General features: G+C 45.5%; 1 protein-coding gene across 2 annotated transcripts; it reads left to right on the top strand.

Annotated features, from left to right (window-relative positions):
• The first annotated feature begins 65705 nt into the window (after window positions 1-65705).
• ALMS1 (ALMS1 centrosome and basal body associated protein) lies at window positions 65706-286386 on the top strand. 2 transcript variants are annotated; one of them, XM_086960096.1, is made up of 19 exons: window positions 65706-65838; window positions 87650-87793; window positions 97743-97926; window positions 104471-104591; window positions 141441-144321; window positions 148587-148746; window positions 151352-152698; window positions 167575-167705; window positions 209213-210956; window positions 226426-226551; window positions 230377-230544; window positions 231405-232558; window positions 234575-234689; window positions 244930-245169; window positions 246607-246851; window positions 262523-262694; window positions 269713-269776; window positions 284036-284135; window positions 286067-286386. In XM_086960096.1, exons 1-19 carry the CDS (start codon window positions 65773-65775, stop codon window positions 286109-286111), a joined length of 9207 nt encoding a protein of 3068 aa, XP_086816222.1. In that variant the 5' UTR covers window positions 65706-65772; the 3' UTR covers window positions 286112-286386. The 2 variants fall into 2 exon arrangements, with proteins under 2 accessions (XP_086816222.1, XP_086816220.1); XM_086960094.1 differs by having other exon boundaries at window positions 262523-262706.
• Window positions 286387-288358: the final 1972 nt, after the last annotated feature.

The following is a 288358-nucleotide window of genomic DNA, read 5'->3' as shown; positions in this document are numbered from 1 at the left end:
GCAATTTCAATTTGCGAATTTTGGTTAAGAAATCGCAAATTACCACCAACTTGTTGTTGATGGTAATTTACGAATTCTATTAAAAAAGCACAAATTGTCATTTTTTAAGGTGGCATGTGACGCACACACATGCCCATAGGGCATGTATGTGCGCCATATGCACACACATGTACATTTCAGAGGTGCAGCAGGGTGTCTTTGAGACACCCCTGCACCCTTGAAATAATTCTCAAATTGCGATTAGCAAATTGCGAATTCGCAATTTGAGAATTATTTCGCAATCATTCCTATGGGCCTCCTGGCCCATAGGAATGCATGGGAAATTATTCCTTATTTGCTAATTCGCAAAATGCGAATTGGCAAATAAAGAATATTAAGGAATCGCTAAAAAAAGTGAATTTTTACATACATTCGCAAAAAATCACTATTTAGGATTCGCAAAATGAAATCTTGATACATCTGCCCCCAAATGTGGAATTCTGTAGCTGCGATTCAAATGATGACAAATAAAGTCTGATGAGTAGATTGAAAATTTCGATCCTCTTGCCAATATTTGAGGTTGTCTGGGAAGATCTACTAAATCCTTTTCTAAACTAGAAATCAGGGAACCCCTATGTAATCACGGAAGCAGAGAAAGGTGTCAGCATAGTAGAACTTTCCTTGAAGCTCTCTAAAGAGAAAGAGTATTGCATAGCATAAAGCCACAAAACAGAGATGCAGCAAAGAGGTATGTACCTCTCTAAGTCTTAAGAGAATCTGACTAATCTGAAGAGTACTGTCCAGTTAAACCCACGGAAAGTACCTTCGAGAACCCCATGTCACATGTCCAATTATTTTTCCATGTTCAAACACTAAAACTTGGCAACTGTACTCAAGAGTTAGTTCCTTTGCTCCACACAATAAAGCATCCTTGGATTCCACTCGTCTCCTTGTTCCCTCGGACTCCTCCCATCTCCTTATTTCCGCAGACTCCTATTGTCTCCTTACTCCATTGGACAGTAGTCCTCCCTTCATTTGTTAAATCTTCGTAAGCTTGCCCAAAGATATCCTGTCTAGTCTCACTATCTCTTTCACAGAATGTGCCCTTCATTAACCATGAGTTAATGCAACTGCACCTGCAGACAAGAGAAAAACATTGTATCCAAAGCAAACATTCACGTTTAAAGTTAAAAGATTAAGAAATCCGAATGCTTGAGGCCTTTGGTCAATTTAGTGTTTGAAGCATCTCAATACACATTTAAATGGGGATTACAGATATACATACAGTTATGATATAGGTGTAAAGCACTATTCAAATGGATACATTTTCTGTTATAGAATATGCGGAGAGTATTATTTAAATATATACATGAATATATCAAAATTACAATATTATTCAAGCCACACAAATGCAGATATATGCGAGTCCTGCAACAGGGGGCGGTTCCTCTTGATGAGTGGAGGAGCTTGGCCGCCTGCTGCAAGCGCAGCACGTAAACACCGACAAATTACTAAAAGGGTCATTTAACATTTTATAAATCTGTCTGTGTGTAATGTGGGGGCGGGGCTTATTCCTGTGGATTGTGCAGGTGCTCCATGTGCATGTTAGATTGGCCGGCAATCTACAGCTGGCCAATCTGCCACGCTCACTTTGGAGCCAGCAAACCCAGTGCTGTGAAACGGCCGGGGGGATTGATGGCACAGGTCGCCAGCCTCAAAATGAGTGCTGGGTGAGCCTGCTCTCACCAATCCAGGAGCTTCTCTCAACACCATGAGGGCAGCTCCAGGATTGGTTGGATTCTGCACTTGGCAGGCAGCCAATCACTTCCCTTTCCTGCTCGTCAGTGCTGCTTCTCTCCCTGTTTCTCCCCGCCTTCTTCTTGCTGGGAGAGAAGCGGCACAGAGGGCCACACAGCAGCCTCTCAGTATGTTTTTTTGCCATCACGGTTCTCCACTTTGTAATGTTACTAGCCGGCCCTCTCTACAACTCATTGGTACTGTAAGGGAAACGTTAGTATGTGCACACACACACATATATATATATATATATATATATATATATATATATATATATATATATATATATATATATATATATATATATATATATATATATATATATATATTGCAAATACACAACAGATATGGGGGCAGATGTATCAAGCCTTTTGCGACTCACTAAGGGCGAAATTCGTAGAATTTCGGCCTTTGCGAATCGCAAAAGGTCTATTTGCATGTTTTGGCATGCATAAAAAATTCGCAAAATAAGGAATAGCAAAAATTTGCGATTCCTTATTTTGCCATAGCATTTAAGGAATCGCAATTTTGCGATTCCTTAAATGCTATGTATGAAGCATTTTTGAATTGCGATTTATGTTTAAGAATTCGCAAATTACCACCAAGTTGTAGTTGATGGTAATTTGTGAAGTCTTTAAAAAATGCACAATTTAGCATTTTTGATGGTGGCATGTGACGCACACACATGCCCATAGGGCATGTATGTGCGCCATATGCACACACATGTACATTTCAGGGGTGCAGCAGGGTGTCTTTGAGACACCCCTGCACCCTTGAAATAATTCTCAAATTGCGATTAGCAAATTGCGAATTCGCAATTTGAGAATTACTTCACAATCATTCCTATGGGTCTCCTGGCCCATAGGAATGCATGGGAAAGTATTCCTTATTTGCGAATTCGCAAAATGCGAATTCGCAAATAAGGAAGAATAAGGAATCGCAAAATAATAGCGATTTTTTTCATACATTCCATTTTGCGAATTCTAAATAGCGATTCCTTAAAAATCGCTATTTAGGAATCGCAAAATGGAATCTTGATACATCTGTCCCTAACTTTCTGTAACTGTTCAAGTGCACCACATTAGATAAATAATCTGACATTTTACAAGTATATAAAGCCATACATACACGTATATGTAGCCTAATTAAACATGAAAGGGTGGAGCCAAAGTTACGCTGCTCCAAGAGATCAGGACATTTCATTTTATAGCTATGTTCAACTGTCCTGCGTTGAAGTATTTTTGTTTTTCTAAAACTGCATTAGGGGGGAGAATGAGTAAAGCCTCGGCCACTGTCCTTGCCTCTGCCGGTTCAAGCCCCCATGGGAGCCAGTTGGTGGTCCTACTAGTTACGGGCATTTTTTGTGTACTTTATTAAACTTTATTAAAAGTGAGTTTTATCACAGGCCTGTTACCGCTACAGAGCCAGCCATGTAAACAAGCCCCCCCCCCCCCACTAGAAACAGTTCTTAAATAGAAAGTGTAGTGTGCTCGGAGCTGTCATTCCATGCTCATTTCATGATATTAAAATAGATTGCCTACATTTCCAGGGCCAGCTGGGAACGTTAGATGAGGCGGCCTCATGAATATGCATATGTTTGCATGCATAAATTGCACTACCGCGGAATGAGCAGGTTCTGCCAGTTGCATCAACAGATGGCCTTGCTGTCAGGGTGACCCAGCCGAGCAATGGGACAGAATGAAAAGTTCAGTTTTCCAAAAACAATGCAACAAGATTTTAAATAAAGCGATAACAACTTAGCAGAGGGAAAAGGAAAATAGCCCCTGTCACCCTTCAGAAAAACCGATATGATGTGACTCTTCCTACTCATCTTTCTTGGCTTATTGTGTAGATATTATTAACAACTTGTGTGTTGTATAGCACCGTACATCACACTTCTAAGCACTGTAAAGTGTTACCCAATTTAGTGTACACAAATTACCGACCTCAGAAGAGTGAAAGGCTCAGTTGACCATACCAGGGTGTGAACTTGTGACTTTGCTTTTTCAGGAGTCCCATGCAATCAGGAGTCCCTTGGCTCATCATGTGACACTGACAGCCTTTCACCACTGGGGCCCTGGGGTTTAGCCAGATAATAGAGCTGAAAACAGAGCGCCCAGTCCACCCCTCTAGCATCTGAAGCTCAGGGCAGCGGAGTCTAGCAGTGCAAGTATCACTCAAGGAGGCGGCGTGGAGCACAAACTCAGAGAGAAAACAAAAATTCTCTCAAGGGCCGATGTATCAAGACTTCACGCAGCGCAGCAGGCCACCTTGCTGCTCTGCGCTGCGTAAAAGGACAGGAATGCGTTGTATTTAACATGATAGCACGCACTCATGTCCATTCCTTGCGCTGGTGCACAATGCGCTGCCTAGAGCCAGGCCGGGCACCCTTGCACAGTGTTCAAAGAGTGGCTTTGTTGCAGGCAGGATTTTCTTTTTTGCAGGAAGGGGCACCTTCCTGCACAAAAAACCTCTGAGGAGTTTTCCTGTGTGTGATTGCAGAATGGGAGGTCCCAGGTCTACCAGAAATGGTAAATCTGGAAATGCGACAAAACCCCTGGGTGGATGCGTAGGCACACACACGCTCAATCCATGGAACGCCTCCCTGGGACAGAGTAACCCAAGGCAACGATTTGCGCTCTGTTGCGTGACTCTAAAATTCCAATCCGCGCAGGTCCATGCGAGGTGGCCTCGCGTGGATTGACAAATCTGACTTAGTAGTTGCATATCCCTTGCACTCCCTTGCGCGGGGTGAGGGCGACACAACTCAGTGATAAATATACCCCACATTTTTAAATAAGGTTACAGTCTGTGCTTTGCTGAAAAGATAACACACAATGCAATAAAGAACAGAAACATCAGAGGGCAACAATATGGTACACAATTATAAATACATGTATCACTATGAGACGCCATAGGCCAGTACTGGTTAGGGTGTTCCTGTCAGTAAGATTCTTGTGTAGACACAACCTATGAAAAGCAGGGTGCATTGCTGCTGTCTGGAAATTGTGGGAATGCTCTTGAGACACCCTCTATGCACCAGCCGACCCCTTCAAAAAGATAATGGGTCATTACAGCAGCAGTTGTCCTTAGATGGAGGTAGAGGCTATTGCTAGTTGGGACCAGGAGTTGAGCCGCTCCATGATGATGTACCATCCTGGAGGGCCTACTGACTCCCTGACTCTGCCCCAGCTCAGCTAAACGCTCATTCCAATCGTGGTCAAGTGGAGCTTTGCTAGTGTTGCCCTAAAAGTAACATGCGTTGTAATGGAATACAGTGTAAATGTAGTTTCTAAAAATACTTTGGGATGGCATGCGAAGTAAAATCATGCGTTGTAATGGATGTTGCGATGTAAAAACTGCATTGTAAAGGCATGCGTTGTATCGTCATACATACCTGGCACAGGTATATAAACTCCATTCCCACTTTACCTCACTTACACAGGGTGATCTTACACTTGTTATCCATGCTTGCATGGATGCAGTAAGAGGGTGCACATGATGTGCCCCTCCGGACCACAAAGATCAGTTCTGGACCACATTCTGGGCCAGATCTTCAAGGGAAGTGGCGGAGCGTGTCAAGAGCCTCCTTGGCTTAACGACATGCTCTGCCACTTCTGAAACGCAGGGCTGCTCCATATTTACAAGAATATGGTGCTGCCCTGCGTTTCCCTCTGCTCTGGCACTAAGTTTAGCAGCTTAGGGTCAATGCAGGCACCCTTGCACCATAGTGTCTGCATGTAGGGGAAGATTGTTCAAGTACGGGACGGTCCCCCTTCCTTCAGATAAACAATCTTGAAATGCCGTTTTGTAGTTTCAATGTGTGCAGAAGTTGCAAAACAGCATTTAAAAAAAAGTATTGTTTATGTGCAGGAAGGGGGACCTTCCTGCACATAAACAATCATTGGGCTTTTGCTGTTTTATGTGTTTTGCTAAACGCAGCACACATAAAAACAGCAAAAACGAGGAGAAATGAAACAGTTCTCCTCGCTTCGCCAGGTTAAGGCAAGGTTTTCCCTCCTGCCTCCTATTTACGCATCCCTTGTAAATAGGAGGCAGCGTCAGAATCAATGGAATGCCCATTGAAACACCCACTGCCCTCACCTTTCACGCTAGGCATAGCGTGAAAGTGTGCCTTATTCACAAGGCACCGTTAAGCCACATAACGCTACCATGTAAATAAGGCGAAGCCCCTATCGCCAAAGGGTACGTTGAAAAAAGTGACGTTCCCGTGGCGATAGGGGCTTGTACATATGCGCCTCTGTGTCACAGTGCGTCGTTAATGTGTATGCACGCACACACACACACACATTCATGAACACACACACACATTCACAGTCATGCACACGCGTTCACGTCCACACACATTCACACACACACACGATTTTCCTTTGTGCAGAAGGCCCACATTGAAAACAAACATAATCAGCAATGTGCTATGGAAGATGCAGGCAGAGATGCATTCTCTCCACTGCCATGCAGGAGACCTTCCCCATAACAACAAGCAGTAAAGGTACAACCCACCAAGCCCCCCTATACAAAGAGAGACCTCACTCTTGCTGACTTCACAAGAGCAAACAATAACAAGGTATAAAAACAGCATACTTTGGCGGAGGAATGATGCTGGAAAGCACCCTAATATAATCAGTGAGCAGGGAACACTTAACCCTGCGAGTGGTATATACTGTCACAACACAATCACAACCTCCTCGCCCATCATTTTGTTTAAGCACCAAAACGTAGAAGCATAAATGTGACAGGCACTGGTGGGACATTTTCAATAGCCTGTAAAGCAAGATGCAAGAAGCTGGGGAGGAGGGAACTCCAGGGACAAAACTGAAAATGAAAACATCCAGAATGAAGCTGAGGCATGGTGGTGGAACACACCCAGTGGGGAAAAGTGGTGACAAAACTCATTCAGGAGAAAGGGAGGTGAGTAGCACTGTTTTTGGTTCCAGGTCATATACTGCCTTTATGGCTGTGCAATCCCTGTCGATCCCCCATGTTGCAGCCTCCCCCTTGAACCTGAAGAGGAGAGGACCATGAGATGCATGGTAAGGAATGAGAAGGAATTGGTAGCACAGGCACAAAAGGCACAGTCTGGGGTTGCTTTAGTGCTGGTAGGCGCCTGGTGTAGCAATTTTTTGGCAACCTCCCCCCATCTTCGTAGCCCCTCTCTCACATACATTTCATTTGCTTTAAAGCGCTGGTAAAAGCTGGCTTTACTAATCCACTCAGCTATCCACATACAATACAGATCTGTTCTTTGCAGCAGGCACATTAACCCTCTGCACTACTTTATGGCGACTCAAACCTGCCTCCAGACAAAACTCCGATCTCTTTCTCTAGCAGGATTAATCACAAGAGTTATCTTGACATTTTTATTGCCACCTAAAAGTGTCAACCACCACTAGCTTCAGGCAATCTACGGAGCATTTTTTTGTTGCCTTCAGTGTGACCCCGTAAGTCCGATGTGTATACAGAGATGTGGGCCTCAGTCTCACATAATGTGTAAAGCATTTGCACATAACTCACAGTAATAGAGTGAAAACACTACTGAAGGACACCACACCAGTATTAGAAAAATAGCCAATATTTATCTGTGTAAACAAGACCAAAACTATAAAAATCCAAAATACAGTTATTCGGGAATATCAATAATCAAAAATAAACTTTAGAAATAGTTCTTTGAAGTGAAGGGCTACCACAATGATGTGACCCAAACAAATTCCCCGGTTCGGGATGACCACAGCAGTGCGGCCCGGCTGCAGTGTCTGAAAACCCTCAAGCAGTACCTTTTGTTCCTGGACGATTGTAGCTGAATTCGAGCCTGTGGCGTGAACGGAGCTGTGTGGCTTGTGGTGCCCTCAGGTTGCGGTGCAGGCAGTGGCTCGGTGGAGATCGCCCAGCGGCGTCGGTGAGACCAATGCTGCAGTGCTAAGTGGGGCGGTGCTCATCGTCGTGTGGCTCAATGGTTAGAGCGGCAGACCCTGATGCAGAGGTTTAGCCCGGGACCAGGGTTCAATTCCCCGCCTCAGTGGGTCTTGGGCTCAAAATTCCATGGACCTGATAATTCTCGCCTCGGTGCCTATTCCAATCATGGAGTCCCACTCTGCAACTCTGGGCAATAGCTTGCTTAATCTCCACAACGGCCCCCACAACGCTAAGGATGCCTGGCCTCCACCTTGGGGGTGCCCAGGAGTGGACGCCTCACAGGGAAAGCCAGGATGGGTTCCACAGCGGTATTCGTACAAGCGCCTTGAGACCCTTGCGGGTGAGTAGTGCGCTATACAAGTATCAATTTACATTTTTTTACATTTAAGTGCACGGTGCAAGCCAGGGCAGCTGTCGAATATCTGGGATTGATGGGGGCTGGCGTCGATGGGCCAAGAATGCAGTGTGGGAGATGGTGGTGCGTCGTGTAATTTACAAGCAGCGCCCACAAACCATGGTCCATACAGCGGCGACGATGTCAGCTTGCAGCAGCATTGTTGGTGAGACTAGGGTGGCAGAGTGAAATGAGGTGGGGCAGAGTGCAATGGTGGATGTCATCGTCTATGAGACCAGGGTTGCGTTGCGAAGTGACGCGGAGCCCTCTGCGGTGACTTCAGGTCACGGAACCGCCAGCAGTCTCGGTGACAGCGGCTGAGTGCGGTTTCCCTCTGTGACAACTAAAACACATGGTCCCAGAGGCAGTACCAAGAGGAAGGTGAAGTTTTTGATGTTCCTGAGACTTCTTGAAAAGGGGAAAGCTGTTCTTCAGGCACTTAGAAATACTCAGAAGAAGAAGTCTGTAGAAGGTCAGCCCAGTCCTTTCAGTGCCCAAGACAGACAAGCTACTGTCGGGCCAATACAACAAAGCACATAGCAAAATGGTAGTCCCTCCTCACAGCTACTACAGCTCTTCTTCTTGGCAGGTTTCATGATCCCAAAGAGTTCCAAAGTTCTGAGGTCATGGGTCCAATATTTATACCACATTTGCCTTTGAAGTTGGTGCAAACAAAGTTCCACTGGCACACATAAACCCATTCAGCCTGGCTCAGGCCAGGTTCACTACAGGAGGTGGAGACAGCTTTGTGGAAGGCAGCCACAGTCCATTCAGGTGTACGTGACAACTCCTCCCACTATTCTAAATGCAGCCAGGTCTGCTTGTAAGAGGTTACAAGGCAACTCCCATGTTAGGCAATGGAACAGATAGCCTTGCAACAGTGAAAAAAGAAATGTCCAGTATTTCACTATCAAGACATGTAAAGCAACCCGGTACATGTCCTACCTTTCACATACACTGCACACTGCCCATGGGGGGACCTTGGGCGTAACTGAGGGGGTGCTTTACATGTAAGAAAAGAGAAGGTTGAGGCCTGGTAAGAGGGGGGGCATTTGCCAGGTCAACAAGGCAGTTAAAACTGTGTGCAGACACTGCAGTGACAGGTCTCAGACACCTTTGAAATGCTACTTGTGTGGGTGACACAACAAGTGCTGCAGGCCCACTAGCAGCATTTGATTTACAGGCCATGGGCACACACAATGCACTGCACTAGGGACTTATTGGTAAGCCAAACAAGGCAATCATGGAAACACCAATCCATAAACACACTTTACAGCAGGAGCACTTGCACTTTAACACTGAACAGCAGTGAGAAAGTGCTCAGAGACAATAAACTAGCAAAAACAAAGTCCAGATCACCATAAAAACCAGGAGGTCAGAGAGCAAAAAGACAGGGAGACACACCCAAAAATGCCAGGTCTAACAGGTTGCTTGTGTCTCAGCTCCGAGAGGGCGGGGATGGGTAGGTTTGGATTAATTGTTCCTGTTGAGCAGGACAAGGCTGATTTACATATGTCTGGGTCTGTCTGACGTGCCATGGTAGGCTAAGAATCGATGGACTGGATGGCGGCCCAGAGTAGCTCATAGATTCACCTATCACTTTTTTTGTTTCCCTCTGTGTGTAGCACACAGTGCCAATGGAATGCCCAGACATGGGCATTGTGCACACTGTGCTTTAGGCCAAAAGCTGTGCCCTACTTGCAAGGTCCAAATAGCCCAAAACTGGTGTGGGCTTGCTTGTGTCACCACTCAAAGGGGACTTGGCTCTGCAGCACAGGTCCCCTATTGGAGCAGGACCAAGGTTCATTCGCATATGGCTGGTTTCTATCTGAGGCAGCACGGTGGGCAAAGAAAAAATCGACTCGATTGCAGCCCAGAGTAATTACCAGTGACACACAAAGATGATGAACCTCTTATATACCAGGTACAAATCAATCAATCAGGGTTTGTAAAGCGCGGCTACTCATCCGCCAGGGGCTCAAGGTGCTGGGACGGGGTGAAGGACTGGGTTCTTTTGGACCCAGCGGTGCCAGGGCACAACACCTGAAACCTTCGTGGGTAACCTGTTCCGGCGTACAAGTCACAGAGACACGGGACACTTCCTTCGGCGTCAAAGAGTCAAGGTTTATTTACTGCAGGGAACACAGAAATCACGGCAAGTACAACGCGTGCTACTTGTGGAGACTGCTTCAAATTGGTTATGTGGATCGCTCCTTTTATACAGTTTTTACCCATAGGCTAACATTGAACACAAAGGTTTACAACTCAGTTCCCACATCTAGCTCCCAGAGGGGTCGCTTTGGTCGCTTTGAAACACATAAGGTCCGGAACATAAGTGCGGAAACATTTGGCGGTTCCCAACTGTAAAAACCCATCTTCCCACCATTAGCAAATTCCAATCAGCAATTAAGTAGATCGAAACAGGAACGAAGACAGGTGCAGAGGAAGACGGAGACAGTGGGGAGATCGGAAAGGGTGTAAAAGGGGAGGTGTCGGGAAGCACGAGATACAGGCATCAAAGGGACGTGCCTAATGAGATGCACGGCTGAGACAATAAGCCCGTGCGGCAAGATGAGCCTCGAGCGGCACCACCTGCCTTACAGTAGCAACCCCCTCGTCATAAAGACACTTTCAAAGGACATGTGTCTTCCGCAAAATATCTTGGGAGTCCCAGGGTCGCGAAGCGGACAGCGTCCGTTCGCTGACTACTTGAGGGCAAGAGACAAAATGGATGCCGTATCTAAGATGGAACCCGTGGGTACAGATGAAAAGCCCACGTAACAAACGAACGATTTAAGTTAGCACAGCGAAACTGCGCACACTTACTAAAGTCGTCATTCGCGGTTCATAGATACTAGACTCGACCATATTCGTACGAGTCGGAAACACCACTTACAATTGTCACGGAACCTCAGACGCTCCTTTTGCCCTCATGTAGGCAAGCACTAGTCGGAATCATATTCGATATTCATCAGACCATCAAGATGTCGTTGTAGCATAGCCTTGTCCAACCGAGTCCCCTTGGTAACAGGTGGTTGTCTCATACACGTTGTAGCACAGAGGCCACATAAGGCAGGACCACACTGCACACAAAGGCAACACGTGAACAGGAACACTACCACAACTCCGATGATCATCAGAATCTTCCAACCCCAAGTCGACATCAGGCCCCAAAACCAACCGAGTAGCGTCCAATCCCCTACATCCACGTGTATGGATTCGGAGATCTTATGCAACTTCGAGATGGCTTGATAGACAGTAGGAGCATTATCAGGTATGAAAATGCAACAGCTCGAATGGATCACTTTACATACCCCACCACGATCTGCCAAGACGACATCTAAAACCATACGGTTTTGTAACGTCATAAGTCTCTCCGCCTGAAGTTCTGTGGTGATATTACCAAGGGCACTGGCAGTAACATTAGCTGTCGATTCCACCACTCGAGTCAAATGTCTCAGGTTCCTACTATTAACCATAGGTCCCCAAAACGGGAGGAAACCCTTGAAAAAGTCTCCTGCCTCTTGACCGGCAGTATCCTCTTCGCTAATTACGCCTCGTACAACTCTAGTCTTATGGTAATCGGCATCTACAGTGAACGTCGGAGGCAACAGATTTGCAACAAAACATGAGCCCATGAAGTCCGAGGGCAACCATGTATATGCACGATCATGACAGATGAAGTACGTACCCTTGGCAGCCAGAAACACAGGGATCGGGGACATTGACAGAACGTAACTTTCAGTGCAAGCACTTACTCCAAGTGAGGCTTGCGAACCACGACCCACAAGACAAAGATTACCAGTGTGGGGTACGACCCATATTGGAGGCGAGCTTTTAAGCTGCTTTTCATTAATGAACGTACTATATTCCCCTCTATCCGGTGCCCTATAGGCTTGTACCTCTGCCTTAGGGATGAGAAAAGCATCATAGATCTCATCTTCCAAATCCTGTATTATCATCGATACCACCCACTGCCACGAGGTAGGACCCGGTTTGGGGGAACGTTCTGGAGTGGGGTGGAAACCTAGTGCGCTTCGAAGCATTGTTTGGTATGCTCGAGCTGACCCTTGGGAACTATACGGTAACACCAGATATGGAATTCCCTTACCCGTAGTATGTGGCATCAACCCACACACCCAACAATTAGTAGTGTTAACCACTAACTGATGCTGATGGAGGAGCTGGATAAAGGAATTGTTGCGGAATTCTACACGTCTAGCCTGTTCGTGTTCCGGTAAAATGTGAAAAGAATGGGGAGAAGCAGTAGTAGCAGTAAGAGTAAGATTAGGGTAAGGAGTAGGAGTAGGGGTAGGAAGTAAAAAGTAAGACATAGCGTAATACACCCCACCCGCCAAGAATGCAGAAGCAGTTAAGAACAATACAAACAATTGGAATACAAAACATTTAGTACGACTAAGTTTCTGCAGTTTGACTCTATACGCCTGAGCTCCTTCCAAATCGTTCAGCTTCGAAAATGCCATTTTCCCTATGACCGTCCGCAACGTTTCTTGACGCACTTCGTTCTGTGCAGCAATGGTCAATCCCTAGGAGTTCCTAGGAACCGACGGCCTTTAACCTAGCGTCAAGACCTACTGTCCAGAAGGAAGTACGCGCGCGGCCCTACGGCCCTCAATACACAATATGTATTTATTTAACACAATAATTCAGCTGTGGAAGGAAAAAGATACAAGGAAGAAGCTTAATATATGTACAAAACAAGTTTCAACGATACTAAATGTTCAAAGTTGATCAGGGGAAACGAGGATATTGCAGTTATCAATTTCAACAAAGCAAGAAATTTTATTAGTCCTTAATGCGAGAACGCAAAGAATATCGATGTTTCCCGGGACGTGTCTGCTCGTCGAACAAAGGATCCGTTGAAGAGACAGCGTCCTGCTGATCAGTTTGTTGATTTGATCTTGAGTCTTTTGCTGACAATGTTCCAACAGTGGCTTTCTGCTGCGCTGAGTGTTCACCAACAAGCTGTGCGTTGCTAAAAGGTACAAACGCCGGCAATGTCTCTGCTTCTGTTGACGCAATGCCTTTCCTCACCCACGGGTCTGCCGGTAAAGGAATAGGGACTCGTTTGCAATGGGTAGCATGTACCCAATTCTTCCGCCCCTCAAGACGAACGGCAGTCCTCGTGGCCAGGAGCACCTGGTGAGGTCCAACAAAACGGGGGTCCAGATTCTTCTTGCGTGAGAAGTTCCGGGTGACAACCCAATCACCGGGCTGGAGCTGGTGGCCCGGACCCTCCGTCTGCGTCGGCAAGGCGTCGTAAACCTGTTGATGAATTAACCTCAGTTTAGCAGTCAAGTCATGTAAGTAATCAATCAACATCGGATACTCAAGATCAACGAATATACCTGGCCTAGGAACCCCCCACACATTCGCAGGACGGCCGAACACTATTTCATAGGGACTAAGCCCTATTCGGGAGTGTACAGTCGCCCTAGTTGACAGTAATGCTAGAGGCAAAGCGTCAGGCCATGAAAGTCCAGTCGTAGCCTGAATCTTCGCTAGCTTTAGTTTAAGGGTGCCATTGTACCCTTCAACCAATCCAGCTGACTGGGGATGATTGGCGCTATGGAATTTCTGATTAATTCCAAGGCCCTTACACACATTCTTCATCACACTTCCGACAAACTCACTTCCGTTATCTGACCACACGACTCTAGGCATTCCATACCGAGGAAAGTATTCCTTCAGTAGGATTTTCGCAGTAGACAAAGCAGTATTGTCTTTGAGGGGATAGGCCTCGATCCATCGGGAGAATGCGCAAACCACAACTAAAACGTATTTCAGGTTATTGCATCTCTCCATATGGATAAAGTCCAATTGAATCACCTCAAAGGGATACGAAGGAGGAGCAAAACTGCCAGGGGGAGTTGGGGTTCCTTTGCCAGGATTGTACATTATACACACCATACAATTCTTCACCAGACGTTCAGCACACTTTGTAATGCCATCATTCTTCCACACAGGCGACAACAACTTGCAAATGCCTTTCGCGCTGATATGTGCTAACCCATGTGCCATTGTCACAACGGCCAGCACATACGCATCAGGCAACATCCATCTTTTCTGATCCGACAAATCAATCCAACAACCATTCACATCCAACTTTCCCGTACTTTCTTTCCACTTCGTCTTTTCCGTATCGGTGGCCTCATTCTGAATTGCTTTCACGCTCTCTATAGTATTCTCACACATACTCGATTCTGTAGGCCACCTAACCGAACTCGTCACATACATTCGAGTGCTAAGGTTCCGGGCAGTCTCCTTAGCAATCTCATCTGCAAACGCGTTACCACGACCAACATCATCCGTTACTTTACGATGCGCGCTACACTTAACAATCGCAACTTGAGCAGGCAAAGTCAATGCATCCAAAAGATCATTCACAAGCTGGCCATGCTGTATTTTCGTGCCGTGTGACGTCAAGAAACCACGCTCTCGCCACAATCGTCCAAAGCTATGCGCTACACCGAAAGCGTACTGGCTATCGGTGTACACATTCACACGTTTCCCTTTCGCTAACACGCATGCTCTAGTAAGAGCAATCAGCTCTGCAGCTTGGGCAGAATTCTCATTCAATCTCGCAGTCTCAACAACAGTATTCAACGTTACAACAGCATAAGCAGTAGTCACATCACCATTCGGCAATTTAAAACATGACCCATCCACATACAAAGTGCCGTCAGGGTCTTCCAATGGGGTGTTTTTAAGGTCCACTCGACCTTTTGTTTCCTCTTCTGTACGCAAGTAGCAGTCATGTTCTGTTACTGCATCTGACTCTGCACAAATTGGTAGCAAAGTTGCCGGATTCAGGACATTACAACGTTTTATTTGAATGTGGCTTGCCAAAAGCGTCAATTCGTACCCAGACAACCTCGCACTCGTCAAGTGCTGAGTTTTCGTTCGATTCAAGAGGGTATCGACTGCATGCGGAACCATCACCGTAAGCATATTATCCATGACCAATCCTGCTGATTGTCGGATGGAGACCGCAGCTGCCGCAGTTGCTCTCAAACAACTCGGCAATGCTCTAGCTACTGGGTCTAAGGTCGAGGAAAAATATGCACATGGACGTTGCTTACCACCAAAAGGTTGCGTTAAGACACTCAACGCACAGCCTTCTCTCTCGTGAACATATAACGTGAACGGTTTGCTGTAATCAGGGGTACCTAACACAGGAGCCGAACACAATGAATCACGTAGTTCAGAAAAACTTTTCTGACATTCTTCCGTCCATGGTAAAGGAGTTGAAACATCCTTGCACGTAAGAGCCACCAATGGTTTCGCTAGCAATGAAAAATTTGGAATCCATTGCCTACAGTACGACGTGATACCTAGAAAGGCACGCACATCTCTTTGGGTTTTTGGCACAGCCATTCGCGCAATCGCTGCAATTCTCTCTGGGGTCAATCTCCTTCCCTCCTTTGACAATAAGTGACCTAGATAGGTTACTTCTTGACAACAATATTGGAGTTTAGAAGGTGACACCTTGTGATTCAACTCACAGAGATGTTGCAGCAACGACACCGTAGCAATTTTGCAAATGTCCTGAGTATCAGCAGCCACCAATAAGTCGTCGACATATTGAATTAAAGCCGCTCCAACCGGCAACCTAAACGCATCCAGTTGACCCTTCAAGGCTTGACTGTAAATAGACGGACTTTCACAGTAGCCCTGAGGAGCGCGTTTGAACCGGAAGCTACGTCCACCAAGAGAGAAACCGAAAAGGTCCCTGCTCTCTTCGGCGATCGGGATGCTGAAAAAGGCATTTTTCAAGTCAATCACCGAAAACCATGATGCAGTAGCTGGAATCAGAGTCAGTAGCGCCGTGATGTCAGGCACAACAGGGAATTGAGGAACCACAATTTTATTCACCTCCCGTAAATCGATAACAAAACGATAAACAGGCGGTTTGGTAGGATCAGTACGTTTAAGAATGGGCAGTACAGGGCTATTGCACACGTTTCCCCGAGTCTCCTCAATAACATCTTTCTCGATCAAATCATAGATGATCGCTAACAAAGCTCGTTCACCATCAAGGGAGATACGGTATTGGGGAATACGTGGCAATCGCACATTCAATTTCAACTGAACAACATAAGGGGAGATATCAAGTAGGCCCACATCGTTTGGACCCGTCGCCCACAAAGACGCAGGAAGAGAATCCAATTCCGGTGGAAGCTTATCGAGAGACAAATACATGGGAGAGACTACTTTCTCCCCAAACGTAAGCTTTACACCCGCAGGAGAACAATACAAAGTTGCATACAAGCGTTTAAGCAAATCCAGACCCAAAAGATTTTCGCCACAACCAGTGGTCAAAATCAACGGAGCTTCGAGCTCACGTGGCCCAATTTTAAGGGGCAAAGGGCGTGAAACTGGATTGCTAACGGGGGCGCCAGAGAATCCAACGGATACATTTGTTAAGCCAGACAAAGGTGCGCCAGGGAGTTTCGAATGCATAATGGAACTTTTCGCTGCACCAGTGTCCAACAGAAAAGGCTCAACGACGCCCGATGTAGCAACTGCGACGTAAGGCCCTCTCTGATCAACCGGAACTGATACCACTCCCTCTCCTTGTCTTCGGCTGTCCTAGTAATTACTGTCGTCAGTTCCCTGATCGACGTAATAATCGTCTACATTGTACTGCGCAGATCGTCCTTGCGATGATCCACGTTGGTCGAAACAGTTATTAGAATTTGATGAGTTGTCAGAGCGGTCATTCTGAACACCACGACCTCTACCACGTGATGCATTCTGTGAACCACCACGGCCTCCTCTAGACGAATTACCACTATTACGATCATTTAAAGCAGGACAATCAAATTTAATGTGTCCCTCCTGTCTACAATAAGCACATTGATTGTATCCCAACGAAGATCTGTTGAAAGAGGAATCATTACGCGACTGCGATCGATTCGATTGCGACTGTGATCTATTCTGCTGAGACGCATTCTGATTAGAACGCGGCGGATATGCTTGTTGTAACAACACTTTAGTTTTCAGCTCTTTTGTCTTTTTATCAGCTCGATCATTTTCTTCTTTCTCTCTATTTTCATAATATTGCGCCGTAGCCAGAATCTGAGCTGAGGTAGAAACGGCCCATGCACTTTCTGAATTCTTCAATTTATTGCACAAATCGGGCAATAAGTTCGACACGAATTTATCCACAAACAGCCTTTGTCCACCCTCAGTACCCATATCCTGTCCACTATGATCAACGAATGTTTCCTCAAACCTCGTAAAGAAGTCTGAAACACTCTCATCTTTCTTTTGCTTACAAGCTGACAACTTGTCCCAATTTACCCTCATAGCTGGCATAAGCGTTTTCATTAAAGTAATGATTCGCTGGGGAAGAAGTTCGATCAACTGATCGGGTTTAGCAGCAGCCACTTGTCCAGCGTCTGCCGCTGTAATGGCAGCCCAATCACCACCTAATTCATTTGTGTGATCTTGATGACGAATCTTGGCCCATACCGGCTGCGGTACGACATTGCCAAACAACATGTCAATATCGGCAAGATTCATTACCGTAGCATCCACAAGCTGCGATAATTCTTTGTAATACCCAGCTGGATTTTTGCGAGGATCAGGCAAAGTTTGTTTCACCTGAAGCACCTCCGATCGTTTCCATGGGAGATGTATCCATACTCTCTGGAAATGTGCCGCTACTGGAGCGTTAACATTAGTATTATCAGCGGGTACCCAAACCGGCGGAACTTCACGCATAGGATATTGGCCAGACTCAGCTTGCTGGCGTTCAAGATCCTCAACAAACAGTGCGTGAGGAATAGGAGCAAGGCGAAAAGACAGCAACTGCTCAATAGCTCGTCGGACATTAGTATCGACTATCAGTCCAGTTGCGAACTGAAGCCGAAGATTAGACAGGGCGGTCAGCACCTCGTCAGGCGCAACAGCCGCTATCTGATCATGTAGGAGTTTACACATTTCGTCAAACACATATCTCTGAGTCGGTATGTTGAATTGACTAAATGTTTCAAGAACGACTCGGGGTGGATTTCTTTGCGGATTGTCCATCCAACCCATCGCCATATTGTATAACGCAGCGCGTTCCCTATTACCAGGAAGCTGACTACGTCTCTGAGGTGGACCATCAGAACCAGCGGACCCAAAGACAGGTCCGAGCGACTGGAAAAAATTTGTCGCAATGGGAGAACTACGATTACGAGTAGAGGGACAAGAGTAAGACACAGAACTAACAAGAGGAGGAGTAGAAGCGTTAGCAACAACAGGAGTTAACAACACAGGAGCAGTAGCGTGAGTAGGAGTATGTGGAAGCGGAGGAGCAGTAGGAATAGAAACAGGCACAGGAGCAGGAACAGTCGGAAGAGCGGGTGCAGGTTGAGGAACGGGTGGAGGAATAACAGGTGGAAGAACAGGTACGGCAGGGACCACAGGAGCTGCGGCACCCTGTACGTACGGAGGTGGCGACTTCATAAGATAGGACATTAAAGGATCCTCAACTGCCTCTTCCTTCTTATCCAACTCCGTAGGCAAAACAGGATAACATTTATCTATGGTCATACGTTGCAACCTCTCAAACACTTCCTTATCCTTATCCTCCTTATCACGCTGAAACTGCTCAGCTTTCTTCACAATGGTAGCAACATTATCTCGCTCACTACGTTTATTCTGTCTGATCTCTTTCTGTCGGGCTTCTTTGCGCCACAACCGAAAGGCATCAAACATGGCCGGCCTAGATTTACGTTCGAACAACTTAATTTCTAAATTATCTAAGATCGACGCTTCGAAGCTACCGTGAGGTGGCCAACGAAGATCGCCGTCTTTCTTTGTATATTTTATCCAATAATCGTTAAAAGCAATCGGGCCTAGCCCATGTTTGCTATATAAGTCATAAGTAGGAGTTCCAACCGGAGGTATCGGACACGAGTCCTCCAGCAGGGAATCCGCACCACAAGGTCTACAACAACTGAACAAAGTACTACGACCAGGCATCTTGCACACTAGCCGAGTTTCACAAACTTCAAGGGTTACGGGATTTACCAAGTCCCAGCAAGAACAAAAACCCTCGGTCTTTGGCGGCTGCAGTCGTCAAACAAATACAACAACAAAGTACGCTAGCAAAAGTGTCACCGACAAAAACACTCACACAGCGTGTACAACAAAGCCACTAGTGTTTACAACAAAGACACTCGCTAAAGTGTTTACAACCAAGGATTCTGGGAGCGACCCACAAATACTTAACTCAAAGATCAATGGCGTCCTCAGGAAGGCCCGTCAATCGTCTCGCTATACCAAGGTCTACGCCAGGCGCCAAAACAGGTCTACAGTCAGGGCAGCAGTCCGTCGCAGCCGTCAGGAGGCGGGAATCTTCGCGGGAAAAGTCTTCGGGCCACTTATTTCGACAACAGGATCGATGAAGCGGGGTGCACCTTCCCTCGGAGATTTCACACGAAGTTCCTCACGATCGTCGGGCTTGGACCGGTACCACTGATGCAGCCCCACGTTGGGCGCCAACTGAAGGACTGGGTTCTTTTGGACCCAGCGGTGCCAGGGCACAACACCTGAAACCTTCGTGGGTAACCTGTTCCGGCGTACAAGTCACAGAGACACGGGACACTTCCTTCGGCGTCAAAGAGTCAAGGTTTATTTACTGCAGGGAACACAGAAATCACGGCAAGTACAACGCGTGCTACTTGTGGAGACTGCTTCAAATTGGTTATGTGGATCGCTCCTTTTATACAGTTTTTACCCATAGGCTAACATTGAACACAAAGGTTTACAACTCAGTTCCCACATCTAGCTCCCAGAGGGGTCGCTTTGGTCGCTTTGAAACACATAAGGTCCGGAACATAAGTGCGGAAACATTTGGCGGTTCCCAACTGTAAAAACCCATCTTCCCACCATTAGCAAATTCCAATCAGCAATTAAGTAGATCGAAACAGGAACGAAGACAGGTGCAGAGGAAGACGGAGACAGTGGGGAGATCGGAAAGGGTGTAAAAGGGGAGGTGTCGGGAAGCACGAGATACAGGCATCAAAGGGACGTGCCTAATGAGATGCACGGCTGAGACAATAAGCCCGTGCGGCAAGATGAGCCTCGAGCGGCACCACCTGCCTTACAGTAGCAACCCCCTCGTCATAAAGACACTTTCAAAGGACATGTGTCTTCCGCAAAATATCTTGGGAGTCCCAGGGTCGCGAAGCGGACAGCGTCCGTTCGCTGACTACTTGAGGGCAAGAGACAAAATGGATGCCGTATCTAAGATGGAACCCGTGGGTACAGATGAAAAGCCCACGTAACAAACGAACGATTTAAGTTAGCACAGCGAAACTGCGCACACTTACTAAAGTCGTCATTCGCGGTTCATAGATACTAGACTCGACCATATTCGTACGAGTCGGAAACACCACTTACAATTGTCACGGAACCTCAGGGGGGGGGGAGGGGGCTACTGATCCGACTGCGCTGACGTGTTCAGTCGAAGACCAGGTCTTAAGGTCCTTCCTGAATTGGGTCTGGGACAGGGATTGTCTGAGGTGGGTTGGCAGGTTGTTCCTGGTCTTGGCGGCGAGCTAGGAGAAGGTTCATCCACCGCTTCTTGTGGATCAGGGGGATGGTGGACAAGGCATCCAAAAGGTGCAGGCACACTTTGGAAAAATAGCCTGTGCAGAATCTAAGCATTCTAGGCCAATGGGGCTGGTACTGGGTCAAGGGGGCTCTTTCAAAGTGCTGGATTTTAATTTTAAACCTGAATTGCAGCAACAAAAGCAAGCCTGCTTTCCTCAATGTTTTTTTTAATGGGGCCAATTACTGTTTTTTATAGCACTACTTTCACGTTTGCAGCGCCTTCCTTCGCTGATCCTGTTCTATAATTCATTTGCACTCATGGTTGGTCCAGCGAGTGTGCACCTAAAATGAATATTGCTGATGCATCCTCCCCGTGTGCACATACAACTTGGAGTGGGCACCTTTGCACACCTCTAGTGATCGAGCCTCAGTGGAATAGGTTAACTGTCTGCATAGTAATAAATACATTTAGACATTGCTTATTTAGAGGCTTGAGTTTACAAGCCATTTAATGGGTGACAATTCTGGCATCACCTGCATAATACAAAATGATGCTCTCCCCTGCAGAATGTGAAGAGAGGCCCCTTAGTCTAACATATCTCACAGATATTCATTAGTCTTAGGGCTAAATCCCCCCCAAAGGGTGGAGGACCTCCAATGGGTGGGGGGCCATCGGTATCACAGTGGCTGCAGGGGCCTGCCTTACGCCCCTGGCTGCCAACTATTTGGTAATGGTGGTGACGTGGCGTAGAGTCCCTTTCCACCCGGTCCATGCTGCCTGAGGATTGGTCAGGTTGGGCACTGCCATGGGATAAGGATGGATGCCGCTGGAACTTTGCCTGCTCAGCCTGTCATGCTTTGCCTTAGTTGCAGAGCCGGCTCTAGGGCGGTGCTACCGGTCCCACCGCACCGGGCGCTGACCTTGAGGGGGTGCTAGGTTTTCAAGTACATTATGGATTTAAATGTATATGCTGCCCCATTCGACTATTTTCAGGAAACAATAAAAATGTCAAAATAACTCTGGTGATTAATGAAAGTTTTGACTCATCATAAAGTAGTGCAGAGGGTAAATATGCCTGCTGCAAAGCACATGTACCATGCAGAACACAGTGTGGGCCTAAAATGTGACCCCATGACAAATCCGTATAATTTAAATAACTCAGTGGGTTACTGCTTTGGTCAGAGAGATCCTTTTGTTACTTTCAGTTTATAAGTTTACATCCTAATATAAAACAGTGACCTATTAACTATTACCAAAGAGCTGCATGCAAACTGGAAGGTATGGGTTCAAGTACTATGATTTTCTTCCACTGCTCTCTCATTTATAGTATGGTTGAAATGTGACTCCTGCACTTTCTAGTGCTCTTTATCTCATGTAACATTTCCTATACATTGATTTACACACATATGACTCATTGTCTTTAGGTAATGTGTGTAAAGTAAATTGATGTGAAGTGTTCTGACACCCTACACTGACTGCAGTGTATAAAACAAAAGAAATGCATGTGAGCGAGTGTGTTATGGAGACTTGAGGGGCACAGTTAAAGGGTAATAGTGAGGGTATCCATGGAGAAGGAGGTCAAGGGGGGGGCACCAACAAACAGTGTTGCACCGGGCGCCACCAGAGCTAAAGCCTTCCCTGATTAGTTGTTTGCTGCCTGGGTGGAGCAGTCATCCTTTTACTCCCCAGAGCAATGGTAAGTTTGCCATTAAGTACAGTCAATGCACCTTCTGTGCCTGAGTAGACTGGTGATGGCTGCAGGGCCCAGCTCATTCGGACAAAGCACGCCGGCACGTGGTCGATAAGTGTTCAGCATGGGCCAGCGAGAAATGCTTGGTGGCTCCTAGGCATGAGCATTCGACTGTGTCGTAAATTGCGTTGTTCATTTGCCCAGCCCCTCTTCTAGACCTACTCTTCGTTCCCCTCACCTCCTAGAATGCGTCTGTCCTCTGTCACCAAGATTATAATCTGGTTAGTTGGAGACCCAGTTGAGAGTCAGGCTGACCAGCTTTGAAGACTGTGAAATAAAGTGTTGCTTCATCACATGTTAGATTTGGACATCTATGACAATCTTTCTGTGGAGGGACAGCTCAGTGTACCCCCCCCTAACTTCAGTTCTCTTCTCCTGGTCATAGTCAAAATAGGTGAGTGCAGCATTTCACCTGGGGGCGGCCCACTGCCTGTCACACATCTTTTGTTCCGGAGCACTTGTGTGACACTTCCTACAACTAATGCCTGGTTTTGTGTGGATTGCTGCTGCTTTTGACAATTGATGTCGCTTTCCTGTGCCCCAATATAGACTACTGAATATTTCAATAGTAGTCAGTAAACGTATATAGGGCAACTGTTCTTGCAACAGTGAACAGTATTCTCAGTGTTTCTACGCCCCCATCGAGTAATCCTTTGTGAAACAATACATCAGACACACGTGATGCTCTGATCAGCATCAGAGCCCCATGTGAATGTCCTCACTGATTTGTGGCCCCCATGTAGTTACTGTGAGAAAGTGCCCTCTTTCCTGCATGGTATGCCCCCACTTTTTGCTGAATTGCTGATGTTCTTTGACTGAGTGTGGCCTGGGCTCCTGATAATCATGTACCCAGGACCTCTGTTCCTACCCCAAAATTGCATTGAAGCCTAAACCCCATTGGCACATCTCTGGCCACAGGTCAGCCCCTGGTAAATGGTACCACAGGTACCCAGGGCATTGTGACCAGCGAAGGCCTCTAAGGGGTGCAGCTCTAATTGTGCCACCCTTAGAGGTCCTGTACCCTTACACTCACACACTGCCTTTGCAGGCTGCGTGTTTTGCCTCAGAATAAAAGTGAAGAGTCGACATGGCACATATCCCTGTGTGCCATGCCTACAACCCACTACCCTGGCCTAGATCAGCCACCCCTCAAGCTGGGCGCACTATGCCAGTGGTGAGGGTACAGGTGCATGTGCCCTGTACCCCTACAGTGCCAAGTCCATTCTTGGGCATTGTAAGTGCAGTGCCGACAGTAATATTATATGGTGCTGGCAGATTGTTATTACGAGCTCCACAACACCATAATGGCTACACTCAAAACTGGGAAGTTTGGTATTAAACTTCTCAGCACAATAAACCCACATGGGATTTAATGTAAAATGCACAACAGAGGGCATCTTAGAGATGCCTCTGAAACTCAACCAACTTCTAGTGTCCCGACTGAGTGGCTGCCTAGGCTGCCATCAACAGACATGTTTCTGGACCTTTGGATCGAGAGCCTGCTGCTCTCGGGGGCCTGAAACAATGCACATCCTGGGACGAGATGCTAAGCCCCCTCCCCAAAGGATGGGCAGGGTTCAAGAAGGGGAAGCTGCAAAGTCATGCCGCCTTTGTGAGCTTCCCCTGACCACTTGCTGCTTTTAGCAACTGGTCCCCACTGGTTCTACCCCCCACTTTGGGCGGGAGAACCGGCGGGAAAAACAAGTGAGGGAGAGAGGTGTGCCCACCTCTGCCAAACTCCACCCTTCAGTTGGGGGAGGCGAGGTGAAGCACAACTCCGAGTCTTCGCCCTCTTGAGGATGGGGGGACTTAGCCAACCAGGGACAGGGTCCTGCCCCTCTCCCACTGGAGGGTGGCACAATAGGGTGTGTACCCATTCCTGGGAAGGGACCCATTGGTCTCTGCCTTCTACATACCTGTAACATCCGTAAATCTAGAATATAGGGGGCACCCTAAAACTTGCTTCGTCAGAACTAGAAACGACAAGGAGGAAAATAAGAAGGACCGAAGAGCCGTGCAGAGCTAACAAGAGGACGACGCCCACTGACTTGGTCCCAGCCCTACAGGCCTGTCTTCCCTCGAACCTGCTCCTGCAAAATCCCGGTGTGTCCTGCAGCCAGTAACCTCAAAAACCCCGGAGGACCTGCCTGCCCTCCCTTCCAAAGACTGCTTCTCTCGTGAACACCAGATTTGTTCAACAGCAATCTCTGGCAGCAGTTGGAAACCACAAATCCAGCCCACTCTGCACAACAGAACCCGGCCTGGGCTCGAGTGGAAAAATACCACGAGGAGGTCACCCCAGCAATCCTGACACAATATCCGGCAACCTCTGACCTGCCTCAAGCCTCCAGCCTAAGCCTGCAGTCTAAAACCAGTAGGCCCCCCCTTACTGCGACCGGAGCTGGTAAGAAGATCCAACCCCAAAAGGCACTCCTGCACCTGACGCCCCACGGCCTTGGGTGCCCAAACCAACTGTGCCTAACCAACCCCTAACTTCCCAACTTACCCCTCGAAGTGGTGGTTGCACCCAGAAGTCCTTTGTCTCCCTGCCTGTAGTGCTTTTGCAAACCGGAGGTTCTCCGTTGGAAACAAAGAGGGGCCCGACGTTGAAAAAGCACTCTGCACCCGGCCGCCTCAGTGCCGCTGAGGGTGCACCTTTTGTGCTACTTTGTTTCCCCATTTGCCCTGACCTAAACCCTGAACGCTTTGCTTCCACAACCCAGTGGCCTGACGGAGGCCCCCTATCCCCCAATGGATAACATTGGGCCTCAACAATCTGCACCTGGCCGCCCTAGTGCTGCTGAGGGTGTAACATGAGTGCATCACTGACCCTAGGGGACTCCTTAGTATAACCCCAGAACCTTAACTCCCACAGTCGATAACCTACCTGTCAACCGATAACCCGTTTTTCCTCCATAGGATAACATTGACAATTTTCTTCCAAAAAAGTTTCTAAGTGTGGAGGTTTGAAATCTAAAAATATCCTTTAAAAATCGCATGAATAACAAAAACCTATTTACTTACCTGTTTGCAAGAAATGTACCAGTGCTGAATCTAGGTATCCAGCACTGAGTTACAAAAGTAAAGTTAAAAAGTAACTTACCTGTAATTTACAGAAAAAGCCTGTTCATTTCAATGTACTGTATTTGCCTGTAAATTAAACAAAGTACAATTCCTATTGCATTTTTAAACTGTTCTACATTCAGCAACGTATTACTGTAAAGTATTTAATGCTTACCTGTGCCAGGCTTGCTTGGTTCTAAAATAAAACAACACTATATTTTTTACACAGAAACAATTGGCCTAGAGTTCAGTTCTTGAGTGTGTGAATTAATTTGCTGACTGAGTGTGTACATCAAATGCTTAACACTGTCCTCTGATGCTACCTTACTGCTTGGCCACTCTACCACTAATAGAGAGTAGGGTTCTAGCTAACTTTAACCGCTTCCCCGCGGGGCTAATTCCCCCAAGGCGCGGGGGTAAGGAGGCCGCGTGCGGCGCCGTGGTACTCATGACGAGCCCAGCTCGTCATGCTGCACAGCGGAGCTGTGCTCATGACGAGCTGAGCTCATCATGACTCCGCTCATTCAATGGAACAGGACAGGAATTAGCCTCGGGTGGGTGTTCCACGGCTGTTATGACGAGCTCAGCTCGTCATGAGCACAGCTCCACTGTGCCTCATGACGAGCCGCGCTCTCATGAGCGTTGAAGAGGTTAAATTCTGCCTACCTCTGGGGTCACCTCGACTCTATACATACTATACCTCTTTTTGGTGTAGTATATATATTGAATTGAATTTTATTAAGTGTACAATTAATTAAAATCATTATAGTAAAAACTATCGACAAGTAGAAAAATAGAGAGACTAAAATTAATAAAACTTCAGATTATGTTTGGAAGATGTGAAGTACCCCCCCACGCCCCATGCCCGCTGGACCAGCCGGAAGCTGAGTTTATTATCGTAGTTGTGTGCCCTTGCGCAAGACTGAGAGGCCCCAGTGATCAATAAAAACAGTCTACTTATCAAGTCCATAAACTAGTTGCCTTTGCACTTCAATTAGAGTCCATAAGATAGCTGGTTGGGCGAATGAAGAGGAGTAGGTGCCTCGGTCTTGCGGGAACGCACACCAAACCCACCACACCTGATCTCAGTTGGTGTGTTGGGGCATAAGGGGTGAGTAACTCAGACAGATAGGAAGGAGCCGACCCCTGAATAATACGTTGGCATACACACAGCACCTTATGCATGCACTCTCAGCATCTGTGCCTCCAGGTAGGCCCCCCTGCGAAAGGGCGTTACTGAACTTTCCCTGCGAGAAGCCCACCACTTCCCGCACACTATGCCCCTCTTCACTTTCTCCCATGTCTTTGGCCCAGGCAGTCTCATAGCAAAAGGGACCAGGAAATGGTCAGTCCATACAAAAGGAAGAGGTGGATAAACAACTATATCCTCCGAATTCGCAAAAAGAGGGTCCAACAGATGGCCCCTGAGATGGGTAGGGGAGTCATATATTAACCTAAGTTGTAGAGTGGCCATTTCCTGGTATAGATCACCCGCCGCTGTACAACAAGCATCATCAAAATGCAAATTGAGATCACCCAACACTATGAGTTTATCATACCTCAGTGCCGGTTGAGTAAGTTAATCAATCAAACTAGGGGAAACGCGAGTAGGGTGTCCAGGGGGTCTATAGATCAGAAGCCCTTTCACAATATAGTTCAGGTCCACCTTAATCCTAAACATCCCTACCTCGCTATCAGCAATAGTGATAGACTCGAGGGCGCATTTGATGTGATGTTTAAAAATAATTCCACTCCGCCCCCTCTGCCGGAAACTCTATTGATCCTAGTAATCCCTTAGCCTAGTGCCTCATCCAGCCAAGTCTCAGAGAGAAACATTAAGTCTACCTGACCATCTAAAAGCTGGTCGTAGACCTCCAGTCTATGCTTCCTAAGTGACCGGCAGTTCAGCAAACAGCAGTTCAAATGAGGGTTTTCCTCCTTCACCTCCCTCCTTACACTAGGTTTAAAAGGGTAGGGCCAACAATCCCAGATCTTACTGCCTCCAGTCAAGCTGTGTCTACACAAAACTATAGCGGGGCGCAGAGCAAACAACTCCAAGGAGCTATACTGTCGCTTTACTCCGGCACAACCAGAGGTTCTGGCCCCGGGCCCTGCACAGCCGCGGACAGGCGCAGACGGGCTTGCCTTTGGCGCACCAGTGGCGCGCCCACTGCGCGGTTTTGCTGGGGCATGTGGTTAAATAGCTACCTGCTCCTTGCATCTAGACCGCTAACTGGTCCGCCGGAAGTGCCTGGCACTCCCTACCCTGCCCTCCGCACAACGGTACTGGTTACCGCGTCGGACTGGGCGGGTAGGAGTCAGAATTGAGCCCAGGTATCCGTTGGCCTCCGAGGAAGGTAAGAAAGCCCCCAACACTCTCCGTAAGAGAAATGCACAGTTAAAAAGATGCCCCAGTTAAATAATACAAATGCTCAAATTTCGATCGTTTTAAAAGTCAGGCAGCAGGTTGCAACACCCAGCAGTTAAAGGGCCCTGCCACAGCCCCACTCCCCACCGTTTTGTGTTTAGATTTCCCCTGATGAAGGGCTAACTTGAAGCCCAAAATGCATTGGGACCATTGAAAAACAAAAATAATAATTTTTTGCAAAAACAAGGATGGCACTTCAATGTTGAATGAAGTTAAAAAGCTTTTATTGCACAATTTAAAAAACTGTTTAACAAAAACTACAGTGTTCAAGTGGTTTACATATACCGGAATCAGAATTTGAATATCGCAGACGCGATCCTTCACAGCCGCACCCAGAGGGACGTTACCTAATTGTAGAGAACGCATGACATCTAGTTATTATCCAAACACTCCAAAGATCAGAGTGTGATACCTCCGTGGCACACTACAACCTTCCTAGCACTAACCAATCAGCCAGTGCCTGTTCAACCTCCTTATCACAATATCAGTGTTAGAAATGCCTGACAATACACCAGGTGGATATAATACCCGTCAAAGGTATGTTAGTGATGGCACTTTTTTTTAAGTGCGGGGACGCCTCAGTTGAGGTAGCTGCATGCCGTACAAATGCTTTTGTTTTAAGGGAAGATAAACTTTAGGGAAATTTGACATAATAGGAGAAAAAAACAGATTTGCTCGGTGGGCTTATAGAAAGATCTAGGCATTAGACTTGACCCTAAAGAACGTTATAATATTTTAGTAGTGGAAAAGTCCTTGACACAAAATTACATCTCTGCTAAGTTCCCTAAAGTCTTCACTGACAAGTTTGATAATTGTAAAAAGCTTAAAAAGCAAAACCCAATGTGCCTAAGGTGAGACCTGCATCAGTTTTATTAAAAGAACGTCTAAATTCAGCATTGGATAAACTATTGAACCAGGGTTCTATTGAAAGTAGTGGACATTATGAGTGGCATTCCCCAATTGTGGTGATCACCAAAGCAGATGGTACATCTGTGAGAATGAGTGTTGATTTAAGGAATTTAAATGAGAGGTTATGGGTTAGGTGCTCCCCTTTACCTAATATGCTGAAATGTTCAGCACCATTGGGGAAACCACTTGTTTTCTGGTCATTGATTTACACTCTCCTTACTACCAAGCAGGTTTACACCTTGATTCTCGCACTCTTACTTAACTGATTATGCCTTTAGACGCTTTAAAGTTTTATAGGCTGTCATTCAGAGTGATCTTTGTGGAAGCTGCATTCAAAGTATAATGAACACCATATTGAGAGGCATCACCAATGTCCTTTGCTTTCAGGATGACATTGTGATTTGTGGTTGCAATGAGGAGCACCACAATGAAGTGTTGAGCTGTCTCGGTTAGGTTAAATGAGGCTTGCCTTGCTGTAAAAAATAAATGTATTAAATGTGTGTGAGACCCAGGCCCTTGTCAGCAGCAGACTGGACTACGGCAATGCACTCTACGCGGGAATCCCGGCCAAACACCTACGACGGCTACAACTCATCCAAAAAGCCTCCGCTGCCTGATGCCTGATTCTTAACATCCCTCGTCACAGCCACATCACCCCCCACCTAAGAGACCTGCACTGGCTCCCCGTCAACAAGAGGATCACCTTCAAGCTCCTCCCCCATGCACACAAAGCACTCCACAACACCGGACCAACCTACCTGAACAGCAGACTCAGCTTCTACACCCCCGCCCGGCAGTTCCGCTCCACCAGCCTCGCCCTCGCTGCCGTCCCGTGCATCCAACGAACAACCTCCGGTGACAGAGCCATCTACGTCCTTGAAGCTAAGACCTGGAACACCCTCCACACCAATCTGTGGCAGAACCAAGACCTGCTCACCTTTAGAAGGCTCCTCAAGACCTGGCTCTTCGAGCAGTAGCAGCACCCCCTCCCCTCAGCACCTTGAGACCCTCACGGGTGAATAGTGTGCTCTACAAGTTCACTGATTGATTGAGAGCTGTGACCTATTTGGGCATGTGATTAATTTGTAAAAATAGAAGTGCCAGGGCCATTGTCAGGCGGTCACTGCAGCATGCACCACCCATTGCCCCCACTAGATCATAAAAGTGTGACAATTAAGACTTTAAATATGCATTAAAATTACTTATACATACCGCCAATCTATTCTTATAGATTTTGGTGCGAGGTGTTAGTGATTGTAAAGTGTATTTATTTATTAAACACCAGCTGTTGTGCTCCTCTTAAAAATAAGGTAAACATCGCCACCATGTGGTAGATTGTCATAAAAGCCGGTGCTTACACTAAAGTGCTGGTGCTGAGCACCGGAAACCACCTTCTCAAATTAAGCAGTGAATTTGGAGCACACCATATTCAAAGATCGGTTTAAGCCCAAGATCTATATAGTCGAAGTCCAACTGGAAAACAAACAGGTGTATCACAGTATTGTGCCAAATTTGTTCTCGTTATGGCAGTGTATTGGAACCTTTAAGGGTACTTCTCTAAAAATTGTGTACATTTCCAGTGATCTGAGGATTGCAGGGAAGCTTTTAATAGAGTGAAAGAAGAGATTTGTGAAGGTCCGATGCTAGGTAGATTTAATACGTCTAAGCATACTATGCTCACCACAGATGCAACTTAAAAGGGGTTAGGAGCAGCTACATCTCATATTGTCAATGGAAAGTAGAAGATCATTGCCTCTGCTTCTCACTCTCTATAACTTGCAGATCTGCACTACTCTGTAGTAGAGCGAGAGACATTAGTTTGTTACGAGGACATTCAACATTTGATATTTTATTTCAAGGGCATTCAATTTGTAGTGTGCACAAACCACAAACTCTTAATGTATGCATTTACTACAAAGGGGGAAACATGTACCCCTGCATGAGGCTGTTGGGAATTAGAAATGCTTAACTTTAATTCAGAATGTTTGCCAGGACCCAAAAATGTGGCAGCTGACTGTTTCGCAAACATTTCTGTAGGTAGTAAGAAGTGAGTAATGAGGTCATCACGGTAGGTATCCCTTACGGTTATGAATGGAGTACTGCAAAGGAGAAAAAGAGGGAAATGAAACTGATCAAAAGCTGGGTGTGTAAAGTTGTGCCCCACAGAGAGGTATTACCTGATTTTCTTACCATTTTGCAGATAACAGATGAGTTGAGAATAATAAGTGCCAGCATGATACAAGGGAGGAAGATCAGACAAGATTCGGTGAGGGACAAGATGGCTCATTTTGCCCATGAGGGATGCCTGTGCAGTCCTTCTACCAGGAGCAGGGTAAGGAAGAGATGCTCTTGGCTGAAGATGGACTCTGTGGTGGAATAAAAAGTAAAGTCATGCATTAACTATGCCACCAGTGACTAAGTCGATGCCACACGGTAGCTTGGCAGTTCGGTGTGGACTGTTCCCATGAGGCGCAGGGTCAAGACTGATTTGCATATGGATGGGTCCACACTGAGGTGGCAGAGTGAGCAAAAGAACAATGGATTCAACCCAGATCTCTTGACTGTTCTGAATGTATGATTTATTCAGCATTCCGTACATCGTAGCTTTAGACACAGCAGGCCCCATAAGTAGTATTGGAGTAGATGGGCGGTATATGTCCGCATTCGTTGACTGTTTCTGTCGGTGGATTGTCGCTATGGTTGTACCGCAAGCCACCACAAATACATCAGTGAGATCATGAGTGATGGGCTTATTGATGAAGGGATCCCCGAAACATTGACTACAGATAGTGGATCCACCTAACCAGAGACCAAGAAAGATTTCCTGAGGGAGATGTCGATGAGGCATCTTAGAACAGCCGTTGACTACTCCAGAGCGGATGGTTTGATAGAACATGTGAACAGAATAATAGAAGATTGTTTGTAGTAACTACGGTTAATAGGAACCCAGCTAAGAAAGCTCTTCGGGAAACTATTTCACACAGCAGTCTATACTGTAAAAGTGTTGCTTCATAACCTATCAGATGTGGGCTTGTTTTGTCCAGGGGGACCAAAAACGTCTTCTGCACTCACACTGCCAAGCCTGGTTGTAACTGTGGAGTAGAGGTGAGGAAACCACTCAAAGCTGGAGTCAGATGCCTGGCTCTGGCTCAGCTCGAGGTCCTCTGGAACCTTGAGCCCAAAACGAGTCGAGCTTTCATGGGAGGTGGCATGGCACTCGCGGCTACAGCTGCTGCCTGTCGACCAAGTAACACTGTGAACCAGATTTGAATCCAGGATAATCTCCAGGTGCTGGTCAAAAACAAAATTGCACCTTTGCTTGTGTCTGATGCGCTCCTATGTCCTTGGGCATGGTTTGCACCATGTACAACTGCGCTGTGTCGTGCACGCTGCAATCTCATATGTCAGAAAGAGATACCCATCTAGTGGTTGAATTACACAGTGTGAAACCGGAAAATCTGGGATCAAGGGCCATTTGTATCAAGCAAATTAGCATTCGCAAAGGCCGAAATTCTGCGAATGGAATGTATGAAACATTTTCGCAGCAAAATAAGGAATCGCAAAATTTGCCATTCCTTATTTTGCGATTGCACTTAAGGAATCGCAAATTTAGCGATTCCTTAAATGCAATGTATCAAATAAAGATTTATGCAAAAATGCCCATAAGGATTTGCAAATTACCACCAACTTCTAGTTGGTGGTAAGTTGCGAATTCTTTTGAAAAAGTAATTTATTTAAAATCCAAAAGTGGCATATGACGCTCATACATGCCCTTAGGGCATGTATGTGCGCCATATGCCCACACATGTCATTTTCAGGGGTGAAGCAGGGTGTTCTTGTGACACCCCTGCACCCTTGAAAATATTCCTAAATTGCGATTAGCAAATTGCTAATCGCAAATTTCCCCTTCATTCCTATGGTCCTCCTGGCCCATGGAAATGAATGGGAAATTTGCGATTAGCAATTTGCTAATCGCAATTTAGGAATGTTAAGGAATCGCTAAGAAGAAGCGATTTCCAACATACATACTGTTTTGCAATTTCTAAATAGCGATTCCTTAAAATTCGCTATTTAGAAATCGCAAATGGTGAGGATGATACATATGGCCCCAAATCCTGGCTCACCTGCTTGCCCAAATTGTGTGAGCCCCGGCAAATACTTTATTTAACTGAGCCTCCTTTATGTTCATTATTATATATTAGAGCACCTTCAAAAGCTCCAGTTGAGAATGTGCTGTGTACAAAAAACCCTCTTGCATTTGATATGATTGCCTGCAGTGTTGCTCCAACTACGGTAACAATCTGGGCCGGATATAGCGTGCACATGGCGCTGTCTCGCTTCTTGGCTCACCAATAGCATTGTCATCAGGGCAGAGGCATGAATATTTTTCAGTTCATGTTTAAAAACTCTCACTTTCAATGAATGTTTCTGAAATCAACTGATGTACTGAGGTGAAACACTTCCACAGGTTAAAGAAATACCCGTTTTTGAATTTTGAAGGCGCCTTATCATATTCTAAGGTGATTGTTGGTGCAGGCAGATTCTTGTAGCAGGCCCGGCACACTGAGCCTACTCACTGCTTCCCTTGGTGTGCTGTTATTGTGAAATCAACTGTGGGAAAATGTTTACTCTCTTGTGAGGGTAGGGCCTGCAACCCCTCCCGGAATCTAAGTTATGTAATGTAGAATCTTTCACTATGTATGCGTATTTCCAAATGGATAGCATTAAAACAGTATAATCTTTCCAGAGTTCAAACAAAAATTCCTTTCAAAATACAAATAATGCGTATGTCATCAAAAACAATTCACTTTGAGTAACAATTGTTGAAAGAACATGTATTGTCCTTAAATGAGCGAAAAGTGCCTTGGGGCAAGCTCTGGCAGAACGTACCAACAGGGAGGGGGGAGGAAAGGTGGCGGAACGTACCAAAAGGAAAGAAGGACAAAATACAACAGATACTTCAAGCAATTGTCCAGAGTCTCACTGTAAACTGTTCTCCAATGGAAATACTTGGGATTAAATTCCAAGGTATTGTACGCTTTTGATCTAGATGCGGTCAAGAGTGTCTTGGTGATATTTTATGCGACGGTCCAGGATTTCACCTTTGAACTGGTTCGCATAAGAATATTTCAGTTGCGTCACTATTTCGTCACAGAGTTCCAGATGTGCCTATTTATTTATTTATATTCCTATATAGCGCAGGATTCGACCCCCAAGGGGTATCTCCGCGCTAGCGCTTTACTACAGATGTTAGACTGGGTCATGAATTTAAGAGGCTGCCATTAGTTAGGAAGTCGAATATAAGTAGGTTTTAAGAAACTTTCTAAAGGTTTGGAAATTAGAGTTTTGTTTTAGGGTGAGTGGCAGTGAATTCCAGAAAATGGGGCCTTTATAAGAGAGGGCTCGGCCTCCCTGCCTAACCCTCCTAATCCTAGGGACCTGAAGCAGCTGCTGATTACTTGAACGCAGGGAGCGTCCAGGGCGGTAGGGAATGAACTTGTCAATTAAATATTTAGGACTGGACCCAAAAAGACATTTGTGTATGGTACAGCAGATTTTATATTTGACACGCTGCCGGACAGGCAACCAGTGGAGTTTGTCCAGAAGGGGGCATGAGGAAGTCCTGGTGAAGGCATTAGGAACCAGTCTCGCCGCGGTATTCTGGACAACTTGCAAACTGTTAAGTTGTTCCTCGTTGGCCGAGATGAGCAGGCCATTACAGTAGTCCAGCCTACTGACCACCAGGGTCTGGACCAAGATTTTTCTGTGACAGTCAGGCAGGAATGGAAAGACATGTCGCAAAAGTCCGATGGTATGGAAACATGATCCAGCAACTTGACTGGCATGTTCTTTGAGCGATAGTGCCTGATCTAGACGCACACCAAGGTTTTTCACTGTCTGTTTTGGACTTGGTACTGGCCCAAGGTCTAGGGGCCACCATTCTGGGGAACTTAAAAGAGGGGCCTCCCCAAATAACATCACCTCTGTTTTGCCTACGTTGCATTGGAAGCAATTTATAGCCATCCAGTCTGAGACCGCTCTCATACCATCCGCAAAGGATTTTTTTATTGCGGGCGTGAGGGACTGAAAAGGGAACAAGAGCTGGGTGTCGTCAGCGTACGACACCGGGGTGAACCCATATTCTCTCACAATGTCAGCCAGGGGTGCCACATACACATTAAAAAGTGTAGGGCTTAGACATTAGCCTTGTGGTTCTCCCTTGGTGAGCTCCCTTAAGGTGGAATGAAGGGGGCCCAATCTGACTCCTTGTGAGCGGTCTGAAAGAAAACTCTCCAACCAGGACAGGGCCACACCTCCTATACCCACCTCCCTCAGACGGCCGAGAAGAATCTCATGTGACACCGAGTCAAAGGCAGCGGATAAATCTATCAGCACCAGAATCATCGAGCCCCCTCCATCCAGTGCCATCCGGATGGTATCGGTCACTGACAGGAGGGCGGATTCGGTGCTGTGATTGGGCCTAAACCCTGATTGAGAGTAGTCTAGACCCCCGCTGCCTCGATGTATTTTGACAGGTGGGTGTTCACATGTTTCTCGTCATCTTGCTAAAGTATGGCAGGAGGGAGATGGGTCGGAGGTTAGAGAGGTCTGTCCATGGATGTGCCGTGTTCTTACGAATAGGGTTCACCACCGCTTTCTTCCACTCCATAGGTACCCGCCCTTCACTGAGAGAAAGATTTAATACTGATTGGATCTCTACACGTTCGATCTTGATGCAACCTGGTATTTTTGCCAAAAAGTTCCAGGATGTTATATGTATGTATGTATGTATGTATGTACTTTCAGTCGTGATGCAGCCAACACGTGTTTCGCCCCTTAACTGGCATGAAACGCTGGGGATTTCTCAGGGCTGTAACGAGGAGGTGTGATAAATGACCACATTTTCGTTATTTTTATTATGCCCTAATATTGGTGCTACACTTTAAGTGAATACACATCACTCAGGGGCAGTCACTGCACACGTGTTTTTTAGATATATCTTTGTACAGGTGAAAGGTGTGTGCTGTAAGTGAATATGATTGGAAAGTGTAAATGAATTGATCAACTATTTCAGAGGTTTTATTCCTCAATCAATGTGAACATGGCTGGCACATTAAAGTGATATAATAGTTCAGAAGATACCTTAAAATCTTCCATGGTCTATAAGTTGAATTACGAGTTATAAAGTTATATTCTAAAGCCCTGAACATGTATGTAACTATAGGTTACTTCGTTAACTGCTGTCCAGGGGCGGCATACACAGAGGTCCCCTGTTGTTTATTTATGTATGCGTTTTTATATAGCGCAAAATTTACCCAAAAGTGTTGCAGTGCTTTACAATAGAACCAGTTGCGTTTCATAAGGACTTCAGAGTACATGAATAACATAAAAGGTACAAACAGGAAAACTCTAAAATCACATAAGACTGGTAGTAAGAACATGCGTCTACTACAGATACTAGTGGTTAGAGTTAGATGTATACAAGTCGCAAATTAACTCAAGGTTACATTTTAAGAAGAGTTGAAGGGTTAGGTTTGGATAAACATATATTCCATATTTACACAGCATGATCTTCCCGCCATTGCTGGGGTTCTTGCGTTGATGCCTCTGTTCCAAAATGCAATTATATTTGACGGAAAGATTAAAAACAGAGGGGCAGATTTACAAGCCCCTTGCAACAACTTTACGCCGCTGTTGTGTTACTTCTGTGACGCCTCGGCGTCGTAAACAATGTGCCACGTTGCGACATATTTACAACGTGATGCATCTAGGGACATGCGTCACGTGGTAAACCCCTGCGCTACTTTATACCTGCGTCAGGTATAATGTATGCAGGGTGGGTGTTCGACGTAAGAAAGCCTCGTAAAAGTGACGCAGTGAAACCTTATGCCTGCTTGAAGCAGGCGTAAGGAGTGATAGGAATAGGCATTCCTGACCATTGCTGGAATTGCCTTGTGCTTGCGACACGACTCCAGCAATGCGCTGCCCTTACACCAAAAGATGTGTCACGCAGCTGTCTATCCTGGCGCAAGGGTTTTTTTATGTGTCGCAAATTAACTGGCTCATCCCTGCTAATATGCAGAGATGCGACAGTTCTTGTAAATCTGCCTCAGAATATTGATTAATGCCCCTTCTTTGTATGATTTAGCTGCCAAATATTTGCGCGGCTCGGCTTGTGCACGGGCTCTTAGAGCCAGAGCCGAATCTTGGCTCGGCTCGTCCAGCTCTACTGTGCATGCCCCAGGGCGCCGTCCCACCCTATCAGAACTATCCCAGCCTCGGAATTAACCAATGAGAGGCCGGCTGCTGTGCAGTGACGGGCAGGTCCTGCCAATCAAGAGTGATGAATACTTACAATCTGCTGCATGGCAGTGCAGTCGCGTGACTGGTCAGTGCTGAGGGGTGACTAGGGTGACCAACCGTCCGTAAATTTCACGGACAGTCCGTAATTTCGGCCGTCTGTCCGTTGTCCGTGAAGGATTGTTTAACGGACGCCTTTTGTCCGTAATTTTAACTGGTCGCACAACCGGCACAGCCGGCCCCCACCTCCCTTCTTGACTGCGATTCTGCTGAGGTCCGGTGTAACACTCAGAGGCAGTACAAAAGCTGAGATACCCATCTGCATTGGAGAGGCACAGCGGGATGGCAACCCTCAAACCTCCAGCCCTTGATGAGCTGTTAAGAGGTGCTTGAAGGTGACAGAGGGAGGGGCGGCAGCTTCGGAGCAGGGGCATCTATTCAGATGCAAACAGCACTGAATGCGTCTTGTACTTTCAATTGGTGTGAGATATTCCCTTTCAGCCCAGGGTTCCAAGTAGGTTAGTGTCATTGCAGTTTTTTTTCCCAACAATATCAATATCTGTTTTTATAGCTTTTTATTGCTCCAAAAGTTTGTAATTTCAGTCTTTAATCTCTTTCATAGGGTGTCATTGCTTTGTTTTACTCTCAAAAAAGTGTCACTAAAAGTGTCACACATTTGGAAGTTTAATGTCTCTCATAAATACACTGAAACCATGAACATGTCACGCATAAGCTGTCTGAAAAGGTGGCAGCTATGACTACTAAGACCTGGCTCTGTTCCTTTGCTGTTGAGAACACAAATTTGGCATTGTCAGCTAATCGAGTTTTAGGTTTTTCTGTGAGTGGAAGCCTGTAAAAGCTTCTCTAGTGGCATAATAAACATCCAAAGGGGCTCGTGCACATTAGCTCTCTGCACTCTTCCGGTCCATTCGAACTTAACGACAGTTAAATCTAAAGCGATAGGTTATCACCATAATAACCGTCTTTTAATTATTCATTTGGTTTTTAAACGTGATGACAGTACATTAAAGACAAAGGTGCAACAACAGAAAGTATTTATAGAAAATGACTAACATATATTTACCAGGTTATGGAACATAAACTGGAAATTATTTCTGGATCACAGACTACTAGAAATAAAGTGCAGTTTAAGGTGTTAACTGCTGGCAAAAATAGCTATCCTAGAACCGGCCCTGATTACACCGAGGCAGCACATGGTTCACTTCACAGAGCTTAATTACTGTCACTAAATTGTAAACAAACCTCGATTGTTCAAGCATGCAGTCTATATTGTAATAAAATAGAGAAATGGCACAATCACACTCACACTGATTAACAAAGTATGGAGGACAAGCAGTTAAATCAGTTCTCTTGGAGTATCTCCTTTCAGTACTGTACATCAGTGTGGGGGGAGGGGGGCAAAACTAACATTTTGGAAACGAAGCCTGTCTTCTCGTTGTCTTATCCAGGAGGGGGTAAGGAGCCCTTCCCCACCCTGGAAGAGACCAAGATGATGATACTAGAATACTGCATACCCACCCCTGTGTCCACCCTGGTGGATCCTGTTCCCCCTCCAGTGATTGCTCTTGTCCCCCCATGTGGTGGCTCCTGTCCCCCCCCCCCCCCGCCTATGATGGCTCCTGTCCCCTCCTGTAGTGGATCCTATCTCTGTCCTGGGTGGTTTCTGTCCCAGTCATGGAATGTCTCCTGCAGTGAGGGTGAAGTTTTGATGGGCCTCTTCTCAAAAAGGCTCAGCTCAAAATTAATATGAAAAGGTGGGCGAGTGAGTAAGTGAAGGGATGGCTGGATGAATTAGTGAAAGGGGGAATGGATGAATGAAAGATTGAATAGATGGATAATGGGAGGGGATGGATGGATTGATGAGTGAGTGGAAGGATGAAGAGAGAAAACGGAAATAGCTGGATGTATGGGTGGAAGGGTAGCTGGATGGTTAAAAGGGTGGATGGATGAGTGAAAGGATGGATGAGTGAAAAGGTGGATGATGAGTGAGTGGGTGGATGGATGAGTGAAATGATGGATGGATTGATGAATTGATAAGTGCAAGGGCGAATGGATGGACGGATGAGTGAAAGGGTGGATGTAAGGATGGATGAGTGAGTGAAAGAGAAGGTAGATGGACAAAATGATGAATAGACCAGTGAAGGAGTGAAAGGATAAATGGATGAGAGAAAGGATGAATGAGTGATCGGGTCAATGGATGGATTCATGAGCGGATGAGTAGATGGATGGGTGGGTGGGTGGATGGATGGATGGATGGAAGGAAGGGTGGGTGGATGGATGGAAGGATTGCTGAGTGAAAGAGTCGATGGAGAGAAAAAGGGAGGATGATGGATGACTGGATGGGTGGAAGGATCAGTGACTGGGTGGATGGATGAGTAGGTGAAAGGATGGCTGGAAAGGTGAAAGGGTAAATCGCTGGATGATGAGTGAATGGATGGATGGGTAGAAGAGTGAATGGCTGAGTGTACAGATGGATAGGGTGAAAGGGCGGATGAATGGATAATGGATGGATGAGTGAAAGGATGGATGAAGGGATGGATGAGTGAAATGAAAGATAGAAGGAAACATGATGGATAGGTTTGCAAATGGCTGAATATGTCTAGATATGGCTGGGCTTACTTATATACAATTGCGCAACCTCTGATGTGTCTGTAAAACTTATCCAATTGTCCTGAAGTTTTGTCCTGAATTTTGACCTCCTGTCCTGAATTTGTGTCCTGAATTTTGACCCTTTGTCCTGAATTTTTACACTCACCGTCCTGAATTTGCACCAATGCCAGTTGGTCACCCTAGGGGTGACGTTCATGGCGTCTGAATAATCCAGGGAAAGGAGGAAGAAATTGGGAAATTACTGATTCCCCATGAGCAGTATCATTTCTGATGAGTTTTATGAGCTGGCCATGCCACCTTCTGCGGGTCCTAAATCTCCCAGTTATCTGGTCGCAGATCCTGTCTGCAGGCGTTGTTATCCGATTTAATTGTACGTAACTGATTTATGAAGAACGGAAGGCTGAGGAGAACTTGCTGGGATCCCAACTCGCTGTTCCTCAACCACTGCAGACGTCAGAATCGAGCGTTTAACTGAAAGCCGCCTCGCCTGAAGCGATGGGCCGCCACAATAACCCAAGAAGGCTGAGGCCTCGGAGGGATGGAGCCTGCGCTGACTTTCACTTGCACACGCCCCCTCCCGACAAAACCTCCTGGGGTAATCTGGGCGACGCTACTTACTCCGGGAGAGAGTCGAAGAATGAATGGGATCTCCCAAAGCAATCTATGGGGTGATTCACAAAATTGCTTGCCCGCTTTGGTCTATTTCCCTTTGGAGACTTTGCCATCTGGTGGACGATATTGAAAGTACAGTTAGAATAATAAAGCGTGTAAAATGGGGAGAAACCCTTCACGCATTTGAATGACTCGTTTGTGTTGTTTTTATTCATTTATTTATTTCGTGCATTTCTATTTAGCGCGGACATTACCCGAAAGTGTCCGAGCGCTGCACAATAGAGCCAGTTACGTTACAAGAGAAAAGTGTTACACAATAGAACATTACAGAGATAAACAGGAGACTAACAAAGGTAGGGTACAGAAACACAATATCCAACACAGCAAGCAAGGGTGAGGAATGTACAAGAAAAAAATGACATATTTACAATGGTGAGCGAACTTCTTAGAGGGGCCTGATAATGAAGGGATTAGTTCTGGAAGTGTCTTTGGAAGAGAAGAGATTTGAGGTCAGCTTTGAAGATCCAAGTGGAGGTGGTGGCACGGTGGAGGAAGCGAGGGGCATATTATCAAGGGGGTTTATCTCCGCTTTTTGGGCTTTAAAAGCCAAGAAAGCGGAGATAAAATTATCTCCCTATTACCAAGCTGTCGCTAACACCAGTTAGTGACAGCTAAAAGGAGATAGCGACCATCTTGGGCCCGCTTTGCATGTCAGTGATATTTATCACTAATGATATGCAAAGTGGGCGTGCCAAGATGTTAGCGACTGGAAACAGTCGCTAACATCGCTATCTCCTATTTCCAACGTTTGGAGATATTCGCGCTAAGCGTGAATATCTCCAAAAGCTAACACCTGCCCTGAGCAGTTCTTAGCCATGTTATCCAATGGGAGGTGGATAACATGGCTAAGAGCATTTGCTCGATAATGCATGAATATCGCTGACTTTTCAGCGATATTCATGCATTGCGGCCGTTTTTTATCGCATTTGCGATAAACCTTGCTAATAGCAAGGTTTATCTGCGATAAAAATCGCCGATGTGCGGCGATAATTTTTGTCTCTAAACAAGTTAGAGACAAAAATTATCGCTAGTTGTTGGTAATATGCCCCCGAGTTCCAGGTTCTCAACGGCGCATTTCCTGAGAAATTCCCCTTTGAGGGAGGAAGCAGAAACTTTTCCGCACTGCGAAAAGGTCTAGAGCCTCCTTGCTTGTCTTAGAACCCTACGTTAATTAGGCCCCGCCCACACACTCAACATTATAACATTTACAAAAGTTACAACTGGACGATGCAACAATACTAATGTAGCAGACTTGAAATGTTAATACAAAAAGCATTGGCTTTATTATAGTGAAGGAGAGTAGCCCTGCCGCATCCCTGGCGGACCCGTCCGCCATACAAGTGCCTGTATCCTATGGAACGTGTAATGCGGCGGACGGGATATCCGTCACATTTGTGACGAGTACCCTAATTCAGGCCCTTGTATTTGTATAACATGTACATCTTCCAGGTGGATATAAGCGGCCAAAACACAGGAAAATGGATGAGACCGTTCCTTCTTTCCCTAACTACAAGGTGTTTAGATAACCAATGTAATTATATAGTGAATATCACATCTTCGTATTCCATGTGCCAGTCAGCAGGTCAATATAGTTTCAAAATGTGGAGAACTGAATCCCACATTTTTGTTATGCAAAACTGTTAACAGGTCAACATAGTTCCTAAAACAGAGAAAGTTTAATGTTTAAAGTTTAAGTTTGGGGATAGCACGCAGTCCTCCGTCCAGCACCATACCCGCAGTCTCCGCCCTGGGGCCAAGGCTTTAGGATATAGTTGGGAATCGAGTGACACCTTCATGCATTCCTGGCTTTCCTCTCACCACACTCCTTCATTCCGGGACATGACGTTTTTTTTACATTGTAAGTTGGGTCTCAAAAACCAAAAAATGGAAAGTGTTACTGGATAAAATCCATGGTTTCTGGAGAAGTCAAGCCTTTCATAGGATCAGTTGGATTCTGTGATACTACATGTTGGAACGTGGATTAGTTCTTTTCCAAAACTGTAACTGCTTGATACACACGTGAAACTAAATATAAGCCATGAATGGCTATTTTAAGGAAGTGCACTTTTCATTCACATCATATTTGTAACAAACATTGACAAGCTAATGTATTAATATTTTTGAATGGTGTATAGAGAATATATTTTTATTAAACTTCACTAAAAGACACGGCAGGTATAACAGAAGCAGCAGGGCAAACGTTTCTAACACAGTAAAAGCAGATTGACTAATGGAAGTGTGAGCGGTAATGTGTCTGTGTGCGAGTGTGACAGAGTACAAATGTATGAAAGAGACCAAGAGATAAAGTGAGAAAGTGTGTGTGAGATAATGTGTGTGTGTCAGTGTATGTGTGTTAAATGTGCAAGTTTGCTGCTGATTTAGCATTCGGGAGGTGATTCTTGCCTTATGGACAAGGGCACTAATAGCATAGGGATGGGAGGTGTTACAATATCCTATTGATGGCATCAGTCTAGTGCTGTGAAAAGGGGCAGGCCTGTACTGGTCCAAAATAAAGGTGATCCTTTTGCCATGCGTCTGGTAAAACTGCCTGGGGTGGGGGCAGGACGGCCTCTGGTTCTACATTTAAAAAACTAGGCTGCTTTTTTAACTAATGCCTTTGAGAATGCTCTGGGCCACTCCTTACTAATCACCTCTGGTGAATAGACCTTTGTTGAAGGCTGAAAAGAAAAGAGGTCAACAACAATTTTAAGGTACAGTGTGATCATTAAAACCACACAAAAGTAGTCTCAGTCATATATATATATATATATATATATATATATATATATATATATATATATATATATATATATATATATATATATATATATATATACATATATATATATATACATATATATATATATATATATATATCATCTCAAGAAAATACTATTAAAATATAAAATTACCAAAGGAAGACCAAATGCATCGTACATTATTGGTCTTCAATAGCAAAGAACATGTAAGAATTTCTTTTGCCACAATACTGAAAATAATTTGGTGATTTGAAGAATGATTTTGTTCCTTACGTTGCCGCTGCTGGGTCCTGCTTCTTCTCTCCTGCTGCCTGTATCCGCCTCCAGGTTGGAACAGGAAGCAGGTAGACAGGCTCCCACCCTTAAGCCAATCACAATGCTTCAATGGAGCGCTGTGATTGGTCTCATCGCTGTGACACGGCGCTCAGCCAGGGGCTGTAGGGGTGGGCACAGTTGCGGCCGGCATGACTCATTGGTGGGTGGACGGGGAGTCGCGCGGGAAGGGTGGGGGGCTTTACTTTAAATAAAATTAAAAAATATAAAACTTACCTTCGCCTCAGGTCCTGCGTCACGTCTCCTTCTCTCTAGACTGCTCCTCGCAGGAAGCAGGCAACCTCCCTCTCCTTCCCTAAGCTAATCACAACACTGCAATGGGACGCCGACCCCACATGACTGTTTGGGGTGGCCCGAGAGGGCCGACCAAACAGTCATTGCGCACAGGAGTGTCTACCACTCCTCCCCTGCAGCTCCGCCCCGCCCCTCATGCACTGCCGGAGCAGGAGGAAAGAATAAAATGATAATAACATTCTGTTATCATCATTTTATGTTTTCCTTTCTTTGCTGCTCCTGGCAGTGGGGCGACGCTCCTCCGCCTTAACGGAGGAGCCGCCACTGGATTGGAGAACCTCTATGAAATCAAAGCAGCAAGAAAGGTGTTAGCATCAGAACCTCAGTAAAAATTCCATAGGTACAGAACCATGTGTAGCATGAAGCCACACATTCAGAGATGTCAAGTGAGGTCTGTACCTCTCCAAGTCTAAAGGGAGTCCGACTGACCCCAAGGTGGGATCACAAATAGAAATGCACTGAGAACATTCCAGACATATGACCTCATATGCATCACAGTACTGTTCCAGTTCTCTGATATAAACTTGGCGCCTTGAACGCTACTTCCATTTTCCAGTCTCTGCTTCCAAAGCGTCCTTGGGTTTCTCCCTTCATCTGATAGCACCAACTGGTAACACTCCCTTTGTTGCTCATTAAAATTATTTGACCTTGTCAGTTCTTCCTCACCTGACTGTCTCAGGAATACAATGTGCTTTTTACGAACTAATGAATGCCTTTTTTCTGCACCTGCAGAATAGAAAACATGCAGAAAAACAACTTTCACATTAATGTTAAACTTCTCAACTGTAAGCTTATTGCCCACAGTCATGCTAACTTAACATTTCTCTTTAAATGCATATTAATTCTGCAACATACACAAAATCCAATACATCGAATCTTTAATGGGCTGAATATAATATATTCTGTACTCTTATATACGACACAAAAAACTGTTACCTGTACTATTAACGAAAATAACAACTGGCCATAATTTATAAGGGAAATATTGAACACAAAACTTATGTTCACTAGTCCCTGGGGAATGTACTGCAATAAATGTATTTTAGTGCACCACCTTACAATCTAAACCTATAGAAGATTAGGATTCCAAATATTTCTGAAAAGGAAATGGTTAATATGCACATATATATCAAGAACACACAGTGAATGCACCTTGTTTACATGTGGTGTACCGTCTCTTATTTGTATTATTGTATCATAAAAAATACATAAGGCCAAACGTAAATATATGTGGCCTAACCAAACATCAAAGGATGAAGCCAAAATGATGCTTCCCCCCCTTTTGCTTAGCAAGGAAACCAGGAAATGCAGCTTTCAGTCACAGATGGAAAAAAATATGCTGAGTTTTCGAAATACAAGATCATCGTGGGATCCACGATCTGACTCCATCTTGGGGTGCCAGAAGGCTGCTGGGGAGACTGCGGGTTGTGCAGGAGGCGGCTGCACGTTTAATCACTGCAAACTGCAAAGTGACTCCACGACCCCACTATTTAAGCAATTTCATTTGTTACCAGCATCTTCAGGGTGCTTCAAGGTCCTCTCTGTTGCACATCGCTACATCTCTCATCGCTTGCACACATACCTGTGATGCAAGATCCCTTAGGCCAGGTCGTTGTTGACAGCCTCAGGACTAATGTCTGTTGAATGGTCCATGATATCAAATACAGTATGAGGGTGGAAGATCCTGTACCCTTCTGGAACCTTCTTCCCCCACACTGAACAAGCTCCAGTCTTCCAATCTTCTCATGCTTAAGAAACAGCTTAAACCTGATGTTATTTTTAACCTGTTTCTTGTGGTTCGGGTTCCATTAAGCGCCAAGAAACCCCTCAGAGTACAAGAGCACTTTATGTGCCTGCTTCTAGTACCTGCTTCTAGTGCACCTGTTAGATTTATGGGGCCTGGAAGCATGGCATAAAAGGTGTGTGTCTAGCAGACATTCTGAGAGACTTGGGGCCACTGAAGCGCTTCATGTCTCCAAGGGATACAGTTAGCAGGGCCGGCTCCTCCAGTATGGCGGAGGAGCAACGCCCCATTGAAAATGATAATAAAACCAGTTTATTATGATTTTATTTTTCATTACTTCCAGCCAAGGTTAGGGCGGTGCCATCCTGCAGAGCGTCACACTACACGAAGGAGTGTTGGGCACTTGTAAGGGTACAGGTCTGTTTGGCCATCCATCTAAGGCTGGCCAAACAGACATGCGCACTTATGTTTCTCCAACCCAGCTGTGTTACAACGGCCAAGTTCGAGAACAGCCCCAGGCTTTCTTGGCCTGAGCGAGTGTCAAGCCAGCTTGCTCAGCCAATCACGGCGCTGCTCTCATGCTGGTAGAAGCATGACCTGCGTCGGGAGAGGAGCGCCAGAGGGAGGGCGGGTGCAAGGGGAAACAAAGACAACGGAGGGAAGGTGTGTGGTGGGGCAACATGGACAAGAGGAACAGCGGGTGAGAAGGCAACAGGAGGGACAGAGTGCGGGTGTGAGAGGCACACAGAGTGGGGAGAAGTACACAAGGGAGTCGGATGAAAAAGAGGCTCTCAGGAAGAGTACTTAAACACAAAGACAAAAGTATCATCTAAAACAAGAGAAGTGGAAGGACACAAGCAATGAGCACACAAGAGGGACAATCACACGAAGAGGAAGGAAGCCTACAGCAGCTGACCAATAGAAAGCAAGCAAATGAGAGTGAGAATGAAGCCAGCCAGTGAAAAGCAGTGGGCGGCCTCTCGGCGCACTGTTGGGCAGCAATATGTTTCGCAAGAGACAGTGCAGACACTCTGAGGTTCCGTGAATCCTGAACCTGTTCAATAAAGGCCGTCGTATCTAGACGATTTTGGTATCAGCGAACTGCAAATGACGAGTACGGTATGCATGAGTGTTTTCGTCATGTTACACCGATGGATTCACTGTGCATTTGACGATTTCGTCCTGAACCCTTGGGTTCCATTTTGTGTGCGGCAGCCATTTTGTGGATTGCCCTCACATAGGCTAATGACTACAGGATGAGTGTGGCCAAACAAGTCTCTAGGGACACATACACCTTAGCTGACTTCTGTGTGACCTGGCCGAACTGACTCTGTTGCCTGAGGCTAAACTTGCTAAACCAGTTCCTTGTTGGGCAGCTGGTCAGATAGAGATCAAAGAACAGGAGATTGTAAAGTTTGGTATGCACATACACACCCCTTATCCTACCTCTCATCTGTTTCTGTTCATTTCGTATGACCTGTTTACGATCTGGGTTTGTCCAGATTGTGTGGGAAGGTATGTTGGGTTTTTTGCATGCTTGCATAAGCTAGGACTACCCCTTACTTTTGTGCTGAGTCATGTAACCCTAAAACATATAAAAGGTCTCTGTCCTCTGTATTCCTCAGACTGCCTCATTCAATTGCTAAGGCAGTTGGGCGACGTAGCCTCACTTAATTAAGTTTAATAAAGATGTCTTTTTCATATTTCAGCTTCTGTGCCAAGTTCTTTATTGATATTAGTAAGACCCCTGAGAATGAAGATTTTCTATTTCCTCAAATGGCGCAACCAACGCGGGGCTCATCAGAGAAGTGACTTTCTGTGGGAGTGATCTTGTCAGGAGACTGAAATCTACTGAGGAGGGCAGAACAGGATTCTACCAAGAAGGTACTCTGTGCACAGGGATTCTGGAGATTCTTTTTCTGCAGCCCAGTATATTTCTGATCTTCCTGATTTTGATCCTCCACATGATGTCACTCCTGACTGAGAACCTTTTTGGTGTGAGTATTATAAAAGACCGTTAGGTCATGTAGAACTTGACAGTTAGAATTTGGATAACGTTTTGATTAGTAAAAGTAAGAGTTAAGTATAAGTGGGTCGCTCCCAGTCCTTTGTTCTTTGGTTCTGTGGTTCTTTGCTTAGTTTGCTTGGTCCTTAGTTTTATTTGAAGATTGCAATTTTCAAAAACCGAGGGTCTTGTATATTTACGAGTGTATCGATAGAGATAGCCCCTTGAAGTTTGAAGCTAGATTAGTGAGCTATAAGATGCCTGATCTTAGCAAATTTGAAAGTTTGTGTTGGCCAACTTTGTATACGTTTGGATTAGCCGGCTTCCCCTAAAGGGAATATCTAAATAGGTTAGATTTAAAAACATATTTCTTCCTTGGTGATTTTGTATCCCCAGGGAATTAAAATATGACATATTACAAAACAAGGATCCTTTGTTCTGCACAGTTTTATGAATGAAGATATGCAGAACGATTTTGTTTGGTGTTCTGCTAGCCAAAGCTAGTGAATTGAGTATATTTTCGCTTCTTGGACATACATCAGTCTTTTTGGAACACTATTGAGAAGCGTTTCTTGTAAATATGACTTACAGCTAGTATTTACAAATGGTTTGGTTTAAGTACAGTCTGTGGGCTGTCCTGTGTTTTCGTCCTGAGTGTTGATTTGTGGGTTCAATGTGTGTTTAAATGTCTATGTGGTTTTTCTCATTAGTGTAACTGCGGTATGTGAATAGCGTTCGCGCAATTTATGAAACAAATGCCTGAAGCGCTGTATTGTGTGTCCTGAATGTTTGAACACTTTCTGTTTCTGTCTGAAATGAGCTCAATGTGTGGTTGTGGGTTTCTTGATGTTTTCAGTCTGTTAAGTAAAATGTTAGATTAATTAATATTAGGTGGAAATTAAATGAGAATGCAGCAATTTGCCATGCGACATGCTAAAATCGCTATATGTTGCTATTTAATTTATAGACTAAGCAAAAACGCATATGTGCAAAATGTTAAATGCTTAAAATAGATAAAGTTAAAATTCGCATTCACTAGGAATATGAAAGGCCTCAAAAATAAATTGTGTGTTTTGTAGAAAAACGAATTTATAGCATTTTTGTACCTACATGCATTGTACTACATGTAAAAAGGCAACACTTCAGCTAAAGTGAATCTTTGCTACATTTAAATGCATCTTATTGCACACGCATTTTAAAAATCGAAATATCTGTTTTCAGTAAGACTGAAAGCGTGCTCAGATGTGTAGGGCTCTGACTGCCGCTAAGGAAGCAGATGTTGTTTTTCAAAGGCCATGAATAACATCGGAATGTTTATTTAGCCAGGGCTTAACCTTTAGTTAATCACGGTTTGAATTTTGCATTTCAGGATAGTGTTTTACAGGGTTACAAAAATAAGGTTCATTATTTTGTATCACAGGAAGACATTTCAATTGTGGTTTTCCTCTCTTTAAGCATTTTTTTTCAAAGTATATTCTTGGTTCTCGTGCTAAATAAGAAAATCCTTTCACAAAAAGTGGCGCGAAAATCTGTATTGTTTTAAGTTAGGCTTTTGTGCTTAGGCTCATACATGACTGCATCTAAAAATGATAGGCAAGGGATGCAGCTTACATTTATATGTGGAATTATCACAAAAACAGATAATTGGTTTCATTGAAAGAAAATATGAAAAAATAATTGTTAAAAATTAAGCGTTTCTGAATTCGTTTTTTGATATTTATGAAGCTTAATACTCATACTATGACCTCCTAGCATTAAAATTGAATTTAAGTTGTGTGTTTCTGCATAATCAGGACATTTACATGTTGATTTTCACTTGGCGCAGGCGTACAAATAATCATTTTTCTAAGGCATTATATGAGACATGTCTAATGTACAATGTTTGCAATCTGTTAAAAACATTCTGAGGATGATTAATAAGTAATGCAATTGTAGGATTTTTATTTTTAAGTGCCCCAAAGATCAAAGTCGAAATTGAGTTAAATAGCCTTTTAAACAGCATTCTTGCCATTTACAATAGCTTTAAAGTGTTTCAGGCTTTAGTAAATGTATACATTTGTGTATAATACAAACTTGTGGGTTGTTATTATTCGAGGTTGTTTTTCATAGCTCAGTGAGCCAATGTGCCCGGTGCAAAGGTTTGTGTTTAATATCAGGGTTGAAGGTTCTAACTTTAGCGGGGCCCATTTAGACGTTCATCCATGTAAGGCTGATAAAATGAGTACCATTGCATAGGGTGGCAGCAAACATCTATTCTAAAGCTGGTATGCTATGTTATTATGTTCTGCGAATTATTCACAGTAAATGTTTTAATAATCTAAGAATAAATGAATTTTTGCCCCTAAAAGAAGTCATTTATATAACATGTGTTTTTCAATAGGGTTGATTATTGTAGGTTAGAAAGAGTTGGGAAGGCTTTTTGCCTTTGTCAGCTCGAGTTAGGGAATAGAAAGGGGGGGCTAAGGAGCGCGCGGAGTGCGCCAGGTATATTTTGACCTTAAGGTCAGTAAGATGGGGGTTTAGCAGTAATGAAAAAAAAAGATGGAGAAATGACTGCTTGGTAAAGCTTCTCTGACTAACAGAAATTCAAGCTTGCACATTAGAATGATTGTGGAGGCTTTTACGTTGACATTTGCAGCTTATTACATTAGGGCTTTGTGCATTCCTGACCAGCCTTGAACAAAATAGCAGGGCCTCAAAGGGGGTTGGCGCACGGGACGCAGAGTGTCTGTGAAAGAGTTTTATTTTTGGACAGTAAAATTCAGGTGGTTTAGCATATTTTTTTTTTAAAAAGATGGTTGGTTAACAGTTGAGATTTTGTATGTTATGTGCTGTGTCAGCTGTATGTTGACAAGAGATGTTTTTTTATTATGACTTTTTTGGAAAGAAATGTTTGTGTATTTTTTCATGATTTTGCTTTTTCTCCTTTTATGAATTGTTCCTGCTGGTCCTGTGTGTCATAAGCGACACAGTGCTGTATTTGACAGCTGATCCCCATTAACTGGTGATCTGCTGTCAAACGGCCGGTGATGAACGTAAAGGAGGGTATTTTGGTGCAAGTCAGATTTTAAGCCTGACAAATTAAGCAGGCAGTGTATAAAGTGTATGCAATGGTGTTGTGTGTCATCGCTTATTTACATATGCTATTGTACTTTGTCTATGCTTTTTGTGCTTGATATACAGCGCGTATATCTGATGGCTTGGCATGTGTGTGTTTTTTTATGTTATTGCATGTTTTTGTTTTATGTTGCTGCTTTTGATATAATTACACGTTTAGCTGTGTTGTGGAGGGATATACATGACGATGTGTATCGCTACACTACAGTTGGGATGATTTGTGAAATTTCACAAATATGATATTTTCATTTTTGTGAACACGACACAGACAACACTTCACCAGTGTATGTCAAATTTGGCTATAAATAGTATTCGAAAAAATAAAAGAGATATACAGGATCAAAATGTGTCACTTGCTGTCAGGATTCGAGTAATTGCGCCTACAGGACTACAAATCCCATAATGAGAAAAAGTAACAGAGGCTATATATTGTGATGACCACTAGATGGCGCTGTAAATGATTACTCCTTGGAATCGTGTTTGAGAGAGTGTGGTCGCGTTCCCTGTGTTGGGAGCTTGTTCCAGGATTTGGATATATATTTTGGATTGACTTCTAGGCTGTTTGGCGAAGTCCTATCGCATCTGCCGCGTCGACGGGAGGGAAGGCTTTTCCTCCATTTCTCGACCTGGTCGCGAGCGGCTGCCGCGCAGGGAGAGACGTGTGTCCTCGTTCCAAGTTAAACGCCGGGTTGGTGTTACGGCGGCGGAAAAAGGATTGGGTGCTGAAAGCAGGTTTTCCCGTTCGCGAGCGGCTGCCGCGAGGGAAGATCTCCAGCGCCTGTGGGTTCGCTGCAAGGACGCTGATTTGTGTTGCCGATTATCCGGGAAGACTGGAGAGTGCTTCCTATCCCTGACAGTGCTGTGATCTACATCGCGAGGGGATTCCGCGAGGCGAAAGCATCTGGCACTGTAGTGTTTAGGGTTGCTGGAAAAAACGATAAGCATCGTACAACCTTTTTTCTGGGAAATAACCGATTAAAGAGTGGATTGGTAAGCCTCGGATGCAGCTTTGAACAATCCCCCACAACAGGGAACTGGTAAGCCTCGGACGAGGAAGAATTGCTTGGTTTTTAATTTTTGTTAGTATTCCATTTATAGTTGGGCCCAGCTAGGAATACTAAATTGAACTCTTTTGTCCCGAACTGAACTGGATGAGCTTTAGAAGTATAAACTCACGACTTTTCGAACTTTCTTGATTTGGTTCTATGGCCGCATCACTACCTATATCAACTGGGTTACTGGAGAAAACTATTTGCTAATCAAGGGAAGCATATATGGTATGTGTGCGGGGAATGTTAGGCCTTTTGTGCTGTGATGATAATTGTTGAATCTTTATTGACAAGTGGTTTCTTCACAGGGAGTCCTCTGGTATAGAGAAGTATCTATGGTTTTAGAGGAAAGAGGTCCCCCTCCTGATATATTGGTATGTACCATTCTACTAGCGAGATTTGAATGAGAGTAGTTAGGATATATGTGATAATCTTTTCTTTCTTGTCGTTTCAGCTATCCCATCCGTTCCAGACCCTTTCCTTACCTTCCCTGATTTATCCCTCGCTTGATTACCTTTACGCTCTGTGTTATATGTGCAGTCAGAGTGTGGGGAAATCAGGAGGTGGACCCCTTTTGGCATCACCCTGATCCTGAGGTTTCCAGAATCGTGACACTTGCTCCCTCTTCCCTTAAAGGAACAGGCAGTCCTAAAATTATGTATCCTGATTGGACGTAAGGATAAAATTATAGATCTGTGACTCTTGTACATGGTGACCTTATTTCTATATTACATTACTCAATTTTGTTCTGCTTCCTAAGTAGTGTATGGCTTTGTACCATAAAGGAAACCAGGATTCATTTTTTTCCCTGAAGAAGGAACTGGAACATTAGCTAAGGTTACCGTATATGGTGTAGCGGCCAGCGGTAGAGTTACATTTTTAAACTATTGTGATTTTTTTTGTGTGTATCACTCACACTCTTGGTATTGTGTCACATGCTTGACTATCACCCAAGTAATTTCTTGTTCTTCCTATACATTTTTCTTTTGTCACTACTCACCTCACCAATGTCGCATCATGCCTAGTTATTGGGGATTTTACCTGTGACCTAGTCCCATTTCTCTTTTCCATATTTCTTTCACTAGTATTATTGTTGATGTATTGTTCAGGTTCACACTTGTATGATATGTATTTTAAATAATGGAAATACCAGGACTCTCTAGTTCTTGTCTTTTTGTTTCCACATCATTGAGAAAAAAATGTGTTTGCACCATTAGACAATGCCACCATATGTGAAGACATCCATTTAGATAGAATTCTCGTGTAGTTATCTACCCTTAGATGATGGAGGAGGCTCTCACACGGACACCCAATTGAAAAATCTAAAGGCACTGTTTTGCCTACTGCCTTTATATTTGTATTGCTTTTTGAGAATGACAGTGTATTCTAGACCAAATTTGTCCCATGGCGTGTGGCCACTCCTTTGAAGATCGCAGGCCACCTGTTTGCAGTCCCCTTGTTATACAATGAACTGTTTAAAGCATCGCACTTGCTTCATCAGAAGGCGTTCAACATCAGAAAAGAAGAAGGAGCTGGTTTTGCCACAGAACCAGAATTTCAGTGCAAAAGAGCGCCTGTTATGTGCTGGTTAACCTCTGACAGTGTGCAGTCCCTTGAGCCCCTTGGCCTGAGTTTTTGGCCACACACCCCTTTTCCTTTGCTCCAATGGAAGTGCAGTGCACCGGCGGATCCAAGATTGATAAAAGGCACTACATTCTGGTGCCCATGAAAGAACAGCCTGAGCGTCCTCTGACACTAAATGATGAGTGTTGGAGCCTGAGAATGGTCCCGGGTCTGCACGAGATGATCTGTGCCCTTGATCAATGGAGAGCACACTACCTGTAGTGCCTGCCGCAAAGGAGAGATACTGGTGCATTGCCTTGAGACATTGAGACTTTTGAATGAGCTATGAGTGTTTGCCAGGAGGGCACTCCAACGGATCATGAAAGGCTTGAATGAAGAGGCCCATGCGGAAGAAAACAACAAAAGAAGATTTGATGGACAATAGAAGCCTGCCAGAGAGGTTTATTTTTTTTGAACGGACTCTGGGCATAGTTGGTTTCACAAGAGGTTTCTGTGTGATTGTATAGACTAGGTGTTAGGAGACTAATTGTTTTGCTGGCATTGTTTTAAAGTACTATTCTGTTTAGTAAAAGCAGAATAAAGTCGATTTTCTGTGGAAGAGTACCCCCTTTTCACCTCAGAGCATTGATGAGGATCACCACTGTTTCACCTGAACATACAAAAATTACTGAAATGTATAGGAGCCCTAAAAATGTTACTAGATAATTTTAGGATTTGCTTTTTGCTTAGGGTTGTGAAAAATTATTTCATTTGTAATAGTGGTCACTACTTTCTCCCGTTGTCTATATGTTCTTAATAACGTGTTTTCTAGTGTCATTTTAAACATGACGTTGTCATTTATGGGTGGGATTGTTTTTCTCTACTCAATTGACTTCTGCACCCACTTCCCAACCTATGTCTTTTCCTACTACTGCTTCTTTGCACTCTTTTCACCCTTTTTCCTGAACATGAGCAGGTTAGAAGATCAGAATTTGTAAGCAATTCTTTTGTACAGCTTCTGCATCAACACCATTAGTAGTGAACATCACTAATTGTTGGGTGTGTGATCTTATGCCACCTACTACAGATAGAGGTATTTCCTATTTTGTCCTGCCATATGTGGCCTTTGTGCTACTACATGTGTAAGGAGACGTGTCCCGAGAGAGTTGCTAAGTAATAGGATTATGCTCCAGCAACATCTTGATGATCTGATGAAAATAGACCTGGATTCAGACTGACGTGAGTTTAGGTTATTGCCTATGTAAGGGCAAAAGGAGGGTCTGAGGTTCCGTGAATCCTGAACCTGTTCAATAAAGGCCGTCGTATCTAGACGATTTTGGTATCAGCGAACCGCAAATGACGAGTACGGTATGCATGAGTGTTTTCGTCATGTTACACCGATGGATTCACTGTGCATTTGACGATTTCATCGTGAACCCTTGGGTTCCAATTTGTTGTGCGGCAACCATTTTGTGGATTGCCCTCACTTAGGCTAATGACTACAGGATGACTGTGGCCAAACAAGTCTCTAGGGACACATACACCTTAGCTAACTTCTGTGTGACCTGGCCGAACTGACTCTGTTGCCTGAGGCTAAACTTGCTAAACCAGTTCCTTGTTAGGCAGCTGGTCAGATAGAGATCAAAGAACAGGAGATTGTAAAGTTTGGTATGCACATACACACCCCTTATCCTACCTCTCATCTGTTTCTGTTCCTTTCTTATGACCTGTTTAATCTGGGTTTGTCCAGATTGTGTGGGAAGGTATGTTGGGTTTTTTGCATGCTTGCATAAGCTAGGACGGCCCCTTACTTTTGTGCTGAGTCATTTAACCCTAAAACATATAAAAGGTCTCTGTCCTCTGTATTCCTCAGACTGCCTCATTCAATTGCTAAGGCAGTTGGGCGACGTAGCCTCACTTAATTAAGTTTAATAAAGATGTCTTTTTCATATTTCAGCTTCTGTGCCAAGTTCTTTATTGATATTAGTAAGACCCCTGAGAATGAAGATTTTCCATTTCCTCAACTCTCTTAGCTGAGACCTAGCAACGCAGCCTTGCTGTAATTCACCTTATTTCACGCTTTCTCTTGACCGCTGGGCCTTCTTGCGGAATCTTATAGGCGTCTTCCTAATCCTCCCACATCTAAGTGATGGTAAAGGAGAAACAAAAGAGAGAAAAAAACTCCACTTCTAAATCTCTGCAAATCTTGCCTCCTGTTTGGGAAACCTCATGAAGAGAGCTCCCGGAGGTAGTTGTGAGTTAGATGAGTGTTACTCCCAAGACTTCTGTGATTCAAAAAGTATTTTGGGTCTCGTGGGCACCATGTAAGTAGTTGTATAATCTCCCAGATGTGGTACCACAATATACTCATCAGAATATTGTTTGACATAAATATCATGACCTAAATATTATCTACAAAAACATTGCCCCATTAGAGATACTAATAGAACATTTGCACTTAATGGCACCATACATTTGTAGACAATATATTAGGACACGTTATTTATGAAAATATTTTTGCATATGGGATTCTGACATACAATCAGGCATGCAACATTAGCTGCTGACTCAAATGCCAGATGTTTCGCGCGGGACACCACCATCCTCCTCTAGTGCGCATGTTGTAGCTGCACTTTGGTGGGGAGCATTCTTATGATAAACTCTTTTTTCTAGACTTGACTGATTTATTGCTTGTGCCCCAGCACCTACCTATTATTTCTTGTCCATAGGAAACATCTCTATTCTTCTGGTGACAGTCAGATCACTGTGTAACAGGATCTACGTTTTACCTTACTGATACGAATAGCTTTTTGGGGGGCGGGGGGTGGGGCTCTATCCTTCCAGCATTTATCCCATGTATGTGACCTGACTGATATATGTACAGTGCTCTGATACCCCGATGGGTCATGTTTGCACTTTATAAAACTCTGCAAACAAATAAATAAACTAGATGGAAACCATTCTGTGTTTACTTGCAGTGGTGGAGCTATGGGTGGGGGGAACCACCCCGGGCGGCACAAGTTTTGGGGCCAGTGGCAGCACTTTTACCCTCGTCGTCGTCTGCCTCCCTGCCACCTCCACCCTCCCCCGCTCTGAACTGCTGCCATTACAAGGCGGAAAACACAGGGACAGCCATGGGTGGCGAAGGGTCTAGCTACACCACTGGTTGCTTGTGTGCCCATGCAGAGGGGACCTGGTTTGTCAGGTTGAACGTTCCTGTTGGAGCAGAAGCAAGACAAATTTGGCTTGATTGCTCCTCGTTTGCAACGGTGTAGGGGGCAAGGGAGTGATGCACTGGAAGGAGCCCACAATTGCAAGTGACTGAAACTTTGGAAAGCTTCCACTCATCATCTTTATATGATCTAATATGAGGCCCCAGATGCAGAGATATGGGTCTTACACATCTGTCCCTTAGAATCTGAACTGCAGCTCCCTGATCTGATTCTGTCTAGACTGGTCCGGGGTTGCTTCATTGCCAATCAGAGGGGACATGGCTGGCAGATGGGCTGAACTGTTCCTACTGGATCAGGAGCACAACTGATTTGCATATGGCTGCTTCCTGTCTGCAGTAGTACACTTGGCAGGATACAATGGCGTCATGGCAGCCTCAGCGTGTGATGCATGGCTTCCTCCTCCTCTGTCATTATGTGTTCAGGAGGATGGAGGTCAGCAGCGAGGGCTTGGCGGAAGGACCTTTCCTTCACCAGTCTTACGGGGGTTAAGGGTAGTGGGAGGAGCCATGGGCCTAAGTTACAAGAGACCAGCAAAATCTTGACGGCCATTTTGGGAACCTGCCTTATAAATGCTGGTCCTGGTTCCACTGCTGCCAGGTCTTTAAGTGTGCCGGGTCCTGCCGTTGCTCAGCACCAGCAGTTCAAAAGAGCAGGTGCTGAGACGGGTCCCAATCGGGCTCTCCATTTTTTCCTTCACCCTCAGGGTATAAATGTTTTTAAAATCTACAGCAGTACCAGCCTTCACTGCCTTTGATGTAAATTGAAAGAGACTCGGTATAGTTCTTTCAGTCTCATCATTTCAAAACTGAAGCATTTTCAATGTTATATACAGCAAAGCCATAGTTGTTGCTTATTTGTCTTAGACAACTAATAACCATTGACAGTGCCAATAGTCCTGGCTTGTTGTAGGTGTAATGTTACTTGTTGTATTATATATCTGGATGCAATGACGCAAGCAGGAAAATACCAGTCGGGCGGCACACTATGTTAAGCACAGATGTTTAGCTTATGTGTTTTTTAAACCACGCCCTGAATTACATAGCCCCGCCCTGTTGAGACCAGGGCGAGACTGGGAACCAAAAGCAGCCCTGGCGAATTTGATAGACCAGCCCCCTGCTGCTTTTATGACTGGGAGCCAATATAGCAGCACCACTGCAAAACCGGCCTCTAGTAACAAAAACGCCCCAACTGCTGCAAAATCAACTCTCACCCTTCCAGCCTCCCGGGGTAATGCCCGATGACCTTTGCAGCCTGTCCGGCCCTGGTTGAGATCCCCCAGTTTTGTTGTCCCTCTTAAAGTCGTGACTGCTGCCTTTCTGGACAATCAGGAACCTGGTGACCTTGTGCTTGGCGTGCTCACCTGGCAGTGTCAGGGTCATCACTGAAAGGAAGACACATAGGGCAGGTTAGTAATATCTCTCTGGGGATCTTAGGTGGGACACATTTCTATGTGTGACACCTGACTCTGGCCACCTTACTCTCCAGAGGCTAAACTGAAACTGTTCCTAGGACCACACTCATGTTGTAAGTATTTAAAACGAATACTCCTCTGCAATCCTGACTGTGTGCAAGTTCTAAAGCTGGCTCAATATCACACTAAAGCCACACTAGCAACTCTGGGTGTTTGTTACACCAATCCCCATGCCTTACTGCAGCCTTTCTACTCACTCGAAGTAGCCTCATTCGCTCAGAGCACTCTGGGTATTCAAGTGCCGTGGAGCGTCAAGGGGGGCAACTCACAGAGAGAAAGCATAGAGCGCTGCAAAGCATACACTTGTGTTAGGATACGTACCGTGGATTATTAAGACTTACCTAGTTCCATCGCTTCTGTGAACACAACCAGGTGATCTTAATAAAACAGACTATTGCAAATAGCCCACTCCAGGTATGAAAAAACATTATGTGATAGAAATACATTTATAGGGGCATATTAGCAACAACTTGCGATAATTTTCGCAAACTGCGCTTAGTGTGATTTTTTTATCAACTCCTATCACTGAATTTTATCGCAGAGATAACGCAGTATTACCAATGTTTATCTCCATTGCGATAAAAAAATCCAGAGATAGCGGCGAATCCCATCTTTAACGCAAGATTTCCAGCAATAGAAATCCTATCGCTAAGGAAAATCTCGCTAATAGGCAGGTGGGACTTAGCCATAGAATGACCCCCCCCCCCCCATTGAACATTATGGCTAAGTCAGGTTTTTACCAGGTGTAAAATCCTGGCGCTAATCGCGGTTAGCACACTTTTGTTATCACTTTGTGGGTATTGCTAATAGGCGATAGCTGTGTTAGCGACTTTTTGCCTAGTGTTTTGCTGGTTTTCAACTTAGTTGGCCCGGGACCCTGCTATTCAGGGCCCCAGTCTATCTGCTTTCACTAGAAAATGGACTCCATGTACTTTAGGTACATACCAGATTGGGTATTGGGTCACCTTTGTGAGCCCCTGTATAGTGTACCCTAGGTACCCAGGGCATAGATGCATCCAAGGCCTACCAGGGCTGCAGCATGTATTATGCCAATCCTGGCTGGCCCTCCAAACTGACACCACAGGTATGTTCACACAGCCTGGGTAAGGTGGTGTAAGCCCCCCTTACTTAGATATAGTATACCTGTATCTACCTTATATATACACACATAGTAACCTATAAGTCAGTCCTATGGCAGGCCTTAACAATCCTGGAGGCAGAGTGCTTGGTTTTATGCGAAAGGGTGCCCTAGCACGAGCTGAGCCCCTCTGCAGCTTTCGGAACGCCAGCAATTAAACGCCAGCAAATCCGAGATCCCACTGTACGGGAAGGACCAGGATCTCTGGTACGAACAATGGTGGCCTGACCATATTAAACCCGCCCGTCACCCAAAAGAGGCTGTAAAGAACCTGGGTGTCTGGCTCGATAATGGACTGACATTTGAGAAACAGACAAGAGCTGTTGACGATGTTTGCTTTGGGCTCTTGAGAGGATTGAGACTCTTGCTTGGCTTTTTGCCTCCCAGAGTGCGCCACACCATTGTGCAGGCCTCCATTCTTGCTAGGCTAGACTACGGAAATTCTCTATATACCAAGATCCCAGTCGGTGTCACATGTGCTCCCCAAGGTGCATTGGCTGCCCATCGAAGAACGTATTCAGTTCAAGCTGCTGTGCATCTCTTATAAAATCCTGATGCGCCAGGCCCCCATTGGGTTATCAGGTCTATTGAAGCCCTACATGCCCAGGCGTGCTTTGAGATCCGCCGACCATGGGCTTGTCTGTGTCCCTCGAGTCTGGAGAGCGAGGGCTGGGGGCCGTTTGTTCGGCCTCTTGGCGGCCAAACTCTGGAACTCTCCCTCCCAGCGCACATTCGAGACATCCCTAATCTCCTGATGTTTTGTAAGACTATAAAAACCTGCCTGTTTCCCACTGTCTGATGTTTAGGCGCTTGTGGGTCTCTCTGTTCCTCCTCTGGTTTCTGGTTGCGCTGGGCAGCCTCGTCACTGAGGCAGCCATGCGCATTACAAATCCCTCATAAATAAATAAATAAGCCATCTCCTTATAGCTGTTCTATGATATGGCCATACCATATTCTCTTAAGCGCATTATAATCCTCGCGCTTAAGCTAAATTTGGTTTGGCTTTATCAAAACATGTCGTGTAAGGTGTCAAACACTTTGGAATACTACCCCCCCCTCCCACCCCTCCCACACCAGTCCTGGTGGCGGGGGTAGCATTCCACCCTTCTAGAGGGAGAAGACTGGTAAACCTGGTTAAAGTTAAACTGAGCCTCAGCATCACAAAATGGGTGCTGCTGCCACAGACACGAGTATGACCTCCTGCTGCTGGATGAAATTCCGGCAGGGGAGGCCTGGACAATAGGTTTCCTGTCCAGGAAGGTGCCAGCACTTCCCCAGACAGGCTTTTGTGTATTGGGGCAGGGAGGGCTGCATCAGCAGATGCTTTTCAAGACACTGCCTGGGGCACACAAGTTGCTTCATGCATAGCCCGGTTCAAACCAGTTGCTGGGGCACTCCAGCCCCGCTCTGGTGCAAAACTGGACAAAGGGAAAGGGGTGTAACCACCCCCTTCTCAGGTCCACTCATAGGAGGGACCTAGCCAGGTAGTCCAGCCCCAAACCTTAGTATAAGTATAGGAGCTGTGTACCCAGGACTTTAGATCACCCTGGACGAACCTTCACAAGACAAATCCCGGACCTTTGACATTCCATTTCGACTGGAAGACGGAAGATATCTCCTTTGTGGTCAAGGAGTGACCACCCTGTGCAAACAGGCACCATAAACAACTTTGCCAGTCTGCATTTTCAAGGCTCCTGCCGGATCCCGATGAATCTGCAACACAGGAACTGGACTGCCAGACTTCTCTGACTCCGACCCGCATTCACAGCAAATCTGAGATCCGTGGCAGGCACGAGAGACGTGGGACCGGACACCCTGGAAATCCTGTATTTTGCTAACTGCTCAACTCCCAAGGTACCCTCGTAGTTGTGCATTGGGGTATGAGAAGCCCCAGCCCCAAGCACCCTTTGCACCAAAGCACAAGTCCCCACACTCTGCGAGTACCCCATGGGCCTCGCTTTTGCAATTGTGCTTGACGCATCTTCCCGGTTACTTGCCCATTGGCTACTGAGCCCCTGAAGACATTTCTTTAAAACGAACTTGCTTTTCTGGTTGCTCCAGGCTTGCTCCAGCTTCTCTCCAAAGGAGAAGCACCACAGATCTTGCTGGTCTGCAACAGAGCCAATCTTGACATCCTATATGGGTTGTGTTTGCCAAGGGATGTTGGGTCCAATCTGGATACCGACACCGCAGTCAACTAGATCCTTTGTGATACAGCTTGAATCCAGCGCCTGGTCATCATCGATGTCTCCTGGACCCCGTGGCTGAAGAGACAAACTCACCTTCTTCACCTGAGATCATCACAACATCGCCTGGTACCTTCCTGGTACCTTCCTGGTCACTGGCTAGTGACCCAGACTCTTTCCCTTCTGCTTTCAGGTTCTTCAGATCTTCGATCCACCCTTGGATACCCCCGGACACTTTTCCTCTGGTCACCTGCAGCACTTCTTTGCAGATCTCCGTAGAAAACATCGACAAAACCCGACACCAAAAGGCACCTATGCACCCGGCTTCCCTGGGTGAGGTAACACGAGTACTCTGGTGCTCCCGTGGGTCTTGACTCTCGAAGTGTCCTAGTCTAAAGGGGTTTTGTCGTAGTCCATCCGGAAGTGCCCTTAAGCAGTAACTTTGTAACTTCTTCGTTTCCCATAGAAAGTCAATGGTAACTCGCAGCTGATTTTAGACACTGCACGTGTCTCCCGTGGGCCTCCTACTTCCTAACCTGTGGTTGTTTAGTGTAGCCCCAGCGATTCCCTAGGCCCTAGGCCTACTTTCTATTCCAGACATGATTCTTATAGCACTATTTTAGTATATGGTTTGTGAGGCCCCTAGGGCATTACTGTATATTGTGCAACTTATCGTATGCTAATTGAGTAACTTGTATTGTGCTTTTACCTCTGACCTCATAAAGAGTGCAGAGGAGTTGTGTTTAGAATAAATACATATATATTTGATACATACCTTGCGTGGTATCCTTTCATTTGGTATTCAAGGGATTATAATTGGTAAAACAGCTTGCTTCACATGCTCTCTAAAGTCTTAGCCTATTGACTGCTGGTACATGCTACCACTAGGATAGCTTTCTATAAGGTTGACTTTACACCCACCACCTGCTTTGCCTGCTCCGAAAGATCTTCAAATGGATCCCTACTGAGACAAGGAAAACAGTCGCCCATGCACTTGTCAGCAGCAGACTCAACTACGGTAGCGCTGGCACCATGAAAAAACTCCAAACGAAGCTGCACAACCTCCAAAACGCCTCCACCAGAGGCATCCTCAACATCCCTCATCGCAGCCACATCACTTATTTATTTATTTATTTATTTCTAAATTTATAAAGCGCGAACAAATACCACAAGTGGTGTCTCGGCGCTGGGCAGAAACGGAGAGGCACATCCTGTGCATTATTGAGTGAATAACCATGTCTTCACTTGCCACATGAGAGACCTACACTGGCTCCCGGTCAACAAATGGATCACCTACAAGCTCTTCATACATGCCTCCAAAGCCCTCTACACGCCGGACCTGCATACATCAATCACTGCCTCTCCTTACACACACCCACCTGATATCTCCGCTTCGCCCATCAGGCCCTAGCCATCATCCCACGTATTTGCAGGACCACTGCTGGAGTAAGATCCTTTTCCTACCTGGCTGCAAGGACCTGGAACTCCCTTCCTCTGCATCTCAGGCAATCACCATCTCTGCCTCAATTCAGGAAAGACCTCAAAATCTGGCTCTTTGACTGAATAGCAGACCCCATAGGGCTTTGAGACCTTTACAAAACCCTGTTTGATTGATTAATCTATACCAACCCTGCCACTTTGGGGTTTTAAGTGAGTTTTTATGTTTTTTTAACTAGTGGCGCAGAGTGGTGTAGAAAGGGGGCGGGTATATGACCAGCTCTCAGGAATCCTGTTGTGTCAGTTACTGGAGATAACAATAGAGCTTGTTGGCCCCCAAGGCCCCTCTGCATCCAAGGGGACTTCATCCCCCAACCAGCAGTGCGCCAGGAGGTGCATTTCAGAGTGGTAGAAAAAAGGGCCAGGCCCTTTCGGCAATTAGCCTGGCAGGCCTTTTTTTAAAAATGTATTTATTCTGAAAGGGGGGCCGCATGGCCTCCTTCCCTTGGCCACTTTCAGCCCAGGGACCCCATCCCCCAGGGCCCGGTCTTTCTTTAATAGGTTGTCATCAGTGATGTTACTGACCATGTCATGAGTGATGAAATATGGGGGATCATATGCAGTGCATTGAGCGTGCAAGAGTTATAGCTATCTCACTATCCATAACAATTGGATTTCACTGGTTTTGTACGAGTGAAACATGAGCCTAACTATAACGTCCTTGTAAACTTTGTTTGTTTAGTTAATTTCTAAGATTCCTTTTAGTCCATCTCCTATTTTTTTAAGTAGTAACCATGTTTGCAGACTGGTGGAGAAAGGGGTGTGGCCTCTGAAGACCTCTTAGCAATCCAGCTGTGTGGGGCTTACTGGAGGTAACAGGAGGGGTTGGTCGCCCCCAAAGTCCCTCAGCATCCAAGGGGACTTCATCCCCCAACCAGCAGTGTGCCAGGAGGTGTGTTTGCAGAGTAGTGGAGAAAGAGGGCGGGCCTCTGAGGAATTGCTGGACTTTTTTATTTATTTATTTTCTCTATTTTTGGGGAAGTGTGGCTGGGTAGTCCTCCTTCCCTTTGCCGATATCAGACTGAGGACCCCATCCCCCTGAGCCCGGCCTTTCTTTTGTTTTTCAAAATAATTTTTTTGAAATTAAAAGGAGGGGCCTGTGCGGTTCCCTCCTGGGTCGATTTTAGGTGGGCTCAACGTAGACTTTCACCGCCCAGCAGCTCACCACACGCTGCGGGCGCTCCTTCCCTTCTCGGCCGGGGCAGTCTCTGCTCATGTGGGGAGTGAGTTCTGCCGGTCTCTGTGTTTGATGACTCCCCTTCTTACTTCACGGTAAGTTCTCCTTCCTCGGGGCTGCGCCGGGGTGTTCCGATGCTGTTGTTACCGGCTGCGGGCCGGGTGCAGGATTTCTCGCTTCCTCTCCTTTCTCTTGTTTCTCTTCCCCTACCGCCGCGGCCACACGCGGCGCGGAGGGCGACAGCCCTGTACAGCGGGTGGGCTCCGCTGACGATTCACTTCATTGCGGGTGGGCTCCGCTGACGATTCACTTCATTGCGGGTGGGCTCCGCTGACAATTCACTTCATTGCGGGTGGGCTCCGCTTCAACCCTTCGGCGCCCGGCAGCTCTCCTAACGCTGCGGGCACTCTATGCTAAGGTTTTTCACCCCGACGCCGCAGTTTATACACGCGGCGGGGGACGCTGCAGGCAGGCCGCGGGTGGGCTCCGCAAGCCTTGCTTTATCATCGGGGGCATTTGCGGCCGACGCCGCGTCGCAGCAGGCAGGCCGCGGGTGGGCTCCGCGAGCCTTGCTTAATTAATCGGGCAGTTGTGGCGTCGCTGCAGGTAGGTCGTGGGTGGGCTCCGCTGGTCCTGTCTTGATTGCGGGGGCCAGTAGTCAGCGCCGCTCGCACTTTCGGGGCACGGTTAGTGTTTATAGTCTATTGTGGGTGCTATGGCTCCGCTTGTCTTTTCAGGGCACCGCCACGGCAGGGCGGACCACGGCAGGCTGGAGAGGTGCGGGGTGAGCTCCGGTCACCTCCTCCTTCTTCCCACGGGCCTCTCGGCGGCCGGCTCAATTCTTCGCAGGGGGTGCTCTCAGGCGAGCAGCATTCTCTTCCCCTTTTCCTTCTGGAAGTTTTTCATTTAGCTGGCACGCATGGGCACAGCTAAACTCTCGTCGCCATTGTAAAGGGCTGTGGTGGGCCCTAGGCCCTCATGCTGGCAAGCACTCATGCACTGACGCAGGACACACTGGAAGTATGGTGCAACTGGCACAGAGCACGTGCGCTCGGCCTCTTTTATTGATGCTGTGTCACATGACCAGTGACATCAGTGGTGGGTGGGTGTTAACTGTAGATACAGGCTTCAGCACTAGACTGCTGACTTATGCTGGGCATTACAAAATGCATAAATAAATAAATAACCCTAAAGTATAAAGAATGGTATTGTTTTTCTGGATAAAATTACTTGCCAATACAATAAAAGAAACCTCTCTGTTTTGAGCAAATCACTCTATAAACTTTAGTTTTCTGATATATTTATTTCGAGCAAAGCAATGTTTACATTTTCATTTTCTGATTTATTGATATAGTTTGTGATGGAAAGGTTCTCTGTTCCCGGACATAGATGGCCGCACCCTTCACATCTAGGCTAAGGCATGCTCAGTCTCTCATTTCTGTGTTTCTCGTCCTTTGTCTGTTTCGTGGTTCCAGTTCTGGTGTCCGTCTTTAGTTTCATACTAGTTGTTATCACATAGCTTTGCCAGCACACAGCCACGCCCTCTTCCCGCTCTCTCCTCCCGCTCCTCGCTTAATCTGCGCTTGGCCCGTGCCGCGCGTCCATAGCAACCACTCCTGGAGCCGTCTCTACGCGTACTGGGCATGCGCACCAGCCCTATCAGCCTGCTTCCTGGGCTTCAACGGTGTCTGACACCGGAGTGCGCATGCGCGTTACTTGTCACTGTGTACATGCAGAGCAGAAGGCAGAGTGAGGACAACAGACTAGGGGCAGGATGGAGCCTGAAGAAGGGGCAACAAGGGGGCCCCAAGAAGAGCGGGCAGAGAGCCTCCTAGCATCGGTGAGCATTAGGGCGTTGGGCATCAGGGGTTGCTCCGGGGAACACCGAGGCAACACTGTGCACAAGTAGGAGTCGTGCAAAGCATAGCCCCTGGGAGGACATTGGCAGGGCTTGGAACTCACATAGTTTATGTTGTGTGGCATATGGCCGATCGGACCAATTCTTTCAGTACATTTTATATTCAATACCCGTGCCTGCAGTTCAGTATTTATTCAGGATAAAACAAAGTTCCTAAAATGCAAAGTTAAAGGGCGTATGAACTGTTCAAGTTGGCTCTGCATATGTTATGCCTTTGGGGTTATAGGTTAGCGAACTGTGTGCTTTTTCCACGCCTTATATTCCCAAGTCACTGCGTTACATATACCACAAGAGATGGCCTGTGAGTGTGGTGTAAGCCCTGGGAGTATTGCCTGATTAGAGCATCTCCTGCCCCTGGTGCTTTCAGCCTTAGCACGGTGTTGGGGAGTGGGAGAGGGGTTGGTGCTTGCTGATCCCATGTGCTGCTTTGTCAAAGTGCTTCGTGCTCTCTATTGCAAACTGCTAGATGATCACATGGACACCGGTGAACAGCAGGTGTCTGTTATGGGCGACTGGTCACAGCCTTTGACTGTGTCTTTCACTCTATCAAAAACACTATATGCTGTATTTAAAGATACACCCTTAAGCAATAGATTTACATTGTCAGGTGTCTGAGGTTGATCTTTACTTCAGTTATCCATGGTACGCACTAGAAGTATTTATCTAACGTCTACTGAATTCACAGGTTTCTAAGTGTTAGAGTTGGAACATACGCCCACACTCCCAAAGAGTTCTCTATCTATCTCTTAGCAGCAAACAGCACAGACATTGATTTCACCATGAAACATACCAGACAGAACACAACTCAGGTCACTGCCCTTCTCCCCCTTCCACAGTATATAGTACACAATTCTGGGCGCAACACAATTTCACAAAAAGAAATTTGTGATCGCCCTTGACCATAATTACATGCGGACCCCAGCACATGCGCATCATTGTATTGCTTTATTGTAAGTAAAGGTGTGCATTCCAGTGTCAAGGACATGCCAACTCATGTCTTTTCCCCTTACAATTAGCAGTGCTTGAATTCCAAATATGTCTAAGTATTGCAGAGGAATACTGGAACACTACTTGCCTTTCACATCTACCAGAAACTCCCATTTCTCAGACTGTCTGTGTAATTTTCTATTTGTATTTCTATAAATAAATGGATGTGAAAGTGTCAATTGCCCACTTCTTGTAGCACTGCGAAGTAGTCTACCTGGTAGCACGAAGCACTATATCAATGTAATACACAAAAGCTGTTGAAAACATATTTTTTTTCCTTATGTATCAAGCAAATCTACCAAAAAGTGACTAACAAGTAAAAACACACACAGTTGTATTTTTTGCAAGGTTTTGATTAGCCATTTTTTTCTGTTAAATTGGTGGAAAATGGATGGTAACCCCAGATGTTTGTTTTGAGTTTACATATGGTAAAAATGATGGATTGAGGTTTGTGAGAGTAGATAGGATAACTTAGAAGACACAGAGACAAGAGAAAAAGTGGAGGGAGCGGAGTTAAAGTAGGATGCTTGAGAGAGAGTGTACTCAGACAAGAGACTAATACACACAGGGAACTGTAATGTCTTGGCGGCCACAAAGACACGGACTCGGCGGGAACTGTCGGGACACCTTTATTGTATGTCTGCTCTCCTCTATACCCATGGGCTAACTGCCTCCTCAGTCCCCGACTCCTCCCTTTCCGCCCGCCTTCATCCTGCCCCCGGGCAGGTCTTAGTGCCCTTGTGCACTCACGTCATTACATCTCCCCCCTCTGTAAAAAGGAAAAAACAAGAACACAACAGTGCATCAACATCTTTTCTTTCGCGTCGCTGAATATCTTCTCTTACAGTTCTTCAATGAGGCGTGACGGTTTTCTAATGGTCCGCCTAGGGCGCAACTGAAGATCAGGAGTACCTGACTCTCGCCCATCAGGAGCTAGCATCGACACCTGACTACTGCTAGCCGGTGTCTCAGATCCATTGTCCTCAGAGACTGGTTCAGTCAGTAGTTCTTTAACACTAGGACTGCACTTCTTAAAGTGCGTTACATTCCTGGTGACTCTTCTTCCATCCGTTTCGGCAGTGATCATGGTTCCTTACTGCTTCATGACCTTCAGTGGAGTCTCATGATACTTGCAGTCAGTCTTTCTCTGCCCGCTCTTGCCGTACCAGCACCCAGTCCCCTTCACGAATTGCAGCGTGGGAGGCTTTTCGGCATTTGTCTGCGTAGCTCTTCATCTTTTCCTTCTTTAGTTTATCCACTGCCGCAATTTCCTCATGATCAGAGTCAGGATAGAGGGCATCTCAGGGGGATTCATCATGGGCAGTCTGGTGCGCACTGGCCTACCCAGCATGAGGGTGGCCGGACACTTGCCTGTGGTGGAGTGAGGCGTGTTTCGATATGCGCGTAATACTTCATTGAGCGCCGTTTGTATGTTCTTTCGAGTGAGCTCCGCCTGTTGAATGGCTTTCTTGACTGTGGCCATGAATCGTTTCACCATTCCATTTGCCTGCGGCCAGAGTGGTGTGATTTTGCGATGTTTGAAGTTTAGGTGGTGAGCAAAATCAGCAAATTCCTGGCTGTTGAATGGGGGCCCATTGTCAGATTTTACCACCTGGGGGATGCCCCACGCGGTGAAGACTTCATCCAGGATTGGTATGGTGCTGGATGCTTTGGTGGACTTGCTGAGTTGTACAATCGAGAATCTGGGGTTTTCATCCATGATGACAAGGACGTATTGCCCCGACTTGAACGGCCCAAAGAAGTCGACCGCAACTTGTTGCGAAACGCCATCCGGCAGTGGAGACATTGCAGTGGTGCTAGAGGATCTGGACGGCTCACGAGTTGGCATTGTGGGCAATCTTTCGGCGTTGTCTCAACCATTAGATCCAGCGTCGGAAACCAGACCCGCTATCGCAGTGCTCTTTTCGTGGCTACTATGCCCCGGTGACCTTCGTGCGGTAGATTGGTGACCCCTTGTCTTAGCTGTTTCGGAATTACAATTCGGTTGTCTCTTAGGACGAGACCAATGGCCGCTATTGATAGTTCATCATGGACGTGCTTGAATGCGGACATCTCTTGGTCATCAATCTGATCGCCTTGTCCCTTGACTTCTGTGTGTTGCCAGCTACTGGTTTGTATGCGGCATTTGACTTCCTTCAGGGTAGCATCTGAGTGAGTGGCCTCGCAAATCGCTTCCAGCGGAACAGCAGGAGGTCTGGCCTAATCCACCACTAAATGTATGTATGCATGCAATCAACCGTTTGGATTTACTGGTCAGGTTTAGGTGTCTAGACATGTAGTCGGCAGGGTTTGCCACCTTCCCCGGCTTATGTACAATGGTGAATGTATTCCTGTAGCCTAAGGCCCCATCTTTCTATCCGGGGTGGTATCTTAGCCCGGGGGTTTCTAAAGATGGTAATCAAAGCTTGATGGTCTGTGACCAAAGTAAAATGCTTCCCAAATATGAAAATGTGGAAATGTTTGCAGGCCCAGACTACAGCCAGACTTTCCTTTTCGGGTTGTGAATACGCCCTCTCCGTGTCCGTTAAACTCTGACTGGCGTACGCTACGATGTGTCGTTGGTCATCGTCTCTGTCATATTGCGCCAGAATGGTTCCTAGTCCTACTGGACTTGCGTCCACAGTTATTTCTGTCTTTTTCTTTGGGTTGAAGTAGGCCATGTTTTCGGCAGACTCCACTGCTTTCTTTATTTTTTAATTTTTTTTAAAGACCTTTATTGTACATTTCTAAAATGACACAGCAAACAGCCTACAACCTCCGTGGGCCGGCTGCGATGAGTACAATGTTTGTTCAACGTTATCGGGAGTACACATCCATTCAGCCGGCAACCCTGGGGTCCAGCGGCATGATAAAGGAAAGTGCGTACATATCATACAGTGTGTATATTAGATAACTGATAGGTCTATGGTTTTTATGGTTTTGTTGATAGTCTTTGGTATTGAATATGTGTCACCGGGCGTTCGTGATTGTAGGCAGTCATGGTCAGCACCCATGTCAACAATAAACAGTGGAAATGTAAATATGAAAATCATATATCAGTTGCGTTTTTCACAGCGTTATAGCGAGTACATAGATCAACTGTCAGTTGCACAAAGATATAGGTTTGGTCGGATACAGTGGTGGAATCAGGAGGAGACCGTTGTATCCACAGTTGGTGTGCCTGATGTCTCGACATGCGATATTGTTGGACTCCACTGCTTTCTTGATGTCTCTGAAAGCGTGTTCACACTGTGATGACCACTGAAATGGCTGCCCCTGTTTGGTGAGAGTTCTCAGGGGGTAGCTTATTGTAGCATATTCCTGTATGAACCTGGCGCAGTGACTGGCCATGCCCAGGAACGAGTGCACGTCTCCAACGTCGCACAGGCTTGGGGTATCATTTAGTGCAGCTACTTTTTCGGGATTAGGTTTCATGCCCTTTCCAAAAAAGGCATTGCCGAAGAATTTCAGCGTTGGTTTATGAAATTCGCATTTGTCCTGGTTGAGAGTGAGGTTAGCTTCAATCAGGGCATGGGAGACCCGATCCAGCGCTGTGTCATGCTCTTGAGTGGTGGCCCCATACACCAAGATGTCATCACTATAGTTCAGTACGTGCGGAACATGATTGGATTGTTCTCCGAATTGCTTCCTGAAAGATTTCAGCGGTCGAGGACACACCAAAACTCTCATTCCTCGTTTTAGTTTAGCAACTGGACTATCTATGGTCTTCAGTAGAACATTTGCACAACATAGGTGGCTTTCAGATAATCCGAAAACCTCAAGTGGCCAAGTGGCAATTCTATATAAGATCACTATGCCTCTGGAGAAGGTATCAGGCAAAAAAGATGATTGGCCTTTAAGAAGAGTGGGCCCTACTAAAAAGAATAAACTGGCGGATGGAGCAATCCCAGATAAACAAAATAAAACAAAGTTTAGCTGCACTACTAAAGCAATTTGGAAGTAAGAAAGAAAATGAAGTAATAGGCTGTGCCTCACGAATTGCATTATTCTAAGACAACTTAGTAGAATGCCCCAAAAGAAGATCAGAGATGGAGTAAAATAGGCCGGGGCATTTTGAGAGCCTTAAAACAAAAAGTCTAACAACGGAGTTACATAAAGCCTTCTGGCGCCTCCGGTATAAAAACACCTATTTAAAGGATATGAAAGAAAGGGTGAAAAAACAGAGGCAAGCTTACAGTAAACAGCTATGGGTGGATAAACAGAACGCCGATGAACCGACCTGGGCCATACTCCACGCTGCACTCAAGATAAAGGGTTCAAGGAAATACTGGGGGCTAGTTTACAAGCTCACTCAAGTCCGAAACCCTAAGGTCTATATTATCTCCACAAAGCTATGGCCTGACCACATAAAGCAACTTTACAGCACAACAGCTGGTTGAAAAGACAGGCATAACAAGTGTGACGGATAGACCATTGAACATGATAGCCAGTTTACAGAGACCACTACGGGGCATCAAAGGGGGACACAAATCTCGGGCATATTGAATACGGTGTATGGCTCAATGTAGGTGAGGGAAGTGAGTATAGTACAGACACCCCTCAATATCAATATTGTGCAGTAAACAACATTATCATAGACCTAAATTAGACAGCAGCGGTCTGGGGCGCATGGCACATCGAAGGGCAAGACTATATAGAGTAACATGCTTCAAATATCTTGGTGTTGCGCTCGATGAAAGAGGGGGCAGAAAAGCCCAGCTAGGCTTCCTGGAACTGATGGTAAAACACCCCAATGCTGGCTAGCCCAATTCAAGAGAAGCCTTAATCCCAAAACGCAAACCTATTATTAACTGAGGTTGCAACTAAGTTGATGCCCACAATACCATATGGCGCAGTGGTATTTAAGGATCAATTATATGAGTTGCTGGATAAACATGAATGTATCTGCCATCACCATCTATTTGCACTCCCAGGCTGCACTAGTCATTCCCAAAAAAGACTGGAATTCAGTTAACCAAAGCAAGATCTGGCTTTGCATGCTAAATTTGTTTCATAATGTCAGAAATTCAAAATGGCCCCAATTGGCTCAATGAATCACCTTCTCTGGGAGAAATTTCATGAGCCTGGCTCTGTATGGAGCCAGTTCCTGTAAACCTTCATCAAGGCGCTGTGTGCGTAAGATCTGATCAATAACACCTTCCCACAGAAAAGAACAGTGAAACCATCAATGAAATCAGCAAAGTTAATCTCACGGGATCAGGACCATAGAACTAAATGTCACGGCAGCTGGGCCATGAACCTTTACACTTTTCCTGAATATTTGGGTCTTCCCCTACCAAACCATGCAAAGTATATACTCGTGAGAATGCGCTTTGGCCTTATCCCACTAAGACGTTATTAGTATGGTCGCAGGTAAAGTGAAGGTGATGTGCAATGTTGATGGTGTTGCCAAACAGAAGAGTCTTTAATGCATGCGATCTGCATATACAAAGTGCTAAAACCCCTGAGGTGCCACTGGTTCTGGACAATCTTTCAAACTCTAAATGTGAGGACATGTTGGGCAGCGGTCCTAACCTGCTCAAAAGGAGAATCTTGCCAGCTATCTGGACGCTTTTTAAAGTTTGAGAAAGCAGCAAACGATAATCTAAAATGACTATGACGGTTTTACACACTTTGACGCACTGAGCACCTGACTCATTGGGCCGCACCTTACTGGCACAGAGCTCTTTGGACTTTTGGGGGTCAAATTGAATGTAAGGACAATTTCCAGGATACGGTTTTGCCATGGTTGGAATCGTCTGCGTGTGGAGCAGTAGCAGAGAGAGGCCATGGCTGGTGGACCCTGTTTTGCCCCCACAGGAATGATGGACTTGGAGGCACTTTTTTTTAACACTAAGCACTTTAGAGTAGTGTGTGGTCCGGTAGCTTTATGACTAATGTTTTGGTATGAGGCAAATATATATTTGTCATGTTGGACCATCAGGATCGAGGTGAAGCATATGTTATACCAGATCACCAGGAATGGGGAGTTTGCTGCCCCAAAAGGGGGCCATACATTGATACCTTCTTCCTTTTAAAAATTGTTTTAATCATGTTATATAATTGTTGTTTGTGCTGAGATGTAATGATTTTCACTAATCGAGCATTAATAAACTAACATTCAAATGAAATTCATGTGGGCCGGAGGATAACGAAGTGGGGTGGTCAGTGTAGATAAAGGGACCAATGGCATCTAAACACTTATTTCTCTTGTATTCTATATGAATAAATAATTTTATTTTATTTATTCATTTTAATCTCTAACAACTAGCCATCTGAAATCTTTGCCTGCCATTATTGAGACATGGCTGGTTACGCTGCTTTTTTTCTCTTCTTTGGGTTTATTAAGTTTGCTATCTGACAGCTTCTACCAAGCCCTGTCACAATCTCACATTTTTGAATATTGTTTGCCTATAACTCGAATGAACAAAGGCAACTGTCAATACCTGCCAATCCAAGGTTTTACTCCACTGCAGACTTTTGAGAATTGCCCGTGGCCGATCAATTTAGTTGATACTAGCAGCCCGCCCCAGCGTTGCCTCGGGCAGAAAGGGGCTGGGGGCAGCATTTGAGGCTTGCGTGCACTTCTGCTCCCGGCCCCCTCCCGCCCCGGCCTGGCCAGTCCCGGCCCCCTCCCGTCCTGGCCCCACTCCCGCCTGATCCTTACCTCAGCTGCCGGTCCCGCTCCAGGCGCCCCACCCGCACAAGCCGCCACTCTCTAGGCACCCCGCACAGGCTGCCACTCTCAAGGGCCCCGCCCGCACAGGCCGCCACTCTCCATGCGCCTCGCCCGCACAGGCCGCCACTTCGCCCAGCAGCAAGCAGGGCAACGGCAGTCCTCCTAGGAGGTCGCGATCTTCGGCGCCATTTCCAAAAGTGTTGCCAGGGAGCGCAAATGCAAATGATGTCATCACGCAGACGTTGCGGCCGCGCTACTTGCAAGGGACTACTTTATTTTTATTTCGAAATTTTTTAAACAACGTATATTTTTTATTTTTAGCCTATGTCCTTCTGCTTGCCCTGAGGTTTTCAAAGATGTCTTGGGTGTTTTGATTGGTGGTGTACTTTTCGAGTTTACCTGGCTCAAAGGTTTGTATTCTTATTCTCTCTTTATAATAGTAGCATAGATTATTAAAAAAAATAACGCATTGAAATACCTCAGTTCACTCGCTTGTCCTGATGAAGAACCCACATACTAATGAGACTGTCTATATTTTTTACGTTTTGATTGTACATAATTAGGATACTGTCCAACCTAATGTTTATTGAAACTGGAGTTCAGAGACATGTGGCTCAGCAACCAACCGCTAAACTATGTATGGTATTCCTGCTGTGATGTGAACGATTTATATTTATTCACTCGTTTACATCCTGCTGTATCATAGATCACTTAGCCCCCAACATTGTGCTGCAGCACTTTTCCTTTGTGAATACAGTCAGGATTTTAGATAAAATGAATGTCTGTGGCTTGAGGTCACACATTATTATCACTTTATATATATGATTAATTTCCTTAGCACCGTTCAGCTTTTGAATGACTAAAATATGTTAACATGTATCTGTCTTAAAGTAGTACATTTGCAGCATTGACTTTAGCATCTCCTACAATTTGGGGTAAGGGCTTACAATTCTGTTTTAGGAGCAATTGGCTACGTAGTTGATTAGTTCCTTTGGAATCTGAAACAAGAGCATTTGGGGTTCACTGGTTCATACCATTTTACCTCACCTGAAAAAATTGTGTTGGACCAGGCTCCTGCTACAAAATAACAATTCTAAACTAGAAATTGTGTGTCCTTAGCAGGGCTTTCGGAGGATGGGAGAATGTACTGTCAGTAGATTAATTAAGAAGCAATGTGCATGTACCAGGGTGTGCCCTAGAAGTCAAATGAATTTACGCCGATGAAGAGCTAGGGTTCCCATTGGCCCAGGTCATCTGATCACCAGGGTTAATTAATCATGGGGTTTAGGGCGTCTTGCCTGGGCATTCAGGTAAAGTCTGTCCGATTAATGGTGTTGTCTGCTTGGGCTAGGGCCAAAAGCCTGCCAGAAACTCACTCACAAAAGGTAAGAAGACATCCCTCCTCCACCTACAAACTAAGAAAAATGTCCTAGTCCTGCCGTAATCCCACTCCCTACTCCACTTTAATATCCTCTACAGACCTTTACAACACGTCACAACATCTCTTCCAATTTTTAAACAGATATGTACTAATACTGATGTTCTGCCAATTCAATCTCTGTCAGTATGTTTCCGACTACTTCTATATGCTCAACATCACATCCATATTGTCTGACCTCTCACCCAGCTGTCCCATCTAACTACTGTTATCCCTGTGGTGTACCTCACTCTCTTCCCACACACCTAAATCATTTTTCAACAACGAACACCTAAATACAACCTATCCCCTGTTATGTTATGTTATCCTGGGTTTTATAAAGCGGACAGCTGCTCTCCTGAGTGTCACGGCACTGGGTGAGTATGACTGAACTGGACAGAAAAACAAGTGTGCAGAACGCAGAGTATTTAGTTATTGCTGAAACAGCCATGTTTTTAGGGCTTTTCTGAAAGGAAGCAGATCCTGGAGAAGTCTCACAGCAAGCGGCAAATCATTCCGTAGCTTTGCCACTTTGAGCCGGGAGGAGCGGCCTCCAATTCGAGAATATTTCACCGCCAGAGTACAGACTAAGGCCAATAAGGCGGATGATAAAATTGCACTCTCTTCCTCAAGTAAGGAGCATAAAGCCTTAAAAGCCAGAACCATGGTCTTAAACTGTATCCGCTTACGGGTCGGAAGGTAATGTAGAGACTTCAAATGAGCAGACATCCGGGTCCTGGGGCCAAGAGAAAGAATAGCTCTGGTCGCCGCATTTTGCACTACTTGGAGGCGGGTAAACAGATACTCCGGAAGCTCTAGATAAATAATGTTTACGTAGTCCAGCCTAGAGCCAATCAAGGCCTGGACCTCAATTTTCCTGCAGGGGATCGAAAGTAATGGAAGAAACTGTTTAAGCATTTTCAGAAAACCGAAGCACTGGCCAGCCACTGTCTGAACCTGTTGCTTCATATAATTAGCGAGTCATCCAATTTTACACCAAGGTTTTTTGCAGACGATACTGGGAAAGCAGGAGAATGCATGTCCTGAGGCTACCAGTTCCGCCATAAGTTGTTAAAAGGACAACCAAAGAAAATGCTCTCCGACTTATCGATATTACATTTAAGTTAATTCAGCTGTAGACAGGAGAACACCGCCGACAAGCAGGTCTTATTAGCTTCCCCCTTAAACTCTGAAACCTTGTAAAAAGGAGTTGGGTGTCGTCAGCGTACAACACTTTTTTGGCTCCAAGCGACTCAACAAGACTGGCCAATGGGGACATGTCCAGATTGAATAAAGTAGGACTATGCACGGAGACCTGAGGTACACCTACCTCCAAAGGGGAGATTAAGGCAGAAAAAGGAAGAGCCCTCACCGTTTGTTGGCGTCCTGACAGAAAAAAGGGCAAACCATTTGAGAACCATCACTTGAAAGCCGGCCTCCTGCAGTCTCATCAGGAGTCGGCTGTGAGGGACGGTGTCAGAGGCTGCTGAACGATCTAACAATATCAGCATAGCCTTGCCACCTTTATCAAAGACGTCCTTAATGGATTCCGAGATTTCCAAAAGTGCTATTCAGTGCTGAAATTCGGGCGGAACCCAGATTGGCTCTGATGTAAAAATGTTGTTTGTCTCCAGAAAGGCAGAGGTGACTGAGTGAACATATTTTTCCAGTACTTTGGAAAAGAAAGGCAAAAGGGAACTTGGCCTATAGTTAACGGGAAGCTCTGAATCCATATTGGGTTTTTTTCAGAAGAGGAAGAATGTGAGCTTCCTTCCACTTGCCAGGAACCAGCCCCTGCTGCGGGAGGTATTCAACATCTGGTTCACATAGGAATTAATGGAGGAAGCTATTGATGCCAAAATAGATGCAGGGCAAGGGTCAGAAGGAGCCCCTGATTTCGGATTCTTCAAGATACCCAATGAGGTTGCCAGTGTAAGAGGAGGAACCTCCGTGATGAAAGGGCAGCTCTCCGGAGGGTCAGGATGGGAGGGAATATTATCCTGAATATTAGCCTCAATGGAGCGAGGGAAAGTGCCCTGTATCTTTCTAATATTGTCAGCAAAAAAATAGAGCCATCTGAGCCACCCATAATGCTGAGTGGGAAAAAGACCTAGTTACAGTATTCAGAGAAGCAAATTCCTTTACTATTTTAAAAATCTGTTTGTTTGTATTCCCGGCAGCTTCTATTCTAGATGAGAAAAAAAAAATTCTCTTTGAAGATAAGTTTGTGGTGCAGTTTATTTGCTTGTTTATACGCAGTTTTCTCCCTGCTCCCAAAAGTTTTTCCGCCACGCTCTCTCGAGTCTTGCAGGTCCTCCTGCTTTCTTTAAGAGCAGGTGTAAACAAAAGAGCCGAGACTAGGGTGGTCAAGGCAGGGCGAGATGAGGGTGGGGCGAGCTCTGCTGCCCGAAGCAGAAGCCAGTTGTCCAGGTCAGTAACATCGCCTTCCACATTACCACTCAAAGCGAGCAGATGGGAGTCAAGGGCCGCCATCACCGCTTCGGGTGTAATACAATGGTAGGGTCTAAAACTACCCATACAAGCTTACTCAGAGTGTTAGAGGGTGCGGTCTCACGATGAACTCTAAACTCTAAAAGAAAATGGTCAGACCACACCAGAGGCCGAGGGGAAGAGACATCTAACCATGTAGAAAAGACCCGGTCAAGAGTATGGCCCTTTTCGTAAGTCGGAGTCAGGAAACAAGGATTCAAGTTGAAGATATTCAATGCCTCCATTAAACTAGTAGCATCAGGATTGTTGATTGTATCCATGTGGACATTAAAGTCCCCTAATACTAGACCTTCCCCAGCTCCCGAGGCTGTGGGGGTGCAGCCGCGTAGCTAGGGGGGGGTGGGGGGGGGGGGGGCGGTCCGCCCCAGGCGGCACCATTTTTGAGGCGGCCGCGGTCGCGCGGCACTGGAGGCCCGTTGCGGCCGCGGCCGCCTTTATAATTTATTTGGGATTCTTAACGACAAGGCGCAGTTTCCCACATAAATTATTAAGGCGGCCGCGGCCGCAACGGGCCTCCAGTGCCGCGGCCGCCGCCCTCGTTTGTTTGCACGCACTCACTCACTGTGCCTGACTGCAGACTGCTGCAGTTACACCCCCAAAAAAACTTACAAGCAGGCCAGGAGTGTGCAAGCTGCAGCGCGGGCAAGGCCTAAGTACCGCCGCCGCGTTAGTGACGTCCTCGTCGTCCGTCCGTTGTGGTTGTTGCTCCCCTCCCCCACGCCCCGCCCAGCCTTGCTCAGAGTCCTCCAGAGGGGGAGGGCGTAAAATCAGTAATCACTGTCGTGCGCAGCTCGTGGGATCCCGGTGCCGTTCTGCCGGACATCCAGTACAACAAGCCAGGTGAGGCTGAATTGATTTGTAGGTCCAGAGCCGGGCCCCCAGTGGGCGCTGCCAGTGGCCGCTTGACGGCGCCCAACCAAATATGTGGCAACCTTTCATCCCACTCCATGACTATGAAAATGCCTTCCCAGTGTGTTCTTGTGGTTGGAGTGTTTGCCATTTATTTATTGCAGTATAGTATTATCCTTGTACCTGTGTTTGATGCTCTTTTGTAACACGCACACGTCACTTTTCTCTTGTAACACGCACCCGTCACTTTTCTCTTGTAGCACACTGTTTGCTACCTCTCACATTTTGTTGGCTTTGATACTTGCACAAGTGCCACCATTGCCTACGTATAATATGTGTATAAAATGAGAAATAAAGTTTAAAATAAAAAGAACAACCATGGCAGAAAAGGGGGGGTATTATGTCTAGACAAGTTGGACAAGTGTCTGGTAGCAACGTTAAGCACATTGTCCTGTGGGTAGAAGAGATGCCGGGGTGGCTCAAAATCAGGCTGTTTCATTAGCGCATTTTATTAGGTAGCACTGAATTATTGCTTTAGTGCATAGAATTGTGTCTAATGTGCAAGAGGCAATTTAAAGTAGAGAATAAGCGAGGTGCCAGTGGATGGAGGGAATGTTCAAATAAACCTTGAATACCTAACACTGAAGATCTATCTGGAGAATTATTAATATTGGTAATAACATAATTTTGAAAGCATTATGTAATACTAAGTAGTGGTATTGTAGGTAGGTTATCGGAGTGTGTAGCAAATGAGCAGGTTGTTAGCTTGGAACAGGCAGTACACTAAAAAATAAATAGCATGGTACATACTGTGGTTTGTCGAGACTTTGAATAGGAGCCCTCATTATAGCATGATTGAAGTATCTGGTAAAGCACTCATAACTTCTGAGGCACTATATCATTTTGGAATACAAAATATTATGTAGAATGACTAGCTCCCTTGTCCAGTCTCAACAGGAGTAAACCGGGAATGTGCCATTTGTCCTTCATCGGGCACCCTGGCAAAGACATCTTGAGGAGGGCAGATATGAATAAGTGATGGGGGAGCAAGGACTGTACATCCTGATACTGGTGGGCAAGAGATGTGGAGCGGGCCTAGCCTTGAGATGGCCTCCTGCTTTGGACAATGTCTGCCTAGCATTAAACAAGCTGTGAGTGGCAGAACAGTGGAATACAATGTGGGCAGTGAGGGAACTGGAGCTTGGTAGATTTTCTCAGTTCTTATTAGTGTCATTATACCTGCTTGAAAAGACTCTTTTGTAACATGCACAGGCCACTTTTCTCTTGTAACACACTGTTTGCTACCTCTCACATTTTGTTGGCTTTTGATACTTGCACAAGTGCCACCATTGCCTACGTAACGTTTGTTCTTGTGCCTGAGTGTCTGCCATATATTGAAGTATTATACCTCTAATTGTACTTTGTTTTCTCTTGTAACCTGCACTCTGGTCACTTTTTCCTCCTGTAATGCACAGTTTTCTACCTCTTGTATTTTGTTTGCTCACAATTGTCACTTTTGCCTCATGTAACTTAACGTCTGCTTTTGTAATTTGTTCACTTGTAATTTTTTCCTCATGTATCATTACTGTTCCTATTGTGAAGCGCTCTTCGGGTAAAGTCTGCACTATATAAAAATGCATAAATAAATAAAAATAGGAGGGGCGGTGTGACGCAGCTGACCACCCCATGCAGAATGTCAGTAGGGGCCCATATTCTCCAGTAGCTCACAGATATTCGTTCAATGGCCTGGGGTTGAATAGGGTCCCCACTCAAGGGTTGTGAGGCCCCTGTATGTTCGCCCCCAGGTGGTGATGTTATGCTATTAATGCAGGGTGCTGGAAGCAGTGTGCGGGGGTTCTCGACGCTGTCCATGTGCAGCCCACAGCTGTGTGGGGTCGCCTTAAAGTGCTTCAAGGTCTTCTCTGCGCTGTTTAGGGAGCTCTTGGTTGCAGTCTCAATTACCAAAGTTGCTTCCTCTAAGAATGCATATTGTCAGTGCACACCTTGGTGCTGGCCTGCACAGCACTGTAACAATCAGAACACCCCATTCACTTTTTCTCTCTGCGAAATTGCCATTGGAGAGCATTGTACACAGAGAATGACACAGTTCTTATTATTTCCTGTATTGCAGGGTCACCAGCTTTATTCCACCTGTTTCAGGTGATACATTCAGAGCTTGAAATGCTGCATTATCTTCAATTCAATTTATTTCCCTGGCATTTTAGGCTTGACGCTCGTGCTTACATGCATTTATTAAGTTTTCCCATTCATCATAATTATCTAATTAATCGATTGTCAGTTAGAAATTATGCCCCTGTCTAAAGGCAACGTTGGGAAAACTGCAAAAATGAATACATTCTGAGGTAGAAATACCACCACAGAGGCTGAAGAAGGGCTATTAAGCAGCTGAGACGGGTGGGGGGTGATTATGAGATTTATTTGCGTACTTGTTGCAGCAGTAAACAAGCTAAAAGCTGATGCAAATCATTTGATTGATTCTACAAAAAAGATGTGAATAAAAGGTTTTGCTTTTGACAGTTAACGGGCTATTGGGCTGTACGGTGGGATTTATTTCAAGTGCTCACCGTCATTTTTCCCCAGCAATCTGAGGGATAGCCCCGGGCGCCACAAGCTCTAGCTACGCCCCTGGGGGGGTGAAATCCCTCTGGTGCCCGCACCAGAAGGATTTCCCGTGCCATGTGCGAGGACGGCCGGGAGCCGTCCTGCGCACACGAGCACTGTGGCGTAGGATGGCTCCCGGCTGTCCTGCGCATGGAAGGGGTTAATGCCCAGCTGAGTACACATGTGGAACAACAGCATTTGCTTGATCCTTCCGAGTATGGATTCGGAAGTTGCCATGGGTCTGAAACTGCATTAATAATTGCAGTCAACAACATTCGCATCATGGTTGATTACGGGCAGACCGCATTGTTGATTTTGTTTGACCTATCGGCGGCATTTGATACCATCTAGTCAGTGAGGCTGATTGACTGCGTTCAGGAATTCGAGGTGACAGATTCTGCCTTGAAGCTTCTGTTTTCTTTTTTAACAGATAGGTCACAGAAAGTAAAGATGGACTAATTCTATTCAGACCCCACTTTCATTCTTTGTGGAGTCCCACAGGGCTCCTCCTTGAGCCCCACCGTATTCAATATATATGTCTTCCCACTGGCAAAGCTGGTTAGATTATTTGGGTTGGAGGCAGTATCCTATGCCGATGATACACAATTAGTTGTGTTCATCACAGAGAATATAGAGGCCTCAGATGTCAATTTTACCAACTACAGAAGGCGTGGCATCTTGGATGATAAAAACTACCTTCAACTGAATGGGGACAAATCTAAGGTTTTGGTCTTTGGTAGCTAACATTCTATATGGACCCATTCATGGTGGCCAGAAACGCTTGGATCATGTCTGTGTCCTGTCGCCTCGGCAAGGAATCTTGTTGTCCTTTAATCTCCTGATTAATAGGACTGTGTCATCTTGCTTCTGGGTTACAAGGACCCTTAGGAATATATTTCAGTTTCTTTCTTTCTTTTCCTGCACTGAAGCATTCAGCGGTGACATTGGTTTAATCCAAGATGGATTATTGTAATGCCCTCTATTTGGATATAAATAGGGCCTCTATCAACAAGCTTCAACTTGTTCAGAATGCGGCAGCAAGACTTTTCTTGTACGTTCGGAAATCTCACTCCGTTTTGGCTGCCATTCAGAAACTTCATTGTCTTCCAGTGGAGAAACAAATCCTGTTTAAGGCCCTATGTATTGTTCATATGCGCTTCATAACTCAGGCTCGGAGGGAATCAGACACCTCTTCCAACGCTATGTCCCCACCAGACAAGTGCGTTCCACCAATAAAAATCTGCTGGTTGTTTCTCAGGTACAGGAGGGTAAGATGGGGCGAAAAAGCCTTTGCTGTAGCAGCTTCTAAGCTTTGGAATACTCTCCCTGTATCTATTTCTTGTCTTGAGTCACATCTTCCTTTTTGCGAGACCTTGAAGACCTGGCTTTTTATCCTCGTAAGTGATTTTTACTGAGGGCTTATGCTCCTGCCTGGTAGTGGAACTGCTTCAGCGCCTTAACTCCTTCTAGCATTTGTTTGCACTTTATAAGTTGGACCTTGATTAATTAATTAATTCATTCATGTACAGCACTCCACTGCCTTTTGCCTAGCTTCATAATATGATATGATAAAATTATTTACTAAGCGCACGTTCACCAGCGGTTTCTTGGCGCTAAACGGGGGTGCGTGGACAGATGCAGAGAAAAGTTATTAATTAAAAGCCTGGGAGAAGAGCCACATCTTGAGAGATTTTCTAAACCGTAGATAGGAGGGGATTTGGCGTAGCTCGGGGGGGAGAGTGTTCCAGAACTGAGGTGCCAAGAACAAGAAGCGTAGTCCACCATGTTTTTGCCGTTTGAGTTAGCAAGGGGTCAAGAGGTTCAAGCTAGCAGAGCGAAGCAAACAAGAGGGGACATAGCAGCGAATTCTGTTGGCGATAAAGGCGGGACTGTGGTATGACAAGGCTCTATGGATCAGGCCGCCTAGTTTGAAGAGACAGCGCTGGGCAACAGGGAGCCAATGGAGACTTTTAAGCAGGGGTTTTGCGTGGTGTGATTTGGGTTGGCCGTAAACAAGTCTGGCTTCTTGATTCTGTACCAGTTGTAGCCAGTGTGAATGATTTGCAGGATTCCGACATAGAGGGAGTTTGCGTAATCAATACGCGATATAACTAAGGCCAGGGTGACTTGGATGAGGGCCTCAAAGGAAAGAAATCTACAGATTTTTCGGATCCTGCGTGAATGCAAAAAACTGCTGGAGACTACCGTATTATCTGGGTCTTCAAGGAAAGGTCGCTGCTGATTGTGACACCAAGACTTTTGACCAAGCTTACTGGAGAGGGTGGAAGTCCCATGGAAGGGGGCCAAAAGTTAGAGTTCCAAGGATTGGCTGAGGACCTAGAGAGTACTAGCTCAGTTTTATCAGGATTAAGTTTGGACTGGTTAAGGTTCATCCACTTTCTAATGAAGGTCATGGTTGATTGGAAGTTCTCTATTGCGGAGGGTGATGAGTCAATAGTAAAGACAAGCTGGAGGTCATCAGCGTAGTTAAATGTGACTACTTCTCTCATCCGTAAATCTAAGATCAGTGGCAAAATATACAGATTAAAGAGAAGGGGGTAGAGGGAAGAGCCCTGGGGGACCCCGCTGCTTAGCCTTCTTTTCTCCGAGGTGAAATTGGAGAGGCGGACCATTTTAGCGGAAGGCCCGGATGCCGGCGCTCTCAACCAACTCAACCAATAGGTTGTGGTCTACGGTGTCGAAAGCCGCCGACAAGTCCAGGAGTACTAGCGTCTGCGCGATGTTCTGATCCTCCCCCTTCCTGAGTTCATCGTGGACCGCAAGGACGATGGACTCGGTTGAGTGTTCGAGCCTAAAACCTGCTTGATGTGGATCTAGGTAATGTGAATGTTCCACAAATGTACTCAGGCAGTTTGCTACATGAACCTCCAGAATTTTGCCCAGGAAGGGTAGCAGCGATATTGGCAGGAAGTTGCTGTGTACAAGAGGGTCCGCGCCTACTTTTTTCAGGATAGGCGTGACTTCCGCGATCTTGAAGAGATTTGGGACAATGCCCGTGGTGAGGGAGTTGTTGAGGAGCGATGGGGAGGGGGACGAAGACTTCCCAGGTAATGTGGGGGGGGGCAACTGTCTGTCGGGGAGCCTGATCGAACTCTTTTGAGGAGGGCGAAAAAGACCTCCTGAGTGTTCGGAGGAAAAAGGTCAAGAATGAGAGGGTTGCGGTGCGCAAAGTCAGGGTCAGGTGGTGGGGTGGTCTTGGGGATGCTGGCTTTGATTCATGCTATAGAAATACACTACATTATATATATGCATATACATGCATACATACGTACCATCAACATCTACTATTACAAAATTGATACAATACTACCTCAACTCTCAACATCTCCTCATACCCCCACACACATTCTCCCACTGACAAACACATTTACATGTATTGTTATTAAGCAACAACACACACCTAACAGCATAACCATCCTTCTAATCAGAAAAGGTCACAGGCCTTCCAACCCTCACCTCTAACAAACCCTGCCTTCACAATTTCCTTCTCCATCTAACACCTTAATCAGCCAGCACAGCTCAACACTGCTCAGCACCACACAAATAAACTCTTCCAAAACTTTCATATGCACCCATCAACAACTCTCTTCAATTGTTGATATTCGATAACTAATACTATCCCACCACGCTCCCCCACCACCCTCTACTCATACCCCTTTTACTTTCTACGAGAAAAGAAAAAGACAAACTCCTGCAGTCTCACACTCTTTGTATCACCCATACAACATCACAATAAAACTCAAATCTGTTTTATAAGGTCACTGAAACCTAATCCTACACCCACAACTGCCTCACAAACATATTCTGACTCACACATGCCCTCCTTCTCTTTGGATCTCCACCTAACAGCGGGTGTTTACTAATGCTTTCTTGCACACAGTCTGTAATCTATCAAGACAACTATCCAATATTGCTATACTTGGTGGCCTAAACATCTGGTTTGATAAAGCAAATATACTACAACAACACAATGCTATTATATCAGGTCCAAGTTCACACAACTTTCAACGGATCATCTCTTGACCCTGGCACATAGCAGGTCATATATTGGATGTAATCTTCTCCACCCCAGAGCTGACCACTTCTCAACAAAGTACACTTGTTACATGAGCTGATTATCACATCATCACCTTTGCCATTCAAGATCCGAAATAAACCCTAAAGAGCACCAACCCACTATAACATAAAGACAGTGGAACAAACTAAACATGCAGGAGTTGAAATCACACCTAAAATAAATATTCAACAGAAAATAATAAACTCAGTAGACAATACTTATGAGTGGATGTCCTCAGCCATGAAACCATCCGGGGACCGAGCGCGGTATAAATTATTTTAACATAACATAACATAACGCTAGAGACCTAGGCAGAAGACATTCCACAAGCTTCGCGACCCAGGGACTTCTGGGAACCACTTGCCCAATACTTACTAAGGACCTCGGAGTTCGATGCACAGTCTGACTTGTAGCTCCACAAGTTTGCATGCTAACTTGCCAGGCGCACCACACACGTAATAGATGCTATGTGTAATGTGATGTAGTAGACGAGATGGGAGTGCACAGGCACATGTGAACTGGGTTATTACCTGCCGAAGCCGGAAATGCTAGTGTGATATATGCTGTGTATATGGTACAGATTGTAATAACAAGTAATGTGTACAGTTAACGCATGGTAATTGTGATGCCACTCCTGCTATGTAACTGCTGGTTGGAAATGAAAAAATTCAATTTGGAATTTATTGTCTCTCGGCTGGCTTATCTTTTGTTTTCTATGTGGGAATTATTGTCTTTCTTTGTTGTGTCTTTTGTTCTCTGTGAGGGTTTTACTGGGTCTCTGCGCATGTCTTTATGTTTTCTGTGTGGGTTTCATCGGGTCTCTGCCTGTCTTTTGTGCTCTGTGTGGGTATTCCTGGGTCTCTGCACTTGTTATTTGTTTTCTGTGTGGGGTTTATCTGGTCTCTGTGCCTGTCCCTTGTTCTGTGTGTGTGTGTGTGTGTGTCCCAGTGCTTGTCTTTTGTGGTAATTTTTGAGTCTCTGTGATTGCCTTCTGTGTGGGTATTACTGAATCTTTATGGTTGTCTTCTTTTTTCTGTCTGATTATTATTGGGTATTATTATATTGTTTTTGTGGTTATTGTTTTCTGTCTGGGTGTTCTCATCATCAAACTTAAACACTGGGTTCTTAAGGTTGCCCTATCATTGACTCTGATCAAGTTTGTCCATTGGGGGCAGAGCCTGCTTGATGTTCACTAGCCCATATGACTGCCTGACTACTGCTTTAAAATATTAACATTCATTTGTCCGCACTGTATGTCACTTTTGCAATTTGAGAAAACCTGAATTTCACTCTGAATGAGTTTGTATGAGAGAGGGTATCAAGAGAAGCGAGTCATCTACGGCTCTCTTTAGACAGAGACAGACAATTATGTCTAGTAGCCTGAATATGGGCAAATATTCAAGGCCTGAGGAGTCTTCTTAAACTAGCCAGATAACTCAGTGAGTTAATCACTCTGACCAGATGTCTGTGTGTGATGTACAGATCATTGGTTTAAATCCTAGCAGGCCCAACTCATTCCTCCTTCCTTTCAAGAAGGATACATTCACTGCCATTAACTGTGATGCTATTAATAACAGATATTAGCAGACAATCAGCCTAATTCATGAAGCCTAAATCGGATCGCAAAGGGCCAGATTCTGAGAATCTGGCCCTTTGCGAGTGCGATTTTTGCATTTGGGATTCAACATCCCAAATGCAAAAATCGCTATTTGCTAATTCGCATATTTGCGACGAATTACATTTAAGGAATCTCTGTTTGAGATTCCTTAAATGTAATCCATCATCCATTTTCCAATTGCGAAATCTCAATTTCGGCCCGCAATTTACCGCGAGGTCAAACCTCGTGGTAAATTGCGAAAACTCAGAATAATGCATTTAAATGCATTTTTCTGAGTTGCATGTTACACACACACATGTCCTTTGGACATGTGTGTGTGCAACACCTGTGTTAATTTCCATTGCAGGGGTGCTACAGGGTGTCCTTTGGACACCCCTGGCACCCTTGTACTCGCAATCTCATTTGCGATTAGCTAATTGCTAATCGCAAATGAGGAATGATTCCCCATGCATTCCTATGGGCCTTTTGGCCCATAGGAATGCATGGAGAGTTATTCCTTATTTGCGATTAGCAATTAGCTAATCGCAAATAAGGAATCACTGGGAATCGCAATTAATATTGCGATTCCTACATGAATACCGTTTTGCGAGTCTCAAATAGCGATTCCTTATGATTCGCTATTTGAGCCTCGCAAAACGGCCCGTTCATGAATCAGGCTGAATGTCATTAGTTATATAAATGGATATTATTAGTAATTATATTACAAGATCTTATCGCAGCTAGCAAAGTAGATGCATTTAGCACTCCAGAGGCAATAAACCATGAATTCACTCTTAAGGAATTTGAGATTTCTTTGCATTTATAGACTTGTCTGTGAGAAGGGTCAGTACAAGAAATATGTTCCCATTTGTCACTTGTACGGAGTGGGTGATTCTTGTGTCACATAAATCAATATTGCATATAAAAATTTACTAAATAGATGCATATTTTGTTGCATGCCTTGTTCTAAAAAATTTTTTTTCTTATTTTTAGTCCATAACAGCAGCGCCAGCAGTCTCCCACTTAGGTGTAGTGGAACATCACGTGATCCTGAGTGACAGCCCAGGTAGTTGCACCCAGGTATCCAGTGCCAGCGTGGTCTCTCCAGGAGAAGCTGTCTCCCACAACGCCAACGAGGTACATTTCTACTCTTCACTTAGCCCTCCACCAAATCATCCACCGGTCTATGGGAGATGTAGAATCATGTATGAGTAGCTGTCCACAATTTCAAGGCTGGACTGGCCGGACCGGGCATCAGGCGTTTCCCCAGGAGGCCGGATTGGGGGGGGGGCACTTTGGTTAGGGGTGGGGGGTAGTTTTGAAGCAGCTTTTTAAAGCACTGCAAAGTTCATTATATATTCAGCAGTTTTCGGGCTACAATAAAAGTTGCCTCCAGTGATTAATGTGCCTGTGGGAGAGAGTTGGGGTTTTGTCTAGTGGTAGTTTTGACTCATCTAAGGCCTAAAGGGTTAATATCTTCACTGCAAAGAATGTGTACCATGCATATCAAAGGACAATATTTTATGTGCATAGCTCAGTGAGTTTCTGCTTTTGTCACATAGATTCTGTTGTTACTGTGCAGTTCATAAATTACATTCATAATCTAGCACAGTGAGCTATGAACTGCCATCTAAGAGCTGCATGCAAGCTGCATGGTACAGTTTAGAATGTTATGTTTTTCCTAGTCATTCTATCCTGATGTTGCTAAAAGAGACTTGTTTGTGTAGAAATACATTCTTATTATTAATGTCAACCCTAACCACTGTGTTATGTTCTGAATCCTGAGTTTGTGCTTCTCCAGACCAAGCACTCTTAAAAAGTGTCTACTAGTATGGATGATAGGTAGTCTACGTTGCCTTATGTAATATTTTCCATACACTGATTTACACATGTATAGTTCAAGTTCAAGTTCAGTAATTTGTATAGCGCACTACTCACCCAGAGGGTCTCAAGGCGCTTGAGGGAGGGTGGGTGCCTTACTTATCGAATAGCCAGGTTTTTAGCTGCTTTCTGAAGGAGAAGTGGTTCTGTGTAAGGCGGAGGTGAGTGGGGAGAGAATTCCAGGTCTTGGCCGCTAAGTAGGAGAAAGATCTTCCTCCCATGGTGGTTCTATTGATGCGCGGAATTGCGGCGAGGGCTTGATTGGATGAACGTAGTTGACGGGTGGGTGTGTAGAAGGACAGTCGTTTATTGAGGCATTCGGGTCCTCGGTCGTAGAGGGCTTTGTGTGCGTGGGTGAGGAGACGGAACGTTATTCTCTTGTTGACGGGAAGCCAGTGGAGATCTTTCAGGTGACCGGAAATGTGAGCTTGACGGGGGATGTCCAGTATGAGTCTGGCTGAGGCGTTTTGGATGCGTTGGAGTTTTTTCTGTAGTTTGGCTGTGGTTCCGGCGTAAAGGGTGTTTCCATAATCTAGTCGGCTAGTGACTAGTGCGTGGGTGACTGTCTTTCTTGTTTCGGTGGGGATCCAGCGGAAGATTTTTTTGAGCATGCGTAGGATGTTGAAGCATGATGATGAAACGGCGTTGACTTGTCTGGTCATCGAGAGGGAGGAGTCTAGGATGACGACCAGGTTCCGTGCGTGATCTGTGGGTATGGGTGCTGTGCCCAGAGCTGGTGGCCACCATGAGTCGTCCCATGCCGAGGGGGACGATCCTAAGATGAGGACTTCCGTTTTGTCCGAGTTTAGTTCTAAACGGCTGTTCTTCATCCATTCGGCTACTTCTTTCATTCCTTCGTATAGATTGGTTTTGGCGGTGTTGGGGTCATTGGTGAGTGAGAGGATCAGCTGGGTGTCGTCAGCGTAGGAGATGATGTTGAGGTTGTGTTGTCTCGCGATGGTTGCGAGGGGACTCATGTACACGTTGAAGAGGGTGGGACTGAGTGATGATCCTTGTGGTACGCCGCAGATGACTTCGGTGGCCTCTGATTTGAATGGGGGAGTCAGACTCTTTGGGTTCTTCCGGCGAGGAACGAGATGATCCAGTCCAACGCTTTTCCTTGTATTCCGACGTTGCTGAGGCGTTGTCCAGTAGCGTTCGGATGTCGTCGGTATCAGCGATGAGGGCGGGTTCGGTGCTGTGTTTGGCTCAAAAGCCAGACTGTGAGGGGTCGAGTGAATTGTTGGATTCAAGGAAGGCGGCGAGCTGACTATTAACGGCTTTCTCGATGACTTTGACCGGGAAGGGGAGGAGCGAGATGGGGCGGTAGTTCTTTAGTTCAGAGGGGTCCGCTGTGGGTTTCTTCAGAAGGGTGCTGAGTTCGGCATGTTTCCAGCTGTCTGGGAAGGTAGCGGAGTTGAAGGAGCAGTTGATGACATCGCGGAGATGGGGTGCGATGATGGAGTCTGCTTTGTTGAAGATGAGGTGGGGGCATGGGTCAGTTGGTGGACCTGAGTGGATCGAGTTCATCAGACGGATGGTGTCTTCAGTAGTGATTGGGTTCCAGGCGCAAAGGTTGTGAGAGTGCTGTTTTGGTTCGGAGGTGGGTGGAGTGGGTTGTTCTTCGGACAGGTTTTCAAAGCTGTTGTGGATGTCGGCGATTTTGTTGTGAAAAAAAGAGGATAGAGAGTCGCAGAGGTCTTGGGAGGGAGTGATGTCGTTGGTGTCGGCGGTGGGGTTGGTAAATTCTTTGACGATGTTGAATAGTTCCTTGCTGTTGTGGGCGTTGTTGTCGAGTCGATCCTTGAATGCTGATTTCTTGGTGGATCGGATCAGTTAGTGGTGTTTGCGGGTGGCGTCTTTGAAGGTGGTCAGGTTGTTAGTGGTTGGGGTTTTTCTCCAGGTTTTCTCGAGGGTACGACATAACTTCTTGGAATTCTTAAGGTCCTCGTTGAACCAGGGGGCCTTTTTGTTACCTTGTTTGATCAGGTGGTTTTTCACGGGTGCTAATTCGTCAGCGCTGAGGGTGATCCATTGTGTGAGTTTGGCGGCAGCTTGGTTTGGGTCCGATGGTATGGCGGGGGTTTTGGTTGAGTGATGTGAAGAGTTGGTCGGTGGTGATTTTGTTCCAGTTTCTTCGAGGAATAGGTTGTGGTGGGATGTGGGGGGGGATGTGGTCTTTTTGTAGCTGAAGTGAACGCAGATGTGGTCCGTCCAATGGAGAGCTGTGGTGTGATCGAAGGAAATGTGTTTGCTGGAGGTGAATATAGGGTCGAGCCTGTGTCCGGCTACATGGGTGGGGGTGTCAACAAGTTGTTTGAGTCCGAGATTGGCCAGGTTGTCCAGAAGGGTGGTGGAGTTGCTGTTGTTATTCTTTTCCAGGTGGAAGTTGAGGTCTCCCAGGAAAATGTAGTTCTCGGAGGTGAGAGCATGTGGGCTGATGAAGTCAGTGATGTCTTCGTTGAATTGTGTGCGGGTTCCTGGTGGTCTGTAGATGATGGTGCCTCTGAGGGTGGTTCTGGGGTCGGTGTGGATCTGGAAGTGAAGGTGTTCGGCGGTCGCGAGGTTATTGTCAGAGCTGGTCGTGATACGGATGATGTTCTTATGGACGATGGCGATGCCTCCTCCTGTTTGGTTGGTGCGGTCTTTTCGGATGATCTTGTAAGCGTCCGGGATGGCTATGGCGATGTCGGGTGCTGATGAGGTGTTCATCCAAGTTTCTGTAAGAAAGGCGACGTCCGGCGATGTAGTGTCGAGTAGGTCCCAGAGTTCAGTGGCGTGTTTGTGGACCGAGCGGGTGTTCAGCAGGATGCACTTCAGGTGGTTGGAGTCGGAGCTGTGTTTGGAGGGGGGGGGGGATTTGGTGAGGTTCCTGATGCAGGCGAACTTGCAGGAGTGGCAGGTGAATGGTCCCTGGGTGTGTCCAGGGGTAGCTGCGCAGCATTGTGGGATGCGTCTGGGGTTGAGGGCGAGGAGAGTAGCAGCGTTATATGTTAAGCGAGAGGAGTGGGTATAGTGAGGGCCAGGGGGTCTGGCGCTGGGCGCGGTCCAGGCGCGAACTGGCGTAGACGGGCTTACCTTTGGCGCACCTTCGGCGTGCATGGGGCGCGACCGCTGCGCGTGAACGCTGCACGCAAATGCATCTGTCATATGTAGATGGTGGAGGGGCGAGGGAGGGGCAGCTGGGAGGCAGGAGCGTGGGGGGGAGTCGGGCTGGGATCAAGGCACAACAACAATCAACAAGATGGCAGAACGCCAAAGGCGAAACAGGGCGAGATTGGGGGCACAGCCTTACAAACGCTAGCAAATGTCCAGAGGTACCGGCCCAATAAATAAATTAAATTAATTCAGGCAGAGCGGGCAGAGCACAATTGTATAATGAATGCACAGCCGTCTAGCGGTAAAAGTGCTACAAAAATGCAAAGCGAGTGTTCAGGCAATACTGAGCAGTAAGCAGTGCGCAATTGATTAATATAGTGGCACAGAGCAGTTTGGCAGAAGCGCTACGATACCACTGGTCTGGCAGGGAGCAGCGTGAAGGAGCGACCGCTTCTGTGGAGGCAGGACGGTCACAGCGCTTCCATTGATCGTTCATCCATTGTCTCTTGTGTGACAATGGATGAAGAACAGCAGCCTGAAACTCGACACAGAGAAAACATAAGTCCTCATTCTCGGCTTTACCCCCTCCGCATGAAACGACTCCTTGAGATCCTAACGGGTATGTAGTTAGCTTTATAAGTATCTTGTTTGATTGATTGATTGGTGGCCCCGTCCTTGGAAATCTCCCCACCGCGACAGATCATGCACGAAACCTCGGCATCATTCGAGACTCTTCGCTCACAATGAACCGCCAGATCAACGCATTCTCCTCGACCTGCTTCAACACCCTCTGCATGCTGCGGAAGACGTTCAGATGGATCCCTTCGTAATCCAGAAAAAATGTCATGCACGCTCTCATCAGCAGCAGACTGGACAATGGCAACGCCTTCTGTGCCGGAATGAACAAGAAACTCCTTCGCAAACTCCAGGCTGTCCAGAACGCAGCAGCTAGAATGATCTTCGACATCTGTCACAGACAGATCACCCAACACCTCCGCGATTTCCACTGGTTCCCAGTCGAAAGAATAATAACCTTCAAGCACCTCAGCCACACATATAAGGCCCTTCTTAACGCCGGACCAATATACCTGAACAAACGCCTCTACTTCCCCGCATCGAAAATACACCTACGATCAGCTGACCTCGCTTTGGCCTCCGTCCATAGGACCAGAACAGGTGGAAGATACTTCTCCTACCTTGCAGCCAAGGCCTGGAACAACCTCCTCCTCCACCTCTAGCAAGCCCCACACTGCCTCAATTCAGGAAGAACCTCAAAACCTGGCTCTTCGGATGACCCCAGCACTCAACAGCGTCGCCCTTTCTCCCCCAGCGCCTTGAGACCCTTGCGGCGAGTAGTTGTGCTTTACCGTCACTGATTGATTGATAGATTGATGTGTGTAATGTAAAGTGCTCTGACCCCCCTACACTGGTATGGGAGGTGCTATGAAACAAAGGAATACATGTGAGAGAGGGCCTATGGTGAGATGAGAGGCACTGTTGAAGGGTGACGGTGAGGTAATCATTGAAGAGCCCCTACAAAGATTGTTGAATCCTGGTGCACTCTAAGGTCATCCTTTACTATACTTTTAAAGCTAATAGGATTGAATGTATAATGAAAAAAGTGTTGTAGAATGCACCATTTTTCCTCACATTTATATGGAGGAGAAGCCACCACTATCACCCGCGGCGTACCCCAAGGATCATTCCTCAGCCCAACCCTCTGTAACATCTACATGGCTCTGCTCACCAACATCGTCCGAGCACACCACCTCAACATCGTCTCGTACGCCGACGACATGCAGCTGATCCTGTCCCTCACCAAAGACCCGGCCACTACCAAATCCAACCTCCACATAGGAATGAAGGCCGTCACAGAATGGATGAAGACCAGCCGCCAGAAACTGAACTCGGACAAGACGGAGGTCCTCATTCTCGGCTCCACCACTCCGCATGGGACGACTCCTGGTGGCCGACCGCGCTGGGAGCTGCCCCGACACCCACCAACTACGCACGCAATCTTGGGTTCATCCTGGACTCAACGCTCGCCATGACCCAGCAAATCAACGCCATCTCCTCCTCCTGCTTCAACAACCTTTGAAAGCTCCGCCATATCTACAGATGGATCCCCACCGAAACCAGGAGAACGATCACCCAGGCACTCGTCAGCAGCAGGCTGGACTACGGCAACGCCCTCTATGCAGGAACCACGGCTACACCCCGAAGAGGCTCCAGCGCATACAGAACGCCTCTGCATGCCTCATCCTTGGACTCCCCCACCACAGCCACATCACCACCCACCTACGAGACCTGCATTGGCTCCCGGTTAACAAGAGGATCTCTTTCAAACTCCTAACTCACGCACTTAAGCACTCCACAACAGTGGACAATCATACCTCAAGGAACGACTGTCCTTCTACACCCCTAACCGCCATTCCGTTGACCTCCCCCTTGCTACCGTCCTACAGATCTGCCGAACGACCATCTGCGGCAGATCCTTCTCCCACCTTGCCGCAAAGACATGGAATACCCTCCATCTATGTAAGACCCAGAACCTGCTGACTTTCAGGAGATGCCTCAAGACATGGCTGCTCGACCAGTAGCTGACCCCCCTCCCCCCTGCCCTCAGCGCCTTGAGACCCTCACGGGTGAGTAGCGCGCTCTACAAATGTTTTGATTGATTGATTGATGTGAGCCACACACACAGTCCATTTTCTGTGTTTGTATTTTTATTACATTTGTGCTTACTGTTTGCCTTACTACGTACATATACCATGTCTCTATATACAGTCCCGTTTCCCCTTCATTTTCGTGATGCAGGTTTAATGGTGAAGGAGGCGAGCTCCCCTCTTACAGCAGTACCACTATTTCCCATTATGAGAATGTGGAATAAGAACTAATGTTGTTCACCCTGACGCATAGCGAGTTAAATTGCACATGTCCGAAATTAGATCTTGCTTGTCAACTGAAGTGGAGGCTTGTGGTCTCTGTGCACATGTATGTGCACATGATGTATCAGAGAGCCTGGAGACAGACACCAGAGCCCCCAAGACTCAGGGTTGCCTTGCCTTGCACAGTGACAGCCGGTGAATCCAGACTCTGGTGCCGGGAGACAGACACCAGAGCCCCCAAGTCTCAGGGTTGCCTTGCACAGTGACAGCCGGTGAATCAGACTCTGGTGCCTGGAGACAGACACCAGAGCCCCCAAGTCTCAGGGTTGCCTTGCCTTGCACTGTGACAGCCGTGAATCCAGACTCTGGTGCCTGGAGACAGACACCTGAGCCTCCAAGTCTCAGGGTTGCCTTTCACAGAGACAGCCGGTGAATCCAGACTCTGGTGCCTGGAGACAGACACCGGAGCCCCCAAGTCTCAGGGTTGCCTTTCACAGAGACAGCCGGTGAATCCAGATTCTGGTGCCTGGAGACAGATACCAGAGCCCCCAAGTCTTGCACAGTGACAGCCGGTGAATCCAGACTCTGGTGCCGGGAGACAGACACCAGAGCCCCCAAGTCTCAGGGCTGCCTTGCCTTGCACAGAGACAGCCGGTGAATCCAGACTCTGGTGTCTGGAGACAGACACCAGAGCCCCCAAGTCTCAGGGTTGCCTTGCCTTGCACGGTGACAGCCGGTGAATCCAGACTCTGGTGCCTGGAGACAGACACCTGAGCCTCCAAGTCTCAGGGTTGCCTTTCACAGAGACAGCCAGTGAATCCAGACTCTGGTGCCTGGAGACAGACACCGGAGCCACCAAGTCTCAGGGTTGCCTTTCACAGAGACAGCCGGTGAATCCAGACTCTGGAGCCTGGAGACAGACACCGGAGCCCCCAAGTCTCAGGGTTGCCTTTCACAGAGACAGCCGGTGAATCCAGATTCTGGTGCCTGGAGACAGATACCAGAGCCCCCAAGTTTTGCACAGTGACAGCCGGTGAATCCAGACTCTGGTGCCGGGAGATAGACACCAGAGCCCCCAAGTCTCAGGGCTGCCTTGCCTTGCACAGAGACAGCCGGTGAATCCAGACTCTGGTGTCTGGAGACAGACACCAGAGCCCCCATGTCTCAGGGTTGCCTTGCCTTGCACAGAGACAGCCGTTGAATCCAGACTCTGGTGCCAGGAGACAGACACCAGAGTCTGGATTCACCGGCTGTCACTGTGCAAGGCAATGCAACCCTGAGACTTGGGGGCTCTGGAGACTAGGCTGGCTGTAGCTGCCCCTGTGCAAGCAGACCATCATCTTGTGCACTGGTGCTGTCTGAGGTGTGCTGCACCGCCTCAGTCACTGCCTCAAGTTAGCGCAGTCAGGTGCATGGCCATGCTCTCTCTGCATTGAAGGAGTGTCCTCCACCTCAGCTCTGCCTTCACTTGTTTAATCCTTGCTTAATTTAAGTTTAGATTGTATGGAAGACTTGCTAAGTTGTGCGCTTTGCATTTAATTATTAAGGAAAATATTTATTAAAATAACGAAGGGCTTGAGTTAGAGTTCTTCAGCGGACGTGTCGGATATCCTGTCTACCCTATTACCAATGCCTTATATCCTAAAACACTTGTAATACGGTGGACTGGTTAACCCTCGCGTTTATGACGTAGTAGTCCATCCGCCGAACTCTTAGTCAGGATCAAAGCATTTATACCAGAAGCTCAATCCCTAGTAACACAGAGGGCTTTAGAGTTTTGGAGGCCGACTAATTGCATCGTGCCAGATGCACAAAGTTTAAATTATGCCTGGTGTTGGTATTCAGGTGGAAATCGCATATTCTGGGTTCACAGAATCAACAGAAATATATATGCCTGCTGCTTAAATTTGCCACTGTTCACATGCCACCCGTTGAGTGGACTGTCCATTGGCGTAAATCTGTGACCAAGGCGAGACAGGGCACGTTCTTCGTCTGATGGCATGGAAAGAGTTGGTGCACACCAGAGCCATCTTACATATTCATACACTTTCTTTCAGGTTGTTTCAAGAGCTGGGAGTATACTTAAAAATCAAAATGTGTACAGTGTCTAGACCTACTTCTGTAGAGTTTTGTGAATCACCAACATATGTAATTTGGAACACATCACAGATGTAAATCGACAAGACATTTATGTATTCACCTGTGTGTGAATTGACCTGTGTGGCAATTGTGACGGATGGGACCATATTTTGACAGTACAGGACATTATAGTAGTTTGCGAACATGACTTCCCCTGAACACGGTGGAACCTTGGTCAAGAAACACTACCTCAAACACTGCAGCTCTACAACCTCTTCTGCGAAATTCCTTACTTGCTGTCCCTGACAAATAGGAAGTTGTAGGCACGGCTTTCAGCATGCCCTGCAAACCTGGAGCTTCTCATTTCAAGACTACTTTTATTTTCGAATACCTGCTATTGGGACACTTGTTTTGGGTCTCACTCCTCTTTGTGAAGCATGTTTATGCTTCATACCCTAGTTCTAAGCAGTCTCCAGTCTTTCTTTGTCTGCCTTGAGCTTTCACCACCACAGCTGGCTCCAGCACTCCAGATAAGGCCTTCCTTGTGATGTTCAGGGTGCTAACATACCCTCTCCATGCTTTCTGGTTTTATCTTACTCTCCCGGTCCATCCACAACCATGTAACTGCAGTGAAAGTAGTGGTAGTTCAAAGTTTTTCTAGTTGCTTTAAGCAGTTTATTTTCGTTCATATTCCATTTTGTACAGCTCTTTGAGCTTTGATATTTCTATCTTTAATATATCAATTGGCTGCACTGAACCTAAATTGAAACCTTAGAACACACCTATCCACCTTATCGACATCATGCCAGTGTGTTCCGCTTATTTGATCACTTCAATTCCAGGCAGAGCCCATTCACTATCAGCTTCAGTTTTCCTACATTTAAGTACAAAAAAAACCAACCAATGTTTGCCTGGCATGACTTCCCCTCCTGAAACCATCCTGTCTCCCCTCTTAACAAGGTACCCTGTTAGGCGTTCCTTATCAGTGGAGTTGGGCTGCAATCGCTTTTCTCCAGGTTTTTGAGCCTTTGTCTTGAGCATTTGATTGTGAAATTACAATATGTGTTGAATATTGTGCTGTTAACAGATATACTCCCTGCTATGAATGAATTCTTAGACATTGTGTTTTTTATCGGCAGGGCCAGGAGTCGTGGTACCAGCTTCCAGCAGAAGATGCCACGGCAGCATCCGCGACCAGGTTTGGAGTGACCGGGCTTGAGACTGACCAGACTGAATTCCCCACGCTGGAGGAAGGCACACTGATGCCATCTGAAGATAGTGGAAGTGCTGCAGTGGAAGGCCTCTCTCAGTCTGGCCTTTTAGGTACAGCTTCTGTCCAGTTTTCAGTCAATGCTGGCCAGAATGAGCTGTGAGGTTGATGCACACTGCCCTAAGGCCTCCCCTTTTGGGGTTTCGATTGTATTCTCTGCAGATCTTACTGTCCAGTTCTGTGATGAACAAGACACAAAGTGTAGCACAGGATTCAGTTTATTACTTGCTACTCTTTCAGGTTTGCTCTCCCTCTTTGATCCCCATTATGTTATGCTACCAATCTCTTGCATTCCCTTGTGCTTCTTCATATTGTGCCTGTGACATCCTTGCATCAGGTCATCAGCTCCTGGCTTGTCACTGGATCATGGCTGAGTCTCCCCATTGGATAATCCTCCATTGTCATAGGTCAGGTAGCTCTTTTCCTAGGGTGTCAGTACCTTGAAAATAAAGAAAAGGGCAGGATTGTCAGCATTTGAAGTTTGCCATATCTGCACCGTCCACCTTATGTCCAATTCTAATCATTCGAGGGTTGTCTGTCAAAATATGGAGTACAAAAATATTGTGGTGTCAAAATGGCGTAAAGTTAAGTGCATATAAGTGAGCACAGCTTTCCTTTGCACGGTTGCATTGACCGGTGTGCCAGGCGTCAGTTCTGATATTTACCATATCGATCACTAAAATACTGAAGTATTCTTGTATTGGATTCCATCAGTCATGATTCAGGTGTCCCTTGAAAATGAAGTGGATCCGGTATTGAGTGTTTCTGATTGAAGTCCACCATATGCAGTGCAGTCTTGAAACTGGCGTGGGCCTTGATCTGGCTGCAGCCCCTGGCTAGCATGTTAATCACTTAACCGAGCACCTGGTTACCATATCTGTTTTCCTTGCGCTTAGTGGCGGAAGCGTCCGTTCACAATGCTCTCGGAAGGGCTCCTTGAGTCCTCCATCAGCAGTATCAAGCGGAAAATTTGTTTGTGTCTCTACAAAAGGCATTTAGCCGTGAAAGTCAAACATAACCGTTTTAAACCGTATTAATGGAGTCGCGCAGCGTGGTCACCATGGCAGCTGTCTTTGCAGTAAACAGAATGGAAATCCAGGCTGGAGCCATTCATGCCCAAGCTGGCAACGTCTCCTAGAGAGCTGTTCAAGCGATTATTGGCAGTCGTAACTGTTTCTTTTCAGTAGAGTTCATGGCTTGTTTTTCTCTTGTGCCCTGAATGTTAGTTTGTATTCTATTTGGGTCAACTGCTGGGGTGTTACTTGTTCCTGAAAATACTGAAACCCTCTAGTTTTTAGGAAAACTGGCAGAAAACAGTGTTTATGACCTTCATGCCCTGCACTTACAAACACAATCAATAACTGTTTCCTCGTGATTTTCGGAACACGTTATCCCAGCATACCCTGATTTAGGAATTCGTTATTTTCTACACTGCTTGAATGCAGCAGTTGAGAGACACCTGTATGACAACATTTTGACTTGGTACCATAGATTTGCAGATGCCTTTAATGGCAATGGACAACGTAAATAAAAGCAAAAGACCTTCCCTTCTCCTCACTTTCTCCTTGAAACCCTGATTTTTTCAGTTGTTTGGATCTTGAAGGAAGATGCCTACATTTGAGAAGTTGAGGCAAGCACCATCTTGAAACCAGTGTTTTGCTGCCTGACTTCCCATCATTAGTACAGGGCAGGCGTGACCTTTCTCACATGGAAGCAGCAGAAGTGCAGTTGTTGCCGGGACAAGACCAATAGACAGTCTGTACCCGGTTTTTAACAGGGGCAAGGTGGTGGCCTGTTGGTAGAGTTTGTTAACAAGCTTAACCCGTTAAGTGCTGCGCACGTTCAGCGGACGTCGCGTGCACTACCTCGATAGTGCTGCGCACGTCCGCTGAACATGGCAGCCGCGCCCGCGCAATAGAACGTTCCGCACCAGCGTGGAACGTTCAGCGCAGCGGAGGGGTTAAAGGAAAAAGTCTTGAGGAAGATACTAATGTGTGTTTACTTTTTTGGTCTGGCTTGACAGTGCAGCTGTTGCCAGACAATTAAGTGAGACTCACCAAGACAGGGGCTTTTGCTCCACCCACATGTTGGAACCTAGGAGTGCAGTTTTTGATTGGACAGAACGTGTGTGCTTTCACCAAAAAATGCCTGATTTCCACAGCTGTGATCATTTTGTTTATTTATCCTGCTGCCCAAGGTTGAACTTTCAAGGGTGCACACATGCTATTAAATAGTTGTAGAAAACTAGGTAATGTATGGCGTGTTTCTCAGGCAGCAGCACAGATGGGAGGAGGACAATCATTAACCCACATGGACTTTTATATCTGACTTACAGTGCAAATGCCACCTGACCTTTTAACCTACACCAGTATTATTCAACAGTTCTTTGCTTCTACACAAATACATATCCATTACTACGAATCTACTTCTAATACTTCATATTACCATACAATATTCTTCTACATCCAGACCTATCTGCATTGCCAATGCTTGTCACTTACTGTGTTCCATTTTAAAGGGTGTTTATGGTATGGCTACAGAAATACGTAATGCTATAATGCAACAGGTAATGATTATCTGTTTGTCTTTCTGCTCCAATTTCCCATCTGTTGCTCTAGCCGGGAGGTTTGATATTTTGTTATGTGAGGGTACAATAACTTCATAACGCTGGATATTCCACTCTTGACCACTTGCAGGCAGGCACTATGGTCCTTCACATGGTGCTTTACAGGTGCATTCCAGAAGTGGCAGCCCATCTGTACAAATGCAAGCTACTGGAAGGCACACAGAGAGGCCTTCTTTTTCTGAAAACACTGAAGTGGTTTTATTATTGTTTTTGTTCCAATTGATGCAGTTTAACAGTCTAACTCACTCCCCATCTGTATTATATTCACATCGCTGCCGGTCGACTACATTTAAGAGCCCTACCAATATCATCCTCATAGGCCATTGTCGTTTGTTCTCCCTTTTTCTTGTCTTCCTTCTATTTTCCCTTCTCCTTCAAGCAGCCCACTGCTGGCTGAACACTTGATGAACTTCATGGCCCACTTTGCATCACCCACATACTGCCTGGACCTTGCACCACCCGCACCCTGCCTAGACCTTGGGCCCCTCACAGACTGATTTGCACCACTCACAGACTGCCTAAACTTTGAAGCACCCACAAACTGCCTAGATTCGCTTGTATCATTTACTAGCAGCCCGCCCTGGCGTTGCCCGGGGCAGAAGGGGCTGGGGGCAGCATCGCAGCAGGAGAGGCGCAGCAGAGCGGCCGTTTTGTTGGTCCTGGCCGCTTCTGTCCACTCTTTATTTTCCCTGACGTCTCGACTTTGTGGAAAAGGCTTTCTGAGCACTCAGTGTTCATGGCCCCCGCCCGTCGTAGGTCCTGGCCGCTTCTGCCCACGCTTTGTTTCCCCTGACGTCCCGACTTTGTGGAAAAGGCTTTCTGAGCAATCAGTGTTCATGGCCCCCGCCTGTCGTAGGTCCTGGCCGCTTCTGCCCACGCTTTGTTTCCCTCGACGTCCCGACTTTAAGGAAAATGCTTTTTGAGCACTCAGTGTTCATGGCCCCCGCCCGTCCCTTATTGCGCACCCGCGGCTGCTTCACTTACCTCATCCGTCGCTCCTCCCCGCGCTGCAGAGTTTACCGCTCCACTGCTCCTCCGCTTCTCGCCGCTCCTCACCGCTTGTCCGCTTGCCGCTCCTCCCTGCCTGTCCGCAGCTCCTCCCCGTGCTCATGCCGGCCGCTCTTCCTCTTGCTCCTGAACGCCGCTCCTCCCCGCGCTCCCGATGTCATCACGCACGTCGCGGTCGGTGCTACTTCCAAGGGACTACTTTTTTTTATTCTTAAATTTTTTTTTTAAAGTACGTATATTTTTTATTTTTATATAGCCTATGTCCTTCTGCTTGCCCTGACGTTTTCAAAGATGTCTTGGGTGTTTGGATTGATGGTGTACTTTTCGAGTTTACCTGGCTCAAAGGACACAGTTCTCTCTTTATAATAGTAGTATAGATATAGATATAGATTGAAAAGCTTGGGAGTGGCAGATGTTGAATACCACCGCTGTGTTGACAAGCACAGCCATTCCAAATCTTGAAAGGCGTGGCTATTAGATATTGAAAAGTGCAGCTGTTCTATGGATTGAAAAGTGTGGCTGTACCATATTTTGAAAAACCAGGCTGTATCAGATAATGAAACGTGTGGATGCTTCGAACACTGAAAAGCAGACTATGCTAAATATTGAAAAGAGTTGCTATACCTGGTGTCGGGAGCATGTCTGTACCTGACATTGGAAGCCTAGCTGTACCAAACATTGCAAAGCATGGCTGTATTGTCAGATATTGAAAAGAGTTATTGTTCCAGTTCTTCCTTAGATGCTGATTTGAATGTCTGTTCACTGTCGCTGTATGTATTGTGTTGTGTACTTATATTCTGAATACAGTTTAACATATTGCACATGTAATATTTCTATACTTGTATGTATGTGTATAGTATTTCTATAGTGAAAACACACCCAAAAGGCGACAGATCACTGTACATGGTCATAGACAAGCGTAAAGTGACTGTCATATAGGAGAGGAAGCTGGATGCTGAATGGTTAATGCATTGTGATGTAGTATTCTTTAGTGGGTGAGTCTTCGGCTCTTTCTTAAACTGAGCAGTGTTGGAGCAGTCCTGATGGAAATGGAGATGTTTTTCCTGGGTGCATAAAATGGAACGTCCTACAGTCTTGTTTCTTCTTTTTTATGCTTCTTAGTCTGATGATGTCTTCGCTTAGCTGTGCAGCGAACTAAAACAGATGAAGAGCGTGTCTGCAACATCAGCTGGTGTGCTTGTGGAGACGGCTTTCTAAATGATGCATCTGATTTTGAAGATGGATCAGACATGCAAGGGGAGCCAATGGAGTTGCATCAGGATAGGGGCGATGTGCTAAAATGTCTTCATGTCCTGGATGAGATGTGCTGTGGTGCATAGCATGCTCCTAAGCAGTGCTAGTGTGGCGTCTGGAGGCCATGGGGTAGGGCGTTACCACTTTACGGATGCAAGAGCACGAAGGTTTGAACAGCAGTTCCGAAGTCGCTTTTTGGAAGAAACAGTTCAACTTTCTTTAGGAGAGATAGCTAGGACGACACCAACTTTGTGTTTTTTGGAAATCTGCTCCTTTAGGGTGAGGTTGGTGTCCAGGGAGAGTCCATGTGACATGGCATTCTGTTCTGTGAGAGTTGGAGTTCGAAGCCATCAAGGTTCATGTCATTGATCCAGGTATGATGCCTCAGTGGACAAATGCATCCATTGCAGGGGCCTGTGTTCGACCTCATGGTCACAGGTTCAAATCCCGATGGGTCCACTCTGCCTTTTATCCATCTGAAGTCGATAAAATGAGTACCATTGAGTTGGGTAACAATGCACATCTGTTATTCAGCGCCAAGAGACCTCTGGGTGAACTTGCGCTTGACAAATACACATGTTATGTTCTGTTATTAGGTTTATTGTTCTGGGCAAATAACAGGAATTCTGCCTTAGTTGAATTGAACTTCAGGTAAGTGCTGGACGTCCAGATCTGGATGATCTGCAGCCAGTGTTTGAGGCGTTGGATTTCTGTAGCACAGGAGGCTTTCATGTGGAGGTGTGCATCATATACATTTTGGTGACTGTTGATGGTAATATCTGAGCACTAAGTGGCTCCGTGCAGAAGTTGAAGATGCCGTGAGACAGTTTGGAACCCTGGGCGATTCGCAGGTGATAGGGATCTTTTGTGATCTGGCGGTTCCCACTTGAACACACGAGTGTCGGTAGGAGAGGTTGGAGGAGAACCACTGACGGACAATACCGGAGACTGCCATTCAGGCTCCAGGGTGCATATGAGGATGGGATGGTCGACTGTGCTCGAGGCAGCTGAGGTCCAACAATATCAGATTGGGCTGGGCCCAAGCAGGAGTCCTCTTCATCTGTGGTCAAAAGGACAATGTCCACAATGTGTCGAGCATTGGCCTCCATGCTGCAGTGTGATCTGAAGCCAGACTGATAGTTGAGCTTGAGGTGGGAAGCATTGATGTGATCTTGGAGTTGAACATAGATTGTTTTTTCAATGGTCTTGCCAATGAAGGATAGGTGAGTGATGCGCCGGTAGTTGGTGTGGTCATGAGGGTCTAGTGTAGGTTTCTTTAGGAATAGAACAGTCTGGTCTGCCCTGAGAGCTTCTGAGGTGTGTCTTGAGTGCAGGAGGCATTATCAATGGTCAGTTGGGGTGAGAGAGTGCCCCCAGAGAGAGCTTTGATGAAGCACCATGGTAGGCATCATCTTAATAAGAAGTGGCTTTGAGTGAGTTGAGTATGTCCGTGAGATCTGGAAGAGATAAGGCTTTGAAGGCTGACCACTGCGGTATTCTGCGGGAGGGGTGGGTGGAATTGAGGAAGCAAGCTTGGTGTCATTGATGTTCCGTCTTTGGGGTCATCAGGTGGGGGTGATGCAGTACTTGATTGTCTTGGAAAGCATTCTGCTTCTGTTGGTGGCTTCACTGATGTGATCAACTATGTGATCAACTTGACTATTAGCTCTCACTTTTACTGAAGCTAATTCACATCTTAAATTTTCTAGCAATGCAGGATAGCAACCTCTCGCCTCATCTCCCCCTTCTGGCATCTGGCTCCTCCCAAGCTCACAATACTTTTGATGAGACCTTATTTCAGCGGACTGAACTCAATTTTGTTCCTTTGAGGTAAGTGATCTTCATACCCTTTCATTCTGGATGTGTGAAATGCTTCAGCCTTGCACATTGCGTACAGAAGTCCTTTTTGATAACATCTGGAAGAAGACTGTTTCTGAGGGTTTCAGGATCTTGGAGATTGGCAGAAAGTGACTAGACCCTTCCACTGAGTTTCTGGATCTTTCAGATGTGTCTAGAGACCCTTTTTGATAGAAAGTGACACACTGAAAATGACCATCGGATCTCTCCATTCCCTGTACACTGAACCTCTGTAAAAATTATTTTAAGGATTGTTTATTGTTCTGAGGACTGGCTTGCTGTGAGGCTTGTGTGTCTGAGTCACCACCTTCACTAGCCTGTCTGCAGCCTGCTGAATCCAGAGAACAGGAGGGAAAAATAGCAACATTGGGTCACCAAACCACAGCATACCTGCCTTCACTTATATGTGAAGACAGATCCCCAGGGGCTCGACTCTGTCCTCTTAAAACTCCAATGTCCCCAAAATGCTGGGGTGTTTTCCACGTGCATATGTGAAATATCTGCACTCTTTCTGTCCTTGGCCACATGCCTTTCCCAGATACAATAGCAGACAGTAGAAACCAAACAGATCCTCCTCTCCAAAATTAGTTTCAGTTGTACTGGGTCTGTGCAAATTCCTAGTCTCTTAATGAAGTGAGGGAATAGAGTGAGCATCAGCGAGACAGCCGCCATTTATTGGCAGATGTCCAAATTCTGTCCATCTTTAAATGAGGCCATACATTCTTACTTTTTTCGCGGCTGGGCCCAACTAGTGTTTGTTTGCTGCCTGTATTATTACATATTCCTATTTTCTCGTGAACATTAGGCTGTTATATCCAATGCGTTAAAAGATAGACAATTTCTGAGCTAGGATTCCAAAACACTGAGATGGCTGCATTTCTCCCATATTCCTTCAATTTAACGCAGCCCGGTAACAAGAGCCCCCAATATTGAGTGAGGAAAGCGCAGTTCAGTGAATTACCATAAAATATGGCGCATACAGGCGAGTAGATATTAAGATGCAGCACTTGTAGTGAGGTGTTGCTAATATGGAATGAATAGGGCGCTCAATTTGTTTGGGCACACATGTATAGGTGGCAGGAGTTGTTCACACCCTTGCCTAGTGTGCTGCTCTTAGGGCCAGATGTACGACCTGTTTTTGCATGCGCAAACTGGTATGCGAACCGGTTTGCGTATGCAAAAACGATTGGGCGACTCGCTAAATAGGTTTTGCTACTCGCAATTTGGCAGGGGCGTTCCCTCCCAAATAGCGAGTCTCAATACCATGTACAAATGATTTGCGACCGCAGACACACTCGCAATTACCATCTACTTCAAGTCAGTGGTAATACATTCACAAATTGGAAGGGACCCATATTGGACTCCTTCCCCTTTGCAAATGCATGCAAATCTTTTTTTTGAAAGGCAGTGGTTTCCAGGGACCACTGCCTTCCCTCAAAAAATGGAACGAAAACGTTTCTTTTTTTATGCAGCTTGCTTCTTTTATGGAAAATGAGCTGCATTTTAAAAAAAACTGCTTTATTTAAAAGCAGTTCCAGACATGGTGGTCTGCTGACTGAGGCCAGCAGGTCCACCATCCCTGGGAGGCCTGGCATTCCCAATGGGCTCGCAAATTGCGTGAGGCTCATTAATATTAGTGAGCCTTGCAATTTGAGACCCCATTGGGAATCGCAAACAGTGTCAAACACACTGTTGTACATTTCATTTAGCGCCTCGCGATTTTGGACGGGCAATGTGAAGAAGATTGTGAGGCACTAAATGAAATGGTCGTACATCTGGCCCTTAATCTTTTCTTAGTGGGAGCATGTTTTGTCTACTCTGTCAGGTGAAGCTTAGAGGACACTGGTTTAGAGCCTGTTTTAAGCTGTTTCATAAGAAGGTTGTTGGGCACAACATTTCAGTATGATACCCTTTCAATGTACTTGACCAGAAAGTGCCCAAATGCACTGGGTTTGCAGCTCTTCGGTTGTTCATGTCGAGACCAGGCTTCGCCCATTTGGTACTTGAAATAGGAAACTGAGATCTGCAGGAAAAGGTTTCGGTCCACAGGGGCATTCACAATGGTCCCAGTGCAGTTTCAGGCTGTGATGTGAACAGGAGTACTTCCTGCAGCCATGCTTTGCAGCATGCACAATTAAAAGTTTTGGTCACACAGGTTCTGTTGTGTATGGTCCTTAGAGCAGGGAAGGGCATGTTGACATTCACTTCCCGGTTTGATACAATACTCGGTGCAGGCACCTTACCAGTATCGTTGGGTAAGAGGGACTGTACATGTTAGAATCTCTGCACTGCTTATTTGCCTACTATCGGTTGATAGCCCACTATTGTTATACTGGCACAGGTTGCATCACTTAGAGTTCTACCCCATCCCACCGGCTTTGGGGTAGCGAGTGCCAGGAGCTACATATGAAAATTTACAAATGGTACATAAAATAAAAAAAAGCTTTGAACTATTTGTGCAGAGTTGAAAATAGATTTGGTTTCTAATGCATCAAATGAGGAAGAATTACGCTTGATTAGAAATGCATTTGGAATTTACACATTGCTAGTATAATTCATACCCTTTCTATAGTTAAAGTAATTGCCTTAAAAGGCGTGGCATTTCTGTGACTTCTACCCTATAGCAAAATGCTGAATTGTTTCTTTTCCTGTCACAGTAAGTGTTGCTTGATTAAATCAATGAGTTTGTGCAGTGTGTTGGCTTCCCTTCGACGTCTGCCTACTTTAGTTACAATGGTCCCCTCTCATTTGCGGTTAGTCCATTTGCAGCTTCACGACTCTTGACCTGTTTCACTGCTGCTTTCACAGTGAGTTCCAATCCCAACAAGAAAAACTTTAAGAAACAAAGTACAATACTGGTACCGTCATGCACTAATCTTGTAAACTGTGTCTGTAATGTGGGTATTCATTTTAGCGAATACTATGTAGAATACATATGGCATGCTTTTTCTGTCAATTTAATGACGTTTGTTAATGGGGTTACCATATGAGTGCACCCCACCATGTATTTATATCTATTACCCAGTGGCGGTTGCCACTGAGTAGTTTTAGTTATTCCAGCTGTTCTATAGGAAAAGTGTTTTTTCTGTTCCTAATAACTTGCTAATAGCTTATGTTATGTGTTACGTTGACCCTCTACCATACACTTCATGGTAGCTGAGTTCATGTTGACTATGACCACACATGAAAGGGTAACCTATCCTGCACTTGGTGTACAATCTATATACAACTGGTCAGGGAATCCAAGTTCCTTTAGATACTCGGGCTCTGTTCGATAACTAATGCCCAACTACGGACAGTCTTTACCTGTATCAACCCCCTGACTGTCACTGAACCTACATTGACAAATGAAGTGGATATGAGTACAAAGTGGATACTGTTAGCACTGTTTACTCTATGGAGAGAGTTTACTCTGTACCACACGTGTTGCAGATTGTGAAACTCTCTTGAGAAATACACAACCACAGAGTATTAAAAAGTATCTACTAAGGACAGTGTGCACTCTATGCAAACCTTGTCCAAAGATCGACTTTTCACTTAAAATAACGAAGGTCTGAAGGTATTAAAGCTATTACTACCTGGGGCGTGGCCAAGCAACATGGCTGACAGGACGTTAGCCTCTGAGCTTCCTGTCAGCCTGCCCGTAAATTCTGAGTAATCCTGTTTCATCAATCCGGGGACCAGCTCAAATGTACTCCATCAGGGTTGCAGGCGGCAGTGCTGCGTCTGTGGGGGTAGGCAGGGTGGGCTGTTGAGGTTGGAGAGCGAAGGAACCAGCCACTATCATCTAGCCCATGCAGATGCTTTGCAGGTGATTGGCCGCAAATGTGGATGTTGTGGTGGGCAGCGGCTGTGCTTCTGACGGTGGAGCATGACTGGCCCGGACTGCTGCTTGGATGGAGGGAGTGTTGTGAACAATAACAGGTAAAGACACACCTAGGCACGGTGAGTTACAAATAAAGTAGGCAAGATAATTCTGAAATTCCATTAGTATAACAATAATTATCAAGACAGATAACCAACCAGTGTATTTTTACTTCATTTTATTTTTTCACTTTAAAAAAACTCAAAATGTCACTTTTTTATATATCTTCAAATATCTTCAAATAGGCATATTTGATACATATCCATGAAAAGCGATGATACAAATTCATGAAATATTGTCTAAATTAATTTCTAGTTATTACAGAAACCAGTATTATGAACATGTTTACAAAATTTATCTTCCTTTGTTTCCAAACAATTGTTTTATCTATAATTAGTACTCAAAAGAGAACAATTGGGTGATGATATGCAGAGACTGGTGGCATGTTGTCAAACTACACGCGTTTCGGCTAGGCCTTCGTCAGGACTCCGTCACAGTGATCACTATTGTTTGTTCAATATTCGAAATTCGACGGAGGCATATGCAGCTACTGATTCTTGTAGATGAGGATTTCAGCTTTGTCACCTATTCTTTTAAATGCTAAATCTGCTTATTGAGAAGACGGATCTCTGTTGTTTCTCTCATGCCAAGAAGAAAAAGGCTGATGGATGCTGGTGTTTATCTGTCTTTTGTTGACCTGAACACATCCAGGAGTGTTAATTGTTTGAGACAGATGACTTTGTCTTATCCTAAAGAATATAATGGACAGCAATGCCCATTAAGTGAAACATTTGTTCATAGTGGCTGTCAATGGATATACTTATGGCATGAGATATGGATAATTGCAGTGGTCGCTCAATGTGGTCAAACGCCACTATGTGGCGTCCGGGAATATGGTAACGCCACTCTCGGAAAACGCCGGCGTTTCCATATATATACCATAATCAATTTGATGGCACATTCATGAAACCTAATGCATTTCGGGTCGGAACATGACCCTTCATCAGGGATCATTTAATAAAGGTTCAAAAAATAAAATGAAACTGGAAACTTTCAGAATACAGTCCACAGGATATTGTTCACTGTTTAACATGAGATACTCCCTTCTAATGGTGGAAACCCTGCAAAAGTGCATATAATGGTAAAGTGAAGGAAAACCATGCTCGTCAAGATGTGCCGAACAATCTAAAAAAAAGTGAATACTCGTATGTTTTAACCAACTGGGTCTTTAGGTGCAGAAACCCGTGCATAACTGACAAAATGAGAAAGTGAAGAATCAACTACCATGACAACCGAGCGAATATATACGGCTTGTGAATCCATCTGTGCCTAATGAAAGGTGTCTTAATCACAACGATAGTGCATAGATCGGTGTGACAGTACAGAGACTGGTAGTGTTTCTTAAGTCGTGACCGCCTTGTATTTACATTAAGACAGTCATCCAAAAAACATACGCTTTCAAATACGTGGAGATTAGAAAAATAGCAGCTTATTACGGGCGACTACCCATTCGCACGAAACGTGATCACATATAACAGCGAAAGTGCAAAAACCAAGTTACTAACTAAAACACTCCAAGAGTGAAGAGAAAAACGCTTACCGGAATAACGACGAAAGTCTGACAGCATTGCCAGAAAAGTTAGTACGTGACGTATATCAGATGAACGGTTAAGTAGACGCCATAATTACAGTTGTCTTAAAGGAACAGTGCTCATCGTGAAGAGAGCTTGAATGATAAAGTTGGGAAAGCAAACTGTGAATCTGCAGTGTTACCCATTGTGACAGGGCCAACGGTCTCACTCCACTAATGGAAACCCCGACTCTGCGTGAGGACTGGTGGTCCATCCCATCACGTTCATCTACCTCCATTTCCTCCCAACAGCAACCGGAACACCAAGTTGCAGAAGAATGGATGTCCGCAGATCCCGACTATTGGTGGCCGACCGCCGAAAAAGTGGTACCGTGCCCCTTTAAGGGGACATACAATACAGACAAGACTCCTCCCGTACTGAGCAGCGTGGTGACGTCAAAAGGGGGACGACACCAGGAAGAGACGGACGGCGTTTCCCCGGAGGCGAGGAGTGAACACGGAGATGGAGACGACGAGTGCAGAGGCCGTGAGGAGCCTGCGGACAGACGAGACCAGAAGACGACGGAAGAAAAGGCGAAGCCAGGAGGCCAACTTCATCACGCTTCGCCCCGCCACGCTCCCATGGGAGGAGCGTGGCTCCAACAGGTACGGGGCAGAGTGGCGGGCTAGGTGGGACGCCGGGTCCCTACCGAGTAATTTGTAAAGTAGTTGTAAAGTCCATTTCCCTTTCCCTTGACCTTTCTCGAGCACAGCATCACGTCCTTTGCCTGCTTAAAGACTGTAGCACCGGTTTCCCTCACTCCCGGCCCCTGAAACGTATCGGAGTTATACAGCGACCTAACTCGTCCCTCTCTCTTTCCTTCTTTTCCGGCTCCTTGACCTGGACGAGCGGAGACGGGACCCTCGAGACAAGCTGGATTCCGCAAAGACTGTGTTCGACCCAGCCGCATTTGCCAGAGAGAGAATTACCAGCCGAAAGAGAAAAACATATAAAAAAATAAAGCCTTCTCTGAAAAGCTTACTTAAAGCCTCGGACTCTACTTCCCTTTTGCGCCCTAAAACTGAGGATACAGGGACCCCCCTATACCCCCACCTAACCCGGGACAACTGGTGTCAGAAGTGGGATTTTCCACCCAGTCCATCTGTACTGATGAGATGGACGCCCTAATTCAACACATGATTACGGGACAGGAGAAGCTAGAGTGGGCTGTGAAAAGGCAGTTGTCCTCCGCCCAGGCGGACAGGGAGTTATTCAAGAGCGCTATCACCGCCCACATTGAAAGCCTGAAACATGTTACGCCTCCACCCTTATCCACATCGGGAGATGTTCGAGTGCATCACACGCCCAATCCCTCGGGCATTGCCCTCCAGAAATACATACATGGTGAAGATCCAGATGCCTTTATGTTAAACTTCGAAAGGGCAGCACGAGCCCTGGGGTGGCCTGAAGAGAAATGGCCCTTTTTCCTAGCACCGCTGCTCATGGGAGAGGCCCAGTCAGCATATCAGACCGCAAATCCCTTGGGGAGCACGCCATATACTGTGATCAAAGAAGTCATATTGGATCACTTGGGATTGGATCAGGAAGCCTACCGTGTGAGGTTTCGGAAGGAGAGGGGAGTTCCTGGGGAGAACCCCAAAACCCTTTTCTTCCGTCTAAAAATGGCTGCGGATAAATGGCTGAAACCGGAAACCAGTAGTAAGGAAGACATACTAAACAAAATATACCTAGAGCAGTTCATGGATGCACTCGCTTACGCCTCCCAACGTTGGATAAAACAACATGCGGTACTTGAAATAGAACAGGCCATAGAGATGGCAGCAAATTATGCCAGAGCACAACCTAGGACCTCCGGTTGGGACACTGAGAAGACGTCTAAACCTACCTTACCGCTAAAAGCGGAGAGAAAACCCAAATCTGGTGGGGAGCCCCTGCGAAAAGCCTCCTGGGATGATCTCCCCGATGATGAAAGGACCCCAATGCTTCGATTGTGGGGAGTGGGGCCATATAGCCCGGATGTGTCCCAGGAAAAGGCCCCCAGAGGAACCGATGGAAGTGGGGTACCTTCCCAAGACTGCCCTGTATTCCGCTGAAATGGGTGCTTCCTTTTATGTAAGTATGAGGATGAATGGTTATACAATAAGGGCCCTCTTAGATTCGGGGTTTAGTTAATCGGTAGTACAAGAACGATTTGTCCACCCAAGCCAGTACGTCCCAAAGGGCATAGTGTATATTCGGTGTGTTCATGGGGACGTGAAGCCCTATCCCCTGGCCTCCATAACCTTACATCCAGGGATAAAAACCATTGTACTGTAAGGGTGGGGGCGGTGGACTCGCTACCTGAAGATATGATACTCGGAGTAGAAAATCCTGAATTCCTTTCCCTCTTCAGGAAGACCCTCAACCAACCCCGGCCCCAAGAGGAGTTATCCGTCCCAGCTTACCTATCCCCTGAACCGTGGTCAGTCGACCGCAGCTTCAGGTTCGCTCAGGCGGAAGATCGGACATTATACAATGCATGGGAAGCTGCTCATACCGCACTGGAACTAGACAGGCAGACCTACCCCCGGTTTTTCATCCAGAAGGACTTGCTATACCGACAAGCCCAGGAAGAAAGCAACCCCCAGTTGTTAGTACCCCTGTCCTTTAGGGCACAAGTGCTATTTTTTGCACTCGCCCATCTCACCGCCGGGCATTCGGGAAAAGAGAAAACAACAGACAGCATAATAAGATAATTCTTTTGGCCGGGCATATATAAGGATGTACAAGATTAGTGTGCCAAGTGCGAGGTTTGCCAGAGACGGAACATTCATCAACCCAGTGCTGCTCCTTTACAGCCACTGCCATCATAGGGGTTCCGTTTCAGAGAGTGGGCATGGACCTGATAGGCCCCCTGCCTAAAACATCAAAAGGACATCTGTTTGACTTGGTTATAGTGGACTATGCCACTAGGTTCGTTGAAGCTTTTCCCCTAAGATCTCCCACTACCACAGCAATAGCCGACAGATTTGTGGAGCTGTTTTCCAGGGTGGGATTCCCTAAGGAAGTATTGACGGACCAAGGAACCCCCTTCACATCCAAATGAATGAAGGAAGTATGCAAGACCCTAGACATACGTCATCTAAAAACGTCTGTACACCATCCCCAGACAGATGGCCTAGTTGAAAGGTATAACCAAACCCTTAAGAGCACGTTGAAGAAAATGTTGACGACCGAAGGACCGGACTGGGATAAGCTATTGCCCTTGGCCCTGTGTGTGCTGCGAGCCCAAAAACAAAGTAGTCTAGGATGCTCGTCTTTTGAACTTCTCTACGGACGTCTTCCCAGATCGCTTTTGGAGATGACTAAGGACATGTGGGAAACCGAGGAGGTACAAGAACAGAGATCAGTCCTTGAGTATACCTTGAACCTCAAATCGAAATTGGGTAAGCTGAGAACACTCGCCTACTCCAATCTTGAACAGCAACAAGGTCGACAAAAAAAGAACTACGACAGAGGGAAGAGACTGCGGCGTATCTCAGTGGGGAAATGGGCGCTGGTGCTTTTACCTACCATCAGTGGCAAGAACAAGACAGAGTGGCAGGGGCCCTACCACGTTATAGAAACCATAGGGGATACCACATACCGACTACGTATGTCGTCTACCAAGACTCAATGCTATCATATCAATCTTCTAAAAGAATGGTTGGGGCCCCCTCCTAAAGCAACCCATTTGGTGGTATCATCCTCCCAGAAAACCCCTTCCACATTGGAAAAACTAGTAATAAACCCTGCTTTGTCCAGTTCGATGGTTGAGGAACTCCAGAGCGTCTTACGACCCTTTGGAGGAATATTTTCTGACCTGCCTGGAAAAACAGATTTGGTGGAGCATCACATAGAGACAGCTCACGGAAAAATTGTAAAACAGCGACCCTACCGAATCCTTGCTGCTCGAAGGGATGCCGTGTAGAAAGAAGTCCAGGATATGTTGAACCTCAGGGTGATATGACCATCGAAAAGTAACTGGTCATCGCCAATTGTAATGATTCCCAAATCCGACGGGTCTAAAAGATTCTGTATGGACTTTTGTACGCTGAATGCGATTTCCTCCTTTGATACCTACCCTATTCCTAGGGTCGATGAACTGATTGAAAATATAGGAGATGCTATGTTCATTACCACCCTGGACCTCACAAAGGGGTACTGGCAGGTACCCCTTCGGGAGGAAGACCGGAACAAAACAGCCTTTGTCACTTACGACCGTCTCTACGAGTTCACGGTTCTACCCTTTGGCCTCCACGGCGCCCCAGCAACTTTCCAGCGCCTGATGAACACTGCCCTGCGTCCGTATCTTGCATTTAGTTCAGCATACCTGGATGACATTGTTATCTATAGCCGAAAATTGAAAGAACATCTCGACCACATTCAAACCATATTAACAGCTCTACAAAGAGCGGGGCTCCATGTTAATGCAAAGAAATCTAGAGCAGCCTTTAACAGCGTCAACTACCTGGGGTATGTCATAGGAGACGGCTGCATCGTTCCCCAAACCGAAAAAGTAAAAGCAATTGAAAAGGTACAGTTTCCTAACAACAAAAGAGACTTGAGAGCCTTCTTAGGCCTCATAGGCTATTATAGGAGATTTATCCCTAGGTTTGCTGAGGTAGCCTCTCCCTTAACGGACTTGCTGTGCAAAGAAGTAAAACCCAGAGAATTGAGCTTCCCTCACCTGAGGCCGTGTCCGCCTTTAGTCTACTAAAAGAAGCCATGACAACCGCCCCCGTTCTTGTCTCCCTAGATTTTGAGAAACCCTTTATCCTGGCCATGGATGCTTCAAGTGTGGGTGTAGGGGCTGTCTTGTCACAAAGGGGGACCGATGGATTAGAGCACCCTGTTTTGTACATCAGCAGGAAACTATTTCCTAGGGAGTGCAGGTATTCCACAATAGAGCGAGAGTGCCTCGCGATCATATGGGCAGTAGACAAGTTGCAGTATTACTTAGAGGGAAGGCCATTCATCCTCTATACCGATCATGCCCCATTAAAATGGATGCACCAAAACAGCAGTCACAATCCTCGTGTGCTTCGATGGTTCCTGTCCCTACAACCCTATTCCTTTTCCGTGCTACACAGAAAAGGCTCGGAGAACGGGAACACAGATTTCCTTTCCAGAGTGTTTCCTCTCCCCGATCGGGAGAAATCAGGGGGGGGAGGTGTGTGACAGGGCCAACGGCCTCACTCCACTAATGGAAACCCCGACTCTGCGTGAGGACTGGTGGTCCATCCCATCACGTTCATCTACCTCCATTTCCTCCCAACAGCAACCGGAACACCAAGGTGCAGAAGAATGGATGTCCGGAGATCCCGACTATTGGTGGCCGACCGCCGAAGAAGTGGTAACGTGCCCCTTTAAGGGGACATACAATACAGACGAGACTCCTCCCCTACTGAGCAGCGCGCTGACGTCAAAAGGGAGCCGACACCAGGAAGAGACGGACGGCGTTTCCCCGGAGGCGAGGAGTGAACACGGAGACGAAGAGTGCAGAGGACGTGAGGAGCCTGCGGACAGACGAGACCAGAAGACGACGGAAGAAAAGGCGAAGCCAGGAGGCCAACTTCATCACGCTTCACCCCGCCACTCTCCCACGGGAGGAGCGTGGCTCCAACAGGTACGGGGCAGAGTGGGGAGCTGGGTGGGACGCCAGGTCCCTATCGAGTAATTTGTAAAATAGTTGTAAAGTCCATTTCCCTTTCCCTTGACCTTTCACGAGCACAGCATCACGTCCTTTGCCTGCTTAAACACTGTAGCACCGGTTTCCCTCACTCCCGGCCCCTGAAACGTATCGGAGTTATACAGCGACCTAACTCGTCCCTCTCTCTTTCCTTCTTTTCCGGCTCCTTGACCTGGACGAGCGGAGACGGGACCCTCGAGACAAGCTGGATTTCGCAAAGACTGTGTTCGACCCAGCCGCATTTGCCAGGGAGAGAATTACCAGCCGAAAGAGAAAAACATATATAAAAATAAAGCATTCTCTGAAAAGCTTACTTAAAGCCTCGGACTCTACTTCCCTTGTGCACCCTAAAACTGGGGATACAGGGACCCCCGCTAGGCCCCCACCTAACCCGGGACACCCATGAAACTAAATTAAACTAGATTAGCAACATCAAGCAACGAGACAAAATATATATTAATAAAATAAGAGATTTCCACGTTACAAAAGCAATTAGACTGTAGAAGTAAACGCCACAGTTAAAGTCGTTTTAAAGGAACAGTGCTCATTGTGAACCGAGCATGAATAATAAAGTTATTAAAGGGGAAGCAAACAGTGAATCTGCAGTGTTACTCAATAAGATTAGATTAAATTAGATTAGCAACATCGAAACTTTGTGGTAAACCAGACAAAATGAATATGAAGATTAGAGATTCCACGCAGCAAAAAGCAATTCCTATTATATAATATATATATAATATATAATATTCAAGTCTGTCATTCACCCCTTGCTGTTGCATGGCTTGTAATTTTTTTGTCCAGAAGAATTCAGATCTTGCCAACATTTTTTGAGGATCAGTACCCTACTTTGGTTTGAGCGCCTCCAGTATAGTAAAGCAAAGTTGTGAGATGTTGTGCTTTGCCTCAATCCAATGGGTTGCTACAGTGATTTCACATTTTGATTTCTGATGTTACTCTTGTGTTCACCCACACACACTTTAACTTTCCTTTCAGTCTTGCCTACATACATTTTACTGCATGGGCATTTCAAGGCGTGGATTACATTAGAGGTGTCACATGTACTGGAATGTTGAAGACATATCTTGGTGCCTTTAGTGGGGTGCACAAACAAATTTCCTACCATGACATTGTTGCAGTGTACACAATTCATACAGTTTTGCATGCCTTTGTGAACTTGTGTAGCTGACTCTTGCCTCTTGGATAATAACTATTGAGAGTTGAGACTCTTTGAATAGCATTGGCAATTACTTCCTTTGTATAACTGCGTGGTTTAAATCTGGTAGCAAATTGTTCAATAGTTGCATAAGCTTCTTCCGGATCAGATGTAATCCTTTTCAGTCTAATAAATTGAGAATAAGCAAGAATGCCTTTTAGTGAGCCTTGATGGAAACTGTAGAAATGTAAGGAGTTGTTTCTGTCTGTCTCTTTGGTAAACACACTCATTCTGATCTTGCTGGAGTTGATTTGAATCAATACATCCAAAAAAGCGATATGATGTTTATCAATAAGGTGTATGAATTTGAGGTGATTGTGTATTAGATTGATCTCACTAACGTTGTTTTCCAGGCTGATCAGGTCACCTTTCCAGATAACTAGAATATCATCTATGTATCGTTTAAAGAGAACAAGACATCCAGCTTTGATTCTTGAGAATGTGTTCATGTTCCAATTTCGCCATAAAAATACTGGCGTACGAGGGAGAGGGAGCTCCAGCAAAACCCATTACATTGCGCATAAAACACTCCTTTCCATTCAAAGTAACTATGAGACAATGCAATTTGAAGCAGCTCAAGTAATAAGACTTTATTGGCTCAGATTTCATCTCATTTCGGTAAAGCCCATTCTATAGCTTGTAAGCCATTGAGGTGTAGAAGTGTAGAGGGCAGTCACTTCTTTAGTACACAACTACCAATTTTCAATGCCATCCAAATTGATTTTGGATAACAAGTTCAATAACGATGTGGTGTCTTTTAGGCAAGTATCCCATTGTTGTACTATGGGCTGTAAAAAGCTATCTAGGTACCTTCTGATCGGTTCAGAAATTGATCCACATGCCGAGACTATGGGTTGAAAGGTGTTTTTTTGACGTTCTTGTGAATTTTAGGGTGCATGTACAGTTTAGGGCATACTGGGTATTCGGTGCATAGGTACTTTTTAGTATTGGCACTAATCAATCCCATTTCAAATGTTCGAGTCAGAATATGATGCAAAACTTTTTGGAAAGCAATAGTGGGATCCTGATCAAGTTGAGTGTAGATATTGGCGTCTTGGATATGTGTCAGCACGCTTTGTTCGTAAAAATCAGTGTCCATAACTACCAGCGCTCCCCCTCTATCTGATTTTTGGAAAGTCCGTTGTGTGTTGTTTACTAACTGGGATAGGATGCTCCATTCTTTAGAGGTAAAATTCACTCCTTTGGTTTTACGAACGTAAATCTGGTTTAATTCTGCTTTGACTAATCTCTGAAAGGCATCTATGGATTTGTGTGAAATCAGTGCACAAAACGAACTCTTTGACTTAAATTCAGGTTCTTGCTGAACAACGGTTGAAGGCTGAATGGTGCTGAAGAAACACTTGAGTCTTAAAGTTCTGGAAAATTTGGAAAGAGCGATCTCTGTCTCTTTTTCGTTGCTGTGGTACGCTGGTACATATGAAGTGCCTTTGTTCAAGACTGCATTTTGAGCAGTGGATAATTTTTCTTTAGAAATGTTGATCACTAGGTTGCTTTCATTTTGCTTCGCCGAGATCTTTTGTCTGAATCTATGTTGTGTTCTTTTGCTCCACCTTGTTTTTATGTATTTTTGTCTGGTTGATGGTTTGACGCTGGGCTGATGGATACAAAAGCCGCCTTTGATGTTTGTGGTCCTCCGGAGGTGGTTGCTGTTTGTGCAAGTACTGTTGTTTAATGGTGGTCGATTTTTCGCTATGTCTGATTCAGACGCCACACTTTTGTGTGAGGAGCTCGCATTGGGCTGTTTTTGCCATTTTCATTGATTATATACCTCAGCCCCAGTATAAACCTCATCTTGATTTCTTGATTTTGCAATCATTAATTTCTTTGATATGTGTCAAGTTTAGAATCGAGTTCTTGAAGAAGTTCACTCCAGTTTTCTGGGGTTTTGTTTGATAGTTCTCCCTTGATAGTCTGTATTTCTTCTTCCAGAGACTTAAGGATGTTAGATAATACCTTGATGATTAATAGAATGAAATCTAAAAAACATTTATTTAAAATCTGGTACCATAGCTCCATGAAGGCCTTATTTGTTTTGCACAGCATCGGTTTTAGGGCGATTCGTATACCACTGGGAATTCTCTTGCCCGTCAGTTGCAACGGGAATTAAAGGATGGGGAGGACGCCCAAGCAGAGGCCTAGAAAGGGGCTCGAACGCACCCCTCCAATGGCGGCTACAGGCGTGTGCTACGCATACTAATAAGTGACAACTGGGACAGGTTGGACAAATATACGCTCAGCTGTTACCGCCAGCGGCTCCATGGCGGAGGGTATAAAGCCAGACGCCTTCTGGCCTGGATTTACAGAAGGAGCGTCGTTCTCCATGGACGACCTGCTTGCGCAACTTGGCGGGGGGTATGGCACATACCAGGGCAGACATATTGCAAGTGTTCAAGCAGCACTTGCAGAAGGAGCACCCAGCAGATCCGACCGTCCGGGCTGGCCATTACATTCCGTTACATTCCGTTCTTAAGAAGATTGGCATTGACGCGCCTCCCACCGGCGGGGAAGAAGGACCTGAATGCACAGCTTACTGTAGAGGAGATACTTGAGGCATTGCGGGAGCTACCCAGGGCCAAGGGATCGGGGGAAGATGCCTTTCCATCTGAATTTTACCAGGCTTACTCGGCGAAGCTGGCACAGCCCCTATTACAGGTGTACGAAGAGCCAAATGAGCGGGGACTTTGCCCCAACTATGCCGGAAGGAGAGGTATGTATACTTCTGAAACCAGGAGGTGACAGCCAGGACCCACAGCAAATCGCGAACTCACCATGAACAACTCTGATGTTAAAATATTGTGCAAAGTGCTGGCAAATCGATTGGCCCCACACATGCCCCACCTGATCCATGAGGATCAATGTGGGTTCATACCCGGCTGTAACAAGGGTATGAGTATAAAGCGATTAACACATATCATGCATGAGGTACAACACAGGGATGAGGAACTGGTCCTGGTGGCTGTAGATCTCGAGAAAGCTTTTGATACAGTTGACTGGGGAAGTACTGAGGGCAACAGGATTTGGCTTGCGGTTCTGCCAATGGGTCAAATTCCTCTATACCAAGCATAGTGCTCGGGTACGTGTAGGCTTGTGACATTCTGAGATGTGGTCATTGGGGCAAGGCACGCGTCGCAGCTGCTGTTTACACTAGCCATTGAATTTGTGGCAGTTTGGGCTCAAAGACCTTTAGCGGTGGGGTATAGGGATGGTGAAGATCGCACATAATATTGCTATATGCTGATGATGCCCTTTTCTATAGTACGTAGCTTCGAGCGGTGATACCTAAGCTGTTGTATCTCCGGGAGCAACTATTCTGGATTGACCCTTAATAGGCATAAATCCCTGCTCTTCCCACTGGCTGTTTTTTTCTGGTCTGCCATTGGAGCGACTTCCAAGACTTGGATTGCGATGGGAGATGAGACACTTCTGATACCTGGGTGTGCAGGTGGCACTTGAGGATTTGCAATTACTGCACCTCAATATGAACAGGGTGGTCGAAGCCCTGAAGCGGTCAGTGACCATCTGGAACACTCTGCCGCTCTCCTTCATGGGCAGACTGGTGGTGCTACAGCGTTGCCTGTACGTGCTCCAAAGCTCGTTGTGCCGTACACCAGGGCGAGTATTCAAGCAGTTAAATTCTATACTGGTGTCCCTATACTGGACTGGCTGTCCTAGTAGAGTGGCCTTGGGCAGTTTGAATCAGCTGTATGAGGGGGGACCGGAAACCCCCAAGTTGGATTACTATGCAGCTCACTCACAACACAAGACCCAGTGTCTGGATGATGGGGACAACTGGAGAAAAGACTACTGAGGGAGTGAGTCCAAATATATACATAATTCTGGCTTCTCCTCTGACATCCAATTTCCCTGGAAAGGATGAACACGGACCCAAGGTTTCTTAGTGCAAAGTGAATTTATTTGCTGCCCTGTACCACCGTCATAACGCGTTTCGGCCTTCCAGATGCCTTGATCACATGACGCGTTGCTTCGTGCCTTATCTACATTTAAAGTGCCAGTGCAAAAATGTGCGTGCTTTCACAGGTGACTAATTGATAAACATGGAAGAGTTACTCAAATCAAATACAGCAGATCAATCAACACAGAAATGCAATAAATACAGGTAAAGATACATGTAAATGAATTCATATATATAAATATGTACACAGATTTATGGCTCTTAAAAACAATCAATACTTCTTAAATAAGAATTATTGAAAGAGATAAAACTTGCAACTGATAAAGACTATATAAAAAAGTCATATATGTGCATCAATCCGTGTTTAACCAGTACATTTAAAACACAATGTACAATAATAATATATATATAATACAAGTGTTAAAAATGTGTAAAAGGCAGAGTTAAAATGATAAAAACAATGCTGAATGTAAATACATAACTATTGTTTATCATGGATTAAAAAAAACACTCTCTCACTGTGTCTAGATGGTCTGCTCTTTTTTCCATACTGCTGCCATTGATGAAGCCCTTCGTGAGCTTTAGAAATTCCTCCGTACCGAACTGCAGTTGAGTGAAAAAGTGCATTTAGTGTCACCCTATTGAATCTTCATAGATTCTAAATAGTGCTACGTGCTACGTATATACAGATAAGAACCATGTGAATGAGGGAATAGAATTGCTATAAGCAAAAATACATATATATAATTGATATCTAAAACAAGAACATTTGAGTATCAGCTAATCTGCAATGCATTAAAGGAGAAATCCATCATAAGCAAGTGAAGAAATCTTCACTGGCGTTGAGCCCGAAAGGTGTTTTCGTATCGAGCTCCAGAATGTACCTACTTTCTAGAAGACGCAGTTGGGGCTCGCGGTTCCATCCCCTCCTCAAGGTGGGGATGGTATCGACAACAAAATATTTGAGATGTTCCGGGCTACCACCATGTGCCTCCCCAAAATGTCTGCCCACTGGATAAGCTGGATCGCTGTTGGTGATGGCTCTTATGTGCTGGAGTATCCGTTTGTGCACTGGCAGTTTAGTGCTGCCTATATAGCGTAAACCACATGGACACTCCAGCACATATACAGCGTATTCAGTCTTACATGTAAGCCTTTTCCTAATCTGTACAGGGTCTGATTTGAATGGGCTTATGTAGCATGTTTTATTCTGGGCAAATATTCTGGGCAAATTTACATACTTTGCATGCGGGCATATGACAAACCCTTTGTGTGAGGTGAGCCAGTTCCCAGTGGATCTTAATTCTGGACTGTTTTTAACCAGGCTGTTGCTCATCGATCTTGCCTTCCTAAAGGTAAGATTGGGTTTCTTGGGTAGGCAATCTCTCAAAATGGGATCACTACGTACTAGCCCCCAATTTCTATTCAGTATCTTACGCTTGATGCTGTCAATTGTAAGTAATTATATATATATATATATATATATATATATATATATATATATATATATATATATATATATATATGTGTGTGTGTGTATATATATATATATATGTATATATATATGTATATATGTGTGTGTGTATATATATGTATATATATATATTCAATGAAAAAACCATTGGTTTTAGGCCATATATAGTTAGGGATTTGCATTTACAAAACCTTATTTTACTCGCATAAAACCATTGAAATTCCATATATAGTTATAAGCGCTAACTATATATCGCGCACCCGCAATCCACTGCTGATGATGTCACATATTACATCATTCATGACATGGTTAGTGACATCACTGATGACATCACTGATGACATCTCAAATGACATCACTGATGACATCACTGATGACAACATGCAGTGACTGTATGTTTCTGTAAAGTTAAAATATCTCTTACATATTGAAGAATGAGTGGATATATAAGTGTCTGGATGAAGGATTTAGTAGGTGCATGACTGACTGTATGAGTGAGTGATTAAATGTGTCTCACTGAGTGCATGGGTTAGTGACTAAACTGTCTTAATTTGTACATCATTATGTCTGTTGTTCTGTAAACTGTTGCATGTGTTGATAAGTAGCTATATGAGTAACTATATGGGTTATTGATTGGTTGCCCAAGTATTTGTATGGGATACTGAGTGTGTGTGTAGGTGGCTGGGAGGTGTATGACTATGTGCATAGATGTGTGAGCAGTTGATTCACTAGATGTATGGTTTCAAAAGTGCATGTGGAAACAGCTGTATGGGCGGTTGACTGTGTGCATGAGTGCATTGGAGAGTGAATGGATATCTCAGTGCTACATGTCAAAGTAAGTACATATGTAAAACACAGTACATGTGAGAGTTGACATATATAAATAACTGTGCATAAGAGCCAGTGAATGTGTGAGTGGCTGTATGGATCATTGTGAACTTGTATCAGGGATTGTATAATAGAGTAAATATGTGTTAGTATATGTTTGAATAAGTAAATTTTGTATAACTGTATAGTTGAGGAAATGGAGGTGTGATTGATTCTTTGCATGACTGACTAGGTGTGTGAGTAACTCCATGGATGAGTGACAGTCTGTGAGTGTCTGTTTACACTGATTGTATCTAAGGTTATATTAGAGTCTGAAGAGGTTCATCGTATTATCACATGAATGATATCATCAGTGATGTTATCATCATGTCAAATGAGATGTTTTCAGTGATGTCATCAGTGATGTCATTTGAGATGTCATCAGTGATGTCATCAGTGATGTCACTAACCATGTCATGAATGATGTAATATGTGACATCATCAGCAGTGGATTGCGGGTGCGCGATATATAGTTAGCGCTTATAACTATATATGGAATTTCAATGGTTTTATGCGAGTAAAATAAGGTTTTGTAAATGCAAATCCCTAAGTATATATGGCCTAAAACCAATGTTTTTTTCATTGAATTTTCAAGGTTTTGTAAATGCAAATTCCTAACTATATATCCACTATAACCTATGGTTTTTTCTGTGAATTTCATTGGTTTTTTAATAGCAAATATGAAAAGCTTTAAAATGTCAAGTACGTGATAGATGAAAATTTTTTCGTATTTATGCACGCTGATGTGCTTTGAACGCTGCACCCCCCCCCTCCCCTCTTTTGTCTTAGTAGTACTCTCTCTTTGCAGATAGTGAACGGTAGTTAACGCAAGCCTTTCCCCCCTTTTTAATCCGTTGTGCCTGCTTGTCTCTCCATTTGATTGATTGTTGTCCAAGCATTTACTGTTTTAGAATTGGTTCTCTTTGGTTCATTCTCTATTTACAAACAAGCACAAAGTCGCAATACTCTGTTTAGTCTTTGCAGATAGTGAAAAATCGTGTAAAAAAAATAAAAGTAATCGAGCAAAATCAGTAGGCCACTAATTGGATCTCTTTTTGACCTCGCTAAAATAGAAATATTAGGAACAACCCTTCATGAGAAATACGAAAATAGTGAGATGAACTGAGCTCCACACCATGAGGGCTGCAAGACAGCTCGGCTCCATCACCCATCCCGCACAAAATAACGACAAACCCTATGCAAATATTAAAAATATAGACAACACACCAGCAAAGAAACAGGGTAAAACATTTTATTAAAAAACTATTTACATAACGTTGGTTTATAAGATGATATCAGTAGTGGACCGATGTGTGAATAGATCAAAAGCAGCACAAGGCTCCAAGATCCGGATGGCAAGCTCCTGGATGTTGGGTGCCATAGTTTAGAGTTCTGACTTTGGGCCTTTTTCAATGCATGTGCTTTGTTGAATCAAAATGGCGCCTTGACACAAAGCTGACTCAAGCGTTGCTACTGATGCTATGCAGACCAAAACTGGTTTTCAGTTTGTACATTTTTCTAGATTTTTCAATCCAAGTTTGGTTGACTTTGTAGAACGATGGCTTCAAATTTTCAACATACGGTGTGGTGGCGCTGACTGGGAGGGGGCGCTTCCCTCCTGCCCCCTCCCCAAGTAAGATTTTCATACGTGAAAGTACGTTAATGGTTTTGGTCCCTGAGATGCTTCGATGTCACTGCCATTCTCAAATAGCATAAGTTCTGGATGTTGGGTGCCATAGTTAAGAGTTCTGAGCAGTGCTTGTTATACTGTCTGAAGCTTATTTCCACCTACTGCAGCTTCACTATTCTCAAAGTAAGTGAGTGTCATTTGTGGACCTGACTGCATAAGAAAACAATGTGATATGTTAGCTTCCTAAACAGCTTGACGGAGGCCCCTGAGGGGCGGTGTGATGGCCATGGACTCGGAGAAGACGCTTGGCTCCGACACCCTCCCCAAGTCTTATAGCACTGGTGTAGCCTGAGATCGCCCCGACATAGGCGGCCGGCTCCCGGGGTCCGGCGGAACTTTTTGCCTTTTGATGACTCTTCAATTCTGGACCTTGTCCCACAATCCGTTTGACCTGAAGACAAGCTGTAGCGGGGCGCCCCTTTACCGTTTTAGTTGCCATTCCGCCCGCTTTTGCTACACTGTGCCTCTTCCGCCATTCAGCTGTTTACCGCCCGCTCTTGCGACTACAGCGTCTCGCTCATCATGTAGTTGAGTTGCTCCCGCTCTTGCGGTGCAGCGATAGGCGGCTGCCACAGGACTCTCAAAATGGCGGCCGGCTCTTTGGTTTTGGGCCTGGTCCACTAAAATGGCCCTGGGACACCTTGGAACTCGGACGCTTCCCTGATAGGGCTTGGGTCCCATTCTCGAAAAGCGTCCCCTCAGCCGTGAAGATTCTACAAAAGTCTTGGGGGCCTCCGACTCCCGCAGGCTTCTGGTGGGGAGCGGCTGCCATGATTGCTCGTGGAATGGCCACGACGGAGCTACGAGATGGTAGTGGTCTCATGCTGACGCCAGCTTTAGTCTGAAACATCCAGAAACACTGTAGACTACCAATTCGATCAGTTCCGGTAGCGCCCCAACATGACCCGGAAGAGAAGAACTTGCCCTCCCCTCTTTGACTGATGGTTCTTGTTGCCTGTCCCCTCTGTTGTCATTTAACAGAACTTTTTGGACTGCTGAAAGGGGTTGTGTTCTGAACGCTGGTTGGTGGAGACATTTTGACTATATTCTTGACCTACGTTGTCGCGTAATGCGTTATATGACACGCCGCGTTAGTGCACCCGGAAGTGATCCGAGGCGCGGCGCGCAGCGCGTAACGTAAGCATAACAGGTCATGTGACTTGTTAATAAAACTTTTCATTGGTTCATTTTACTTTTGTTAATTTAATGATGAAAAGCTTGGTCATATGACCTAAAAATTACGCTTTTTATTGTTTTCGAACAATATTTTTTTTTCAAACATATGTTATAATATTCCAGGCTAATGTACTTTCCCGGAAAATTTACAACTGTCTTGTAAGTAAAATATATTCCTTTTTCGAGAAAAAGGGCGTTTCTTCCTTCCATGACGGAGCCGTTGAGTAAAAGAGATTCGGCCTGCTGTCTTAGTCGCCGATACGCCTGATTATCAGATTCTTATCGATCACTTTATGTTGCAGACATGAAAAACACAACTGCCCTTGACCATTTATCTTTACTGCGTTCCTACATATTATACCTTTTATCCGTTATGTAATTGGACTGCTTTATTTCACTTGCCTTTTACTGATTCGAAAACAGTGACTAAAAGTAAAAACTTTACCAATGTAAATACTACTACCGTGTTTTGTTTTAAAAACCTTTATTGTGAAAATGTCAGTATACAAATACGGGCCTATAACCACGTGGGCCGGCCACGGAGCAAACTGAAATCGTATATGATGAGGACACATTTACACTGTAGAGGAACGTAACGAGCGGGCCATTAGGTTGCAAGAACTAAGGTGTCTAACAGTTGCGGAATCGGTGGACATACATTTTGTAATTAAAATAGGACAGGGCCACTTACAATAACATTTTCTAGATATACATTTGCGGGCAAGGAGTTACGAGTCCCATTTATACCGGCGCCATTTTGGGCGAGGCCGGGCAGGTCCAAGATATAGTCAAAATGTCTCCACCAACCATCGGCCAGACCAGAACCCCTTTCGGCCCTTTATGCTACAAGATGGTGTCTTCCATTCAGAAAATATTGTTGGCAGCATTTTGAAAGGAAACAGAAACAGCCGTTCTCCTAGTGAGTTTCACATTGTTACATTTAGGAAGAATGTTGAAGAGTAGTATGTGGAAAATCTGAAGCCATTTTTCTACAAACTCTCAATCAGACTTGGATGGAAAAAAAAAACCTGAAGAATGTACAAACTGAAAACCAATTTTTGTCTGTATAGCATCAACAGTAACGCTTGAGTCAGCTTTGTGTCAAGCCGCCATTTTCATTCACTCAATAGCGTCCCCCTACACACATTCAGGGACCTGGTCGTGTCTTCAGATGAAACGGATTGTAGGAAAAGAAGCAGAAAGGAAAAGGAAAAAAGTTCCGCTGGACACCACCTTGGGCAATAGTGAAGCTGCAAAAGGTGCAAATAAGCTTCAGACAGTCTTCAACTTACTCTGATTCTTATAATAAACTTCAGATAGTCTTACAAGCACTGCTCGGAACTCTCAACTGAGGCACTCAACATCCAGGACTTGCCATTCGGATCTTGGCGCCTTGTGCTGGTTCCGACCTATTCACACATCGGTCCACTACTGACATCACCTCATAAGCCAACGGGGCACCCCACGCCGACTTTCGGCGCAGCATTGTAGGATGGCCACACCAGTGCGGCAACTTGCTGGACACAACATCGGGGCCATCCAGATCTCGGCGCGTTCGACTCACTGTACCGCAACAGTGACCGCAACTCAGCTGGACACGCCGTCTTTCGGCGCAGCATTGTAGGATGGCCACACCAGTGCGGCAATTTGCTGGACACCACCTCGGTGCCATCCGGATCTCGGCGCGTTCGAGTCACTGTACCGCAACAGTGACCGCAATTCAGCTGGACACGCCGTCTTTCGGCGCAGCATTGTAGGATGGCCACACCAGTGCGGCAATTTGCTGGACACCACCTCGGTGACATCCGGATCTCGGCGCGTTCGAGTCACTGTACCGCAACAGTGACCGCAACTCAGCTGGACACGCCGTCTTTCGGCGCAGCATTGTAGGATGGCCACACCAGTGCGGCAATTTGCTGGACACCACCTCGGTGCCATCCGGATCTCGGCGCGTTGTGCTGCCTTCGGCCTATTCGCACATCGGTCCGCTACTGACGCCGCCTCACGTGCCAACGGATTTTCTACGCTTTTTGTAGCCCTATGCCGCATAACAGGTCATGTGACTTGTTTATAAAACTTTTCATTGGTTCATTTTACTTTTGGTTTCCTAAAGATGGAAGGCTTGGTCATATGACCTGAAAATAACACTTTTCATTGGTTTAGAACATTTTTTTTTCCCAAACGATGAAAGCCCCACCTTGTTTCTGGATCATTCAGACTGAAGCTGGCGTCAGCATGAGAGCACCACCATCTCGTGGCTCCGTCGTGGTCATTCCGCGAGCAATCATGGCAGCCGCTCCCCACCGGAAGCCTGCGGGAGTCGGGGGCCCCCAAGACTTTTGTAGAATCTTCACGGCTGAGGGGACGCTTTTCGAGAATGGAGCCCAAGCCCTAGCAGGCAAGCGTCCGAGTTCCAAGGTGTCCCAGGGCCATTTCAGTGGACCAGGCCCAAAACCGAGGAGCCGTCCGCCATTTTAAGAGCCATGTGGCAGCCGCCTATCGCTGCACTGCAAGAGTGGAAGCAACTCAACAACATGGTGAGCGAGACGCTGTAGCCGCAAGAGCGAGCGCAACTCAGCTAGATGGCCGCCACCTGGGGAGGCCCATTCACGCCGCCTCCCCCACCCCCGGGCCGCCGCACGCCAATTTTCGGAGCAGCATTGTAGGATACCAAAACCAGTGCGGCAGTTTACTGGACATCACCTGGGTGCCTGTCGTACATGTTGTGTCAGCCATGTGACACTGGACACAGTCCCATCAACATCTCAACGCGTTCTGCTGCCTTGGGACTATTCGCACAACAGACCGCTACTGACGAGGCCTCCCCCCGCACCACCCGGGACGCCCCACGCTGTTTTTCTGTGCTGCATTGTAGGATCCCAAAACCAGTGCGGCACCCAGGCGACATCACCTGGGTGCCGTCCAGAACTCTGCACGTTGTGCTGCCTTGGGACTATTCGCACAAAAGACAGCTTCTAACCATTGTTGCTTTTTGTGTTGAAAAATGTTTAAATGTTTTTAGTTTTTGTTCCGTTCGTTATAGTTAATAGTTAATAAAGTTTTATAATCTTACTTTGTTGGAGTGTTATCTATTTTTTTAAAAACGGGTGAATGGGGCCTTGAATCGGGTTATTGTCATGTGTGGGCTTTGGAAGTGTGCTGCTGCAGGATCGGACATTTCAAACTCAAATGCACGTTCTTTTTCTTACCTTTCCGAAGCATGGAGCGCAATAGCAGGCAGAGAAAGGGTGATGCACGTGTTGAACACTACCTGACCTGGCAAGTTGCTGGCAGTGCCCCCCCCCCCCCCCCCCGCCCGCTCCTGAAAGAGGACACACACACACCGCCGCCCCGAGTACTTCACAAATCTTTAAAAGACCATGCGCTTGTTCATGAGGCTTAAATGGTTTATCACCTCTTCTAGAACCCCTGCATCGACCCTGTGACGTTTCCTGGAAAAATTACCATGTAACACAATACCAAGCCCTGTCAGCTGAAACCCCCAAGGAATCGTGGGGCATATTATCAAGGGGGTTTATCTCCGCTTTTTTGGCTTTAAAAGCCAAGAAAGCGGAGATAAAAATATCTCCCTATTACCAAGCTGTCGCTAACACCAGTTAGTGACAGCTAAAAGGAGATAGCGACCATCTTGGGCCCCGCTTTGCATGTCAGTGATACTTATCACTAATGACATGCAAAGTGGCGTGCCAAGATGTTAGCGACTGGAAACAGTCCCTAACATCGCTATCTTCTATTACCAACTTTTGGATATATTCGCGCTAAGCGCGAATATCTCCAAAATCTAACACCTGCCCTGAGCAGTTCTTAGCCATGTTATCCAATGGGAGGTGGATAACATGGCTAAGAGCATTTGCTCGATAATACATGAATATCGCTGACTTTTCTGCGATAATAGCAAGGTTTATCTGCGATAAAAATCGCCGATGTGCGGCGATAATTTTTGTCTCTAAACAAGTTAGAGACAAAAATTATCGCTAGTTGTTCGTAATATGCCCCCGGGTTTTTGCTTGCAGAAATCGGGAGGCGGGAGACTAGCACTGAAATCAGTAGTCACACGCCTGAATCGGGAGGGTTGGCATGTCTGAATTCTCTACAGCTGGGGCCATAAACTACATCCGCAGGGGTAGGTGATAGCCTAGGTCCGGCCTGGACAATCGGACACAGAGGAAGAGGAGTGTCAGAGGGTGCGGTAGTGAATAGGGTGAAAGAGAGGTGTCGGGAGGGCACAGGGTGTGATTCTCAGAGAAGAGCAGCGCAGATGGGGGGAAGTATATGGCCCATGCATGAGAGAGAGAGCGGGGATGACCAGTGCGTGGGGGAGATGCTTGCGAGGGTGGGGAGCCATGCTGAGGATCGGCGGCGTGCAGAGAGTGGGCCTGGTCAAGGCATCTAAAATGGCTGCCGTGCACGACAAAATTGTGGCATTGGACAAAAAGGCAAGATGGCGCAGACAATGTTTTTCAATAAGGATTCATTTATAACAAAATATTTACTCGCAGTGACAAAATGGTGGTCAACACTTCCTGATTTCCATCGAATCGAACGTTAACAAACGTCACGCAGCAAAAAAAAAAAAAAAAAAAAAAAAAAAGCTCACGCACAGAGCAGATTTTTAACCATGTTATCCAATGGAAGGTGGATAACACGGCTAAGAGCATTTGCTGGATAATGCATGAATATCGCTGACTTTTCAACGATACTCATGCATTGTGGCCGATGTGCGGCGATAATTTTTGTCTCTAAACAATTAAAACGAAGCACAAAATGGCGAATTCCCGTTTCGCTACCAGTTTGCGGCCCAGTTCGCGGCCCGTGAAGCGCTTCTACCGTGAAAAATCATTTTTTTTTTCTTTTCCCCACGGGACCCTTTAATAACCCCAACAACATTCCTAGGGGGTCAAGAGGGGGATACCTTGCCCCCTTTCATTAAATTCCCCTTTCGTTTTTCACCTCTTCTTCTCTCTCGATCCTACCGAGAGACAAGATGGCGGCCGCTCCGGACTGTCACGCAGCAAAAAAAAAAAAAGCTCACGCACAGCCGCTGGAAGAGATGTATCAACATATATCAGCCTCCTCAGCCACCCTCAGGAAACATAGGGGATTAGGATACGTCTCCCGCACCCCCTTATACCTAATAATTTAATTAACGAAGCACAAAATGGCGAATTCCCGTTTCGCTACCAGTTTGCGGCCCAGTTCGCGGCCCGTGAAGCGCTTCTACCGTGAAAAATCATTTTTTTTTTCTTTTCCCCACGGGACCCTTTAATAACCCCAACAACATTCCTAGGGGGTCAAGAGGGGGATACCTTGCCCCCTTTCATTAAATTCCCCTTTCGTTTTTCACCTCTTCTTCTCTCTCGATCCTACCGAGAGACAAGATGGCGGCCGCTCCGGACTGTTTAGAATGTTGACAGACACCGGAGAGCCAATCAGCTTTCTGCGCGCAAAGTTCCGAAACGCGAAAAGTAAGCGAACCGGATCGCTGCCCGGAGCGCTGTTACAGATATATATCTTGATTTAAACGTTAATTTCTCAAAATTCACTGAAGCACATATATTGAGACCTAGCAAAGGCACATCGGGCTAACAGTCCCTACAATTTTGCCAAGTTTCGTGCAAATCCATTCAGCCGTTCGAGCTAAAAGTGAGTCCAACCGCCCTATGGAAAACTCAATGTAAAAAACGCGTTTTGGGACCCCCTTTTTTCTCAGCCCCCCCTTGACGAAACCCCACCAAATTTTCAGGGGCTGCTCAGAAACATAATGTGCCATTTTCCTGAAAATTTCAGCCGATTCCGTCCACAAACGCCAAAGTTATTAGACATAGAATTTTCAGAAATGCCATAGGGAATTAATCCTAACTATATATACCTACTGGCGATAGCCAGTAGGTAATATACATATATATATATATAAAAAAAAAATCAGATCCTCAGTATTGTTTCACCAAAGAAACCGAGCCCAGATCCGTCAGCGTGGTTAATAATTATTTATTTGTTAAATGGCAAAATCGCTCGATGCGTTTCGGAGCAGCCGCTCCTTTGTCATGGGTCATTTGTTGTTTGTTATTCAAAAAAATATGTAGAAAATGCTCCCGTCACGTCACAAAACATAGAAATAGGACTACCACACCACACAAGGAGTCCAGCAAATTGGCAGCGATTTTGGAGTGGTGACTATACACCTTCACATAAATGTCCTTTACATGATTGGACCGAGATGTATAACAATTTATAATGTCTTATAAATCCTTGGTACAAATTACTGAACCCTTTAATTAGACACTGTAATTAAACACAATTTTCGTTAATATCATTATTGTTTACAAATTCCGCCCAAGTGGGCTTACATTCTACACATCAGTCCCTTTTCATTATTACTTTGAAAATCAGTGTAACAGATGTTACTTGTCCTTACTCCATATAAGTGATGCATCATTTATAATTCTGCCCAAGTGGGCTATTTGCAATTCATCACAGATATCTAAAGCTTTTTTGCATTCATCCTTATCTTATGATGATGGTGTCTCCGTCTCCTACTGATTGAAATTTGTTTTATTGTTGCATCAAAGTATACAGGTACAGTGTAAATGATCTGCTGACGTGGCCTCAACATTCAGCCCCGAACAGCCAAGCGTGCAACGTTTTCTTGTTTTTATACAACTGGTGCAAATATGCATTCCCTTGAATAATCAGTGTAGATCGTACAAACATGTCCGCAGGCCGGGAAACAGTGAATCTGCATCGCCAATAGGGCGATGGATAATAGCAGGTATGTAGGATCCTGCCTCGAGAGCGTAGGATCGAGGTCTGTACTGTCCATACAGAGGTGGCACCTGAGAACGGGGGGACAAAACTGTGGGAGAGAAGCGTGTGGGCGCTAGCAGGGTCTAAGCAGGGGGATACTGGCGACGGGCGTCAGGGGGGGCCACGGAGCCAGTCGGTCTGCGCTCCAAGAGAGGGGGGGGGAGAGAGTGGGCAGGGGGTGAATACCCCCCGTGTATGCGGGCATCGAGGTGGGTGGCATGACATATGAGAGTTCGATCAGGATGTAGGGGGTACCGGGAGACGGTCCCGGGATGGTTGATACCATGTAGAGGCTACTGGTTCTCTCGGGCGGGGGGGGAGGAGTAGGCGGGTCTTCTGTATGTGTGGACTGCCGGAAGCTGTGGAGGAGCATGGCCCATTCCATGGATAAGGGAATTTTACGCGCACCCCTGGCTTCTTCCTCTCTAAGGGCATCTTCTTCCGCCGCCGCCCATTTACCGACCGCGCCCGTCCATGCCGCTGCAGAGGGACCCTCCGGGGAACGCCAGCGCATGGCTATACATCTGTTTGCCAACAGGAGTGCTAAGGACACGAAGCGTCTGTGCACCGGGTCTCGCTTAGGAACATGAAAGATGCCTAGTGCGCTGGACTCCCAGGTGGCTAGTGTAGTGAGACCTGTAAGTTCCGCCAGAGTGTCGCGTACCGCCCGCCAAAAGGGGTGAAGGTTGGGACAACTCCAGATCATGTGCCGAAAATCTGCCGTAGGGGAACAGCATCTGGGGCAAAGGAATGGTGTGGAGGGATAGAACTTCTGCAGTCGCGCTGGGGTGAGGTATGCCCTGTGTAGGATATAGTATTGGATGTTCTTGAAGCGGGCGTTCCTAGAGACGCCTTTTGGGGCCTCAAGTGCTTTAGTCCATTCAGAGTCGTGTAGTGCGCGACCTATGTCCTCCTCCCATGTGGCTCGCAAAGTCGTAAGGGGAGCGTGTGAGAGTTCCCGGATGGATTTATATAACCAGGTGATTAAGTGGCGTCCCACCCACATATGTAGGATTGTATGCATTACTGGATGCGTGTCTGGCTTGCCAGTGCAGAGATTAAAATGGGGCCGGTATCCATCGAGTAGCTGTCTATATCTGAGGAATTGGCCTGGGGGGAATCCGTATTCAGCGATCAGGCGGTCAAGCGATTTTAGCTGGCCTTTCTCGAAGAGCGATTCCAGATCCGTGATGCCACAGAGTGACCATTCGGTGAACAGTGGAGCGGTGGTGTCTCCGTCTCCTACAATATAAAACACATACATGTGATCAGTGAACACCTGTCAGCAGTTTAAAATAAAAACTTCATCAGGGTTACATGGTTCGTTTCGACAGTATGCTCTTGTTCTATCTCAGTTCCACCCTCATCCTAAGTGGACAGACAATTCATCATTTTTATTCAATCCTTGAGGATGCATTTTTTCATATTTGATAATCATCTTTGATACCAAACGCACGCCTGAGTTCTTTTAATCTATTTCCCCCTCTTTCAGAAATGGGAATTCTGTCCAATGCAATGTATAAATCGCGGGATGCGTGTAGGATCCCACGCTTCGTTGCTAATTAGCCCCAGGGGGCCAAGTCCCAGAGGCAAAATGTTTCATGTAATGGGGGGCCCCCCTCCTGTGGCCACTATGAGCCCTCGGGACCCAATCCCCCAAGGCCGGCCATTTTTATTTTTTTGGGGAGCCCTCCCTGGCCCTGGGGACCCCATCCCCCAGGGCCTGGCCCTCCTTGTTGGGGGCCGTGGGGGGGGTCCCCAAGACCCCCACGGTCCTTGCCGGCTCCCCGCATCCTGCGGGAGACGACATTGCTTTTCTGCTTGGGGAGCAGCTAACATGCTGCTCCCCATGCAGAAAAGCAATCCGCTTTGGTTTTTTAAAGAGAGAGCAGGTTTCCTGCTCTCTCTTTCAAAAACCAAAGCAGTTTGCTATGGTAGGTGTAAAGATGAGTCCAAGAAATATTATAATTGTAGTCTTTATTGAAGAGTAAGTACAGGAACCTCCAGCTCATCCACAGCCTCCTTCACAGCTCAGTTTAATCTCTCAAGAGATAACATTCTAAGCTGCTAGGCAACCATTAACATTCTACATTAGTCATCTCTACACACCTTCCCCCTTATATATCCCACAACAAAAACTTGAAGGAAACTATTATACAGAACAGAAAAATGAGTGAAAATCAATTTAACTACAAGGAGAAAAACACTTAGATACATTTCCCAAACTCCAAGTAGTCCCATCACACAGAATCACCACATTCTTCTTCACTTCCTTCACCTGAACAGGTTTAGAGAACTTGCTATCACCCTTGACAATATAACCTCCACGTCTCACTACAACCCAATCACCAGATTTTATGTTAGGAAATTTGACACCTTTTAAGTGATCATAATGTTTGGCAGCAATGATTTGTTTGTTAAGCACTTGATCTCCAACCTCATCACGATTCACCCATACACATTCCCTGTCTTTCAACCACCCTGGTACTTCTTTCAAACCTGGTTCCCTTCCTTTAAGAGAAATGAAGGGTGACACTCCAGTTGTGGAATGTGGTGTTACCCTATAAGACCACATCAGCTTTTTCAATTCTTCAGACCAGGACAAACCATTGCACAAAGAAAGTTGTATATTGTCCAAGATCAGGCGATTAATCCTCTCAACTAAGCCATTGGCTTGTGGCCTAAATAAAGCAACTCTCTCATGTTTAATCCCTTTCCCACACTGGAACTCCACCATTTTCCTAGAAATTAATTGCGGACCATTGTCTGACACCAAGACCTTTGGAATCCCCTCATTCAAGAAGACTTTCTCAAGAAACGTAATTAGTTTTTCAGTTGTAATACTCTCAGATGTCTCAACCACAAACCACTTGGAGTGATAATCCACCAAAACCATTAAGAATTTGCAATTTGTTCCCAACTTGGAAATAGGACCAATGAAATCTAAAGCCAACCTTTCCCAAGGACGCTCAGGAAACTTCAGTCTTGTCACTAGCAGCACAAGCATAACAATCTTTGACAACTGCTTTAACCTCATTATCTAAACTAGGCCACCAGAATGACTGACGTACACGTCGCTTAGTCATATTTCTCCCCAAATGACCTTCGTGTGCCATGATGAGAATTTTAGATCTAAGATTCTTCGGTGGTACTAATTTGTCTCTCCTCCACAGTTTCCCTTCTCTTAAACTTAACTCTTCTGCAACATTAATGTAACCTTTAAACCGTAAATCATTGCACAATTGCGCATCCCATCCATTAGAAATAGAAAACATAACTCTTTCCAATACTTCATCTTCCAACATTGCAGCATCCCATTGCTCCAACCCAAAAGCTTGTTCTTCAGTATATCTCACTTCCTCAACATCAGCTTCAGACTCCATATCACTCACAACAACAGGTATTCTCGACAAGCAATCCGCTACTATATTCTTCAATCCCTTCATGTATTCCACTTCAAAATTGTACTCTAAAACTGATAAAATCCACCTTGATATCCTCGGAGTAACACTCCCTTCTAAACCTTTGCCCCCTTAAACAAATGAACTAAAGGTTTGTGATCAGTACGAAGTCTAAATGGTAAACCCCATACAAAGTATTTGAAATGTTTAATCCCCCAACAACATCACTCCATACAAATTCAACACCACTTTTCATTAATATCCGCAATGGTTCCACAATATTAGTAAAATTTCTCAGAAACTTGGAGCTATCTAGCTTGTCAGTGCTCTCCCTAGGAATACCTGACAAATCAATATTGTTAATTTCAACCTCAACACCAACACCAACATTAAGTTGAAAAGCCTTGACATTATCAATAGAGGGGATAAATTCACAAACATCTTCACAAGAATCATCAATTTGATGAACAGAAGGAATTTTAGTTCTACAAACCTTAGCAAGATGGCCTCTCATACCACATGTCCTACATATTGCGTTCCTGGCCACTGTTTTGGCCAAATTCCCTATTCTTATCAAAAACTTTAGTACTGGGTTTATCATGAATTTTAGCCAAAGGTTTGGTTATTTTGGTTTCATCAATATTTGCATGAATTTCAGAATCTTTAGAACTAGAACCTTTCAATGCACCCCCAAATTGTGTAGTAAAATAGCTTGCCTACGCACTGGACCATATTTATCAGCACCAGTGGCAAGAATGTAGGTAAAAAACAACTTTTTCCATTCCTTCCAAGGAATTATTGGTTCTCCAGGAGTTGGCAAAAAGGCAGGTGGAGTGGACAAAGCTTGATCAGACATTTTAAACAAATTGCACCTGTAAAGGAAGGAAAAGTTAGTTTAAAATAAAGAAACTAACATAACAAATTAAAATAAAAACCTTCAATTCTTGACAAAGTTAAGTCCAGAGTCACCAGACTATAAAGATCGAAATCTTCGTTTTCCTTGTTTTCTTCGTTCTCTGCAGATTTCCTCTTTAAAAGCAAATTCTTCGTTTTCTGCAGATTTCCTCTTTAAAAGCAGTAAGTGAAAGTTTTCCTTTTATCACGACGATGTCTCAGTTAGCTCCCTCAGGTCAGAATCCAGGAAATAAACTTGCAAACACAAAGAACTTGACGTCGCGCTTTGTCAGATATCGTATCAATCCTTCAGAATTGCCATTTACATCAGAAAACGGAGATTATAGCACACGAAGGTATAAAGCATTAGAGAAGTGCACGAAGAACCATTCTCAGCGCTGTCACTTCCATAAGGTAGCGTTTCACAAGCATTATTAACATTTTCATGGCAGAAGGCTTGTAAATATAGGCAGTAATTCACACGAACTTCCAGATGTTATTTTAAAAATCTCCAATAAATTAAAAGTCAATCTGAATGCAAATTAGTTCGAAGTTGAGTTCAGAATTCAATCAGTTGAGTGCAGAATTTAATCAATTACTCACAAATCGGTGGATGATGTATTTAAATTGTTCCAAAATCCAAGGTTGGAGGTACCCAGCATCTGCCTCTTGCGCAGAAAGGTTTCCCTCGTCGCCAATGTAAAGATGAGTCCAAGAAATATTATAATTGTAGTCTTTATTGAAGAGTAAGTACAGGAACCTCCAGCTCATCCACAGCCTGCTTCACAGCTCAGTTTCATCTCTCAAGAGATAACATTCTAAGCTGCTAGGCAACCATTAACATTCTACATTAGTCATCTCTACAGTAGGTGGGAGCCGCGAGGCCCGCCCTACCATAGCAAACAGCAGTGTCCCGGGAGTGAGCCCCCCGGGACACTGCAGGAGCCGGCCCTGGGAGGTGGCGGTCCCCAGGGACATCAAAGGCTCCAGGAGGGGGGCCCCCCTCCCACCAATTAAAAGCCTTAGGGGTGGTGGTCCCTGGGGCTGGGTGGTCCGTCACGGACCCCCCAATTTAAATATTAGTGTCCCGGGGAGGTGGCGGTTCCCGGGGCTTGTGGGGGGACTTGAGCCCCCCACACAGGTTTTAAATTTTTTTTTTTTAAATGAAGTCCCAGGGGTGTCGCGGTCCCTGGGGCTGCGGGGGGGCCGTGAGCCCCCCGCATACTTCAGAATAAAGCCTTGGGGGTGGCGGGCCCCGGGGCAGTGTGGGAGGGATTGGGGCCCCCCTAACACTTTTTTCATAAAGCCCCAGGGATTTGGTCCCCGGGGGCTAATTACAAAAAAAATCACACCAGGTTTTTTTTTTTTTACGGGGTACGCCTACTTACGCGTATCCCACGATTTAAAAAAGATAATAATTTTGGGGGGCCTTGGGGGTCCTGTGGGACCCACTGAGCAGGCCTAGGGGGTCAGGGTGTTTCTACCCTGCGCCCTGCTGCCTTCTTGTGCCTCGGTTCTACCAAGGCACAAGATGGCTGCCAACACTTCCTGGTTTGGAGTGTTGACAGCCAATTAGCATAAAGCTCGCGCTCTGGAAGGTACAGAGTACAGTACAAGGTACGGTACTTCATCTCTAGATATATCTATGATTTTACTTTTCATTTTCACAGGAACTACTGAACGGATTTACACCATTTAACAAAAAGCGTAATCTACGAACCAAACTCTACCTTTTTGCCAACTTTGGTGTAATTCTGTTCAGCAGTTCGGGCTGTAGCCCGTCTTAAAGGTCCCTATGAAAAATTGAATAGGGAAAACACGTTTTGGAACCCCTCTTTTTTCTCGGCCCCCGCTTGACGAATCACCCCCAAACTTTCAGGGAAGGAGCGGAGCGGAGCAGGCCATTTTCTTGGAGAATTTCACGAAGATTCGTCAACCGGCACCAAAGTTAATTCAAATAGAATGTTGCGGATTTCCTATGGAAACTAGACCCTAACTATAACTACCTACTGGCGACCAGGTCCCAAACAAAAGACGGCACCCACTGGAATTCTTACGAAAAATTAGTTTATTGTCCAAGTGCAAATACACAAAGCCCTCTCCCCTGCCAACAGCCGCATTTCGGCGTTACTGCCTTCCTCAGTGTCGGCTACTGTAAAACAAATCACTATTTTTAAAGTGCTCGTTGCAAGAAAATACTTAATTCATAGACAGCGAAGATGGCTTCATTTTACCTAAAAATCATGCTTTTCATGGTGGCCATTTTATAACGTTCCTCTCATGCAATTTCTTCAATCTTGTAATACATGTAAACACATATATAACTAATGTATACTTAAAATTCTATGTCTGATAGGTCGTTGGACACCTCAATTAAGCCCTGGATGGGCAATCACAGTTAATAATGATGAGTTTCAGCAATAGTCCCCAAAAAAGATATCACATCTCTCTCTTTAGATGGTAGAAAAAAATCACTCTTAAAATTTGAATTAATTATTAAGAACTTCTCAGAAATTACATATTGTACAGAAAAATGTACATGTAAGAGTCAATAAATGTCCTCATATATAGTAAATCCTTGTTTTTCTACATAAATCGTATTGTATAAATTATACATGAAATGATTGCCTAGTGTGTCAGTGCTCATTTCAAATGCGACCAGAGTTCTTCTGTTGTGTGAAGACCTATAGGTGTCGTACTATTAAGTTCTATGATGTACCTTGACTCCATCCTACGTAGGGTTCTTACCCTATCCCCTCCCCGTTCTTGTTTGGGGGCCTGGTCTATACAGAAGAATTTTATGAGATCGCGGTTACTATTCTGGAAGCTTTCGATATGTTGGATCCTTCTTATTTATTGCACGCATGTGCTCCAAAATTAGTTTTTTCGTGGGATGGATTGTACTGCCCACATATCTTTTGGGGCAGGGGCATTCCAGACAGTAAACTGTGAATTCTGAGTTGCCATTAAGCAACATATTGATCTTTCTCATTAGTTGTTGGCCCTGATATTGAATGCTATGGTTGTTAGTTTTCTGACTGTATTTGCAGGCTTTGCACTTCATGCATCACTTTACTTGCATGCCTTGCACTCCATGCAGAGAAAGAATCCTGTAATGTGTTCTTTACGTCGTGTAGATGCAGCATAGTGACTAGACACCAGGTAATCATTCATGGATTTACACCGTCTATGGTGTAATGAGAGGTTGTTCTGAGATGGTGTTTTGGAGTTGTATTGAGTGATCATTCTAGCAGGCTGGGCAGTCTTCTTAAGAGTTCTGCTTTGGGACTTGGGTACAAGAAGCTCAGATCTATTCAGAGTATCTGCTCTTGTTTCTGCGATTTTTAAGACCTGTTTAGAATAGCCTCTTGCTTCAAATCTTACAGGGGCCTCGTTCTTAGCAACATTATATTCTTCGGTAGATGTACAATTCCGTTTTAACCGTAGAAGTTCACCATACCGGAGGTTATTAGTCATGCTTCTAGGATGAAAACTTCGAGCATGTAATCACGTCATCGCCTGATCTGTGGTAGCTTGCTTTGTCACTATAATCTTATTTAACAATAGTTTTATTATTTTAGTGTGTAATCAGCACTACATCCATCTTCCATTCACTAAGGTCCGATCAACTGATCGATACACAGTATCTGTGTACTGAGGTATTTCTTTCTATTCATAGATATTTTTCATAGCAGTTTAAAGAGTCAGCAATACTGTCGAAATGTGACATCTGATTAGAAAATGTGTGTTGAAATGTGCTTTCTCCATGTATGTAATATTGCATGATAATATATGCTTGAGTCCTTTAGTGATTGTACTCCTCTGATGTAAACTGCACTGCTTTCTCCATCCTCCAGGCGCTGTATGTCCATTCTTCGTGAGAGTGAGTGGTTGCCTCAACCGAGCAAGTGACAGGAGATATTTTTTATCCAGAATAATTATGCACATGCACTAATGTCAATGATAACAAGTGTAGCGAAGGCTAATAGTAATTGTTCCCTTTATAATGGCTAGAATTGGAATTATATTTCAACTTGATCTTAATTCAATCTCTTTGTGCCATTAAGCAAAAGATACCCATATTTCCACCAGAGCGGCTGTTAAATATGCAATGTATTGAGCATCATGTGACAGTATTCAATCTGAAAGTATTACTAAGGCCTTTTTTCTCTTTTTTTTCAGGTGGACTCTTGATAGTTCTGAATTTTCTGGGCTGCATTCAAAGCCGCTGCAGATGCATGATGCTGTGGAGCTGGCGTCCACCGAAGTTACCACCGACATGTCCAGTGGCTGTTTTACTATCTCCCAGCATCCTCTTGCATTAAGCACAGGAGGGGCCGGCGATGCAAGTAGCTGCTTCTTTTTATCCCAGCACCCACTGCCTCCTACTCAAAAATCTGCAGGGATCATCTTTGAGGACCGGAGCAATAGAACGAAACCTTACTCAGAGCATTTCAGCATGGATGTACCTGCAAAGTCAGATGTTCCAAATTCTCAGTCGCGTGTTGCCACGCAGGAAGTGTTAGACACACATGAAGCACGCCCTGAAGGCGAAGGTTACATAGATTCTATCTCTCATGATGGCTCCTTTCTTGACAGTAGTGTGTCTGCACCTATGCTCCTTGGGTTGTTGGAGAAGGAAGTAGGGTTGTCTAGCAGTGGAGGATCAGCTTCAGATAGTTCCTCCAACAAGGTGCCTCCACATACAGAATCAGAGCAGAAACAAATGGAGCAAGTGGGGGTCTTGGATCACATGATGTATGAGACCGAGTCCTTGGGTCCTGAGGTGCCTGAAGTAGTGATTGATCCAGGTGCTCTTGAGTTGTTGGAGAAGGAAATTGGGTTATCAAGTAGCAGTCGATCATCTATTAATAGCTCCCCCTGTATGGGCCTTTCATCTCCGGTGCATGAACAAAATCAAATCCAGCAAGCTGAAACCGTAGAACTTAAGGAGCATGAGGACTTTAATCTGGTGGAGCATGAGACCACAACTGTGGGCTCTGGCTTCTATTTGTCACTAAATAAGGAAAGTAGGCATGAGCTGTTCAAGAAAAAAGACGTGATGTCAAGCAGCTGCCAGTCATCTCTTGATGAGAACTTGGATCCTCTGGGTCAAGAAATATCGAAACAGTTCGTTACCATTGAGCATCAAGAGAATCAGATGCTTCAAAATAGGAACTTTGAATTCGCAGAGATGGATGCAACTCACAAAATATTCTTCAATACTGATCATCTGGAAAACCAACTTCAACAAGACCACAATGAAAATCACAAGACACAAGAGACCTCTGACAAAATGGCAGCTACTGTGATACCCGAGGGAAACCATATACACCAGGTTGGGAACTTGGATCTTGTAGAACCATCGACCAAGTCCCTGGAAGCAAACTTTGTTCAATCACCAAGTCAAGAAAGGTCAATCTCAGAGTTTGAACAATCCATGGGTAACTCTGTTCTTTCAGTGAGCAAGTCTTTGAAATCCTCTAGTGAAACAAATTTGTGTCCTGTTATGCTTTCTGTTGATGGCAGGAATATGAAGCAAGACCGTGTGAATATGAGTGACTCTGGCCGATCTGACTTTTCTGACATCCCTGTTCATCCATTGAATAGACTTGCTAGTGGAGATTTTCGAGACAAGTTACATACAGATTTGTGCTCTGAGATCCAACTCCGACATCAAGAGAAGGAGGCATCAGTTTCTAAGAAGAATGGAGACAGTACCAATGAAAATGCAACACCTCGTTCTGGGCATGTGGATTCAGAGCCTACTGAAACTTGCAGTCTGAAGCAAAGCACAATTAGCGATTTCAAAGCAAAGCCAGGCAATACTGAAATAACTGATGCTTCTGGCTACAGCATAGAGCGAGGTCATCGAGAGGCCGAAATTTCTCCATTTGACAGGCCTCTTGGGAATGACAGTGTGTTCTTTAGGGGGATCGCACAACCTATCTCCCAGTCAACTCCAGGTGCTTTTCCCAGCAAATGCATAAAGAAGGAGATCGCTGGCAAAATGATGCCTTTCATGTCAAATCTTCCTGGCTCAAATGGTTTATTAAGTGAAGAACCTCATGAAACATCTAAAAGTTCCCATACCCCAACGTCTGGAGAGCAGCATTCAGAGAAAGTTGACACTAAAACCATCTCAGAAAACAGTACATCTCAGAGTGCCTCATCACTGCCTTCTGGAAGGATCCATTCCCTCCCTGCCTTGAGTTATATGGAGAAAGTAGGGGCTTGGAAAGTGAACCAGCCATTGGAGAACATGTCCTTTGATGCTTTAGTTCTACGTGGTCTAAATGGTGTGTCACCTAAGAAGAAAGCATACAACGCCGTAGCTGAATCTTTGAACCGCATACTAGCTAAGCAGAGCAGCAGTGGTAGCCCAAAGAGAAGCCTGAGTGCATCCATCGGAGGTGCATCATCGCTAACCAGTTTGTACTCCGATGAGAGAAAGGCAGTGCATGGGTTACCCATTGTCCGAGCCCAGTCATACAGCGCTATAAGCTCAGTTAGCAAAGAGATGGTGCACAGCGGGTTGATGCTAGACCAAAACCAACATTCAGCCAGCAAAATATTAGCACAAGATAAAAGCGAAAAGGGCAGCTATGTTGAGACTCTTAACACAGATGAGGAGAACTTGGGAGATCGCACTGAACAAATCAAGACATCTTTTGAAAATGAAGAAGGCACGAGTCCTGGGAATGTTCATATCCAGTGTCTTGAAGCAAGTGTGCCTCCTACAAGTCAGAATGTATCCGACTTCCTTCCAGGAAAAGTGGACTCGACTAGAAGTCCTGGAACGTATGACAAAAGACACTCCGTTGAGGCAGGTCCTTCGACTAGCAAAATTATGTTGGAGCAATTCAGTGATGTTTCCATGGACTCAAATTTTCTGGACAGTTCCCAGTCAAACAGCCAGCCTGATCGCACATTTGTAGGTTCTGCTGGGGCTGGGTCGGGCCACTCCCTCACTAGCCTGGAGGTGGATAACTATGCCCCCTACTGGTCATCTACAGTTAAAACACCAGAGAAAAAAGAGCTTAACATTGAAGAAAGAATACCGGTAACTGCCATGTTTCCATTTTATTCTATTTTTATTATATGTTCCTGTGTGTCTCTGACCATCGCCTCCCTGTCCTTCAAGCTTCACATTACCTCACGAATGCTCACTTCACATAGCATCGAAAAATATTACCCGTTTAGATCAACATGTGATTCTTCTTCCTATTTGTGGTAATCCAATACAGCCATTCCACCGAAAACATATCCCCTTGTTTTCCCATTTTTTCAGACTGATACCTGGAAACCTTTTTACCCTCTTTAGTAACACTATTCGGTAATATCCGCTGCCTGCCCCCCCTCAGCAGCCTGGCAGTCTTCCAGTGCAGCGAGTGTGTTATTGAAAGCAAGGCTAAGATGATTTACTTGACGTCCAAATGATTCTATACTGAGACAAACTCACTGTAAAATCATTCTAAGACCCTCATAGATGCATCTTGGACTTGAATTAGTCTCATTCACACAGTACAAGCAAACATACTGCACGTTCCAGCGGCATTTTATCCTTATATGTATCGCAATTAAACAATACTATACATTCCCACTTTATGGAGGGCTTTTTTACTCCTCCTTATTTCACACAGGTGTTGTTCGCTTTCATTATTATAGTTCAGCTGCTTTATTATAAAGGGTTGTGTGGTGGTCACTTTATATATTTATATATTTTATTTATTTATAAATGTACACACACAACAATATATACTTATATGTATTTGACTGTGTATGTGTGTGTGTATATATAAACACACACTCACACAAAATTCTGGCCTTTTTCTCCAAAGGAAAACAACACACGGGCACAAAAACTCCTCTTCAATTTCAATTGTTGTGCATATTTTATTGCAACTCACTCCATTCCATGACACGTTTCTGTCACCTCGCGTGACCTTGAACACACACTTATATATATATATATATATATATATATATATATATATATATACACTTTTATATATGTGTAGAAAACATTTAATGATTAAGAAATTGTCTCGCCTCATCATAAGCAAATACAGCTGGTAATCCCATGGAAAATACCCTCATTCTCAACATTTCTAAACATCTGGATCACAAAGATGATTCCATTTATTTATTTAGTGTGTTTTGTATAGCGCGCAGCTACCCCAACGGGGTGTCCCGGCGCTTCTTGCATATTTGCGGAGTCTTACACAAATGGGTTTAGCAGAAGAGGAATGTTTTTAGTGCTTTGCGAAATGGTAGCTCCTCCTGAATCGTTCGAATAGAGATGGGGAGTTTGTTTCATTGAGAGGTCGCGTATACCTGGAAGGTTTTCCCCCAGATCGAACTTTTTTGAATCTAGGGGTAGACCGCAGTCCTTTTGAGTTGGATCGAAGATATCTGGCATTGCTGTAGGGGCGAAGGCTGGAAGAGAGATACGCAGAGCCCTTTCCTTTGGTTGCACGGTGAGCCAAGGTAAAGGCTTTAAATTCGACTCTTTTTTTGTACTTTTTTGTGTAGCCTACGTCGATGTGGCGTGATGTGCTCACATAGAGAGAGGCCACAGACCAGCCGTACTGCAGCATTCTGGACTGTCTGAAGCCGATGACAGAGGCCAGAAGCAAGTCCAAGATACAAGCCATTGGCATAGTCTAAGTGGGATGTTATTAAGGCCTGGACAATAGTTTTCCTGGTGTTACTGGGGAGAAAGTTGATACATTTTTTGATCATCCTGATTTTTGAAAAACAGGCAGCAGATACCGTCTGGACTTGGTTATGGAAGGAAAGGTTAGTGTCCCATCTGATCCCCAAGTTTTTTACTGTTTCCTTAGGGGAGGGGGGCCGCACTTAAATCCAGTGGCTACCAGAGGTTCGAATCCAGAGGGGAAGGTTGATGGAAAAAGAGAACCTCCGTTTTTCCTGCATTCAGCCGAAGGAAATTGTTATCCATCCAGCATGCGATGTTTCGAAGACAATCTTTCAGAGGGCCAAAAATGTTCTGGGTGGGAGTGTCGTAGGAAAACAGAAGCTGAATGTCATCGGCATACGAGGTTGCCTTAATTCCTGACTGTATTAGCAACGAAGAGTTGGCTCTAATCAGCTAGTTTCCCTCCTAGCTGAGCAAATAGCTCAGCCAGGAGGGAAAAATAAACATTAAACAAAAGGAGACTCAGTGAGGAGCCCTGAAGGACTTCCCACTTTAACGGACGGCTATTAGAAGTGTAGGGGGGGTAAACACCATCTGTGTCACGTTAGATAGAAAGGAGTATAGCCAGTCCAAGGCCTTACCTTGAATGCCTATAGATCGAAGGCGGTCAAGCAGGACGGGGTGAGAAACGGTGTCGAATGCTGCCGAAAGATCAAGCAGCACCAACACCGCTCTCGAGCCCCGTCCAGCTTCCATCGCACGGAATTAGCCATCTCTATTAAGGCAGACTCGGTACTACAGCCTGGTCTGAATCCATGTTGCGAGTCATGGAAAAGACCATTGGTTTCTATATAGCCTGCCAGTTGCTGATGGACCAGCTTTTCAAGATCCTTGGCTGGGGCCGGCAACGGGGAGATGGGCCTGTAGTTGGCCGGTTCATCAGGGTCTGCGTTGATTTTTTTTAGAATAGGAACCAAATGGGCATGTTTCCAGGAATCCGGAAATATGCCTGTCCTACGGGAGTCATTCCAGATGCCATTCAGTATGGGATTAAGGAAGTAAAAATGGTGCTTCAGGCCGGCTCTGTAGGTCCTCCACTTAAAGAGTAGACTTGCACATGTGATTTTAAGGTAAGAAAAGGATGTCGTTTAATAGAAAAAGACTTGGGAATTAAGAGTTTGAAACTTGGCTTCTCTTTGCACACAACACACATTTCACTTGCCCGCTCTACGACCTATGATCACAAACTTCCCCCTGCCCACCCTTATCTCATTCAACATTGTGTGCCCATGTGTTGCCTGATATACAAGCTTTTAGATACATTTAACATTTCTCTTTTATTTATTGGACTTGCAGTCATACTCTACCCTATTGATTTATCAGTTGCAGTTCCGAACCCCTTTCCTCTTTTTCATTCTTCTTGCTAGTCCCTTAGCCTCAGTGTTCATTTTTGTATTGAAATCAGTATACCTAAAAACATCTGTAACTTTGGCTCCAGTCAGCCCATTTGGCATCTGCCAAGTCCAGCCCACCTCACACTCCCCATGAGCAATCTAGTCTGTTGTAAGAGTCTATTACGACATCTCCTCTGCACCTTGAGAGGCTCAGCAACGTCCTGTACTTTGCTAGATGCACTCTAAAATCTTGCTTTAGCTGCATCTGCTTCTCCAGGCACCTGGCAGCCTTGCTTACTGTGAACAAAGCTGTCCCTTTCCTATATCGCACCTATTTGGCCAGTTCTGTCCATGGCCCTACCTACTGCTGCAACCTACTTCTATTTCCCATCTCACTCAAATCATTTTCCTAAACTCATGCCCACAAACCCAATTCCACCTTAAGTTTCCTCCACTTCTGTAGAGCACATTTCGCCTGTGTGATAACACGAAGAGATTAATAACTTTGTGTTACCACCACAGGCGAACATTGCTTCCATCTCCCCCTGACTCAAGGCTGAACCCTCCTTCTGTACTTCTTCCAGATCCTTTGCAGTCACACACCCTCATGCGCAGTGCCGTCACCCTAGCCCATCCTGTTCCCTTTATAGTCAAGCAGTGGCCATTGTTACCCCAAAATATTGTACACCACCAGCATAACCTTCCTCACACACATATAGTGTATATAAATCATAGACAAACAACCTTTGTCACATTTGTTGTGCAAATATAGCAGTACGTTTGTTCACTGTTCGGATATTGCAGTGTGCACTGTTTTGTATGCAACTCAGAAAACTGCCTCAAAGAGTCACGGGCTTAATGATTGGCACACACTTGGGGCCTGATTTAGATCTCGGCGGATGGGTTACTCCGTCTCAACGGTGACAGATAACCCATCAGCCGAAATATGAATCCCATCGTATCCTATGGGACTGAGATCTATATCAGACCCTCTGTTCCAGAAATGAAAACCCCTTTGGGCTAATTCCTGACCTGGTTGAGGACATGGAATGTTTGCATCACTGACTTGGAAGGTTCTGAATCATTATTCTAACTTTTATTCTGTTTCAGAATTGTCATACTTGGTAAATGTAATGGAGGTAATAAATGTATTTATGTATGGATGGATGCTCTATTTTCATAGCATGAACCTAGCTACATGCAGCAGAGCACTGTAATCGTTTAGTTAAACGTAGTAATGTGTGTTGTCTTTTATCTTGTCTGTTCTGCAAGGCGTACCTTCACAATCTTGGAATAGACCAGTCCCCCTCCACCATTCTCAACCCATTTGTTCCCAGAGGACCAATTCGAGAGCCAGAATTTTCACCTTCGGAACTCAGAACATTTAAGGAGTCTGCCGACTCAACAACAAAAAGCATGCTACCTTCAGAAGGTATGGTTGGAGCATCATACGTTCAACTGGGAATTCAAATGTGTAAGATCCTCATTCTACAAAGATGTGGAACTTGATTTTATCGTATGCACTATCTGTAACATCACTCGCTATAGTTCTCCTAATTCTGAAACTTTGCTTCTGTATATTGCATTTGTTGTCATGTTAAATGCATAATAGTTAAGATTATTTATTAGTCAAGCAGTAAATGTGTCGAAACTTGCACAATACCATTCTGATAACAGCACATCCCATGTGGCAGTTCAACATACCATTCCTTTGGATGTGCGCGTTGCGCTATCGCGTCCCACTGTGCGCTGCAGTTACCATTTTGAACCGAGGGAAGCCATTATCACTGCTTCCTGACGGTGATATAAATGAGAAGGACATTTAACGACATTTAGCGATGGAGCTTTAGGGAGCTTTGTTCTTTCATTTGCAAATGTCCATGTTCGGCTTTTATGATTGTATTTCCTGAGGGTATTAAAACTTGGGTAATGTCTTCTGAAGGCTTCTGGGTGGTGGGCTCTAACTAAATGTCCCTAATAGCACTGAAAGTGGTCAACAAACAGCTCTTTATAGACACTTGACCACCATGATTGCTTATTCTTGGTGAAGTGTTCTAATGACCAGCAGATATCTACTTAACTATGATCTGGTAAAGATGGTCATTTGCATTATGGACACAGTTGGCAACATCTGATACTTGGTGATAAGAGAGGTAGAATTACAGATCCCAACTATAATCTGTAAGTTGGACAATGGAGAGAGTAGTGGTGGAAACCAGGTGGTCATCTCCTTCATTCTGTTGTTTACATAGGTCTGTCCCATGACAACTCATGTTAGTTTTGCTTCACTTAATCCTTCTATTTATTCATTTTTCCTAGTCTGATGTTTCCTATTTTCCTAATCTCAAGTTTTGCTTCATCCGTGGCTCTGTATATGTCTGACCTTTGAGTCGACCTAGCCTCATACGTGCAATAAGATCAGATCAGAGTCGTAATCAAGCTCCAGCTGTCAAGTGTCCAAACAGGGTATGCAGTGGGTGCAGTTGTCTGCGGTAGATTCTGCTTTGATGTCCCCATTCCCTCAAAAGTCCACACTTCCATCTGCACCAAAAGAGCGCTTTCTTAGTAATTTCACATAGAATAACATTGCATGAGTGTTAAGATGGTAGGAAACTCCTTTGCTAAAACTAGATACACTGTAGTTAAACCTTCAAAATGATTTTTTATCAATAGTGGCTTTCCGGCCCATAGTCACCATGTTATGAGCAAGAGCCTTTTCATTTCCTGAGCTTAAACAAAGATCATTTAGCAGATATTATGTCCCCTCTCTCTTTAGTTGTGTCCGAGTAATGGATTCCAAAGTAGGGTCTCATATTTTGTGAACAGTGTTGCACCTCCTCATCGCTTCTTGTGCTCCATGTGTCAATGTCTGATTGCAAGATATTTGCAGATCAATTCATTTATCCTCATGACAGAAGCACACCATGTTTGGGCAAGAGCTGGGTTACTTTCCTAACTTTGTATGCATCAGTGAGGTCGCCGTGATCCTAATACCCAAATGGAAATACTGCATCACCCCCTTAAATGCAAATATCGGTCATTTTCTGCTGAGACTTTAGTCCTCAGAAGACTTGAACATAGATAAGGATATGCTCGATGAGGTTTTCCCATGTTTTGTAAAGAGATTTCCTCTTGCATAAAGTTCTTTTGGCTGTGATCTGATGATCTAGAGTGGATAGGTTCATCCAAAGCTATGTGCATTTTCTTCCATAGCATTTATTTTTGGTACTTTTTCCTAATCCCACTCTTTTTTTCTCTGCAAAAAATAGACTGTTCTGACCAAAGCACTTGGTGTTTATATGAGAGGGGGTAGGGGCATGGGTCAAACCAATCTTTGCTGCAAAATATTCATCTTGTAAAATGATTGTTTTTGGCGGGAAGGGGAGAGAGTGTGTGTGTGTGTGTGTGCATGTATGTGTTTGTGTGTATGCGTTTTGCCTGTCACATGATGCAGGTACCTCGCACCTAGCTTTGCAACACTGGCCAGCAATTGACCCTGTGCCTCATTGGAACTGTCCAGCCCGAACTGCCATAATTTTAGGTAACCGTGGCTAAATTGTTTGATAGCAGAGTGTGTTGCAGAACAAAAGAGTGGGTATTGTTTGTAACACGCAGTGATGATAGAAGGGTAATTTAGGAAGGAAAGAGTGGACCAGCTGAGAAACAAGGCAAAAGGTTATAGATTTTTTGATAGCAGAGGGGGTGATAGATTAAAAGAGTGGGGTGGTTGTTTTATAGCAGTGGTGAATGTGGTGGGATGGGTGGATTGATTGACATGGTGAAGATAGAAGGGTAATGCTGAAGGAAAGTGTGGCATGTTTTTTAGCATTTCATGATGATGATGATGGAAGGTAAGTGACTCACAAGGTGAAAAATACAGGAAATGAGAGGGTACAGTGTTTGCTAGAGCAAACTAATTACAGAAAGAAATATCAAGTAGAAAGCTTGTCATTACATGCAAATAATCGGGAAAAATGGTTGACTGCTTGATAGAGCTGTGAGTAAAAGTCTGGTAACAATCTTCTGTTTCTTTTTAGGAAGCTCAGTAAATGCAGCTGATAATTCCCCGTCTAGTCTCTATTCTGGCTTTTCCACCATAAGCATGTCCATGCCGGTAGGGTCAGATTGTGGACCTGATACCCCACCGCCCACTGAGCTCTCGCTGCAGTTTACATTAAGAAATGCTAATGAAAGACCCATAAGCCAGTCCAGCATAACTTCTGCCCAAGGAAACAGCCAACCACGACTCCCAGGTTCTCTTCTTTGTGAACTCTCACCTCAGTTACCTTTAACATTGACTGAGGAAACTCCTGCAAAAAAGAGTATCTCCAACTCCATCCAAACTGAAGACCCACAAGACTACCAACCTGCAGGCCCTGTGAGTGGCAGTGATGCAGAAGAACCAGTTAATCACAATCAACAGTTTGTGTCCCCACTCCCCAGCCAGCTGGATGAGGAGAGCCTTTATCTTGTTGATAAACCGGAATATGGAACTGCTGCCCGCATCTCTGACAGTCTGACCTCAAGCCCTCTCCTGGAAGATTCACTTGATGTGCACAAAAGTTCTCTGCCATTGACGTTAAACTTGAGTGTCTCATTAGATCAGTACAAAGAACAGGGAAATGATTCCTTTGTCGGGTCAAAGACACTGAGAGAGATCCGCCAGCTGCTGGCAGAGGCAGACAACATTCACCTGGGGGAGTCGAATCCTACTTCTCCCCTGACTTCTTTGGGAGGCAGCCATGAGGGTTCTTTCTTATTGTGGAGAAACTTGCATGGCTCCCAAGATTCAGGAGCTGTCAGGTGGAGCACAGAAAGCCACAGTCCAGTGCTTCGGAGAAGACTTTCATGGGATGCCTCCTTGACTAGCAGTTTGATGGACAATCACTCCTTGGTCAAATCTGCTTCTTTAACAGATGGTATTGTACACTGGGAAAACCTTGATATTAATGATCATCCTAGAAAACTCAGCTTAGAGCCCTGGGAAAGTGTTGAAAATATGCGGGCAGCTTATACTGTAACGAGGGCTGAGCCAGAGGGTTGCAACCATGCACTAGATGGCAGAAATGCACCTCTGCCAGTTTTGCATTCACGTGATGATGCCAGCACACAATCCAGCATTAGAAAGATTTCAGTAGACCCATCAGCTCGAACCAGAGAGCTCTTGAGCAGTGTCTCTGATGCGGTCAGTGGTCTGGAACAGGCTCTTGCCATGACTGATGGAGGAAGGGTCAAAGAGAGAACTGCAGTTCGAGAGAGCGACGACAGCAGCAGTGTGGACTCACTTGCCGCACGTGTCACAAGCCTTCTCAAAGGGGAAGCCCCTGCTGCACGTGCAACACAGATGATCCAGAGGTCAAAGGAAGAGGAGAAAAGGGCATGTGGTAAGAGTATTGGATGTTCATTGTTCGATTGATTTGTTTGAAATAACTGTTTGTCTCATTGTTTGCAGTGGTCCTTGCTACTATCAATATTTCAATATGTTTCCAGCAGTAGAGTATGCCTAGCTACGATTTAGTACTTTCCTGTGCATTTTGGGGGCGTAAGTTATAGTTAGCTCAGATAATTATAACTGGTGGATTTCTGTGGTGTTGTATGAGTGAAATCTGAGCCTAACTATAACATCCCTGTAAACTTTGTTTTTTTCCAGTGAATTTCTAAGTGTACATTTTTTTTATTTCCTAACTATAACATCCTTGTAACGTTTGGTTTATTCAGTAAATTTCTACATTTTTTCAAATCTATTTTCTAACTATAACGTTCCTGTAACCTTTTAATGAGTGTGTGAGCGAGTGCATGAGTGTCTCAGTGGGTATGTGAGTGGGTGTGTAAGTGTCTGAGTGGGCCTGGTAGTGGCTGCATGAGTGTCTGAGTGGGTCTGTGAGTCTGAGAGAGTCTGTGAGTGGGTGTGTGAGCATCTGTGTGGGTATGTGAATCTCTGAGTAGGTCTGTGAGTAGGTGTATGAGTGCCTGAATGGGTCTGTGAGTAGGTGTACTTGTCTGAGTGTTCTGTGAGTGGGTGCATGTGTGTCTAAGTGGGTTTGTGAGTGGGTATGAGAGTTTCTGTGTGCATCTGTGAGTGGGTGAATGAGTGTCTTATTAGGTGCTTGTGAGTGCCTGAGTGGGTTTGTGAGTGGGTGTATCAGTGTTTGAGTGAGTCTGTCAGTGGGTGAGTGGGTGGGTGGATGTCTAAGCGTCTGTCTGTGTGGGTGGTCAGTAGCTATGTCAGTGACTGGGCCACACCACAACCACACATGCCCCTTTATTCAAAAAGAGTCCACAGTTTTGCACAAAATAGCTACCCAAGTGGAGTACTTTCTAATCGTTAATTGCTAAGTGCTACGTCCTTTGGTAAATGCCCAGTATGCATTCTGCACTACAGCTCAGCTGCGTAGTGGAGCACAAGGGAATGTCACCAGTGACCGTGTGTGCTTTTTGGCAATGTGATCTTTCCTCAAGCATCTTTATACAGAAATTTGTGATAACATGAATCTTCCTATAGAGAAGACGACAAGAGTACAAAGAGGCAAATCTCCCCCAACAAGTCAAGTCTGTATATTTATTGAGCGCACATATCACCCGAAAGTCTCATTGCGCTAGCGCATGACTCCAGATCCTGCTGAGAAAGATATGGAAAGGTGCTAACTAGGATGTTTCCTGCTAACTATATGAAGTAAGTGCTTCTTTGTTTGGGGGCGATGTCCTCACATTCCTCAGTATCAAGAATTCACTAAAATCGGCGGGAAATGCACTTGGGGGGGGCGCTTCTGAAGTGCTGTCCATTATTCTGGCAAAAGGGAGGAAGACCTTTGCATACTAATAAGGTGGGTGGGTCAAAATGGACGAAGCTTCTGAGTTATTTGCATATTTTCATACTTGTAGCTGTATAAAGTGAGAACCATGGACTCTGCTCTCACCAGAACAAGAAAGAACCCACTCGTCACAGTCACATACAGATTGCGTTCCAATAGATCAACAATGCATTCACCTCCAAGAAGCAATTCAGATCGTTTTTCATTATGAAATTGGAGAGAAAGCCCACTTGCATTGCCTACGCCAAGCCCAGGAGTTAGGATTGTATGTCCTTTCCAAAAGTGGAGCTTCAACGAGGGCACCTGCTATGTTTATATATGTAAGTGCTTACTGTTGAGGTTTACTTTTTGTGAAATGAGCATCAGGACCAGAACGGCCCCCGGAACTCCATCCTCCAGGACCTGGCCACAACTTAATGGGGATGGGGCTGCGCTGCTCACCTCCCCAGGCCGATTTCAATCCCAGTGTCCCCATCCCCCAAGGCCTGGCTTTAATTGAATGGGGCTGTAGGATCACGCGGCCCCTTCTCCCATGTTGATTGTGGCCCGGGGACCCCATCCCCTGGGGCCTGGCCATGTGTCCCTAGGTGCCCTAGTCCCACCCAGTTATACCGAAGGGGATGATGGACGGAGCGCTTGAGCAAATCAAACACTCACCCCAGTCAACTGATCTGGGTTTAATCCATCATCATTCTTTAGCTCACTCCACCACCCCAGTTCGGACATGGCTATATGCAAATCAGTCTGACCCTGTGCCTCATAGGAACAGTCCAGCCCGAACTGCCAAGCCATGTCTTCCCTGGACCGGAAACAAGCATCCTGGGACCGGTTTCGGGTTCATAACCCTCATCAACCAGGCTAGCTTGAATCCAGTGGCAGAGTGAGCTAGGGACCCACGTCTGGGCATACCCTGCCAACTTAGGGCAAACAAAGTGATTCCAATGGGGATGATGGACGGAGCGCTTGAGCAAATCAAACACTCACCCCCAGTCAACTGATCTGGGTTTAATCCATCATCATTGTTTAGCTCACTCCACCACCCCAGTTCAGACATGGCCATATATATAGTCCCACCCAGGGCACCTAGTGTGCAGGATGGAAATTGCGGGGGGAGCCTCCAGACCCTCACGGTCCTAGACCGCTCCCTGCCGGAGCCAGCAATACTCTTGCACACTTGGAGCTGCTGGAAATGCAGCTACCTGATTGCAGAGCAATAGTTTAATCCCTTTCCATGCCTGCATGTCTGCGGGTAGGGAAAGAGATGAAACCTCTGCTTCCAGCAAGAGGGAGCACTTGGACAGCTCTCGTTTGTTGGGCGCGGGGTGTTTGCTTTTGCCTGGCGGGAGCTGTCAGCTTCCACTAAGAAAAAGCTAACCGCTATATCCCGGAGGTGGGCACAACAGGACATAAGATCTGGACCTGGGGGATAGCAGTCCCCAGGGGCATTAATGGCTCCAGATCCGAGGGCCCTTCTTTGCAATGCACGGGCAGGCCCAGGGGAGTTGATGGTCCTGGGGCCACATGTGGGCCAGGAGGAGGGCCGTGCCCCCCGCACATATATTTTAAATGCTGACCCCGGGGAGATGGTGGTCCCCGGTGAGTGGGATGTCTGTATGGCCACCGCTAATTATTGGTGTAAATCACCGGGGAAGTGGTGGTCCACAGGCTCTAAAGAGCCAATGGAGTGGGATCCGTGCACCCCCCTCCTTTTTAATATTAAAGCCTTCAGAGGTGTTGGTCCCTGGGGCTCCCTTGAGCCTGCGGAGGGGGTGCCCGCAGCCCCCTCCAATATTTTAAAGAAATCCCTAGGGAGGTGGTGGTCCTCGGGGAACAAAGAGGCTCCGGGTAGGGGGCCCGTGTGCCCCTCATTTTTTTCTTTTCTTTTTTTTAAATGTCTACATTCCTTCGGGACTTTGCCCACCTGGGGGCATCTTGTTTTTATTTTTTTTCTTCACAGTGATATTCACAAATATATGCAAATGTTGCCTGGGACTCCAAGTCTAAGGATCGCGGTCACAGTATTCCTCCTCTGCCTTCTTTTGTTTTTTTCTGGACTCGGCTGAAGTGGACTCCCAAGATTGCTGCCACAAACACTTACTGGTTGAAGTGTTGGCAGCCAATCAGAGTTCTGCTGTCTCTGCACAAACTCGTCATTATGCTCAAATTATTAGAGTCTGTCGATCTACACATTTGGATTTCCTTTAATATTTTGCAAACTACTGAACGGATTTACACCAAATAAAAAGTGCAATATGCAGACCAAAAGCTAGCTTTCCTTCAAATTTGGTCTAATTCCGTCCAGCGGTTTGTGGTGCAGGCGTGTCTAAAGAGTATATGGGAATTAGCATGGTAATAAAAAAATTTTACCCACCCCCTTTTCTCAGCCCCTTCTTGATGGATCGTACTGAAACTTTCCATGCACAACTAGATTCCATGGTGTACTTTTGGGGGAAATTGCGTGAAGATTCGTTAAACGGCGTCAAAGATATAGGCAAGTCAAAAAATGCTTTTCCTATGGAAACTAGGTCCTAACTATAACTATCCACTGGCAACCGCCAGTAGGTAAGATATACGTCTATATATATCTTTAGATATATATTTACTCTCTCTAGTGCCAGTGGCTCTAACTTCTGTCTTGGCAAGAAAGCATGTAATGACCGGGAGAGTCAGTTAAAGGGGATTTTCAAAATACTTTACCCTGCGGGCACTAATTAGGGAGGGACAGAGGGGCTAGCTTTTGAAGTCTACAAACTGAGTTACTGGTCATGAAATAGCCAAGAAGTTGTAAATCTACTCGAATCATAAGGGAACTAAGGCAGAGAACAAATAAGCAACTAAATATATAGATTAATAAGTGGCCTAATTGTTTCCAAAATATTTCCTTATTGCGTTTCTAAGTGTGAAGAAGAGGACTTTCCCTATGCTGGACCTCTTGAGCAGATCATTTTGTTGCTATGCGTCAGGATAAGGGAGTGTAGTCTAGAATATTGAATATGGAGTACAGAAAATTGTTGTACCTTAATATTTACTATTCTTAACTCGCATCTATATATCTTGACGCTAGATATACAAATAGGTAGAAAACTATGGGGTAGTTCCCAAGATTAGGTGAAGAGCAGCTCCTGTATAGAGCACACTAAAACACCAGCAACAGTCTGAATCTGACCACCTCACATGTCTGTTTTTCTAGCAAAGGTTTGATGGATAGGATTAGCACAGTGCCCTTCAAGCAGAGCTAGAAAGAAACAAGGTATTTTGCCATTTTTACTGCAAAGTCTTTAAGCATAGGTTTAGCACACTGCCACCCACGCCGAGATGTAAAATTACAAAAACCCTTTACCACTCCAGGCACAGTTTTGCAGCTTTGGACTGGAAAAATATCAACCAAACCAAACAGATTCAGAGTGTTGCTGGTGTTGTGTGGTGCTCTATACATGAGCTACTCCTCAGCTAAACCTTGGGAAGTACTGTGGGGCTGAGTCACAGACCTAATCTGAGACACAATCCTAAACTTACTACTTTAGGTATTCACAGAAGGCATTTAGTAGTAGTAAAGTTAGGATTTTGTTTTAAATTAGGATTTTGTCTTAAGTTTGGATTTTGTCTTCAGACCAAAATTTAAGACACATTTAAGTTTAACTTAAGTTTAATTTAAGACAGAATCCTAACTTAAGACAAAATCTTAATTGAAGACAACATCTTAATTGAAGACAAAATCCTAATTTAAGACAAAATCCTAACTTTACTACTACTAAATGGCTTCTGTGAATACCAAAAGTAGTACATTTAGGATTTTGTCTCAGATTAGTATTGTGAATCTGCCCCCCCCCAGAGTTCTCTGCTTCTTTTTTGCATAGATAGATATATCTCCAATTCAGTTCACCAGCAGCCACTGATATTTGCGGACGGGTGACCAGTCTGAGGGCGTCAATATAGATACTGCCTTTCAGGAAACGACCAGCACTCGTGGGGTGTAAAACAGACTTCTTTATTCCAAGAACAAACCAAACAAACACATTTTGGCTGTGCTCCTTCCTCAGTGTAACCATGTTCAGTGAAAAGCATGTCATTATAAAACATGAATCGATTGGATAATTGTTACAAGGACTCAGTGTAGGACTGATCTAGTATGGCTTTTTGGATTCATGATTTCAGTAGCAGCCATCTTAACACTATTAAATTTAATAGCATTAATGCATATTTGAATTTCCTAGAAAAAAATTCTAAAATCATAAAACACTTGAATCCTTGTTCAGTGAAAAGCACGCCACTATAGGCGTCAATTCATTTTATAATTGTTACAGGCAATCAGTGACAGACCACTCCCATATGTCAATTCAGATTCATGATTTCAGTGGTGGCATTCTTAACACTGTTAATTTTCATAGCATTAAAGTACATTTGCGTATCCCAGATAAAGCACAAACCATTTTGTAATAATAGAATGCTTAAATCACATTAATTCATCTAGTGTTAAATATGGTCTCTTATCCAGTGGATCTGATTATTCATTTCCATGATTGTTTTTTGGTGGCCCTCTTATTCTGTTCTTGTTCAGAATGGTAATTCATTATAATACAGATTAATGACCCAGTAAAAGGCAATTCGCCAAAATGCATCGGTCCATGTTTGCAGATAAAACGCAGACGGTGTAAATAATTTCATAAACAGAATTGAAAAACTGACCTGGAAAGGAGTTTCCTTTTGTTAACCTTGTGCCGCTGGATCTGGTGTTCACAAGGAGAACACCTAAGGGATGGATATATATATATCCATCCCTATATATCCATCCTAATTTAAAACAAAATCATATCATATGGTGAACTTCTACGAGCCAAAAGGAACTGTAGTACAGAAAGGGCATATCAATTGGAGAAAGAACTAATGTGCAACCGGTTTCGTGAACGAAGGTATAAAAACAAAACTATTGTACAAGCTTGCAATAGAGCTGATGCTACCATCAGAAATGAACTACTTAACCCTAATAAAATCAAAGAAGAAGATGACAAAGTAAGATTTATCACGACATATTCGGCTCAGGCACATGACATTAGAAAAATCTTCAATAAACACTGGAGTGTTCTTCTGACAGATGATCACCTGAAACCCTACCTCAACAATAACCCCCAAATCACCTTTAGAAAATGTAGATCGTTGAAAGATGATTTGAGTAAAAATATGGTTGTTAGCAAAATTGGACCCAAAGACAATCCTGGCTTTAAATGTTGCAGGTCATGCAAAGCTTGTCGCAACAGTGTGAATTGTAAAGAACTTACAGTCCCTACCTCAGGAAAAGTGATCACGATTAACAAATCTCTTTCGTGTAACACAACGTACTGCGTCTACTTACTCATCTGCCCTTGTAACAGGTGGTACGTGGGGAGTACAATATTGAAAGCCAAAGAAAGGGTCTTACAACATCTAAGGGCGATAAAAAATCTTAACCTACAGTACCCTGTGGCTCGCCATTTTGCTAACAACCATTTTCAAAACGAAAATCAGCTGAGGATGGTGGTTATAGATAAGATTACGCTGGGTGCCCGTGGAGGCAATAAAAAACTAGCTCTACGCAAATTAGAGTCACGCTATATTATTGATTTCGAAAGTATGACTCCGAATGGACTGAACCTGCATGAAGAATTAGCCATATTAGGCGGGGGCCACATGCCGATCCACGGCAATACATCGGAGTTCCATAAAAGAGCATGAACTGAAAAGGCGTGATGAAAGTATTAGAATGCATAGCACAGCACGTACTATATGGGAAGGTCACCCTGTTATCAGTAACGTTGGTTATCTTAAATGCAGAGAATTGTTTCATGCTAATTTTGGAACCCTACAAGCACACGCGAGACTCCTAAATCCCATAAACCCCCGATATAAACTCTTATCCGGGGTGATATGCCGATACACGGCAATACAGTTGAGTACCACAGAATTGCAAAGTGCGCACCCAGCGAGAATTGTGTAAATAATATTACGCTGTTCGAATTGGGTAGATTTGCTCATTTAAGGATGGCGCGCCTGCTTGCATTAATGTTGTAAGTCCGCTTTTGATGTTTGACACATGACAGCACTTACAATCTATGGCTGGCCGGCGCAGTGTAACTGACACTGGCGAAGGCTTGAAGCCGAAACGCGTCTGTTGACTCTGTGAAAAATAAACACGAGTGTGAGCATCAGTAAGTCTAGAAGTGCTGTTTTCCTGATGGATTCTGAAGGAACCTGAGCTGTGTGTGTATATATATATATATATATATATATCTCAAGAGGGTTACCTCAATGAGAGGGTCTCACCATGACGAGTTGCCGCACACCAATGCCGGTAGTTGATCACCAACAAACTCTTTCACCTTCATGCGCTAGATCAGCATCGCGCAGCCAAACGCGTTTCGAGTGAATACTCTTCGTCAGTGGCAATTAATAAACACAAGATTGGCAGTGATTGTTATCGAATTTATTTAGTTAAAGTCCCGCCCCAGTGGGCGCACGGCATCCTGGTACTCATAGTCCATAGAATGGTTGCCTGGGCTTTATGCGTTACTCTTTCCCCAGTGGGCCACGCCCACTCTTGTGATGTCAAATCCAATGGAAAAATAAAGTATAGTCAATCATATTCCAAGTGGATAAAGGGTGTTAAAGGATGCTGGCAAACTCCTCAATACTCGTCCAGCATGGAGGCCTAGTGATGTCTTGTGGTGCCTGTGGTTACCTGCACCAAGATCTGCTTAAGATGCAGCGGGACCCCCTCGCGGCCGGACCAGCCGCTAAACAAGAAAAACAAGAGGGGTGCCATCACGAGTTGCCGCACACCAATGCCGGTAGTTGATCCCCAACAAACTCTTTCACCTTCATGCGCTAGATCAGCATCGCACAGCCAAACGCGTTTTGAGTGAATAGTCTTCATCAGTGGCAATTAATAAACACAAGAGTGGCGGTGATTGTTATCCAATTTATTTAGTTAAAGTCCCGCCCCAGTGGGCGCACAGCATCCTGGTACTCATAGACCATAGAATTGTTACCTGGGCTTTATGCGTAACTCTTTCCCCAGTGGGCCACGCCCACTCTTGTGATGTCAAATCCAATGGAAAAATAAAGTATAGTCAATCATATTCCAAGTGGGAAAAAAGGTGTTAAAGGATGCTGGCAAACTCCTCAATACTCGTAGCTTTACTACAGTGATCTAATGAGCAACTAGAGTGCTAACATTCAGAATGCCTTCTTGATGGAACCAAAGTAAACAAGCATTGAAAATGCAATAGATCTCGCCCTCGTTTAAGTTCAAGCCATTCTATTTGTAATGAGGTGGCTTTTTAGCTTTGCTTTTATTAGTGTTTTCAAACTTTCATGTAAATAACATGCATATGTATGCATATATGTATATGATTTATATTCGTATTTATATAGATATGCAGATTATATATGTTTATGTATGTATATATATATATACACATATATATAAATGCATGTGCATATATATGCATATATATATATATATATATATATATATATATATATATATATATGTGTATATGTGTGCGTGTAGAGAGAGGTAGAGGTGTAGAGGTGTCGTTGTAGAGGTGTAGAGGTATAGAGGTAGAGACTAGTAGAGAGAGAAGTAGAGAGAGGTAGAGAGTAGAGAGTGAGTAATAGAGAGTAGAGAGTGAGTAGTAGAGAGTAGTAGAGCGAGTAGCAGAGAGTGAGTAGTAGAGAGTAGTAGAGTGAATAGTAGAGTGAGTAGTAGAGAGTAGTAGAGAGTGAGTAGTAGAGAGTAGTAGAGTGAATAGTAGAGTGAGTAGTAGAGAGTAGAGAGTAGTACTCTCTACTCACTTATAAAGACATCCTTCTGACTTATGCAAACAATTGATTATACTTACATTTACTCACCTACACACTTATACAAACCCCACTTCATCTATTTATATAGATAGTAACTCACACTTAGTGTGTTATAAAATCACTATTACAAGTATGCAGTTATCCATATAGTGACTCATACAATCACTAAGTCTTAGGCACACTTAATTAGATATAACTGTCACATACACTCCCTTTTTTCAAGTTTAATGGAGATGTACCATTGAGAGAAATATTTCATCACCACCACACCCATAAACATATACACTCACTCAAACAACTGTTATAACATGTAGTCTTAACCTCATATACCTACTGAATGAACTATTCACACATGTTTTGGCAATCACCCACACCCCATCAAACCACATAGACATTCATTTACTCATACAAATACTCAGTTAAGAAACCAATAACAAATATAGTCTTTAACATAGCAATTAAGACAAAGCAATAAAGACTTTCACACAGTTTAGTAACTACACATTATATATAGTGAGACTCTACAAATTAGTCAAGGAAACAATCAATGACACTGTTACTAAATCCACCATCCACACATTTATATTTATATATCCACTCATTCTTTAATGCAAAGTAGTGTATTTATAATACATATCTAAATATCAAAGCAAACCACATTCACTGGATGAGGTCATCAGTGATGTCATCAGTGATGTCCTTTGACATTTCATCAGTGATGTCACTGACCATGTCATGAATGATGTAATATGTGACATAATCAGCAGTGGATTGCGGGCGCGCGAGTTATAGTGAGTACAACTAACTATAATGGGGGAATTTCAATGGTTTCGTATGAGTAAAATGTTCAGCTAACTATAACTGGTGTGAAACCTATGGTTTTTTCAGTGAATATATATATATATATATATATATATATATATATATATATATATATATATATATATATATATATATATGAGACGAACTCCGTTATGTCCCAAACGCAGCTTAGAACACCAACGAAACCGGACCCAAATGGAAAATTGCAAAGTGTTTTTATTTCATCCTTGTGCAGACAAACACGTCGCCATGACGCGTTTCGGGACCTCGATCCCTTGATCACATGACATGGTCCGGCAATTCACCGATCATTTTAAAGTGCAAGTGCATAATCAGCTGACCCCTCAGCCTGTGGACATAAAAAACAGACTTCAGCCTGGTTCAGGAATAAATGCACGACATATTCACATGTAAAATTCCAGTGCATACACATTACTCATGGTCCATATATATATATATATATATATATAGCTACACAACTCCTGGTACCATACGGTTGTCAGAAGAAAAGAAGGGGCCGGCACACTGGTATCCGTTTGTAGAATTTTAATCACCAGAACCCCCTCACCCCTCGCAGACGCGTTTCGCCTTTACAGGCTTCGTCAGTGCAACGTTTGTGATAAGATCAAAGCCACCATTTTAAAGTCATTGGTCCATTATACAATAGTAATAGAGAAAGGACAATTCTTCTCTGAATCTAGTGGGCGCCATATTGTAACAAGCATTTATCACATTAGCCAATACTTATACATGGTGGTTGTGTCAAAGTGCATAGTGCTCATTTAAAAACCATTAACGTTTATCATTCATTTTATAATTCATGTACACATTCATAGTAGAAAACAAGATTCAAAACATAAATAAAGCATTTACATTTGCTCAATTTCAGTTCATTGTTTTGAGTTCGTTATTCAGCCCTGAATGGGCATACTCTACTGTGTGCGTAAGATACATGTCTAAGGAAATGAAAATGTGATGAAAAGAAAACAGAGGCATGTTTACGGGGAAAGTGGCAAGGTGTCTTTTGTTCAGTTTCTAAATCCACTCTGTCTCCCCATTATTACAGCAATCTACAGATGTACCCAAAGTTCCTCGTTGTTGTTAAGTCCCCAAGGTGTGATGGTTTTGAGGCCAATGATGTGTTTGGATTCTAAAATCCTCAGAGATTTATCTCTGTCTCCACCTCGTTCCAGTTTGGGGACCTGATCAATGCAGTAAAAACTCAGTTTCTCCCATTTGCTCTGATGTTCTTGTGCAAAATGGCGGGCTACTGGATAGGATTTATCGTTGTTAGTAATAGCCCGCATGTGTTCGAGAACTCTGAGTTTTACCGGTTTGATTGTACTGCCGATGTAACGCAGTTTACATGGACATGTGAGACAATAAACCGTGTACTCTGAGTTGCAGTTCAGCAACTGTTTGATCTTAATGTTCGGTTTATTGTCACCTGTACGATTTGGGTATTCTGTTGTCTTACAGCTGGATTTACATGCCTTACATTTAAGACAGGGGAAAAACCCCACTGACTGTGATATTTTGATGGTTTTATTCTGAGATTTAAAATGGCTGTGGACCAAATGATATATATATATCCAAAGACCACTCTTCACACCGCTTTCCTAACGGCGCCCAAGTTTCCAAGGGAAAAGAGAGACGGACACCAAATGTTCTTATTACCGCAGCCGCAGGTAAAATTTATTCAGCATATTTCTGAAAGTGCAAATTCCGAACAGGAAACCCAAACGCGTTTCGGCGTCACATGCGCCTTGCTCGCTGGTGATTAGTGCAGATATCCCCGCCCCTTCTTTAAGTTGAGGCTAACCCCGTGATCGGTGACCGGTGCAAGATAGACATGGAAAACATACTGGTATTTTACCAACAAACAATTATACGTCTCATTTGCGGAAAACATATTGTGAACACAGTTACTTTGCCCCAATATCTAAATCATGTGTATTGTTCTTTGTGTTCAGAATTGATCATTATACACTCATGTATGTACATTTTCTAACAGTTTATGCACTCGAGTAAATGTTGATTTCCCATGCCTATTGGTTTAGGTCATTATTATATACAAAAAACATTTCTCACATGTTAATGATTTCAATTCATAACATTCTATGATTCCATGCAATGTTCGTATCATAATTCAACTTAGTAATTTTACATTCATTTTGTACAAAGCACCTTTCCGGTCACACCACCCCTAATGGTGAAAGTGTAAAAAAAGTTGATTAAACAATGCAGTTGGTTTAATGGAGCCTCTCAGCCGAGAGTACTTCAGAAAACCATCTGCTTAATAATAGATTGGGATAAGGGTACAGGGGATAGAAGCGTGCGACTAAATATTATTCATGGTAGAACTATTTTTAACTGTACAAATACATGGGCAGTGTTGAACTTTAACTAGTTGGATGGCATGTCAGATCGAGCACCCCATTCTGTCTAGAATAATTGGTGTTCTTCGTCCTGGATGATATAACCTGGGAATTTTATATTATGAGGTTGACAATTCATTGTGCAGTCTATGGTCATATATTAAAAAGAAATGGCATTTATTATTACCGTCTCCTCCGATTCTCTAGAAATTCAAAATTCATGATGGATCACACAAATATCATGTTGCCTAAAATCCATCTATGATTATTTCATGAGGACTAAATCTAAGACAATAAACATGTGATTTTTATAAAAATGTTTAAGATTCAGATTAAACACTTTAGAACCTAGACCACACTGCAACATACAAGTAGTTGTTGCCCCTTAACAAAAATTACCAGTTTGTCTATCATATCCCCATTTACAGATTTTTACAGAAAGTGAAAAAGATCTTCGCAGATGTTGAGTCCCTTAGGGCTCTTACTGTCCAACTCAATTATGTATCTGGTTTCGAGTTGTCGAAGTAATTTCTCCCTGTCACCTCCTCTCTTGCTGTCAGGAACATGATCAATGACATAGTAGGAGAGCACATTCAGATTGCTCTCATGTTCAGCTTTAACATGGCGTGCAACTGGGTACGTAGGATCCGAGTTAACGGTCGCTCTTAGGTGCTGAAGGATTCTGGTTTGCACTGGTTTTATCGTGCTGCCAACATATCTTAGTCCACACTTACAGTTCAGAATATACACTGCATATTCTGTCTTGCAGTTAAAGTTCCCTTTTATTTTTATGGGCTGATCAGAGTATGCGTTGGTATACGTGGAAGTATTAACTCCAAATGTGCATGCTCTGCATGTGTGGCATTTAAAGAATCCATTCCTAGAAGGGAGCCAATTCTTATTCCAAATCTCAGGACTGGTTTTCACTAATTCGGATCGCATGGAATATGCCTTCCGAAATGTGAATTGAGGTTTTTGATTGTACATCTCTCTCAGTATGCCATCTGTCATCACTATGGGCCAATCCTTACTCATAATCTTTCTAATTGTATTGGATTGCCTACTGTATGTTGTGATAAATCTGCATGTTTTATTCAGACTTTCTGTATTAGGGGCCTCTATTTGTGAATCTTGGTCTCCCAGTTTTTTCAATAGATTCTCCCTAGGGATCAATGAGACCTTGTGGAGGGCGTTGCGCAAAACTTTCTCATTGTAACCTCTTTCTAATAGTTTGGACTTCATTTGTGACAAAGCATTTTCACACATAATGTCTGTGCTACATGATCTCTTCACTCTCAAGAACTCACCATACGCTAAGCTTGTTATTGTGTGTTTTGGGTGGAAACTGTTAGCATGGAGCAGGGTGTTACCTGCAGATGGTTTTTGAAATATGCATGTTTCTACCTTTCCATCTTGAATAATGATTTCTATGTCCAAAAAACTAATCTTGGAGGTATTAATTTGATGTGTAAACTCCAGATTACATTGATTTACATTGATGTTGTTAACAAAGAGAAGCGCTTCATCCTTTGTGCCATTCCACACTATGAAGATATCATCAATAAATCTCCACATACTCACTACATGTTGGTCAAAGAGAACTTCGTGTTCCCGCTTGAGGACATATATATATATATATATATATATAATATGTGTGTGTGTGTGTGTGTGTTGTCAGGTGTAGAAATTCTCTATATGCTTACACGCCAATATTTTTGTCCTTGATATTATAGCTACAATATTAAGATAGTATTTCAAAAGCATGCAGCTGAATGGGCACTTGAGTGTGTCACCAAAAGGCTTTGACATTTTAAAGGAAAGTTGTCTGGACAAAGTCAGTGTAAATTCATCCAGTCAGAGGAAGGCACTGGATGGAGCACTACCCATGAACCATGCATTGTCTTTCCGTTAACGAAACCTTGGAATTCCATATCTTCAGCTGAGCATGACTTGGTGCCACACTTGGCCATGAAAGTGGGTTCCCCCTTACATACTTAAAATACATCAATGAATGGGTATGTAGATGAGTCATTCGGGTTAAGCTGGGTTTCTTCGTTGCTATTGTCATTGCTGGCCTCCCATTGGCATTAGGACTCAGGAAGGGAATCTGCTGTTCAAGTACCACATAAAATGCTTACCTTATCGCAGGGAAGTTCATACCAAAAGGTGGCGCATGAAGAATGTTCTATGTTTTCCTTTAGGTCAAATACCTTTTAAACATGCATCCTTAAACCAATAGTGTAAACTATTATGGTAGCTCCAACTAAAGGCATGGACCAGCCAGGATACAATTGGTGCCGTAACGCAGTGCAGCTTTGAGTTTGGACCTCAATGACTTCTGTTAACGATCTGTGCTGTAAATGAACCTCTGTGGTACCCGCTGTGTATACAGATATCTTTGTGTTACAGCTGTTGTGAAGCTGAAGTTGGCTGGTCAGACGTTGGACTCTGAAGCAGATCTCAATGAAGAGGACAGGAGGAGGATAGAAGAAATCAAGACAGAACTGCTAGAGAGTGCAAAGAAAGCCGGCTCTGCCAAGGTAAGGTGGGGAATTAAACCGAACAGAGGCAAAGCACAAAGTGTACAAAGATGCTGTCCCTCTGTAGTGAAAGTTATACTTCAGTGAGCTAGCTAGGTCAGATCCTGTTGGCACTAAAGTAGAATTGTGAACTGAGGCTCTGACCCCCGGTTTGCGCTCAGTGTGCTGCTCGTTCTGTAACAGCACGTTTTTTATCTCATTGCTTCTTTTTCTTATATTTCTCGCTAGCATTCACTTCATGATGACTTACACACTCCCCACCACAGACCCTGCCCACTTGTCGTGTCCCAGTATGCAATTATGTAGTAAATACATTTCTAGGAATTATAAAAAAAAAAACAGAAAAGCCTTGTAATTATAACTGGGTTGTTATCTGGGATTAAAATAAATCACACATCCATGCAGATGTTTTCAGAGTGCTAGGGGAATTACTTTGACTCCTGTCTAGCCAGTTGTAGCCCAGAAATACCTGTATTGGGGAGCTGACCAGCCACCAATCTGTTACACACTGCAGGTTACATTACGTACATCTGTCCACCTTCTTAAAAGTTGTATGTCTGTACCAGAGAATGACATTCATTATTACTGTATTAGCCACACACACACACAACCCCCCACACACAAAACCCCTCACACACACAACCCCCACACACAACCCCCCACACACACAATCCCCCCCACACACACAATCCCCCACACACATCCCCACACACACGCAACCCCACACACACGCAACCCCACACACACACTCACAACCACACAAATACAACCCCACACATACAACCCCACACGCACAACCCCCACACACACAACCCCACACACACAACCCCACACACACACAACCACACACACACACACAACCACACACACACACCCACACACACAACCACACACACACAATCTGCCCACACACAACCCCCCCACACACAACCCCACACACACACACAACCCCACCACACACACAACCCCCCCACACACAACCCCCGCACACATAACCTCCCCCACACACAACCCCCCACACACACAACCCCCCACACACACAACCCCCACACACACAAACCCTCCACACACACAACCCCACACACACACAACCACACTCAACCACACACACACACAACCACACACAACCCCACACAGCCCCCGCCACACACAACCCCCACACACACAACCCACACACACAAATAAAACACACACACTACCCCACACACAAACCCACACACACACAACCACACACACAACCCCACACACACAACCCCACACACACAACCCCACACACACAACCCCACACACACAACCCCACACACACACAACCCCCCACAAAACACAACCCCACACACCATACACAACCCCACACACAACCCCACACACCACATACACCACCCCACCGCACACACACAACCACACACACAACAACAACAAGCATTGGCATAGCCAATAGGTCTCACCTTTGGGACATTATAAGTGTTTAGCCACGCAACAGTTGATGTGGTGCAACACCAAGGATATTGTGCTGCATAACTAAATACTTAGAAGGTCCCAAAAGCTAGACCTATTGGCTATGCCAATGCTTGCTATGGGGAGCTGACCATCGACCAATCAGTTACACACTGCAGGTTACATTACGTACATCTGCCATTTTCTTAGAAGTTGTATGTCCGTACCAGAGAATGACATTCATTATTACTTTATTACCTACAATTTGTTCTCAGATGTGGTAGTGATTGGTCCCCAGGTATTGCTTCAGATGTCCCCATTCACCTCTCAGGCTGCATTTCAAGTTCTTCTTAGTGCCCATATGTAGCTTTTTATACAGGAAAGCTCTGTTGTCAAAGCCCAACAAGGGCTAGTAAGAACAAGTATGTATGTACCTACGCCTTCATTCTCTGAGGCTGAGCATGGCAACAGGTCCAAGCTCGAGCAGGGCAGCTGTCCATACTATCTTGGTTGCTATGTTCTCGCGCCTGGTAACTTGTACCCTTGCTTTACACGTGCTCTGACTAATGAAGTTTGCAACACCTCAGGGACATTCATAGCAAATGTTTGCACCAGAGCTGGTTGGTCCCGTTCATTGAAGTTGTGATTCACAGCCTAGTTGAGATTTTGCATTTGCCTTCAAGACGCCATTATTTGTGAGTCTATATAAAACAAGGTAGTCTGCGTGTCCCTCTAATATGATTTGGAAGAATTTCCGGAGTCTCTTCGTCTTGGTAAGCAGAGCTTACTTCTTACGAGATATTACCACCCACATATCTCTCCCTGTTACCGAGTACCTGATCTATGTGAGCAGATTATCATAGAACGCTTAATGCCTGCTCCCCCTTCATATTACCGTTATCACTGACCTGCGAACCAGTCAACATTTCCTTGTCGTAAATTGGCCGTCTGGCACTTTAACCTATTCTATTCTGTTCTGTAGTTCTTGTAAAGAGCATGTGTACCCGGCAGCCTCCCAGCACTTGAACCAACACCGCATTAGCCAGAACCATCACGGATGGGGAAACTGGTTCCTCAACAGCCAGGTTTTTACGGCCTTGCGGAAGGAGAGTTGATTGTCTAATTGGCGTAACTCTATCAGTTGATGTTCAAGAGTATGGGGGCCATGTAGGCCATTGAGGGACCTCCCCTTCGGGCTCTAAGAATCTTGAGGACATTTAGCCGGTGTGTACAGAATGAACTGAGAAGCCTACAAGTAGAATATGGGGAGGCTCGAGATCTTCATCAAATGCTTCAGCTCTCTCACTTCCCCCATTCAAGGTCATACTCAAAACATAACTTCTGTAGCTGCAACAACAGGACTAATATGGATAGCAGCCCACTCCCATCTTACCCGTGGTTGAATCTGGACCATCCCTTTCCCCACCCTTTGTAAAGACCCATGTTTATTATATTCTACTGTGCCGCGTCACCATTGCATATACCCTTCTGCGCGGCTCATTTCCTTCTGCAGTTTATGCCTTGCTCTGTAAATCCTGTGTACTTGACATACATTTGTTTTCAGTTAAATACATCTATAAATTCTCAAGTATTGCAAAACAGTGAGGTCTGGTGCACATTTTGTTTTTAGCCATGAACAAGTCGTACTGTTTCCTTTAGAAAACATGTGGCATTGAGATTGGCACAAGTGGAGTTCTTCCCAGTAGTAATGGGCTGTTAGTGCATCCAATCACAGAGCAAACACTGACATGATTATATGATATGATGCAAAGGGCGGGACAGGAACAAAATAGGCCTTTCCTTAAGTCTGAGACTGATGTCAAAGTCTCATCCCTCTCTAGACTTCACAAGGCCAGAGTGGCTCCTGGCCTCTTTGGCTAACCCTCTTCTTTGAAGGTTGAAGTGTCATCTAGATACATACCTACCTTCTCCTATATCCCAGTTAGGTCCTGATGGCTCCCTTCCGTCAGATGTCTGTGTTTTCAGCCATACTTTGAGCAGAAATAAAGAGACAGACACAGGGCCAGAAGGTCTGTGTTCCAAAAGATGGGAGAACTACATATGGACAGACGAAATGGAATATAGGAGAATGTGTGTGGCGAAAGACGCGTGGTTGAATATGAAGCATTCGAAGGAGGACAAAGAAGAGCTGCATTAACAAGATTGAAAGGGTAGACAAGAACAGGCTTGGTAGACGGGGATAATTCGGCAGGAGGACACCTGGTAGACAAATAGGACAGTACAAAGTTATTTGCTTGAGACAGATGGAACATGAAGAAAAGAAGAGATGAAAAAAGAGCCCAAACACACTACTCTTTGTGCAAGTTTCATCGCTCAGTAAACGCTGCTGACCACCATACACTCCGCACGGCTCAGTTTGCATCGTGCACTGTTGACATCATTAGACTTTACATAGTGCTCATTCCATACAGCATGGTACTCAGTGGGTTCTGATCACTGCTCAATGGATTCTGTGCACTTTACACTGATCAGTGTGCAACATGCACGATTCACTGTTCTTATACACACTGTGCCCTGCTCATTGCACTAAAGTGTGCTCAGTGTTCACCATGCATGGCTCACAGCTCCGTGCACACTGCTTCCTCGATATTGTGTACCTGCTTGATTTGCACCATGCACTGCATCAGTTGTTCAGCGCATACAATACACGAGGAGTAAATCAAGCACATAATATATTTAGTATTGAGCATATGTTCTACATGGTGAGCACCAGTGAACGTGGCCGCGCTTGTTTTTTAAATGTCTTTTCTTGTGAATCTCCCTGTGACTTTTAGTCTTTCTGAGTGAAGACCAGTCTTCGGTGGCATCATTTATAGTGATGTATTTAGAATCATGGTCATGTGTCATCACTTCTTGGGATTCAGGGTCAAAGATCGTAGGATGCCACTTCCTGTGATGTCATCGAGGTCAGCGGGTGTGTGATGATACTTCCTCTACCCCTGGCATGTTGGTGAATTGACCCCTGTGGGCCTCCGTCTGGAGCCCTGGATCATATGTGAAAGGTTGGCAGATGTGAAGCATCGCCTCATTTGACTGGTCCAAACATCTGCTCTGATTTGAAGTTCTAGTCCAGATGTGAGTGCCTGCTCTTCATTCGCCCAGTGAATTAACCCTTTCCTGCCCGTGGCATTACTTTCCTACTCATTGCGAAACTTATGGAAATGATATATCATGGTCTTTTTTTGGTATATTGAGTGAATACTTAACTGGAGCACCCAGACCTGATGTTTAGTACCTGGTGAGAAGTAGTTCCTTTTTAGACCTGGATGGACTAAAATTGATTTGTAGCAATACTGTAAAGAAATTGTGAGACCATGAACAGAGCGCACTCTCTAAAAACAGTAGTATATTTTAATTGGATATACAATGGGGGCAGGGGGGCCACTCATTCTCCACAGGGATGGGAGGTTGACACATCGAAATGTACCAAGCTAAAGGAAATTGAAATTCTTCCTCTTCTGCCTCTGTTGGCTTCTCCCTTTCCTCGTGTTATTCCCGTCCATCAGACTTGAGGACATTTTTTTTTTTATTATTGTTTCAAATTATTGTAGAACAGAAGTTATCCAGTATTAGGGTATCTCTCATAGATTCACATGCCTGAATCATCCCCCGTCGCCGAGGTGGGAGTCCCACGGTATATAAAAAAGCAGTACCAAAAGTAAATTACAGTAGTAGGCCCTATGAGAAGGCCTGAGGCCTAGATTGTAGTAGCCTATCTACCTCATTATGCTAAAAAGACCAAAGTCTTTGCTCCAACCAATCAGCTAACAGCATCCTCTAGAACCCTCTCTGCAGAGCCAGTTCTCCTCAGATTTTCACTGCACGTCGTGTGGAAGGGAGTCTCCCTGAGTCTTGACTCAGTTTTTCTTCAGAGCTTCAGGATCTCTGACAAGAAGGCCTTGTTTAGGCCTTGTAGAACATGCGAGAAGAAAAGGGTCCATGTTGATGACCAACATAAGGACTGCATTTATTGCCTCTACCCAAAACATGAGGCTAAAAATTGTAAGATCTGCTGCACCTTCCCTTCTAAAACATTAGGGATAGGAAGGCAAGAGTCCTTTTGTGGCTAAAATCCTCTTCTACGGATGATGAAGACAGAGCCTCTACCTCCGGTAAGAGAGCGAGATCTCAAGAGGATATGTCAAGTGAGGGGAGAAAGCATACTAAAACCTCCCACTCCACTTCTTGCTCTTCACAGAGATCTCCACATACTATCTGGAGCCTCAGCCACCAAAGATTCGTCCAAGGAAACCATGAGTAAGAGCTCTCCTGTCTCCTCACCTGTGACTACCATATCTACTTCGACTTCTTCATCTATGGCTATGATCTCCACCACAGCCATCACTTCTCCTATTCTGTCTACAAAAATATGTATTGTGGCTAAAAGAACCCTCGTCGACAACAGCCTCGACGATGAAGAAGCATTCGTCGACGAAGAAGCCTCCGTCGACGAAGTCATCTACGCTACCGTCGACAACCGTCTCATCGACGATGAACTCCTCGACGACGAGTCCGTCGATGGCGGCCCCGTTGACGATCGTCCGGTCGACGGCGGCTCCGTCGACGTCGAGTCCATACACGGCTGTCTGTCGACGACGATTCCTTAGTCGTCGACGATGGTCCTATCGCCGACGACGACTGTGTCACTACTGCTAGCAAAATCACCATTGTCACCGGTGGCATCAAGACCAATGGATTCTACTTCAATGAAGCCTTTCATTACAAAACAGACTTTCTCTACCCCACTCTCTTCAAAAACCTTCCAGCTGGTATCATACCAGAGGCAGAAGTATCTTGTATCTCACCGCTCATGCCTTCTCATCTGCTAGAATCTTACGCTGATGATGAGGAAGAGGATTTTGAGGATGACGACAATGAGGGAGCTTTTGGAGTGGCTCACCATCCATCTGAACTCAATATTAAGTGCCAGGAGGATGACGAAGACAGGACATTATTACCAGGAGGACATTGTAGTGCCTTATCATAAGGAATACCGAAGGCAATCTCAGGTTTCAGAGGTCAGTCACTTACCGCCAAGCCTTATTCAGGCTATGCTTGCGGATTATAAACAACGTTTTCCGCCGCAACCAGCTCAACCTGCTGTCCCGGTTCCTCCACCTCAAGTTCCTCCGCCTACTCCAGTCATGGAAACTCCGCAACCTGCTTTGCCTACACAAACTCCGGACACTTCGGATGAAGAAGTAGAGGAAGGAGAGTTACCTAACATACCTCCATCGGATCCTTGGGATGACTACATTATTCCTATGCCGTCTCCACCACCTCCACAACCTTCAGACTCGCCACCTGAAGATTTAGGTGGATTCCATAATCTTATGCAGCACGCTGCAAATAGATTTCAGCTTCCAGTGACGGTGGAGAAAAACGGCTGATTTCTTCATGATTTTAAAGAGGAAACTAGGTAGGCGTCTAGAGCCATTCCTATTATAGATTACATCTGGCAATAGGGCATCAAGGTGATGAAAAATCCCGCTTCTGTGCCTGCCGTGTTACCACGAATTGATAAAAAATATCGTGCCCCACTCAGAAGTCCTTCATGCCTCATTGGTCATCCGCGGCCAGATTTGGTCATTTCACAGGCCGCGCAACAAAAGGTCGAAGAACCCAGCCACCCCCATTACTACACCACCAGATAAGGATGGGCTGCGTTTGGACCTTATTGGTAAGACATTTTCCACTATGGCTGCTGCATCTATCAGAGCGGCAAATTCTTTGGCGATTTTAGGGCGCTATGATCGTCATATGTGGTCCGACATGGCTGGGCTCATAGATCTGATTCCCGAGGACAAAAGACAAGAGGCTCGCAAGATCCTAATGGAAGGAGAGCGCACAGCTTGCGAAACTATTGACTGCGCATTAGACATTGCGAACACAAATTTTAGACAGCTGGCGGGAGCTGCTGTTTTGAGATATCAGGGCTGGCTAAAGGCCACTACCTTTCGGCTCGAGGTTCAATTAAAAATACTAGACATGGCATATGACGGAGAGTCCCTGTTTGGGAAGCATATCAACGAAGCTCTCCAAGCAATCAAAACGGACACTGATACTGCAAGATCCCTAGGTTAACTGCAGTATAAAAGAGGATCTTTCAGAGGCGCAAAAGGACGTGGCTACTCTTCCAGAGGAGGTTACTATCAACAAGGCAGACAATACCAGCCTCAATATCGTCAGAACTATCAATCCTCTTATCGCCAGTCCGGAACAGCTGGTTTCTCTTGGAAAGGAGGAAGAACGCGCACAAACAATCAAGGGCGAGACGCTCACAGAAAACAGTGAGGTCAATTGGGCGCCAACCTCAATTCCCTCCCTTCCTGTGGGCGCGAAGATATCTGCCTTCCAACAACAGTGGCAGACACACCCTGGAGTTTATCACCAAACCTCCAACAACTCCACCCAGGGGTCCCCCTCCCCCTCGTCTTCACTTATTGTTCAAGGAAGCTCATGCAATGCTCCTCAAGAACGCTATAAAGAAAGTTCCAATCCATCAGAGTCGGACAGGTTTCTATTCCTGTTTTTTCCTCATAAAAAAGAAATCAGGGGAATGGCAACCGATCCTAGACCAGTGCAATCTCAACAAATATCTCAAGAAGCAGGGTTTCGGACTGGTCACTCTTTCGGACATTAAGTTACCTCAACGAGGGAGATTTTTATGGCTTCTTTGGACATGGAAGATGCATACTTCCACATCCCAATCCACCCAAAACATCGAAAGTATCTCCGTTTCACTGTGGCTGGCGCCCATTATCAGTTCAAAGTACTTCCATTTGGCCTCAAGTTGGCTCCAAGGATTCTTACAAAGTGCGTGGCTCCGGGAGCGGCAGCACTACTCATCAGGGGTCCAGGTTTTCCCGTACTTGGACGTCTGGCTAGTCAAAGGTCCGTCAAAGTTCAAAGTAAAGAACGACATTGCACTCTGCCGCACTCTGCCGCACTCTCTTTGCATCTTGAGGCCTCAACAAAAGCAAGTCTCAATTGACTTCGAGAAGGATCTTGCTATTCCTAGGAGCTTGTCTAGACACGATACAGTGCAAGGTATTCTTGTCTCAAAAGCGGCAACTCCTTCTACAAGCATTGGCCATAAAACTATCAAGAAGAAGGTAACTTTCAGTTCGCCTCTTCGCGTCACTTCTGGGAATGTGCTCTTCAGCCATCAATCTCATTCCATTGGCACGTCTCAAAATGCGGCCTCTATAGGAAGAGCTACATCTTCAATGTCAGCAAGCGACGGGCTCTTTCGAGGACACCATCACAATCACCCCACGCATGGTAGAGGCTCTTCAATGGTGGACACAACTACACAATCTGAACATGGACTTACATTCTTGCAAACTCCTCCACATTTTATTCTGACGACGGATGCGTCCATGGAGGGCTGGGGAGGTCATCTCCAAGACTTACAGGTGCAAGGCAAATGGTCTCAAAAACACAGACGATGCCACATCAACAGTCTAGAGTTGAGACATTTTTCTATCTCTACAAGCGTTCCTTCCCAGAATAGCAGGGTCCTCAGTCCTGGTCCGGGCAGACAATACCACTAGCATGTTTTATGTGAACAAGCAAGGAGGGACAAGGTCAGCTACACTGTCCAAAGAGGCCCAAGAGTTATGGGAATGGCTGACACTTCACAACATAACTCTCAAGGCAGAACACTTCAGGGGCCTCCACAATACCCTAGCAGACAAACTAAGCAGGTCCTCGTCGGATTGCCACGAGTGGGTGTTGGACAACAATCAACTGAACAGGATGTTTCAGACTTGGGGCAAACCAATGTTGGATCTATTTGCACCCGGCAGAACAAGAAATGCTGGTATTACGCCAGCAGATACCCTCAACAGGGATCAAGAGGGAATGCCCTGTCCATGCGATGGTCAGGGATCTATGCTTATGCCTTTCCTCCGATCCCACTGATTCCGCGAGTGTTGCGCAAGATGAAATTGGAGAGCTGCCATCTCCTTCTAATTGCTCCCAGATGGCCTCGTCAGTTTTGGTTTCAGGAGCTCATGTTACTATCACAGGAGTCTCCGATCAAACTTCTGCCAATTCCAACACTACTGTCACGCAACGAGGGTCAGATACTTCACCCAGACCCTCAATCGTTGAAATTGCACGCATGGCTTCTAACTTCTTAGAATTTCAACACCTCCAAATTCCTCAAGACTGACCATATATCTTGAAGAAAGCAAGAGCCCAGAGCACGTTGAAGACGTATTGTCTCAAATGGAAGCGTTTCTGCTCCTGGTGTAATTCAAATGCTTTACACCCTGTTGAGGCTTAAACGGAAAAGATTCTGCCTTATCTTTTGCATATTGATCGCTCTGGTCTTTCTTTCTCGTCCATAAAGGTCCATTTAGCAGCTTTATCCAGGTTCAGGAACGTAGCTGACACTCCATCACTATGCTCTTCATCGCTAATAAAACAATTCATGAGGGATCTTTTCCGGACTTATCCTCCAGTTAAACCTTCACCACCAGAATGGGAACTCAACACGGTCTTCTCACAGCTGATGAATCACCCGTTCGAACCGATCCACAAAGCCGACCTCAAATTCCTGACATGGAAGGTCGCCCTACTTTTAGCCCTCACTTCTGCCAGGAGAATAGGAGAAATTCAGGCTTTCACTATCAAAGAATCTTTCTTACATTTCTCTCAAGAGTATGTCACTCTTCAAACGAATCCAACTTTCATACCCAAAGTGCCTTCTCAGTTTCATCTGAATGAAACAGTGAAATTGCGGGTATTCTTTCCAAATCCTACAACCCCGGCGGAAAGAACATTACATTCTTTGGACATTAAACGATGTTTAAAATTCTATCTTCAAAGAACAAAGAACTTCAGGAAGTCAGATCAGCTATTCGTGGCTAATGGCCAAACTTCACTGGGAAAAGCAGTCACTAAAGCCACAATTTCCAGATGGATAGCCTTTGCGATCCATTTCTGCCATGTTAAGGCTAACCGACCACTACAAGGGACTGTAAGGTCTCACTCTACAAGGGCTGTAGCAGCGTCCACAGCATTGTTTGCAGGAGTGACGCTAGAGAACATTTGCCGTGCTGCGACATGGAAAAATGTCCACACATTGACAAGACATTACTGCCTGCAATCAGCAAACCAAGAGGATGCGGCAGTTGGTAAAGCGGTTTTATGTCACCTGTTTCCATAAGAACATACTCTGGTAACAATGTTTGGTTCATTTTATAATGAGTATACACTATTCAGTATTTTGTTGATATAAAAGAAGTGCATGTATTGCAGGTTGCTTGTTTATGTTATACTAATATTCCTTGCCTGTGAAATACTATGACTACTTTTTTTAATTTAGTCATGTTTTATTAGTAGATCATTTACTTTGCAATTGTTGGTTGTTCAATAAAAGTTTATGGGGGTGCACCAAGATAAGTCTCCCACCATCCGCAACCGACTTTTGCCTGGCTTACTGCTTGCTATTCTGATTCAGGCATGTGAGTCTATGAAAGATACCCCAATACTGAATAAGAAAACAAGTTACTTACCTGTACCTTCAGTTATCCAATATTGGTATCTTTCATAGATTCACATGCACCCACCCTCCTCCCCGGAGAGTCCGTTCTCTAATTTTGGGATACTCATTCCCACTTGTGCTAACGAAAATCTGAGGAGAACTGGCTCTGCTGAGAGGGTTCTAGAGGGTGCTGTAAGCTGATTGGTTGGAGCAAAGACTTTTGTCTTTTTAGCATAATGAGGTAGATAGGCTACTACAATCTAGGCCTCAGGCCTTCTCATAGGGCCTACTACTGTAATTTACTTTTGGTACTGCTTTTTTATATACCGTGGAACTCCCACCTCGGCGACGGGGGATGATTCAGGCATGTGAATCTATGAAAGATACCAATACTGGATAACTGAAGTTACAGGTAAGTAACTTGTTTTCTTCACTTCTACACTTCTATACAGTTTAACCATAATTGCTCCCTATATACCGATCATCTTCAAATGTGTAGCAGGGATTACCTTTTTTGCAGACAAATTTATTAAAAAGAAAAGTGAGACTGCAGACTAATGTTTAAAGAAAGAAAAACAGAATTAGCAATTATTCAGTTTCAATTGGACGGTTGCTTGTATATGAATAATTCCTTCCCCCATTATAGGTTTTAGTCTTGCCTGAATTAGCTGACACAGCCTTGTGTTTGCCATGGACAGTTACACTGGACGGCAAGGCTAGGATTCCAGTTCAGGATGTGATTGTTTAAGTCGAGCCTGGCGTACGCAGCGCGAAGCGCTGTCGCCAGCGAGGCTTAATGTTGTGGACTTGCCTCGGAATTGGGACAGGAGATGGGCACGTGCATCGTTTTTTTGGCGATTTGAGCAGGTGTACGCACACGTACATCTACACGCTGTGCACTTCTCCTGTCCTGCTTCCGAGGCAAGTCAGCCTCCTGCAATAGCATTATTGTAATGCTCACACACACACACACACACGTAGCGGCCACCCCCAGCCAGTGCACGCGCACTCAATCACTAAAAAACAAACACACGCACCAGCCCCCACGGTACAACTAAGCCCCACTCACCGGGCTCTTTTGTCGCTGCTACAGGCTCCGTCAGCCTCAGGACTCCCCTGGTCTCATCTCCGCCGCATCACCTGGCACACATGGCTTCCCTCACTCATGGGAGCCCCGCACTTGCATCTGTGGCCTCATTTGCCTCTTCTCCTTACTTTTGCAGCCACTGCGGGGCTCTCCCTCAGGCATGGGAGCCCAGTGTCACCACTGCTCCTCTGGGCTAGCCACTCTGTGGGCGCAGGCTTCCTGCAGAAGGCGGATGTCCCGCCCCACGACAGGCGTGACGGTCCCGAACTTCCGGTTTTCGGCCACTGGAGGAGCTGTGCTGAAAGCACCCACTCCCTCTATAACTGGTCCGAGGAGGTGCTGTACTCTCTTACTTATCTGGCCACAGAGAGTGCTGTACCGAAAGAGCTCAAACCCCCTCGGTAACAGACTACAGGAGCCTCAAAGCAGCCTGCCCCTCCCTAATAAACACGCAACAGGATGCGCTGTGCCCGAACTGCCCCCCTATATTCTAATGGCCACAGGAGGTGCTGTACCCACGCAGCCTGCGGCCTCCAATTGGAACCGGTCCAGGGGGTGCTGGCGAAAGCATACCCCACCCTGCAGTTCAGTACTCCTCTGCGATGTGCTGTGCGGACAGGGGCCTGCCCTTCCTGTGTTACTCACTCCAGAATGTTCTCTGCTTAGTAGCAGCACCCTTCCCTGCAGTGTCAGCTCTGTACAACAGCGACACAGACCTACGCCCCGTCCATTGCAGATCCAGTCCTATGCAAAGAGCAGTCTGGCCAGCACACCGCCTCCCGTGCAGGGCACCAGCCACCCCCACCCCCTCACTTGCGCTCCAGAACACGCTGTCTGTCCTTCCTTAATGGCATCACGGCTCCTCTTCACTCCCGCCCTTCCCTGCAGTGCCAGCCCCAGAGGGCCCAACCTCATGGCCGGATGGTAGCTTTGTCCTGTGAACAGAACAGAGGTTGTCCTGGGTTTGTGGGTGGGTGGTGGGGGGTGATTAGGCCCTCGGCAGCCTCTTGCGGGCAGGCTGTGCCTTCTGATTCACCAGTGAAGGGGGGACACTACTGACAGGTCACAGGACTTAAATTCTCTACCTTATAAACAGGCAGGAACCCTAGGGAATACTGCATGGAGGTGGGGCCTGATCATGCATGTCAGAAAGACCTGTCAGCAGTAACCTCGGTCTGCCCTGCAGGGAGAAGGGATTGTAATGCCTCCTTAGCCCTGGCCTGCCTATTTATTTATTTATTTATTTAATGCATTTTTATATAGGGCAGACTTTACCCGAAGGTGTCAGAGCGCTTCACAATAGGAACAGTAATGATACATGAGGAGAAAATTACATGAGAACAAATTACACAAAAGCAAACTTTAAGTTACATGAGGCAAAAGTGACAATTGTGAGCAAAAAAATACAAGAGCCTAGGGAGGTAGACTTGTCTATGTTAAATCCAGGCCTCTTATAAGGAAGTACCTCTCTTCAAACGCGGGTCTCTGTTAGCAAAAGAGCTGGGTCACGAGCCTTAGGCCACGTGCAGATGGGCTTATTAGCTGGATGCCTATAACCTCCTGCAAGGAGGGTGATCCACTTGAGCGTCCTGCACAAGAATGGGTTATCCTGAACTTGAGGACCTTCCGGGGAAGGGAGCTATTTCATGCCAGGGCCTACTGCAGGAACTGAGTTTACCACTGAACGCTTTGCCTCTTGCACGGCATTAGTACCAGTTTAGCCCCCAAAAAATAGCAATAGGCAACAGAAAGATGACCAGTCATGCAATGCAATAGGTCTCGCATTTGTGAGAGTTTAAGCTATTGGCATTGTAAATAACAATGCTCTTTATTTATGTTTTAAAAATCAACAAGTAAATAAAAGGCATTGTCATTTACAGTGCCAATAGCTCAAACTCTAGTAAATACAAGACCTATTGCATTGCAAATGCTTGTTTTAATACTCCCAGCATTGCCTGCGAGCATTAAAAATTTGCTCACAAAATCTCAGCCGAAAAGGGCCCATGGTGTGTTCCTTTGCTGTGTTGTCATTTTAAGATAAAACGTCTACCGCAAGCTGGATGGCACCTAGAATGAAAGTTGAAAAGCAAAGATAAAAATATATATTGCGAAAGTGAAAATAGTCTAAATAATTGCCATTTATTTTGAAAACCAAATTGTAGTATATTTCTTCTACTTTTCCAATGTCTTAGGTACTTGTAGTGTCGGGGGTAGAATACTGTATATGTAATATGTGATGTCAAGAGATTCTAATTAGGAGATTCATAAGAAAACAAGGACAGTATTAAGAGAAGCTGTTGATGTATGCTGACTGAACTTGGATGGGATTTCTTAAGGAATAAACTTATGAAGATTCAATTCTACAGAGTCATCTCTTCTTTTAAGGAATCTTACACAAATGTTTTAATTTTTACGCATCTCAGATGTGTTCTTCACAACTTTTATAGTCTCCCTATGGTGAGCAGCCTTTACAATGCGGGCATTACCACACGCTGCCATTACTACGCTGCTTTTACAACGCAAGTCGTTACGACGACTTGCGCTGGAGGGCGCTGTTGGATAGGGAATAGTTTAATATTCTATTCCAGCACCTTCCCTACTGTAACGTGGGCTGGAGTTGGAATAGAAAATTAAACTATTCCACTATCCAGCGCTTACAGCGCAAGTCGTTGTAACGGCTTGCGTTGTAACAACAGCATTGTAATGGCACGCGTGGTAATAGCCTGCATTGTAGTGTCATACAACCCTCCCTATCAGTAAACCTAATACTAACCCATACATGCACCCTGACCCACTACCTAACTAACCATAACTAAAGTGAAAGGCTTAGTCCCAATATTAGCCCTAATGCTTTTATAGGCCTTTTACCTCACTCTAATCCTGCCCCTTCCTTCAACCTATCCCTACCCTAAACTCTCACCCCAATCATACCCTTAAAATACCCACAACCTTTTCACAAACTGAAACTAATCAGACAAAATCCTTAAATTGTTGAACTACTTTTAAATTCCATTTTTCCTCGTACTTTTATTTTTTCCACATTCTCGCTTTCAAACTTTATTTTTCAAATTTTTACCTTTTTTTTTACTAGGTGATGCGAACCTTTGACGTGGTGTCAGATAGGCGAGGCACTCATGGTCCTGCTGTCTGACAAGATATAGCAAACTCAGCTTATTTACTATTTCTGTGTTGGAAATTCTAGCTCCAGTACCCTTTGTTTCAACTGAGGTAGCACAGTGCACATAAGATGCAATATAGACCGAGAGAGGACACTTCCTTTCCTTGAAATATTTTCTATAATTTAACTTATATGTACCGTGAGCAGTTAATGCCCTTGCTTCACAGGCACATTCTTTAAACAATGTTTCTTTTGCAGCTTTGACTCCCCTACCTCCACTGTAGTCCTGTACCATGATACTAGTGAAGTAGTCTGTGTTCCTTGAACACTGATCTATTTGGTCTCCCCACACAGTGCCTTTGCATCATGTAAATCCACAAACTTTAGTCACAGAGACCTTACCTAAAACACCTAGGCAAACTGAAATGATTGCACTGTAGGTCGGGTTGCATGAACCAGTGTTTGTTCTTGTTATGCAAGCTATTTATAATGCTGCTTCCACAGCCATCTTTCTAAAAACATGATCCACTCGTGGTGGGTGTGATCCTAGCCCTTTTATGATAAATCTCTGTCCTACTGAGTTTACCTATATATTCTCTTGAGAGCCACAGAGGGTACGCATTGATTGTCAGATGTGCCACTTTGAAGTTGGGGATTGCCCTCTCACCCAGGAATGCTTTGTACTAATGAATGTGGACGTGGGTAAGAGATTTGTGTTTGTTGTTTGCTTCCAGCTCTGCCTCTGCCTGGTCTCCTGATCCGATACTGATCGATGAAGGGATGTAAGAAAGAGTGTTGTTTCTGCCCCATCTCCATTCCCTTTCCCTGCATGGTGTGTGGTTTGCAATGGATCCGCCTCTGTCTGCTATCCCTTAGGACTTGGGATGGCGGATTAGGGAGCATGCTGTATGGTTTTTTTTAATTCAAAGGATCTGCTTAAAGTATTTTGTGGTGATTTTTACAGCATGTTACGTATAGACGGTGTGCTTTTTGCCACAACAATGTACATTTTGTAGACCTTTGTTAATGTGTTTTTCCCTTTCAAGCGTTTCAGATTCCGTGCCCCAGGTAAGGCGGAGGAAAGTTCTGGCTCAGTGTTTCTATGTTGCAAGGTGTTACTTCTATAAAGACAATGGAGTAGTGGTTTTTACATTGTATTCCCTTATCAGACCCTACAAGTTTTGGAATATTCCCAAAGAAGGTCTACAGTTACAATATACTGAGAATGGTTTGGATGCTGTAGGTAGAACCAAAGCTGATGCTACCAGTGCTTAGAAACCAAGGGAGCCTCCCAGTGCCCAAATGCTGCCAAATGTGACATAGCAGCGTGGTGTCTTTTAGGGTGTGGAAATTCTCCCATGTATCCCTATGGGAAATAACCATGCTTCCTTCACCGGGCCTCCACATTGTTTTATTTATGAAGAGCTCGAGGTATGCGTGTTCAGAGAACATGCACGTAGGCTCAGTACTTTGCATTCATTAGTTATATTGAACATGCATTAACATTACCTCCACGTGACGCAGTGGGAATCATTTCCTGGAGGGTGATGGAAGAAATTAAGTCTCTCACCATAGATTCTTTCATGCAGGAGATCCTTTTTATATCCCTCCAATCCCATCCTTATCAATTCTTCACACTGTGGCAAAGATGCATCTGGGAACCAGGTAATATCTTCTAGCAGGAACACTTCTGGGATGCAGCAGTACTTGTCCCCAGCCATAAAACCAGGAACACTACCGACTACATTAAATATTTCCATTTGGGTTAATCGTATCAAGATATCTTATGTGAACATCCATTGGTCCATCGTAGATTTGGGCCTCTCAGACCTGCTTTGCACGCCCCAGAGATGGAACATTCTGTTTAGAAGCCTCCAAAATTCATGGTCGGGATGTTGTAAGTCACAAGGGTTTTGGATGCCTCCAGGGCAAGCTCTCCAGGACTTTAGGGTAAAATAAGAAATTTAGAGCCAGCAAACGTGTACTCTGGATGTTTTACCAGTCTCTCTTTTTGTGAGTCAGGTGGTAGAAAACCCCAGTGCTTTGGATATCGATTAGAGCAAACCGTCTTGGAATGAAGGTCCAGAGCAAAACTATTTGTATGGCTGATCGATCAAAGGGTAGACTGCTGCATCCCACCCGTCTTATTTAATGGGGTCTTGTAGCTCGTTAATGATCAATCACCTCCACGTCCCATAGCTTCTGTATGAGGGCTGTATTCCAATATATGTAGGCTAAAGAAGGGGGCAAAGTGTTGACATACAAAACTTTCATGGTGCAGATAGACGGATTTTTTCTGCTGTTGGACCTCCCTCACTGGAGAGACTCACTCGAAGGAAGCGCTATTCTGCATTACACTCCATGGAGGCTATTCACTAACTTCATTTTGTAGTATGTGAAGTAGTCTTTCAGTTCTACCACTCAAGTACTATTAAATGCTATGTACTAACCAACGGGTGCGACGCGCACCTCTGCTGCGCCTGTCTTTTCTTTGCGGAGCTGTCCTCCAAGGTGCTTCTGTAGTACATGCGGGAGGGACACGGAGTGGCTGAAAAATGGGAAATACTTACTACTAAATAGAGGTGATTAGGGAAATGTAAGGAGAACCGTAGGGAGATGCCTGCTGATACAAACACCCACCCATAAAAGAGGAAGCCCATTGCAATTTACTACTACACTACTAAGGTTAATACAGTCCCAAAGTTGTCAATGTATTCCAGTAAGTCAAGCAGCACACAAAGCCACTCTCTGATGCAGCAACAAAGTCCCATAGAAAACAATGTAGGCAGGCAATTATAGTAGCACCTCGAAATGAACATATTAAATAAATGTGAGATTAAAAAAAATGTATATCATGTGTAAATGTTAAGTGATATATAATTATTAAAAAAATATTGTATCATTTTAAAGTTTACTGAGAAACTTAAAAAAAAATCAACTTTTAATAAAATTCTCACAATAATGTATATTAATTCAACAACACAATTTATTACATATTAAATAAAAATGTATACATTATTGGTTATAAGTTAAGTAAATAGTTTAAAATGAATTATTTAATACACATTTAATTTAATGAGCTACTGTGCAGTTCTAGGTCAATAATACATATTTGAAATGAATGTGCATTTATATTATTATTATTATTATTATTAAATTAGTTTTGTAATGCGTACAGCTACCCAAAAACGGTTTCTCGGCACCTAGCACACAAATTGCTAGAAAAAGAGCAGTCAAGAACCATTTGCTACTAAAAGAGCCAAGTTTTAAGATTTCTTCGAAAGCTCAGATGAGACGGGTCATTCTTCAAGGATACCGGAAGAGAATACCAGATTTTGGGGCCAAGACAAGAAAAGGAACGGCCTCCCATTCTTACAAGTTTAAACCTGGGAATCACGAAGTCTCCGTGGGCTTTAGAGCGCAGGGGACGAGAAGGAATATAAGGATGGATGAGCTCTTGCAGGTACGCTGGTGCCACACCTTCTTTGATTTTAAAGATGTAAGACAGGGTTTTAAATGTAATTCTTTGATCAATTCGAAGCCAGTGAAGGTCACGTAAATACGGCAAGATGGAAGCCTGTCTAGGAACTTGACAAAGAAGGCGTACTGCAGAGTTCTGAACTACCTGTTGCTTTCTCAATACTGTTAGGCAGCTACGGAGATAGAGAACATTGTCGTAGTCGAGGCGAGAGGTGATGAGTGCCTGGACTACCGTGCGTTGGGTTGAGGCAGGGAGCATCCAAATGATCTTACGAAGCCACCTCAAGATCGTAAAACAGATGGCAGCAACACTCGCCACCTGTTGTCTCTTAGAGAGACTATCATCAATAATGATGCCCAGATTACGGACATGGGTGACAGGTAGGGGAAAGGAACCCATTTCCTGAGGCCAATGCTGAGGGCCCCATAGGTCCTTATGCTTGCCCAGGATAAGGACCTCGGTCTTATCCCCATTTAACTTCAAAAAGTTAAGGCCCATCCACTCTGTCACTTGCCGTAGGCCGCACTAAAGGGCGGATGTCGTAGCGTCTTTAGTGGTGGAAAGCGAAAAGGCAATCTGCGTATCATCCGCATACGAATATAGGGAAAGACCTGCCTCTTCCACGATCTTTGCCAGCGGTTTGACATAGATGTTGAAAAGCAGGGGGCTTAAAATGGATCCCTGTGGTACTCCATATGCTGATACGCAGATCTTAGATGATGCCTTAGCAGAAAAGACTTGGAAAGTGCGACCATCAAGGAATGAAGCAAACCAGGATAAGGCAGTGCCTTCCAGCCCAAGAGACCTAAGGGTGTTAAGCAAGATGTTATGCGACACAGTGTTGAATGCGGCACTCAAATCTAATAGAATGAGTGCCGCTGTTTCCCCTTGATCTAGGTGCTGGTGCAGTTTCTCAGTGACCCCAAGCAGAGCGGTTTCAGTTGAAAAGTTGGTTCTAAACCCGGATTGTGAATAATGTAGAAAGCCAACTTTGTCTGTGTGTTGTGTCAATTGAGTATTGATATGTTTCTCCAAAATTTTGGAGAATGCCGGAAGCAGGGATATAGATCTAAAATTAGATAGTACAGAAGGATCTGCTCCCGCCTTTTTCAATAAAGGGAGGACCATGGCTCGCTTCCACTCGGGGGGGGCACCAAGGCCTCCCGCATAGAGGCGTTAAGAAGATCTATAAGGACGCCTTTAGAAATGGCAAAGGATGTTAATAGGCAAAGGATCAAGAGGAGACCCAGATTTAACACTGTTTAAGCAATTTTGGAAAGACGTCTCTTCAAATGGGTGCCTGGAAAAAATCTTGGCTATCTGGTCACAATTACTGTGATATTTAGGGTCAAATGCAGAAGCCATACTACACAAGGAAGGGGAAGGAGCAGAAAGTGCCTTGTAGATGAGTGCAACCTTCTGGATAAAGAAGTCAGCAATGTTGTTACATTGATTTTCCTCAAGGACAGGAGGGGAAGGGATGGTATCAGAACCTGCTAACTTCTTTACTACAAAAAATACAGCCCGATGACGATTGGATGCCTTAGTGATTGTATTAGCAACGTAAGAAATGCGTGCCTCTTTACACGCTGAATGATAAGTTTGAGGCATGTGGGCTGCTGAATTCATATCTGTGCATAGATCGCCGCCTAGTGTTGGGTCCGGATGATCGCACATTGTTGTCCTGGAAGAGTCTTCGAAGTATCACCAGATAGGTGGCTCCTCCCCTGGACTACAGTGCGCATGGGCATCGACTTTATCCTCAGATTGTTTTTTTCCACCATTGGGTTCGGATGTATATTGGTTCCCTCTAGTCGGAATCGAAAAAATACTTTTCTTAAGACCAAGAGGTCTTTAGTTCCACGTCGGTATTGTCTTGCGTTCGGTGCCTAACTCTTCCAGCTCGGTTTCGAGCCGGATTCCATCGCCCGCGTGCTTTCGACGCGGAGGGCCCAGTCGACGCCTCAGACCCTATCGACTGTTCATCATGGACCGAAGTCCGTTCAAAAGATGTCCCGTCTGCAATTCAAAGTATCCCCACATCGACGTCCACCCGGTGTGCAATAAGTGTCTGTCGCCGGACCATGATGAAGCCAGTTGCATGGCTTGTTCCCGCTCCAGGTCCAAGAAGACACTTAAGCAATGACACGCTGCGCGCCAGGAGGCCCAGCTCACTGCACCGGCGCCTGCGGACATTTTCGATGCCGGGGATGTCGAGGAAGAAGTTACCGGGGACATCGGTGACAACCTGTCGAATCCCGCGTCGGACGGCGACTACGACTACAATGCGGACGCAGAAATGTTCGAAGCTGAAGAAGTCGTCGACGAGGTAGGGGACGACGACGGGGCCTTCGGGGCCATGGAGGATAGCTCGGACGAAGAGCGACCTCGCTCTGACACTGGGGTTGTACAGATTCATAAGGCTCAGGTCGAGGGATCGCCACTAGGCCTTACCCAAGATCTTACAATGGGTTCTACGGCTCCGCCTTCGGGCTCGGCCACGGACATTGCTATTGAGCTGCACCCTGGAAAATCGAAACCGAAAGTGAAACCTACGGTCTCGACACAAGAAACAGCGCAGGTGCCCGCCTCAAAACCGAAAGTGTGCATTACTTTGGTCGGATCCAAGGCCTCGGAGCCCTCGGCGTCGAAGAAGCAAAAGGGTGTTGTCGAGACGAAGGCTCAAGTCAAGGGCGTCGAGACGAAGTCTGCCGCGCCGAAGACTAAAGTCAAGGTGGTCGAGCCGATTAAGTCGGCGCAGAAGGCGGTCGACACCAACAAAGGACTAGGTGACCCGAAGAAAGGACTCGGTGACCCGAAGGTTCTCGAGACTCCGCGTCAACAGGACAAGGCCAAGAGCGGCGCACCCCGAGAGTCCACTCCTAGTGGGGCCTCGAAGGATCCCGTCGACTCGGCGCCCCCGTCCGCCGCGTTCACCAAGAAGGTGACTGACTCCCTACAGCGCATCAGGGAGAAGGCCTCGACGGTCGGACCAACAGATCCTCCACCTCCGAAGCCAGTCGAAAAACCTCACAAGGCGTTGACGCCCATTCACTTCACATTACCGCCGAAGGCTTTCACCCCTAAAGCGGTCGCCAGCGTCCCCGAGAAGGTGTCCTCGGTGCCGAAGGCGTCGACGGAGGTGTCCACCTTGAAGCATCGACAATCTTCGGTGGACGAACAACCTGAACGTTTTTTTGATGCCGAAACGGGCAGACTTTCCCTCCACAAGCCGAAAATTGCCCCGGAACAACCAATGGAGTCCTACAAGATTCCCCTAAAGAGAAAGAGGGACTCTGCTTCCACTCCTGTCCTTGTGGAACCAATTTCTCCACAGACTCGTGATGTCTCGCCCACCTACTCTGATGTGGACTCTGGGGAGGGCGATGATGAGGATGAGTACAGCTATCCTGTCTATACAGACCCTGATGATACCAATGAACCCTGGGCTGCTGGTGCTGACCCAGGTGATCCTCATTCTGGACAAGACACTCAATTCTATTCTGTGAAGACATCTCCTACAGAGGATTCTGCAGCATTCAATGCCCTTATTGAACGGGCAGCTAAAAATCACAACGTCCAGCTCCATGCTGACCCTGTTGATGTCGATTTCCTTTTTGATACCTTTTCAGTCTCGGAGAGGACTGTAAAAACTCTACCTATGTTAAAAGGTGTCTTAAAACATGCTGGAGATATCTTTAAAGAGCCTACCAGAGCAAGGGTGATAAACCCTAGGATTGAGAAAAAGTATAAACCAGCGCCTACTGATCCTACCTACATTAAAGGACAGTTGCCTCTGGACTCTCTTGTCGTCTCGAATGCCCGGAAGAGGGCTAATTCTCAGACTATGGGTGATGCTCCTCCCCCAGACAAGGAATCTAAGGTCTTTGAGGCATCAGGGAAAAGGGTGGCAGCACAAGCGGCCAACATCTGGCGCATTTCCAATACACAAGCGCTTCTAGCGAGGTATGACAGGGCACACTATGACACACTGGAGACCCTGTTGCAACTCCTGCCAGATGAATACAAGGAGGCAGCTGAGATGCTTATTCAAGAGGGGAAGCTGATCTCTAATGCTTCAATTAAGTGTGCACTGGACGCGGCTGACACCGCAGCCAGGGCTGTCAACACTAGTGTTATGCTGAGACGACATGCCTTGCTGAGAATCTCCGGATTTAAGCCGAAGATACAGACCACCATCCTTAATCAAACAGTAAATCTGGATCACCTGTTTGGCCCAGAGGTTGACACCACCTTGGAAAAGATTAAGAAAGACACTGAAACTGCTAAGTCCATGGGTGCCTTACAGTCCCAGCAGTTCAGGGGTGGGTCTTTTCGTCGCTCAAGCTCTAGAGGCGTTTCCAGAGGCAAGCTCTCCCAAACCACGCAGTACTACAAAGGCAACACACAGTCCACATACACCAACAAAAGTCGAGGTGGATATCGTGGAAACAGCGCCAAGGGCAGGGGTCGTGGAAACAACAACTCCAGATCCTCTGCCACCAGCAAACAGTGACGCCTTGTCACTACCCCGACCACACTACACCGGTCAGGGGGAGACTTCAGCAGTTCCTGACGGTCTTTAGAACCATCACCACAGACAGGTGGGTCAGACAACTTATACAGTACGGTTATTGTCTGGAGTTAACATCCACTCCACCCAACATACCCCCAAGACACCGTCCTATGTCTGCCGAGCATTTGCACTTATTGCAGCAGGAGGTCCTCGTCATGCTGCAAAAAGGGGCGATAGAGCTCGTGCCTGTGCAGGAAAGAGGCACAGGAGTCTACTCCCTGTACTTCTTGATACCAAAAAAGGACGGGTCCCTCAGGCCCATACTGGACCTCAGGCCCCTAAACCAGTACATCCTATCGGAGCACTTCCATATGCTGACCCTGTAGCAAGTGCTCCCGTTGCTCAGTCAGGGGGATTTTCTCGCAACTTTAGACCTAAAAGACGCATATTTTCATATTCCACTGCACCCGTCACACAGAAAATACCTCTGGTTCACCATCCAAAACCAACACTACCAGTTCAAGGTTTTGCCTTTCGGAGTCACCACGGCACCCAGGGTGTTTACAAAGTGCCTTGCGACAGTGGCAGCGCACCTAAGGAGACGGAACATTCACGTCTACCCTTATCTGGACAACTGGCTCATCCAGGCGAAGTCAGCCCATCAGTGTGCCGCTCACGTGTCCCACACCATTCACCTCCTTCACGACCTGGGATTCTCACTGAATTATCCAAAGTCCCACCTCCAGCCCACCCACATACGGCAGTATCTGGGTGCGACGATAAACACTCTGGCAGCCACAGCACAGCCAAATTCAGTGAGGGTCGGCAGCATTCAATCGCTGATACAGCGATTCAAACCCCAACACTCGCTTCCAGCGAGAGTGTTCATGCAGTTGATAGGCATGATGGCCTCCTGCATCTCCATAGTTCCGCACTCGAGACTACATATGCGTCCGCTTCAGGAGTGCCTAGCACGTCAGTGGACTCAGGCTCAAGGGCAGTTGAAAGACCTAGTGTTGGTGACCGGTCGGGCATACAACTCTCTGCATTGGTGGAATCCACGAAACCTTTCCAAGAGCCTGTGCCACAGATCATCCTGACAACGGACGCTTCTCTTCATGGATGGGGAGCTCATGTACTCCACTACACTGTGCAGGGACTATGGACACCACAGCAAAGGAAGATGTTCTAGAACTGATGGCGATCTTCATGGCACTGAAAGCCTTCAAAGTACATCTGTGCAACAAGGTCGTGTTGATCCCGACGGACAACATGACGGCCATGTACTACATTCAGAAACAGGGAGGGACACACTCTCCACAGTTGTCTCATCTGGCTCAGAGCATGTGGAAGTGGGCCATACAGAGAAACATCTTCCTCATGGCGGAGCACCTCCCAGGCAAAGACAATCAGATGGCGGACCTGCTCAGCAGGTACAGCTACCAAATGCACGAGTGGGAGATACATCCATCAGTACTCCACCCGTACTTCCAAATGTGGGGTCATCCAGAGATAGACCTGTTCGCCACAAGGGAGAACGCAAAATGCCAAAGCTTCGCCGCCAGGTTTCCACACCCACAGTCACAGGGCAATTCGATATGGATGAACTGGTCAGGCAGATTTGCGTACGCTTTTCCCCCAGCACCTCTGATACCGCTGGTGGCACGCAAACTCAGGCAGCACTCGATGACTCTCATCCTGGTTGCTCCAACGTGGGCTCGCCAACCATGGTACACCACGTTTCTAGAACTGTCCGTGGTACTGCATCAAAGGCTACGCCTCACACCCAGCCTTCTGACGCAGAGCCATGGCGACATTCAGCATCCAGATCCGCAACAGCTCAACCTGGCGATCTGGCTCCTGAGGTCTTAGAGTTTGGCTATCTAAACTTGCCAAAAAAAAAAAAAAACACAAGAAGAGAAGACCAGGTCTATGGTGGTGTGGTGTCTAGAATGGTGTACGGGGGTCATGCGGGAGAGTGTGTGAAAAAGGATTGAGTGTTGACTTGGCCAGAAGTCAACACTCAATCCTTTTTCACACACTCTCCCGCATGACCCCCGTACACCATTCTAGACACCACACCACCATAGACCTGGTCTTCTCTTCTTGTGTTTTTTTTTACTTGTTCCTAGGGGCATGAGTCGACAGGTCGTTAAATTATTTCCCCTTTGACCCTCTGCACATTTGTTTTTTCGTATCTAAACTTGCCTCCTGACTGCATAGACATCATCCGGGAGGCGAGAAAGCCCACCACAAGAGCATGCTATGCGGCGAAGTGGAAGCGGTTTGTCATTTACTGTGCAGACCACGACATTAACCCGCTAGATGCCTCTATTCAAAACATCATTTGTTAACTTTTCCATCTGTACAAATGTAATTTGGCCTATGCTTCCATTCGAATACATCTATCTGCAATGGCTGCTTATCTCCAAAACAGGCAGCACCTCTCACTTTTCAGGATGCATGCCATTAAGGCCTTTCTAGAAGGGCTCAAGCAAGGCATTCCTCCGCGGACTCCGCCAGCTCCGGAGTGGAACCTCAATGTGGTCCTCACCAGGCTGATGGGTCCCCCTTTTGAACCGCTGCATTCCTGCGAGATTCAATTCTTGACATGGAAAGTAGCTTTCCTTATAGCGAATACATCGCTGCGACAAGTTAGTGAGCTCCAGGCACTAACTATCCAAGAGCCATTTATTCAAATTCATTCCAACAAGGTGGTGCTTCGCACTAACCCTAAATTCCTTCCTAAAGTAGTTTCTCAATTCCATATTAATCAAACTATTGAATTACCTGTGTTCTTCCAAAATCCTGAGTCATTGGCGGAGAGAATGCTCCACACCCTTGACGTCAAAAGGGCCCTGATGTATTACATTGATAGGACCAAGGATTTTAGGAAAACTAAATAACTCTTTGTTGCCTTTGCGCCACAACACAAAGGTAACCCCATTTCCAAAGCTGGTATAGCCAGGTGGATAGTTAAATGTATTCAGATCTGCTATCTGAAAGCCAAACGTACTCTCACCATTCCACCGAGGGCCCACTCCACCAGAAAGTTGGGGGCCTCCATGGCTTTCCTTGGAAATATTCCTTTGGGAGACATATGTAGGGCAGCCACGTGGTCTACCACACACACATTTACGAAGCATTATTGTGTTGATGTGCACTCCAAACAGCAGGCAGCTGTAGGGCAGGCTGTTCTAAAAACCCTTTTCCAAACTGCTGTAGCTGTAGCTGGCACGGGCGGCCGCCGTTAATGGAGGGACTGCTATGTATTCTATGCACAGATATGAATTCAGCAGCCCACATGCCTCGAACCGAATATGCTACTTACCAGTATGCATCTGTTCTTGCCATGTAGGGCTGCTGACATTCATATCGCCCGCCCTCCTCCCCGACGCCTGTAGCAGCTGCAGAATTCACACTTACTTTTAGCATGGTCATCATTCACTTAGTTTCACTCCATCTTGGCCACAATGGCTAAAAACAATCTGAGGATGGAGTCGATGCCCATGCGCACTGTAGTCCAGGGGAGGAGCCACCTATCTCGTGATACTTCGAAGCCTCTTCCAGGACAACAATGTGCGATCATCCGGACCCAACACTAGGCGGCGATCTATGCACAGATATGAATGTCAGCAGCCCTACATGTCAAGAACAGATGCATACTGGTAAGTAGCATATTCGCTTTTAAGAGCAGCTTTGTATGCATCTTTACAAGTTAAAGAATACGATTTCCTCCATCTTCTTTCTAGTGCTTTACATTTGGACTTAATAACTTTAAGATCGTTTGTAAACCATGGGGCAGGGGGGTGATGAGTAAAGCTGCGCTTAGGTACAGGGGGCAGACAAATGTCAATGGCATTGGTTAGCCAGTCAGAGACAGCAGTATTTAATGAAAGCAAAGGTAAAGTGACATCAGGTATGCTAGTAGACAGAGTAGTGTTAAAATACTCCATATTCAACTTGCCCCAAGATCTGAGACTACCTGAGCTAGTAGGAGAGGCCACTACCCTAGATGTAAAAGGCTTAAGGTTGAATGGAATTATAAAATGGTCGGACCAGTCTAACTGAAGCGCAGGAGTACTACAGTCATAGCAAAGATTGGACAAAATTGGATCCAGAAGGTGTCCCGCCTTATGAGTAGGGCCCTGATTGCATAACCGTAAGCTTAGAGCCTCCAGATCGGATAAGAAAGTACGGCAGATGTTATTCTGATTATCTTCTAGGTGAAGGTTCGGGTCACCTAGAATTGTAAAATTCGCTGCCTTTAAAATGAAGGGAGCAATAAGGTCAGGGAAAGTGGAGACCCAAGGGCCGCGCTTCCCCGGAGGGCGATAAATTAAAATGCCAGACAAGGTCAGCTGAGGGGATACAGAGAGTTTAAACAAAGCCGCATCACACTCTGTGATTGAAATAGCTTCAAATTTACAAAAATTAGTAGATTTATAAATTAAAGCAATCCCCCCACCTTTGCCTGTTTCTCGATCTTTCCTGATGATGAAATATCCAGGAGGAAGAGCAGTGGCAATGTCGGGGCCCGAACTGGCATGAAGCCATGTTTCGGAAAAAAAAAAGTGCATCTGGATGTTCAGTACTAAGAAGGTCAAAAATATGCTCCTTATTTTTGGCCAAGGAATGACAGTTCAGGCTTAAAAAATACAAATTCTGGCAACATGCTATTTTGGCAGAGGTGGTGCTATGACAGACCTGAAGGCCAGTTCTGGAGAAGGTATTTAAAGACGCATAGGACCCAATGTAAAATTGCATTGAATGCAAGTGAAGCCGCGATAAGGAGGAATACATACAGCGCATTTAGGAGAAAGAAAATGCTACTTACCAGTATGCATCTGTTCTTGGCATGTAGGGCTGCAGAACCATACACTGTTGCATTAGATCACCATCTGGGGGTAGGCCTGGATAATTACACTTTGTTGTTGTCTTAGAAGAGTCTTTGTTTGCTGGATGACTCCTCCCTTAGACCGTAGTGCGCATGGTCATCGACTCCATCGTCAGATTGTTTTCGCCATTGGGCAAATGATGGAGTTGTATAATTACAGATACAAATGACCATGTGTTGTGTATCTAAATAAGATAATTCTGGAACAGATATAGGAAGCCGGGGAGGCGGGTGGGCGTGTGTGGTTCTGCAGCCCTACATGCCAAGAACAGATGCATTCCGGTGAGTACCATTTTCCGTTCGAGGACTATGGGCTGCAGACCACACACTGTTGCATAGATTGCACAGCAGTTTCTCCCTTAGCGTCGGCCACCCACATCTGTTGCAGGAGTTTGAAATAATGTTTTTTGTACAGCCTGGCCCACACTTGCTTGTTGTTTTGCCTGGGCATCCACACAATAGTATTTTGTAAATGTGTGTGTAGTAGACCATGTAGCTGCTTTACAAATATCATCTAATGGTATGTTTCCTAAGAATGCCATAGATGCTCCTAACTTACGGGTAGAATGAGCCCTATGAGGAATCGATAGAGTGTGTTTTGCTTTTTGGTAGCAAATTTGAATACACTTAACAATCTATCTAGCAATGCCTGATTTAGATATAGGATTGCCTTTATGTGGAGGTGAAAAGGACACAAACAGTGGTTTAGTTTTACGAAAAGGTTTTGTCCTATCAATGTAGTATAGAAGTGCTCTTTTTACATCTAGTGTGTGGAGAGCTCTTTCTGCAACCGTTTGCGGTGTGGAAAAAATACTGGCAACTCGATTGATTGAGATGGAACGGTGAAATGTCCTTTGGCAGAAACTTGGGATTTGTTTTGAGAACCACTTTATTATGATGAAGTTGTATAAATGGTTCTTGAATTGTTAATGCCTGGATCTCACTCACTCTTCTTAGTGAGGTAACTGCTACTAAAAAGGCAACTTTCCATGTAAGAAACTGTAACTCGCACTTATGCAATGGTTCAAAAGGTGGACACATATGTCTTGTGAGAACAATATTTAAATTCCATACTGGAGAGGGTGGTATTCTGGGAGGAATTATTCGTTTAAGCCCTTCCATAAATGCTGTGATTGCAGGTACTCTAAACAATGACAAATGTTGTCTGTTTTGGAGATATGCTGCTATAGCAGCAAGATGTAATCTGATTGAGGAATACGCTAAGTTAGATCTTTGCAAATGTAATAGGTAACATATGATGTTTTGTATAGAAAAGGTTGACGTTGTTATTTGTGCAATAGACAATGAACCTTTTTCATTTTTCTGCATAACATGCTCTAGTGGTAGGACGTCTTGCCTCCTTAATGATATTCATGCAACCAGGAGGTAAATTTAGATATCCAAATTCTAAAACTTCAGGAGCCAGATCGCTAGATTGAGCTGCATTGGATCTGGATGCATAATCTCTCCATGGTTCTGTGTTAGTAGATTTGGGAAGAGTTTTAGTTTGTGATGTGGCACTACGGAGAGCTGTAGTAGCGTGGTGTACCATAGTTGTCTCGCCCATGTTAGTGCTATGAGAATTAATGTGAGAGAATGTTGTCGTAGCTTGTGTACCACTAATGGAATTAGTGGGAGAGGCGGAAAAGCGTTCGCAAATTTGTTCGACTAGTTGATCCATACCGCATTGCCTTTGGATAATGGGCATGGATATCTGGCGGCGAAGCTTGGGCATTTGTAGTTGCGATGTGTGGCAAACAGATCTATCTCTGGTTATCCCCACTCGAGCTTGTAGTGAGTGTTGTGGCTGAAATCTTTTGATGAGAGTCTGTATAGCTTGTATTCTTATTAAGTTGGGGTACGCTATTGCCCTGGAAGTATCTATTGTGACACCTAGATTCTGCTGAGATAGGGACGGTTGTAGATGTGACTTCTTTTGATTTATTGTAAACCCTAACTTGTGCAGCAGGAAGATTGTCTGACTCGTGCACTGTACACATTGGTTGTATGACTTGGATTTTATTAGCCAGTCGTCGAGATATGGGAAGACATGAATGTTGTCCCTTCTTAAGTGTGCTGCTACTACTGCTAGACACTTTGTGAACACTCGAGGTGCTGTTGTTACTCCAAAGGGGAGCACCTTGAATTGGTAGTGCTGACCTTCTAGTACAAACCTTAGGTACTTTCTGTGAGATTGAGGAATGGGAATGTGGAAGTAGGCGTCCTTGAGGTCTAATGTGGCAAGGAAGTCACCTTTCTCTCGTAACGGTAGAACCTGTTGTAATGTGACCATATGAAAATGGTCTGAATGTATGTACAGGTTTAGGGGTCTTAGATCTAGAATCGGTCTGAGAGACCCGTCCTTTTTGGGTATGAGAAAATAGAGGGAGTAAACCCCTGTGTTCTGATGTTCTTTTGGTACTAGTTCTATTGCGTTCTTTTGCAGTAGGGATTCCACCTCTTGTCTTAGTAGTGAGAGGTGTTCCTGTAACATAGGACGTTGTCTGGGTGGTATTTTTGGAGGAGTGGAAGTGAGCTCCAGGCAATAACCTGACTGAATTATTTGTCTTACCCACCTGTCTGTGGTGATGGAATTCCAGACAGGTAGGAACTGTTGTAATCTTCCCCCAACCGGAGTGGAAGTCACTGTTTGGGAGTAGAGGCTTTGCGATTGTTATTGCCTCTACCTCTGCCTTTAATATTGTTCCCTCTATACCCTCCTCTATAATATCCCTTATTAGGCGAGGTTTGGGTGGGCACTTTGTAAGTAGAGGAGGTGGTATCAGTTTGGAAATTTTTAGAGGCGCCCCTATATGAGGAGCGACGAAAGGAAGGTCTATGGGCTTGCGTTTGTAAAGCTCCCATTAATTTTGCCATATCTGTATCTTTTTTCATTTTTTCCAATGCACTGTCTACATTTGGACCGAAAAGATGTTGTTGGTCAAATGGCTGGTTTAATATACTGGCTTGTACTTCTGGTTTAAACCCAGAGATTCATAGCCATGCATGTCTGCGCAACAGTACGCCTGTATTTACTGCTCTAGATGCTGTGTCTGAAGTGTCTAGTGCGCATCTTATGGAGGACTTTGTTATTACTTTGCCCTCTAGTATTAAGTCAGCAGCCCTGGCCTTATATTGTTCTGGCAGGTGTTGCATGATAGACTTTAACTCATCATAATGAGCCCTGTCATATCTTGCTAACAAAGCTTGAGTTTTAGCAATCCTCCATATATTTGCAGCTTGTGATAGGGTGCGTTTCCCTGAAACATCCAAACGCTTAGATTCTTTGTCAGGGAGTGGAGCATCCCCTGTTTTCTGCGAGTTGGCTCGTTTTCTCGCATTTGACACTACCAGTGAATCTAGTGGCATCTGTCCCTTAATATATGCTGGATCAGAGGAAGCCACTTTGTATTTCTTTTCCAATCTGGGGTTAATTACCATGGCTCTGGCTGGGTCTTTAAATATTTCTGGTGCATGTCTTACCACTCCATTAAGTATTGGAAGTGTGGTCTTATGTGAAGTTAATTGTGTGTCCTTAAGGAAGTCTTCTTCTACTGGATCTGTATGTAAGTCTACTCCATGGAAAGTAGCTGCTCTATGAGCTGTGTGAACCCAATAGTGTTATCTGGTGGAGATGGCCAAGACGGGTATGCCTCGTCTTGTGGTAGATCTGGTGCATCTGGTGAATTGTAATCTTCCCATGGGTCTCCTGATGACCCAGCAATATCATCTGGGTCATTAACCTCATCTATTTGATGATAACTCTCTTGTGAGTATGTATCTCCATAATCCTCATCTTGTGGTATAAGGCTATGTGTGCTAGCTGGTGAATGTACAGGAGAAATATCTGGTAGTATTTCTACTTCTGGTGAAGGCAGTCTTCTAGGGGAAGTCTGAACATGCTTCTTTGGAGGAACAGGCGATGGTTTAGCACAGCCCATTTTCCTCTTTTCAGGCACTGTGTACACATGTCCAGTCTTTGGATGAATTTTGCCTTACATCAGGTTGGAAAAGTTCTTCTATTGGTAAATCCTTTGTCGACGCCGATTTATCTTGTTTGGGGCCGACAGTTTTATGCTTTACAGTGTCTATTGTCTTTGGAACGAGTCTTGGTTTTGGTTCCAAAGGCTTTTCTTGCCTTTTTCTTTGGATCTGTGCTTTTTGGATCTGAAGCTTTTGTTCCCGAGTGTTTAGACTCATCTGCCTTGGGGGCCGAAGTGTGTTTCGGTATGGAAACTGCTTTCGGGTCTGCTTTTTTCGTTACCGTGGTCGTTTTTGTTTCGGTAACCTTAAGAACTTCTTTCGACACCGAACTTGGTTTCGGTTTTGTAACTTTCAGTACCGATGGATGTTTGGGTGCCGGTCTTAATTTAGGCGTATGCACTTTCTGCTTTTCAGGACCGACAGACTGACTCGAGCCCGAGTCGACTGGAGGCTTTTTAATACTTTTCGCTGCCGAGCCTGAAGGCGGGGCATCAGAAGGTTTCAATCAGTGTACCCCCAGACCCGAAGGTGGGGGTGGAACCGAAGCCTGTCCCGGTATGGGGGGTGAACAGGGTCGACGCTCTTACTCATGACCTGTTGACCAGCTGGAAGAAGATCATCATCTTCGGATCGATCCTCTGCTCCGGAAGCTGACTCTTCTGCTTCGGAAGCGACGTCTTCCTGCTGTTCTTCGACGTCTGCCTCGATCGGCGCCTGGTGGATGATGAGGTCTGGCGTGGACGATGATGACTGCTCCATAGCTCTTCGAGCTCGACGGTCCCTGATTGTTTTCTTGGACCGGAACGAAGCGCAGTCCTCACAGTCTCGACTCTCGTGCTCTGTAGACAAGCACAGGTTGCAAACCTCATGAAGGTCAGTGTGGGGAAACTTGTATCCACACTGAGGGCACTTCTTGAATGGTTTTCTTTCCATGAGCCAAAGGCCCAGTGGCGCAGTTGGGCCCGACGGCCCGACGAGCGCTGGAATCGAGAAGTGGATTGTTTCTTTGATGCGGGCGACCTGAATCCGTGTCGAAGACGATATTGATGTTGTAGATTGATTTATGGATTCAAAAGGAGATCGGTAACGGAACTGAACGATGAACACATCCGAGCCCGATGGCGGAAAAAACAATCCGGCGATGGAGTCGATGACCATGCGCACTACGGTTTAAGGGAGGAGTCATCCAGCAGACAAAGACTCTTCCAAGACAACAACAAAGTGTAATCATCCAGGCCCACCACCAGATGGTGATCTAATGCAACAGTGTGTGGTCTGCAGCCCATATGCCTCGAACATATATTTACTAAGTCTGTGAAGTTGCGCAGCTGAATATGTAATTCTCTTAATTACAGTGATCGCATTTTGCCCATGATTTCTGGCAGCTGGGCACGTCAGGGCACGGTCATAGGCGCGCGCGCGCATCTGTAAAATAGAGTCAAGGACCATAGAGTGCGGCTAGAATGTCGCTCAAAATGACACCTATCATGCCTACCAGCCAGAGGTGTCTGTGCGGCTAGAGAGGCTGAAAGTCAGGGGGCGCCGTACCATAGAGTATGGGATCATACAGAGCCAGGCAAACAACTACCACAGGTACACATTTAAACGATTATTATATATTACATACTTATTTTTTTTATAGAATAATCAACTTTAATAATTTTCCCCATACTTTCCCATAAATAGATTTCTGGGATGGTGATGGAGGTCTCCTCCTGCATGTGAAAAGTTAGTAGTAGTAACTTTACCGTCCTAAATCCGGTTACAGGAAGCTCAACCCCCTGATTAGAGGGGACGGAGACCTGAAAGACTACATCTACATGTAAATCTACTCTTAAAATGGTGAATAGGAAAAAGGGTAGAATTACACCTAGGTACACAAGTAATAATTCACATGAGTAAAAATATACATTGTATATTTCACTTGGTGAATTGGGCTCCTTGTGCTTCTGAGCCACTCACGGGTTCCGCTAAGGCTCAGGAATTTCTGTCCCTCGTGTTACTCACTATCTTGAGATCCCTTCTTATAGAAAAACGCCCACTCTCTGCCAGGGCCTTCCTTTTCCTGAGTAGCACAGCACTAGTGCTGTGTCTTAGATTGGTTTACCATATAAGTATGTCTGTAAACCGGGAGTGGCTGCCGGGACTCAGCAGGAATGTGAATGTGTAAGTCTATATTCAAAGCTGTGTAGAGAGCTGTGCCATCCTCTCGCAGAGCTTGAGTCCGCCGCAGCATTTTAAAATACTAGGGTTATTAGCTAAGTAACTTTAATTGACAGATCCGCAAGAGAGAGACATATACCAGTCACTTAAGCCTTGTCTGGTACCTGCTGTAGACGTGGGTGTTTTCCTGACACATACAGTCTACTGAAGCAATGCATGGTTTGCCACTGTGCATGCAGCAGTGCACAGACAGCCCTCTCCATGACTGAGCTGCAGCATTCCACAAACCCGGAACAGGCGCTGCTTGTTGGCATTGATACAGCTTAACAGAAGGAAAGCATGATCAAGCCCTGTGGAGATTATATTTGTTTTATGTATATAATCCCCAGTCACATAATTTGTAGCACCTGTATAAGCTCATACTCTTCCAACCGTGCACAAAAATAGTAGCCTCTGGCCTCTAAGAAGTGCTTCAGGCTTATCTGACGTATCAGGCACTTTACAAACTATGCAATAGAATATATACCCTTTATCAAATTTAGAACTAATTCTGATTCGGGTGCAACCAGAAGTTTCGGCCTGACTCTTACAAGTTGTGTAGGGAGACAGCACTGCAAGATCGCGTCCCCATGCACTTTTGGTCAGAGGAAAGCTGTGGCATCTGTGTCAGGAAAACATCCCAGAATGTCTGGATTTCAGCAAATGTGTGGAAGCAGAGGGCCCCAGCTTTCAAATTGATGGTCTACTCGACACCTCTGCACTTCACCTCAGATCTTAAACAGCTCATAGTTCTTAAACTGGTCCTAACTTGCGAAAGAGGCAGTACATAGTGGGGATGGCATTCACTTGACTGTTTAGTGCTTGCACGTAAACTAACTATCCACCCATATGACACCGGGATTGTTTAAAGCTAAATATGGTCAAATAATATTTACACCTTCAATCCAAAATGGCATTGGGGAGACAACCACAATACCATTTTGAGATCCGTTGCTGCTTGTAAAAGCAAGATTCTTGAAGACTTCGATCCAGTGAAAAATGTCCCAATCGAGTTCCCAAACCCCAAAATCCTTGATGCTTCGAGAAATTAATTCTGTACCTTGGACCATGTCACTCTGATTAACCACATGGCGGAGATCAGGATTTAAGCTAAGTTTTTGTCTAGTTTAAATCTTGTTGTCTAGTCAGGCTCCACTTTTTTCAATGCCTTCTTGCAGCTCTGACAAGGCTGCCATTCGATGTGGTGTCCGGAAGCGCACTTTCCCCCTTACTGTTTAATGTCTATGTTCGTCACCTCTCCCAGTTCATTAGATCCTTTGAGCGTAAGACTTTATCCTACGTGGATGCTACACAGGTTAATATCGGACTAGACTATCTAGTGGAATCTGCAACTTAACTGACCTCTGTGCCTCCTTGCTTGAATCACATATTTACAAAACGTTATGCTGGTAGAATGGAACTACTGCTGGGCAGCAACCGCGCTTAATCAAAAAGCCATGGTGCCAGGAGTCAAATGGTTCCTCTTTAAAAGTACATAGCAAAACTGTCATTTTATTTGTGCTTAAGGAGGATCCTCCCTTTTCTGCTGACTGACTACTATCCCACTGTAGTGTCTGCACTGACTTCATCTTGGCTGGACTACTGTTATCAGTATGTATTTGGGTATTGCCTGTTATCTGCTGAACAAACTTTAGTGGATCCAGAACCGAGCCAAGCAGACTTGCTACGAGATGTGTAAATATTATCACATCTCAATGGCCGGCGAGCCCTTCACTGATTAGCAGTCGAACTTAAGGGTCTGACCCTTGTTAACTTTTTCTGGTCTTGAAGATTCTGTAGTAAAAGACCTCTGTTTTGCCCCCCACCCCTGGGCATTCCCTGGGATCGTCCCATCCCCTTTGTTGCATGGGCCTTGCATGAAGAAAGTGCGCTTTGGTGGCCTCTCCTTCCACCCGAACTCTGGGTGCCTTCATTTGAGGATCAGACTTTTGGATAGTTATCTAGCGTTCAGACCAGCATTGAAAGCTTTCTTATTTTGTTTATTCGTTTGTATGCTTGTGGTTTTCTGTTGTTTCTTTTTTCTTTATTGGCACCAATAAATGTAGTGCTGTTAATGCGCTTTATATAATAAAATCGAGGAAAATCTGTGGAATTGGTGCACAAACTCTGATTCCATTGATTATTAACCATGCAAAACTCAAAATAAGTAATTCATCATCTTAGAGTTCCCGAACCCTGGAGCATCATTAATTACCAGTGCTGAGCAAGTCTTTTATCCCATAGCCTTTTTCATAATTATATGTATTTAGCCTGCATGCTCTCAAGACATAATGGGTGAGACGGAGTTATTTAATTGTTGAAATCTCTTCATCCCTCCAGTTAGTTTATCTCTGTAGTATTTTGATCTTCAGTCTTAGAAGTCGTTGCTTCTTTCCAACAGCTCCTGTTATACTCGTCTATAGCGCCAGCAGAACTTTCTCGCGCTCACATTTATTCAATGCTATCCTTTAAAGATTGTCATGTATGTGTCATGAGATAAATTTCAAACAACGAGGGCATTCATTTCTGCCAGTGTTTACATCAATACATTTGAATTCCCACAGAGGCTTCGTTCACGGCATCACTTTGGATCCTGGTTTCACCTGTTGTCGCTGTCCTGTAGGATGTGTTCTTGCTGGAACGCTGCAAGCCCCCTGAACACTTAAGAACAGTTCAGGTGGTTGCTGCTGGAAGAGCCAAACATAGGACGTTTCTGTTACTATTGGTTTAGAGCTAATCCTTGCAATGTTTCGGGTAATGTCTCTCGGGCATCTCTGTGGTTGGTGCTTCTTTAGTTTGTGTAGCTGAATAGAGAGTAACTTTATAGAAGGAGGAAAGTGCTCCCAGCGAGGAATGTTGACTCGTGTTCAGCGCTTGCTCTCTCTTCCTATTTGTTTAGCTCCTATGGTCTTGAGACACGCGGTTCACATAGGGCACATAGATGTTTAGATGTTCTCACTGACTCTGTTTGTAAATATGGCGGGGTCTTGGAAATCATTTGGAAGCCTTCTTACTGAGGATGGAAATGTAATGCTGTATGTCTCTATTAGTGTGTATTCCATCACTTCTAGTCCCGAGGCTCATCTGTTTGCCCTCACCCATGTACCACCCTTCGGTCAGCATTGGACATACCGTGGTCCTGCACTCTGAAAATGTTATTAATGGGTCTCACAATAACCTATAATGAATATTCAGTGGGATGGAGGCAAAGCCGTGCATAAGAAAGCCGCTCTGTAGACTGTGATGCCTTTCATAGAGATTGCCAGGACTCTATTGTGCTAACAAGAAACCTTTAGATTAGAGATCAACCATCCATGTCTCTCAATGAACTTTCATCTAGAACAAACATGGAGGCAGATCTGATGTTGTCCGAGAAGCAGTCACTATAGCTCACTGAATTCAGGACTGGAGGGCACAACCAAGCTACATCCGCTTCATGAACAGCGTAACCAACTCAATTGTTCCACCTTCTGCTTCAATAGAATCCACATCTCTGGAGAGGCGCTCGAAGAATATCTGGGCAGGACCCTCCGTGACGGATTGGACTAATGCGTCCGCCCCCTCCCCGCGGTTCTTCATTTCACCTGGCACAACTGAAAGCTGTGAAGTATCCCCTAGGAGAGACATTGTGCTCTGTGAAAGCAATAAACAGATACATGCATGCATTCTTTTTAAAAGTAGGTTACTTCCTGCTTGAATCCCATAATTCTTCGTATAGTTGGCAATGTCTCCTAACCCCCAAACCCCTCAACCCTCCTTACATCCATTTTCTTCTGAGCCAGTCTAACCCTCAACAGCCTTTCAATTCTGCCTCCCTTAGAGGAGAGCGAAGAGAGCTAGAGTGTCATCTGTAATCCAGACCTTGTTTGGAAACAGGAAGTCCTGAATAGAAGCAGAGTTCACATTGAAGACAACGCCTAACTCGCTCCCTTCAGCCCTGTGCTGAGCCGCCTTCTGATTGAGCTCTGCCTTTCAATGGCAATCCCCCGCGCCTCATGTGGCTTTGTCCGTGTTGGAATTCCTTTCCTTGGAGTGCATCTATTCTGAGTGCCCTATTGTAAATGGAGAAGCTTCCTGTGCAGCATTCGCCTTTGCAGCTCAGAGATGCTTTTATCCTGCTGGCACAAAGGTAGTCTGCAAAGGCAGAATGGCTGTCCTTGGTCTTTACAAACTACTAAATATCTTTTCTTAAGCAAGGCGATTAAGCAGATAGTAAACAATGAAGGCATCTTCCATTGTACAGCATTGCACTGCTAAATATATGTGCCTTGTCTGTATGTGGTAAGAGCACAATTGTACACAACTGAAGAACTGTCTCTTGGAAAACTAATAGCATGGTCTACAAGGCAAGTGCTTGATCAAGGACTTTTGTAACTTAAACTGGGTATATAGCTACGACCACTTTTTAAACTATGTATTTATGAGTCATTGTTTCAGACTTCCTTTTCTGTTCTCATGCCATCAGATCCTACCCAGTTGGTTTCATGAAACCAGACCCTTGTGAATTTCATCGCTGCATTATGAGGAGCTGTTTATCTGCTTTGTGTCAAGCAAGACAGATTCTGCTCCATTGGCAGAACACCTCACTCACAAGATGCTCAAAATAGCCATTGGACATGTGTTGGCACAATTGTTTTAGGTGTTCCGTGGCTGGTGATTCGGCCTGCTAAACAACATACCCCTATTGCGGAGTTGAGGTCTTGAGAGCGGGCATGGCTGTCTGAGCTTTGGTGTGTGTTTGTTAGGTTGTGGGCAGAGTTAGAGAATCGTGCTACTCTTTTCACTTGTGTCAGGGCTATTCTTTATGAGTGAATTACCTCCCAAAACCAGACAATCATGAATTATTCGTTGATTCTGGCCATGAAAGTGTCCTAGCATTATGCTGTTTCATCCCTCTCAGGCATGGTCGCCGATGAAACTGCTTTTGATACTGAAGCCTTCTGTCCAGGGCATCTTTCTTCCTTTGGAACGGTACCTATATTTGGCACAGGGGTCTCAATTACCTTCCAGGACACATGACCTTCTACTTGGCATATTAAGACCTGCTGGAACCATTCACCATGTTGAATAAAGTACTCACTGCTGATGTATCCCCATATGTCACTCTTGTGCCGTCCTTCTTATGCCGCTTACCTTTGAAATCTCACTTTTTCTCTGGTTATCTCATTTGGTTCAATATGTCTGGTTGATGGGATTGAGGAAGATTGAGCCCTGCATGCAGTAATGCATGATGTGGCAGTGGTGTAATGCAAAGTCTCTTATGGCATTACACAAACACTGGGATATTGTTTTTCCTATTCCATCCTAGAAACACGTAACAAATTCACAGCAACCACAGCCTGCCCTCTGAAAGGGATCCCGCCTAACCCTCAGGGCCTACAATTACAACTAAATGCACATGCATGCAAAGCACCCTCTAAGTAGCTGTCATATTTCAGATTTGCCAAGGTGTTGTTCTTCAGTCCTTCTCTCCTTCCTCTCCTCAAATGGGGCACTTCATCCAGCACTTAGGGCCTTATGACTTTTGTGGTTTTGGAGTGGGGCTGCCATGCCTTCGCTCAGCTCCGAGACTGCGAAAGCCATAAAAGAACACCCAGCAGACTACTGACATTTCTTTGGTGGTCCCACAGTGGTGCCTTTCACGGCAATGGGAGTGGCAAAAAGCAGTTCCTGCAGGGTATGGACCGTCACGTTCATGCTCTGCAGGAACTGGGGATGCATGCAGACAGGCACACCTTTGTTTCCTCACCGCCACACTTGTCATGGCGGTTGAACTGCCATGACAAGTGTGGCAGTGAGGAAACTTTCAATATGCTAGGCAGTGCCCCAGAGGCCCGCCCAGCATATTGCGGCCTCAAGACTGCAGCAACACCGCTGGGGATTTCTGATCACTGGCGGTTGTGGCGGTACCAATGCGCTCCAACTGCCCTATTTGTAATGGGGCTGTTGGACAGCCGGTGCGGCAGTGTCCGCACCGCCACCATGGCAGTGTAGTCATAATAAGGCCATAGTCTGAATGTGGCTGATGCATAGCTGCCTTACTCTCCCGAGATCTTTTTAACTTTTAAGTTGCAACAGATTGCATAGAGTTAAAAATCGCCCTCTGGACCCATGAACTTGTAGACAGTAAATATTGAACTCCCCACTTCAACGAGCCTCATCGCTAGTATTCTAACGCCAGACCACTAAGGCTACCGAACTACCTACATGATGATCATTCAATTCTTCACCTGATCCAGTGTTTATTCTACCACTCCGTAGCAGTATTTACATTTCAAAATGAGAGGTTCTGCATAATCACATGCACACACTTAGATGCTCCTTGGGAACTCATTCCTGGAATACAAAATCACTCTCAGATTTACTTTGACTGCACAGTGCCTTTCATATCCTCAAAGTGGTCCTAAGTCACACAGAAGACACAGATTATCACCTGAAAATACAATCACCTGCCGGGCCAATCATTTAGATGAACTTCTTTTAAGCGTGCATCTGAAAGTTTAGCGAGCATCCACGCGGTCTAACTTGATGGAGGGAGCATTCCACAGCGGAGGTGCTGAACTTGAGAAGGTCCTGCCGACCAGCACACATTGGCTGGTGGTGAGCAGAAGGAGAGCAGGACAGGGCACTTCTACTTCATTATATTGCCTCTGCCCGTTGGGCATGAAAGAGCGTCTGGCATTGCTAAAAGCCACAGTGATTTGGACTCTGCCCAGTCGTTGATAATTGGTGGCGAGTGCAGGAAGCGATTGGTCTGAAACTCATGGCTGGGGCGACTTGAACCTCCACATTGTGCGGCTGTTGAAGGTTTTGGAAAAGGAATTGTGGAATGCTTGGGTAGGTACTAGTCAGTCAAGTGTAACTCACTGGAGACAACCCCAGAATTATTAGTAACTGAATTGTTTGAGGAGGTCTCAGCAATTCAGATGCATAGGGCCGCTTTGTATTTATTTAAGCTTCTTTAACTAATGTGCAGATGCGCAGGGAAAAAAGTCTCACTACACAAAAACCCAAAGTTAGAAAATAAAAGGGGATTGCTTCCAAGAGGAATGTGTAGTGTGCAAAATGACTACAGGAAGTAATGTGTGTTTTTAGGCCAAAGTAAGCATGGTTTTCCTTGATGTCATTTTCAGCCAAATTAAATATTTTACGAATTATGATATTATTCAGGTTTGACTTCCGAATGTTACTACACACTAGTAATCATTTGAATCAATGAATAATTCAACGCAAATTAAAAAAATATATTCTTCTTTACATTAATCTTTCAGCATTCACGGATGATGAGTTGGGATTCAGACAACCGTAACACTCCGCAGCAGGTGCAGGATATAAGCCGTATCAGAGACCTGGAAATATTAGAGTCCAGGGATGGCATCCACAAACATGGTTTCTGGGAAGAGGAGACAAAGCAGCATAGACCGATTCAAGGTACCAGCCATGGAACCTCAAAGAACTGTGTTGATGAATCTCAGCAAAAAGCCTCCCAGGTCAAAGCGCCAATGACCTTTACCTTAACAGATACCGTCCAGGCTCCAATGTCCCCAGATAGAAACTTTGGTGAAGCCATCAACAGTGACAGTCTAAATCCCCAATTTAAGGTTGTGAACCTTTCTTTGAAAACTACAGCTAGCTCTGCTGATGTTCCTGTGGACTCAAGATTGCTGTCCGATGAAGCCACAAAGCCAATTACCTCCATTACATTTTCATCTCGAAAGCGCACTCCATCACCTTCCCTCTCCCCTGGTAATACCTCGAGCTTTCCCGAAGTCTCAACCAGGATCGTCCCACTGGATGTGTTGCCCATTAACAGCACAGAAAAGATGATTAACACCCAGCATTCTGGTGCACCTAAAGAGAGTCACTCAACAAGCCAAAACCGTAATCCTGCAAATAATGTACAAAAACAAACAGCGAACGAAGACTGGATGCGACAGGACTCCATTGTGATTGGTAAAAATCAACTCCATCAAAGTGGAGACATTTCCTTGGCCCAGTGGAATAGGCTGTCTCCACTTGAGCAAAGTCACAGCTCTGATTCTCAAAGGGGTGGTTTAGGAAAGGGTCTGCCCCTAGGAGAAGAATCACATGATCTAATTAGTGCTCAGACTTTAGCTAGTTGTGGTGCTGCCTCTCACAATCCTGGGATGCCACAGAAAACAACTTTTGTGGACTATCCAAATCGCCCAAAGCCCGGAGACAGCAGCCCTAGCAACCTAGACGCGAATATAGGAAGTGCAGTAGAAATTATTCTTCCCACCTTGAACCTTCTCCCCAAAGATTTGCTGGTAAATGAAGAGAAAGTAGAAGTCTTGTCTGTAAACCAGTCTTTAGACCAGTTGAGCAACAGAAAGGAGTACAACAGAAGGGAGCGCAGTCCTTCACCATCCCATGCATCGCAGACCGAGGCGGCTACAGTTTTTTCTCCAAGCAGAAAAGCTCTTTCTTGTGTACGTGTTACAATTGCTCCACAACCTTTACACTCCCAGCTGAACGATGTTCCCTCTGTGGTGAATTCAAACACATCTTCTATAGCTCAGGGCAGATCTGAAGCAAAACCTGCTGGCAGGTTAGGTGTCGATGAGCAAGAGAAGAAAGGTACAAAAGTAGTAAGCAGCCAGTCTGAAAGCTACTTAGATGAGCCAAAGACAGGTCCATCTCCGAATTCATACTTTCTGCATCCTTCTATTTCCAATGGCGATGCTATATCACAAAATGGCAACCGAGCGGTTCTAAAGCCAAAACTGAAGCACAATAATGTTGTGGATTCCAGTATCCTGAGCAAGCAATATACTCACCCGCCTACCAGTTCTTCAGCAACCAAGAAGTCTTTGTCTGACGCCATGACTCAAATAACAACAGAAAGTCCTGAAAAGACCACATTCTCAGCAGAGATTTACATCCAGGATAAAGACAATATACCACCTTCTGATAGGTCTGCAGATAAGAAAGCCATTGGAAGTACAACCTTTGCATCCTCTTTGAACAAGACATCGCACGCCTCTCGGTCGGCAGGTGAGCAGCTTGCATTTTATTGCCATTATCTTCATTTTCATCTCTGAGTAATGTCAATATTTAATTTGATGAGTGGCTTTGTAGAGAACTGGTATTTTTCCTTCAGGGACTCTTACTTCCATCTGGGATGTTATTTTCATAAGTTCTCTTTGCATTTGGTTCCCTTGGTGGGAAGAGTATGCCCTCATGTAGGTCCCATGCTCACTGTTCCACCAGATTTAGGCTGGCCTGAATGATGGGGGGGTGATACTGATGACGCGCGGGACTACCAGTTCAATTTACCATAGTCACCTGGGCCCATTAAACATCTACACTTTGAACTAGTAGTCCTGCTTCTACTTACAGCCTATCAGTACTTTGATTCCTTTTAGGACTTATACCTGTAAACCATGACTTACCAATCCTTGTCACCTATGCTATAAGTCCTAGGGATCGAAAGGGTGTTAGCATAATAAGTAGCATTTAACAATTTTACCTTTCCTGTAATAACCACACTCGGGAGAAGTTTTAAACACTTTATCTATGCAAGATTTGATGAGTCTTTGTACATAATACAATGACCATAAATTTCACAAGTAAGAATATGATTAATAGGACATAAAGTTTGCAAGAAGTCACAGTAACACCTTTAGACATTGGTACCTGGGAAGGGTGAGAAAGGGAAATAGCACAAGGACATACCACATGGATTATATTTACCTAGAATGATATGAGGACCAACCCTGGCCACGGGCTGGGGCAAAGATAGGACTCCTGACTAATCGTGTGCGGACAGGACAGGTGCAGATCAGGACAGGTGACATCCGCTAAGTGCAACGCCAGCGTCCCACCGCCAAATAAGTTACCCCGACTGGTTAATCGATAAATCTCCCTCAGCAACACCTCGATTCTTCTGACAGAGTGCTCTGCCAGCACCTCTGCTTTCGATCTCCTATAGCATGCGATGGGTCAGTGACAGGTCAGCTACTCGGACAAGTTGGGCACTTATCTCTAACTAAACCTACCTTAGTTATACCATTTCCAGGGCAATGTACCACCCCTAAATGTTGCAAATCTACGTGTTCCCCTTCAGTGATTGGTCAGAAAGACGAGGAGAGGTCATCACACCATACTGAGATAAGGTCATTTCTCATTGAATTATATTGATCAAGTTGCCATCCATAATTTATTTTCTCATGCACTTTTATTCCTCCCGGCAATATTGGTTTCAAATTAAATACATTGTATTTGATACAGTTCATTTCTCTTCCTTTCCTGATGTCAAATGGACAGTTTCCCAGGAACATTGTGGGTAAGATGAGTGTTGGCAGGCATTGAATGACAGTGACTTCGGGATTTTCAGGGATCATCTGCAAAGGCGCAGCTTTTTCAATATGGAGTTTGTGTAACTCTTGGGCCCAAATACGAGCAAATAACAAAGTCAAAGAAAACAAATAAGAATACAAAAAATAAATGAATGCACTTTATACCACCTATCTCTACTCTAGCCCCATTATTTCATTTATGCTATAGCATTAATAGTTAAGCAGAATGAACAAAGTTTAGTACAAGCAACAGCAGATGCTTAAATGTGTGAGGCATGAAACGGCCATCTTGGCACTAGTGCGCAGAAGCAAAAAGTTCCCAACAAAAGCACAGCTTGGCACACCACGTAGATGTGGCAGACGCATGCGCAGAAGAGTTCCCGCGTTTTCGGTGGCCATTTTAAGACACCCGGGTTAGTGTTGGTAAAGGCACGTAGTAAAGCTTCTCCTAGATAATAAATATGTTGTGTAATGCAAATATTAGTAAACAAAACATGTTGTTTAATTAATTATAGGTTATTTCAAAAGGGCTGAGTCCAAGCAAGTTTCTGTACATATGAAACCTTGCTCCATCAATACCCCGAAACGTGTCCCAGGATGCTTGTTTCCGGTCCAGGGAGGACCTGACCTGGCTGTGAAGGCTGGACTTTTCCCATTGGGCGTAGGGGCAAGACTGATGTGCATCTGGCAGGGTCTAAACTGGAATGGCATTGGGAGCAAAACAACAATGGATTTACCTCCGATATGTGAGTTGAATGCTTGATTTGTTCAGCATTCCCCCATCATCTGTTCTATTTGCGTTATCCTCAGAGGCAGCAGGTGAATACATTCTAGTCCTGATATTGATCAGTATCTAAAATACAGAACAAACTGTGAAGGTGCGGTGAGGCTAGTAATGAGATGTCGATATTGAATGTCAGAGGACATTGGAGTCCAGTTTGAGTGTGTGCGGGCCTCCATAGAGCCTTTCTCAATCTCTGCAGGTTGCATTCAGTCTGTTTTGGCAAAGGTCTGTTGTGTAAACAACAGATAGGTAATTTAGGCATAGCCTTGTTTCGTTGTGTTTTTTGCATCTCCCTGGGCTTTTTGGGAGTCTGTTCAAAAGAAAATAGATGGGTACACTGACCTTGATAAAACTGGTCTGAGAATGATATTGTGGGCCCAGTGACTACTCGACTGTAGGTTATCTACCTTAGTAGAGCTACGACAAGGAGGTTATTGGAATATCCTATTATACCTGGACAATATCTCATCTACCTCCATAGTTTTTAGTCCACATCTCTTTGCTTTCCTACCCCAGATATCAAATCCAGATGCTTAGCCATTTTTTTCCAAAAAAGGTTTTCTACCAAAGTTATGTTTTTTCTAGCCTCTGTAACTTGAGCATTGCAAATGGAGTTAACTGTCAGCCTAGTTGGACACTATAAACAGAGGCAGAGACTGTTCCAGAAAACAGCCCTGGGAGATTTGATTATAATCATTCCAGTGGCAGCTGGTGACACTTGCACACACCACAGTATACAATATGTCCAGATTAGTATTATTTGAATGTTCACTAGTGTCCGGTGCTCTAGGAGGAGGAAAAGCCACCTGTTTTCTCCTGCTTGAAAAGTCCAAACATGAAAAATACCAACTTTGCCTTCCCCAGCACGTGCTCCGTCCGTTCCGTCTGTGCTGACAGTGTTGCAGCAGACTTGTTCATGGCTATGATTCAGTTTATGAAATAATATCGTGAGTTGGAGTAGAGTGAATCGCTAGGATTTGAATGTGGGTTGACATAAGTCGTTTTTGTAGATGATTTTAACACACATTTGTACACATGACTGCAATTACTCATGCTAACCTTTCAAGCACAAAGCATCTTTTGGTCTAAGAGCCAGGTGATAGTATTTTTGTACCAAGGTCTCCTTCCTCAAGCAGTGTAATGTTCACTATTTTATCCTGAAGAAGTCTGCTGCAACACTGTCTGCACCGACGAGACACATGTTTACAAGGGCTAAGAGATTTGATGTTTGGTGAAGACTGCCAGATAGCAGTCAGAGACACTGTATCATAATCTTCAAAAATGTATTGTTCCATTCTTAAGCTATTTATATGCTTCTGTTCTTGAATAAATTGCTGAAGGTAATTTCACAATATGTGAAACTAAATGACCTGGCCAAGGCCACAAGTTTGTTTACAAACTTTTATCAAGCCAACTCCCTTACTTTGCTACTCCGTTTACATTTGAACTGGAAACATAGCTTTCCTTAACTTGTTTGAGAAGCAGCACTTCCATTTTGTGTTGCTCTTCATGATAGCATTGGTAACTGTACCAGTAGAGAACCTCCCGGTTGCTGCACCGGGCAGTGACGGAATGTGAGGGATGCTCCATTGTACACATGTAGACGTTCTCTGGACCACTGTGAGGAAGTGGAATATGATGATGAAATAGAGCGCCACAGCAACCGAGAAATAAATACACTTTGCATTCCGCGGGAGGAGTAGGTCTCTGGCATGTTGCAGGACTCGCCTCCTCTGATCCACTGTAGATGGTAAGTCTTTCGTAGCCTTCGTAGTCCTGCCCTGTGCTTTCTAAAGAGACTAATGTGGTAGAGTCTGGCACACTGAAGGAGACATACAGTAATTATAATTTAGTGTTTAGTTTTAGACTTAACTAACTCCAAATGCTTTGAATTGGCATAATCTGGAACACTAGTGCTGAGCACCCTTTGACTTATCGTCTTGCCCAAGGCCCTTTTATCATGTGTCTTCGTGATGGTGATTTCTTCAGTGGCTGCTCTGGTATGGCTTGCTGCTTATGTTTGGATGCGGGATGTTTATCTCAGAGGAATGTATATTTTTCTCACAAGTGATGCCAATCCACAGTGGTATAGCGAATGCATATTTAATGCCGCAATTACCCTCATGTCTATTCACTGTCTTCCCAAAGTACTCCTCCCAGAACCCACCATTTCTGCCATTTTCTTTCCATGCAACATTCCCATAACATTGTTCACAGCAATTGACACAGATTCTCATCAGTATATAACCCTTGTCATGCAAATTCACAATCCCACATCGACTCCCCCACCCCTGTTTTAGAGTGAAACACTATAATGCTGACCTGATTTTGTATAAGCCAACTTGGCATCCACATCGTTCATAAACTTTCCAGGGCCAACACCCATTCTACAGATTATTGTGCTGCTGGCACAGCTCCACCAATGCCACTTACCCTACGTGCATCAACCAATCTATTTTATATTAATTTTGAATGCCTCTCTGCTTCCTTCAGCCCACTTACGTCTCTATACCGAATGTAGGAAGCTGGCTCTTTATATAGTGGGGCACAATGTGTAAAGAGTCGAAGCAAACCCCAACTGGTTTATAGAGGCATAAATAACACCCCAAATGCTCTCTTTTGTGCCTGTGTAAGCGAGCAGTTAGGCATATCAGAGGGTAGTGCTAAGCATTTATTGCACACACAAAGGGAGTAAGTGAGACACACACTTAATAAAGAAATACAACACTGGTTTATAAAAATGACACATAATTTTATATGAAGTTAGATACCAAGATCATAAGAATTGGAAAGGTACTTTTCGAGCTATGAACTTATACAGTTTTCAAAAGTTGACAGTGCAATTTTTGGGAGCGATAATGTTATCCTATGGGAAGAAACATGTATGCATTTTAGTAGTTAACAGCAACTTACGTGACTGTTCTTCTGTTCCTAAGGTTAGTTTGGGGCAAGTGCCAAGGCCACACCAGCAGGTCACCTCATGAGGCTCTAGGGCGTTTGGTTGCAGAGGTGTGTTACGGTGTCGGGTGTCCCTTTCACTTTAATGGAGAACTGTTCGGTTAGAAAGAGACTGCAAACTGGGACTGGGGGGGCCAGTCTGGGAGAACCCACGGGGGGCTCGACCCTTGAGATGCTCTGGCATTTAGGGACACTGTTGGTCCACTTCTCCTCATTCTGTGGGGCTCAGGGCAGTGGTGTCTTTTGGCGTCTGGGTCAGTGCTGGAGTCACTCGCAGTTGGAGGGGGCCTACAGAAAGAGGCTGCAGGCGACGACTGGAACTCCAGTCTGGCCAGACCCAATGAGGTTGTGGGCATCACTCTGTCCCAGAATTCCTAATTCTATCACATACAAGATGGTGGAATTTCGAACTTAATGTTCACTTCAAGCGGTTTACCCAAGAGGTGTGTCCACCCTGTCAGTGCAACATGCCTCCTGCATAGCACTGACAGCACAGCACCTCTTAGCAGCCTCCATTCTTTCCCTCCTGCACGCCACCCAGAGCGCCTCCCGCTGATCGTCTCCTCCTGAGACGGGCGAGTTTCCATCTTGGGCGGCTCTGGGTCAGCGTTGCAGCGTTTGGGCCCCTCCCCCTAAGACAAGTACTTCAGGCGCTCGCTGGACATCGCGCCTTACACTTCAGCTCTCAGAACTCCCGAGGCTTCGCCGGGAGCAACGTTTCTTTTAAAGCTCTTACCGACCTGGTCAGCGCTTGCTCTGCCACCAGCTGCGCTCTGGACTTCCGCGCACGGCAGCACAGCACCTCTTAGCAGCCTCCATTCTTTCCCTCCTGCACGCCACCCAGAGCGCCTCCCGCTGATCGTCTCCTCCTGAGACGGGCGAGTTTCCATCTTGGGCGGCTCTGGGTCAGCGTTGCAGCGTTTGGGCCCCTCCCCCCAAGACAAGTACTTCAGGCGCTCGCTGGACATCGCGCCTTACACTTCAGCTCTCAGAACTCCCGAGGCTTCGCCGGGAGCAACGTTTCTTTTAAAGCTCTTACCGACCTGGTCAGCGCTTGCTCTGCCACCAGCTGCGCTCTGGACTTCCGCGCACGGCAGCACAGCACCTCTTAGCAGCCTCCATTCTTTCCCTCCTGCACGCCACCCAGAGCGCCTCCCGCTGATCGTCTCCTCTTGAGACGGGCGAGTTTCCATCTTGGGCAGCTCTGGGTCAGCGTTGCAGCGTTCTGGCCCCTCCCCCCAAGACAAGTACTTCAGGCGCTCGCTGGACATCGCGCCTTACACTTCAGCTCTCAGAACTCCCGAGGCTTCGCCGGGAGCAATGTTTTTTAAAGCTCTTACCGACCTGGTCAGCGCTTGCTCTGCCACCAGCTGCGCTCTGGACTTCCGCGCACGGCAGCACAGCACCTCTTAGCAGCCTCCATTCTTTCCCTCCTGCACGCCACCCAGAGCGCCTCCCGCTGATCGTCTCCTCCTGAGACGGGCGAGTTTCCATCTTGGGCGGCTCTGGGTCAGCGTTTGCAGCGTTTGGGCCCCTCCCCCCAAGACAAGTACTTCAGGCGCTCGCTGGACATCGCGCCTTACACTTCAGCTCTCAGAACTCCCGAGGCTTCGCCGGGAGCAACGTTTCTTTTAAAGCTCTTACCGACCTGGTCAGCGCTTGCTCTGCCACCAGCTGCGCTCTGGACTTCCGCGCACGGCAGCACAGCACCTCTTAGCAGCCTCCATTCTTTCCCTCCTGCACGCCACCCAGAGCGCCTCCCGCTGATCGTCTCCTCCTGAGACGGGCGAGTTTCCATCTTGGGCGGCTCTGGGTCAGCGTTGCAGCGTTTGGGCCCCTCCCCCCAAGACAAGTACTTCAGGCGCTCGCTGGACATCGCGCCTTACACTTCAGCTCTCAGAACTCCCGAGGCTTCGCCGGGAGCAACGTTTCTTTTAAAGCTCTTACCGACCTGGTCAGCGCTTGCTCTGCCACCAGCTGCGCTCTGGACTTCCGCGCACGGCAGCACAGCACCTCTTAGCAGCCTCCATTCTTTCCCTCCTGCACGCCACCCAGAGCGCCTCCCGCTGATCGTCTCCTCCTGAGACGGGCGAGTTTCCATCTTGGGCGGCTCTGGGTCAGCGTTGCAGCATTTGGGCCACTCCCCCCTAGCCACTCCCTCTCATGTGTCCCTACATAATGGTGGGCCAGTCCCGGCAGCGCAGCGGACGAGCGCAGCTGGCTCGACGAAGGCGCGCCGAAGTTGCGCCTAAGTTAAGCCCGTCTGCGCCTGTCCGCGACGGGACCCGGGGCCCCAGACCCTGCCCTTCCTTTGGTGTATACCTCTGCCCAGCTACTGTCTCTTTCCGCCTCTGCTCCTCTTTCTCCTTCTGCAGTTCAATACTTATCTTCGCATGGCATTTATGTTCCTTACTTTCCCTGCTCTTCCCCTGTTTCCCCTATTTCCTCACCCTCCACCTCTTCCATGCCCTCTGCTACTGGCATCACTCACGGCCCCCCAGCCGCCTCTGCTATCCTTCTTAATACCCGTTCCGCCACCAAAAATCAAACTGCCCTTTTCAATCTCTTGGATACTGATTCCCCTGATTTTCTTTTCCTCACCGAAACCTGGTTTTCTTCTGATTCACTCCCTGACCTTCTTGCTATTCTCCCTAGTACCCACTATGCCCTTCGTGCTGACCGCCCTGACGGAAAAACTGGAGGGGTTGTGGCGATGATAATTCGCTCTTCTATGAAATTTCAGCTTCTTCCGCACCCCCGCATACCCAGTGTTGACTTCTTGGTGGCGCGCTCTCTCAATCTTCCGGTACCCCTTACCGTGGTCCTCGTGTACCGCCCACCTCAAAGCATGCCATCATTTGTGTCCACCTTGCAGGATCTTCTGGCCACTTTGGCGGTAAATAATTCCTCGCTGCTCCTGCTCGGAGACTTCAACTTTTGGCCGGGTGATCCGAGGGAAGATTCCTCTTCCAAAGATTTCTCTGCCACACTTCAGTGTCTCAATCTCCTACCTCATGTTTTGGCCCCTACCCACACTCACGGTCACATCTTAGACCAAATTTGGTCCTTACGCTGTCAACTCTCGGCCACTTCCATCTTACCCTGTGTCTGGTCGGACCACTCCATGATCTCCTTTTCTATCCATCTAGGTCATGTTGAGAAAGCTCCCCTGCCTAAAAACATCTTGGCCCGAAGCTGGAATAAGACTGATCTTAATGACCTTTCCTCCTTATTGTCTTTATCCGCTCCTACCCTGACCGACCTGTCTTTGGAAAGTCAGGCGAATGCTATTAACACCTGGCTTTCTTCTCCTTGCGACCAGGTCGCCCCACTCAAAAAGATTAAATCGGCTCGCCCCCATGACGCTCACAAGTGGTTTTCTAGTGACCTTAAATCCCTGAAATTAGAGCTCAGGCGCTCGGAGCGCCATTGGCGTCGCAATTACTGCCCTACCCTTCGTCTCAAATACAAAGCCCTTCTCAACAACTATAAAAAAAGGCATTTTAGCGGCCAAATCTAAATATTTCACTGAGCGTGTGGCCCTGTCGGCCAACAAGTCCCGTGAGATTTTCTCACTAGTTCACAGTCTTGCTACCTCCCATCGTGCCTGCCTCTCCCCTGCTCCTTCTCAATCCCTCTGTCACTCTTTGAACGACTATTTTATCAATAAAATTATCACCATTAAGGCCAATATTCCCACTGTGTCCCAACCTGCTCTGTCTGACCATTCTTATCTATCTTCTTCTGTTCTGGATCATTTTGAACCTATCTCTTCTGAGCTCTTCCTTGACCTGCTTGTTAAGGTCAAGTCCGGTTCTCCTGCAGACTGTGCCCCTGCACGGATCCTTAGAACCCTTTACACTAGTTGCCCGGCCCCCCCCCTCACTTTTCTCAACACTTCTTTGGTCTCGGGCTGTGTCCCCCCTTCCTTCAAATCTGCTATTGTTTTTCCTATTTTGAAAAAGGCTGGCCTTGATCCCTCCCTTCCATCTAACTTCAGGCCGATTTCCCTTCTCCCCTACCTAGGGAAGATTCTTGAAAGCTACGTGACATCCTGCCTTTCCGCCTACATTGAGGAGAATCATCTTCTGGCCTCCCACCAGGCGGGTTTTCGTCCTGGCCACTCCACGGAGGGAGTGGTCCTCGCGGTCCTGGATGAACTTAAGGGCAAGGCCGATAGCAACCTCCCCCAGGCCCTGGTCCTTTTGGACTTGTCCGCTGCGTTTGACACGGTCGATCATGCCATCCTTCTCGACCGTTTCAGCGCAGCGGGCATCCAAGGCACTGCCTTCTCCTGGATCGCGTCCTTCCTCCAAGGCAGATCACAGGCAGTCCACCTTTCTGATTTTTCTGCTCCCCCACTCCCGGTCACCTGTGGGGTCCCTCAAGGTTCTTCCCTTTCCCCTCTTCTCTTCAATCTTTACATCCGCCCTCTCATCTCCTCTCTTCTCGAGCTGGGGGTCTCTGTGTATAATTACGCAGACGACCTCCAGCTCGTCTTCGATCTCTCTTCCCCAACTGACTCTCTCCCTAAGTTTTGTTCTACCCTTCTTTTCATTTCTCAGTGGATGAGCTTCAATCATTTGAAGCTCAATCCCGACAAAACAGAGCCTGTCCTTACTGGCGGCTCGTCCAATCCCTGGTCCTCTGCTCACTGGCCCCTTTCTTTTGGTCCTCCCCCCTCCCCTGTCTCCTCAGTCCGGACTTTGGGCATCAAGATCAGCAATGATCTGTCCATCCACGCCCAAATCAGTTCCGTTGTGTCCTCTTGTTTTTCCTCCCTCCGCCTTATTCGCAAGATCTCCCGGTTCTTTTCTGCTGATGCCCTTAAAACCATTATCACGGCCCTCATTACATCCCGCCTGGATTATGGCAACGGCTTGTACGTAGGCATCCCTGCCTACGAAACTCGCCGTCTCCAGGCCATCCAAAACCAGGCGGCCCGCCTTATCCTTCGCCTTCCCAAATCCTCCCACATCACCCCGGCCCTCAAATCCCTCCACTGGCTCCCGGTTCTCTTCAGGTCCCGGTTTAAACTAGCCTGTCTGGCTTTCCGGGCGCACGCTCGTTCTGCCCCGCTTTTCATTAACTCTCTTATCTCCTCCCACGCTCCCAGTCGCTCTCTCCGCTCTTCTTCTCTTTCTCTCCTTCAGGTCCCCCGCTTCTGCAAATCCCGAACCGGGGGCACTCGATTTTCTGTCTTGGCCCCCCAGATTTGGAACAATCTCCCTCTCTCCATCCGCTCTATCCCCATTTTTTCCCACTTTCGTAAAGCCCTCAAAACTTTTCTCTTTCTTCAGGCATTTCCCGGTTAACCTCTCATGGGACCCTCTGTAGATACTGTTGTGCTCCTCAGCGCCAGGAAGCCGCTTGGCCGCAGTGCGCTTTAGAAATTTCTTTTTCATTTCATTTCATTTCATTTCATAGCTTTGAAGCCTCCTGCCTTGTTATGCAGATCACCAGTTATCCTGCTTGGAGGCGGTGTAGACACCCCCTACTATAGCAGGCACTGCTTCTGTCCTCTAAGAGGGAGCGCTCACCTCCTAGGGGGTCAGAAACTTGTCTATGGTGGCAGGCTGGATTGGACCAGTCAGCCAGCACACTAGAGGACTAGTTGGGGTGTGGAGGAACCTCTAGGGTACCCTCTGGGTGAATGTATTAATACATCCATCACTGGAATCAGTGTGGGTTCATTAATACGAGGTGGCTGATAACAAATGCTATAGGTTTCAGTGAAGCCATTATGTAGCTGGATAACTCATTTTGATCAGTGCCCGGCATATACGTTAAGATGAGTTCCGTGCACATTTTCAATATCTAGTCAAAAAAACTAGCATCACAGGGGCATATCTGCTCCTGCAGCAATATCCTCACTTAAAATAGAATGCACCTTGTCTTACGGCTCAACGACCTGGGTAGGGTTGTCTTACATATATTAGATCCAGTGGCTTTGGCTTGACACACAGGAGTGTATACTGTCATGTTTTCACTCATGGTTTGCACCATGTCACGCAGCCTGCAATGGTAGTCTGTGTGGAATTTGTATGTGTCCCTCAAGGTGGCATATGATATGATGCCACCCTTATGAAACCTCTTTAAAACCCATGCCCTAGGTACCTGCGGTACCATTTACTAGGGACTTGTAGGGGTGTTAAAATCCTGAGCTAACTGCAGGACAATTAGACTTCACCTTGTTTCAGAGAAGGAGCAGGGCACTGAGGTCTGGTTAGCAGGCCGCAGTGGACATTCAGTGTCAAAAATCTGCATCTAGTACCTGAGGATACCAACCTGCCATGCTCAATGGTATGACTGGTACAGGCATCCCACAGGGCAGCACCTGGGATTCCATTCACCTCAATAGGATGGGAGTGTCTGCCCCTTCTGGAAGCACCAGCTCACCTTCTGGCTCAATTTCCCAGTTAAAAGCTACAAGGATGTCCTCATCTGAGGAGCAATCATTAAAGGCTACCTTTTTCTTGGGACACGCTAAGACTGCTCTGTAGTGCCCAATCTGCTGAACATCAAAGTAGGCCCACAGTCCAAGACTTTGTTTTAGCTGTGGGTCCCCACTATTCTCTTTACCCCTAGAGGTGGAGTGGGATGTACTATCCATCTTTTTAGGGGCCTGAGTCTCTAAAGGATCTTCTTTGGAGGACTTACCACTTCCTTCTATTCTCTTGCGTGGGCCTGACCCGCCTTTCTTGGAATCTCTCCCTGTTGCTTTTTGGGAATTCTAGTCCTACCCCTTTCGCCAGCTTTCTTAGCCAGAGCACTGGAACTAGATAGGGGGGTGTTTTCTCTAGATGCTGATGTAACTTTCCTGATGTACAGTTTAGCAAACTGTGCTCTGGCTAAGAAAGCTGGCGTATGTGCTGGTGTATGTGCTCCTTCATGATCAAATTGTAGATCGCTTCATAGATTGTCCTGCACCTTGTTACCTTTTAGCCAGCAACCTAGTGTTTTGACTGAAAGTCCACAATCTACACAGGTCTTCCTTGATGTCCCTGAACCTAATCCTGTACTCCTCCATTGTGAGTCCAAAGCCCTCAATCAGGGTCTCCTTCATGAGGTCATAGGACCCTGCACCTGTCTCACTGAGTGTCAGGAGTCTATCCCCGCACGTAGCTGAGAACAGCTTCCAGAGAAATGAGCCCCAGTGTTTCTGGTGTAACCTCCTCTTTCTACAAGCCCTCTCAAAGGCTGTGAACCTCTTGGTCATATGGTCACCCTCAACATATTTGGGGACAATCCCTTTGGGAATTTTAGGGTGAAAAGTTTCCTTTCTCTCCCTATTTAGGTTTTTGCTGCCGCCAGAGATGGGTGCTAGGCCCATCTCAATTCTTTCTTTTTCTATAGTTAAGAGTTTAACTTCCAAAGCTAGTCTTCTGGCTAGTTTCTGAAGTTCGGGCTCCTCCTCTTCAACTACTGTCAGTAGCTGAATTGAAGACTTCCTCACCACTCTTACTGGCATCTCCCTCAAGTGCTTCATTTGTATTTTCATCCTGGACGATGGTCCTATAGTGCTCAGCAGCGGGTTCTGCAGGTTAGCTTTTGTAGGTTTAGGCCCCATGGCAAGGTTCCATGCTGAACAAAAGCCCTTAAGTTGGGTGAACTTAAGTTTCTTATAGGGAGCCAGGTTGAGCGAACTATCCTCTGCCTCATACATTTTCTTTTAGAACAGTTGGGACTTTTTGAGTAAGTTAGAAAAAATCTATCATACTACATTTTTTACAGGTATAACTTTCTAGGATAGTTTTTTTTAATTTCTGAACAACAAGGATTGAGGGACTCAGTCAAGGCCCTAACCGACCTGATTAGAGATTTGGAAAATTGAAAAAATATTTTTGGAAACTAAAGTCAAGTCTGTATTCTTTAGTGGAATCACAATACTGACTTATACCTCACCGCCGTCTCACCAATGTAGGATGCTGGATCATAATACAGTGGACCAATATGAGGTGCACTGTGTGAAGAGTCCAAGCAAACCCAACTGGTTTACAGAGTCACAAATGACATGGGGTGTCATTTACAAGGGTCTTAAAGGGGTGTTAAAATCCAGAGCGAACGGCAGGACAATGAAACTTCACCTTGTTTTAGGGAAGGCGCGCTGGCACTGAGGTCTGGTCAACAGGCCTCAGTGCACTCTCGTTGTTGAATATCAGCATCAAGTTGCTACAAATGGGGCAAAAATAGGGTAGGCAACTGCAATAAAAGCCCAGTTTCCAGCACCGAACGACTCAATCGCTACTCTACCTCGGTTTATCATCTTTGCCCACAAGCATGGAACCTTCGGCAGTCCAGTTATGAATGTTTTGCTAACCCAGTGGTTTGATGAAATTTTGCAACCAGAATGGAAATATCCAGCCACCGTGACATGATCGTAGTTTCTGCTATACATGCATTTCTTGAAAAACATCCCCATACGCCACCCCGTCCTCTCTTGTCTTCCCCCCCCAGTGTAACGCTTGCTTGCTCCAACTGCTCCCAACATATTCACCAGGAGTTTGTGGTCTGATCTTATTCAGAATTAGAGCCCCTTTGTATACATCCTCTAATAGATCATATTCAATGCACATGCCTTTACATCATGCTGTAGGAGTGTGTAATTTACTTCAGCAGAATGTAAAGCAGTTGATTCATGTGCAGTCACGTGTTATGATGGTGCTCCCAGAATCGATAGTCAATACTCAATGCTCTACCTGTTCTGGAACTTGAGAACAAATGCTACGGTGCCTTTCGGTTTCATCAGGAATCCACCGACATATTCCTTATGTGACTATAATTACATTTTTGTAGAAGGTTCCCATGAATAGCAGATTGTTATTTCTGCAGTTCGGGAAAGTCTATTTTCGACTTGTTTTAAGTTTGCTACAGCTTGTACAAAGGTTTTCTGTGCACAATGGCACTGCTAAGGAAGAACAACTAGGGTCCTAATACGAGGTCCCCAGTTTCTTTAAAGATGCTGCTGAGGAGTATCATTAAAAGAGGTAAGGCCTAAAGTTCCACGTTTTGGATCAAATCTAGATTTACTTGTCACGACACCGCAAGAATTACTGTTTACCGTGCAATTCCTGATGGGCTGGCAATTCCGGAGAACTTGTAATCAGCCCCTGATTGTTTTCTGTAGAGCATGCTGCACAGAACCATTTTGTTTGTGATAAATGAAGATACTGGCGAACATAAATTATCACAAAGTCAGAAATTACAAAGTGAAAAACAAAGCAAACTTTGGGACATTAGGAAGACTGCTCTGAAGTTTGCACATAAAAACACACCATGTGCATCCCTAATCAATAGTGCTCACATACACTTAATAAAAAGAGCTACAATTGTTCCTTCATTCGGTGCAGGGGCCTTAGACCCTTTTCAGTCTTGCTTTTTCTCTAGTCATTCCATTTCTGAGAGATTCACCTGCATCTGTTAATGCAAACTCACTGCTCCACCTTTCCAATGATCCCACGTTCTGCCGATTCCCTTAGTGCCCTTCATAAAGCCTCCAGTTGTTACCTTTCTTCCTTTAGTTTCCAGAATGCAGAAGGTATGCTACCTCTTCCTTGTTTCTTTGAAATAGAGACAATGCCAGTACAGAGGACTGCTGGATGTGCCCCTTCCTGAGTATACTTATTGTCTAGGCTTCTAAAGCAGGGGCACTGAAGGTGCACCGATACCAATTACAAACGTGTGATTGCGCACACATGTCTTAGGAACAACACCAGCTCATTACTGTTTGGCAAGGAGGCCCATCTGCCCAGATGTTCTCATTCATATCTGCAGTTCCTTCATGTGTCCAGCTCACTGAGGGTGCCCCGGTGTCGGCTGAGAGAAAGAAGTCTGCGTATCTTTACCACCTACGAGTCATTGCGGTGTACTGGAGGTAGGTATTTTGCCTGCTTCTTAGCATTGTGCACAACTACATCCGCCCCCCCCCCCCCAACTTGTACATACTCCTTCGTTGCATACTTATTTCAACTTTTCCCAGAGAAAATTGTAACTTCTTAAATTGTTGCCATTTACCATAGTTCTCTAAATAATCCATAGATAGTTATGTTCGTAATCCTAAAGTGAGCAAATGATTCCCAGACACTTGGAAAAACATCATTCCTCGTGTAATGTTGCCTTATGTTACCCAATGTACTCTTTTTTAGTAGCAAATGTAACACTTGGGTATTAAGAGCGTGTAGATACGTACATGTATAAATATCCTTTTTTTGCAAAAAACAGTGCCCGAGTTATCAGTATTCGATGCAGAATTTTTCATGCAAGCTATGGGTGTGTAAAGTGTTACACCTGGAAATGATCAGAGCAGATTGCGAAGTTTGACTGCCATTGTTCCCCAGACTGCTCACACTAGACCTGCTGACTTCTAGTATATGTCCAATATCCAAAAGACCTTTGTTCATTTCTTTTTTCTACACTGCTGCAGATCAACAATTGCTGTTGCCGTATCGGCCTCCGGGAAGCGCAGAAATGTACTATGTCCTCCATCCGGAGAGTATTTCCAGATTGTCTCCTGTCCGATCAGATACTACTGTTGAGAGCACACACTCTGGTAAATAAATAAATATCATTCAGAAATGTAATATGCTTACTGTTGAATGTGCATGTTTGGTGTGATTATTGCTAAGTGTTATTTTCAAGCTTTCTGCAGCGGTGCTCTGTCTAAAGCATTAAAGTGCTAAGCAACTTAAATGTGTTCATAAGATCTCCTAACCTGATCCAAAAAGCCTTCGTTTCAGCTGATGGGCTACCTCCATGAGTGCTCCTCTGCCCTGTGGGCGCTTGGAAAATCTACAAGCGAAGGCCTTAAGACTTTCATCCGAAGAGATGTTGGCTTTTGAAGGCCAAATATTCAATAGTGTTACCGCAAAAACAGACGTGGGACCCGTGCTCTCCATTCCACTGGAATCAAGCTATCCTGGCTGATGAGGACTGAAAGCCCAAAACCGGTCCTAGGATGCTTGTTTCCAGTCCAGGGAGGACCTGGCCTGGCAGTTCGGGCTGGACTGTTCCCATGAGACTAATTTGCATATGGCTGGGTTCAAACTGGAATGGCATGGTGAGCAAAAAAACAATGGATTTAGGCCCAGATCTCTGTACTGGGGTGAATGTATGACATTGTTCTGCATTTTTCCATCAACTGTTGTTTTTGCAAATATTCAATAGTAGCAACTTTAAATGGCCAGGCTAGAGAAGATCTAGCAAAATAGGGCCAGTGAATGAGAGGAAAAAAACCATGTAGGTGTACATAGGTTGGAGTGAAAGGACAGGGGCGCAAACAACATGATCAAGATTCAGCACTGAAATCAACACCGCTTGAGGGGCTGCATTTACTGTAAGTAGGAGGATGAAATGGGACAGGCTCAGGAGGCTGCTGCCCAGCACTGGCATCAGCTGCCCATTAACTGCCATCAAGTGTGACATGAATGTTTGTTTCCTGAAACCTAAATTTGCTAAACGTCTACTGGCCCAAACCAGTGTGTAGTCTTGAAATGTTTGTTATTGGTTTTAAGCTGGCTCCAAAACTGTCACCCAAAGTGCTCTTAATGAGGCAACTAAAGGTCCAGTTCAAGAACACAGATCATTTAAAAGCGCTCAGTGCTCCAGTTGTACGCTACAGATCATTTAAAAGCGCTCAGGGCTCCAGTTGTACGCTACAGATCATTTAAAAGCGGCTCAGGGCTCCAGTTGTACGCTACAGATTATTTAAAAGCGGCTCAGGGCTCCAGTTGTACGCTACAGATCATTTAAAAGCGCTCAGGGCTCCAGTTGTACGCTACAGATTATTTAAAAGCGGCTCAGGGCTCCAGTTGTACGCTACAGATCATTTAAAAGCGGCTCAGGGCTCCAGTAGTACGCTACATATCATTTAAAAGCGCTCAGGGCTCCAGTTGTACGCTACAGATCATTTAAAAGCGCTCAGGGCTCCAGTTGTACGCTACAGATCATTTAAAAGCGCTCAGGGCTCCAGTTGTACGCTACAGATCATTTAAAAGCGCTCCGTGCTCCAGTTGTACGCTACAGATCATTTAAAAGCGGCTCAGGGCTCCAGTTGTACGCTACAGATCATTTAAAAGCGGCTCAGGGCTCCAGTTGTACGCTACAGATCATTTAAAAGCGGCTCAGGGCTCCAGTTGTACGCTACAGATTATTTAAAAGCGGCTCAGGGCTCCAGTTGTACGCTACAGATCATTTAAAAGCGGCTCAGGGCTCCAGTTGTACGCTACAGATCATTTAAAAGCGCTCAGGGCTCCAGTTGTACGCTACAGATTATTTAAAAGCGGCTCAGGGCTCCAGTTGTACGCTACAGATCATTTAAAAGCGGCTCAGGGCTCCAGTTGTACGCTGCAGATCATTTAAAAGCGGCTCAGGGCTCCAGTTGTACGCTACAGATCATTTAAAAGCGGCTCAGGGCTCCAGTTGTACGCTACAGATTATTTAAAAGCGCTCAGGGCTCCAGTTGTACGCTACAGATCATTTAAAAGCGCTCAGGGCTCCAGTTGTACGCTACAGATCATTTAAAAGCGCTCAGGGCTCCAGTTGTACGCTACAGATCATTTAAAAGCGGCTCAGGGCTCCAGTTGTACGCTACAGATCATTTAAAAGCGGCTCAGGGCTCCAGTTGTACGCTACAGATCATTTAAAAGCGGCTCAGGGCTCCAGTTGTACGCTACAGATTATTTAAAAGCGGCTCAGGGCTCCAGTTGTACGCTACAGATCATTTAAAAGCGGCTCAGGGCTCCAGTTGTACGCTACAGATCATTTAAAAGCGCTCAGGGCTCCAGTTGTACGCTACAGATTATTTAAAAGCGCTCAGGGCTCCAGTTGTACGCTACAGATCATTTAAAAGCGCTCAGGGCTCCAGTTGTACGCTACAGATCATTTAAAAGCGCTCAGGGCTCCAGTTGTACGCTACAGATCATTTAAAAGCGGCTCAGGGCTCCAGTTGTACACTACAGATTATTTAAGTCTGGCTACATATTTTACATGTTGCCAAAGGTTGCCTGAAAATGTTCCTTAAGTGTTCCTAATTCCCTAACAATCTCCAAACTGCTCTTATACTTGTCCAAAACGTTCCTTAGTTTAATAGCAAAATGCTCCCAGTCCTAACTGTTAATGCATGAATCTTACGTGAATGCCAGCAGTTGCTCTGGAATTGCCTCAGTAAGCTTGGATGTCTGGCTTAGGAATGAGAGGATATTCGTTCATTGTTTTTAGTTTGACATACATTTTGCAAAAAACATAGATGAGAAATTGTCACAATTTGTTGTCCCATTTTATGGAAGGTTTCTTAATTGGTAGCCTCAACAAAGACCTGCAGTGTAGTATTCGAGGTCTGCACCCAACATAGAATGACTGTCATATACCCTGCAGGAGTTTTTCAGGAGTTGCCTGCTGGCAAGTGTTGAATAGCCACACTCATGGACACTTGTCCCTAAAAATGTGTGAGCTGGGCTATCAGCAACAACCAAGCCTCAGCTTTTAAGTAAGATGTGTTTGACAGCTTCATTCAAAATGAAGTCATTTATCCACATTCACATACCTCCAAATAACTTGTATGACATGATCTAATCTATAATTCGCAACAGTGTTTATAGTGGTTGGCCAACCTTTGTATGGGGGGACCAGCTTTGTATTATTTTCGGATTACTGTTGTTTCCAACCAGTTATATTTACATACAGTAAACATCTAGTGCATGACATGGCACAGATGCAACACTCTGAGACCTATTCTGAATACCCGTTGAATTGTAGTCCATGGGTGATGAGAGGGGGAGACATCCACACAAAGGCGAGAGCCAATGTTCCAGCAGGAGAGATGGTTCTTGTACCGTGGGGGTGAGTGGTGGAGCTGCCGCAGCTGTGGGACGTTCACTCACGAGTGCCCCTGTAGGCTGCAATAAGGCAAATCTATGTAGACTGTTCGGTCTTACGATCGTTTCCAGTTTTTTGTGTTGACTGTGGAAAAGCGCTCCTATTAAAGACACTATGTGGAGAAGTGTGGCTCACCGGTTAGAGGCGGCAGACCCAGAAGCAGAGGTCGGCCCGGGACCAGGGTTCAATTCCCGACGCGGCAGGGTACGGAACTAATGTCAGCGGGCTCGATAAATCTCGCCTCGGTGCCTCTCTAACCATGGGTCCCACGCTGCAACTCTGGGCAATAGCTTGCTTAATCTCCACAATGGCCCCTTCGCTGACGGGGATGCCTGGCTTCACCTTGGGGATTCCCAATAGGGACCATCTCACAGGGAAAGCCAGGACGGGTTCCCCAGCGGTACACAGCGCCAAGAAACCTCAGGGTGAACGTGCGCTCTACAAATTCATACTAACTAACATAACATAACTATAACCGCCATGTTGTATCCTTCATCTGCAGGCTCAAATGACGCCATCCCACCAAAGTTCCCAGCCGAAGTACTTGGTTCAGAGGATGAAAGAGCTTCAATTACTGTTCCCATCAAACACACAGAGGGAATTTACAGCAGACGAGCATCACCAAAGGTGGCCTGGCAAGAAAATATTTTGAACCGGACAGCTGTTACAGGTGAAGACTCGGTTTGCAAGAAGCACAAACAAATTTACCTAGCGGTCTATGTTCCAAGTAGCATTTTGTTAATGTATTTCAGATGGATTATAATATGTAGATGTCGGGCCTGCTGCTCTCCCGTTTACTACCCTGGTCTGCAGGCAGTGCCGAAGAATCCATCAGTTTCTGCCTATGCAACAGACCCAATTTATGACTGCAACCCATTCCCAAATGAGTAATCGCTGTTTTAAGAAAGCAAATCCTAAGAAATAGCTATTTTAAACAGATGCTGCTAAGCACATTTGGTTTTGCGACTCACAATTGGGGTTCGGTTCCAGTTGCACATTCCGAGTCACCAAAATACAATTTGAGTGCATCTGATACATGAGCTTTTATATCGTACCCTACAAGAGAGCAGTGTGTTATGGCTTTATTTCCTGGTTCACATGGTTAAACTACTTTGTTGTGCAACTAGGTATTAACAGTCTCATGTGGGTGATGATTTTTCACAAAACCACTATGCTATCTATATCCATCTTTCCCAGTTTTTGTACTGTGGCTAATAAAGGGGGGTGGGTAGCCTGTTTCTGAGCCTTTTTATTTACAATCGAGACTCGTAAGGAACAGGGAGAAATAATGTTTTTTTCCATGACTTCAATTTGGTCTAATGTGGAAGCAGATGGAGTTGAAATCTTCTAATTAAATTGATCACTGGATCGAATTTTTTTTTCCGCTGACTTGCAGTTTCCTATGTATTTCACCGGTCTTGTGAGTCCAGTCTGAGGTCTAGGTAAATTAACAGATCTTTAATGTCTATTAATTTTCATAAATATTGCTTCCCCATTGGTGAAATATTTCTCTTTTTTTGCTCGTAACAGTACCGGAAGAATTGTCAGAGACGAACCATCTTGCGACTAAGTCTGCACAGTCTCATTCTGCATACATCCACCCTAAACATCATGTCGAAACCAGCACCAGGACTACGTATGCCTCCACGAGTCATCAGGAGTTACGAATCAGCGATAAACTAAGGAATGATTTATCATTAGAAAGGCATCGTCTTAAGTTTGCAAATCCCCAGGAAGAGGATGAAAAGGATTTCTTTCAACTGACGGCTGAATTAGATGACAGTAGGGATGAAGACCGAGACATCAATTTAGCATTGCGTAATCAAGCTCTGAATGATGCTAAGCAGAAGACTTCAAGAGAGAAAAGTCCTAGTTCTCCACGAAAACATCCGCTCACTCCTATTGGTGATGAGTGGCATGAACGTGAACTGTCTCTGAAGCAAAGCAGCCGGTCCAGTGGAAGTCTGGATGACCTCTGGTACCGGTTTCTTGAGCGACAGAAGAGGCATCGGCTGGTAGACGCTGGTAGAAGCAGCCATGAGGAAATCTCCCTAGTTGATCGCTTGGATCGACTAGCCCGGCTTCTCCAGAATCCTACTGCTTATTCACTGATGTATGCTAAAGATGAGCCCAACAGAGACAACTCCAAGAAAAGAGAGGAGAAGCAAGGGAGGCACAAAGGGAATAAAGATAGACAGGAGTTTGCTTGGACGTCTTCAGACCTCCAGGACCATGTAAGAAAAGTTCACCGCAAAGACAAAAGAGTAGTGCACTCGGATTCCAAAGACGACTGGACAGACCTCTCCACGGACCGCATCAAGGGACTTCTACGAAAAAAACAGTACACATTGGCAAAAAGTGACAGTTCTTCTAAAGAAGACCAAAACAGCGTGACTGACTCGACAGTTGCAACTGGATCCGAAATGGCTTCTCAAACAGATAGCGACACAGCCACTCAGACAGGAACAGGCAGCACGGTTTCTACGATTGACACACAACGGCTCATCAGGGCTTTTGGTCCTGAGAGGGTGTGTCCATCCTCCAAACTCTCACAGCTTTACAGCACCATCAATCATCAGAAAATCCGCTCTGAGGTGGGTCACAGAGGAAACAGAAAGGCTCAAGTCAAGGGGAAGGACCGGATTTGTTTTACAGAGCTGAAGAGGAGCAGAATAGATGTCCAGGTACATAAAGTCAATAGCGGGTTCAGCTTTTACGTTATGTTTGATAATGGCTATGTTGCTGACATATATTTGAGTAGGGATTGATCTGTTTTATTGCCAAGACGTTGGTATGAGGGCCCACTCTTGTTCTCCGGCATCCGCAGTGTTGCCTCAATGAGCAATATGTGGTTCTGCATATTTCAGGGCAATGAGTCCACGGTATCCTGCTTCAACTGGTAGTATGGAATCGCTTACTGGTTGGGAAAGAACGAAAATTAGTCAACTGTTAAGTTTGCATTCCTTCAAATAAGCTGCAGTGGTGTGAGTTTAATACCTCTGGTACCATTAAGCATCAGCAGGCAGACATTTAAGAATAAGTTAAAGAGGACTGGATGAGTCTTGAAAACCAACATCTGTTAATGCTTGCAGTTACTGGGAAATTGAAGTTTTAAAACCGAGGTTATTTCTGAATTTCATTACTAACATTGAGACATGATACTGTGATAGAGGTGATGGTGTGATAGAAATGATGGTGTGAAAGAGATGATGGTGTGATACAATGCTGTGACTGAGACGTTGCAGCGACGGAGACGACGCTGTGACAGAGGCAATACTGTGACGGAGACGATGCGGTGATGGAGATGATGCTGCGATAGAGATGTTTGAACGTGTTACATTCTGAGGCATGTGGATGACTAGAAAGAAGAAGGTGGTGAAAGTATGTCAGTACTGGCATTTAAGGGAATACAATGAAGGGCCACGCTTCTCATACAACATTGAAGGTAACAGTAAAGCCATCTGTCCTGATGACATTGATTGACGAAGGCAGTAGCTGGGTCTAGATTTGGTTAAAGACGTCAATACTTCATTTGGCCAAATGTTAACTAGGCAAATCTAGTGTGTCTGGCCTGAGAAACCTGGCTATCCAGTCCCTTCCTGCTATGTCCCTCCTCAGGATACACTCTGTCCTTTGTGAATATATAAACCAAAAGGAAGAAGTAAGACACTGCAGGGAGTGGCTGTCACTTCTCAGTCCCAAACAAAACTTCTATGAGGATGACCTCTACGAAAGGAGCCTGGTCCCTACTAAAATGAGCCCCTCATAGAAAAAAGCCAAAAGGAGAAACAGCAGAAGCAGAATAGGCGAAGGCACACAGGGTGTAGAAATAGAGGGAGCTACAGCAGTATATAGACAGATCAAGCAAAACGGAGAAGCAGCAAATAGAGCTCGATGGGCAAACACACAAACCGAGAAGAACCCGCTCTACTCTGTGAATGATGGTGGTAGAACCCTTGGCCCCTAAAGGGTTATGATTCTAAATATGTATTGACCAGAACAGAGGAGGGAAGCCAAGGTTCTTATAATACAGTTTAAAATGCAGCTTGCAAAACTCTATGAACATATTGCATTGATTAAAAAACAAATGCTCAGGACATGCAGAGCCATAGCAGGGAGATTTGCAACATAAGATCACTTTATCAAATATGATCAGTATCCTGGAATTTTAGTGCTGAATATATTTTTTGTGTGTCTTTTTCTGTCACAGATTTTGTTGCGTGCTCACCTTTGGTATTAGTTATGTAACCACCTGTTTTTTATGGGGTGGGCGGTGTTTTGCTCCAGTAATTCAGTTACACTCAGTCGTCCATTGCTGTAGTGCTAGGGTGCTCCTAAAGTTGATCCATGAAAGCTGAATTCATGCCACCTAGTCAGGATGTCCAGAGAGGTTACATTGCCATATCATTCATCTAAATGGCCTTTTTTTGACATAGTGGAGAGGCTGAAAATCTGGCATGGATCTGGGCACCGTGGGCTAATGTTGAGCGCCTGTGCCATGGTATAAAAGAATGGGGTACTCGCTACTTTTTCCAAAAGCTGAAAATCTAATGATTGAACTGCTCTTCTATAGGTGCACAGGCTTGTTATAGGAACCCAGCTGCAGAGTACACATCCACAGTTTTGTCTCATTGGTGCTTTAATCTCCCTGTGCTTTGACATGGAAGTGGTACCTATTCTCATCTCTTCCTTTCTCGCAGATGACTGATGCAGAAGTGTCTTCAGAAGACACGGTTTCTACGGCCAGCAGTTCCTGGGGTCCCAGCACAGCTCTCACTAACAAAAAGCATGTCAAGCACAAGGGTGTTCAAGCAGGTGAGAAATATACCAGAAACTAGTTCAAGCCCTCAGGATGGCATTTTCTATTCATTATGTGTTTGGACTGGATGGGTGGCAGAACTCAAACTGTACATATTAGATATGTTACCACTATTTTGAACTGATCCATACTGCCCATGTTTTTTGCTATCCAGTATTACCGTCCACAATTCATTAAAAAATCCATGAATATCCAAAACTTCAGCATAGCCAGGACTTTAATTTTACATTCTTCCGAAGGAAGCATTTGCTTTGGGGATATGCCTTAAATAAAATAAAAGGGCCTCTCCTTTGTCAGATGCCTGGGCAGTTCAGCTCCCATATCTGCTCAGAATGCTTACCTTTGCTCAGTATGTCTGAATGCGTCCCTGTGGTGCTTCCATTTGTGTTGAGCCAAAAGTTGTCTAGAAATAGTAGAGACCCTACTTAACAGGTCTGGCCTATATCTCCCGGAGTACATCCCTTTGGCCATATGTGAAACGAGGACAAAGCATACTTGCTCTAATTTGGGAAAACCTCTCTGGCCCCAGCTTCTCAACATAAGCACTTCCCTTTTCTCTTCACCCTTCCATCGTCTGCTGCACCTCGCTGGACTTTTTTATTTGAAGATATTGGCCTCAGTCACAAGGTCGGTAGATTTATGTACATGAATATCATAGTTTCTGCAAGGTATTCCTGCATATAAATCCAGCTATAATCAGTATTTGACCTTTAGTATCACCATTCGGGGTAAATATGCTTCTATTTGCCACCAGCTCTAAGCTGATGGTAAGTAAACGCATGGAGGCAGGTGCGTCAGGACAGGACAGAATCTCTGAGTTGACAGAAGGAAGCTCTCTGTGCTCCCCTTGCTATGGAAGGGAATTGGCAAAGGGTTGAGCTGCAAGGCTGAGCCTCATGTGATGTTACTGGATGGATTTTTCACCATGTCAAATCTGGTCTGGTGCTCACACAGAATTCAGGGGTTGGAATCCCAGGACTATAAGTGGACAGAGTTTTAACCCTCCTTAATACAAGAAAAACGTGTGTCTTCAACACTTTGCTTCCCTTTTTCAAATTTTCTTGTTGAGTTTCTTTCCTTTAAGTCTTTCTTCTTAGAAAACTCTTTGTAAATGTCTCTGAGTGTACAGGATGCTGCTGTTTCTGATGGATATTGCTAACAGCAAATTCCTCCCTATAGAATATTCCCCCCGGGGCCAGGCTGGATCTGGAGATGTTTCTGTTCATGGTGTGCTCCCTCTTGCGACTGGTTGCATTGTGTGGCTACGAACATCCTTACCACTCCATAGGTGACAGAATAGCACCACCCATGCATTCCAGTCCTTTTTCTCTGCGCCTTTTGACCCAGATCAGGAGCTTTGCTACCGACTTTATCATTTCCCGACTCCAAACCTTTTTTTTCCATTGCTAGGGAACAATATTCCCACCAAAAGCATCAGGATTTAAACATTGTCACAACTGCAAGAAGCTAATGTCGGTCACAAACCCACACCATGTGTGTCTTTGGTGCCTGGGCTCAGGACATGACTCATGATAAGGGCACCCTCAGACTGATTAAAGAGTGGGAGGCAAAGTTGGGTGCCGCCGAATACAAAAAGAATTTGCGGCCTTTGTATAGGTTTCACTGCAGGTTGAAGTCCCATTCAAAGGACTGCATCCACAACTGCTCCTCTTCTCACTTGAAGTCCTCTGCTAAGTCTAAGTCTAGGTCTAAAAGCAAGCATGAAACAGTGAAGCAGGACTTGACCCATCCTACTCTGACTCCAAAGAGAAGATGCAAGGTTGAGATGTTGGGTGCACTTCATCAAGGCCACAGGCCAGGGTACCAATTCCTCAGTTGATCCCAAATGCCCATAGTTTCCCATGCCGTCATCAACCCCAAAGCACATTGAGGCCTTCAGTGAGTCTATGCGCCTCTGGCTCTTTCTGGTGCACATTTGGTCCCGACAGAACCGCAGGGGCCTCCGGTCTGTTTTCCACCAGGTGGACCCTCTGTAGTGCCATTTTCCCCTTCTAGCACACGATTCCACTCTGGCCTATAGATCCTCGTTGGTGTCCGCAACTCCAACGCTTGTACGAGTGCCGCTGACAACAGTTTATGAACCGGTGCCAAAGCCCATGTCAGATCCGGATATCTGCTTGATGTCGCGCTTTCAGATGATAAAAGTGTAACCTTGTGTCTTGCATCCCGACTCTAACCCCGTGTCTCTACCACGTTGCAGCTACCAGCACAGGGTCCTTTCTCTTTTTGGCTCTGATTCTGACCATGTTCCAGAGCAGGGTACACACAATATGTTGTTGATGATGATGATGATGCAGGGAGAATGGCATGCTCCCCCTCATTACATTGATGATGCCCTATACCTTGTTTTACGAAACACCAGTTGGCTTGACACCTCTCTATAGAGGAGCTTGATCAGCCTCCTAGGCCTCCAACAGAAGAAAGGGCCTCATTGTAGAGGGTAGCTAACGAATTACAGTTTTCCTTCATTGATACTAAGACAGATATTTTGATGAAATACTAACACCCGAGCCAAACATCTGAACCTTGCACTAGTTAAATGATGCTTTAACAGATACTCTTGTGGCTAGCAAAACCATGTATTCATACTATGGCTCACATTAATGCCTGGATGCAAGCCAGCCATATTCAGCTTAATGCCAGTAAGACTGAGATCATCCTATTTGGAAAGGCACATGAACTGTGGTCCAACGACTGGTGGCCCGAAGTCTTGGCCCCTGTCCACCTCTTACACCCATGGTACGTAACCTTGAAGTAAAAATCGATGACAAGCCATCCATGAAAGACCATGTAAATCAAGTAATGAGCACCTGCTATGTCTTAATGCGGTACCTACGTAAGATCTTCCGATGGATTCCAGTAGAGTCAAGAAAAACTTTTCTCCAGGGTTTAATCATCAGTCGTCTTGACTATCGAAATGCTCTGATGGCCTCAATTAACGAAGAGCTGGTCACCAGACTCTCAAGTCTTACAGAACACTGCCGCCAGACTGGTACTAAACGTTCCACCTTGGTCCCTGTCTGCTCCCAGTCTGAAAGCTCTCCACTGGCTCCCAATTAGGAAACAGATCCGTTTCAAGATCAGTTGTCTGGTTCACACGGCCTTCTATGGAACTGGGCCAAGCTATCTGGCCAAGAAACTAAACTGATATCTTCCTCACAGGAATCTCAGGTCTGGAACGAAACATCTTCTCATTCCACTCAGGGTGCGCACCGCCCGGCATGGTGGCAGATCATTTTCCCATCTAGCCCCCTGCTTTTGTAACAAACTCCCATTGCGGCTGCGCACAATTTCTGATCACAAACAGTTCTGGAAAAGGCTTAAAACCTGGCTATTTAGACTGTCCACCCTCCTCCTATCAGCTGTCTATCTTCGCCTTCACCAGCATTTGCTACAGCGCTTTGAGACCCCTCCGGTTGATCTCTGCGCTCAATAAAACCCTTTGACTATGACTATGTTCTTGCTTGCCTGTGAACTGGTAAGTGGGCAGACATCATATTCCAGCTTCTGGTGGCAAAGATTTTTTCACCAAGCACCCTAAGGAGCAAATGGAAGCTCTTCAGTGGAAGCCGAAATCCTGTGGGGCCCAGTATCCGCCTTTCCTACACTATCCAGGACGCAGAGGAATCTGTTCAAGATCCACAGTGTTGGCTGAGAGATCCAAAATGTCGTGTGGCAGGCAACTCTCCCATCCCCACCCAGAAATGACAGGGGTGACGGATGCATTGCTGCTGGGTTGTGGGTGGGGAGTCATTTAGGGGAGTTAGCTATCAGAGGTCTCTGGTCCTAGTGGAGAGCCAGCTCCACATTAACCTTCTGGAGCTTTTGGCCGTTTGCCGGGTCTTGAAAGCCTTCTTGCCGTCCATCAAGGTGAGGCTTGAGCAGGTTCTTACAGGCAACACCACTGCCCTATAGTATTGCAAGATGCGGGGTGCAGTAGCATCCTGTTCCAGGAGACTTTGTGCCGATGGAGGTGGCTAGAGCACTAGGTTATCTTTCTGTTTGCCAACCACCTAGCAGAGTCTCTGAATGCCAGAGTGGACGACTGACCAGAAGTCACCTGGCAGATCTTGACTGGCGACTGCATTAATCTGGCTAGACCTTTTCACCACCTTCAAAAACACGAAGTATTGCACTTTGGAGTTTCCTCAAGAAAGCTTGTTACATGACACATTCCGGTGGAACGGAACCAGGGATTTCTGTACGTCTTCCTGCATTTGCCTCTTCTGCCTTAAGTCCTGAATAAGATAAAGAACAGCCAGGCCTGATTGTTCTATTTTGGGCCAGGATAGTGCGGTAACCAGAGCTACTGTCCTCCAATCAGACTATTATCTCTTGTCCCAGCAGCATGGCAGAATCCTCCTTCCGAATCTGTACAGCTTACACTGCCATGCGCAGAGGATGAGTGTTGGAAGGTAACTGCTTTCAATATGCTGCATGAGGTAGTAGATGTCATTCTCACCTCGAGACACCCTTCCACAAACCAAACTGCGCTGGGAGAAGTTTGTAAAGTGATATGGTGTTTGGAACAATGATCCTTTTCAGATGAAGCTGTCAGACGTCCCTTTGTTTGGTTTTTCCTTATCCCAGCAAAGTCTTGCAGTGGGCACTGTAAAAGGATGTCCAGTCAGAACTCTCTACGATTGACAGACCAGCATTCCTTGTTTAAATCACTTGTTGTGGTGCAGTTTATTACAGCTTTCACGCACATGTTCTCTCTCAAACCTTTTGTGATGCCGCAGGGGGATCTTTGGTCTTAACGTTCCTCATGTCGGTGCATTTCGAGTCTTTGCATAGCTGCATGCAGTGTACCTTGACATTCAAGACTGTTCCCGCCTTGCAATCAGGTCAGCTCATCGCATGAGTGCAGCACTTTCAGTACTACTGCCCTATTCCACGTTCTGTGAGTCTGACTACAGTGGTAGACCTGAACCTATGTTGGTACTGCCACTATAGTGGATGGCATAAAGGTGGTGCAGTCCACTCGTGGACTGCACCATTCTTGGACTCGTGGCCCTTTTGTGCCGCATACTTGGGCCGTGTTTAAAGGGGGGAGCACGGGCACTCTACTGGTTAGCCAGGGGTATTGTGCACAGAGTCCTAAAGCAGGCAAAAATGTTGGGCCCAGCATAAGGTGAAAAATCTTGGGTAACCATACAGAAAAGCCTAATTTCCATCATAATTAATGTGAAAAAGAAAACAATAATAATTCAGGTTGATTATCACATCAAAGTATAGTGAAAAGGTACAGAAAGACTGTTGTTTTGGAAAAATATGATGCAGGCATTTGGGGTTACACAGATTTCCAGCCATTCCAGATAGCAGAGAGCAATGACATTTCTACTTGTGCTTATCACCAAGAGCTTGGTTTGCATTCTGTGGTTGTCTGTGTGGTTCAATATAAGTCATAAGTCATAGGTTCTTATATAGCGCACGAATCACCAAAAAGGTCTCAAGTCGCTTTGCTGAAAGAGACAACTACCCTGAGTTAAGGAAGGTGACACTGGTTAGTTAGGGAAGAGCCATGTTTTCAGACCCTTCCGAAAGGCCAAGTGGTTAGAAATGGATGACAGATGATGGGGCAGTCTATTCCAGAGTAGAGGGGCTATATAAGAAAAGGCCCGACAGCCATTTCTCGTAGTTCTGGCCCTTGGTTGGACCAGGAGGCATTTGGAGCTGGATCTTAAAACTCTGGAAGGATTATACAAAACCAGTTTCTTTGCTAAATAAGAAGGACCAGTTCCCATAAGAAGCTTGTGGACAATACTAAGTATCTTGAAGTGGCTTCTTTGGCGCACAGGGAGCCAGTGTAATTCCCTGAGGCTAGGCAGGGGCTGATGACCCTGGGGGCAGGCCAAGCACCAAGCGGGCTGCGGCGTTCTGAACCCATGCCTTTTATCAAGGAAGAATATTTAGGGCGTGCTGAAATATCCAAATGTTTACCCTTGCCCCAGACTGAGTAATATGAAGTATATAGTAGCTCAAGTGGGCTACTTTTAAATTGTTAATGCCCCCAAAGTGGTCTCAGCAACGACAAAAAGCTGACTGCTGAGAGTTACAAGATTGATGCTACTCAGAGAGAGCAAATCATGTGCTGTGTAAACTATCAGTGACCACGTCCTGCAATAAAGCCATTTCTTGACTATGAATTCTTGTGATCAAGTCTTATTACGATGGAATATATCGCTAGCCAGACCACACATCCTCAAATACACACTCCCCTTTGTGTCACTGGTCATACTTTAGGCAATCTTGTCATTTTTTTGTTCCTTGACACACATTATTTTTATCCAGTGTTGAATACAGAAGGGATTCCGCATTAAAAGGCAGTCTTTGAATATCCGTTAAGTCTATAACGTCCATGTATTTTGTTTTTACAGTCAAGGAACGGGCCAGCGTGATCATGTGATGTATCTTCTTTAGTGTTGGGTTGAGTCTTACATTGTGTATATATAATGAATTGAGGTCTGATTTTAATTGTCTTACTGCTCCGCTTGTTACATGAAATATTTTGTGAATGTTGATAGGTTACTTGTATATGATTTACGGTTATTACTGTAATGTGTATGTAATCTGGCTTTGTGAACCAAGACCATCAGTATAGCAGTCTACAGTGTCAAGCACGATGCCCTCTAGTCCACCACTGTTTGACTGTGTCACTTCACTTATTATTTCTTCAGTCGCTCTGTGCTCTCACTTACCACAAGAACAAATGTGAACACAGGTGTTCTTCAAAGTCACATTGCTCAACTCTGGAATCTGACTCAAAGATGACCCGTCTTGCCTCAATACTCTCATGTCCCTCTAGAAAAGAACATTCCTCCACGGCTGTGTTGTACCCAGAGAAGATGTTCAAGCAGCCCAACACACACATGGAGTGGCTAGTGAATCTCTGGCCTACTTAAGTGTGGCTCACTGGTTAGAGGCGGCAGACCCGAGAGCAGAGGACGGCCCGGGACCAGGGTTCGATTCCCGGCGCGGCAGGTTTCTGGACCAGGGTCAGCGGACTCGATAATTCTCTCGCCTCGGTGCCCACTCTGATCAGCGTTCACACTCGGCAACTCTGGGCATTAGCTTGCCTCATCTTCACTAACGGCCCCACCAGACCGCCGGGTATGCCTGGTCTCACCCTGGAGATACCCATTAAGGGACCATCTCTCAGGGAAGCCAGGAAGGGTTTCGCAGCGGTCGAAGCGCCTTGGGACCCTCCGGGTAAGTAGTGCGCTATATAAATGCCTATACATTACTGAATCTACTGCATAGTATAAAACACATTCACTGCTAAGTTAGCAGTAAATTGACTTGTGAGCACTTTTCTTTTAAATTTGATTTCTCCTACCAGGCCCCCAGTCCCGCCTGCGCCTTTTCTGGTGATCCTCAAATCTTCCAAGAGGTCTCACAGTTGCCTGAGTGTTCAATATAAATAAAAACACATGTCACATAATCAGTTTGGACAGCGTCTTCAGAGGTTTGCCAGTTGGATCCACGTAATTTATCCTCTCCTACTGTTCTAGATTTTTTACTTTTGTCCTGTTAGCCTCAAGACCCCTCCCAACAAGTCACAGTTCACTGCCAGAACTCTGGTACAGTCAGGTTGCCGATCCGAGGTCAACAAACTAAAGGTTGAAGCAAGACAGAGACACATAGAAATTGTGGTTCTGCCACACTGGGAAAAAGTCACTACTACATCTTCGGGCTCACTTTATCTGTCTTTGATATGCTTTCTGTATTTTTTTTTAAAGAGTTACTCTCAAACACTGTTGATAAAGAAGGCAATTTAAACAGTTTAGAAGGATACTGTTAGACCTGTCTGCTTCTGAGAGTCCCCTCACACTATGATTTATTTTGTTCCCCCGTGCCTCCTAAAATTTGTCGCTTTTTCTTTGTCTACCAGGACCTTTTTGTGTGTTGTCCCATGGGGCTAGATGCTCCTTGATGCCCAGTTGCTCACCAAGTTCCTGGCACCTATGTACAAAGCGCCTGACGGAACCGGTGGCATAACAAACTGGGGTTGTCAACCCTAAAATGGTGGACACCATTGTCCCCTATGAGAGTGACTCCCATTGGAGCCCCTCTGACCTCTGACCCTTTGAAGGTTTTGGCGCACTTTGTGTAACCTGCAAACCTGACAGGAGTCCCCTCAGGAGTTACAAGTACACAAAATGGCTGCCTTAGGAAGCCCAGTACGGTGGCTCCTAATGACCAAAAAGATACCTTGAAAGGGCCATGTCATTGACATAGCCAGGGAAGGTTCTAGAACCTTCTGGCTCGTGCTGGCATCCTAGGGCACTGGCTATAAAAGGCCCAGTCCCTGGCGGCCATTTTATGAATGATCAAAGAACACCAGAAGAAGAGGACTTGACCTCAGATTGACACCTGCCCTGTTAACCCCCTGAGGCAGCCGATAGTGCAGGCAGAAGAGCAGCAGAGGTTGCTGGCGTGTACCCTGACTGGCGCTCCAGTCACAAGCGTGAGCAGTGGCCTTCAGCGCCTGGTCAGCGAGTGCCCAATTGCCCCTCAGAGACTTTGGCCATAGTTAGAGCCTCCCCGCCCCCCAGTGGTGAGATCGCGACTGCAACTCTTAAAAGTGCCCCCTTCAACTTAAGTGCCTCCTGGCGGGCGTTCGGACGTCTCCGAACCCACCGCCATCGACGCGCTGTTTGTGGATAGAAGGTGAGGTGCTGCACTGGGGCGGGGAAAGGCTGGCCTTCATTTGGGCGAGATTACTGTCTCTGCCCTGCCCGAGTGACTTGGGAGCTGGTGTGTGGGCGGGAGCCCCCCCCCCCCCCCCCGTGAGTGAGCCCGGAGGGAGGATCGCGGAGCCCCTGGAACCCCCCTTCGCCCTTGGGAGAAGTGCCATACTGACTGGAGCGCTTACCGGCGCCGCCGAAGTGAGGTGGGCCGTCTCTTCCCCTGAAGTTGCCGTGTTGTTGTGGAACTGTGATGCGGCCTCATTTTGAACTGTGCGCGCAGGTCTTTTGGCCCCTCCGGCAGCCCGTTCGACGGTCCCAAGACTCGTGAACTGGAGCCGCCTTCGGAAACCCCGCCTGCACTGACAGAAGCGCACAGACTCCTCCGGCAGCAGTAGCATTGAACCGGCTGGCCGCGGAGTGTAATTGCCGTAGTCATTTTATGCCTTTATCTTCCAGATATACGCGCAATGAGTTGTGAGTGCAACTAAGGGATTATCACGCGTATCTTGTGCCCAAAGAGCCCGAACCCGTGAACACTTCAAAAAACTGTAAGAGCGCGCATTCCGCATTCAATGACAAACGTAATGTGTTTACCCTGAAAGTGATTAATTGGTGGCAGCGATACCAGAATGACCCTGTGATATTTATGTGAAACGATCAGTATCTAACCTGCTAGGAAACTGTACTGCATCGCTGATATTTATTCCAGTCATTGTTGATATTTATTCCAGTCATTGCTTATATTTATTCCAGTCATTGCTGATATTTATTCCAGTCATTGCTGATATTTATTCTAATGTATTGAATCCTGATATTTATCCAGTATATTTATTTATTAGAGTCCAACTATTTATTCCTGAGAAACCAGTACACAGCTAATCAAACCCATGTAAGAAATGTGAATGTGATTACCTAAGTGAACTTCATTCAAACCCAGAGAACTTTTACATAAACAAAACGTATTTTTCTATAACAGTGGTGTGGTGTCCTTCTTTTTGTGTGGTGTGCAGGGAGTTATTATTTGGTCATAGCCGGCTTAACACAACAGCCTTCTACCGCCTTGTCACTCAAGCCAAGCTACCCCCCTTTGTGCTGGGCTTGCCCATCGCAGGTCCAACAGATACCTTCTCCATCGCTGCTTTACATTTCTAGATCTAAATAACATGGCTCTTGAGCGTGGCTTGTTCAGTTTAGCTCTGGTGAAGGCAGCGGGGAAAGACTGGAGATCCAAACATTAGTCCATACCGCCCTTCGCTAATGCAGACTTTCAAGATAATATACGTTTACAGGGATGATTTCCATTATTGTAAGTACATTTATTTTGCGTGGGTTACATGAAATTATGACCTAGTTCCGTCCCTCATTGTCGACACCGCCTCTTTTTCAGAAACAGTAAACCATTGGCGTGGCATTCAATGGGCTGAGTTGCCTTGTTTTATAATCGTGAGAGGGCAGATGAGTTCTGGACGGATGGTGTCATGCGCCCTCCTTTGATGTGTTGTGTTATTTTGCTTCCTTTCAGGGGACCTTGAGATTGTGATGAATGGCACAAAGAAGAACACTCGAGATGTTGGCATGACATTCCCCTCCCCCCGGCTCCACCAAGAAATGCCAATGCGGGACATTCCGCATGCCAATGGAGTTCTCAGCCAATACATGGAGAGCAGGCTGTCCACACCAGAAGACAGCAGGGAACAGAAAAAATGGCCAATTGGTATTCTGGCAGAGAAAATCCCAAGAAAAAGGAGACCACAACCAACAGGTTAGCTCTCATTGCTATCACTGAGTGCAGATCAAAGGTGCTGAATAGTATCTCCAGCTACTCCCTGTTGTATCTTGAATTCAAAAGCATTTTATGTTTTACACATTGGCAGTTGTGCTTAATTTGTGCAGGGCACTGGTACTTATTTTGGCAACTGGGACCTATTTTTAATTATCAGACTTTGACTCAGAGCAAAAGAGACAAAGATAGGAAAGGGGGCAACAAGTAAGAGGGTGAAAGAAAAACGTGTTGAAGCAACAAATAGGAATAAAAAATAAACAGCAAGCGTGAGCTAAAATGAGACGGGAAGTGTAGGCTGTTAGAAAAAAGAGGTGTGAGGTGGAATCATAACTAGGACAGCTTTGGTCTTCAGCCATCACCTTATTTGACAGTGCCATCTGCAGGTTCCTAAGAACCATTTCAAACCCTGCTCTTGTTCCTTTTTTTATTTTATTTTATAACACGTTAAGCACTGATTGACAGCATTGTGTTTTTCTGATTTATGCTTGTGTCACTAAAACACAAGCTATTTCTAAGCCCTGATTTCGTCTTTTACCAAATAATGGGAGACTCCCATCGTCCTGATCTTTTGTTTTTAGAGAGTGCTGTGGTGCTGATTTGCTAGTGCAATGCGATTGCTGACTGATGCGTATGTGTTTCTGCTCCGCTTCCTCCGGGAGCTCAGTGTTCACCACAGTTTTGTGTTTTCAGCACTAGATAGTAAGTTGTTAGAAGCTTCACACACCCCCTTCCTTCTTAACACATCAGGCAGAAATTCATTGTGGGCCTTCTTCAAGGGAACATTTTGAATGGGGCCGGCCCATTTTCACAGTTATTGGAATCCTTCTGTAAATAACTTCCATGTAATTCATTCTCTCTACCTGGCCAATAACATGTAGAAGGTACCAGCACTGTAAATCTCCAGTGTGCACACTTTAAAAATAGTGAGCTTGAACAGTGGTGTTCCTGCATTTTCCTCACTCACTGTTGCCTTGCCTCCTCTGCATCCGTGTTCAGCCACATACACAATTTATTTGGTGTTTTGTTTCCTATATTTGGACGGGCATTTGGGTGTGGCAGCATTGGTGGTCTCTGTGGGAAGGGCGTTTAAGCCTGTGGTTTTATGGACCTCATTGGCGTTATAGCGATTGCCAGAAATGTGGGGTCACATTTGACTGCACCCACCGATCTCAACACTTCTACTTACTTCACTTGAAATAGCATTGTACAATCAAATCTTGTCTTATAGAAATGAGTTATGTCTGTGCTGTAACAGAGACACAATAAAGAGCATGTCCTTTATTGAAATGATCAGTTAAAGTACACTCCAGATAAACCATTGATTGCATTTTTTAACCATTGTTGTTTCGGTTTTCCTCACTTCATAAAACATAGTTAATAAAATTGTTATTTGTACTTGTATAACCTTTTCCAAAGGAGTCACCTGGGTTGTTCCTGCAGACGATTTAAAATCTGGCTCGAGGAAAGAGAACCAACCCAGTTTACAAGCAGGACACAGCCCTGTTTGGTATGAACCACTGACCCAGACAAGGCTTTGGAGAGAGCCACTACGAGAAAAGAGTCTACAGGATCAGCAGATCATCGGCCGAACGAACACAGCGTCTCGTACCACAGTAACCGAAAACAAGTCACAAACCGCATTTCTGGACATTACTTTGCAGGTAAATGCAGAATGTGACTCAGAGAAGTATAGTAGGGCAGCTTGAATGTTGTCATTCCAGTGCCTCCGAATGCAAAAGATTTTGTTTGATGGCATGGGAGGCTGTAGATACACGTGCTCTGCATACGCCTGCCATCCAGTGTTGGGTCCAGAGTTGTGCAAGTTGTTTTTCTTCAGAGAAGTCTTTCGAATCGCGAGACTGAGTGATTCCTCGTCTTAGTGATATTACGCATGGGCATCGACTCGTTTGTTAGATTGTTTTCTTTCCATCATAGGGTTCGGACGTGTGTGCCTCTGTTCTGTGTTTTGCCTCCTTTCGGTAGGTTTGTTCGGTTTCTTTACTGTCACCGATGGTATTGTTTACGATCGTGCTTTTCAACTTCTGAGCTTCACTTGAAATATGTCGGTTCGAACTTCGACCGACCACCCTTGGGGGCACCGCCTGTCTTGGGCCTATCTTGCCGTGTGTGGCCGCCTCAATCGAAGATGCGTTTCTAAAGGAACATGCACCATTTAGATTTTGCTCGCCTTGCCATGCAAAGTACCCACACACGGATCAACATCTCGTGTGCAACCTGTGTCTTTTGCCCAACTATAAGCAAGCCGACTGTGACGCGTGTAATTTGTTTCGCTCCAAGAAACCACTTTGGGATCAAAAGGCCTGTGGTTTGGAAATGTCTTGAAGGAGCGGGGTTGGCACTCCTGACCTTTTCGGCGACTTACACCCACAGGAAGAGCCAGACACCTAAGAAGAGCGGCTTTCTCTATTGATGAAAGCTCTAGCTCTGATGTAAAGATGGATATGGAGATGCACAATTCCCATCTGTCCAGTGTGTGAGTTCTGTGACCCTGCCCCTCCTCCTCCAATCAAGTCAACCACAAAATGTTCCCTGATCCCATTATCAGAGGTCACTGGACAACCACTGCCTTTGGGCCATGGTCGGATCCAAAAAACTGTATCAGGCACCCCGCCCTCAGGCACAGCACTAAAAATGTATTGCAAGGTTGAGCCTTCGGCATCGACCTCTTTGGACCGAGGACATGCTTGAGGATCAACCCAAACTTTGGTACAGACCTGCAACTGACCTCATATCCCTAGGTGACGAGCAAGCAGCATAGTTCTAAGTCGAACCCATAAGTATTTAAATCTTCGCCAAAAACACCAGACCTTCATCGACTTCCATCCCTCCTGTCCAGCCCACTCTTGAAAAAAATTGACATTCGTCAAAGAAAGATTCAAATTCAGGAAGGAACTGGTCGGAATCTTGCCTCTCCGCAATGAAAGAGGATGCATTAGACATTCCTCTTCCTTCTGAAAAAAGACAAAGGATAAGCCACCAGTCCTACTCACCCGTCTCCTCCTCCACCACCATCAGCACCCCTCCATCCCCAACTCCTTCTCCTCCACCACTGTCTCCATCACATGAGCCACTTGATTTTTCACCTCAAGGGTCACCACTTCAGACCATGGGGGGGTTATGAGGGCCATTAGGGGAAACTGACCCTTGGGATATGTATGGCATTGATCCCACTAGTCCCACCGATCCCCAGATTTATATCCAGCTGATCCCTCCCCACCTGAAGATGCCACTTCCTTTCCTCAGGTTGTTGCTAGGGACAGCAGCTGTTTATAGTGTTGAGCTGCTTGAAGAACCCCTAGAGCAGGATTTTCTATTTGACATCCTTTCTTCCACTCACAAGGACACCCAGTATTTGCCCATGCTTCCTGGCATGATGAGACATGGAGAGAGCATTTTCAAAGAGCCATTTAATGCTTGGGTCATCACTTCAAGAGTGGACACAAAATATAAAGCTGCTCCCTCTGACCACCCCCTTTATGTGGGGTCAGGTTCCACCAGACTCCATTATTTCCACTACTGCTCGTAAAAGCGCAAACAGTAAGGCTGCTGGGGACACCCCACCATCTAAGAAGGAAAGCAGGCACATAGATGCAGCTGGCAAAAGGGTTGCAGCACAAGCAGCCAATCATTGGTGTATTGCCAATTTACAAGCTCCTCTAGCACGTCATGATAGACCCCTCTGGAATAAAATGGAATAACTCTTGCAGTACCTCCCCGAGAAATTCTACAAAAGAGGCCAACAAATTGTCAAAGAAGTGCAAGCAATTACCAACAATTCAATTCACCACGGCCTAGACGCAGCAGATACAGCGGCTAGAAGTATTAATACCAGCGCTCTTCTTAGAAGACATGCATGGCTTAGATGTTCTGAAATCAAGTCAGGGGTACAGCAGGCAGTCTTAAATATACCTACTGATACAGAGCACCTTTTTGGACCGAAGGTAGATATGACTCTTGGCAAAATGAAAAAGGACACAGACACAGCTAAGGCCATGGGGGCTCCTTTCATCGCTCAGGTTACAGAGGTGCTTATAAATCCACCTCCACAGACACACCCACTTCCCTACCTAAACAAACCCAGTCCACCTACAGTAAGGGTTATCTCAGAGATTCCTTTAGAGGAGGAAACAACAAGGGAAGGGTCAAGAGTCCCTTTGCAAATGGAGCAACAACCACTGCAAAGCAGTGCCTACCCAATCTTCCCTCCCAACCACACATTACACCTATCTGGGGCAGGCTGCAGGTCTTCTACCCTGTCTGGGATTCCATCACCACAGACAAGTGGGTACTAGCCATCATCCAACATGGCTATTGTTTAGAGCTCATTACCACACCAACCAACATTCCCCCTCGTTCTCACAGGGTTTCACAGGATCATCTACCACTCCTCAAACAAGAGGTCAAAGCTCTTCTTCTCAAGGGGGCCATAACCCGTCCCTCTTCAACAACAAGGTTCAGGGATACTCTCTATTCATTCTGATTCCCCAAAAGGATGGATTGCTAAGACCTCTAAACCACGCCATCCTATCGGAACACTAACATATGGTCACTCTACATAATGTTATTCCACTTCTCTAACATGGCTGCTTTATGGCAACACTAGACCTAAAGGACGCCTACTTTCACTTACCAATACACCCTTCTCACTGCAAATAACTCAGATTGTTTATAGCAGGCAAGCACTGCCAATTCAAAGTACTACAGTTCGGGGTGACTAGTGCACCTCGGGTGTTCACCAAGTGCTTGCCAGTGATCGCAGCACATCTGTGAAGTCAAAAAATCTGTGTATTTTCATACATGGCCAATTGGCTCTTCAAGGCCAGCTCTCACAAACAAGGCCAACAGCACAGTCAGTTGACAGTGGAGGTACTTCACAAGCTGGGGTTTACTGTCTCACCTTCAACCTCTACAAGTTCAGCCTCACTTGGGAGCTACAGCAATGTCAAGCTCACCACTGGTCGCAGTTACAGGGTCACCTCAAAGATCTAGTGTTGATAGACCGCCAAACTCACTGTTTTCTACAATGGTGGACCACCAACAATCTGTTGAATGGGTGGCCTTTTCTGGACCCTGTTCCTCAGATCACTCTTACCACAGACGCATCAAACACGGTTAGGGGTGCCCATCTACAGGACTTGAGAGAGAAGGTCTTTGGGATGCCAAACATCAATCTCTACACATCAACTACCTGGAGCTTCAGGTACTATATCTAGCACTAAGACTTTCCTTCTTCACCTGTCACACAAGGTGGTTCTCTTTAGGACGGATAATATGAGAGCCATGTATAATCTACAAAAACGGGGGGACATGGTCTTCGCAACTATCACACCTGTCTTAGACCATATGGAACTGGGCTCTGGTCTTCACCACAGCATTCACCTTTTGGCGCAATATATGCTGGGGGCAGACAACGATTTTGCTGTCCTGCTCAGCAGGATGCAGCAATAGACCCACGAGTGAGAACTCCACCCACAAGTCCTCCTTCCCTTCTTTCAAAGGTGGGTGTTTCCTCAGATCGGCTTTTTCTCCACAGCAGAAAACGTTAAATGCCCAAATTTCACGTCCAGGTACCCACACCTACTATCCAAGGGCAACGCACTATGGATGAGTTGATCAAGGATATTTGCCTATGCATTTTCACCTCTCCCTCTCATTCTATATCTACATAGATAGAACTAAAACTTTGAGGAAAACAAAGCAACTCTTTGTAGCATTTTTCCCCACTAAATAAAGGCAACCCAATATACAAATCAGGCATAGCCAGATAGATAGTCAAATGTATTCAAACTTGCCGCATTAAGGCCAAAAGACGTTTACCTGTTACCACCAGAGATATTCCAATCATAAAAAAGGAGGCCACTATGGTCTTTTTTAGGAAATATTCCCATAGCTGACATTTGTAAGGGTGCTACATTGACTACACCACACACATTTACCAAACCCTACCGTGTGTATGTTTTTGCACGCCAACAAGGCAATGTAGGTCAGGCAGAGCTACGTACTCTTTTTCAAACTACTGCAGCTCCCACAGGCCAGCTACCTCTGCGTAGGAGGGACTGCTTTGCAGTCTATACAGAGCATATGTATCTACAGCCACACATGCCATCACACTTATTTTCACCCTGTAAGCATCTGTTCGTGGTATTTATTGCTCTAGATTCACATGCTCACTCCCTCCTTCCCAGACTCCTTTGGCCATTGTAGTTACATTACATACTTATGTGATACACCTACTTTTAGCATGGGTATCGCTTTTCGAACACATTCCTTACATTCCTTTCTCACCGACTGTGGGAAAACAATTTAACACAGGAGTCGATGCCTATGTGAAGTATCACGGAGAGGAGGAGTCACTCGGTCTCATGACACGAAACACTTCTTCGGAAAAAAATACCTTGCACAACTCCAGGCCCATCACTAGATGGCAGGAGTATGCAGAGCATGTGAATCTACAGCACTACATGCCACAGACAGATTCTTTAACATTATCCTTTTCCATTTCCCTCTCATTGGAGCAAGAGTGAGTGAGCAATGCTGTGGATTATTTCTCTGTTGCTGAGTTGCTCTGTCACATTTTCCAGTGGTATAAGGATGTGGTGGTAATAGAAGTAATGGTGTATTATATAATGGAGTTATCCATTCATTCTTTTAATGTGTATCATTGTTGTCTCGATAGCGCATACAAGTGGTGACCAGTGAATGTAGCCATTCATTCTTTTAATGTGTATCATTGTTGTCTCAATAGCGCATACAAGTGTTGACCAGTAAATGTAGCTGTTGGACATGGCCCTTCTTAGGGGATTTCCTTAAACATTTTGCTTTTTCTCCTCTTGGTTATTGCTGATTCTCTTCTAGTGGCCTTAGGACTCTGGGCGCGTTCCCTCTGTAATGCATTGTGAAGGCATGTGCAAACACCCTTCCTACCCATGCTAGAAGGTGGTGCTTACTTGTTTGGTTTAGGTGTTGTAACTGTGAGTGCCCTGTAAATAGGTACACCATATACCCAGGGCAGGGACTGCACTGGCTAATGGTGGGATGCAGCACTGATTGTGCCACCCACCAGAATAGCTTTTCAAACGCATATCAAGCCTGCCATTGCAGGACTGTGGGTGCCCAGTTAAGCCTATGCTCAGGTTGGCATTTCTAACTCATTGGCCAACCCTGAGTAGACCTTCCACTACCACTAGAGCATTCCAGGGTAAGCCCTGAGCGGTGGAGCAAGTGGTAGGTGAAAGGCAGGGCAGGTACACATGGGTGTTTCATGCCCGGGTAGTGAAGATCCCCCATGTGGGTTTTCCCTACCTAGGACGTTGGCTCTTCCCATGGGAAAACACCTTGGTTTTGCTGGTTCTCTATTAGTGGCCTTAGGGCTGGGCACATTCCCACTGCAAATGGAGTGTGAAAATACGTGCCCTTCCTACACTCGTTAGGAAGTGGTACTTACCTGATGATTTTAAACATGCCTCAAGCCTGCCATTACAGGCCTGTGGGGGTGCACTTCCACCTATGTGGCTTTTAAACGTGTCAAGCCTGCCATTGTAGAACTATTTCTGCACAGTTGCACTTTTGCTCCGGTTGGCCTTTCTAAACCACTGGCCGATCTTGAGGGGACCTTGCAGTACCGCTAGGGCACCCCTGGGGTAAATCTTAAGGGATGAAGCAAGAGGTAGATGAAAAGCAGGGTAGGTACACAGTGTGTGTTCCTTGCTCAGGTAGTGAAGAATACTCGTGTGTTTTCACTACCTATGAAGTTTGCTCTTCCCATAGGTTACCATGGGGGGGTGGGGGCTGAAATTACTTCGAGCTGCAATGGTGGTTTGCAGGGATGCAGCCTCATAATGTTTCCTCTCATTGGCTGCCGAATGACAAACCCTCTTCTGTGGTAAAGGTGGATTTGTCATCAATGGGTTAGAAATGGCACAACTAGAAAGTGGGCATTTCTCTGCTCTAAAACTATGGCTGTCATATTATCAGTCCCACTAGAGGATGGGGGAGCTTCTCTGTGCATTCCCCAGAGACCGCTATAAACATTGGGCAGGCAACTAGAACGATGGACCTCTGCCATTTGAGGGCCTGGCTGAATACATTAGAGCAGAGGTCTTCAAACTTTTGGATGCCAAGACCCCCCTGTCAACATTTTGAGGCGTAAGGACCCCCTCCTGACCAAAACTTCTAAACCTGTAGGCAGGGCTATTAGAATTATGAGGCAGGTGAGGACCAAATTACGCAACAGGCTTGACTAAATTGTGTGGGAAGAAAATGTAAGTAATGTTAGGTGATGCTGTGTATTTTGGGATAGCATTGCTTCTTTATATTGACATTTTTTGCACACAGTAACACTGAGGAAAGATTTCATCCCATCAGTACCCGTTTATAACCAAAATACAGCTATTAACATCAGAAAGATTTCTAGTCAACCTTTGAGAAGGGCCTTCCACTCCGCAGGAATACGTGCTGCCACATTAGACGCTCACCTGGCCCTGGCCAGGAGAAGCAGGGGTCCCTTAAAAACCTGGCGGTTTTGTGCAGAGTTAAACAGCTTACCCATGCAGCTTTCCTCTCACCGCCTCTCTTCCACCCCTCTCTCCTCTCCTAACCCTGGATCCCTCTCTCTGCAGGCCATTTTCTTTCACCCCTTTTTACAACTTCTGAACTCTCCCCATTCAACCTCTCACTTAACCTCTAATCACCTCTTGCCGTTCTCTCTTTTCACTGCCCTCATCTCTAACAGTCTCGCATTTATCTCATGGCCTCTCTGGCCCGGTCACCACCTGTGCCTCTCAGCACTTCTCATTCACCTCGTCTCTCCCTCGTCTATTTGTATCTTACACCTCTCCAGTCCCCCCATTCAACTTTCACATCTCCCCTTTGTTCTCACACTCATTTCTTGCGTGTCCACACTTCTCTTCGGCAGTTCACATTTCTCCTCATCCCTGAACTCTTCAATCTAATTCTCTCACTCCCTTGCTGTCCTCTTTCATCCTCATTTCTCCTCACCAAGCATACGGGCCGGACCCGTATGCTCCTTTCGCCCTGTGCCACTCTGCTTATTGTTCCCAAATTTAAGAAGGCATGGGCTGTCTGTCTCGCTGTTTTGGTGCAGGCCGCGCAGTTATGGAACTTGTACCCTCCTTTGCTTCTCTCCACCAAGAATCTATTATCCTTTAGGAAGATATAAAAACCTTTCTCTATGCTCTGTGCTCTGTAGGTTACCCCATGTGTCTGGTTCGCCTTCTCCTTCTGTGTTTCTCATTTGCCTACAGGCAGCAGATGGTTATTAGCCCCAGGACATCTTTTGGTAACAGTAGCGCACTACAAATGTAAATAATAATAATAGCCAGAAGCAGGGGAGTCACTAGATCCCAGCCAGGGCTGGTCCTAACACTGGCCGCACACGATGCAAGAGTCTATTTTTGTGCCCCACCCCCGTTTCCTCCTTCTCCATGAATTCCATCACTGACACTCACCAACAATACACCTCATCTCTGTATAGCACCTTTCTGACAAACATTTCATTTTTTATAGCGCTACTCGTAGTTTACTCACACTCAGTTCTGTGATCTGCATGGTACACGTTCTTTGTAGCTGGCACATTAACCCTCTGCACACTGTGTGGGTGACAGGTGTGCCCATGTGAGTGCACGGTGACGATGCAACAGTGCGAGATTAGGGTAAGAGGAGTGACTGCAGGGTGAGTGAGGTGGCATATGAATTTATGAATTTAGGTGCGAATGCAAGTTCAGAATGGGACAAATGAATGTATGATTACTGATGGCCTTGTTTGAATGAGTTGCATATTGAGCATTGAGGGGGGACAGGTGAGTGAAGTGTCACAGGAGTGCAGGATGAGTAGTGTACTTGTGTGCCTGCAGGGTGAGGTATAGGGTGAACAGCGCAAGTGCATTGTGAGTGCAGAGTGATCACTGTGAGTGCAGGGTGAGTGGGTGAATGGTGTGAGTGCATTGTGATCAGTGTGAGTGCAGGGTGATCAGTGTGAGTGCAGGGTGAATGGTGTGAGTGCATGGTGATCAGTGTGAGTGCAGGGTGATCAGTGTGAGTGCAGGGTGAGCGTGAAAATGAAGGGCGAGAATGAGGAGCGAGTTGTCTAAATGCAGGGTGCATTCCCAGACACTTGAAGTAACTCATCATGTTATTGACGACGGCATAGGGTTTAAGATCTAAGTTAAACTATTGCCGCATTAATCAAGGGTTCAGGAAATAAATAATGTGCTGATCCTGCAACAAACTTACAGTCCTATGATTAGGGTTGCCAGCAGATTATTTTGATGGCCCGATCGGTACAAAATTAAGCAGTCACTTAAAGCTGTATTTTAAGCACTTATCTGTGCATACTTTGAACAACAAATATAAATAGAAAGCCCTTTTAATTGTGTTCTAGGGCTGCCTCAATGATCCATGACTGACAAAAAGAAAAAAGACAGAAAAGTCACATAATGAATGCATACATACTTTTGTATTTAAAAGTCTATTAAGTGTCAAGTGGAGGTCTTTCCAGGCTCTTTAAACAAAAAAGGCAGGCATTTTTCTTTTGGCAAACACTACTTTATATTACTTTTCATTAAATGCATTATCACAGTACAACAGTACATGTAAAATACAAATGTAAGGAACAGGCAGAGTGGGGGCCCAGGGGGTACTGGAACCAGGCAAAAAAAAACTAAGCCTCTGTAACCAGTTTACAAAGGCATGTAAATATGCATATGGTCTTTAAAGACCTGTGAAAACTCGGGCGGCAGGAGATGACTCCAGACACTACCCCCAGCAGCTCGAGTTTCACTGCAGCAGCAGCCTAGCTGAGATACACGATGAGGGAGGAGAGGGGCTGAAGCCCTTGGGCCTGGGCAGAAGTGTAACTGCGAAGGCGCGACCCCCTTTGCATCGCTCCACGCCCCCCCTGGGGGTCGCGCCCCACAGTTTGAAGATCCCTGGATTAGAGGAAGAGGTTTTGCCTCTGAGAGCCAGAACATGGCCCCACTAAATATTAAAATCTGCATTCCACGGCCCCATGGCAGACAGGACAAAAATTTAGGGGCGATCTTAGTGGCTCAAAGGGATACCCTCTGAACTGAACCACCCCCAACTTCAAGGCACACTACAGTATAATTACTGGTGCCATACTTAAGCAGGATAGAAATACTTTTGTGGGGACGTGGGACAGGAGAGCTGGAACTGCGTGGTGCACCCTGCCAGAGGAATCTGTTGTGCACAAGGAGGATTACTGCCATTGGAAAGGACTGTGCACCCTTCCTGAATAGCTGCTGGCCTGCGGTGACTACTTGCTGCTGTGTGGCACCCTGAAGTGTGCTCACCTAGGATTAGTTGGCTTGCCTCCTGTTTTCTTGTAGAGGTCTCAGGAAAAGTCAAAGGCCTCATGCGAGGAAACCACGGCATCTACTTTTGACCCCGGGAGAGCGGTGGCCTCTTAAGTGTCCACATCGTCTGCTGAATCCCAACTGGGAGCTTGGCATTGGTGTGGAACTAAGTATTGTGCCTGGAGACCGTATTACCTTGTGCAGAGCCCCAAAAGTACTGCCTGCGTCTAAGGAGTGTGGCACCTGCATCGTAGGGGCTCATCGCGCATAAGACCCACGTGGCCTGCTTCGTTGATCGTGCTGCATTTCTCTCCTGCAACCCCTCCTTCTCCTGTTTCAAGAGGGACCTGAAACTCCATCTCCTTACCAAATACTTTCGTGACCAACGTCAACTACCCTAGTCTTCTTTATCCAAGTTGCCCCTCTCCCTGGACTTTTAAGGATAGTGGGTGACCGGACTATGTCTTTCTCGCCCTTTCTTTTTGCTTTCTCCCCCTCCGCTGCACTGCATATTTATTCCCATGCTGTATTTTTGTCTGTGGTTTGCTTCCTTACTGCCGGCCTACTATGTAATGTATTGTCCTTCTGCTGTTTTACTGTGTGTATGTAAAGCGCTCTGATACCTACGGGTCGAGCTAGCGCTATATAAAACTTAAAAAAAAATTTTTTTTAAATAAATTGCGTGCAGTATCCGATTCACAGGTAGGGACTCTCGGAGGTGAGGGCTTACCCGTCTTAGTGCCGCATTCTACCTCGTGCCGCCCTGCTGAACTTGCACCTGTGTGTTTGTGTGACCCATATCAGTGCACTCCAGATGTTGTGCTTCCTTTCCAGGGAGCTGTGGAGGAGCGATTCAAATTCTGTGGTGTCACTATTGCCTGGGTGCTACTTTGATGGATGTGTGTCCTTCTTCCGAGAGGCTCCCTTGCTTAATCCCCCATTCATCGATTGTTCCTTTTGTGCCCGGCCAACTGCCCGCTCCTCAACCGGCCTGATGACTTCATGTTGCCAGGTAGTATTGCCCTGATTGGTCCTTGGGTGGTGAGAGTAATTGACTGACCTAAGGAACACTTCCATGAACGATCAGAAGCGGTTCAAGAGACAACGTGACCACCCCCTGTGATTCGGGAAGCTGGGCTGGTGCTGAAAGACACAGTGTGTAATCCTTTGATTGAGCGACTACTGTCCTCAGCCTGCTTCTGCTTCGCATACCGTGGGTGAACTTCCAGAGTAGTTGCCAAACCCCCATTAGTCGACTGCCGCTTAACTAGCCCTGCTATCTTGTACCACTTTCTTTTCTGGGATCCTAACTTAAGTGCGAGTCCAGCCGCAGTCGGCCTATTATCAAGGGGACCTGCCGGATATCATTGCACTTCCCCTGTTCCTAAGCCTGTAGTGGTCTGGATGGACGCTTCATTTAACTTTCAGACTCAAACCAAAAAGGTGGCGGGAACCTGCTTTGGTTTGTTGCGCGGTCTTAAACTCATCCTGGGCTTCTTCAATGCCCCGACAACGCAGATCATCATCCAGGCTCTGATCATGTCAAGACTCGACTATGCCAGTTCATTGTATTTGGGAGTCAACAAGTCACAAATACAAAGGCTAGAGAGAGTCCAGAATATGGCCGCAAGATTCGTCCCGGTCTGCGCAGAACCTGCTCAGAGTCTAGCGCCATTTGCCATCTCCACTGGTTGCCTGTGGCCAGGCGAATCGAGTTTAAGGCGCTGTGCATAGCCTATAAAATTCTGAAATTGCCATCTCCACAAATCTTGACTGACCTACTTTTACCCTACACCCCCACGCGATCGCTCTGTTTTTTGGGACAATGCCTGGTAGTGACCCCCCGCGTGAGAAGGGTTCGTGCCCGAGGTAGTTCCTTTCGGTACAGAGCTGCCATCCTTTGGAATTCCTTGCCAGCCCACATTCAGGGGCTCAAGAACTACCTCCCATTCAGGAAAGACATTAAAACTTTTCTTTTCCCCTCTCTGTAGGCCTTCCAGTGCCTTTCCGTGCGTGGCCATTTTCCTGCTGTTCAGCGCCGGGATGCCTCTTTGCTAGGCAGCTGTCGCGCTTTATAAACTCTTAACATAACATAACATTGCAGTGATTCGTGTGTGTGTGTGCGAGTGTGGTCCATACAGGCCTGCCTGCTACCTGTGGCACCGCTTATCTGTGCTGAATGATTGCAACTTCACGTGTGAAGTCGCTGTGTATTTATTGTGTGAAAGTGCTGTGCCAATGATTTACACATTGCCTCTGTGATAAGCCTGACTGCTCGGTGCCAAACTACCCAAGGGTGAGTGCAGGTTATCCCCTGATGCGATTGGTTGGGTTTGCTTGGCTAGGGCCTCGCCTCGGCCAACCAGAATACGGCAGTTCCAACAGTAGCCCATTGAGACATCGCCTAAGACTCTCATCTAGAGGGAGATATCACTTTGCTGAGGGCAGCCTGAGTGGATCTGGACAAGGAAATAAAGTTGCAGTGATGTTGATACAGGGCTTGCCCCATACTGAACGCAAGTCTCTTTCTAGGGTTACTAGCTCTGCAGAAAACTTTTCAGTTAGAAAAAGATCAAGCATGAAGGAGAGTTAAGAGCTGATGCACATATTAGTCATCATATTGCAAATGGCAGCACAGATCAGACATTGATAATGTCCTTTCCTCCCTGAGTGATACTACTACATAAGTATCTCAGGCTGTATCAGCTAGGCCCACAATCGGGTATAGTGAAGTTACCCCATCAGCTACAATTTAGCACAGACTTTGGGGCACATGTGCAAATGGTTTTAACATTCTCAAACCCTCCAATTCGGAAAATCAGAGGGTCTGCTAATGCTAAAACCCTTTTACTTATGTACTGAACGCATTAGCGATTCGGAAAGGTTTTTGATTCATAAGATTCAAAAAAGGTTTTGAATCACTGTTAGAAATGGGGGTCTCTAGTTGGAAATGGTTTGCATCGTTCTCCAAGTAGGGACCCTTCTTTCTAGCCAGAATAAGGGGGATACACTTCTGCAATAACCCCTGCTAACCTCCTTGGTAGCTTGGCATGAGCAGTCATGCTTATCTGGGAGGCAGTGTGTACAGCTTTTACACATAATCAAAAGTAATACAGTGAAAAAACTACAAAAGGACAACACACCAGTTTAGAAAAATATCCCCTACTTTATATATTCAAAACAAGACCTAAAAGATAAGAATCCAACATACTGTGCTTAAAAATATTCACTGTGCTAGAATAACCTTAAAAATGCAGTTACTTGGAGTCGGTAGCTCCGTCCGGTGTTACCGCGATACTGAAAACAACAGAAACCCAACAGTTCCGTCTCACTGAGTTGGTCGGGGTGTCGCCAGACTTGTAAACTGTACCTTTTTGTTCCTCCCGATCACAGTGCGAGTCGGTTGTGGCAACCGTCTCGTTGCGATGTGAAGTGAAGTGGTGCAGCGTGTGGTGCCCTCAAGGCGCGGTGCAGGCAGTGGCTTGGTGACGGTCGTCCTGCGATGTCGGTGAGACCAGGGCTGCTCACAGTGCAAGCAGCAGTTTGGTGGCGGTGGCAGTCGTCATCATCGTGAGACGAGGGTTGCAGTGCGAGATGCGGCTGTGCCTTCAGGACACAGAGCCAGCGACGGAGTTGGTTGCTTTCCCTCCTCTTTGGAGGCAGTTCCCAGAAGTTGGTGAAGTCTTTGCGGTCCCTTAGACTTCAGAACAGGAGGCAAGCTCTACTTCAAGCACTCGGGGATATTCCGCAACAAGTTTAGTAAAGTTCAGTCCAGTCCTATCACTGCCCAAGGCAGGAGCAGCAACTGAAGGCCAACCCAACAAAGCAACAACACAGCAAAGGGGCGGTACTCCTCCTGGCAGCTCTTCCAGCTCCAGCTTACTTGATTCCAGCGAGTTCTAAAATTCTGGTATCTGGGCCCCAATATTTATACTCTGTTTCTCTTTCTTCTTTTAGTCAGGGAGTGTCTGTGCCTGGCCCAAACGAGTACTGTCTTCTCTTTCCCGGCTTCCTGGCAGGAGGTGGAGACAGCATTCTCCAAGGCCGACCAGGCCCATTCAGGTGCAAGGAAATCTCCTCCCACTACTCTAAATGGAGCCCAGGTCTATTCAGCCCAGCCCTGACTCATCCAGGAAAGGCAGGACACACCTCAAGCCTCCCCAGTGGATGTCTGATAAGAATGCACATCCCCAGCCCCTGTCACTCCAAAGCCAGACAGTCAATCCACAACCCCACATAGGCACACAGCAAGGAAATACCTACTTTCTAAAAGTGGTATTTTTAAACGCAGAACACAAAGATGCACTTTTATATTCAGTTCAGGCATGCTATACCCCATTTCCCTACCTTGGGCCTACCTTTGGGGGACTTACAAGTAAGAAAAGGGAAGATTAGGGCCCGGCAAGTGGGTGCACCTGCTAGGTCGACATGGCAATTACAAACTACGATCAGACACCGCAGTGGCAGGTCTGAGAAACGTTTACAGGGCTGCTTGTGTGGGTGGCACAATCAGTGCTACAGGCCCACTAGCAGCATTTGATTTACAGGCCCTGGCATTCTGAGTACACTTTACTAGGGACTTACTAGTAATTCAAATATGTAATCATTGAACCACCAATCCATAATACCATTTAAAACAGGAGCACTTACACTTTAACACTGAACAGCAGTTCAAAAGTGCGCAGACACACTAAACCAGCAAAAAACATGTTTTGTGACTGACTTCTGGTTGTAAAACATTTATGTGTTAACGACCCCCAGGTTGGGGTAGTAACCCATTCGCAAAATCGGAGGGGTCCCTTTGTAAACCTTCCCATTTGAGATTGTACAAAAACGTTTGTTTAGGAAGCTGCAATGGTCCAATGGACCATTGTCTTTTCTTAAACAAACAAAAAAGATTTCTTTCTTTTTAAATGCAGTCCTATTTTCTTTAAGGAAAGCTTGCTGGATTTTATTTTTTAAACATTTGATTTATTAAAAAGCAATCACAGACGTGGTGGTTTGTTAACCCTAGGGGACTGCCATCCATGTGATGGCTGTGAATCTAAGTGAGTAGCAATTTGCAACCTACCTCATGAATGTTCATGAGGTAGGTCAAATTGTGACCTACTACTCTTCAGTATTTTCTGAATTGACCTATGAGTACATAGGTTGCTTTGCAACATGTTTCACTGCTCACAAATTGCTGGCAGTATTTCACAACCAGTGCTTTGTACATCTGGCCCTTTGTGCATTAACCTTCAGCCGGAACCACCAAAATCTTGAGCACAGTACAGCACACAGAAGTGGTGCCGCTGTTCATCTATCTGGACCAGGGAAGATTTCTACCCCGTAACAACATAAACAATAGCTTGACAGTTTTTTTAGCTGTCACTCGAGCTGCACCAGATACAATTGGCGTTGCAGGTCCTGATGTTACGAAGCATTTGAATCCCCGGATTGAGAGTTTCTGTTCGTCTTGCTTGAAGAATCGAGATGTTGACAACTATGATCTGATGGATCAAAATACTGTATGCATCCCACAGCCTGTAATGACAACTAGGTTATTTGCTCTGAAGGGTGGCAAATACATCAATGCTCAAGGCAAAGGCACAGTTTGTTGTCCTTAATACTTTCAGTAGATCTGTAATTCTTTGCAAAAAATTTGAGTTCGCAGCAGGTAACAAAAAATGATGGGGGACATTACATACGTGAAGGCCACAGAATGTGGCACTCCATGAGTTTGATCTGCTTCTATTTTTAAGTGATCAAGAGTGTCTACAGCAAATTATGGTAATCCCTATGCAAATTCCTGGCAGGCAAAACTGAGGTAAATTTGGTTGGAAAATGTCTTTTCTGAATAGGCCCCAATAGGTAACGTTATAGCTGTTCACCTTAATGTTGTGCTTCCGTCTATCACTGCTGATTATATCACTTTCTTGCATGTTGGTATGTAAAAGTGAGTCTACAATTAATGCTATGGTGATGTTTCATTGTAGGAGGCTCTGCAGATGCATCGGCCTGGATTTATCTCCAGTTCTCGAGAGCGGATAAAGCGATTGGAACTGATCAGGAAAGAACGAAAGCTGCAAAGCATGTTTCAGAAAGAGCGAGACCAGCTATTTAATCCCCTGGAGGAAAGGAGAGAGTGGCAGAGTACCGCACATCCAGGTTTAGAGAAAGGTGTTTCCCTAACTATATGCTTAAGAAATTGTAAACATATGGGGTTAGATGTATGAAGCTCAAATGGGTTCGCAAACGCCGAAATTCTCAGAATTTCAGCGTTTGCGAACCCATTTGAGCAAAATGGTATGTATAGCAAATTTTAGTACAAAATAAGGAATCGCAAATTTGCCATTTCTTATTTTGCGTTTGCATGTAAGGAATCGCAAAATTTGCGATTCCTTAAATGCAATGTATGATGCAATAAAAAATTGCTAATTTTCCCTAAGGAATCGCAAATTACCACCAACTTCAAGTTGGTGGTAATTTGCGAATTTCTTGAAAAATGCCCATTTTTGCATTTTTCAAAGTGCCATGTGATGCACATACATGCCCTTAGGGCATGTATGTGCACCCATGCTTATTTCAGCGGTGCAACAGGGTGTCCTTTGAACACCCTTGCACCCTTGAAATTATTCTCAATTTGCGATTAGCAAATTGCGAATCGCAAATTGAGAATAATGTCACATTCATTCCTATGGGCCTCCTGGCCCATAGAAATGAATGGGAAATTATTCCTTAATTGCGATTAGCAATTTGCTAATCGCAATAACGGGAATTTTAAGAAATTGCTAAAAAATTGCGAATTTCTACATACATACCATTTTGCAATTCTCAAATAGCGATTCCTTAAAAATCGCTATTTGAGAATCGGAAAAGTGTATCTTGATACATCTAGCCCTTAATTCCTTGACCTTCCATTGATACTTATTGAATTGGGATTTTCAGACAACATTGGTCAACGCATGTTTCAGTGGAATTCCGATATTTTCAACCCCCTTCTTTAAGACCTATAACTATTAATATTTCCTTTGTTACCCAATCCAACATTTTGGGTAATCCAAGGGATTTAAGTATTACAGTACTTAGAAGGTGGTCTACATTCGTGGACGTCCAGGAAATTGATTTCCTCAAGTGTGAACAATTGGATAATGAAGGATTCATTTGGAAAAAATCCTGAATGTGGTTGTATTCCATTTGATATGAGACCTATATACAAACATTTCTCTACTTGTTGGATTGAGTTACAAAGGAAATATTAAAAGTTATAGGTCCCGAATATGGTGGTTGAAAATATTGGAATTTCACAGAAATGTATGTTGACCAATATTGTTTGAAAAGCCCAGGTCAAGATGTATCAAAGGAAGACTATAAAGAATGATCTTCCTGGTTGTCTGATGAAAATTATTGTTCTGGGGTAAAAGGTTTGTGTCTATGAAGTGTCTATGAGTGTGCCTTATGTGTGAGAAACTGGCAAGTGGAGTGGTCATATGATTAATTGTCTGTTGTACTTTTATAGTTTTGTATTTATTGTAGTATTGTTTGTGGAGTCTATGTATTATATTGTATTGTAATTGTATTTATATAGCGCTTACTACCCCGGACGAGGCGCCAAAGCGCTTTTTCGGCGAGTAGCACGCTACTCCAGAACCCATAAAGGATTACTGTTAAATTGCTATAGTGAAATTTGCAAATAATTTGAGTGGTGGCTATGTTAGTCAGGTATTTGGATTCAGAAGGATAGTGGAGGGATAGAAGAGGGACAAAGGTTTGCCCCTGATGGGGTTTTGAAGCACTTTTTTGGTGAGTAGCACACTACTCTGCAACCCTTAAAGGATTAGTGGTGAATTAGTATAGTGAAATATGAAAGTAATATGAATTGTGAATATTAATCTGTTATTTGGATGGAGAAAGGATAGCGGAGGGACAGAAGAAGGACAAAAGGTTTGAATTTATATAGCGCTTGCTACCCCTCATGGAGTTTTGAAGCCTTTTTTTGGCAAGTAGCATGCTCCTCCGGAACCCTTAAAGGATTAGTGGTGAATTAGTATAGTGAAATATGAAAGTAATTTGAGAGGGGGACATGTTAGTCAGTTATTTGGATTGAGAAGGATAGCGGAGGGATAGAAGAGCGAAAAGTATTACATTTCTATTAAAAAAAGTGTAAAAAATGAAATATATGAAAATATGAAAAGTTATCAGAAATGTAAAATAAAGTTTTAATGAAAAAAAGTAAAAAATAAAATTATAATAAAATACAATTGTAAATAAGTTTTCGGGGTCAGCCTGCGTTGGATTATTTCCATTGATGAGTATAGATAGGTTAAGCGGGAGGTGTTATCATTGATTAGTAGACGCTGGTGAGCCTGAGAATTTATTCGCCTTCCGGTCAGTCTTCCTCTGCGGAAGAACCTGCTGTCCCAACAACAAGGCAGGTACTTTAACTGAACCTCCATGCATTGCACTGACCTCACAGATTGCATTTCCTGAGGCGGAAGCCGGGAAACAGTTAAGCTGACAAATTTTTAAATTGTAATTTTTAAAAACTGCTTTGCACTACCCTACCTTCCTGCACTCTTGCACGTTTCCCCCTCTCAGCCGATTTAACGCTGACGCGGGAAACATAGAACTTGAGCCGCCATCTTGGGGGAAGTTTCGGGTTGAAGGTCCAGTTGTTTGGCCCCTTCCGCCCTCACAAGTACAAAAGACGCGCTGGGGCTCACGCGTGCAGACCTCACAGTTTGCATTTCCTGAGGCGGAAGCCGGGAAACAGTTAAGCTGACAAATTTTTAAATTGTAATTTTTAAAAACTGCTTTGCACTACCCTACCTACCTGCACTCTTGCACATTTCCCCCTCTCAGCCGATTTAACGCTGATGCGGGAAACATAGAACTTGAGCCGCCATCTTGGGGGAAGTTTCGGGTCGAAGGTCCAGTTGTTTGGCCCCTCCCACCCTCACGAGTACAAAATGACCACCCCTACCCGGTCGCGCAGCAGACACGCGCAGCGGGCGTGCCAGAGACAAGCCCATCCGCGCCAGACCGGGCCCAGGGGCCAGCTCCCCTGCCAATTTCACCACATATTCCTCGGAAACCCTAAGAAATCTCCACCAGGTAACCCACTCGCCCTGCTCCACCATCCTCGACCGTCTGATACATCTGGGTATCCTCCGAAGCCCGACCAGCCCACTGGGACCCCTGCCCACCGCCCCTCGCCTGAACCAGCAACCTATCCCAGCACAAGCTGGAGATCAAAAATTGCACATTTCCTACCTCAACACCCGCTCCCTAGTTAAACACCAATTAGATATCTTCCTTTTCCTCTCGTCTAACAAACCCGACATCTTTTTTGTCACTGAAACATGGCTCAATGCTGACTCCTCCCCGGACATCTTGGCAGCCCTCCCAGACAACTATTACATCCTGCACGTTGACCGGGCCCCAGGGAAAGCAGTAGGGGGAGTAGCGGCCATCATTAACAAAAATCATGTCTCCACCAACATGTCGACATTCGACCTCCCTGCAGCAGATAATCCTATCATTAAATTTGAATCGAAAGCTGGACCATTAGTATGCATATTAATATACAGACCCCCACAACACATGCCCCTTTTTCCTCTCTCACTGTGCGACCAACTGGCCGCCATGGTTACAGACTACACAGAAATCCTACTTATTGGCGACTTCAATTACTGGTGTAATAGTGATCTCGGTGGCCCTTAGGCCAGTGAACTAATGGAGTTCTCTCGGGCCTCAATTTCAGCCATCACATGACCTCCGCCACCCACGTCAAAGGACACATATTGGACCAGGTGTGGAGCACCAACCTTATTATCTCCTTGCCCATTATATCCCCCTGCACATGGTCCAATCACTTTTTGATTAATTTTATTATCTCCATCCTAATGCATAGTAAGTCCATAACAACCAAGGGGGGTCTTATCAGAAAATGGGGCACCCTTGACAAACAAGCATTCCTGAAAAGTCTTAAACTCTATACTAGCCTGTAATGCAGACCTCTACCAGGCCGAGGCTGATATCTCAAACTGGCTTTTAGCAGCAAGCAACACACATGCCCCACTAAAAAAACTCAAACCCGTCCGTCGCTCGGACGCTCAAAAATGGCTTTCTCACGACTTTAGGGCCCAAAAATTAGACATCCGCCAAAAGGAACGGCAATGGAGGAGGGCCTATGACCCTCATGAAAAAACCCGCTATCTGGCTGCTCGAGCAGACTATATGAAAGCCATCACCCAAGCCAAAGCCTCTTACTTCTCAGGCATAATAGAACACTCAGAAAACAAATCCAACGACATTTTTGCTATTATCAGCAAGCTCTCCAACTCTGAAAGAATTCTGCCCAAGCCTCTGGTCACCCAGGACCTATGCAATTCTTTCAATAAATACTTTCTCGACAAAATCACCACCATCAAATCCAGCATCCCTGCCATGGACCCTTCACCTTTCTCCCCTGCATGTGCCCCCAGCACCTGCTCCCTCGATCACTTTCCACCCCTCGACGCACTCTCCTTACAAGCCCTCCTGACTAGGGTAAAATCTGGCTCTCCTCGGGACTGCTGTCCTCCCCATATCCTAAAAAACGTATTCTCTGAGCTATCCCCTCTGATTTTGACATTTCTCAATGCGTCATTATCCCAAGGCGTGGTCCCTAAAATCTTCAAAGAGGCAGTCGTTGTACCCTTCTTAAAAATAAAACAGGGGCCGACCCCTCCACTCTAACTATAGGCCAATTTCCCTCATCCCCTACCTGGCTAAGGTATTGGAGGCTCACGTTACCACTCACCTCTCGGACTCCATTGAGCAATGCAACTTTCTGGACCCCTTCCAAGCTGGATTTCGACCCGCCCATTCCACCAAGACAGTCATCACCACCGTCTTGGACTCCCTCCGCCACAATGCAGACAGAGAAATCCCCTAGGCCCTGGTCCTACTAGACTTCTCGGCTGCGTTTGACACGGTCGATCATAGCATTCTCCTCAACCATGTCAAACAGGCCGGCATTTGCAATTCAGCCTACAGCTGGATCAGGTCCTTCCTCAGCGATCGTACCCAAGCCGTCTGCCTGGCCCCCCTTCTCAGCCCCCAAACTCCACACTTCCTGCAGGGTCCCCCAAGGCTCATTGCTGTCTCCCCTTTTGTTCAACCTCTATATGGTCCCCCTGATTCAGTCCCCTAAAGCATTCAAAGCCGTCGCATTCAACTATGCTGACTATCTCCAACTCATTTTCACTATCGATAATTCCCCCAAATCCATCCGGGAGTTCCAGAGCACAATGCTACACATCCGCCATTGGATGGACTCCAACCAGCTGAAATTAAACCCCGGCAAGACCGAACTAGTCCTTAATGGCAAAAGCCAACTATTCTGGGGCACGCACTATTGGCCACCAGAACTCGGCTCCCCTCCCACTCCCTCCATCTCGGTCAAAAGCCTGGGGGTGTCTATTGACAAAGATCTGTCACTAAAAACCCTAGTGAGCACGGTAATGTCCACATGCTTCTTCCAGCTCTGTAAGATCAGGAAGATTAGTCGGATGCTAACCCAGCCAGCCCTGATCCAGGTGGTGATAGCTCTCGTACTGTCACACCTGGATTGCGCTAACTCTATCTATCTGGGTCTCCCTCTAGCTCTCAGTAAGCGCCTCCAGATGGCTCAAAACCAGGCCGCCAGATTGATTCATCGACTACCACGCTGGCATTCAGCAAGGCCTCTGTTAAAACAACTTCACTGGCTCCCCATTCCCCAACGAGTCACATTCAAAACGGCCTCCATCATCTTCAAATCCCTGTACGCCCGTAGCCCCCAATTCATCAACAACCTTCTGCCTAAATACACTCCCTCCCGTAACCTTCGGTCTGCCAATCAAAATCTCCTGATCATCCCCCCTTACAGGCTCCAACGCCAGGGAGGTCGCAGGTTTGCCACCCTTGCTTCCAAACTATGGAACTCCCTCCCCCTGGAAATCCGTCCTGCACCAATCTCCAGACATTTAGAAAACAGCTTTAAAACCTGGTTGTTCACTCAGGCTCATGCATAACTTTCCGACCACCAAAGTATCTGTCAGTCAGCGCCATGAAACCTCTGGGTGTACGAGCGCTATATAAAATCTTGTTAACATAACATAACATTGAGATTGTTTGAAATCAGCGGATTGGTTTTGAAGGACACACAGAGGTGACCAACTTGATCTTGGCTGTTCCCCGTACATCCAGAATGTTGATTTATGGTGGGCAAAGTGTGTGGCCTGCTTTGAGGACCATCTGGTTTATCCTTCCAGGCTAAACTTTCTGTTATATTGGTAGACCTTGCAGTGGGTATGGTGACAAGATATTTGTCAGCTCTCTCAAACGTTTTACATTTGCCTCATCAGCTGTGCCTGTTTAAGTCACCAGCTGTGATGGGTTTTTTTTCAGGGCCTACTTATGTTTCCCAGTCAAGGTCCCAGTATTCTTCCTATCTGTCTTCCCTTTTTTTGTTCTTCTCAGGGACTGTCAATCCAGATCCCAATACAGATTCCCCAATGATAAGAAAAGAATAGGCAGTATCCGAACACAGTCAGAATTGGGAGCTTTATTTACCTTTGGATAGCTCAGGGTTCTGCTCCGCCTGCTGCAGTGGGACCCTAGTTAGGCCACATACTCCCCACTCCTACAATTTCCACCTGTTGGCTCTTTCTGTTAGACATCCTATATGCCTGTCTTATGGTGCCTCGCCCCCTAGTTGGAGAGGGCCTACTTTTCTGTCAACATTCCTCATGGCCTCATGGTTGAGCAGGCACTTGTTCCGGTGTATCAGCAGCTTCTCTGCCTGTGAATGGTCAGCTGTCTGCCCCACTCTACAGCACTATCACATCCGCGATGGGACCTCCTAATAAGTCTGCCATCATTTCAGTGTCAAAGGTGCACTTACACTCAGGCACCATTGCGAAAGTGAAAAGAAGGAACTCTGGATTCAAGCAGCCACCAGGCGGGAGAGTCTAACACTTCATTACAGTGTCCGAAATGCGTCAGACATTTTTGTTTATTGTAAGCCACTTTTTTTACTGTAGACTGTATGCTTTCTCAAATATTGACTAAACATGTTTCAATGGCAACAAGCTACATATTATCAGAAGAAAGGTCAATTTAAGACTTTTTCTGATCTCAATCTATTTCATTTTGTTAGATGAACTGACCTTACAAAAGCGAAGAACAATTTCAAAGAAAGAGATGGTGGAGAGATCCAAACGGTAAGATTCCATATTTTGTCCAATCCGTGGTTTGATTTCAGCATATTAATGATGATTGTTTTCTTGCATAATTGGCTATCATAAAGATCATTATGAAAATCTGTTTGGCAGCTGTTTTTGTATCCTTAGCTGTGACCTGCTTATACAAGGGTGCAGAGGTAATCTCCTAAACCCACCTTCCCCACTGTTCCTTCAGCCCTGATGGTGAACCACTCATGGTACTACTATACCAAGGATATTCACCAATGCTTCCATTTTTCTTGTGCCATGCACGTTTGACATGCAAGGGATCCAGGATAGGGCAGTTGCATGAGTGGGGTGTGGAAGAGCACAGCCTAGGATGGTTATGGGGCATGCAATCCTTGTTTTGTGCCCACCATTGGCAACCTACCTGCTCACATGGTGTTTGGTACCTACGCAGTCTTTTATTCAGCTCTCATAAGGCAAACCCTCTCTGGCCTGGCCTTTGGTGTTAAACTACAGTGGAGACTTGTGCTATAAATGGTAAGAAATGCTTTGGGGGCTGAACTGGGTACAAGTTGAGATGAGATGTTTTTGTGAAGTCATAGATATAGTACAGCACATCTGTTTCTCCAGAATTTAATCTTTCATAGATTCCCATCCATGCTTGAATCATTCCCTGTTGTTAGGTTGAATACCCTTGGTAATCAATTTTAACATAACAATGACCCATTACACCCAATAAAATTGGGAGGAAAACATATGATAGATACAACTAGTCCACCTCATTGTGTGATACAAACTTCAGCCAATCAGGCACCTGAATAAACAGCCCTTCCCCTGAAAAAACTTCCAACTACCAGATTGTCTAGGTTGTGACAGTGTAGGTAAAATAAGGAAAAGCCTCATCAAAGGGGAGGAAGGAGAGCTAATCTATGAAAGATGCAAATGCTGCAGAGCCAAAGCTACAAGCAAGTAACCCATTTTCTTCTCCAGCATTGGATCTTTCATAGATTCACATGCTTGAATCAAAATTAGCAAAACATTACTAAAAACAGTGGAAGTGGGCAATGAGGCTCACCATAAGAGCATAGGTTCTGCTCATCCCAATATTGCTTCCTTTCTGCATTGATGTAATGTTTTGAGAAAGTGTGTGTCATTCTCCATGCAGCTGCTATACAGATATCTTTGAGTAAGACTCCTGCAAAGACGTTGCAGCGGCTGCCAAACTCCTTGTAGAATGGGATTCAACAGTTGTAGAAAGTGGTCCAATCATAAACATGTAGCCCGGAGTTGTAAATGAAACAATCCATCTTTTTTATTAGTCTCATATTGGTCTCCCGTATTCAAAGGGACATAAGTTATGAAAAGTTGGTCCAAACAACAAAAATCCTTTGTCTTATACAGATAAATCTAAAGTCTAGATAATGAAGATCTCTCTCCTCCACCATGGGAGGGTTTGCTAAAAACACTGGTAAAGCGAGCTTTTGATTCAAACGAAATGCAGTAGGCACTTTTGGAACGAATCTTGGATTTTCCTTGCAAGACAGAACCTGTATTTCTCAGACTCTTCTAGCTGATGTTACAGTTAACAATTAAGTTGTCTTTCAAGAAAGATGCCATATCATACGCTTATGAATTGTTTCAAAGAATGGACTCATTAGAGCTGCCAAAACAGTGATGAGCTGCAATCATTGAGGAATTCTTTGCTTTAGAGAGAAGAATCTGAAAAATCCTCAAAGTTTTGGGAGTCAACAAGATCTTCTGCCTCAACATGATTTTTGTAGTTGGCAGGATTTTTGGTCTTTGGCTTTCGAGGTACCTTCAGGGTCAGCTTCTAGTGTGAGCGAGTCAGTCTTTGCCTTCCCTGCACCAGTCCGAGTCATTTGGCCTGGTACGGAAGTTCCGGCACTCTAGGTCTCGCTTCGCAGTGGAGCCTGTTCCAACATCCGATCTGCTCTGCCCAGACTTTCCCGGAGCTGGAGTGACCCCGCCAAACTCAGAGATTTATAAGACTATGCACCATATTTGGGCAGTCCGACCCTTCTGGAGTCTTTTTGGGCTCCACGGGTGAAGGAGGGGCCCCTACGCCGGCAGGACCGCCCTTGGCTCCAGTAGGGCCCCTTGGGTCCAGTTCTAAATCCGGAGCGGTGCCACCCGCAAGACTGCTCCTGTGCCATCGCTCCCATTGCCGCCTGCGCCCAACGGAGGTGCAGGCCCCATCGCCATACCCGACTCCGATACATAGCCGGATGGGCGTCATCCGATGATGACTGTGGCGCCGACTGGTGCCATTCCTTCCGAAATGGAGCCAGTGCTTTCTTCCTTTAACAGGCCTTAAGAGGGTGATGATTGGGAGGGGTCAGAGGTCCACTTAATGACACAGAGGACAATTGGTCCGAGGCACTGGCGGATGTCAGTGGTTTGGACACTTCACCAGACACTGACCTGGTCCCTCCCTCTACCATGGCTATGGAAGAGGGGGACTCATTTGCAGTGGTCATGAGGAGGGCAGCTGAATTCTTGGACCTTCAGTTGCCCACAGTGGAAGTCAAGGCAAACGTTTTAACAGAGGTACTTTAGCCGGCAGCCACCCCCCACCTCCTTAATCTTTACTCCCAAACAATGAAGGCCTTACAGATGCCATCTTGGGGTATGGTCCAAGCCCTACACAAATGCTCCTGTGCACAGGACAATTGCCTACTGCCATTGTGCCACTCCTTGGGACCTCTGTGTTCGAGGCATGTGGGCTGCTGAATTCATATCTGTGCATAGATCGCCGCCTAGTGTTGGGTCCGGATGATTGCACATTGTTGTCCTGGAAGAGTCTTCGAAGTATCACGAGATAGGTGGCTCCTCCCCTGGACTACAGTGCGCATGGGCATCGACTCCATCCTCAGATTGTTTTTTTCCGCCATTGGGTTCGGATGTCTTTGGGTTCCCTCTAGTCGGAATCGATAGAAAACTTTCTTGAGACCAAAAGGTCTTTAGTCTAATACGTTGGTATAGTCTTGCGTTCGGTCTTAGTTCTTCCAGCTCGGTTCCGAGCCGGATTCTCTACACCCGCGTGCTCTCGACGCGGAAGGCCCAGTCGACGCTCCAGACCTATCGACCGTCCATCATGGACCGAAGTCCATTCAAGAGATGTCCCGTCTGCAACTCGAAGTATCCCCACATCGACGTCCACCCGGTGTGCAACAAGTGTCTGTCGCCGGACCACGATGAAGCCAAGTGTATGGCTTGTTCACGCTTCAGGTCCAAGAAGACGCTTAAGCTTCGACGAGCTGCACGCCAGGAGGCCCAGCATGCTGCACCGGCGCCTGTGGACATCTTCGATGCAGGGGATGTAGAGGACGAATCTATCCAGGACGTTACTGAGTCGAACACCACGTCGGACGTCGACTACGACTACGACGCGGATGCAGAGATGTTCGAGGCCGAAGAAGTCGTCGACGAGGTAGGAAACGACGACCGGGCCCTCGGGGCCATGGAGGATAGCTCGGATGAGGAGCTTCCTCAAACTGACTCTGGGGCCGTGCCAATTCATGAGGCTCAGGTCGAGGGATCGCCTTCGGGCCTTACCCAAGATCTCACTATGGGTTCTACTGCCCCGCCTTCGGGCTCGGCCAAGGACATTGCTGCCGGGCCACTCCCTGGAAAACCGAAACCGAAAGTGAAACCTACGGTCTCGACTCCAGACACTGCGCAGGTGCCATCCTCGAAACAGAAAGTGCGCATCGCTTTGGTCGGCTCCAAGGCCTCGGAGCCCTCGGTGCCGAAGAAGCCGAAGGTGGCTGTCGAGCCGAAGGCTCAAGTCAAGGGCGTCGAGACGAAGTCTGCCACGCCGAAGACTAAAGTAAAGGTGGTGGAGCCGAGCGCGTCGGCGCCGAAGACGGTCGACGCCGGCAAAAGCCTCAGCGACCCAAAGAAGGCTATCGGCGATCCAAAGAAAGCTCTCGGTGACCCGAAGAAACGGCTGGATGACGCGAAGTTTCTCGCAACTCCGCGTCTGCAGGAAAAGGCCAAGGGCACGGCGCCCCGAGAGTCGACTCCAGGTGTGGCCTCGAGGGATTCCATTGAACCGGCGCGCCCATCCGCCGCTTTCACCAAAAAGGTGACGGACTCCCTGCAGCGCATCCGGGACGGAACTGCGTCGGCCGGTCCGAAGGATCCTCCGCCTACGAAACCGGTGGAGAAACTACTTAAGGCGCCCACGCCCATCCATTTCACGTTGCCGCCAAAGACGACACCGAAGGCTTTCGCTCCTAAGGCAGTCGCCAGCGTGCCTGAGAAGGTCTCCTCGGCGCCGAAGTCATCAGCGGTGGTCCCCGGCCCACATCCTCGACGACCTTCAGTGGAAGAGCATCAGGAACACTTCATTGATGCCGACACGGGCAGGCTTTCCCTCCACAAGCGGAAAATCGCCCCTGAACGCCCAATGGAGTCTTACAAGATCCCTCTCAAGAAAAAGAAGGACTCTGCTTTCACTCCCGTTCTGGTGGAACCACTTTCCCCACAGACTCATAATGTTTCGCCCACTTACTCTGATGTGGACGCTGGTGAGGGGGATGATGAGGATGAGTACAGTTATCCTGTCTATACAGACCCTGAGGATACCAACGAACCCTGGGCCGCTGGTGGTGACCCAGGGGATCCTCAATCAGGGCAAGACCCTCAACTGTTTTCTGCAAAAACGTCCCCTACAGAAGACTCTGCAGCTTTCAATGCCCTCATTGAACGGGCAGCAAACATTCACAACGTCCAGCTCCATGCTGACCCTGTGGATGTCGACTTCCTTTTTGATACCTTCTCAGTCTCAGAAAAAACTGTTAAGACTCTGCCTATGCTGAAAGGTGTTTTGAAGCATGCTGCTGAGATCTTTAAAGAACCTACCAGGGCGAGGGTAATAAACCCTAGGATTGACAAGAAGTACAAGTCGACGCCTACTGATCCTACCTACATCAAAGGACAATTGCCTCTAGACTCCCTTGTTGTCTCGAATGCCCGGAAGAGGGCTAATTCTCAGACTATGGGTGATGCTCCTCCCCCAGACATAGAATCCAAGGTCTTTGAGGCCTTGGGGAAGAGGGTAGCAGCACAGGCAGCCAACATCTGGTGCATTTTTAACACACAAGCGCTTCTGGCGCGCTATGACAGGGCACACTACGACACACTGGAGACCCTGTTGCAGCACCTGCCTGATGAATACAAGGAGGGGGCTGAAATGCTGATTCAGGAAGGGAAGCTGATCTCTAACGCTTCAATTAAGTGCGCTCTGGACGCGGCTGATACAGCCGCCAGGGCTATAAACACTAGTGTTATGCTGCGGCGACATGCCTGGCTAAGAATCTCTGGATTTAAGCCAGAGATCCAAACCACCATCCTTAACCAGTCAACCCAGATCACCTGTTTGGCCCGGAGGTTGACACCACCCTAGATAAAATTAAAAAGGACACGGAGACTGCGAAATCCATGGGTGCCTTACAGTCCCAGCAGTTTCGGGGTGGGTCTTTTCGTCGCTCAAACACTAGAGGCATTTCAAGGGGCCAGCTCTCCCAGTCCACGCAGTACTACAAGGGCAACACTCAATCCACATACACCAACAAGAGTCGAGGTGGATATCGTGGCAACAGCGCCAAGGGCAGAGGTCGTGGAAACAACAGCTCCAGATCCTCTGCCACCAGCAAACAGTGACGCCTTGTCACTGCCCCCCGACCACACAACACCGGTCGGGGGGAGACTCCAGCAGTTCCTGCCGGTCTGGAAGTCCATCACCACAGACAGGTGGGTCAGGAAACTTATTCAATACGGTTATTGTCTGGAGTGAACATCCACTCCACCCAACATGCCCCCAAGAAACCATCCTATGTCGGCCGAGCATTTGCACTTATTGCAGCAGGAAGTCACCGTTATGCTGCAAAAAGGAGCAATAGAGCTCGTGCCTATGCAAGAAAGAGGCACAGGGGTCTACTCCCTGTACTTCTTGATACCAAAGAAGGGCGGGTCCCTCCGGGCCATCCTGGCCCTCAGGCCGCTCAACCATTACATCCTGTCGGAGCACTTCCATATGCTGACCCTGCAGCAGGTGCTCCCGTTGCTCAGTCAGGGGGATTTTCTCGCAACTTTAGACCTAAAGGATGCGTACTTTCACATTCCACTGCACCCTTCACACAGGAAATACCTCCGGTTCACCATCCAAAACCAGCACTACCAGTTCAAGGTTTTGCCTTTCGGTGTCACCACGGCACCCAGGGTGTTCACGAAGTGCCTGGCGACAGTGGCGGCGTATCTCAGGAGACGGAACATTCACGTCTACCCTTATCTGGACGACTGGCTCATCCAGGCAAAGTCAGCCCAGCAGTGTGTCGCCCACATGTCCCACACCATTCACCTCCTGCACGATCTGGGATTCTCACTGAATTACCCAAAATCCCACCTCCAGCCCGCCCACATACGGTAGTATCTGGGTGCGACTATAAATACTCTGGCGGCCACAGCACAGCCGAATTCAGTGAGAGTCAGCAGCATTCAATCGCTGATACAAAAATTCAGACCTCAACACTCGCTTCCAGCAAGAGTGTTCATGCAGTTGATAGGCATGATGGCCTCCTGCATTTCCATAGTCCCGCACGCAAGACTACATATGCGCCTGCTTCAGGAGTGCTTGGCACGTCAGTGGACTCAGGCTCACGGGCAGTTAAAAGACCTAGTGTTGGTGAGCGGTCGGGCATACAACTCTCTGCATTGGTGGAATCCACGAAACCTTTGCAAGGGCCGACCGTTCCAAGAGCCTGTGCCACAGATCATCCTGACAACGGACGCCTCTCTCCAGGGATGGGGAGCTCATGTACTCCATTACACAGTGCAGGGACTATGGACGCAACAACAACGGAAGATGCACATCAATGTTCTCGAACTGATGGCAATCTTCATGGCACTCAAAGCCTTCAAAGTACATCTGTGCAACAAGGTCGTGTTGATCCGGACGGACAACATGACAGCCATGTACTACATTCAAAAGCAGGGAGGAACACACTCTCCGCAGCTGTCTCATCTGGCTCAGAGCATGTGGAAGTGGGCCATTCAGAGGAACATCTTCCTCATGGCGGAACACCTCCCGGGCAAGGACAATCAGATGGCGGACCTGCTCAGCAGGCCCAGCCACCAGATGCACGAGTGGGAGATACATCCATCAGTACTCCAACCGTACTTCCAAAGGTGGGGTCATCCGGAGATAGACCTGTTCGCCACAAGGGAGAACGCAAAATGCCAAAGCTTCGCCGCCAGGTTCCCACACCCACAGGGCAATGCGATATGGATGAACTGGTCAGGCAAATTTGCATACCAGCACCGATGATACCGCTGGTGGCACGCAAACTCAGGCAGCACTCGATGACTCTCATCCTGGTTGCTCCAATGTGGGCTCGCCAACCATGGTACACCACGTTTCTAGAACTGTCCGTGGTACCGCATCAGAGGCTACGTCTCACACCCAGCCTTCTGACGCAGAGCCATGGCGACATTCAGCATCCAGATCCGCAACAGCTCAACCTGGCAATCTGGCTCCTGAAGTCCTAGAGTTTGGCTACCTGCACTTGCCTTCTGACTGTATGGACATCATTCGTGAGGCAAGGAAGCCCACCACCAGAGCATGCTATGCGGCAAAATGGAAGCGGTTTGTCATTTATTGTGCAGACCACAACATTAACTCGCTAGATGCGTCTATTCAGAATATCATGTGTTACCTTTTCCATCTGTACAAATGTAATCTGGGCTATGCTTCCATTCGCATACATCTATCTGCAATGGCCGCTTATCTACAGAACAGGCAGCACTGTCACTCTTCAGAGTGCCTGCCATTAAGGCCTTTCTAGAAGGACTCAAACGAGTCATTCCTCCGCGGACTCCACCAGCTCCGGAGTGGAACCTGAATGTGGTCCTCACCCGGCTGATGGGTCCTCCCTTTGAACCACTGCATTCCTGCGAGATTCAATTCTTGAAGTGGAAAGTGGCTTTCCTCATAGCGATAACATCGCTGCGGCGAGTTAGTGAACTGCAAGCACTAACTATCTAAGAGCCATATATTCAAATTCATTCTAACAGGGTAGTGCTTCGCACTAACCCTAAATTCCTTCCTAAAGTTGTGTCTCAATTCCATATCAACCAGACTATTGAATTGCCTGTTTTCTTCCAAAATCCTGAGTCATTGGCGGAGAGAATGCTCCACTCCCTTGACGTCAAAAGGGCCCTGATGTATTACATCGATAGGACCAAGGATTTTCGGAAAACTAAACAACTCTTTGTTGCCTTTGCACCACACCACAAAGGTAACCCCATTTCCAAGGCGGGTATTGCTAGGTGGATCGTTAAATGTATCCAGATCTGCTATCTGAAAGCCAAGCGTACTCTCACCATCCACCGAGGGCCCACTCCACCAGAAAGTTGGGGGCCTCCATGGCATTCCTTGGAAATATTCCTTTGGAAGACATATGTAGAGCAGCCACATGGTCTACCACACACACATTTACAAAGCATTATTGTGTTGATGTGCACTCCAAACAGCAGGCAGCTGTAGGGCAGGCTGTTCTAAAAACACTTTTCCAAACTGCTGCAGCTGGCACGGGCGACTGCCGTTAATGGAGGGACTGCTATGTATTCTATGCACAGATATGAATTCAGCAGCCCACATGCCTCGAACCGAATATGCTACTTACCAGTATGCATCTGTTCTTGGCATGTAGGGCTGCTGACATTCATATCGCCCGCCCTCCTCCCCGGCGCCTGTAGCAGCTGCAGAATTCACACATACTTCTAGCATGGTCATCATTCACTGAGTTCCACTCCATCTTGGCCACAATGGCTAAAAACAATCTGAGGATGGAGTCGATGCCCATGCGCACTGTAGTCCAGGGGAGGAGCCACCTATCTCGTGATACTTCGAAGACTTTTCCAGGAAAACAATGTGCAATCATCCGGACCCAACACTAGGCGGCGATCTATGCACAGATATGAATGTCAGCAGCCCTACATGCCAAGAACAGATGCATACTGGTAAGTAGCATATTCGTTCCTCATCCAGTAGGCCATCTTTGAGACCTTTGTGGTCAAGCCTCCACTTCCAGGATCAGTTGCTCTGCATTCCCTACAACTCCTCCGGATAGGGAATGCAAAAGGCTGGATAACTTCAGTAAGAGGATTTTCTTTTCCACCAGCCTAGCACTGAGGGCGGTGAATACCGTATGTCTTTTGGGCCAATACACCCACACAGTATGGGATTCAGTTGCGCAAGTGTTGCTTTAGGTCTCCGAAGAGGCCTGAGGCATACCCTTCCAAGCTATTCCTGAAAGGCGAGATGCAGCAAACTTAACCATCACATTTGGACTTGACACGACCAACTCGCTAGATAGAGCAATTTCATTTTCAGTGGCATAGAGATGTCACACCTGACTGAGAACCACTGGCTTCTCAGGTGGATGTCCAAGCTTCGCTCATGGGCATGCTCTTTGAGGGCTCTATCCTCTATGGTGAGAAGGTGGACTCTGCGCTGGAGCGCCTTAAGGATTGCAGAGCTATCGCCATGTTTTGGATCTATCCATGGCCTCTCACCAAACCCAGCCCACATTTTGCCCTTTCATGGCTACGGTAGGTGTTAACAACTGTGTCCCTTCCTGCCTAGTCACCAAGACCAACAAGCATCCCTACATTTTTGCGTTTGCAGTTCCAACAGACTACAAAGGACCACCAGCAAGAGGTCGGGTCAGTCCATCACCCCTCAGCAGCTGCAGTCTCCAAATCCCAGGCAGTCGCCTCCCACCTCCAGACTAACGCAAACCTTCTGCATTGCACCCCCCAGGGAAGCACCACCTCAGCCAAAGGCCTCATATAAATGTTAAATATGGTCGGGCTGAGGGATGAACCTTGGGGAACGCCGCACTGTAGATGCATATGGGGGGATGAAACATCATCCTCAAACACGGTGAAAGTGCGATCAGAGAGGAAGGAGTGAAGCCACCTCAGCGCGGTCCCGGTAATGCCCAAATTACTCAGATGGAGTGATTAACCGTATCAAAGGCCGCACTGAGGTCTAAAAGCAATATGGCTGCGCAGCTTCCTCTGTCCACAATCTTCCTAGTTTCCTCTATTACTGCAATGAGGGAAGTTTTCGTGCCCTGCTTGCACCTAAACCTAGTCTGGGTGGGATGTAGAGAGTTATTATTTTCGAGGAATGTGGCTAACAAGGAGTTTACATATTTTTCGGCTAGCTTACTGATGGTGGGCAGCAGGGAGATGGGGCGATAATTTGCCCAGTCCTCTGGATTCAAAGTAGCGCCTTTACTTTTGCAAGTTTCCACAGCGGTGGAACTAATCCAGCTGCCAGAGAAGCGTTAATTACTTCCTGGATCACTGGAGACACAGTGTCCGATACAAGGTTAAGAATGGTAGGTTGTGCAACATCCACCGGAGAGCCTGATTTCAGGTTCCCCAAAAGAGACTGAACCTTTAAGCAGTCGAGCGGAATAAATTCATCGAGCAAGATCAAATCTCGAGGCGGAGGGAGAGGAGGCCCTATGGAAGTCTCCTGAAATGAGGAATAGATATTTTCTACTTTTGACGCAAAAAAGTTTGCTAATTCCCTACAGCGAGTATGGGCAAGAAGGGGGTCATTGACAGGAGTTGGAGGAGTAACTAAGGCTTTAACGATCTTAAAGATTTCCCTGGGGCATCTTACAGCTGAAGCAATTTTATCCTGATAGTAAATGGACTGAGTGGCTTTAATAGCAAGCTTATAGTTACGTAACGATGTTCTGTAACTAACTTTGCTAACTTCAGAGAAGTCTTTCCTCCACCTCCTCTCCTTCTGCTTGCATACCTGTTTAAGTGCCTTGAGTTCAGGGGTATACCAAGCTTTCTTGTTCGTGCCGCTACGATGGGAAAGTTCAGTTTTTGGGAGTGAGAGATCGAGTGAAGCCTCCAGCCATTGATCATAGCGGGCATTAGCTTCCGAGGGATCATTACTAGGCTTAGACAGAGTTTCCCTAAGGTTCGAGATCCATATGTCAGTTGGTAATTTGGACCAAACTCGGCTTACTTTCTTGTAGATGTTAGCAGGCCCTCTAAGTTCCAAGGGGGTCAGAGAGAAGCACAGGAGGGTATGGTCCGACCAGGGAACTCTCATAGAGTTATCAAACTCCAGCGTGCTCAGGTTGGTAAAGCAGTGATCGAGCAGGTGTCCTGCTTTGTGTGTCCGCCCTTTGACAATTAGTTTAAGGTGGAGCATCTCCAATCCTGTCATCAAATCCTGACAAGCCGGGGTGTCTGGCTCGTCTAGGTGGATTTGAAGTCCCCCAATATGGTGAAGTTGGGGACATTGCTAGAGAAATTAATTGCACAATTCGAAAGATCTTCACAGAATTGACCCAGCACCCCCGGGGGCCTATAAAGCAAAAGCCCCGAGAGCGTGCAAGTTGGTGACAGTGTGATGGAGAACATCATACACTCCGCGCCTGAAATGACAACCTTCTCACTTCTACATCCTAAGGTATTTTTATACACAATGGCGATACACCCCCCCCCCACGACCGTCTATCCGGTCTTGTCTCGACATTACATAATTCGGGGGCAGAGCTCGGACAACATCCGAATCTGAGTTATTGTTGGTCCATGTTTCTGTCAGGAAGAGCACTTCCAAGTCTTGTCCCTCTAGAAGCAGGGAGATCTCGATCGCGTGTTTGGATAGCCATCTGCAATTAAGTAATGCCAAAGTGAAAGGACGCGTTTCCGGGATGAGTTGATAGTCACAGCCTATGCAAGGCCTAGGGTCACTAAAATTGGAGGGTATTGGTACACAATTTAAGCCTACCCTGCTTCCTAATTGTAAAAGTTGATCCCTATTATACCTTAGGAAAGGTCTTTCCTGCTCAATAGGTGCAAGGGGACTGGCCCCTGGGCCCGTCCTGGCCCGGACGGGTCCAGACGGTCTTACCTTAGGCGCTCCTTTGGCGCGATGTTGGCGCGACCGCTGAGCGCGTCTGCTGCGCGGAAGCATGGCCGTCTGATTAAATACTGGCTCTGAGTGCCTGGTGCCTCAGCAACTAGACTGCACCCTATCCTGGGGGAATACCTCCCCAAGATGGCCGCTCTGCTCCAGCTTCGCCTCCCAAGATCGAGGCCCGACTTAGCACCTACTCGGCTAAGTCACGTGGTGCAGGTAAATTTAAAAATGCCCCAAAGCAAACGTAACAATTCAAATGAAATTTATAATGGTTTTTAAAAAACAGGATACAGCAGTTACAGACAATGCGCGCAATCTCCCGGCTTTTCGCCTCAGGAGAACAAACGGGTCTCGCGAGTGCCTTCTAATCCTTGATTAAATACTGGCGCCAGTGCCTGGTGCCTCAGCAACTAGACTGCACTCTATCCTGGGGGAATACCTCCCCAAGATGGCCGCTCTGCTCCAGCTTCGCCTCCCAAGATCGAGGCCCGACTTAGCACCTACTCGGCTAAGTCGCGTTGTGCAGGTAAATTTAAAAATGTCCCAAAGCAAACGTAACAATTCAAATGAAATTTATAAAGGTTTTTAAAAAACAGGATACAGCAGTTACAGACAATGCGCGCAATCTCCCGGCTTTTCGCCTCAGGAGAACAAACGGGTCTCGCGAGTGCCTTCTAATCCTTGATTAAATACTGGCGCCGAGTGCCTGGTGCATCAGCAACTGGACTGCACCCTATCCTGGGGGAATACCTCCCCAAGATGGCCGCTCTGCTCCAGCTTCACCTCCCAAGATCGAGGTTGCACTGCCCGGCTGGACACACCTCTGGGGTGAACATCCTGAAGTGAACATAAAGTTAGGAATGCCTCCATCTTGGATGTGATGTAATGAGGAATTCTGGGTCAGGGTGATGCCTACTTCCCAAAGGATGGCCACTAGAGGTCAGTGCTTTATTTTGGATTGCTGGGCTCATTTATCCACAGAGAAGCAGGAGTAATTGTTCTGCTCTGACTTTGCTTTTTGGAAGAAGCTTTAGCATTGTGTGGTCATGGTGTGCTGTTGAGCTTTACATCAAAAACATTGTTTAACCTTTAAATTGAATCTATTGCTTTGAATGGCATTTGCTTCCTTGGCATAACTTCATCATCACATTTGCTTTGTGAGTAGGTTTACTGAGTTATACCATCATTCTCCCGAAGCATCAAGAACACAATTTTTAAAATCAATATAATCCAGCATTATAGTTATAAAAATCTCACTAAAATATTTTAGATCATTTCAAATTACGTACTTTTGTTTACTTTATGCTTAGAATTATTGTAAATAATGTAATTCAAATTAATTATGGGCAATGTTAAGAATTAATTTAACATAATTTAACCTATATTTGCTAAATTTATTATGAGGTCAGGGTTTACATGAGCACTTAATTTGGCATTTTCTAGTTCAAAACTTGTATAAAAGTGGTGTGTGAAAACAAGGCATTGGAAAGGTTTGTGAATGTGTTCCACGTAGAGGGTGGTATGTACCTCCCCAAGAGCATCCATTTGTTCCTCTTTTGAGAACACCCATCTCCTTCCTTCTAACCCTAAATTTATGAATATAGAAAATCTGCCTTACAAGCTTTTGCCTCTCTTAGTGTGTTTTGTGGAATGCATTTATATTTTATTAGAATTTAAATAATTACTTCACCTTGTTATGTTTAGAAAAATAATTACAGACCACTTCCCTCAAAAATTATTCTGTAATTCTATTTTCTCCCTTTATTAAATCTATATATTTTCCGCTTTGCATTGTTTATTATTCAGGCACCGAATTTTTTGTTAACAAACTTTATTTGGAGAGAGGATGATGTCAAATTTCAACATAAAAATATCCAGTGGCGGCACAAAACACATTTCTATCCATATAATCATTAAATTTTACAATTTTATCCCACCTATTCTTCCCACACAATTCCACGATTAAGTCAAATATATTTAGCTTGAGTCTATTATTGAATTCGAGTTTCGTAACCGCCGTGAACTGACCTTGTTTTCTGTACTCAATTAGTAAATTGTGATCTGTCAGGCCTTGCAGAATAGTCGGTTTATCTGCCACATAATAGTTTCCAACGCCTGACAGTGCCCAGTAAACTTGCTAAACAAACGTTAAATATGGCTAGTAAATTCAAGCTAGGTAAGACTTAAATGAACCATTTATCACAATTTTCCTGTAGTAGAAATTGAGAAAGTATGGATCTCTAAGCTGATTATACTAAACACCATCAATATTATTATTTTAATTGTTTTTATTTTGTATTTCTAAGGATATATGAACAGCTGCCTGAAATCAGGAAGAGGAAAGAGGATGAGAAAAGGAAAACAGAGTATACAACATATCGCCTGAAAGCTCAACTATTTAAGACGGTGAGTGAGCTCTATCTAGATTGTTATGATTGTCCAATAATAGGCCAATTATACATGATATTATCTCCATGTTCCCCTGGAAGGTTTGTGAGGGCTTTACAAAATAAAGTTAGTTTACAGTCCTAGTTGGCCCAAGGTGTTGATGCCTACATAATGTAAAAATGATTCACAAAATTGTATTAGCCCGATACTTTAATTTCAGTACATCCGTATTGTCACCATTCAAAGAAAGGCTGTTCTAATACTTTATTCTCATGTCATCTATAGGCAGGGTGTTTCTATAGCCCACAATAAAATGAGACACCAATTAGGCACAGGCAGGTCGGTTCTCTAACTACAACATGTGCTGCACAACCTGTGAAATGAATTCTCATCTGTATATATGTTTACCCTATGTGCTTGCAGTTCAAAACAGAACTTTAGCTGTTCACATTTGTTTGAGAACTAGAACAAGCACTATCTTATTTTGTCCCTCCAGTCAATACAGATACCATAATGGCAGAACATCCGCTTACTTTCATCTACACCCCTGTGTTTTTGTCGGAATTCTTTGAACACCACTGTTGCAGTCACCAATTAATATTTAAACAAAAGTCTTTAGGTCTATTGATAGCTGCCAGTCCTGCTAACCCACCCTTCTTGATCTACTCCTTTCACCTTTGCTCGTGTCCTGGCTGAGGCATGATGCATGCTACCCAAATCACTCTTTTATCCTACCCAATTTTGCATTTAACACTGTTGATCACCCCACTGTTCTTGGATTTATTTTGGTGTATCTGGTGCTGCGTTATTTGAGAGGTGGCTTAACGTATCTTAGAAAAACAAAGTGGTAATAAATAGTGTGCAATCAATAATGCCAATCGCCCAGGCATTCAGAATATACAACAAACTTAAGTCACCTGCATGATTAAATATTTCCCCACATATTACAGGGATATTTGACCTAAACATAAAGCAACATCTAAAAAAAGACAACATCCTATAAATGTACAGTATATTTACGGTTATTGATTTGATACTTTTAAAATATTGATCATAGACAACACTGTAGTAGCAGCAAAAAACAATCCAATATTATATGTATTCTTGCTCATTTTCTTCTCAAAGCACATGAACTCCACTTTACTCCATGAAAGTATCAAAATCCAATAAAAACCTACCAAAACGAAACCTGATCCTCCACTTTAAAAGCCTATTTCTAATCTGTGGGTCTTGGAATCATAATTATAACATGTGCCATCTACTATACAGTGTCTTGAATATTAATTTAATCTATAAACCCAAACATATTAGTCACAATTTTAGATAGCCGATGTGAGGACAGCTTAGAAAGAGGAAAAATGGATTGTTGGAAATAGTGAGAGCATTAATATTTAAATATGGAAAGGGCAAAAACACATTATATGACCAGACTAAATACAAAATAAATAACTGATAACATTTAGAGTTAGCAAAACAGGAGACCCGTGTTACACCCCCTCGTTCACCGCAAGTTTCCCATTTTATATTACTAACTTCCCCTTCTTAGCCTAACACTAATTCTATTTAAGTAAACATATTTCTTTTTTAAATATTGGTTTATATAATGAAGCAGATTATTGGTTCAATGCACGTAGCATAGATGAATATATTTGAAGGTCTGCTGTTTAGTATATGTACTGCTATTCAAAGCATAGAGGTCTGGCACATACAAGCATCCTTCCACATCAACGGTATTACCTTTATTAATATGATATTAGTGTGTTAAATAATGAATGAAGAATAATTCTAAACATTTGCCTTCTTTTTTTCCTATTTCAAGAATATAAATATTTCCGATTTACATTTTCTTTATAGCATGTTCTGCAATACTACCTCTTTTCCAAATGCCTCCATTATTTAAAAGGGAATACATTATTATTTTTTCTATTCACTGTTTTTGTCTCTTGCAGAAAGTCACAAACCACGTTTTGGGGAGAAAAATCCCATGGAACTGATTTGAGATTAAGGCACCAACCTTTCCAGAGTTGCGCTTGCAGGGTTCGAGTTGGAGTTGATTGTGATTGAGCAAATCAAAAGCTTTATTTGGGATGTTTTCATATAAAAACTTAAGTTTGACTCTATGATGTAAATTTTATAAAATGGCATCTAAATATTTTTTTCATGATTAAATGTATTTGTGACTTTTTATGTAACCTATTTAAAAAAGAACTAATTGTGTAAAGAAGTGCTGTGAATAGGTTTGTAAAGAATAAAATATTTTTTTTACAAATATCATCTTTTGTTTATTCGTTAAGCTGACTGATTTCCAACAATAGGTCTGAGTGCCTGAAATATAGATGTGGCAATCAATGACATCAAAGCCATTAAGAAAGAACTCTTACAATGCATAAACCTGGGCCGGGTGGACCTGATCCATGCCGCATATTAAGGATGCTCATACTAGATACGTTTACATACAATAAATCTTTGCAAAACTCATTATGGAATCAGTGGATATCCTGAAAATGTGGCTTGGATCCAGCCGTGTTGCGCAGTAGAGAGCGCTCTTAGTCAATACAGAATTAATGTGGTGAGTGTCACAATTGAAATATTCTTTGCTTACTCATAATATTCGAGACAATTATAATTTTGCTTCCTTTGGCTTGGTTTTCTAAAAACTTGCCTACGGGGGCTGGATCCATGCCATATTTTCACAGTACGCACTGATTGTAAACTATTTTCATGTAGAATCATACCTTGTCATTATTTGATGTGCATGAATCTACATCTGCATTGTGTAAATTAAGGTGCTTCAATCAGGCTGTTGTCACTTAGACTAAAGGTATTTTGAAACTGAGCATTTTTGTGAAATAAAGGTTTTGGAAGCCTTTAATTCCATGAAAGAATTATTTAAGACCATCAACACCATGTTTTCCTAGAGCATTTGAGAAGCAAACCCAACCTTCCGTAGATCTTTGTAATACACTGTTGCTCGAATGTGAATTTATCTTAAAAAAATAAAACACAAGAGGCGTTTGGCAAAACAGGAATAGTTGGTTTAATAAAACGCAGCTGCCGGGATAGCAGGCAGCAGAGTCGGGGTCCTCTCGATGACCAGACAAGCTAATGCCGTCTCATCTTCCTGCTTCAACATCCTACGCATGCTCAAAAAGTCTTCCGTTGGATCCCCACCGAAACTAGAAAGACGGTCACACACGCACTGGTCACCAGCCGACTGGATTACGGAAACACCCTTTACGCCGGAACCTCAGCCAAACTACAGAAAAAACTTCAACGCATCCAAAACGCCTCAGCCAGACTCATATTGGACATCTCTCGTCAAGCTCACATTTCCGGTCACCTGAAAAATCTCCACTGGCTCCCCGTCAACAAGAGAATAATGTTCCGTCTCCTCACCCACGCACACAAAGCCCTCTACGACCTAGGACCCGAATGCCTCAACACGCGACTGTCCTTCTACACACCCACCCGCCAACTACGATCATCCAATCAAGCCCTCACCGCTATTCCGCGCATCCATAGATCCACCATGGGGGGAAGATCCTTCTCCTACTTAGCGGCCAAGACCTGGAACTCTCTCCCCACCCACCTCCGCCTTACTCAGAACCACCTCTCCTTCAGAAAGCAACTAAAAACTTGGATATTCGTTAAGTAAAAGCACCCGCCTCCCCAAGCGCCTTGAGACCCTCTGGGTGAGTAGTGCGCTATATAAATTTCTGAACTTGAACTTGAAGACTGCCTTAAAGCACATTGGTTTCGGCCGACATTTTAAACATTACATGAAGTGCCATAAAGTAATTTGTACATTCCTCTGGCGACACAAATCCGGGCCTACTCATGGGGCCATAGATCTCGTCTTTTATTAAGAAGTGCAAGTGGGTCTCAACATTGTGTGGACCCGCCATCCAGGGCATCAATCCAACCGTTGCATTACAATGCAGCCGGTTGGACCGCAGAGGTCAGGGGTAGGACTGCCGCCTGAGACAGGATCAAAGATCCCATCAGAGCGGCGGTCGGATTCCTAACCCTACAATGGAGGCGGTCTCACTGCGATGAACAGACAGCCTAAAACAGACTTTGGGGGCCCCAAGCAGGGCCACAAGCTCCCCTGGGCCACTGCCAAGTGGCTTCGGGGGCACATATAATGCCCCCCAACACATCCATGCACTCTATGCCAACCACCACACGGTGCCTGGCACACAGTGCATGGATGTGCGTAAAGTGCCTTTTTCTACTATACC

The sequence above is a fragment of the Lissotriton vulgaris genome, chromosome 3_1 (assembly GCF_964263255.1).
Source record: "Lissotriton vulgaris chromosome 3_1, aLisVul1.2, whole genome shotgun sequence".
NCBI classification, from domain to species: domain Eukaryota; kingdom Metazoa; phylum Chordata; class Amphibia; order Caudata; family Salamandridae; genus Lissotriton; species Lissotriton vulgaris.
This window is presented reverse-complemented; position numbering and strand designations above follow the sequence as displayed.

Coding starts and splice junctions, on each gene's coding strand:
- ALMS1 (XM_086960094.1), top strand. CDS start 65,773: ATGGAGCCTGAAGAAGGGGCAACAAGGGGGCCCCAAGAAGAGCGGGCA. Junction 97,927..104,470: donor CTCTCAGTCTGGCCTTTTAG/GTACAGCTTCTG, acceptor TAAATTTTCTAG/CAATGCAGGATAGCAACCTC. Junction 245,170..246,606: donor AAGGAGACCACAACCAACAG/GTTAGCTCTCAT, acceptor CCTTTTCCAAAG/GAGTCACCTGGGTTGTTCCT.